Source organism: Ammodytes marinus (genome assembly GCF_949987685.1).
Source record: "Ammodytes marinus genome assembly, chromosome: 9".
NCBI lineage: Eukaryota > Metazoa > Chordata > Actinopteri > Uranoscopiformes > Ammodytidae > Ammodytes > Ammodytes marinus.
Window position 1 is genome coordinate 20,909,248 of NC_137213.1, and position 288,358 is coordinate 21,197,605.

Below are 288,358 nucleotides of genomic sequence, written 5' to 3' on the forward strand. Positions count from 1 at the left end.
TAAAGATATGGATCTATAGAAGAATGTTTATTGCATTCGTTCTACAGTGTGGTAGCAAAACTTGTCCTGCTGTTGCAGATCTAGCAGGCCTACCGTATGAATGAGCATCAGAGCAGAAACCAATTTCGTTAAAGAGAGCTCTAGGAACACGAGTGATATAGGCCTATTTAATAATGGTTAAATGAAATTAAAATAAAAACTTAAACTACTATGTTATTTATCTTGTTATGATATATATAGCCTAGTGTATATGACTTATAATTATTTTACGTCAAAAAAGATCAATAAAGTATTTTTCTTATACTGTTACAAAACAAAGATATAGCCATATTATTGGTGGTTAAAAACACTTATTTCTTTTTTAATTTTCAAAGTAAACACACCATATGAAATTCAAAACACAAATATAATCTTAAACTTAAAGGTGGAATACACACTTTTAAAACCTTTTTAACCAAAAACACCATATGACTTACAAAACAGAGGAATTTCAATAAATAAACATACAACATAAACACCATATGACTTACAAAACAGAGGAATTTCAATAAATAAACATACAACATAAGACAGATATGTTTCCCCCAGTGCTATTGCTACAGCTCATTGCAGAACAGTTGGTGCAAAACACATTTGCACACCAAAACGTTAAAAAATAATGTTTTATAATGAGAACATGCCCGAAATTTGTGCATTCGTAATAATAGGCTAACAACTCATTTCATATTCACTATTACAGAAGGAGGATGTTCAATTAGAGGAATTGAATACAACTTCGTACTGCATAGTGAAGACCCACACAGTAATATAATAATTATGATATTTAAATAAGAAATGCATGAGAATCCTAAAATGTTATAACAGCAGTAACAGAGCCGCATGTTAATTCATAACGTTTCAACTAACACTTTGTAAACAAAACAAACAAAACAAACCTCAGACACCAAATCTGGCACAGAGATAAATCATTAGTCAAACCTGGTTACAGCAAGCAACCCTAAAAACAACACACCACTGTGGCATGTCCAAAGCTACTGTACTGTGCAGCTTTTTCTAAAATAATAACGTTACACTTGTTTTTTTATGACAAATTTGAAAGTTTTGCACGTGTTTGCCTTTAGGGTACTATTCAGTATTTGTGTTCTTTCGCAACACAACCATTTTGACTTGCTTTGTCAGAGAAAACATAACAAAACAGAAAGACCTGTAACCCTCAATGACCCATGCTCCACATGTTTGGTGATTATAATGTCCTTTGCAGTTACCCGAGAAATGCATCGTTCTGTTCTTGTGCACCATGCAGCAGAGAGTGCCATGTGCTTCAGGACACGATGCAACCATGTAGGTAGGTTAACAGAGGGAAGGTGCTAAGAGTAAACAACAACACACACGATAATAACATTTAAGAAGTAAGGAAAAACTCAAAATCGGACTTGTTTTCCCTCTTATCTACTGTTGCTTTACATCTCTTCACACATCCCATGAATTAAGCTTTTGTATAGGCTGCCTGCCAGCACAACGAAGTGGGCACTAACCTAATCTCCCAGTAAAAAAAGAAGACCACTGAAGTCAAATAAATCCCCTGCCTCGGTTACACCCCTAAGCAATGATGGTGTCTGCAGTGTAACATTCAGGCAGCCAAAGCTACATGAATCATCCACTAGAGTACAGTGGCATTCCAGCACAGAGCTCACAGTGGGGATTACTTCCACCAGCTGAGTGAACAGTTAGCACAATAACAACATCAGGCAGGCAGCTCCCACAAAGTCCACACATCTATTGCATCAGGTTCAAAAACTAACGTGTCAAGACAGCAGCACAAGCAACTCTTCACACCAGTAAATAAATCCATTTGTTTTCTTCTCCTTCTTTGCTCGTACCTTTCTCCATTGTGCTCTTTAATTGATTTGAACTCATATGTTAAAAGTTATCCTATTCTATTCTATTCCCATGTAGTCTGGCAATTCACTCAATAACAAGAAAAGTAGGTAGAGTTTAGAGCTCTCTCTGACAGAATGCAGGGTCCACACGCTGTGTGGGGGGCTCTTTAAATATAACAGGATGACCGTGAGGAGATGATCGACAGGTGGGGCGACTGACCATTAGGATGCCCTGAAAGTGAGGGCAGGGGAGAGGAGGGGCGGGCACATAAATAAGCCTTTTGGGACAAGGGTCAGTGGAAACCTCTGTTAAAAAAACACTAGCCCACATGTTAGTGTATTTGTCAGTAAAGTACACTCACATATTTTTGATCAGCACTTTGCGTAAGGTTGGATATAAACAAGGACTATATGATTTGACCTTTAGTGCTCGCTAGCCACTAATATATACATTATTTTTTCTTCTTTGTATCCGTGGTAACTTCCAGGTGGAGTACCGGCCTGACAAACAGCTGTCAGAGGATGATCTGAAGAACGCTGTGTCCATCCATCACTACTACAGCAAGAGACCCAATGTCTTCTACCTCAGGACCGGTGACTGGAGGGTCTATCTCTTCCAGGCTCCGTGAGTACACTTGAAGACCTACTTCCCCTTTGGTCAAGCCGCAGAGGCAGTGCATTAGCACTTCTCTCACTTCCTACCGGAAGTTGGAGTTGATGAAGCCGTAGATGATGGAGATGATGCACGTACGTGTGGGGAACAGGTAGAGGTGTCATTTTTACTTACACTGTCATTTAAAGCAAATTTACAAAGACAATATATAGGTTGACCTTGTAGTACATACTTAATCAGACAGTTTGCGCTTTCTGGGAAGACGGAAGATTGGCTTTTGGGTGCCATCTTGGGTTGCCCTTGCCATCTCTCTGCCCTCCTCTGTGAAATGGGCAAACCGTCTGCCATGACTACAGTCGTCGCCCACACACACACACACACACACACACACACACACACACACACACAAATTATTTTTGCCTCTATCGTTACGGGTGTGTTATCATTGGAACTTAAAGAAAATATCAGCACATCTGCTTCAGAACAACCATACCCTTCAGTATGGAGATTTTCCAGCAGCATGGAACACCACCACCTCCGCAGATATGGCATGTCATACTGAGGAAGATAACAGTCAGAATTAACCTCCAAAGAGTGGAATGACAGTAGACTGTTGGTACTAGACTAAATCAACACTATACTTACAACTGTGAAATCAAATCCTGTCTCCATAGCAATGTACCAAGTGTACTGCAAACAAATCAAAGGCAACAACAGCGATTCTGTAAACATTATACTGGAGAAAATGTTTTATATGTTTTCATGTTTTACAATTATTTATGATTGATAATTGGTGATAACAACACAATTCCTCCCCTGAGTCATCAATTTTAACTCACCATCACCATGAAAATACCGCAATCAACGCCATGGAGTTGTTGGGGCAGTCCCTGGTGAATGCAATGACTCATTTTAGTTTTAAAAATTCAATGTACTTCAGATTTAGTTCCCTTATGTACATAGTAAAAGATGAATACCTCAACATCCAGGCCTGTGACCTCTTTCCAGGGTCCGGGACACAGTTGTTGTGCAACATACCTGATAACAATCATATGACAATTCAATCAATAATGACAAAAATGACTTCACCCTATTTAATGCAACTCCCGGCAAGAGAATTTAGCTATACGGCAAGTCAGGAGAACATGACTGCATAGAGACAGGTTTGCTATATTTTGGCAAGTCAGGGGAACGTGACTGCATATGAAATGGAAGGTATATTTCTGAAAGTCAGACAGTGTAGCAGTTCGGCAAGTCAGAGGAACATGACTGCCAAGAACTATCTTTGTTTGTTAACCTTAGAATGTCCTGGTAGGGCTTGTTTCTAAACCCCTCTGGACGTAGATGATATAATGAGTCAAGGAACATTATTTCCCTTTGAAGTGGCTTCATCACCTATGGGACAACAATCTTGATAATGAGTTAAAAGTATCAGTACAGCATCAGTACAACAACACAATGTGTGTTCTGATAAAAACAACATTTCCTTCACTTACACAGAGCATATAGTGCCCTTGCGTCCACAGTGGGAATACCAGGGCATGTTTCTTGTGGGAGTCCACCTTGAAATAAGCAAGATGTACAGTGTTAATGTAATAGTGTGTTTATTCCAGCATATTTTAAGCACTATTGAATCTGTCTATTGTTGCGTTCCATTATAAAAATGTAACATGTTTTGTTGTAACTACCACCCTCAAGTACATAATGTCACCCTATGTTTTACTTACAGGTAGACTTTGGAGAGGATCACAATGTGTTGGTGCGAGCCAAGTCGGTGGAATGTAAAGGTTGATGATGAAGATGTTTTTCAACTACAAAGTATATCAATAACTTATTGGCACACAATGGTCATATTATACAACTTTGTGGAATACAAATGAACAGAACAGAGTAGAATATCATTATCATTTACTATACTATTTTGCTAAATGTATTTTTCAGGAAATTAACTGTGTATGTGTTAATGTGCATTCATACCTGCATCTTCACCATCTCTTCTACAAGCCTCAAACATGCATTGCCCACCTGTACATCACATCACATTACATCTTATCACATAGCCTTAAAAATGTGATGTACTTAAGTATACTACTAATTGTTTACCCACCGTTGAGTCCATCTCCCTACCCAGTCCCAGAGAGAGCACATTCTCTCTTGTGAGGCATGTTTCTCCATGTTTTACGATGATTTCTTGCAGAGGATGACCCTCTTCCATGACATAGTTGATCTACAAAATAGCAAACGGAACACTTATTACTAATGTAACAGAAATTAAACCTATTCAATGTGCAAAACATTTAAGACATAAATTATTGCCATACCAACTGTTCCTGTAGGGGATGGTGTCCCACAGGAGACCAAGATGACCGGCAGGGTCTGATTTTTGTCAAATTGGTCAACCAGCCACATTGTTCCCCACATGCTGTTCTTCCATCTGCATCTGCCAGACATTAATAAGCTTGTCAGCACAAAATGTGACACTCAAAGAATGTTCTGTGATGCTGTGAGACAGTAACAAATAAGTTGACATACCAGGGGATATAGCATGGGAGGCTGGTGATGCAGGAACCGAAGGCAGTGATGCTGGTGATGCTGCTGGAGCTGGTGACGGTGTCGCAGGTGCTGGTGTCATTAGCGCTTCAGGTACCGTTTTTGCCAAAGTTGTTGCCAGTAACAAATAAGTTGACATACCAGGGGATATAGCATGGGAGGCTGGTGATGCAGGAACCGAAGGCAGTGATGCTGGTGATGCTGCTGGAGCTGGTGACGGTGTCGCAGGTGCTGGTGTCATTAGCGCTTCAGGTACCGTTGTTGCCGGTGCTGCAGTTGTAACAACATTTAAAAAGCATGGGTTCACAAAATTGTAAATTAAGACAAACCCTGTGAAATTGGAGAGAATTACTTACCAAGCACTGTCCGCCCTTCGGAATTTAAAGTGATGTCCACTCCTCCCATTGTCTTCTTCATGGTTTCCATAACCTTGTTATTCTTTTTGTTGTTATGTACATGTAAGAGATTCCTCATTAAAAACACATGGGAAGAGGGCGACATCATATTTAAAAAGTAGTTGTTTTTTCGCATGCCGGAAAAAAGTTGTTCGGCACACTGGCTGTTCACCCAGCCTCGCAGCTCTGGGACCAGCTCTACCTTGCGCAGCAAATCCCGGGGGTCTTTCGTGTTATTCTCGTGGAATTTGTCGTATAACGCGTAATGTTCATTGCTGCCGGTTGCTGGATGTCCATCTGTGTCTGGGACAGCCTTCTTATTCATCAACCATGGAAGGCTGACCTTTGTTTTCCCCTCGAGTGCTGCATTCAAATTGTAGTCTGTGACCGGCAACAGCCTCCCCTCGTTGGGCCAGAATGTTTGTGGCTGTCTCACATTAGCATGACTTGCCAGCCCCCGAGCAAAGTCATACAAACATACATTTGGGATGTGTCTCATGGACATTAAAAGGTCTGTGAAGTCCCTAGGGCTCTCTGCCCTTAAGTTGAACTTCACACCATACACCACAGCACATGGGCAGGTGACTACAGCCCATCCACCTGTGGGGAAAAAAAATTATTAGATATGCATGATCACAGTCTTTCGCATATATGCCCTCCGCATTTCAGGTTAACATTTTTCCCCATTTGTAGTGCAATGACACAGACAGTGACTTTATGAAGAAAGCATGGCTAGTACATAGATGCTAAAACTGTCTCAGTTTACAATGTTGAGCATAAATAATCCTGGGGGACTGGGGTAACCACAACTTACCGGAGGCTCCCCATATCTGAGAGAACACCTTATCGTAGGTGGCCCTGGACTTCATCTGGTCCTGCAGTCGTGTTAATAAATCCATTCGAGACCCCCTATGGTCTATGCCGGAGCTCCGGCATAGACTCCGCACAGAATCCATCTGAAGATGATGAAGGGATTTTTACATGTGCTTACATGTGATTAGGGGACATTTAAATTAGTTAACTTTAAAAGGATTTAGCAAGTCCATACCTTGAGCTTCAGGAGCTCATCGGTGAGCCTGTCCTCAGTGATGTCGAATTCCCCGTCTGAAGGAGGATTAGCAGGTATCAGTTTTTGGTACTCCGTGTTGATCAGCAAATCTGACGCTCTTGTGTCCGGGCCAACCCATGGGGCCCAGTTGTGGAATGATGGGTGGACCACAAACGGGTTTGATCTGTTGGCTTTTAATGCCAAGAATAGAGTGCCATCAACAAAACCATACATACTTTTATCATAGCCATCGGAATTAGTTTTACATTAGTCATTATGTCCTTACTTGGGACTAGTCCTCTACTGAGCATCTCAAGGCTGATCATGTCCCAGAATGCTGTGGCACTGACTCTCCCCTGAAATTCTGGTGGTGGGTCCACAATGCTGCTTACTAGGAATAACAATTTAGCAGGTTTATCAAAAGTTTTTTTCTGACTAAGACGTGTCATTATGGCATGTTCTGCTTGAAACAATGTATTTAACTATTTAATATGACTTACCAGGCATACTGAACACCCCCTTCTTATGGAGGTCCATTATTACGGTGGATGGGTGATGACCACAGGACACACATGTATAGCTGTACTTGTGGTCAGTCAGGGCCTCAAAACTTAAATATCCCTGCAGCACGCGCTGCTTGGCAGGATATTTTTTTCCACTGGTCTCCTGAAGCACCTCAATAGCACTGCCAACTGCCTGGTGTGTCTGAGGAAATTAACATGTGCTTATTCACTTCCTCGCAATAATTATGTTGGATAGATGGACACATTTTATTAATCCCAAAGGGAATTTTAGACATCCATTGATAACGGTCTTTTTAGGATTACTGTAATATAATAATGCCTCATACCTGGAGGCTGTTTCTGAGGTACAGGCTCAGGTGATGGGAAATTAACACATGGTCATCAAAATTGTGTACTCCATCCATCCACTCCTGATATCGGTATGTCATGCCACACCTGTGGCAGTTCTTCCTGTATGTAGAAATTCCTAACCAAAGCAAGTAAGCGTTAACAGAGAATGTGTTATAGCAATGTAGCAGACATTCAAATGCAGTGAGTGTATATATATTTTTTTTATAAAAAATATATATTAAAAAAATATACATACCCTCAATCACATCTGTCACTGTTAGAATCTTGGCCTTGGAGGTAATGAGCACTGCCTCACTCAAAGGTGTGCGATCAGGGCATTCCTCACAAAACATCTCAGATGGGAGGAGGTGTTCTGGGTATCTCACAGTTTTAACTTGGTCTGGAGGGATGACACTGGGAATTTTTTTTCTCTCCAGAATGTAATTTAACATCTGCCTCAAGATGTTGCCCTCTGGTGGGTACTGGGCATTCTGGTCATCAACCTCCATAACCTCTTCAGTGACTTCGGGGTTCTCAACCGTCCTAACCCTCCTGAACAAGTCTGGCTCTGTTTCAAAAAGATGCCATTTTGCCACATGTTTGTGGACACAAGACATCCTTGCCTTTGTGCACGGACAGTGCCAAGAAAGCTTCTTCGTGTTGTAGCTGACTATGACCCTTCCCAGACGACTATAAAAACTGATGTTGGGCTCATACACAGATATGTATTTAGTCTGGTTAGGGCCACAAACTGTCACCAGACAGGACAGAGGAACGTCAGCCTCCGCTGCCTGTTTCTGACGTTCCAAACATTTACTTTTTTTTCCCTCCCCAAACCACTTCTGATGAACCATCACCTCAAGGCTGGCCAGGGTCAAAGTCGTGATTCCTGCATCAGCAGGGGGGCAGTAGTCAAGGGACTGCAAGTGGTGGCATTCAAAGCTGCGCAAGTTTGACCGGTGTGCACACTCTGCATTCATTCTACAAATGTCCACCTCGCAACTGCTCGCCTGCTGTTGACCCCAGGTTTTCTTTTTAATGTGAATGGGCAAACAGGGGGCAATAAATGATTTTGCAACAGCAAATATACCATTGTTTAGGTCCAAACATTGGGCTCTGAGGTGATGGGCTGCTGTGATGTCCTCCTTCACTGGTGTGTGTTTTCTTTGCAGGTGCAACCTCAGGTTACGCCTGTTAAGGGTTAACCCACAATGACAACATGTCACTGTCGCTCTTTTGCGCTGAGGTGGTGGACGCACGGGGCATTTAGGAAGAAGAGAGGTGGTGGCAGTTGGTGCTGGTGTTGGTGATGGTGATGGTGTTGGTGGTGGTGACGGTGTTGGTGACGGTGACGGTGACACCGCTGAAATTTTAAGCTGCTGTGTCAAGGGTGACGGATGTTGACAAGACAGATGCAGTTTGCACTGCTCTTTACGTAACACTGTATGCTGGCAGTACAGGCAGTGAAAGTGTGCAGCTGTTCGGCAAGGACGATTGCACTTGCAGATGAAGTAACCTGTGAAGCACAGACATATGTTCAAAGTCTTTGAGCTGGAGCACATTTTCTGTTCAATTGTTGTTGTAGTTGTTACATTTCTGTTATATTGTCAAACAATTATTGTCGTACCTCCATGCTGCACTGCCTGTTTGAGGTGGTTTTTTAGGTGTTTCTTAAAATTGAACTGCAGCTCACTACTGTAGCTGCAGCAGGGACATGTATAGATATCATCCACACAGTAGTCTTCTGGGTCAGGATTGTCCTTTAAGTGTGATGGATGCTGTGAATCAAAATAAATTACATCAAGTTAATTTTAATGGGAACAAAACATCAGATTATATGTCACATATTAAAGGACAATGGGAAACAAACTAAATATAATTTATTTTCATTTAACCTTTATTTATACTTGAGATATCATATAATATGATATCATAATATGCACACATGCTCAATTTGACAAAGTAAAGAAAGCGATCCCTGTCTCAGTAAAAAAGATAGACATAACAGTCGGTTATGGTTATTTATTTAGAGTGATTTGATTGTAAACAATGTGATGCTTCTGTCTCTTTTTTTTTATCCATGCCAGTGTAACCGGTGTATCACTTATATTTCACCAAGAATCCTTTTATGCCTTCCATCTATTCATTTATCATAATTCCTTTTATGCACTTCTGTATAAATGTGCATTTGTTTTGAGAACTTTTATTTTGACTATACTGTGTATCCAGGTATGTGAGCTCTCTTTTTGTTATCTCTCTGGGCCTGTTTTATGGAAATTAATTTTTTTTCCTCAACAAAAATTCACTCACAGCATTTGCATTCCATGTAAGCGTAAAGTTTGAAAAGATCAAAGGTTACTATTAGAGATGGCTCTGAATTAGTCAACCACTTCCTCTGTATGAAATTACAGAAAATACCCATAATTTTGGTTATTTTTCTTTCGGACAGACAATTATAATACCACTTTAAAGGGCACAAGATTACAGGACATGACATCTAGTCGTTTAAACATTTTCTGGGGGCGGACCTATATTAGGCTATATTACTTTTTTTTCCTACTGCTGATGTTGCCTAATTTTTAACCATAAATGTGTTTGTGTAACAGTGTAAATAATAACTTTGTTTTATTGTTAAATTCTTATCAAAATTGGCACTGCGACCAAAGGGTTTTTTGTGTATTTTATTTTGGAAGTCCACAGTGGAAGTTAGTGTCACACATATGTCACTTCCTGTCTTTTTCCCGCTTTCCTATTCAGTCGGCGATTGCCACATTGATAAGAGGTAAAAATACACAGTGCTCCTCGGAATTAGTATTATTGAAGTGATAAAACATGGTAAAACTTGTAACGGATATGTAAATAATATTCATTGGAGGTTGCAATTGTTTTGTACTGACGTAAAAACGATTGTTTTAGTGTGTAAATGTGCATTAATATCCAGTATGGCATTTTTTGTTGTATGATTGAATCTCATTTGGCGCCGCACGTGTCTGTTTGTGTTTTAGAGGAGTGCGTGTGCAACCGGTGTGTAATTATATTTCACCAATAATCCTTTTATGCTTAAATTTATTTATTTTTCCTTTATACATTTCTTTATTAATGAATATTTGTTTTGAGAGCTTTTATTTTGATACCTTGGGATGTGTGATTCTGTTGTTACCCGTGAGGTCACTTCCTTTTATTTCGCGCTAGCTTCTTCAGTCGGCAGTATGCCATAAAGAAGACGGGTAAGAATGTTCAGTGCTCCTCTAAATTAATATATCTAAGTGATAAAACACACTAAAACTTATAACCGATATGTAAATAATGTTACCAGGAAGTTGCTGTTTAGTTATGTTAGACGCTCGTTTTAGTGTGTAAATGTTGTTATATCCAGTATGGCAGTGTTTGTGTAGTGAGTCTCATGTGCTCGTGTCTCCTTGTGTTTTAGAGGAGTGCACGTGTGACGCCCATCTTTAATGGCCGTGCTGTATACATACCTGGGATCAGATAAACATATGTATACGTTTAGGTATGTGAGCTCTCTGTGTATTTATTTTAATGTACTTTTAATTCATTTGTAAGCACTTTTTCTGCAATTGTTTGTTCATTCAGAAACATTTGTAATATGTTCTTGAGTCGGCAGTATGCCATAAAGAAGAGAGAGGAGTGCACGTGTGACGCACATATTTAATGGCCGTGCTGTATATGTTTGTCTGATCACACAGAGAGAAATAAAGACTCCCTCGGCTGGCAAGAAAGCAGTTGTCCCGACTCCACAACGCAGAATTAGCCGAAGTAGCAGCAGGCCAGCAACAGATGTAGGAACGGACATCTTGTTATCCTGATGTATGTGTATACACACAGGTATGTGAGCTCTCTTTTTGTGAGTTTTTATGTGTATTTATTTGAATTTATTTTCATTTCATGTGTAAGCATAAGCATTTAAATGCCATTGTTCTAACTGTTCATTTATAAAATAAAAAAACCTTGCCCCCAGTGAAGGGGAGAAACACATTTGGGAGATATTGTCAATTTCATTATAGGATCACAATGTATAAATGTTTATATTTAATAACATTGTCAGTAACATGCTTAATGGAGATTTCCCTATTGAAGAGAGAGGAGTGCATGTGGGAGCGGCCATTTTTTTTATCCCTGTACTGATATGCATGTGTTTTCTTTATAGGTCCATGGTGTTTACACACATGCAGACACTTATCACTTGGTCTGGAGTGATGACACTGGACATTTTTTTTCTCTCCAGAATGTAATTCAACATCTACCTCAAGATGTTGCCCTCTAGTGAGTACTGGGCATTCTGGTCATCAACCTCCATAACCTCTTCAGTGGCTTGTTCGGGGTTCTCAACCGTACTAACCCTCCTAAACAAGTCTGGTTCTGTTTCGAAAAGATGCCATTTTGCCACATGTTTGTGGACACAAGACATCCTTGCCTTTGTGTTGTAGCTGATATGACCCTTCCCAGACGACTACAAAAGCTAATGTTGGGCTCGTACAGAGATGTATTTAGTCTAGTTAGGGGGGGGGGGGGGGTTGGTGATGGTGATGGTGATGGTGTTGGTGTTGGTGTTGGTGTTGGTGATGGTGATGGTGTTGGTGTTGGTGTTGGTGTTGGTGTTGGTGTTGGTGTTGGTGATGGTGATGGTGATATTTTATGTAATTTCAGTTTTTATTTATTTCTTAGTGCCTTGTATGTCAATTGAGAGATGTAAAATCTGTCTTGTAAATTAATTCATTTTCAATAAAACACTTTTTTGTTTTTGTTATGTCCTTTTACTATAATCCTCCTATAATACCAATGCAGTGTAGAGTCAGACAGGCTCTGCTAGGTGTTGTAGTTTTTAGACTTGTATCTAGACTTCATTTAAAAAATATATATGGGTCTTGGGTCAATGACGAATAAGGGTTGTCATGATGGTTATTTTAAAAATCTTTCAAAAATACATTTTAAAAGCATCCTTGAATCAAGTTATTCGTGTTTCTGTTAGTTTTATTTCATGGGAAATGGGATTTACACAATTTTCTACTAAAAGTACTGTAGGCCCAAATGGACCTGACAATGTCTAATGGTGTAACCACAAAAGAATAAGAAATATTCATTATTTTGTCCACCATAGTGTAATATGAGTGTAACTCATAAAAATAATAACTTTCATTTCAAAATATCACATGAAAAAAGATTTTATTTGGATAACCCCTAAATCAAAATTCTATGCGTTTTTGCAATTTTGAGTGGGACGTTAGCTGGAAACATCTTGTATTCTAAATAATTGTTGACCAATTGTGTTAAAAGTGTTAAAAATTATTTAATACATTTAAGAAGAGTAATCAATTCTGGCCTACATTAATTTACAGGTACATTTTGATTTTTTTAGGAAAAATACTGGTTATACCATTTGACACAAACCTGTTACACCACTTGACGGTGTTGCTTCTACAGCCAAAAAGTAGAAAAAACAACACTGAAATCAGGCACTACAGTCAAGATAGTTACTGTGTTTGGACTTGCCATTGGAATTTGTTTTCATGTATTTAAAACATTGGTCAACAAATACCATTAAGGTGACTATGGAGTAATAATTCTATCTTTATTCACAAGCGTGGTCTTCTGTTTCAAGAGCATGACTTATTTACACATTCAGATTTTGTAATTATATGCTCTTAAACCTAAAGAAAACACTCTTAAATAAAGATCTCCATGGATGACAAAAATGTTCTATGGTGGAACTCATTCCATTGTATTTATGGAAAAAATTCAATCAACAACAAAAAGTCTTAACAAATTGTGTGTTTGTGCGTTTAAGTGCGTCTATGTTTGTTTGTGAGAAAGAGCTAGGTGGATGGGTAGAAGAGACTAGGAGATTCATGTATGTTAAGGGTCCTGCTCCTGCATTCCCTTTTAAACAGTGAATTCATATTTAGTTATATCTGTCTGAAAGCAAGGTATTATTTGATTGACGATATGCCTTGAGATCTGACAATCTACATTTAAGAAAAAAGCTTGCAGCAGCACGTGTGAGTGCATGCTTGTTTCTGTTCATGAAAGCTACCTTTCCTGTCCTCTTTTTGCAAGGTAATTGGCTTGTTTCCTCTTTTGAATGTGGCTCAATTCTGCAGCCTACATTTTATTAACATTTTCTACTATTCACAAATTGTTGGAGTTCTAGGTATTTAAAGCTGCTGTTCATCCTTCCACATTAGGTGTCACTGTTCACATGCTTCATATATATAATTTATTATGAAATGATGTGACATTCAAATGAAAAGGAATTATATACAAATATGCATTGAAGCTAAGCATGAATAAAAAAATCACAAAATCATGCCACTTAATGATTTTATCCTAGCCGTACCTAGCTTTGGTGATAAAGTTGTGGAAATATCAACTGTTTTAGAAGATACAAACAATAATAACCTAAAACTGGTTTAAAAAAGTAATTGAGCTCATATTTCATTTTAACCCAGTATCATAAACTAGTGATTTTTGAAAAAATTGGACAAAAACCGAGTTGTTTGTCAAATTAGTCATTTGACATTTCGACTAAAAATCTATTTTGACAGGCATTATCATGGACTCATATCTGAGGACATGGTCTTGGTGTGAATAAATCAAATATCATTCTTAAAACAAATACTACTATTTATGAATAAAAAAAAAATTCAACGTTTTATTTGGTTTACACCATTTGACATGTAACCCAAATGATACTTGACATACCCTAAAAGTGCAAATATCTTATATTTCTTGGAGAGCTCTTAACTTTGGAATGCAGCAGTCATGTTCATCAGGGGTCCTTTACTGTTAGATTTGAACAAAATGGCATCTTGAATGATGGTTACACCACTTGACAATTCAGGACGTTCGCTCGTCTGATGAGATTCCCCAAATTATTAGAACAACTATGAAAGTTATATCTAAATATAATTTATATACTCATAATGACCTCCATTTTAGGATAATGCCAAAATAGTTTATAGGATGTTATATTGAGAAATTCCCTGTATTTAAGCAAGTTACATTTTGTGGTACGAAGTTTTGACGGTTACACCACTTTTACTTTTTGCCTTTTATCTTCAAATATTCTCTCAAAATTTAATAAAACCAAAAACTTTAGAATAGGGTCTCTAGAAATTAATGTGTTAAAGTAATGTGTGAGCTTTTTTTTTGTTTCCACATTTTCAAATTTAATTTAACCTTAGGGACACAAAAAAATGGGCGTCACGTCATTGACCCATATAGTTTACCTTTGTCACAATCAATTTATATATATAACACCCTCTTCAAAATTCTAAGGTATTCGAACTTTTTAGATCATACTATAATTCTGAAGTCGACAAATATACCATTGTATTGGTACCTATCCAAATACTGTATGGCTCAGTAGATAGCGAATGTGTTTACAGTACCGATGGCCCGGGTTCGCGCCCCAGTTAAAACTTTAATGTTGCGTTTTTTTTTTATTGTTGATGCCTCGAAAATATGCCCCTTCCCAAGCCTGATTATATATGACACCACCCACTTCCAAATTCAAAGGAAGTTATTTGAAATGTTTAGGTCATATTATTCCTAAATTGGTCATTATAGCACCAAGCGTCAACAGAATAAATTGTAGGTAGTTGATGATTAAATTCCCGAAATTACCATTTGGTTCAGTGGTTATCTCTGAAGCCTTCCGCTTTTCCGACCGGGGTTCGCCACTCAACGATGGCGTCTGCATACATATCGTGTTCTCTTTTAAAATTGTTGTTCTTTCAAAAATATGCCCCTTTCAACCCCTGATTTGAAGGAAAAGCAACAACTCCTCAAAATTGCAGGAAAAATTACTTTTTTTGTGTATATTTATTTAAAAACATGTATATATTAGCAAAATAGTTCATTGTTATGTAATTTTTGTTTGTTGCATGGAATTAAATACAGTATTACTTAAGAACAGTATTGCAGTAAATACAATATAACTGAGTGACATTACACCTTTATACGCCATTGCCCTGTGCAATTGTGTATGTGACTAATAAATTAATGAATCTAATCTCAAATCTATTCACAATATTCAACAAAATTGAACAGCAGAAGTGCATACTGCTGGATTGTAATACTTGACTTCAGCGCTTTCTGACTTTTTCAGATGGCCATTGTTGTTAATGTGCATTATTGCATGTGTTAGCCCCCGGTGAGAGCCCTCATTATCTACTCCGAGTCTTCATACATACACCAGTAATGCGTATCGAGTGTCCCCCTTGTTATGAATGTTGTCATTTTTCTGATAATTTGTTTTTAAAAGAGAACCATATTAATCAATGACAGTGAAAAAAAGACAATGTACTTTATACTTCAGTATAGCAAACGTGTTTATTTACACACTCTGCGCTCACTCTCACAACTCAACACCCACACCATCTGTCATCATCATCACCACCAAAAAAAAAACACCGCTAAGGTACTTGGGTAATGTAGTCTTTAGGAAAAACAACTTACAAAGATCGGCTTTATTTCTAACGATTCAGACATTTGATTTACCATTTGGGTTATAAGTCATTACAACATTTTTTAATAATATTTTATATAACTTTCCACCGCCTGGTAGGGATAAAAATAGCAGTGGTACAACCAACTGACAAACTGATGAAAACCTAGCATGATAGGCTAGCACTTTCTTTAAGTGTACATGGGCTAGCACTAGAGCCAAGTGAACCAAAGTAAGGTTGTTTACAACGTTTATTTTCTTAACATACCATACTTGAAAAAAGACTAGGTTTAATGTACAGTTATGTGTCTGATTTAATATAAGTTGTTCTTACCTCCATTGTTCGTATTATAACGGTGTCAAGTCTGTCAAGTGAATGAATGAACTAACGGCGGGAGGCGCGCGCCGTTGAATCTAACAGCGAAGAGGGCGTGGCAAGAGAGTGACGTCGCAGTTGGATGTGGATGTCCATGTCCTACAGGCTGCAGCCAGACCCTTCTCGCCGGGGGTGGCAGCTGCACGGGCGGTGAGTGGTTGCCAGGTAACGGCGGTGATACCTAACCTCCCCCGTTCCCCCAAAAAGACTGCTGAAGAAGTCACTCAACACGTCGATACCTCTCGGTACTTTACGCATTTTAAGTAAAATGCTTGACGCGTTTATTATGGTTTAAGACGTCCGAGGAAGGGGACTTTCTAGCCCTACTTCCCTTGGAAGAGTTAATTTGTGTTCACTTTTTTTTCAAGCAAAAGGGTGTCAAAATGCTCTACAATGAAAACCCCAGAATGCGATAGGCAGGCACGTCTATGGGCAGGTGACTTGACATTTTCTGCTACCCGTCAGATTTTGCTCCGTAGTGGTTCTGCGCATGCGCATTCCGAAAATAACAATCCTGCGTGAGCAGCCGTCAGATTCTGCTACCTTTTTTTGCTACCGAGTATTTTCTTCAAAACATGTTTTTAACTGCGTAATTATGCTACACATATGTTTAAATTGTGCCTTTTGACCTGTGAGCATGTAGACACTGGCTTTGCTGCTGAATATAGAAATAAAATGATAGGCTTTTCTATGTGTTAACTTTACCAGACTCGGAGTGGAGAAAGTTTTCGCCGGTGGTGGTGGTGGGAGGGGGGTGTACATAGGTAGTGGTGTAAAATAACGTGATTCTGTAGTGGGAGCATTATTTGATAGAGACAATTGATCTCACATTATACCCTACTAAATCTATAATAACGTTATAAAGTAGCATAAAAATATACAGCTTTCAGTGTATGCTACATGGGGTGAGTAGTGGTGTTGTAAGTAACGTGATTCTGTAGTGGGAGCATTATTTGATAGTTAATAGGTCTACAGATCAAATACGCTACCAATTACGTGAGGTAGCATTTTCTGATAGGGTTGCATAATTTGATATAGGCTATTAAACACTAACAGCATCAAAATATGCTCCCCATATTCCTACAGTGTAGGCTACACTGTGTGTAGGCCTACATAGGGTGAGTAGTGGTGTAAAATAACGTGATTCTGTAGTGGATGCATCATTTGATGAGGTAATTGTCTATACGCTACCATGACGTAGGGTAGCATTTTCTGATAGGTAGCAAAATCTGACGAGGGAGCAGAAAATGTCAGAACACAGGCAGGCTTACTTTTTTATTGTACCAGGTTCTGAGTCTGACAGCTGAGAGGTAACAATACGTCATCCCTTTTTTATTCAAATATATTTGTCCAATGGCTGTTTTGAGGGGCGTGGCTATCTTTGAATGTCGCCCTCTCATTGGCTACTTGGCAAAAATACAATACGCCAGTGTACAACCACACAGCGAGCGTCTCTTCTTTCCCATCGAAGTTAAATCGAAGTTTTTCTATGTATGACAATGTAGTGTTAGACTGGATAAAGTACAGTTTTCCCCAAACTTAGACAAGTCCGTTTTTCTTTTTTAAACGGACCGTTGTTTTTATGCTTGTGAAAAAGTAAAGAAGAGAAGAAGTCACCATTGTTCGAACTGGATCGTCTAACGTAAGTTTAGAGGCTAACATGCTAACTAGCTGATCTTTGGCTGGAACTGATACTGTAACCGGAGAGGGGCAAATTCAGTGCCGGGAGGTTGTGGCTTAGCTACACTTCTCACAGTAGTACCCATCGTTATCTATACTCATATAATATGCAGGTCTTTCCAGGCTTCTTTCATGAGGCTTAAGTAACGTCAGTTTAAATGGAGCTGACTGTCACTGGGATGTGTCCGTGTCTAGCAGAGATTAATCTTACCGTTCCTGATCAGTCACTCGGAACTCAGACAGACAATCAATAGTGTCGTGTTTGTTTACGCCAATGTGAATTATTTTATGGTAAACACAACCATTTCCTGTACCATATGAATATGGAACAAGTGTTTTAAATAATTGGAGAGATTGCTTGATTGTATAGGTCTAACATGAGCATTGTCACTTCCATACCGATTTATTTCCACATTATATTTGCTGTAACAATTAAATAATATGCTAGATAAGTAGGCCTAATACATGATTATAGAGGCGTACACATACACACACAGTCTTATTTTTTCTATATTTGTACACAACAATGTCATAACAATCTCACACAAACCTTTAGTGCATGGCATATACACTCAGTTGCCACTTTTTGAGGTACAAAACATACAGCAAAAAGGTTCAAAGGTAATGCAACAGACCTGAAAGAAATAGTAAGATATTTTTTTTTTGTTATTTTTTTTTAAATTGTATTAATTTATTTATGGTCATTTTGAAAGCTGTAGTTTGAAAAGCTGTTGAGATGCAAAACACTATAATGGGAAGCTTTTTCTTCTAATTAAGCCTTCCCTCATTGAGTGTAATTAGCTATGACTGATTTATAGTTTGCAGTGCACCTAGTTTTGGAAGGTGTACCCCAAAACACTGGTAACTTGAGTGTGTAGGTTGTGTGGAATACTGAATACCCAAGTATTAAATGTAAGATTATTGTTCTGATCAAATCTGTATCATAGTGTTTAGAACCGTGCAAGGAAAAATACACAAATGTTCCAAATAATCATAATATTGCATTGAAAAAAACAGTTTGTTGTGATGTAGAGTTATTTATCCGAACTATTTTCCTTACAGGCTTTCCAGATATCCTATTCCTGTGAGGAAGGCTTACCGGTCAGTATCCCACTGCTTACTTGTTTCTTTGTTTTGTTTTGGTGCAGGCTTCTGCTGGCTCATGGTGTGATGCTGAATGGTGTTTCTAAATTAAGATTGTGTTTCAGTGGCAGTAGTCATTTCAGTGCATGAATAGGCTTAAAGCACAAAGTGAATAGATCATATCTTATGTGTGTTTAAGATGAAGTCATGTCCTGTTTGTGACTCAAAGAATCAGTGATTGCCTCCTGTGAACATGTCATTAAAAAGCCACCTGTTGTTTCCTTTTATGTGCCATATAGTGTAGTCGGGAATCCTCAAGTTCTTTCTGCTAAACCCTTGTTCAAGCTCACTGTAGCTTTGTGAGAAGAAAAAAGTCTCTCTTTAACACACCCAGTTGGCATACAATGGTGGAAAAAGGCTGGGCGAACACCGGCACACATTAATGGGTGATTATATAATAATGTGCACGAACACGTACTGTACAGAGTCCCAGAGCCGCTGTGGGCTTTATTTGTGTTCTAACTGTTCTCATTCACGAAGCAGCAGCAGGCACAACAAGCCGGGTGAGGACATGGGTTCCTGGATGTAGTTCTTTTTCTCTATTTCAGACTGGTTGATTAAGACACACATACTCAGCATATGAACTTTAAACGTCCACTTCTGCTGTTTTTGTTAAGTTATTGCAGTTCTTATTTAGATAAAAGCTTCTTCTAAGAAATTTGAACTGGGGCTGCATACATTATACATAGCTGACAATATTTTGACTTTGAAGAAATATGGAACGGAATGTGTAATAAGGAAATTTAGCACACCGTTGAGTGGCCTTCATGTAAAGTAGGGCAGGAAACTTTAAGATTGCTGCTCTGTAAATAACATGGTAGTTAGTAGTCATTTACAACGAAACATGACTTATTGTCATATTTCATCTGTCAGAACCTGACCATTACAGTAAAAGAGTACCTGACACAAAGACAAATCAATAAAGTAAAATACAGTGTGCCAGTGCAACACGTTTAAACTGTCTGGAAAGTTTTCAAATACACACACATTTTTTGTTTGCCATGTCTTTGTTGCTTTATACAACATTAGAAATTAGAAATGAGCCATGTTTGCAAAAGCTTGTCCCTCCCATTCCCCATTTTGTGTGTGTATGTGGGGGGCCCAGTGGGTTAAACTTGGGGGGGACAAATGGGTGTGGAGAGTATGACCTCATGGAGAAATGAGGTAATGGTTAGTTCTGGTCTTTACTTGGTGCAGTCTATCTTATCCATGCAGCTTGCTTATCGCTGGTTTTTCCTTTGCTGTATAAGCTCAGAGCTCCCATTTTAATTTAGTTTCTTTTGTCTCGACAAATCATGCGACAGGTTGCTGGTTTCTCTTTATTTTCAGTGGCTTCTTCTGATTTGCATTCAAATCCTCTATAAATGATTTTCCTGCTATCTCTGCTTACATAGATTACCTGTGACATTCATAGCTTGCTCACCTTGTAGCAACTCTTTAGAGCACACACACACTACATCTCCAAGCCGGAATGAATTGAGTCACAGCATGACCCCCTCCAATTCATTCTCGCTCCACTCTCTCACGTCTTGCCTGCCCCTCTTCTGCTCGCTGCTGTTTGGTTGGTGTTGCCATGGCACCATGTGGCCAGAATGAGGCTTCACATACAGCATCTTGTGTTCTCTTCACAGAGGGCAGCTGACCAGATTGAGTGGCACTGACGCAAAAAAACACAGTATATGAAAGCGGCCGTGCGGACTGGCGCTCAGGACTCTGCAGCTCTTTTTTTGTTTAACACTTGTGGGGGTCACCTTCCCCTGTCAACATTCAGCAGAGAGACAGTTGCAGACTTGACCACGTTGGGCGACTTTTTTTATGGTTTGCATCCTCAAGCAAACTTTTTTTCTTTTTAAACCTTTTTTGTTGCTCTTGTTTTTAAACATAACCATTTTTTTCGGGAGCAAGACTGGGATTTTCCCTCATATTATGCACATCAATGGATACCAGTGTCTCAGCGGTTAGCGCGCTATCTGAGGAGCAGTCCTGTCATGTCCGATACAGGTAGGAATCTTTTCAGCCTCAACTAAGGTACGGTTGTAGAGTAGATTGCCTAGCTCCTTTTGAAAATGTTTTGCTCTCTGTTATTATTTTAGAATAGACTTCCTTTAATTATTGATTGTTTGTTGAAAGAAGAAAAATCTATTAAGTTGCAATTGTTTTAATATATATTAACTTGATAAGGATATTATGGTATTATGTACACAATGGAATTAAAAATTGGGGTCTGATTACATTAAGTGGGAGGCCTTTTTCACAGGGCATTCTGTGAGCTTGTTGACCAAAGGCAGCTGAGTTGACCAAAAAGCTATCAGCCAGCTGTCCCTACATACCAACAGGTGTTTCCTTCCAAACACGGGTAGACCAGCTACGCACAGTTTCAATATTTAACAAGCTCTGAAAAATTCATCATAGCTTGCTTTGTTTAGTTTTTTCGGCATATCCAACTCATTTGGATAGAGCAGGCGTATGCATTGTGGGAGGATCTGTTTTGTCCTGATAGATACTACTGTCAAGATGGTTATCGTCAATGACTTAATTCAATTAGACCACACAATACAGAGTCTGCTTGTGTCCGACACGTCTAATAAAGCTACTTAACACTTGCCAGCGATTTAATCTGTCCAGCGAACACTCCACAGCAGTAATCGCAGGCGACCAGGTCAGAAGAGAGAGAGCTTTAAAGAAGGACAAGCAGATTAGCTTCCAAAATGCTGATTGAGCAGTTTCCTTGCTGCCAATCTTTGGAGGTAAATACTGTGACAACACCACAATGGGTCTCCTTTAAGGTTTCCCCAAAGCTTAAACATCTCTATTATGTCAGATGACCAATGGTTTTGCGACCACAGAAAGGGAATGCTGTTTTTTTTTTTAGACCTTTTTTTCTTGATCATCTTCTATTAACTACTAAATTGGGTTGAGTAGCTCTCTCCATGCATCAACCACAGAAGATCCTGGGTGTTTGTCTAGTGGAAAACCTCGGTAGATGCCTCTCAGATGTTTCATGTGCTGCTGTTGTTGCTGTAAAACACGAAAAACGAGCAGGTAGGCAAGTGTTTGCTACAGTGTTTTAAAAGTATGCACTTGGTAGTAAAGGTAGAGTAGGCTCTTCTTCTTACACTGCTGATAACATGAGCTATATCGACGATTCAGAGCACCATGTTTTTCTTTGTTCACAAATGATAGCCCAGCAGGATGATTGAACAAGCTACTTTGTGTCATTTCAATAGCACTCCATGGGCTATTGTAATCTGTTCCTTCACAATGAATAATCTAGATTACATTATGTCTTTGTTGTTGTGTTTCTGGTACACTTTTTGAGAGCTTTCAGACAAAACCTTGGGTGGGTTCAAGAGGAAAGCTTGAGATAAACAAACTGAATAGACTTTGTGTGTAGCAGTGCACTTATGAACAACAATTTCCTGAAGAAAAAAAAAGGGCTTGGCAGACAGTTTTTGCTTTGCATAACTATGCGGATGATCACTCTAAAGATAATCCATGTGCAGATAAACCACCAGCCATTGTCCCACACTTCTTTCACCAGGCCTTTAAAACACCTGAGATTAACTTCATTAGTAACTCCCAGGACTCGGTCGGTCTATTGTTTTAAATAAAAGGATCCACTGTAAACAGCATGTTAAAAAATAATATACTAAGTTTTCATATTTTGACCGATATGTATTTACGAAGAAAGAAAACATTCCTTTGACAGACTGTATTTTTGGCATTCAGGATTATGTGAATTTAATTGTTTTTTTATTTAAAAGAAGGAGAATGAAAGAAGTTTGAAGAATCAACTCAATTGTTGTGTACACATTAACAATTATCTTAACAAAGGAGGCCCACTGTATCTACTAGCTAGCAACATGCCTGTCTACAAAGCCTAGGCTGTGTATTAACGTATTAATCTGATTTTTTTCCTGGTAAATATTTACTGATTTTGACAACAAACGTTCTCCAGATTTGCTGACTTCACCTTTAATGGGCTAAAACCATGGGGGAAAACATAGAGAACCCTCAGTGTGGATCTTTTTAATGCAACATATATTTAAACTAGCAAATCTTCTAAAAAGAGACAACATTAATTGGCTCACTTTAACATTGCCTTTTAACATACTCTTTGCTGTAATTTACTGGAAAAGAGACCCACCTTACATTCTGAGGCGTGTTTAAAGGATGTGAAATCAACCATAACAAACAAACCCCAGTGTGAGCCATTGTTCTATGAAGGTTGAAGGAAGTAGCTAAACAACAGCCACAGTTGAAAGCCTTTGCTCAGAAAAACAAAGTTTTTGTGAGAGTGCACTCAGTTGGCTGTAGTTTTCGGCCAGAGAAGACCTACTTAGCCACAAGTTCTTCATTATTGTCTTTGGATCGTAGACTCTTCGGTTCTGTTCTGCCATTTCATTGGCAGGCCAGATCCTTGTTAGACACGGGACAAACCGACTTCACTTGTGTCTGCTGTAGGATGGAGGTGTCATGTCTGGAGCTGGCGTTGGAGGGCGAGCGGCTCTGTAAGGTGGGCGACTACAGGGCAGGAGTCTCCTTCTTTGAAGCTGCCATCCAGGTAGGCACAGAGGACCTGCAGGTGCTCAGTGCCATCTACAGCCAGCTGGGCAATGCCTACTTCCATCTGCACGACTACGCTAAGGCCCTGGAGTTCCACCGGCATGACCTCACTTTGACCAGGTAGGACCCGCACAAGAACACATTCACTGCGGACGATCATTACTGTATTTATTCAGGGTTCCTATGCAGTATGGAAAAGTAGGGGAAAGTATGGAATTTAATTTTAGTAATTAACAAGTTTGGATAAGTATGAAAAGTGTGGAAAAATATTTGTTTACCGAACCGACCATTTATTTATATAGGCTAGTGATAAGCCTCTAACTGTTTGTATCCAGGTGCCAAATATGGACTGAACAATCTACAGAGAAGTCTGGAATTTTGAGTCTGGAAAATGTGGAGGAGCCCTTTTTATTAATTAACATAATATGTTTTGCGTAGGACGATTGGCGACCTGCTTGGTGAAGCCAAAGCCAGTGGAAACCTTGGCAACACATTAAAGGTGCTGGGGCGGTTTGAAGAGGCTGTGGTTTGCTGTCAGAGGCATTTGGACATAGCAAGAGACATTAATGACAAGGTGAGCAGGATGTTAATGGTAATGTATACAGTGGAATATTCTGTTGTGTAGGGGGTATTCAGAAGACATTAACCTTCAGCACTGGCTTTTTCTTCCTGGATTCATGTTAGGTGGGTCAGGCGCGAGCTCTGTATAACTTTGGCAACGTGTACCATGCCAAAGGCAAAGGTATCTGTTGGAGCGGAGCTGAGCCTGGAGATTTCCCAGAGGAGGTGATGATGGCACTGAGGAAGGCGGCTGAGTACTATGAGTAAGTGACTGGACAGGATCTTGCTTGTGAATAATATGTGTGTGTGACTTCTCAATGATAGAAATGCCTTTCTTTAATAATCCAATCATATTGCATTTGACTGAATGTGTATTTTCAGGGAAAACCTGGCGATAGTGAAGGAGCTCGGGGATCGTGCAGCTCAGGGTCGAACCTATGGAAACCTCGGCAACACACACTACTTGTTAGGAAACTTTCGCAAAGCTGTAGCCTCTCACGAACAGGTGTGGTGTAACACTGAAGACCCTTTCATTATTAAAGTCTACACTCCATGCATTATACATGTGACGTACTTACAACTTACTTGTCTGATTACAGTTGTTCTATCAGAAATGATAAAATATTGTTTCTGTATATTGTATTGTCATTAGTTTTTTTTTCTCCTTTTATTCTAAACAGCGCTTGCACATAGCTAAGGAGTTTGGCGACCGCTCGGCAGAGAGAAGGGCTTACTGCAACTTGGGGAACGCCTTTATCTTTTTGGGGGAGTTTGAAGTTGCAGCTGAGCATTATAAGTAAGCAGCATCCTATAAATCAAATCAATTATTTATTTATTTCTATTATCACATCTGTAAGTATGAGAGGGCATGCATACATTTAAAATATTATGTCACAGTATACTGGATAGGTTTTGTCATGGCAACCTTTAATTTTTCTTTACACGGGTGGCACAATAAGAAATATAAAATGGCTTTTTTATGACTAATCTAAAGAGATTGCACTGCATATATAAAATGTATTCTGGATTTTGCACTTTAAAGAGCACCAAGCATAACTAATGTTTCCATGGGGTTCTTAAAAACGTCTCTTACAAGTGTATACAATAAAAAATTAACATTTGAGGCACTATTGTGTCTGATATTATGCTGTTCACAGACTGCCTTCTCTGAGAAAGTAGGCCTGTTAGCATGTAGGAGGCAAATACTGAGGCCCCTCTGCGGCGTTTTTGAACCAGCGTGTTTGTGTTTTTTTCAGGAGGACGCTGCAGCTGGCGAGGCAGTTGAAGGATCGAGCTGTGGAGGCTCAGGCCTGCTACAGTCTGGGCAACACCTACACACTTCTCCAGGATTATGAGCGAGCCATAGACTACCACCTCAAACATCTCATTATAGCCCAGGACCTCAATGACAGGTACACACACATGCACATTCACTAAAAGAAAGAAGAATTCATGTTAAATATTCTTATATGTTAACTTTGCCTTTATACGTGTATCTTATTGTGTTTTTGATGCAGGATTGGGGAGGGCCGTGCATGCTGGAGTCTTGGAAATGCTTACACTGCACTGGGGAATCATGACCAAGCCATGCACTTTGCTGAGAAACACCTGGAGATCTGCAAAGAGGTACGTAATGTAAAGCAGTGCACATTTTACTTTGCAGTTTTGTTTTGTCCTAGGCTAGCCTTCTCCCTCATAGTTATTCAGTCTTACTTTAAAAAAAAAGCAGTTATAGAAATCCTTCAGTAGTAAAATAAACCTCCCATTATGTGTGTGTGTGTGTTTTTGTTTTTCCCTAGACTGGAGACAGGAGCGGGGAGCTGACGGCTCGTATGAATGTGTCTGATCTCCAGACGGTTCTGGGTCTGAGTTACAGCACAAATAGCTCCACTCTGTCAGAGAATAAAGAAGTAGACTACAACCTGCATGGTATGTTGGTCAAGTAATAATCCGTACTCGCTAATCATTTCTTAGATGTGTGGTTGGTATAACAGGTGTTCACATGGTTTTGATGTATTTTAGGAGCGAGGCCCAGGATGAGCAGAAGACACAGCATGGAGAACCTGGAACTGATGAAACTCACCCCAGACAAGATCCATGTAAGAACTAGGGATGGGGCCGATCCGATCCAGTATCGGTATCGGGTCCGATATGGCCGAAATCTGCGTATCGGATATCGGACTGACAGCTCCGATATTAAAATCCGATTTTTTTTTTTTTTTTTTTATATAATTTTTTTTTTTTTTTTTTTTTTTTTTTGCTATGTAAGAGCGAACATGCGCCGACGTTCGGTGGAGGGAGAGAGGACATCACTTTATAATTTGACATACAGTACATATCAGTTTGTTAGCCAGTGAGCTAACCAAAGCTAATCCAAGTCAAGGAAGTGGAGAGGCTTGTGACAAATTCTACTATGTAAAATACAGCCAGAGAGAGAAAGACTGTTTAGACAAACAGACCACCACATATTCTAGTGGGGCAGAAGTGATCATTGAGAAGGATTTCTGCCTTTAAGATAAACCTATATGCATTTGTGTATATTTATTGCTCTTTTAAATTAGAATTGCTTAAGCCTTCCTAGCCTAATACATAACATCACCACCAACGAAAAAATGTATAACAATTATGATATCGTATCGGTCAGTATCGGTATCGGCCGATATCCAAACCCCAGGTATCGGAATCGGATCGGAACTAAAAAAAGTGGATCGTCCCATCCCTAGTAAGAACTCTCCTGTCACACAAAGTCCACAATCTACTTTCCCACATTGTGTTCTTTCACCGCTCCCTTTTAAGGTTGTGTTCACACCTAATAGTCCGCTTCTTTGGTGTGCATCAGTTGAGAGCGGATACATTTTGTTTATCAGATGGTTCGGTTCAGTCAAACCAACCTAAATTAACCGCACCAAGGGCTTCAACGCTCCAGGGTTCGTTTCAACAGAACTAAACAAAGCTGGTGTGACGCTTTGCTGCTTAAACCAGATCCTTTTCAAGTTTTGACCATAGCTAATTGAATGTTCTATCGCATCCTCTTTCCTCCTCATTTCCTTCTGCTGTTTGGAAACTGTGTGTGTGTGTGTGTGTGTGTGTGTGTGTGTGTGTGTGTGTGTGTGTGTGTGTGTGTGTGTGTGTGTGTGTGTGTGTGTGTGTGTGTGTGTGTGTGTGTGTGTGTGTGTGTGTGTGTGTGTGTGTGTGTGTGTGTGTGTGTTGAAGGGGCAGAAGTGGACCAGTGACATACTGACCAAACAGTCCAAACCCTCCCTGGCTAAGAGCTCCTCCAAGCTGTTCTTTGTCAGCCGTCTGCGTGGGAAGAAGTACAAGACGGGCAGCTCCAGTAAAGTCCTGCAGGACACCAGCAACACCCTGGACAGCAGCCAGACACCCACACAGGGACCACAGAAGGTACACAGAGCAGGGTGCACTCAGCTGATAACCACACACACATGCCAGGACCTTTTTATAGTCACCTCCAGCTGTCATCAAACTAGGCCTGTACAGTTTTGGCTCTTTTTTTGATGTTTGTGTTTCTGTGCTTAATTAGCGTCTCAGTCCTGACATGCTCGGAGACGAGGGCTTCTTTGACCTGCTGAGCCGTTTCCAGAGCAACCGTATGGATGACCAACGCTGTTCAATACAGGACAAGGGCAGCAGCTTATCAATTAACAGCGGCCCTGAGTCGCCTCCTAGAGCCGTCAGGAAATGTAAGTACATGGGTTCAAACTCCAAATGCCTCTTTCAACTGAGCAGAACAGTTCGGTTTGGTATGTTATGGTTTGGTACGGAAAGGTAACCCTAGATCTGGCTTATGTTTCCACTGCCGACAGAACCCCTTCTTTGTACTTGGTTGATGAACTGCACTGGCCCTTTTAAACAGTCTATGCATTTTTCGTGGCAGCTACGTAACTATTGTGACATCGTAAAAGCAAAAAAACTGTGTAGCCCACCAATAAATTCAACAAAGAGGAAGAACGCAACCCAGTAGGCATTGAGCTGCATGCCAAATTTCTTCTCAAAACACAACATTCAGAGAATAAATGGCGGTTTATCTATTGCACGGAAATTACTATTCTGTCGACCTATCAGCGGACTGCAGTGCGTAGCTCCAGCTTCTTGGGAAAGTTCAGTACCCTAACGAAAGGGTGACCAAAATAGGTACGGCATGGTGCGCTTATTTTGGTACCCTTCCCAACTTTTGACAGTGGAAGCGGAAATAATTGCATGCCTTATCGTACCGAACCGTACCGTATCACTCAGTGGAAACAAGGCAACAATTACCAACAAGTAACCTCCTGGCACTTGACTGATTCTTTTTAAACCCTGCAGCTGCATCAGAGTCTGCCAATGTCTCGGGTGCCCAAGGTCGACGGTTAGATGAGTCGGCGGTGGTTGGGGGGAGCCTGCCTGGCCTCAGGCTCAATCAAAACAGCAACCAGGTCGTGCTCAGCCACCTGATGGCCAATGTCGACAATGCTGAGCCTGACGACGACTTCTTCGATATGCTTGTCAAATGCCAGGTACCCCATAAGATTAATCATACTTTTTCCTGTAATATAATGTCGCTAAGCACATCTCAAACTGACAGTCTCCTCCTTGCTCTTAACTCTACCAGGGTTCCCGTTTGGACGACCAGCGCTGTGCCCCCCCTCCTCCTCCGGTCCGAGGGCCAACCGTTCCAGACGAGGACTTCTTCAGCCTCATCATGCGCTCTCAGGCCAAGCGAATGGACGAACAACGTGTCACCCTGCCTTCTGCAGCAAACACTACTGCCAGGCCCAGCTCCAACTGAACTAAGCACTAAAGAGACAGTCAGGTTGTTTTGTTTTAATGTCATGAATGTGTGGACAGCGTTGTGATTGTCCAGTGGGTTGGGTCAGAAAGCCTTGGGTCTCCTTACATTTGTCCATTTGAACACAAAAAGCACTGTCAGCACCCTATGTAGAATACAGTATGGAAAAATCTCAAATTCAACATGGACTTGTTTCGCTCAAGTTGCACCAACAAACTATCAGGGACAAAAGTGCTTTTTTAAAAAAAATCTTGTTCGTCGTTTGTCTGTACTCCTACAAATTTCATTTCACTGCCTGTGTATTTTTCAATACACAAACAAATTTCTGTTTGTATTTATTGTACTTTTTATGATTGTGATGATTCTGGTAACGGCCGTCCTGACACTATGATATAATGTATTAACTCAGTGGTGTCTGAGGTACAGCACTCTTTGCATGTATTCTGTAAATATTTGAGTTTTTATTTTTTTGTTTGGTTTAAGAGTTACCATGGCTGGGTAATGGAAATAGTATTTTAAGTAAACACTTTGCTAAAAGAATGAATTTAACCCGTGTACAGTCCTTAAGCTCTTTTGTACTAAATCTTTCAATGAGGTCAGAGGAATAAAGCCTCCTTCATGTATCATGTCGTCAACTTGTTTTGATTTTCTTTTATGTAAACAAACTGTTTAATTCAACAGCACACACAAGAGATTCACATTGTGTAAAAGACACTTTATTGAACGTACCAGCAGTCAGACTTGAGTTAGCTTGAATTAATTTGTTACTTTTAAAAACAAAATTAGAAAGGCTTAATACAAGAGCCACTAGCATTTTAAAAACATACTTAGAATGTTACATACATGAACACAGATTAAATAAATACATCTATGCACATATTAGTTTGGCCTTTGTTTTAACAAAATATACACTATATATTAACTTAAATATGCATCTTTATAAGTAAATCAATATTAAAGGACAATGTTAAAAGACAAAGTGCGCATGTAAAATACAAGAAAAAAATACAATGCATATGCCCCAAATACTATTCTAAATAAATATCAAAAACACCCGTTCTTTCATTCAGATTTCATTGTGCATATGGTTAGACCCCTTGTTCTGGGCAAAGACTGCCACCTACTGTTGTTATGTAATTACGGCAGTAGACAAACCAAAGCTTTTGACCACTGAAAAATCCTATACCAGAATGCAAGGGCACTCCAACCACAAATTACACTTTGTATTTCCCTTTGCAGCCAACATACTGACGATCCGCCATTGCAAGCAAGCCATCGCAAGACACTGTTAACAGCTTCAGTGCAAAAAATACACTGGTTTAAAACTAGAAAACAAATGCACAAGCTACTTTACACTTTTTGAGTTGTAGTAATGCTGTGGATACATTTAGACAGCAGATCAAGTGACAGCTGGCCAATCAACATATAGTACAACTTCCAAGGATTCAGCCTCCTGGTGGGAAAGGCGAACCACTGACACACACGCTCAAATATTACATTATACACCGTAGGTTCAACTCTTTGTTTCCCCAAACACTAGCAGCAGCTGTACAAAAATGATATGCAAAAAGAAAAAAGGGAATGCAGGGCTAAATCTGATCTTGAAAAATGAGCATGTTAGGTTTTTTTTTTAAATTTTTTGCTATGGAAACTCAAGGAAGGCACCATTATGAACAAAGCACTCGGTCTTATTTAACCTCAACCACTCCTCAGTCAAAAATGACATGCAGCAACTGACTGTTGTGTATAAGGAGTTAAGATGTAGGATGAGACCACGTGAAGGGAAGTGACAAAAAGAAATATTCCCTGGATGGCGACAGTCGTAGTGCCGAGAAAAGGAGAACATGCAACGTGTGCTTCTGATTTGTCGAGGGTTTGATTCCATTTGGTTTCCTACAGACAGGAGTGAAAGGCCCGTTCACCTGTTTGTGTGTTTATGTGTGATACTATGTGTGTGTGTTTATGTGTGTGTTTTTGGGCTGTAAGTGTCCAGCGTGTCGAAAGCTTCTGACAGTGTTGATAGTGCAGTAAGTGCATTAGGAGCAGTTTTGTTTTTAGGGGAATGTGAGATCATACCAACCTGTTGTCAGGGACGTGTGTGTGCACGTTTGTGTGTGTGTGTTACGGGTTGTGTGTCCAGAGTGTGGCGGTGCGGTCAGCTGAGGAAGAGATGAAGGACAGGTCTTGTGTGTGCCACCGACACTGAATCACTTTGTCACCGTGCTCTCCCACCGTCGTCAGAGGCAACGGCTTGGTCAGGTCACCTAGAAAAATCACACACAGACAGACAGGCAGATTTAAAATAACTGAAATTGTTACAGTGTAAGAAGGCCAAATATGGACACACCTTAAGACAAATATCCCTTGTTTGAGCCAGATAAGTGGTTCAAGCAGCTGTATATCACTTTCTTCTTCTTAGTTTTTTATAAAACACATCACAATCACCAATATGTCAGTAGGTGAGACATGTACCTTGTAGGTTGGTGACCATGACCTTATTGTCGTAGGAGCCTGTGAGCAGGTAGTGTGCTCCAGGGGAGAACCTGACAGAGCGCACGTCACTGGTGTGTGGCCGGTACACCTGGACAATCCTTCCTCCTCTGATGTCGTACAGCATGCACGCACTGTCTTCCTGTCCTGTTGCTAAGAGACGGGCGGTAGGATCCACTGCTACCGAGGCAACAGGACTGCCTACGGAGTAAAAATTAAAAAAATATAAAAATTGAGTGGGGTGTCACTGTGAAAAAACATTGCAGGTTTACCAGTAAAACAGTTGACGAGAGGATGGTTATATTCTTTTTTTTTTAACATATTTTTTGGGCATTTTTATGCTTTATTGATAGTGTAGAGACAGAGTTGAAATGGGGCAGAGAGGGGAGTGACATGCAGAGAACGACCGCGGGCTGGAATCGAACCCGGGTCCGCTGCTGGCTGAGGCCCATGGGGGGGACGCCTTACCAACTGAGCTAAAGGCGCCCCTGGATGGTTATATTCTTATGGAGAGAGCATCAGCTTCCATAGTGGAAAGCATTACAGGGATTGTTGTATTCAGTACCTGAGCCATGGAAAGCAGTTGAAACTACTCGGACACAGCTAGGCACCCTGAGGTCCCAGAAACGCACCGTCTTGTCTTGGGAGCCAGAGGCAATCATCCAGCCTCCCCACGTATACAGAGACAGAATGTGACCTGAACAACAACAACAACAAAAAGACATTACACAGTTTGTAAGTGGGTATCTTCCTCTCTTTCACGCTCCTGTTTTTTTGGGGTAAAGGTGGATGTTCTCGGCGTACCTGTGTGTCCACTGAGGGCGTGCAGACCCTGTCCTCTCTGACAGTCGGTGGTGTAGATGTTACAGTCTCCAGCCCCGGCACTGATCAAGATGGCTCCTCCACTCTCTGGACCCTCCATAAAGGCCAGGTCTCTGATGGTTCCATCGTGCATGCTGAACTCCAGGTCTGGGCCTAGGGCAAAGAAAGACATTGTGGTTTCCAATTTCAAATCCAAGACAGAGTGCACCAACACCTACAAAGAAGACCACAATTGCGCGTTTATGCAGAGTAGTGTCGTCACCTGTGGCGTTGCACGTCTCGGCACTAAAAGGCAGGACTTTGACATATTTGTCATTGGAGCCTGTGGCCAGCAGCTGCCCACAGTGGCTCCAGGCCACACAGTAGATGGAGCCTTTGTGGTGTTTGTTCCTCTTGAAGCGGATGACAGGCGGCTTGGTTGGACCTGTAGCACTGAGGAGAGGAAAAGAAAGAAATAGGAAAGAAAAATGGTTGGAGGGTAAGATGAGGAAAAATTGCCCGCAATTCGGACATAGTAGTCAACTACATGCTAACAAAACCACAGAAACAGCTTGTGAAATTTATCAATTTGTTTTAAGTGCCAAAAAGTTTTTAAATATAGTTTTTTTACTTGACAAATCCATCTGAAAATCATGTGATATAATCAAAAGCTCCAATACAGTTACGAAGTTGAACTTTATTGGATAAGTATTTTTGTCCCTTACTGTTTTCAAAGTCAACAAAAAATTTATGGAATAAAGTAAACTAATAAATAAAGTATACACTTTATAGACAAAGAATACACTCTTAACTGTCTAAGATTTAGGTTACACAGACCTTGGAAAGGGCCCTGAAGCAAAAAAGCTTCAGTAAAAAGATGCATTTCTTTCTCATAGGACAAATTAAAAGCCCTAAATTAAAAGTCTAGGCCACTAAAAGAACTCTTAAAATAAAGAAAGGTATGACAGCTGTTTGTGAGGTGACTGTCCATGTTACCTAGGGTCTATTGTGTCTGGATAAGCAACGACACGTAGAGTTTTTGAGTTGGACCCCGCAGCGTAGAGCCCTCCAGACGGGTGAAAGGCAACGGCTCGAATAGCCTGCGTATCTTCCAGAGTATGCACTGGCACAAACAGGCTTTTTGAATTGTCACCCTGGAAAAGACACATGGACACACAGATTACACATAGTAAACCATTATAATCTGCTATAATCTTCTCAATCCTGTGACATCCATACGGTCATGGTGCGAGCATGACATCAATGCTGAAAGTGTTATAATCTGCTCATTGTATTGCCTCATTAGCATTGCACTGACAAACAGAGTGTGCCTGACTTGAAAAATTTGAGTGGAGAGGTTCAGAGAATTTTTCCTGTAGAACACCTATAACTAAAGTGACAGCTAATGTGAGGGATGTGTGTGTGTGTGTGTGTGTGTGTGTGTGTGTGTGTGTGTGTGTGTGTGTGTGTGTGTGTGTGTGTGTGTGTGCGCAAATGATAAATATGTACATTATTTACAGCAGGTCTGACAGAACTGCCTTTTGTGAAACGCCTACCTCTTTACTCCGGGTAAAGGCGCCTGGAGAGTCATCTTGTTGGCTGTTGTGTTTCTGCCCACTGTCGATAAAAAAAACAAAAAACACAGTCATTATCAAATGAAATGGTGCAACCGGCTCCATTATAAAAATGTATTTTTATTTTTATAAATAAATCATCAAGTACCTCAGGGAGACCACAGGGGACTCCATTGGAGGCGTGACTGCGCGGCCCCCCACGGCGTGTTGTGGGGTGCTGCTGAGCGCCCCTCCCCCTCTGCTCCCTCTCTGCTCCGGGGTCACAGACGGAGGAGGGTTGTTATTGTCCTCCTCTGTGGTCGCCTCGTTCCCATTGCCGTTGCACTGCTGGCTCAGAGACTTCACCTCGTCCCCTAAACTGTCCATGCCCACATTGAGCTCCTCCAGCTTCTGGATGGACCTAAAGGAGCACACAAACAAACAAACAAACACCCACACTCATTTCTCTATGTGTTTTTGTAAAAGTCAAAAAATCTTTCTTTCTTTCTTTCTTTTTCTACTAAGCATTTGGAAAAAGGTGCTTGACATTTCACTTTTACCTAAACGCTGTCCGTGTGCTAACTGTGTGGACAGAGGATTAGATAGATCTAGCTAAAACTCCAAAAGACAGGAAAGAAATCAAGAAAGAAATTGGGAGGTCCTGATGCCATTATGCACAGCTCTCCCTGTGAATAATGCAGACAGGAGGAGACAGGGGAGAGGTAGGGGAAAGGTAGGAAACTCTCAGGGGGATAAAAAAAAATCAAAGAGCCTTTGTCCTGCAGATGGAGCAGGAATTAGTTCATTTCACAGGTCATTTTTCATCATAGACTCAAAGATGAACATACTCTCGTGGTGAGAGCATTCTAAAGTAGCCAAACTACATGTTAAAAAATGGATGCTATTTTTAACTGGAGTCGGGATCTTATGATGTGAATAACTAATACACATGAGGAGGTGTTCGTCCCATGTGATGTGATGCAGCTTCTCAGCACAGATGGTGAAGTGGGGGCAGGAGGTAGCGTTTGGGGGCAGGGAGGGAGTATGTCTGACATGCTAGGAGAAGCCACCTGGGACTCTTCATTATCACGGCCTTAACACGTCTACTTCTCCTTGGACTCACAGCTGCTCCTCCATTGTGTGTGAAGATATTAAAATATTGGCGCGGCAGACTGCTTTTACGATTGGCCACACGACTTGCCAGTTGTCTATTTGTGTGCTTACTACCTGTCTGCGCACTACACTTAAAATAGTTGGAGTCAGCGATTCTGGAGAACGCTTCTTTGCAAAATCATTTTCTGTCAAAACCAGTGAATATCTCTCCTCTCGATCCGCTACCTGTCCGTAACGTGTATGTATGCTTGAAAAAAAAAAGTGTTAATACACAGTCTAGGCTCTTTCAACAGGTATGTAAACAAAGGGGGCCTACCATAGCCAACAACATGCTAGTTTACTGATCCTGTTTATTGACTGTGCCATTAAGGTTAGATGTTACCTGTTAAGGAACTTCTCTGTGAGGCTGTGTGTCATGTCGCTGGGCGGTGGGGGCTCTTGCTGGACCCCTCCCTCCAGCAGCATCTGCTGGTACATCTGCCTCTGCTGCTGCTTCTGCTCCAGGTGCTGCTGCACGCGTAGACGCTGTCGGTAGAACTCCTCATACTTTTCTGTTGAGTCGCGAAGCTGAGAGGGTTGAATATCATGCCATAATGAGTAAGTAAGTAAGTACATTTGAAAAATACCTGGATTATGATAAATGCTAGAACAATCATTCCCTTTAACTTTTGTCTTTTTGAGTTACCTAAATAAACACTAATTCTCATGAAAAGGATACATTGGGGGCAAATTAACACTTCACACACTGGTGATAAAACCCGAAGAGAGCCACAGACAGCTCCTATTAACACTTATCAAAAGGCAGCATTGTGATCATATGAAACCCTGCCCCCTCTGGCTGGCTCCTGGTATTCTGTCAGTTCAGGTATGAGAGGATGAAGGAGGGAGAGAACGAGAGGCGTGGACAGCTCACTTCCCCTCTCTGTCCTCTGCTTCCTGTCCTGACAACCTGAAATGGATTAACTGTCTGTTTGGGGAGGGGAGCCAGGCGTTGGCAATGTGCCAGCTCAGAGGAAAAGGAGACAGAGAGGGTTAGGAGTGTGACCGTGAGATCACAGAGGCCTCCCAATAGTCTGCCCAGAATAGAAAGCATGAGGCGGACGGAAGTGGATACTGTGTTAACACTGTGTTTACAGGCAACATGAGGACGGCAAGGACTCATTTTTGTGGTTTAGCTCCCGGTTTCTTGAGCCACTTTTCCCTGCAGTGCTGACCTAGGAGCAAACCCACCTGGGCTTTTTTCCACATTTCTCACTGGCTGGAAACTCAAATCAACAAGAGCTGCAGTATGTCTCATAATAACCACAATGACAAAATCTTAAAGCAAACTAATTAAAGCGACTACGAGGAACTTCTAAATATCCTTTACCGGCACGCGCTAGAAAACAGCTTTACGACAGCTGGCATCGTAAAAATACTACCGCTTTTGTCCAAAGGGGCCGCCAGCCGCCAAAGTTCCTCGTAGCCACTTTAAGGAACACTTTTTAATTATTGATATAGGAATTTCTGGAGCAAGTTGCCATATGGTGAGTTGCGTTGTGGGCTACTAACTAGTCCCTTTTTTAACCTTTATATTTTTAGCATCTTGGGGATATTGGCATTACAAGTATTCAGAATTTGCTCACTGTTTGCAGTAACGCACACAAAAGAATCTGTGATTTACTTTGATACTGAAAAAGTCTTCAACAAGTGGGTATTCTCAGTCAAGTTCTGGGGGTAATAAGGAGTACTAAGAGGATGTTTGAACTTTTCACCCCAGGCAGCTTCACCTTTTTCCCTGCTTTGCCCTGGGTAAGCAGGCACACCTCACAGTTTGAAACGGTCTGATCGACTCTACATGGCAAAGCTCCTGTGCATGACATTGAGTGCGGGGTTTCCACTGTCTGTTATGTGTCGACATAGAAAAAGCTCCTTTCCGACAGGCACCAAGATTAAAGGTGCACATGAAGTGGTGGAACATGATGAAAGCATACCAACGCTACACCGCAGCAGACAAATCAAAACAAGATCAAACGCCATGTCAGCCTATACGACGGTAACCACGCTGTCATTCAGGAGGAGTATGACACATCATACTGAACAGGATTAATGAGAACTACTTGCCTATATATAGACTTCCACTAGGCAACACCCATCAAGGAACAAAAACAATTACTTAAAAAAAACAAATTAAGCACTAGTTCAGTAATACACCACCACACACAACAGGTCTAACTAGTTAAAATAGAAAGGTCAATGATGTGTACCTCATTCCTGTCAGCGGAGCCAGGTGATGGCGCATCTTCGCCTGGAGCTGAGGCGGGACGCAGGTTCGGAGCTCCACCTGAACTTAGCATCTTATCCACAGGTGTGTCTGTCCTTGAACTTCATAGAGAGAGAAAAACACAGCGACATATTACCGAAACCTGTCCAGGGACTGCATAACATCCACAGAGCATGCTCAGAGTGTACTTGTAAATCATTTCTGAGTGAGAAAAACTTGGTCCACTTTTAGTTTGCGTGTATATGTACATATATGGGTAGGTGTGTGACAATGTATATGCAATCATGGTTTCACATTGGTTGAATTTTATTTCAAAACTTTATACATAGTCATTTATTTAGGTTTACAAGTATGTAAATATAGTGCTGTATGTAAATGTATGATATATTTATATATTTTTTTTCATTATTTTTATTTAATTTAAAATTCCTAGGCGTCTTATCTAACAAAAACAGAAGAGCAGTATTAAGGTTATGCTGGTTACAAACAGCATTGATCGTTTCACATGCACGGTTTTTACTTTCTGTAATCAACATCAAGAATGAACTTGTTAACAATGTCATGAATGCATGCAATACATTGGAGTGGACTTGGTCAACTCCAACCCTCAACCCTTACGTTTCAGGGGATTCCTCAAAGATGCTGTGGCAGTCGGCGCTCTCCATCATGAGGCTCCTGCTTTGGCCTCCTGCTCCGGGGTAGTGGAAGTTGGCAAAGGAGTGGGACATTGGAGAGACCCCTTTACCGGGCGCTTTGTCCGCCCCTCCTTCTCCTGCTCTCTTCTCCTGGCCGCACAGCCCGTAGGACAAGCCGTCCAGCGCCGGGTTGAGGGAGCGGGACATGTAGGTGTCTGCGGACTGGGGCCGGCGCAGAGGGGACGACGGGTACGGAGACAGCTTGCTGATGAGCGGGGTGAGCAGGTCAGAGTAGCCGGTCTTGGCCGGTTTGACCAGGCGGTCCACGTGGATGTTGAGCTGCTTCTGCTCGAAGGCGCAGGAGAAGACGGTGTGCGCCAGGTTCTGCATCCAGGAGAGCAGGGACAGGTCCAGGTCGTCACAGCCGTTACCACACAGCATGTCCACCCCCAGGAGCACCTCGCTCTCAGGGATCTCCTCGCCCGTCGCCTTGCTCTGTACAAATTTTTTTTTTAAAAGAAAATACCAAAAAATTTAGGAACAATCGACTGCATATGAATACACAGAGCCTCTTTAAAAAATGTAAGCATTCTGTTTACTGTTTGTTGTACACCCCTCCCAAATATGAAGATGAAAAAAGAAATTAAGAGAATACAAATTTGAAATTCCAGAACGCATATGTTCAAGTTCAGTACAAAAAAAAAGTATTACAAAAACAAAGAGTTTAGCTGTTCAGAGGCACAAAACTAGTTCACACCAACGGTATTTGTACAAACTAGTCATAGTTTGTCAAGAGCTCAAACCTGGCAGAACTCCACACAGCACTCGTAGAGGACTCCCTTTAGCATCAGCTGGAAGAGTCGGTCCCTGCTGGCCTTGAATCCAGCCTCACTCAGCTTCCTGTCGGCGGGGATGAACTCGGCCACCATGTTGCAGGCCTCCTCAAAACACTGCACCCTGGCTGTGCTCGGGTTCCAATCCTTAAGAAATGAGAAAAATCAACACGTGGAATCCAGAATTTCAACAAAGCACATTATTGCTAGCACACTCAGTTACATAAATGAAACATGAGTGAAATTGTTATTTTAACATTACAGAAAATGTGCACAAGAACAAGAAAAATAATACGCTTCCAGTTTCAGACACTTCACAAGATTAAAGATTTTAAACTTAAGATTGTATCTGTTTGGATCCACATTCAAAAGTCTTGCCTTGAACTCTGCGTGGTTTGTGAGGCGAGGCAGCGTGAGGAGCAGACACAGTTTGCTGTAGTCATCTTTAGAAGAACAGAACTCCTCCAGGGCATGGAGACACTTGACCGCTTCCTGCATGGTGAACTCCAACTAAAAGAAAAACATCAAACGTGTTACAGATCACTTTTTCCCTGAACAGCAAAGATAGGAACACACAATCTCCAGCAGCACACAGGAGGCACATATGACTTTTAAATGTCACTAGGAGAAAAAAAAAGAAGAAGAAAAAAAAAACATTTTAAAAGACCAGCTTAAAAGGATAAAAGGCACAGAAATAAGGAAATGATCAGGTGAAAAAAAACGACAACTCTTTGTTCCTTTCATTTAATTCTGCACCATCCTGAAAAGTCAATGCCAACACATGGTCGAGGTCACGTCACAGCCAATACACAGCCCTCGGCGCACTATTGCATGCACACCAATGCAGTATGTCCACAGCTTTCCAAAAAAGTCCTGACCTCATGCAGTTAATGAAAATGATACCTCTGGCACAGCGACGCATGCTGCACTCACAGCTCTGCCATGTGACAGGAGGCCTGCAGTTACAGAGACTAATTTTTTTTTATTTTTTTTTTAAGATATTTTTTGGGCATTTTTTATGCTTTATTGATAGTGCAGAGAGACAGAGGTCTCATGGGGCAGAGAGGGGAGTGACATGCAGAGAACGACCGCGGGCGGGAATCGAACCCGGGTCTGCTGCTGGGCCCGGCCCGGGAGGGGGACGCCTTACCAACTGAGCTAAAGGCGCCCCCACAGAGACTACTTTAAGGCATGTATAAAGAAGAAAAGGACGAGATCGGAATATATAATAAAAATGGCTCTTTATGGATTTATTTGATCATTTATTACCAGTTAGGACACACATAATTAGATTTGATTCTGGGGTCCCTTGCATCACTGAAAGGGTTAATAACAAGGGGGCCAATGCATTAATGGCAACATTTGCATTTGTTGTGCTGACATTTGATTTCATGAGGACATCAGACAAAACTGAGACGTACTGTCATGTTGTGATAAAGCTGTCAGCACATCCTCAACATTGCTATGGTGGTATTCATTCTCCCCCCCACCTGTGTTAAATGCAACCTACGGCTCAGACTAAAAGGAAGGGGGAGGGGGGCAGCAGATTGATGCACACACTTATTTTGCATTTTGACCATTTCATGTGTGGGAGAGACATCACAGGTGAACAGATATATTCTATTCAGAAACATGGATAGTCAGTCCCATAGTACTGGAGACGCACATAAAAACAGTGTCACTCCTTGCATGCAAATGTAACCATTGTCGAGCACACCCATACACACCCAAAAGGCCTTTCCCTATGTTTATGGACAGCAAGAGTATGAGGTCCGTTCAGATAACTTGCAAAGGTTGCAGTTCATGATTACATGTATTAAAAAAACACCATGTATTACAAAAACACCGTACATTTCTGTCTTTGTCATAGAGATTGAGCCTTCTGTCTTACTGCCATGACAACCAGTGACAGTGGCAGTGGAGAGACAAAGCAGCGGCGTAAAGAATTCAAGGCATTGTTTTCACTTGAAAGGCCCAGACAACATTAAAAAAAACACTTACATGTAGTAAAGTTAAGTGACTTACATGCTGTGGCTCATCTTCTGCAGACATGGCGTTGTTCACACACAGAGCCTCCAGGAACTTCTGCTTGAGGACGATGTAACGAAACCTGGGAGGAAATGACAGTTGACATTAGTAATGAGCACACAGAAATATTAATAGTGTTAATGCCGTTTGTGTGCGACTTCGCTACCTCAGCATCGACCTCTGGGACTCAAATACTCTCGAAACACGAAAAGCAGAAGTGGAAAAAGAATAGACTGACGGTGACAGTGAACACACCTTTTTGTGTCAAACTTATCCATGCACTCCAAAGGCTGAATGAACTGCAAGACCTCATCCCACTGGCCATCAAGCACCAGTTGCCTGAAACAAAAGCAGTTCATTTTAATACATGGATAATACATGGTAAGTTAACATTTCATTCATTTGAATATCTCATAAGTTCATAGACACTAATGAATCTTTTCTGGAACATGGGGGCGTATAACCGAAGAGTAACAACCTTTTTTTTTATAATCTCTGACTCCTTTATTTCTATGGCATTTAAAAAAATAATAAATGTGTGCACCATGACAGTCAACCCTTATAACTGGTGAAATACCAAAATGTGAATGTAGTTCAATTAATGCTCAAACTGGCTGAGTATACCGCAGCGGACACACTGTTGGCTGACTTTCAAGGAAGCACTCTACATCTACAGTGGCTGACGGTGGTGCAGTGTTACACTATCTCCAATGTAGAGAGAGGACACACCAGAACCACTAAACGTATGAGTGAAACAGTTGCCCTGTTGTCTCTGCCTTGATAGTACGCTGCTTTCTGGGCACTGCAACATGAGAGCGGGCCGTTGAGTCCATGAGTTACCTGAGGAAAAGCATGTCATCGGAGTAGAGGCCGTTGATGACACCGCTCTCCTTCTCCAGAGCCAGCATGCTGATGTGCAGCTTCCGCGAGTGGAGGAAGTCCAGGATCACCTTGATGATCTCCACCTCCTTCACATTGATGGTTTCTTCCGCTGTCATGGTGACGACGGGCTGCCAATGACAAGGGCAATGAAGCAAAAATACTATTACTACTACTACTACACTGACACATTTGCATTAAAAAAAAACTTTGTTTACTCGTGCCTGAAGCAGGGTTGTGTCATCAGTTTGATAGATACCAAAATGAAAAATAAGCCTTTGATTTATTTATCCTCTATCCAATATAAGACAAGTGTGATTATTCTATTTTCCTTATCAGATGACAAGAGCAGTGTTTGCAGTGTGTTAGCCCCTAAGCACTAACAGATATGATTTCACAGAGGACAGCAGACGCTGTTGAACCAAGAAGACAGTAGCCTAACTGCTGATTCTTAACTTGGCGTGACAGGATATACACACACTCCTCCACATGCTGTGTTCATAGAGGCGAGAAACATCTCTTACATTTTTTGTCATGCCAGTAAGTAGCCTCTACTCCTTCCTATCTATCTGAGAGGTTGGGCTTTTAACACTTGAACAACATTAGATACACTTCTAGTAAAGCAGCATCTATTTTTTGCCAAGCTCAGAAACACTCGTATTCTAGCACAGGAGCACTGCAGTAGTCCCGCTATGCTAGCACGAGAGATGGTTAGCTAATAATAACACTGACTGGCCCCAAGCCACAAGTCACAACAGTGTTTAGAAGCTTAGGCTAACTAGTTAGCTTGACGTTGCCACTGGATTTGGCGAGCGGATTAGAGCAACACCAACATATCTACCGTCAGGGCTCATACAAAGCGGACTAATTTACCGGGCGGTTGGAGACTAGAGAGAGGGGAGAGTCATTGGCTAACCAGGCCATAGAGGGGAGAGAGCGGCATCATCCGCTAGTTAGCTGCATGGGTGGGGTGCACACTGACAGCGTCCCCGACAGACAACAACACAAATCCGTCCATGATTAACGCTTACCTGTTTTCTAAAAATACATGAAAAACGCAGTGTACTCCGGTAGTTTCCGTGCTGTTGACAGACGCTGTCACGACGGTACCGCTCGGTATTGTCAGGGCTTGTTCTGCTTGCCCGGGGGCTGTCCCTCCTCCTCCTCCTTGTGTGTGAATGTGTCTCCTCCTTGCTGGATTTTTCTCTGCGGTCTGCTTTCAGAGCGGTGCTGCTGCCCAGCCCTGCCTGCTGCCTGCTGCTCCACCCATCCTCCAGATACACACACTTCACACCATCAACAGCAACGACACAACATGATAGAAATGGATGAATATTGTAAATGGAAAATAGAAAATGAAAAATAGGTAAGTATTAAAATTATATACAGTATATGTTAAATGTTATAGACTATAGGGCAGGCTACTACTAAAAAACAGAGGCGTGCACTTAGGTTGAAAGGGTCCCTTTTGTGCAAAAGAGTCCTTTTCAATTGGTTTTAATTTCCTCACCCACTGGCCTATGTTAGGCAGGCCTTTCACCTGGCATTAAGCATATGTTCAAGACATGTGTGTAAGCTGTCCTTGCTCTCCATGCCTGCAATGTCCTGTCTTCATGGAACTGATCCTCCTTGGCCCACGTCCCTGCAAAATATTTCTCTCTGTAGGAAATTGTACAGGAATGCATCATGATATTTCTAGCAATTTAAAGCAATGTCACATTAGTCCATTGCAAATATAGTTAAGAGGGGAAGCTTATTAACTAGAAAATGAAGAGAGAGTTGGAAGATTAACTGCATTAACTAAAGAAATAGCCTACATTACCAGAAAGCTGGAGGTTTAACTTTGTAACCATGTCAAAGCTTGAAGTTGAAATGAATTGTCTGCGGAGGCTGAAAAAAGAAATGCTTTGTTTTAATACCCGGCCAACACTTTAGAATTAATAATAATAATAGTAATAATAATAATAATAATAATAATAATTAAAAAACTATCTATTGTCTGGAAGGAAGTTTTATTGAATTAAGACTGAGGAAGAATGTATGTTGTAATAGTCAAAACAATTAATGTTTTGTTTCCCATCCACGTTCATTTAAAAAAATTATTGAAAATTCAGAAACATTTTTTTAAAGTATAAAAAGATGCAGGAGAAAAGTAGTCGCCTGAAAATGCTCGGTCATTGTTGGGCATCCCAGTCGAGGGACAACTCCTTTCATGGTGTCGAAGATTGATACCGATACATGATAAGATGAAATTCTAAGCAGTATATCAGCTGATATCCATTTGGTTTTTACAAATATTTTGATAAAGATCCCTTAAATGTATTTATCCAGGAATTGGCATCATGTTTGAGTGGACATTTTATAGTGGAAAAATGGTTTCCACATGTCAAACGATTTACAGGAGGAAACACTTTCTAAATGTCTCCAATCTCTGCCATTTCTATCTGCAAAATCCTGTTAATTACCAGCCGATACGCATATATCTTCGATCAGATAATATTGGCTGATATGAGCCCATCAGATTAATCAATCTAAGAACATTATAAGGATATGGTGAAAATATTGAAGTTTTTTTTTAATAACTCCATGTGTATAGAGTCCTATGTCTACTAGCCTACAGATAGGCCTAAGTATGATGATGATTATGAAGACAAAATATGTCTGGTGTTGCAGAGTAACTAGATATTTTGTCTATGATGGCGTGTACTAACCCAGGTTATTACTAAACTCATTGACAAGATAGGTACATGACATGAGGAGTGACATGTCAGAGTGCATGTCAAACAGCATTAATAACAATTTAAATGAGGTCTTTAACATTACCATTGACTCAATCAGGACAATGACATCAAATAAGATACTGTTGATAGCTGGCAATTTATTAAAGCTCAAAGGAATAGAAAAAGCAACAAAAACCCATGGACAGTTGAGCATGTCTAGTAAATTGAAAATAAAATGAATTCAAAGTTGGAAAAAAATACTATGAGTTTCTCAGTATACTAAATGGGTTTCATACAATACCACATTATAAAGACTCAGATATAAGACTTTATATATACCTTTCCTCATTGGAAACACTTTGCTTTCAACACACGTCCTTCAACAACTGCACTGCTTCTTCAGTACACACCTCTGACAGGTAAATGTCAATACAAAAAATACTTCTATATGCCAAAATATATCTGTACAGTGTCAAAACACACTGAAGGAACCCATGATAAAAAAAAGGAAATGTAACAGTAACGTAGAAGTAAAGTAACAAGTGTGATCCCACTGAAGTGGGAACTACTTGACAACAAAGAACAGGTTCTTGAAGTGCTATCATAGGTGATTTAATTTATTTACAATTGCGTACTCCTTTGAGGGAAATCAAGATCTAATAGCTTAGTTAAGACAATGTCCACATTAAAGTGGCATTTGAGTACTTGGTTAGTTAGTTCCATTTGTGACAAGGTCAATGGTGATTATTTAGATGACTTTTAAATTACACAGACTGATGACATAGTGTGAGATTTCCATCTATTCTACTACTGAAGATAGTCTTTTATTAGTGATACTGTTAAGTGACCACACTTTTTTGCATTTGTTGAACATTAATAAAAGGCCCCAAACGACGACAACATATTGATACACATACATGATAAATTATAAAAGCTACGCAAAAGCTGCTACAAGCTGTTTTGTTCGTTTTGAATGTATCTGCGATCATATACAAACTAACTTATATACGTGTATAGTATTCTTATGTTCCTCTGAATAAAATCTAAGATACCTTTTTAAAATATCTTCAAAGCATAATCAAGATAAAATAAATTAAGAGTCTGTTGCAGGTGCTTTCCATAATTGTTTGATGGTGCTCCTTATGCCTAACGACGTCGTTTCACACTTTTGGAAAGTAATTGCAATCACCAACTGAGGTATCTTTCCTCAATCTTCATGGCACTTCACTATACACACACACACATACATACATACACAAATATGAACAGTTTATAAGCTTTCAGTCACATGTATAAAAAAACAAAATTTGGAAAAACATGCCTGTGTAGCAGCAAAACTCATAGAATGCTGCCTTTACCTGATCACAGATCAGACACAACAACCTTTTTAGCGGCGTTATCTGATCCAAGACCTGTGGGTGCACAACCATGACAGACACTACAGCGCATCCATATGACACAAAACAAGCATAAGGCCACACATGATCAACCAATAGGAACTGCCTCTCTCAGAGGCGTGACATTCACTGCTTCAGTGGTTCAACTAGGTAAGGCATTGGTCTGCCTATTATTTTTCTCCTATTTTTTTTGGCACACGAGAACATTGAAACGCATGCTGACAAGTACACACTTGTGCCCCATTGAAGTAGTCCAGAGTGTGACAGTCTACTCTATAATGTAACAACAACGTCTGTGAGTCCCACTTGTGTTCTACATTCCAGTTGTGATTTTTTACAGTTGGACAGTTTTGTCCTTACAGTAAAATCCCCAAATTCTTCAGTTCAAATTCCTGTCCAGCAATGGATCTACTTAGGTTGCAGTTTTTTGGGTGTCCCCTGCTTCTTGGTTTGCCACAGATGACTGGCGATGGTGATGGCGTCCACACTGGCAGACATGGTTTTGGCTGGGATCTGGCTGAACTGCTTCCTGTCTGAGTTGTACTTGTACAGGCCCTCGATCATCTTGGTGGTGATGGTCTTGGGCCCGATGCCGGCCAGTTTGGTGATCTCCTCTGTCTCGGGGCAGTACGTGTACACGGACCGGAACTGGCAACCGGCGTCGCGGAACAACACTAGGAAGCTGTTGGCTTCGGATTTCTCCATTTCCTGAAGGAATCGCATAGAGAAGTCATTACTTACAGTGCAGAATGTTAGACAAGGCACAGAAGAATAAAGACACAGACACATAATTACAAGACGTACATCAAGTATCTTGTTCTTCTGCCCTTCGTTGACCTTGCCAGCCAGGCAGCAGTGAGCCAAGGCATTCTGGATGATGTGCTTGTTGGACTTAGCACTCGGCTCCTTATATAGTTTAGGTCCTGCGGGAAGAAACCACATGGATGAGATTGCAAAAAGGAAATGTCATGTTATGCACAGTAGCTACAATGTGGGAGAACTGTGTATGTGGGGGTATGTATTTTACCTGTGTATTCAGCGTTGGAGGGAGTGGATGACGTGGTAGAATCATTTTCCCAATCCTTCTCTCCGTTACGACTACCAGTCGAAGGACAAGAGGAAAATCCTTCCGCCGAGTCTGGCCTGGAGACGATCACATGCAAACAAACAACAAGTGACACACAGACACAACAGAAACCCACAACAAAACACATTATGGTCGATACACACACGTATGGTATGGAAGCATACATGGACAGAGGGCACGGACGGACAGACATGCACACACACACACACACACACACACACACACACACACACACACACACACACACACACACACACACACACACACACACACAGAAATTGTAATAAAAACAAGGTCAGACGCTGTGACACAATTCTCCAAACCCTGCCTTGTTGTCTCGCATTAAATCATACTGGATCTACTCCGACGAAGCTGTGCAGGGAGGGACAGAAAGGCATGTTCATCCAAGCAAAGCAAAGTCTCAGCGCCGTCTTTATGGCTATCGTGAGAGAGATGAGCAAAAATACTACATGTGAAAGAACAGCGCTGAAGCACAGAGCAGCCAGCAGAGAGAAGAGAGCAAACAACAGCCCGAGAGCAATACTGCAGAAGTCAGGCAGAGGATAAAAGAGCAGGAGAACTGAGGCGGAAACATCATGTCAGCCACGCTGGTTCATATGTATCTTGATGCAGAAGCAAAATAACTGCAGCAATGGATTATGTTGAATGATTTGACTCCGGACACACCTGTCTACTGTCCAAAGTTACATGGAGCCATTTCTACCTAGCACCTACTGTATAACACACATCTGTTGAAGCACTACTTTTTCGGAGCATTACCAACCTTCCCTTTCTTTCTTTAGGGGGGCTCAGAAAGAACGGGACATGGGCAGAGGCTACTTTATTGCCTCTGAGGGACGCATGCAAAAATAGAGAGAAAAGAGAGAGGGATACAAGACAAATCAAGAGAGTGCAAAGTTTAAGACTCTTAAAAGTCAAGACTCAACCCCTAATCAAAACTATTCAAATCACAGCAGAGCATAATGATATCTGGCTGTCACACAAATCAACCACGGTGTGGGAGTTTTTGAAGTTTTTAAAGCTAATGTTGTGAGTGTGCATCAAAGTGATGCTGTGCTGCGGAAAAAAAAACGACTGCAGTATTTGTAAAGCCAAAAATTAAATAAAGAAGTCACTCTGAAATATTTGAGTTCACAAAGGTGTATAAGACTTCAAGGATACGAATATCAACATTCATGTTTTAGGCCTACATACATATTAAAGGAGAGATTATTTCTAACATTACTACTTTATTATTATATTTCCACCTAATACATAAGTGTAATTCTGTGTTTCATGAGCTGCTTGTTAGCCTAGCAGGGTTAGCTACAGCCCAAAATGTAGGCTATATATGGGCAGAGAGTGGCTCTTACCTGTTGTTTTTCTTGTTATTTGGCTGGTCTCGGTCGTTGTCAGCCAGATTGAGAGATGCCAAGGAAACGCTTGACACAGAGTATCCTCGAGGACGCACACCTGTAACACAGCAACAAAGGACAGGTCAAGCTGCCTGACCAGCAGCTAGTGATGGCAGTGCGTGTTTGTGCATCATGTGATTTGTGTGTGTCGCTCACCTGTCCCTCGAACGGGGGGAGTGGAGGGCTCCACCACATCCCTGTGGATGGACTTAGGCCGCTGCTTCTTCTTGAGGCTTCCAGGTCGCGGCTTGATGACATCATTCATGTCGTTCATCAGCCTGAAGTGTTTACTCCGCAGATATTCGTTCTTGATGTAATCTCTCCTCTCCTTGTCGTCGTCCTTCTTCTGCTGCTCCTCCTCCACTTTCAACCTGCACAAGGAGAACAAGTTAAAGGAATAGTTAAAAAAAAAGTATTCTTAGCTTTTTCCTCACTCTCCGGCTCAAGAAAAGGTGACAGAAACCGTTCCTGTAACTGTGCGTGTCTTTTTTATGTAGACATGGGCAAAAGTCGCTCATCCAGGTTAGCTTAGCTCAAACACTGGTAGTCAAGGGGAGCAGGTCAAAAGATAAACTTTCAACATCACCTAACGCTCCTTTGTGCATATTTTACACGTTATGTCATTTAACAACTAAATAGATACTGGAAGGAAACCAGGAAGTGCCTGTGGCGGTCACGTATACATTTGATTCTAAAATGGCATAACGTGTAAAATTGTAGAGCGCAATTTAATGTGATAAAAGTCCCAAAAAGCACACAGGAGTGTTTAGTGATGTTGTAAAGTTTATATTTTGACCTGCTCCCCTTGACAACCATTGTTTGAGCTAAGCTAACCTGGATGAGCTACCTTTGCCCATTTCTGTATAAAAAAAATGCGCGCACAGATACAGGAACGGTTTTTGTCACCTTTTCCTGCGCAGGAGAGTGAGGCAAAAAGCAAAAAATTAAATATGTTGAACTATTCCTTTAAAGTTTGTATTATTGTACGACTTCACACTGCAGTTCAGAAGACACAATGTATGGACTGAATGATGCTATAAATTAGGTGAGTCAGTGGGTGGGTGGTGACGGACCGTGCAGCTTCCTTCTTCTGCTCCTGGTCCAGCTCCTGCTGTTGCTTCTTCTCCTGAGTCTCCTTCTCCCTCCTCAGCCTCTTCTCCAGCAGAGCGGCTTTCTTGGCTGCCATGTCGCCTTCCCCTTTCACATCGTCCTAGTGTTTTTAATGGTTGGGGAACATGCAATATTACATACAGTCAGATCATTTGTTTTTTGCTTTTCAAGGGAGCCTATTGTAACATCTGGCAAGGGAATGCAGATGGAAACTTGCCTTCTGGCTAAATCTGGCATATTTACAGAAATGTATATTAATATGTATTGTCCCTGTCAAATAAACATAAAGTTTAAGATAGTTGCAGTCTGAGAGAAATATGCAGACTGTATCTTTATAACCTGATTATCTTTATTCACAGTGATTTGGCAGACAAATTTGTTACATAACGGTTTGTCAGTTGATGAATTATTCTATTTAGTGTAAATGTTTTGTCTTCTCTCACCTCAAAAATCCAATGTACAAAAGTGAAGATAATTCTTAAAAATGATGGTGGCTTTGGGCATTTAATGTGAAGTTAATGTAATGACCTCCTGTCATCAATGCCCTAATGGTCTGCCGTGTGTCTGTTCTGTCTGGGTTTTTTTTTGGCCTAGATTCATTCATGCATTCGTGCTTTTGATCAGCTCATGGCTCAACAGGCGCAACACTGCACATGTTTTTCCAGGCTCACACAGTATGACATTCTTCCTGTCACTGCTGCCTGCTTTTATAGCACCATAAGGCTGACTGGGTCGACTGTATTATTAATGAGAAGGTAATGAACTGTGTGTATCAGTTGCAGTGGTTCCAGAACAGGGCGAGGCGGCAACCAGGGGGAAAACCGTGGAGTTTGCTCCATTGCATTGCAATAACTGAAGGAACGGTGCCACCACTAATGGTACTTGTGCAACCTGTTCTTTTCCATACATGACAAAAAAAGAAGGAGCTAAGACGTACTAACATTTAACAGGAAGTAAAGTAAAACCCAAGCCAACATATCAGTCAACTCCAAAACCTGCACATCCCCTCACTCCAGGTGTGTGCGTACAGTTTGAGTACATAATTCAGCTGATGTTAGAGATAATATTTAGACACACTATTACATGGATTATCCTTGACATTAAAGAGATTAACTAAATTGTGACTATATATACTATTCTGTATATAACTCTGTAGCTCCTGTTCACCTTGAAGAAGAATCCACAGCAAATCTTTTGGTCTTCTCCGTTAACCTCCCCTCCTGCCTCCCCCTCTGCGCTGGTCTCCTGACCGTGGAGTGGTCTGTCTGGAGGTTTGAGTCCAGACAGAGGAACCTCCACCAGGTCTGTTCTGTTCTGGGGGTCTCCATGGACCCGGGTCCCTGTTGGCCCTTGGCTCTCAGATACCGGCTGAGACAACACCTGTGATGTTTTTTTGACTTCCCCTGGCTTCTGTCTTTTCTCTTGCCCTTCGTCTTCTTTCTCTTTGGCTTCTTTAGCAGAAGGCTGAGGAGTGCCAGCACCCCTCTCTTCATTGTCTAAAGTGCTTTCTTTGTCGGCCTTGTCCTCTTGGTTCTTGCTGCCCCCCGGACCCTCTTCGTGGCCCAGGTAAGCAAACGGGCTGAGCTCTGTCTGGCTGGGGGTGAAACGCCTGAGCCTGGGTAGGCTGTCCACTGAACAGGGGGTGTTGAGCATTCGACTGAAGGGCGTGACCTTCAGATCGGTTGGCCGCGGGGTCCGAGGTGTCCTGGCGTGGAAAGAGGCCGGTCGCCTCTTGATGCCAGCCGGGGAACGATTGGGAGCTTGGGGAGAGCCGGAAGAAGAAAGGATGGGAGACAAAGAGCCAACCGAGCCTCGGCCTGATCCCCGGCCTGTTACACTGCTGCTACGCAATTCACGCAGCTGCCTGTGGATGGGAGAAGAAAGACACACACACAAGGCCACGTAAGGATTATGGTGAAATGATTTCTCAAGTTAACTTTTTAAATATCTATCATACGTGATACCTGTGTGGAGATGGAGCAGGAGGAGGAATGACCCAGGCTTGTTGCTGTTGCTGCTCTCTCATGGACATGATCTTCTCCTGCTGCGTGGCCAAACGCTGCATCTCTGTCTGCAGGAAGCCCAGCGACGTATTCAGCCTCTCAATGGAGCGCGTGTAATCTGCAAGGTCCACCTCTCCCGGAGTGGCACCTGTATCACCACGTTAAAGGTGGAGTCAGTGATGCTGGTGAACGCTTGTTTTCAAAATTACGTTTTGTCAAAATCAGTGAGTATCACCTCATGAGAATGCGTGCTCTGAGAAAAACAATCTGATTTTGACATGAAGTGATTTTGACAACAAGCTTTCTCCAGAATCACTGACTCCACCTCAGATACAGAAACATGTCATCATTCTAGGCATGTCTGTCCTGACGTTCTTTTTCTTATTTTGTGGTCAATTCATCAGTTAGTTGATAAACGGAACATTCAACTACACTTTTTTTAAATCATCAATCAAGCAAATGAGTCTATTCCAGGTTCCAAAATGTGAGCAGGATCTGAAATACAGTTGTGCGGAAGCGAACTGTAGCTGCGTCCCAACTGTGGTCACTCACCTCCACCGTCCTCACAGGGGGATTTAGGTGCTGCTCCGTCTGGCTTGCATCTCTCCGCCCGCTCCATGCTGCCCTGGCTGCTTCCCTTTGAAGATGTGAGTGGCTCTGGAGAAGGTGTTTCTGGGGGCACTGTGACTCCTTTTCTTCTTACCACATTCAGAAATGCGGTCCTGCCCATCTTCTGACGATGGCGGGTGAAGGCTGCTTCCACCTGGAAATTGTTGAAGGGAGCAACGTGGGTGTGAACGTTTGTATTCAAAGCCGTACTGATGGGCTATACCTTAAGCTGCCTTGATCGGTTTACCTTCTTCTTCTGGGCTTCAATGGCTCTGCGTTTCTCTTCCAGCTTCATCTTCAATTGAATCATCTCCGATGCTATGAGGTGAGAGGGGTCTCGGGGGGAAGGCGTTACCGGAGAGGGTGATGTGATAGGCAAAGGAGGCGTAGAGATCTAGAATAAAGTGCAAAGGTCATTGACGGTTAATTGAATGCCAACCCACCACATCTCTCCGGAGTTGCAAAAAGCAGAGGAGATGAGTGACAGGACTCAACAGGACACAAACCTGGGAGGAAAAGCTTCTTGTCATGTGTGTGTATGGCACGTTGAGATCCGAACTCTCCGGTGTGGTTCCCCCGCTGCTCCGTCCCTCCAGCTTCCTGAACTTCTGCTCGGCAAAGCTGGTCATGCGGACCATGGCGCTACCAGAGGACGAGGAGGGGCTGGCTGTGTGCGATCTGGGGAGTGTGGGTGCTGAACTGGGACAGGGGCTGCCTCTGTCTCCTCCGTCTCCCCTCTCACCCTCTGTGTTAGTAGCATCTCCGACCCCATTCCGTCCTCCCTCCCTGCTGCTCTCCCTGTCCGGCTGCTGGTCAGGCAGAGGGCACGAGCGGGTCATGGCCTCGCAGTCCGGGTCTATGTCAGAATAGTCTCTCAGGGAGGAGGAGTCCTCGTCCAGGCCCTCGATGTCCTCCGTCCTCACGTGAATGCCCGTGTCGACCTCATCGGTGGACAGAGAGTTGGGGTCGTGGTCATTGAGACGAGCCTTAGCTGAACCCGGGTCATCCCCTTGACCTTGGGCCCCCGGTGGGTCTGAAGACTCGGCGCTGTGGAGAAAGAAGCCATTGTCCCCGTCCCCCATGCCCATGCTAGCGTGGGGCCGCTCGCTGTCGTGGATTATCTTCAGGGCCTCCTCAATGCTGGGGGGTGTCGATGGGCTGATGTGGCCGCTGTGGTTGCCCTGGTGATGGTTGGGGCTGTGGTTGTGGTCTTGGGGGACTCCGTTAGAGTACCTAGGGACAGGTGTAGGTAAAAACTGATGGATGTCCCTGATTTTCTTTTAGTCTCTTCACTTCTCAGTTTGAACATATTTTTAACTGTATGATTTGCTTTGCTTAACTTTATTTATTTAAGAGCTGATTCATTTAGCTGAGCAAAGCAAAGATCATCTTTCAACCACTGTGAGGTTAACATACTGTATACAGTCAACTGTAGAGGTAGCCAATCTGTGCTGTATGTTGCTGGTACTGCAGCACAGATATAACTTTAAATATAATGTCATTAATAAATGTTCCAGTCCCCCTACCTCTGCAGAACAAAAGTCCTTATTTCCCAATGAGCTCATAATATGTCTCTAAACAAACAAATATGTTAATAAAAATACATAACTTTGCTTGGACTACTATTTCACTATTGGGGGACCCCTATTGCCACAGGGTACTTTGCATTTTGCATTCAATATACCTGCAGAATGTATACAGAGTTAAAAAAAAGCCTTCTACTAATTTGATAAATGCCCCGCAAATACACAGCCAACTTAGAGGATAGAGGATCCTATTATTGAAGAACACATCCCTCTGCTGTACCTGCTTTGGTTCTTGACTGAGAATGTGCTATTCCGCCCCAGGGGTTTGTGGGAGCTGAAGTCCTCATCCTCCTCGGGTATGTGTCTGCTCTGGCCGTTGACATTGACGGGCATGAGGGACTGGTGTCGCTTCATCCCCCCTCTAGGCGCAAAGTGAACTTTGAACCCGAGACCGTCACTGCTGGCAGAGCGGGTCATACCGCGGAGGGAGGGAGCTTCACAGGCCGGCAAAGTCGGGTCCCCGTCTAGAGGGATCTCAAAGGAGATTCCCTTTGAGGTGGAACTGAGGGAGGGAGGACATGTGTTGTTAGGTTTTCAAAAGTTTTGAAAGGGGAAACAACAGAACAAATCACATGTGTACGCCAATACGTGGCATTCACTCTCCAGGTACTAACCGTTTCTCTTTGGGCCATGTGCCAACACAGCCATCCACGTAGGACATGGAGGTAGATCTCCTCATTACATCTGTAACAGACACAGAATATTTAGATATTTTAGGACGCCCTACCAACTGAGCTAAAGGCGCCCCCACCATGTTTTTTTTTAATAAAACTCATCCAGGCATTCTTCCAGTGCTCTGTATTCATGCCCCAGGTAACCGCTAATAGAGGTGATTATAGAGGTAATTTCAATATGTATTTAAAGTTTAAGAAAGCAGAAGACACACTAGTGTTAAAGCTATTGTATGTATTTCAATTTGGACCACAGCTCAGTAGTCAACAATTAGAAAAAAATAATTATTTGTGCACATCACTATTTGAAAATAAGATATTTTACCCCCTGCTTGGATGTTCTCCGGGCTGTTGGCTCTGTCTGCATAGCTCTGTTTGACTGGACTGCATACAGGAGCCATGTTTCTACGGGGTGATACAGGCTCACAGGCTGCAGGGGGAAACATTCCACAAATAATCAATATATCCAACTGAAACCTTTTGTTAATAATTAGAGTTAATGATTAGCATGCAATGAAATTGACGCCATAACAGTTGACAAAAGCATTCTGATATAATTGTGAAGTTGTACTGTACCGTCTGGGTCGAAGACTCTGGGCTGCACAAAGGAGGGTTTCACAACTTCAAACCACCAGAAAAGCTCAGCCATAAACACAAGGTAGTTACTCTGCAAGACCAAACACACACACACAGACACACACACGCACACACACACACACAAGGACAAATTAACTTGTGTGGTTAATGCTGCAGTCCTATATGTATTTATTAATGTCATAAGCACCACATTTGTCTCTTTGCAGTCACAATGTGTCACTTTGAAGATGTTAGCGGCAATCGTATTAATTTTGACAGATCAGTGAGGTCAAGGCCTGCCAACTGTTGCTAGGTAACAGGCTCAGGTGTGTGTGTGTGTGTGTGTGTGTGTGTGTGTGTGTGTGTGTGCGCGTCAAATATTAGTAGATGTTTCATTGTCTTAGTGGTTTAATGTCAAACCCATGCACTCATCAACACAGCCAAAAGCCCCATCTGGAGTTCAGTTTAAATGTGTCACATAGGCACAGATGGATGCACAGAGCAGCGAGTGAGTAACCCATATCATGATAAATACAGTCATTTCATAAAGAGAACATCTCTGGAGGCCTATACAAATGATTTAATCTGCAGAAAACCTTTCAGACCTTACTTTTTTAGCAAGTATAGAAAGACCAAAAAGGAAAAAAATAAAAAGGCTGGGATTTATATGTCTATAAATTGCTCCTATGAACTGCTCATTAGCACAGACACCATTATTTTGGGGTAATATATTAAACGAATGGACACACGCACGCACGCACGCACGCACGCACGCACGCACCCACACACACACACACACACACACACTGGTTACAATTCAGTGGGCAAGGATTCTGTGGTGAGTGGGCAGTGTGCCAGTCTATTTAACTGCACTTAAAGCGCCCTCTCCTCTTCTCCCCTCCTTCGTCAACAATTGTAGCACTATACAATCAACACACACTCTCTATAAACAATGCATAGAATGAGAAAGGAAGAGAGAGAAAAGGAGAAAAATACAGCGCAAACCAATGTTAAACTAGTGAAAAGTTAAACCCTCTGCTGTGTTGTCTAAAAGGAATGGAAAGTCCCAGTCAGCCACGGACCGTGACTTGAATCAGAATATTTCTACCCACGCTCTGCACATACAATTTACCCACACGGGCTCTGCTGCTTTTGAAATGTCTAGATGGCACAGAGATGCGTCTTGGGGAGATGTGAGCCTGAGGACCTAGTGAATCAGCAGTCAGATTTTGTTGTTTGATTAGAACAAAAGGCGGGTGTGTGGAGGGGGGGGGGGGGAGCACAAGAGAGGCAGGCAGAGACGGCTCAGGACTATGAATGTCCTCAGAGGAAAATCTGTCCTCTGTTTCAAAGAGAGTGAGGGGGGGGGGGGGGGGCTAGGGGGGGAGGGGTTATTTGGCTTGCAGTGTCTGTACTACAAAAAGCACCAACAGACAAACACCACACAAACACACACATCATATTCATTAAAACTGCCAGCAAAGCATAACTCACTGTAGCAAAAAAAAATATTTATGTCTCCGCTATGGTGTCCACACACACACACACATACACACACATACACACACACGGTAACAACCCCTGTGAGTGCGCACATTCATCATTAAACTTTTCCTTGCGTGACTCATTTTTGCCTATTGGTCATTTCCCGCCCTAACTCTCCTTAATCCCTGAAATACTTTTCTTTTCTCCCATTTTTTAACTCCACAAGTCCACAATTGTAAATATCCTCCACAAAAAAAATATTATTTAATCTTAAACATTTGAATACCCGCCTCCCTACCTTTATGGATGCATGTGCGTAGAGCAAGTCCTCCAGGCTGAAGTGGCAGCAGTGGTTGAGGTTGTTCCTGCAGAACTCCTGCACCAGCTGCAGGTTGTACAGACTGTCGGCCAATGACATGGTCTCCTTGAGGCAGATATCTGCTCGGCCAGGGGAGGGGTCAGACACACACACACGAGGGGAGGAGGGGAGATAGCAAAGGCCGGGCAGGAAGACAAGGAAAAGATAAGGCATAGTTTATGTTTAAAAAAAGAACCGACGAGGGGATAATTAGCTACCCGACTTCCCCCACTAGTATGGGCCATATGAAGTAGCAGTTTTGAATCACTTTAAATTCTTGAAAACAAGTCACGACCCAATGTTTTTAAACCATCTCCAAGTCCAGCTGGATGAATCATCAGGATTCTTATCCCTTGAGGTTACTGTGAGGAGGGCCAAATGTATGTGTAAGATGTCAGACAAAGAGGGGACGGCTCGGGGACAAGCAAGCAAACATGAGGTCATTCCGTACTTTACTGTACTTCTTTGTTATTGTTAGGGTAAATCAAGCTGCCAGAAAGCAGACCTACATTAAGTGTAACTAGCTTCCACATCTGGTCCACATGTGTATGAGGTCCCAGTGAACTACATTCAATCCCGAAAGTCTCAGAGCACAGCCACAAGAGTTGTTTATCTTTGAAATAGCAGCCAGCTACTCCTCTAACGGCTCTCCGTCAGATAGCCCTCGTGACCAATCACGACCCAACCCAGGGCATTTTTAGAAATGAGGGCGCAGGCTGGCTGAGAGGAAACAGCCTTTGATTCTGTTTGTCTCACGCTCAATCTAAAAGTCGGTCCCAAACTATTCTAATATACGAGCACTAAATGTAATTTATGTCATAACAGAAAATTCTCTCATGTTGTTCTTTGAGGCATAACGCCCTCAGACAATAAGTGCCAAATGAGAATAAATACGCTCTTTGTTTGAAACCCCACACACGCACAAATGTATAGTTGAAGCAGCAAGAGCAGAAGAGAGCACCCTCTGTGTTGTGAAAAATCATTATCTCATTGTATGACATTTCTGTCCCATTTCTAATTGCATAACTAAACTGATTTAAAACCATGTCTGTTTGATTTTTTTTGGAATGAAGGGAGTGATCTAGTGATCTCAGGTGGGTGTGGTTAGGTACAGAGTGAGGGCTTGGTCCCACCTTCCAGCCTGATGGCCTGAGGGCAGTAGAAGTGCAGCAGTGTGGTGAGGGCACAGCCGTCCGTGTTGTCCTTCAGCAGGTTGTCCACCAGGGGGAGTGACGACAGAGAGCACCTCTGCTGAGCATGATCCTTCCTGTAGCGAGCCTGAAACCATGGCAACGGCACAAAGACATCACCTATATGTGTCATCGGGGCGGATGAGCACACCCGCTCACGCTCACTCACTGGCAAGTACGTGTTCATTTAAAGGGATTCTCAAGCATATAGGGTGGGCTTCAGGCTCGACTCACATAATGCAGATTAAAACTGATCGTGCACGACTTAATGAGACAAAACATGTAGAAATAACGCGGCCATCTTTCATTTAAATGGATTTGAAAAAAGATGCAATCATAACACTTCAGCACTATGTGGTTGGATAGAAGGAGAAGGGGAACAAAATGCTTGTAACACATGAAAGGTTTTCAACTCGGTTGGGGATTGGGGGTGAGGGCGTGGGGGTCTAAACTTACATTGTGGTGCTGTAGCAGGAAATGCGTGTGATTTAAAGCTTGATAATTATATGTGTTAGCGCATCCGTACAGCCTGCAGGTTATGTGTATGTCTCTCTGGGCCGGTAAAAGCCATAGTCCAATACTACTTGTCTTAGGGGCGTCAGTACTCCCAGTTTGCCCATAAACACATAAGAGTGGTGGCAAATATGCACTTTACAAGAGCTCTGTTGTACGCTGTAATCACAGCAGCTCTCTCTGTCCGACAACCACTCAGTCCTTTGGTTCCATTTGGTTTGTATAAACAGGAAACAGTTCATCTTTACTGTTCAGTTTTTTTAATCACAGCAGCCAATAGAAACCCCTACAATAGAAGACAAAAGCAACAAGAGCAGGAAGAGAAAGGGCTTTAGTTTGTGGTATGTTTTAAACAGAAAGTCATACAAATGATAAATTGGCTAATACCTGACGTTTATTTAGAGTTTGCAACTCTTGACTGACACAAGTCTAAAATGGTCCCGATATAATTCAATGAGACTCCTAAGCATGTGGAGGCAGAGGCTGGAGTGGCATAAGGGTTGGAGGTTTCTGACAAACGCATGGCGGGGATAAGGGACACATGCAATGACAATAGAAATTGGAGGGGAAATGTGAAGGGGTGTATCCTTGCAGGTTTGGAATTAGCTAGAGGAGGTAGATAGTGAAAAAGAGTTGTACAGAATGGATGCACTTACAGGTACTAATCTCCAGTACCATTTGCTAGGAGGCTTGATGGTGAATGATGATCGGACAACAAGGGGAGAGAGTGGGAGAGGTGTTAGGCTGACAATAGGCCAAACAGGGTTTCGCTACCACAGCTAAGACTGAGGGGATGAACCCTCTTAGTAGTAGAAATAACTCTGTGTGTGCAATGGCTGCACAATCCTCTAAATCTGTCACTGATTTTTAATCTGTATCAAAATACAGTGATTGAAATCATCCCTCATCAAACAATCGCCAACCATCAACCCACAGACAAAGCAAAGAGCTTTGCCTGCCCTCCCAGACCATACAATCAAAATCTGTCACAAGCAGGTGCTTTCCTAACCACCAACTCAAGTAATTTATAGCAATCAAACCAGAGACAAATTGAGAGATAAAAGACTTTTGAATTATTTTTATCCTACTCTAATAAAGCCCTATAAACATCACACAATGAGCAATTACAATATAGACTACATTCAGTCTCTACATAACAAACACAGCTTTTCCTTCTCCTGACAAGGCCCTGTTATTATTTTATGAGACAGGCATCTAAAAGATGATATTTGAATATAAAAAGAGGGAATTTGACCTGTGACACTCAAACATAACATTATGTTAGGGTCTCTGTGAAGATGTACTATGTCAAGCAGGTAAAATGTCTACCGTATTCACCTAGTTTGTTAGCATGATGACATTTTGCCTAAACATAAAGTACAGCTAAGGGGATTAGAGTTTTGTAGGTATTTGGTCATACACCAAAGTACCTGTATCGGACAAATAAAAATGTGGGTTACCAAATTCAGGTCACTTTTTTTTCTTCCAAAATCAATACTGTGCATTAAAATAGTAAGCAAGACCTGCACCAAAAGGTAATAACCAATTTCTGAACCTCTGTCCAAAAAACTAATGTTTTTTTAAAGCTGAAAAACAGATGGACAGACAAGAAATGGGACATAAAATTGAACATGTGAAATGAAACATAGAAACATAAACAGGTTGTCATTATTGTAGAAGCTAGATTCACACATTATTCCACAAATAGCACACAGTATGATGACACTAAAATAATCAAATCTGAGCACTAAGTCATGAGACCAAAGTGAGAGTTTTTCACACCGTCCCAGAATAGACAAGACTTACTGAAAAGTGTCTTGTGCTTATCCCTTTGTGTGTGTGTGTGTGTGTGTGTGTGTGTGTGTTTGTGTGCGCGCCTGTGTTTGCAGAGGCGTATGTGAGTGTGGGAAATTATCTCCTCTTGAGTATGTCTAACTCAGTGAATAGACTCCTGTTGAAGCTAATAATGCAGTGAGAGAGCTGTGTGACGGACCACGGAGTAGTGAAGCAGCTGACTGACACTGAGTGTACAGCGTACTACTCACACTCTTCAAATGACCCTCTTCTTCGCCCGTTGTTACTTGTCTCTTCTCACAAATGTGACCATGTGTAGGCTATGTAAACAGACCGACTGATTTCTAGAAGTCCACATGTAAAGATGTACACTGGGGGAATGCTGCCAAATGCTAGCAAAAGCATTACTATCACTGTGTCTAAGCACTGCCTCACAGAGCAGCAACAGGGCTCTAGACCTTTAGTCTTATTGACTCTAGACAAAGGCTAGCACACAAGTTAGCTTAGGCTATCTTCGAAACCCACACAGGAACTTCACTGCAGTTATGACTGGTATTTACACATGCAGCTGAATAAGGCTTTTAATCAGTGTTAAACCTCTTTGAGTTGGTATTGAATTGAAGGAAGTTAACCAACCAATTCCCATTTGAATTTTATTTTTGGCCTGTGTACAGACACTCTCAGTGAGATAATATTTATTTTTCCATGTTTTAACCTTTGCCCTCTTCGACACTGTTTCAGATCAATGGCCTGGGCTTAGGGTTGTGACCTAAAGACTCCCCGTACTGCAGCTTTATGATTAAGTGAGTGGAAGAGGACAGTAGCTGACTGCAATGTGTTTGTCCCAGCGGAAGGGCTAGTTGTGTCACATGGACCTTACATAACTACGAGGCCTGCAGGATGACAACACTGTCTCTGTCTGTCACCAACTCTGTTCAGCTACAGCTGACAGGGTCCTGAGTGTTTCCCTCCCGCCATGTTATTCCTCCCGTTCCCTTTCCCTCTCTCTGACTCGCTCTCCTCACTTTTTTTCTCCCCCATCTATCTGTCACCCTCTCTCTCTTCCTCCGCCCTGCACATTTCTTTGTCTCCTCTAACAGCAGTGTCGCGACTCTTGCCAACATTTCTCTGCAGCTGGTCTGAGACTGAGCTCATCTGTTCTTCTGATTTACACAGCTCTGTGTGCTGTCTCGTTTGTGTGTGTGTACATCAAGTCCCTATGTGCCTTGTGTGGATGCAGACATGTGATAATGCTTGAGAGTCAAATGAGTAAATTGGTCAAATCTAATTTCAAGAGAATACAACTCTAAAAGAAGAAGAAAATGAGAGGGAGACATTAAATAAAAACGTTTTTTCTTCTGTTTTACTTGCTGTTTTAAAGGTATATTTTCGCATTATGAGAAATATACTGTATTTGTATGCTATCTTGCCAAATCATAGCCCACTCTTATCTGACTGTTGAAGCCAGAAGATTAGATTAGTTTAGTTTAGTTTAGTTTGGATTAGCTTAGCGCAAATAATGGAGACAGTGGGAAACAGCTAGCCTTGCTCTCTCCAAAGTTCCAAAACAATTACAAAGTTCACAAACTGTATCTTTTTTTTTGTAGAATTCTTACAAACAAAATTTAGGTTTAAGATGCCAAGCAAACACCATAAGACTCAGGGAAGTCAGAAGGCCCGCCTTCGTCCCCCAATAAATAGCAGTAAGTAACTCCCTCTGTAGCCACATATTAGTTTTAACAATTAAATATTCCTCTAAACAGCCTGTTATATGGATAGATGACAAGTGAAAGTATGTGTTAGTGTGTTATTACTTTTTGTGTTGTTGAGTTTGAGTCCTGGAAGGTAGCCTCTCTCAGCTTTTGCTCTTCGACAAGAATGTCCCTCAGGTGTTCATTCACCTGCAGAGAGAGAAAGAGAGAGAGAGAGAGAGAGAGAGAGAGAGAGAGAGAGAGAGAGAGAGAGGGGGGGGGGCAGACAGGCAGACAGGTCAGAGAGATCAAGGTCAAATTTCAGAAAAGCATTTTGTGCTCACTGAGGGACTCTGAATGGTGAGTCTGTGTTGGAGAGAGGAGAAACTTGAACACGAGAACAACAGGCTCTCCACATCCAAGGGAAACATTTCACCACCACCTTATCCACTGATGCTAAATATCATTGTAACATAATATACAGAACTCAGCTTTCTTCCAAATCAACCACAATGATATATCTGATGATAGTATTTTTCCTCTTTTTTAAAACTACTTTTTTTTTACGATTCTTGCTGTATTTGGCCCGAGGCTGCATAATGGTAGCATCAGCCATTACATGAAATATCTCAGGACAACAGAGAGAGACACGTTTTTTTTTTTCATGTATCTGTCTGTAAATAAAAAATGCATGTGTATCTTCCTGCCTTTGGGCTAGAAAAGAAGGCAGCAAGCACACAAGCTTCTTAAGCAAGTAATTTCAGCAAAAATAGGGCTTCTTATGTCATTCTTAACAAAGTAAAATTAGGTAAACTGTGTCAGAATTCCCTAAATCTCCTGCGATATCAAATCGAGAAACTTTGAGTGACTACATTATCTGTAAGATGATAAAATAAAATACAGATGCAATCACAGAGACTTAACTTCTGCCTTCATCAACCATACTGCCCATTCAAGGCCTAACATTACCCTCCTAATCCTGCTTTAGCTGACCAGAGTAGGTTAGGTTGAGTCACTCACTCACTCATCATCTCTCTGTAATCTCGCTGACATGACTACACGTGTTCGGTGCCAGTTCTTCCTCTAGCAAACATATTAGATTTTGAACCAGTGAAGCAGTGGAGGAATCCAGCTCCGACACACTTTCATATCCCGAGTTAAACAAAGAACTGTGCGCCGTGCATTGAAAAAGGCTCAAGGCTGTGTCTACACTTGTTATTACTTGAAATGAGAATGTCCTTGGGGTTTTGTGTGCACACTTAATGTGCTCCTATGTTTACCGTGTTGATCCAGGTGGTGATTGCATCCTCAGTATCATAAGGCAGCTCCTGGACCTGTCGGTGGCTGTGTGAGGGTTCAGCGGAGGAGCACCGGCTGATGCAGGACATCACCCTCTCCACACTCACCATCTCCACAGTATACGCCATCATCAGGGTATCAATCAGCGCCAGGTGGGAACTCTGTAGAGACACACACAGCAAAGGTTGCAAGGAATGGCCTATTACTTTACTATAACTTCTTGCCAGAAAGGATCAAACTTCAGACAATTCAGAATGATTTGATATTTCCGTGCTGGTGCTTCTCTATGCTCCTTGCAAGCCACACACAGACTATGGAGATTTTCTAGGCATTTTTGAAATGGCAAAGTTGCCAAAAACTGTGAAAACAAATTGAAACCGACACTAAAATGTTAATAAAACAAGTATTAACCCCTTTCGGATGTAGCTCCAAAAGGCATCTGGATACATGGATCTACATGACAGCAATTATTATGACAACACTAACATAGCATTCATATCTCCTCATATCATAATATATATTTATATTGTAATTTGACATTAAATATGTTACAATACAAGATAATGTAATCTTATTTCATAAGTCTCCTCCTTGCGGTGATGTAAAACATAGTTTGTGAATGCGTATCTTCCTCCATAGTGCCTCTTTTATTCTTCAGGCTGCTCCTGCGTCACACTGACTTTGCTTCATCTGTGTGGATTTGTGTTTGTTAACTTGAGCTGGAGTTCAGCAAAGCCAGTGTACAGTTGTCTACTAAGTGAGCAAGGATTCTGCATGCGGAGCACACACTTCTGAGAGCTCAATTTGTAGTATGTAGCAAGCCTAGGTTACTGTACCCTAAAATGAACCTAACCCACTTCAAAACCTACTCTGTCCTCTGATGTCAACTGAGGATGTTTTGTGGACGCTAGGAAGTTAATGAGAGGACAGGTAATTGGCATCCTCTAAAGTGTATCTTTGGAAAATCAACCGCTCTTGCCTCATGACATCTGAAACCACTCTGTACTTGTCTGTACATTTAGGACTGGCTTTATACTATACACATTACCTAATTTGGAGTCACTCACTTTACATGAGTGGTTTTACCAGCCATAAACACCTACACAAAGCTTGACATTCAACTGGCCTTTTCTAATCCCATTCCAGGCCGGTCAGACCATCGGACCTCCCCTTCCCTTTCCTGTCACACCACAGGTCTACTCAAAAACATTTACGCTCTGAGTTCACTTTGTGTGTGTGTGTTTGTCTGTGTGTGTGTGTGTGTGTGTGTGTGTGTGTGTGTGTGTGTGTGTGTGTGTGTGTTTGTGCTTACTTTGTGCTCGTCGCTAAGCTAAAGGCATCAGGCGAGTGTTCAACCTTGCTGAACAAACATCTTAAGTCAGGTGCTCCATGATCCAGGCGACTCAAACCAAAAGAAACAAACAAGCATTGAGACCTTATTCCACCGCAGCCAGTAGTGTCAGGCACAGGCCTCTGTTCATCATAACCACAGAGCCCTCGTGTAACAGCCAGTATATGACCAAGTGTTTCCCTGAGAAACGAACAAGTCTGATCCGGTGCTATGACTCTGGACTGATCGACGTCAGCAGAGCAGCACCACATGTTCACTTGCCAGTCTAAACAGACAGCGTGTACCAAGGAAATATAATTCCTCATGGAAATAAAGTGCTGAGATACTTAAATAAACAGGACCCAAGTGCCAAATGATGTCAGCATACAGTATGTAATTAATTGGTTCTTAACAAGACAATACAGTATGTTTTACGGAATGCTCCAGGCTGCTTTAGTCTTTTAAATGGGTAAACAGGATTGTTTGGGTTGGCGCTTGAACATAGAGATGCCACACTATGGGAAACGGATATTGAAGTGTCTTTGAAACAGTCTGCAGACACTGTTTTGAATTCCTGCATCTTCAGGATATTGCCAGATACTTGACATTGCACGCATCCCACCCCCCAGAGGTACAGTAGTCGGTCGGGGCTAACAGGTGGACTGACTGACAGAAAGAGGGAGAGACAGACAGAGAGAGAGAGAGACAGGCCAAGCAGCTTAGACTGGAGCTGGAGATCCAGAAAACATGGTGTTCATGAAGCACACTGAGCTTTCTCTGATTGCGATTGAAGCTTTTCTGAACTCATTTGCATAAAACCCCTAAATCTTTAATAAAGAAGCTTTCGTAGGTTTGTTCACATGGGTAAGGGTCTGTGTGCGCACGTTTATGAGTGTATATGAGAGCAAGAGCGAGGGGCGGGGAAGCCACGAGCATTTAAATGGTGATGAGGAATCACTTTTTTGTGCCACTATGCTGGAATGTAAAAGTTTGGCCATTACTAGACAAAACTGCATGTTTTGTAAATGTTCTGGGACTCCATGAAAATTGGGGATTCAATAAAGCTCTAGTAATTTTTTCATAATACCACAACTTTTTACATTTCATGAAATATTTTTTTTAATAAGATATTAGATTCAGATTAATATGTGTGTGTGTGTGTGTGTGTGTGTGTGTGTGTGTGTGTGTGTGTGTGTGTGTGTGTGTGTGTGTGTGTGTGTGTGTGTGTGTGTGTGGTTGTACTTGGATGTCCTTAATGTGTGTATGGGTGTGTGCAGAAAGTCAGACAAGAAGACAGATAGCACATGAAACCCCTGCTTACATATCTACAGAGTGTTCTAGTATCCGCTAATGTTGACACTACAGCATGGAGCCATGTGGTGTCTTCTATAATCCCTTCACAAAGACTTGGTGGTGTGTGTGTGTGTGTGTGTGTGTGTGTGCGCGTGAGTTTGCATATGTGTGCGTGAGTAGTATGCATGTGTGTGTGTGCTTGCGTGTGCATGGATGCAAGACTAAAACATTCATTGAGACAGACACGCCTTATAAGGCTGTGGGAATGGCAGCCACTGGTCATAAAGAGCTGCAAAGAGCTATAGTTGTACACGATCCAACAAGGGCATCAGTATTCATTATCACTACTGTTGTATGGCTGCATGTGTGTGTGTGTGTGTGTGTGTGTGTGTGTGTGTGTGTGTGTGTGTGTGTGTGTGTGTGTGTGCCCTTGATCAAAGGCATATATAAGAAAAGCAAGGTACAGCTGAGCAAACAGATAATCAAACTAACCCCTTCCTCCACAAACATCACAAGTGTCCTTTCGACGCAGGTAGACATTAAAAAATGACCTACATCTGAGCATTGACGTGGTTTTATTATTCAACTTTGCGCCTGCATGTTTGTCCCCATTGTAATGTTGTGCGTGCATGGGACAGCTAAAGATGCAAGTGTCTAATCTGCCAATAAAAATGAACGACCGCCCTCGCCTTTCTTCCTCACACACAAGCACATCCGTAAAAAACCTTCCAAATCCTTCAGCAATTTTTGACAGGAAGCTTTTAGGGCGAAGGCACACGCCCCTCTGCAGAGTTATTCAATTACCGCTACTGCTTTCTCTCTCTCTCTTTCCCGCCTCATTGTTTAAACGCTTTGAGGGCAGCATGCGCCAGACGGGGACATATAAAAGTCAAGGACAGACAGAAAGGTGAAGCTATGTGTTGTGCACACTGCTGGATTGTCTGACAGCTCTGTGTGACGCGTGTTCAAGAGGGAATAATGTGCCACCAGACATGCTTTAGACTCACTGTGAGACCCCACCCTCCACAGTGCTGCAGTAGGCTAGTGCACATCACGTCTTCCTCCTTTTCTCCTCCCCTCAACCCTCCCTGCTGCTTTCCTTGTACTCTGCTCTTCCCCCCCAAATCCTATCCCCTCTTTCCAGATGGCCACATTAACAGTATAGGCCTTTTCCACTCGCTCTCTGGCACGCATGTGTACTCCCACCCGCCAAAAAGGCAATACCTTATTCCCCCTCTCTTCTTTATCTTTCCCTTCCCGCCTTTCCCACAGCTCTTTCCATTCGTCCTTACTGTAGACTTCCACGTTCACCCTTTCCTCTCTTCTTCTTCTCTTGCTCTACTTCCTGCAGGATTCCAGCCAAATGGCAGCCCCCTAAAACCCTCCAATCTGACAGACTGCCACGCTCCTCCTCCTCCTCCTCCTCCCTGACATGAGTTATTCGGCTGTTGCACAGTATTCGGAAAAACCATGAGCTCATCATTTTCTCTGCAGATATACCATACACCAAAATGAAAAGCCTCAACTTTAGCGGAACCGAAATTATCCTGCTAAGTCTACAAATACGCAGCATGCACACACACACAGGCAGTCAGTCCTACTGCAGAACCAATCAAGTGAATTCAGAGGGTAGGAGAGCAACACATAAGGAATGGACTGATTAACAAATTGCCTGGCTGTGTGTTACACAAATGAAGGTCGATAGTCATAGGGTGTCTACAGGGATATAGGCTCCATCTGTATACTTAAAAGCTGTCCACTTAATCACCTGCCATGCACAAGGCATTGGAGACAAAGACGGATGCATAGACATGTACTAGGCTACACTTAGGTGTGAAAGGACATGGGATCGTTAAACGTTGCAGCTTAATGACACCCTCAGCCGATGAGCTGTGCAGAGAGCGCAATCAACAGCAAACGTAAAAAATGTCCTTCATTAATGACTTTGAACCAATGCCCTATGAAAAAATGGAGAGCAAAATAAAATACTGGCCACAACCTGAGAGGAAGACAGATGTGTGGTCACCGGTAAGGGGCCTAATGAAATGTGCTTAAGCTTCAATGAAATATTCAGGAGACAACAATGACCTGCTCTCATTGAATCCACAAAAATGGAGTTTGGATAGGACAAACGGAAAATAAAGAGGACAGGAAGAGAGAGATGGAGACAGAACAGACAGACAAGAGAGTTGAGGAAAGAAACAGTGAAGAGACAGAGTGAGAGTGAGTGAGTGAAGGAGGAAGGGGGGAGAGAGAGAGGGTGCGCCGCAATGCAGACACCTTTTGGCGTCAGCAGAAGTGCCCGGTCTCCAGCCATGCGTGTGCAAGCAGTGTCTCTGCATCATGCTGCTGCATCAGACTTGCCCTCCTTTCACAGCTAAAGCCCTAGAAACCAACACTTTTTGGGCTCTGAATGTATTACCCTCCAGTGTTATGTTCTAGAGCTAAGACTCTAATTAACTAATTGATTATTCAATCAACCAGAAATGAATGATACTTATGGTAATCGAGTAATTTTCAAGCACAAATGCCCCAAATTAGACCGTTTCAGCCTTTGCTGTTTGCTTCTCGATAACAAAATTGCAAACTGAAGATCCATCGGGTTTGGGCTGAACCGGCACTATAAAGACATAATGTCACTCTGGGCTCAAAGAGTTTGTGATCGGCACATTCCTCTGTTTTCCGATGTTATTCCATCCAGTGCTGCACACAGTATTGACAACATACTACCAGGATATCTCTTGGTGGTGGGAGCTAAGACATGTTTGCCCGCTGCTGTCTAACAACACAGGCTGAACAGTGAGTAATGGGTTGCTATAGGAAACCCGTCATTAGCGGTTGTTTTTCTCCCAACAGGACAGATCTTGGAGGACGGTCTGACAGTAGGACACATGGAGCGGGGTTCACAAACACACTAGCACGTAACTCACTTATTCCCCAGGCAATTAAAAAGCGTAGCCCTGAAGCCATTATTAGAACAGAAAATCAATTGGGTTGAGTAATTTATCAAGCATTTGCAGGTTCCAGCTTTTCAAATATTTGTCGCCTTTTTTCAGTTTTATATCATTGTAAATATTATATGTCAGTGTTTTGGACTGTTAGAGTGTCGAATCAAGTAATTGGATGACAAAATCCTTGGCTCTGGGAAATTGTAATGGCCATTTATTTTTTTCTAGTTTTTGACATGTTATGACAGTTAATGAAATTGAATCCTTAGTTGTAACCCTGGTTTACACTTTTTCACACAGCGTATCACCACGGATTCAGATATATTTGCCATATGTTGTAAGTGCGATCATGTACAGAATGATCACAGTAAAAGTGTGTATGACTAAATGCAGAAGTTTAGTTTTGAGTTCCGAGTTCCACACACAATCCAGAAAAAAGTAAATTAGAAACTAGGAAAATCTGGTTGCTTTCTGTAATTGTTTCCTTTCCCAACAGGTGCACACTTCCACTCACCATGCGTATAGGCGTGCTGGTCAGGTCTCTCTCAGTGACCAGTCGGTCCTGGTCAGTGACGTACAGGCCTTTCTGAGCCAGGGCCTGGATGACTGCGTTGTGTCCCAGTAAAGGTTTGACGGCATCACTGCGTAGAATAAGGCTCCCTGCCCGGCAGTACAGCTCTGCAGACTGGAGCAGGCTGGCCACTGGAGGCTTCAGGTGCTCTTGGTTATACTGGTCCCTGTACAAAGGCTCAACCAGCTCCTCTGGCACTGCATCTGTAGGGAGATAAGGAGAGGAGAGAGGATATGAGTTACCACCATGGCAATAAAAAAAAGCTATGAGACTTTTTCTTCATATTTTACTAGCCTGTGTTGTCGTTGCTATGGTTTTTACTCCACTGTATTTAAGAGCCTCGCCTTTCGTGGCCAAAACCAGCTCCGCACAAACAATCACACAAACCAAGAAAAGATGGCATAAAGCACACAACTTCCCGAACATCGTCCCTGAAAAGTACATTTCCCCTCAAAAACGTAGAGAGAAATGGGTTAATCTCAACCATAAGGTCAGCTAGTGGTGAAAGGCAGAGAGAGAGAGAGTTTTCACCATTACTATATCAAGCGTGCCAAAGTCATGTGCATAATTGCTGGGGCTTCTCTTACAGAGGATTCAAGCAGGACATCATGTGAGCAAAACACTACAGTGTGTGTGTGTGTGTGTGTGTGTGTGTGTGTGTGTGTGTGTGTGTGTGTGTGTGTGTGTGTGTGTGTGTGTGTGTGTGTGTGTGCGCGTGCGTGCGTAGCGTGCATGTGTCAAGTACACTGTAGGTAAAAGTATGTCTATATGAGTCATGAGCTTTTAATCCTTTTTTCTCCCCCAGGAAAATCTGATTTGAAAAAAATAAAAAATTGCTACACACAGCACACTGGCTGTCTCTTGTGCTTCACCATACTACATTGTTGTTGACTACACCACATCCTGAGACTCAAAGTCATACTATACAAGTCATCAATATGTCACTGAATTACATGCAACATACTCTGTATCTGCACACAACAGATCCAGTATAGGAATGTGTATGTTGACACAATGTTTTATAACACTGTGTGTCCAGTATGATGAGTGTTGTATTCCTGGTGTGTCGGGTCATTTCCCCTGGATCACACTGAAGGAAACAAAGGAAACACTAAAGGAATCTATCTTAAAGGTACAGCGTTCTGTTCTTCAATCATACAAGATAACAAAAAAAACACTGTACAAGGGAAGGAACACACCAAAACATCATAATAAAATCACACATTTAGTCCATAAAAAAAATCCATTAAGCTTGTGATCAAACCTCGGCAGTTTTCCAGTGGCTGTGGTTAGAGCACCCCTCCCCATAACTGGGTGATGAAAAGATATACAAAGCAACAGGAATATGTTGAACCACATCAACATCAACTGTATATAACAAGCCCTCATGTGTCTAGTCACAACAACTATTGATTCAACTTTTGTCAGAATGTCTAATAAGCTTTACAAATTTGGTATTTGAAGTGAGAATTGTACTTGTAAGTAATTGTACGCCCTGTGCAGAGCATTCACTCACAAAGACGCAAGATCTCTTTTTTATATAATGGTAGTTTGCATTTGAGCTCTTCAGTTAAACTACCTTTAAGCATCAAGGTTAGTAAAATCATTTTCACCTGTAAAAAGAACAGCATGCTGGAGCTTTTATTTCTAGAGTTCATGAAAATCTGCCTCGTCAAGTAAAAACCCCTCTCCTTTGTGTTGGCCATCAAAGAGGAAACAGACAGGAAGTAGCTGCCACAGGAAGTCCAGGCACAGAGAAGACTGCTCCCCTGGAGACCCCCAGGATCACAGCTCAGCATATCCAACATCACGGTCAGCAGTGTTTATCTCTGCAGGCTAACTGCTCTTTCTTTAACCTTTTTTTTCTTAAACAGACAGTGACCAGTGACCATGAGATACATAAAAGATGACTTTACAAAGATCAATGCTGTTACAGGTGAAGTCAGCCATACTGAAAAAGGCTTGTGGCCAATCGGATCGTATAAGATATTCACGATTTTGCCAAAAAGGGATTTTGTCAACAAGCATTCTTCAGAATCTGTGGCTCCACCTTTAATGCATTTATTCTTAAATACATTTGTTTTGCTAGTCGTTTAATCACTTGGATGTTTAAGTGTGTAGAGGCAACGTGTGTTGGTCCTCTGCTGCCGTTATGATGCCAACATGACACATGAGGACAATGTGTGGAGACATTACAGCTGTGCCCTTTCCTTCACTGCACACCCACTCACTAAACTCCTCATGTACAAATGTCAGTCCACATCTTTACAAAGCATCTGAAAACTGGTTCACTTTCTTTGGCTTTCTTTTTATTTCATACCTTCTACATACTGTGATTCTGTTCCAGTTTTTGATTGAAATTTTGTATTTACAGCCCAGTATGACAAATAGCAATTTGCCTCTGGGGGCTTTACGATCTGTACAGCACTCAACACCCTCTGTCCTTAGCTTGTTTTTAAAAATGGTCTTCTCTGTCTCTTTGATGTCCCTCTCCACTCCTTCCTCCTACCATTAAATCCCTTTGTTTTGTTTTCTGCACACTATGTGTCCGAGAGGTGTAAGCTCTGGCACAAATGTGTGCTATACGTCAATACATATCTCTCTGACGTTTCAGTTCAAACTTTCAGTTGATGAGAAAGTTGTGTTACATGTGAGCTTTGCCAGATTCAAACCCATCGCTCTACTGTCCAAACTAGGCCAAACAAGGCTCTGAGGATCTGGTCACGATGAATTGGAACACAGCCCTCTGTGGTGCTGAGAGCTGAAAAGTGTGTCACTAGAGGTAGCAGTATAGTAACAGCCACGGGTCCTGTTGAACTAAGAACAGCTTCCTCACATGTTGCTCAGTGGTACAAGAACTTTGTTACTGTAATTAAGTCGATTTTTTCGAGTATCTATACTTTACCTGAGTTTTTATATTTATTGCAACTTTTACTTTTATTTCACAACATTAATATGAAAAAATACATACTTTTACTCCACTACATTTACATGGGACACTGCAAGTACAGAGCAAACATTGCTCCACCATTTCATGCTGTCAGAGAAGCTGTTTTGCACTCACTAGATCAATGGGTGTGATTCATAGGTCTGTCTTTTGATCTCTCTCTTTCTAGGTTTGTCCGTCTGTGTGGCGGCCACTCAGACAGTACAGTACATGGTGCTGTTAAAAGCATTTATTAAGAGCTGGAGTAAACCTGTGGGCTGAGAGCAGGCTGGAACGACTCTTTATACGAGGGCAGGCTGCCAGATCTGCTTAGACCCCACTGAGGACGGGGAGACAGGCCACAGATCGCATGCATGTAGTTTCAGATGAAGTATGAGACACACATATGGTCCATATGAAAACATCGCCATTGTTTCTGTCAAGAAAAGCCAAACATTCAGTCGTCTGTAATTTGTATGTAACTATTAGGCATAAGTGTGCTCAGAAAGGAATAACTGGAGTAGTGCTGAAACAATTAGTCAATCAATTAGTTGGAGCCAAATGTAAGACCAGAATATGTTTGAACCAAACTGTGGGCCCTGCTGCTGTAAACTGTGGGATATTTAAGAAGCCACTTTGGCCTTTATAACGGTGAGATGATGAGCATCAACATTTCGATCAGATATCTTAGAACGTTTAGTTAGCCAGCTAGTAAATTAAATTGCAGGAAGTCATTAGACTTTTTAAACAGCCAGAGTGAGTGAGGTGGTTAGCTAACTGTGTATAGCATGATGAACACACAATTGTTGACATGATGTGTCTTTGTAGTGTTGGAAACTTGGCTGGCTCTGGCTGAAACGCACACATGTTAATTGTGCTTTTTAGCTCTTCTTACAATACACTGTATTTGAAGATTGTTTTCACGATGTGAATGCATTTGGATTGTGCCCATCTCAACTGAATTATGTGACATTTCAGACGATTTTTCAACTAATTTAGAAAAACAATCAACAGACCGATGTTACCTGCAGTCCTTAACCTAAGTCACAACCACAGACATCACGTCCTTGCTGCATCTGCTGATCAGCCATTTAAAAACAACGAGGGCTGACCATAAAGCTCTGTAGCAGTCAGAAGGTTACATATAGGCTTGCAGGGGGGGATAATTAGTTTCAGGCATGCAACAGGTTAAATCAATGAGAGTGACTGCAACAGTGAACTCATAAAAAAACACTGCAATGTTAACACAAATAAATAAAATGTAGAGTGTAGGCCTACATCAGTTTGATTACTACTCACTGAATGGATTGAGTTGTGTATTATTTGGTGAAAAAAACTGCTTTTCACAGAATAGGAAGAGAATGTTTCTATTTAACAACAACAACAACAGAGGAACACTGAAGTAAGTCAGCTGTTTTAATTGAGTTTGACTATGACATTGATTGTCTGATTACAGGCTATTGTTTATCAAATAATCCCACTTGCCCTCCTCAACAGCAGTCCACATCCTTACAAGTGTGAAAGATCATGAACCCCTTTTCAAATGTTTCTCCCAAAAAATGTAACGGTGAGATGAAAACTATTAGGAGGCGCCACCTACCCGAGCCGAAAGCCTTGGCCACCAGCCACGTCAGGCTGCACGATATCTTGGCCCTGGTGAAGTCGTAGTGATCGAAGCTCTTTATCGCAGGGACGATGAAGGTCCGTCTCATCCCTCGGTCGTCTGTCGCATCTCCCATCTTCTCGTTCTCTCTTTCTCTCCGTCTGTCCGTCAGGGTCCCGCTACACGTCAGCCTGAGGAATTCCTTCTGACTGCGGATGACATCCCGTCCAGAGGAATTCAATGCAGCAAAATTTCCGCTTCTCCAGAGGGGGAGAAAAAAAATTGGAAAAAAAACTTTGAGCGTGGCCTGAGCGTTGGTTGTTGGGAGAGCACGACTAGTTTGGACAGGAGCTCCTTGCTTACATCCCAAGTGTTGTGTCCTTTCCGGCTCAGTGATATCCTTCAACCCTGTTCAGCAGAAGGATTTCTGAAGATTTTCTCCATTCCTCGACATTATCATCCTGTGGCTGTCCGACATAACGGAGCGGCTGTGCGGCAGAGGAGGACAGCTACAGCCTCGCTCATTAACCACAGACGTTGTTCATGTCCATGTCGGCCTGCCCCTTTCTTCTCTTTACTCTTTTTCCTCTCTCCCTCTCCCTCTATCTCCGCGCGGCGTCTTCTCTGCGCCTTTCCTGCCGCAGCCGCACTGATCGGAGGATAGAGAGCAGTGCGCACGCGCGATCCACCCACCCAGTCTACTGTCAGGAGTCACCACCAAACCAAGGTGGAGCTAACTGGCACTGGCAGCAAGGTTTTCTGACTAACTCCCAGATGTTGTTTCCATGGAGAAATGGAGGAAGACACCTACATTTTTTGTAAGAAGAGTTGTGAATAGCCTATTACTAGGCTATATTAGTTTATTTCCTCTATGCATTTGGAAATATTTCAAATAGCCTAGTAGCCTATTTAGCTAGGTAGGCATCGTTGCTTACTTTGAGTGTTATGATTCACTTCTTTATGGTTACTAATTGCACAAACCAAAAATTTCTAAATCTTAATCAAATGTCTTACTATTTTTGTTTTGTAGGCTATGACATCACAATGAGGATTCCGACAAATCCTTGACAGCAGGCAAGTGATTGAAACACACAGGAATGGCAAAAAGTATCAGAAAAAGGCTTTAGCACTTTTTGTTCAATTCTATTGAGGAGGCAGTGACTTATTATAATATTGACAATTGATTATAATTGGTTCCGTTAATAGGTGTTGATGAAGCTGTAAAGAAAAGAAAGTGTGCTCACAATTGCTTCTGGTACACTGAGTAGGCTATTTGTATTTTGTAAGATTGTAGACTTTTACACTTCAGAGGGAGATAGGCCTACATGTAGAGTCACACATACTAGCCTATAAAATATTGCTGTTTCTGGTTGAGCTCATGCATCTCCAAACTAACGGTGTTTCATGAAAAAAGGAATGGATTTTGCTTCATCACAACTCATTCTTAAAATATTAATGGTCATGAAAATGGTGATGTGTGCAACAGGTCAGAGGACACACCCATGTGGACAATAGATAAAATGATAAAGGTTGTTTTGTAGCGGAATGTGCACTTACTGAAAATAGTCCTGCACAACTGAACAAAGGTATCACACACACACACACACACACACACACACACACACACACACACACACACACACACACACACACACACACTTAAAGGCGTAAAACAAATAAACAGTGTACTATAAACCTTATTTTTGTTACCTTCGGAAATTAAGTATACCATGTTCCCTCAAAAAAAGTATGCTAAATAAAATTATTACCTGTCACAACAGGATGACTCATTTGATGTGATATTTGGGCAAAAAGGAAGCATGAGTGTGCTTTTAGGGCACAGACTAAACCTACTCAACCGTATCATGCATATCTTGGAGGAGACAATATGACATTTCAGCTAAACCTGATTTCACGTGATGCATTTCGAACCTTATATATATATATATATATATATATTAGAATGTGTTCATTTTATATTGTGTAACAACTTTGACTTCAGGAGCCTTATCAATAATAATAAAAATACAACGTGTTTTCCCACTGTGGATTTGCTCATAAAGTACATTCAAACTGCATCAGAAAACATTACATGAGGAAGAACACTGCCTCAACATTAAAAAACTAAAACTAAAATGTTGCCCAAATACTAATAATGTAAAAAGAACAAGTGCTGCTGCAGTGGGTTTTCCTGATCTTCTCAGATAGTTTGGAGTGTTGTCACTGCTTTTCATAATACCAATTTAAACAAACTATCTTAAATCTGCCAAACTCTACCTGTAACTGTTTTAATTAGACTATATTGTACTTTCACCCATTTAATTTTAATTGCTGCCACTCTTCACCACTATGTAAATGTTTCAATTGTTTTTTTTTCTCTTCACCTGTTGTTGTGTATTTGATGTTTTTGCATTGAATATTGTTTATGTATTGTTGTTTTTCCTTTGAATTTGCTTTGAACTCGACATCATTGTAAATGAGGGTCACCCCTCAATTTGTCTCTCGAGGATAAATAAAAGTTAAATGAAAATGAAATGAAATAATTGTGCATCTGAATTAGTAAGTAGCCAGGTAATCTCAGCATGCAGTTCGGCTCATAGATATAACATTAGATATGCAGTGTGTAAGTCGGTCCTATAGTAAAGCAATAGACTTAGTCGTTAAATTTTCAAATGGATTTTATTATTTAGTGGCAACCAGTGATGTTCACTCATGCCAACTTTTGTTAACAGCCTGCTGCACTGGTCCTCTGCAGCTACAGACATGAAAAACAACGACAGGAGTTCATATGAGATGATATGAGAGAGAGAGTGGAGGTCAGACAAGGATATAAACAATCATATTTTGTGTTTTTACAGCCAACTTTTACAGCTGCTATTATACTTTCTCACAATGATTCAAACCTAAACATATACCCATGCAGAAACCTGGAAGAAAACCGTAATCACAGAATACCAATACTATTGAATAACCCTGCACTTCAAATATTCTATGAAGTTACAAAATTAAGCACAAATACACGTGTATCAGCATTGCTCCCTAGTGTCTAAAGTGGGTTCTTACAGCTGATGGAATCAGGAAGTGCACTTCATGTATCTGTCAGTAGATGGCAGTGCTCTACTAAGTATTCCTCTCACCTTAGTTTCCCACTCAAGTCAGAGATACCTTGCTCTTTTGACAGTTTTATTGTTTTGTTTTGTTTTGTTTTGCTTTCCCCAACACGTTTTAATACAAAGAATCATTCTGAAGCTATTGTTCCACAGTGGTTGTTACTGCACTGACATTGTAGTGTTCAGTAAAAACATGATTATTTCTAAAAAAAAAATTCTTACAAATAAATTGTTCTTTGAGCCCATGAGTTTACTGCTCCTCATCCTCTTTGTCTGCACCTCCGCCCGAACCCACCGTCATTTGAGATTCATTACCAATCATAATGTAGTTTGCATTTTCAATGTGAATATGTTGTCCATGTGGCCACGATAGCCTGCCATCACCAGTGTCCTCCTGCTCTTGAGTCACACCTGGCTGGAGAAGAAGCTTTTGTTCCATTAAAAGATAGAGGTGCTCTCTCTGCAGCCCCTGAACTGTTTTACACTCTTTGTTCAACTGTCTTAAGTGCTGGTTTGAATATTTTAGTCTCTCTTTTGTCTTTTTTGCCTTCTTAAGTGTCTGCTCTGCGGCCCACAGTTTCTTCTGTTTTTCAATCATCGCCGCGGACAAACCCTTTCGTATTTTTCTCTCAAAGTTAGCAGCCTCGTCCAGGTGAACTAATGTCCGCAACACTGGGGAGATGCTCTCCCTGGGCATGCGGTTCTCCCGTGGCAGCAGGGGGATGACAGTGTTGAACTTGTGTTTTTTTTCGATGGCATTGATGAGGGCAGAGTGCGTCTGTAGTTCCTGCATTGGGTTGTCGAAGTTGCGGGTAAGCAGCAGGAAGGTAAATGCTGTGTTGTTGATTGCATCATCCACACACTTAAGGGTGCTCCTTCCAGGGACAGCAAAGTCCACAGAGAAAGTTGCACCTTCTCTATTTATGACCGCTTTCACTTTTTCCCTGATGTTCTCAGCCATATTCTCATCCTCTGGAGCATGCATGATAACAAATGCATAAAATATGGCCTCCTCCTCCTCCTCCTCGTCTTCTGCGGGGGGCGTCGTGGGCAGAAATGTGTTTGCTGCGGCAGCTTGTGCACCTTCTTCAGGTTCAGTTTTTGGTTTCGTGGTTTTGGTTGGAGTCTCAATGCGAGCGATAGGATTGTCCAACTTAAGGCTCTCCGCAGCTAGCGTTTCATCCACCTTTGAGTGTTTCTTTGCTCCAAACGCAGCAGGCCCATTGGAATCAGGCTGACGCTCCTCAGATGTTTTGGATTGCACGATGTCGGGTTCATTTTTGGCTTCACATTCACTAACATGGAGGACGGGGGTGTTTGGACTGAATTGATCTGATGTTCCTGGAGTTCTTTTATCATCCTGAAATAAGGCTGTCGGGGGTATGCTTATCTCTAGATGAGTTGGGTATGAGGGCATTGAGGAGCTCGCCTGCAGTGGGCTGGGCAGACTATGAGGGGTTTCTGACTGGTCAGTAACTTTTAAAGTTAAAGTTGTGTTTCCTTCAACCAGGCCACTATGTGACCCTGACTGGAGATCCAAGGAGGAGCATATCCACTCTGCAGCCTGAGGTCCGCAGACAACTTTAGCTTCCTCTCTGAGTGGATCATACTCAAGATACTTAAGATTGCTCGTTTTGTTTTGGTCATCACTGGAAATCGCTCTCTTGTACGCCATGTTTCTCAGGAGTGGACCACACAGCCTCTGTTCTGACAAAACTTTGAAAATGCGTGCCAACCCTGCCAAAGATTCTCCTGTAAATTCTTGAAAATGACCACATCGAATGCCAAAAACTTCCAATTTACCTTTGCTCATCTGCCACTTTTCGGCCAGATGGTTTGCGAGGTGGTTGTCCCCCAGAGACTGAAGTTTGTCCAGGGCCCGCTCCTCTTTCTGGAGAATGAGCAGACACAAGGCGTGTATGATATTATCTTCTGGGGACTCCCCCAGCAGGAATGTCAGGCTGAGTAGTCGCTCTGGTGGTGCTTTTACTAGTATGTCAAAGACCTCTCTCAGGCCCGTGCCCTGGTTTTCTTGTACCCCGAGACTCATTTTCACTCTTACTTGCTGCTGGACCTCCAAGCCTGTGACAGAAGCTGATAGGATCACACCGTATTGTCCCACATTTTCTTTATTTCTTCAAAATCTTGAGTAGTTGAAGAGACAGAGGTGAACAATTTCATGTAGCCTACATTCTTGCTTCTGTAAAGAGATACAAATCAAAGATCAGAAGTTGCGTCGTCAACATGTACGGTCATGACACGACTGGATCTTTGTACTTTGACTCCCAATTAAAGAAGTAGTACATTCATTTAGGGGAAAAGTGTCATACATTTTTTTTAGTGGATCAATCTTTGTACCATTCTTCCACCATCTAATCCTTAAACCTGATTTTCTAACACTAAAACAATAAAAACAAAAAAGCATGATAAGAATTACTAACCAGCACAGGATTTTAGATATCACACGGTTAAATTTAGTCGGTGTGCTTCCAGCTCTGAAAAGGAAGTGTCTCAGTGTCTCTGTTTCCAACTCCGTTTAACCACTACAAAAGTATTTTCTCTCAACAGGAAGTTCTTAGTTCACATTTAAGATTGACCTCAGAACTCCTCTGGGGCGTTGAGTTCAACCTTTACAGTCAAGTTGATCAGGATCCGTACCTTTGTCAGCCGTGCGGGCCTCTTTCTGACTGCAACTTGTTGCAGAACATAATGATGATGTCACATGTTGTGAAGTAAGGAAGCCCATGGAGGACAAAAGGCACAAACTGAAAAGGCACATGAAAAATCATTCATGACTAAAAAACAAAGTTCTCCACACTCCGCAAATGAGTTTAACCATCCTTAACAGATACTTTACATTTGCCATAATTGCTGCTCAACTCTGTTCTGTAACATGTACTGTATTACTATATAAAAACTGTATATTAATGTATACATATAACAAAATTAAAGTTAAAGTTAAACAAAAAAGTAACTTGTGAGTGTGGAAGTCTGTTTGTGCACAAAAGGCGCAGCAGAAGAGAAAATAATTCTGGCTTTTCTCCCTCTCTGGTGAGAGGCAAGTATATTTTTATCCACGGAGGAAACCTCAAACCCTGTATTTACCAGGGGTGGGGTCACACCAGGCAGAGTGCAAGCCAACGTCAAATCCCTCACTACAGTGCAGACAGAGAGCCTCTCTGTTCTTAGTGCAGAGTGCAGTGCAGTATAGCCACTTCTGAGAGAGATTGCAGTCAATCTATAGGAAGACCGTTGCTATGTCTCTTTTATATACAGTCAGTGGTCTAATTTAGCATCAGTATGTTTTTGCTTTTAAACAATGAAGTATCACAATTCACTTGAGCTATAAAGCACATGCCGCCAAGGCCACAGCTCTATTGTTTTAAGTATAACCCCTTAGGGACTTTAGCAAAAATTATCTTAGAAAAGGCAGAGGATATTATAAAATATTAGCTGAGAGGAGGACCAGGTTTTTCTTTTTAGCTAGATTTTTATTTTACTTTAGCCTTTCCTTATATACAGTATAGGTTAATATATACACACATCTCTTCCGACTGCACCTTGGCTAAGAAGAATGTGATGGATTAAAAAAGAATGGCAAATTATAATAGCACTTTGTAGTAGGGCTGGGCGATATGGGCCAAAATCAATATCTCGATATTTTTTTACTATATCTCGATATATTTCAAATCTCCTCTAGAGCACATCCTAAATGCTCAATTTAATTTATTTTTTGCATAACATCACACCAGTAATATGATTTAAATAGTCCCTGCAAAATGTGCCTGCACTAACAATGCATTAGGCTACATGAAACATGTTTATATTCATTAGTGCTTTCTATTGAAACAATTTGAAACTTGCACATGGCAAAGAGTTTGCACATTGTATTGATTATTCCACATCCTTCCACTCCCATACAATGGATCCAGCATTATTTTATTTGGAAACAGTTTTTTCCATCTTCTGTTAATCTGTAAACTGAGAACACTAATTATGACTCATTACAACCACTTACTAATTGTTTATCACCACTAACCCCCTGAAGATAGCAGCCACACTTTAAATGCAGAACAGGTTTTGATCCATAATAGTAGTCTATGTGTATAAAAGGCTCTGACATGTATAATGGTTACTGTCGCTTTAAGAGCAGTTGCTCCCTGTCTAAATTAAGTTTCGTTTTCTGCCTGTTAGTCCGAGAGAGAGATTCATGCAAGCGCAAACAGCAGGTGGCTCATCGTCCCTCTTGTTACCTGCCTTATTGTTTAATTCTCCTGTATTTAGTTAATGAAAATAAAACTGGAAGACAATCAGAGGATTTAAATAAATACGGCTGAGAATTAAATGGGATGCCGTGGTTGTGTGACGTTGGACCAAAAACTCCCCCGGCGCTCGTTCGCTTTCCTCTCATAATATAAGGACCAGGCTCTGTACAGCGGCCGCTTATGCTATCAAGCGCCCGTCTACAAAAAAGGTCCATGCTATGAACGACAGCCGCCTTCGCCGTCTTTCGCGCCCCCTCCACCCGCCCGTTCGGCTGTCATAAGAGCAGAGCCCTCGTCTTTTTTTCTCCCCCTCTCGTCGTTGTTTTCACATGGCGATAAAAGTAAACACTCACAGGGCACAGACTACGTCACAGGTGCGCGCCCAGGAGACTCTGGTTGGGAGGGGTGAGTGAGTGAGTTGCCAATGCATGTGAGTCTGTGAGGCAGAGGGGCAGAGAGCCACAGGAAAGAGCGAGAGAAGCGAACACCAGCGAGTTTGCCGGTGGCGGCGGCGGCTAAAAAAAAACACATTACGTGCCAATTTGTATTCGATGGTCGCGATAGGGTCATTTTATACATCCCCTGGAGCACATCTCGCGAATATATTCGATATATCGCCCAGCCCTACTTTGTAGTTTAGCTTATATTTGAAGCAGATTCCTGCTGTTCTGGGATTTAACCCTCATGGCTGAATGCACATATTGGAGGTTGCTTTAAATTAAGCATCAGCTAAATGTTATGTAATAAGTTACATAGTTATTGGGGATTGGGGCATTTCATCGGTTATGTAACCACAGATAGGGTTTGATAACATTGAATTGAATCCAAATTCTTTTGAATTCCTTATCAAATCCATTGAGGTAGTTTTATTTGCCGGTAACATCTCTTAGAATACTTCAACCAGGAAGATTCTACTGTGCAGAAAGAGTCTCTGGGTTTTCTTTAAATGTCTCAGTCTTGTTTTAGGGGCAGTGCGTTTCACAGGCAAAAGTGAAAACAACACAGTGGAAATAATGCTAATTCTACTTTTGCATTCAGCAAATACCAATTAAATGAATCGTTAATTTATTTGCATGCATTATGTACCCAATGTCACCTGGAGGCAAAATGGTTGCTGCATTGCTACCCATTGCTACAGGTCACATAGACTGATGGGTCAGAGAGTAGGGTGTAACAATGGTGTTAACTCATATCAGACGCTTTAAGGCTCCATGTTCAGTCAGTCAGTGTTGTTAACAACTGTGTTGCTGATTTAGATATGATACATGTTTTTCCAGATGACTGTAGTGTCAGAATAAGACATGATGAACCAAGTAAGATGGATCATTATTATTATTAATTGTTGGTGTACACGATGAAACAAGTTTTACCAATTCAATCATTTTCAGATTTATTTTTTAAATATTTAGCGAATAATATTGTAAAGTAAAAGGAAAGGTTGCAAATTCATTTTTAAACATCAATGAGGGTCTATCTTGTCAAAAAAGTGGACATACGATTCAGACCTCCACCCAACCCAGTAATTTCTCCCTAACTAGCCACAATATGCACATGAAATGTTTTCTAATCCCTCTTACACCATATATGCCTCAGTATGCATCCCTAGCACACACACACAAACACACAAGCAGACACACACATGGAAGCACACACGTCCACACAGCCTTAGGATCATCCTCGGTCAGTTACATAACGGACTGCCAAACGTCCATCTTTATTGAGGTCACTTCTTTTAACGAGACACACGCTCTCCCAGCAGCTGTGTTAGTCAGGCTGATGGTAAATTTGTCTTCACCTTCAGGGAAAACATACACAGTAATAGGCTCTGGCAGTCAGGCAAAATCATGGCTTTTTCGGTAACAGAGTTTGTAGCAAATCCATCCTGACCTCTGCTTGTTTTTTTTGATGTTGGTTAAAACATTAAGTTGTTTTAACACAAATGCATGCAACCCTCTCTTAACTTGGTATATTGCCATGAACTAAAATGCACAGATGTGTGCGTCTGTGTGCTTGTGAGTCCGGTTTCTGGCTGTGGGAGAGAGCCCTGAGGGAGACACAGAGGGGTCACATATAAGAGGCTTTAGGGCAGACAAGTGAAAAGGAGGCCCTTTCTTGGACAGAGACTATGGATTAGGATGAAAGACATACGAGTGGGGGATGCTCACCCCTTTTTTTATCTGTCTCACATGCTTGCTGCATCTCTCGTGCACATTCTGCATCATGACTATTCAAAATGAGCCAGAAAATAAAGAAGAAGATACAAAAGCAGACACAGTGGAAGATACGGAGAGGGAGAAAGAGAGATACAAAGCAAAGTAGATAAGAGAGTGAGATAGGGGCCGGACTGAGACCTTGACTGATCGATAGCCTCTTTAGAATTCTATTTGTGAGAGGCCATGCAACGCGCTCCTCTTTTCCCAGCCACTTGATTCGTCACACATGCTAAGAGAATTTAACACACTCGCTCCTGGCAGGCAAATATACGCTCCACACACATGTACATGTGAAGACATACACAGATACAAGGCCATGCACTCATTCAATCGAGCGTCCACGCCCACAGTTTGGCCTCTATTGAAACACTGAATGAAACACCTGCACTCCAGCCACTACTGCACTCAGCAGAGAAGTTGTTTTCCATTTTGCTGGATTCTCTACAGTTTTGCTGAGGAAACTCGAAGCAGCGTACAGCTTTAAATCTTACGCAACGGTGTGCTTTTTTCTAGAATAAGAGCGAGAGATTATGTACGGATGGTTGCAGCTTTAGGTAGCCTACATACAGTGCATTGCGTCAAGCACAGTCCATGCATGTATCAAAGCAAAAATAACCCTAGTTATCACATACTGAGGCTAGTTTATGTTGTTCACAGAGCGGGCCCACAGATCTGAGTTAATGTGACAGTTAACTAGCATTAATTCAGGAGCAAAGGTAAATGAAGCGGGCCTGCGGACGCGACAGGGGAGTGCAGTGTGGATGGGAAGACGTGTGTACTGTACCACACCGGACCATGCTTGGATGAGCATGTAGGCCATGCCAACAACAATGCATAATACAGCCTCTGGTGATGGGGGATGCATATGCACACACACACACACACACACACACAAACTTACACGCATGCACAGACATTGATGTTGATGGGGCATGGAGCAGTTTATGCTCATATCAAGAGAAGGTCTTTGATCAGTGTGACAGGAAGGGCACTCGCCCCAAAGGAATTAGCTAACTCTTGCCTTGCAAAAGAACATCCACAATAAATCAGGCATGTTTGCATTTGCAACACAGGAGAGAGAGAAAGAGAGAGAGTGTCTGATATTTAACTTCATTAACATGCTAAATGTATGAATATAATTTGTTCCGGTTCAGTTTCCAGAGTTGCATGTCCAAGAGTGGCATGATAACCGAAAAGAGAAGAATGTGCAGAAATTCAGGTTGCACACATAATCCTCCCAATTTAATACGTTGTTAAGCTCTACAAGCAATTTAAATAGGGTTTTCAAATTAGCACAACCACTAGTTTTATTTCACCTGTAAAACATTTCTTTTTATTTTATTAAAAGAATTACAGTGTTTCTGACATTTTGAGTCTGTTTATTTCAGAAGCTTGGAAACTCTTCGAGGTACAACCAGCGTAAAAACAGCATGCCTGAAAAACATCTACTTGTCATTTTTACAATTTTTTTACAGATAAAACAATGAAGTACAACATGTTCATTGGGGAACTGTAAAGGGGTTGCTATGTTGTTGGCTGCTTCAGTATGCAGATTGACAGTTGGTAAGGAAGTAAATATTGATCTATTATTTTCTGTCATTTTGTCTTTCCAGGTAGTAATACTACTCCTGCTACTTCTCCCTACTTTATAACAACAACATACTGTATTGCATATGGAAAAGAGTCCCCAGTTCTTTTGTGTGGCTTTAATCAACGATCTGGAGATAAGAGTTCTTCAAAGCTTTTCAAAGCTAATCTGTGATTTTGGGAAACACAGATAAAATGCTCAATTAATGGAAGCTGTATCTCATTTTGGCTGGTGAGGAAAGGTTGCTTAAGGTTTTCAGAGTCGTTCGCCCCAATCACACATTTGTGAAGAAGAGGAGAAAAGAAATGAGAGAGCAAGAGCGGCAGAGCAGAAAAGCAGAAGAGGAGAGGAGAGGAATTAAAACCCAGCATTGTTTTATAAATTACAGAACTAAAAGAATAAATGGACCCAATCTGGCTGCACTTGCACGTTAGAATAGTTGCCCATCCAAAAAAGCCTGTGCATTCCCAAATCACTTTTGTCCGTCTCGAAAACCCTGCGGATGCTCCACTTGTACAGCAGATGCACACGACCAAAGGATGTGAGGCATGAAAGCAATGGGAAATTCATTACATATTCCTACCCCCCTCCGTTCGCCATAATCACCACAATTAGCAGACATCTGCAGTGACTCCAAAGCTGGGAGTGTATTCAGGCAATCAGAGCAGCTTCAGCGACTACACTGACTGCAGCCCCCTTTGCGATGGGCCTCATCCTAAAGGGAAGCATTCCATTAGAAACTCTGTGATTAATTGAGACAGAGAATTTGCTCCCGGCGTCGCGCAAGGCTCAAACCCAACAGGAGGCTTCCGTGATGGCAGAGTAGTTCGCGGGGTTGGTGGAGGTGGTCCAGAGTTGCCAGAGATTGTGCCATACTGTTGATGATGTGAGATAAGTCGCTCACAGTGTGGTTCTCAATTAGTGGTGTGACAACAGTTACCAGACAACCGTTAATAGGAAGATGTTCTGACCTATCAAATAAACAAAACCTGTGTGAGTCTAATGATAATCCAGATAGTATAGCTACTTACGTTTGGAGGCAAAATGAAAAAAAGGGATGAGTGTTCATCGCCATCGCTGACATCCCCTGGTTCTCTGTCCGAAACTCTTGATATCTGGATTTCCAAATAATACAAATAACTGCAGCCTTATGGTTGGGTAAGAGTGGTCTATGTTTGGTTAGCTTGTAGATGAATTTATCTTGTATCTATTTGATGATAATAATAATAATAATAATAATAATAATAATAATAATAATAATAATAATAATAATAATAATAATAATAATAATAATAATAATAATAATAATAATAATAATAGTAATAATAATAATAGTAATAATAATAATAATAATAATGGGCTGTCAGAATTATGTGCAGTCCCGTGACAGGGTTGAACATTTAGCTCTGTCCATATGTGGCAACATCCACCCAACGGATTAATGAGCTTTAGAGGTTATGTTTAGATTTTGTTACTTCTAGACATAGCAAAGCTAGCTAGCTGTCTGCCCGTTTCCAGGTGCGGTTCCATTCTCTGTGCCAAGCTAAGCTAAAAAGCTGCTAGTTGTACCTTCATAGTCACTGTATGGACATGAGAGCTGTCAAAATGTAGACAAGAAGGTGAAAAAGGGTATTTCCTAAAACGTCAACATATTTATTTAAAAACGTTTCTGACTAGATAATTCTCCAAAGCGTTGAGTGGCCTACATGTCATCCATCTTCAGAGGTTGACAGCAAGTTAGACAGCTCATGACTGAAGCAGTTGGAGATGTCACTCTTACTAGCACAGTATGGCACAACCATGGTTTTAAGCCTCAGCTTAATACGTTGTCATGGAAATCAACAGAAGCACAAATGGACACTCTCCATTTGTGTTGAGTCCAGGGTTGACTTGTGTCCGGATCACACACACGTATGGACGTAGGCCTAAGTGTAAATACGCACACATCAGTCTGGCTTACACAGGCACTGCTGTCTTCTGCAAAAACATTAACTTTTTATAAACTAAACAGACTAACACAATGTCAAATTGATGAAAACACATTTTGGGGTTTAACAGATTTGTGTTGAGCAGTTTTCATTCGCAAAAGCAGTCGACTAATTTTTGGTACAACTTTCTGCTACCCTCTAAATTGTTTTTAATTAATGATTTTATTAATGCAAACATTTTCTTAACACTTTGGTGGCAGTTGAGTTAGTTGGTTTAAAGACATCATCATGGTGGAGTGGAATGGGAACCAAAGTAGAAAAACTCCAACATGGTGTTTCAGGCTACACCTCATTAACTTCTTGTTTGACTTTTGTGATAAACCTCTTGAAATATTTAGGCTATCTGCGATGGGCTGAATCTAAGAAGCACAAGTAAGGAAGACTTAAAGTCAGCGAACTGACCCATAATTTCATTTTACAACAAGATTTAAAGTGTAACCCTTATGAGCTACTGGTCTTACCAGACCAAGTTGCTAAGGAATTCATACTTAAACGCACAATATGTAATATTCCACTGCTGGGGGGCTCACGATCAATACAATAACCAAAGACGGAGTTTGATGACGTCATGAATCAAGGGTTCAGATTCGACGAGAGAATATGAAGTGGAGGGCAAGGCATAACCGCGGTCCATCACGATGGCGCATTTAAAAACTAATACATTTTCTCATTATAGTGACTTTCTCGAATGTTCAGGAAGAAGAATGGGTGAGTGAAACGTTGTGTTACTTTATTAAAATGATTAATTTCTCTGATTTTGAAAATTGGTAGAAAAATGTGTGATGTGTTAAGTAGGCTAATACACCTCAGAAGAATATTTAACATTGGTTATGTCATTTTGTGAAGTTTAATTGCAAAATCAATATTTCACCTTTAAGAAAAACAATGTTATTTATTCTTTCAACTGCTATACACTGTAAAAGGGGATTTGGGGTTTAGGTCTGCTGGACTAGTGTTATCATGCTCCCGGCTGTTATAACTAAGTAAACCGAGTAACAACAACATAAACTGTCAAATAAAGGCAGATACCGATGATCTGCGAAATGGCAAATATCGGCCCAGATAATCAGCCAGGTCGACCCCTAATATTTATGCAAGCTTTGTATTGAACTTGTTTTGGAGAAATTTGTAATCTTGGTAATATAAATTGGAAAACAATCATATTTCTTGTTGAGCCAACTTACTGTATATGAACGCAAGTAACTTGGTTATATAATTTGAAAATAATTAGTATTTTGTAGTGAGCCAATTTGATTCGCAGTTGCAAAAACATGATCATCTAAGTTCACCCAACATCTTTTAAAGTTCTCCTAAATTCTCCTTTTTATTTCAGATTCTTTGACACAATAAATTGATTCAACAAACACTATGTTGGATCAACACATTTCTTTGAGTGTAGTAGACGTGACACACTATATTCTGACTAAACAACAAGATGACAGAACTCAGTCAAGTTGAGTCAAGTGACAGTGTAGTATGCTTCAGTTGTGTATTGTTACAATAGGCTAATTACTTATACTTAATAAAGCAGCTATAAGCCATAAGGTCATTTGTATTTCAATTGTATGAAGTGTTAATCATTTCTTCTTGACAATGAAACAGTAAAACATGTTACTAATCCATAAATTAATAGATGCTTGTGAGTTCTTCACTTTCTTATAATCCATCATGTCTGAGGAGATATGTATGTTAATAAGCGGTTAAGAAATGTCTCCTATTTCAGAGGGCAAGTGGTCCATCTAATCTATTTTATGGGTGGTTTATCCCACAGTGTTGATACATTATTTATTATCCATGCATAGGTTACAGTTTATAGAGCTGTTTAAAGGCTGCCTTATCAGAAGGTTGTGGCAAAATCTTTAAACCCATGGAGAACCAACTGTATGACCCTTCAATTTGAATTCAAATTAAAACACCAAATATGGGATGATAAGGTTTTCACATGATAGCAGTCTCACACATAGACTCCCACACGGCTAGATTTGTGAAAGAGCTGTGATTGAAGCTGCAGCTAAAATTAAGAGGAAAGAGAGATTAGAAGCTTAAAGGAAATCAAGCCAAGGCTGTGTTGCATTGCTCTCATTTGGATGTTTGAAATTAGACTGAAAAACTCAAGGTGCCATACTTCTGAGAGCATCATTCCCACCAGTTATGCAAATTAGCCTTCGGATTCACACAATAATCAGATGATGTGCTGCTTTGTTGGGATTCAGGCGTCCTATTTTTGTCAGTTTAACGCAGACAAGAGCAGAGCGGCTTCCAAAAAAAAAATAGAAAAAATTAGCCAATTTGTGGTCAGCGGCCTCTTGACTGTTGTTAAATTGTAGAGTCACAATGAAATGGGTGTGATTGTCCACTTGGTGCTTCCTCCCTCTCGGTGCTTCCTCCCTCTCGGCCCAAGGGTCTGGGCCCAATAAAGGCATGTGTGGTGTAGCACAGACAGACTGCCTTTCTGCAGTGTGGAGAAATGTGTTCAATCACCATGGCTACCGGTCAGAGAAGAGCCCCCGCTGTGGTTATTAGGATTTCTCTGTCTGCTCACACACCGGCTCAGTATACAGGTTAACCACTCACAGTCTGCATTGTGTATGTCAATCTGTATGTTTTCAGAAGGCCTGCAGGGGTCAAGGGTGATTTAGCATTATAATTGCTCGTGGTGGATTTTTTCAATTCTCCAAAGCATCATCTCTTGAAAAAACGTTGAAAACTGTGGACTGCCCCCTTACTCCACGGCCTCCCGACAGTAGCGCCGACGTGAGAAGGGGAACATGAGAAAGCTTTGAGCAGTATTGATTCAGCTGAGTACTCTCGCAGCGAGTACCAGAGGATCTGAAGAGAGAATTATCCATGCACCATTTCCTCCCCTACTCCTGCATGGAGAATTCTGCAGTTCCAGCTTTATTGTAGCCTACATACAGCAGAAACACACAAACACATGGGTCCCTCTACACAGGGACACACATGGAGAACGTCAAGTGCCTACACCCATACTTCAATTGAGGTCTTATGTTGCAAAATGAATAATGGTTTGATTTATTTATAGTTGCTCCCTTCCATCTGGTTAATGCAACATATTTCATTTTTTGTTGTTTTCTCATTTTCATCTTAAAATAGGACAGTCAATCGTACAATGAAAAAAGCTAAAAAGAGAAATGCACTGCCCACACAGTGGACATTTGAGGGTGAACTCTATGTCACATAGTTGTTTTCCAATAGGAAATTCCCATAGTGGCTCATGCCACTGATCCCAGATCCCTATATTAACTCTTGAGTTAACGCAAGTGCTCCAATTTGACTGTTCACATGAAGAGATTATTGGAAAACCATAAAGTGGAGTGTGGATAAATCCACAGATGAAACTTGAATGTTTTGAGAGACTGGGCATTGTCTGCATATGCCGCTTTGCCCCGAGTGTATCCCCCTCCTCTGCTCCCCACCCGCTTTCTCCTGAATAATACACGACACTCTCCCTCCTTCGCTTGCCCTGCCGTCCAATGGCAGACGCGCATTTTTATCAAACTATCTCCTCTGAGCCAATCCCTGTCCTCCCGGTGATCCCTGTTAACCGGATACCCTCCCTCCAGCCTCTCAAACAGTCGTAATCTGTGGATCGGTGAGGCAGGCGCTTCAGTCGGCGCAGGGTCGGTCTCGGACGGAAGTGATGAGAATGAAAATAGCCAATACCCGCTGTGGCAGTCTAGAAGAAATCGCATCAGTCCACCTCGGCAGGACTGCAAAGTGAAGGAAAAACGTTGTAAGTATGCCATCATGTAAAATGCAAATAGCTTTGACCTGAAAACAGCCGTGTCTTCTTGAATCTGTGCAAACTGCTGATTTAGTTTAGGTTTAGAGTAAATGATGCTCCTTTAATTGGCTGCACGCACTTCTGTAGAGAAAGTATGGATATCCCGCTGAATAGCCTACGAGTGCGCATGGAATTGATGTGAAACTGTGACATTAAATGTGATGGGGTCTGGGTTGGCGCTCAGCACTAAAAAGGCGTCTCCAAAATGAGCGCCTGTGAAAACATGCCAGCGGATAAATTGAAGAAGAAGAAAAAAGAAAAAGCCTTTTTTTCATCAGTCATTCCATTAGGGCATTCGTGGAACACGAGGGGAAAACGGAATTCTCCATGGTTCAGCGCAACCTTTTTGTGCACGCTACAACTTTTACGATGCTTCGCCGAGACGCATCGATGGTACACAGTGTACAGACAAATGATACCGCTTCCGTTTGCCTTGAAAGTTTTGAGCGATACGCTTACAAGGCTACTACACAGCCGGTGCAGCCCAGAGGGATCAGGCGGGCAGGAGCCTCCCTCCCAAAACAATATAAGTTGATTCATTTCACTCACCAGACAGTCTCCTGTTTCTATTACGCCTACATGGAAGTCAGCAGAACACTGATAAATGGTGGCTATTATTTTTCAGCTGAACAATGCGCGCCAGCTTTGTGTGGACCATCTGTCATTATATCGACATTACGGCAGCCCCAGCCCTCCCCCCTCGCCGCCCCCAAAAGAATCCGAGCGAGACACCTGAAGAGCAGAAAACAGACAGCAATCATTCAGAGCCGCCACCCCGTCTCTCGCCCAGCCGTGACTCATGATGATGTGATCCGTCTGTGTGGATGGATGGATGCGTGCGTAACGTAGCCAGAACAAATGCATAGGCACTGGAACAAACTGGTGCTATAAGAGTATTTTCATGTTTCGCACAGAGGTGCAATGTAAGTTATTATTATTATTATTATTATTATTATTATTATTATTATTATTATTATTATTATTATTATTATTATTATTATTATTATTATTATTATTATTATTATTATTATTTATTTATTTTCAAATGCAGAAAGGAATGAGAACGATGCAAACATTGCTTTGCGCATCCTGAATTCTCGGAAACTGTGTTAGCTCATCTGACTTCCTCCCAGAATTTGGGCCTCCAGCAGCACAGGGCAAAAAAACAAAAAAAAAAAAAACAGCCAGCCTGCTATTTTCAGGGTGGGCACTCAGAGAGGATGCACACACACTGACCAAATAAACACTCAGTGTCACACTCATGCGATGGCCCAATGTGCCACTCAGCTCTGAACCTCTCCAGGGGAGTTTAATGCAGCTGAAACAGTCTTTTTCTTTTTTTTTTGTTTAAGGGCACTTCAAAAGCAGCCGTGATTAGTCTTTCAGCGTGCATTGCCAAGCACTAATATGCCTTAAGGTTAATGAGGGAGTCTCCATAAATTATTCTCCCCTTTGGATATACTGTAGGTCTAGACGCTTTGTGCAGCAGTACATTTTACTGGCTATGGATTGTACGCAGGGTGCTTCAATGAAAAAACAAAATGCAAGGCTTTTTTTTTTTTTTTAAAGAAACACATTTACCCAAAGCTGACAGGCATGTAACTTTCTTATATTGTAGTCGAGATTGAAAAGATAAAAATCAGTGTGAAGTGTTAGGCTACATGGAGAGAGTGAGGCATAGGGAATGAGCAGTACTGATATATGCTCATGTGCGGTTTGATGGCCTCACTTCCGTCTCTCTCAGGGCTGAGTTACACATAATTCACTTTGGCGTCGTCCCTCATGAAGAGAAAAAAGCAGCGGATCTCCGAGTGCAGAATTAAAGCCTCTTGTGGGGCTTTAATTCAGTTTGGAGTAGTTGCTCTCAGAGAGACAGTCATCAGGGTGGGCTGAGTGAGTGGAGCAAAGCCGCATGTCTTCCTGCTACTGTTCTGCGGGCACACGGGCGGTTGGATGTTGCTTTATCCTATCTCCTGCTGGAACTGTGATCATTGTTCCAATAAAGCTCATTATCGCATCACTTCTCTCTTAGAGCACAATTCAAAATAAAGTGGCTACAAGGAACTTTCAGTTTTTTGTTGATTCTAGCAGCCTTTGGACAAAAGTAGTAGTGTTTTTACGACACCAGCGCCCAAGGGCATGCCAGCAGCTCATGCAATTGTTTACGAAGCGAGTGAAAGAGAGGCTGCAGGATGCATCGCCATGAGGTGATGTATTTATATGTGACTATGTACGGTACGATTAATAATGGTATGACAATGCGGAACCAGATTAAACTTTGATTGAGTACTGTTCATAAACACATAAGGTTCTGATCTGCCTGTTTTGTAAGTTCCTGTGGGGAGGGGGCGGAATAGTGCAAACAAATTAATAATAACTATATAAAATTAGCGCTTTTTTATGTCTGGTTTGTAACAGTTCCTTGTAAAAGTTCCTCGTGGGAGGTTCAAATAAAAGATATGAGGAACATGCAATGTTCAATTTGAGCATCAGGGAATCCCATCCCACTTCTCCCACTATCACATGACTCCCAGCAGACGGCCAGTTCGCTCCCTGCCGCCACCCAACACTGAACGCACAGATAGGGAAAGAAGAGGAATGCTTCCGCCTCATTTTTATGAATCATTAAAATACAATATGGCATTTTTTAAACATCATTACTTCTTGAGTCTTGTGAACAATGTAAAAAGACACCATACACAGAATAAGAGTTACACCAAAAGCCTAGGACCTTTTTATCCACATCAGAATATATTCCACAACTATGGATCGAAAGCAGCAAATCTTGCAGCAGCAGTTAACCACACATACATGCCTTGTGCTCGTGTGTTACAGGTAAATGAAGTCCAGGGTTCACTGAGTTCACGGCGGCGAGAACATGTGTCCATATGTGTTTGTTTGTGCTTCCCTGTGGGTGTGTGCGGGTTACGGTGTTGGATTAATGGAAAGGTTAAGTAAGGCAACCCTGCCTGAGGCATCGCAACATACTGCCCATCTAGATGAGTGGATGACCTACTGACCTCTCGTCTAGCCAAAGGCTCAGGTCTGCTCGGGTCAAGCCAAGTGGCTTTCAAGAGCCCATGACACTTGAACTCTAAGGAACCAAACGCGTTCTTTTAGTTAATTAGGAACTCTTTCATGGCTTGTGTGTGTGTGTGTGTGTGTGTGTGTGTGTGTGTGTGTGTGTGTTACAGGTAAAGATATAGGTTAAACAACAGAGAAGTAGAGGTTCAGGAAACTAGTTAAAACCCGTTAAACTCAGAACATCTGTTCTCTGGAATAATTTGATTTGGTTTGACGCTTCAAAGCTCCTTTTTATCCTGAAGTTCACGCTAAGACTTTTCATGAAATAATGAAAATATTCCAATGAGAGTTTTCCATTCAGGTCTGCCATTATAGTTCACTCTCAGCCTCCATCATGTGATGTTGCAGCTGCCGTGCGACCGCTTTAATCATCCAGTATGGCCACGGTGAGACAAAAAGACATCGCGTTAGGCCCCGGTCTTGTCACAGCTGAGAGAGAACAGCCTGTCTCAATTCTGCCACAACATGCTTCCCTATTGTATCGCCATGCAAGAAACTCCCCATGGAAATTTTGGAATCTTTCCCATTGTTCGTGAAGGAAAAGGGGGCTTTCATATGGAAGTGGGGAACGCCAGGAAATGACAGGCATTCTTTGTGGACTATTTGAAAATAAACTTGTGGGTCCTCGCTTCCCTCTCTACAGCTAGGCAAAAAGTAGAAATAAGAGAAGAGGATTACGGTCTTAACAATCCCTCAATGGCATATTCACTTTCTTACGTTTTTCCCCTGCCGCAATTTGTCCCCGAAAGTATATTTTATTATTCAGCGTGCTGGAGACGTGCCACCAGAGTTTCAGCTAAAGATCTTTTGTCAAGAGCTCTTTTTCTTCGCCGTTTCTTGAATTGTGCACATTCTTATTTTTCCTCCTTATTTGTCCTTATTTCGCCTTATCTATCCACCCCCGCCCCACACCTCCAGCTTTAAACACAACCCGGCTGCTTGAGCTCTGCTTTATGAGGTGTGACAGTGAGGTCTGGTTGCCGAGGCAGGCCGCACGGACTGGAACGTAAAGCTATGCATTCAGTCGGCTGCGGTCTGGGTTTTCGGGGAGGACTTAAACTCACTTCACCCCTATACAGTCCCTCTATACAGGAACTGCCTTCATTCTGCTGAGCTGGCAAGAAAGTGCAGAATGGGAAAGGGGGGCGGGCGGGGGGGAGAGAAAAAATACCCAAAAGTTAGACCTGCCTTTCGTAACCTCAGAGTTTTTAATGGCTTACATACAGTTGCTACCTTTCATTGAGGAAGAAAGAGGAGGACTGACGGGAAACTGAAAGAAGAGTTTAAACAGGTGGTCTAGATTGAAGTTTTCCAAAATCATTTATGACATTTCTTTCCTTCATTATCAAAAAATTCTAAAACATTTTTGTGTGTCTGTAGTTTGGTAGCAGCTGTTCATAGGCCTCTAGTTCTTCTTTTAAGATTTAATAAGAGGTTTTATTTTACAGGCTCTTCTGTCTTAGCTGGTCAGTCTCGCCATACCTTTAGATTAACACTCGCACCTTATCCCCCCTTCCTCTCCTTCTGTCTCTCCTCTTCCTCTTGTTGTTTTTCCCACCAGGCCGATGGTGGTTCCCAGGTATTTGCCCAGTGTAGCGTAGCCGAGAGGCTGGCTGTTCCGTCCTCTGTGAGACAAAGGCAGCGTGCATCAAGGAGAGGGATGAAAGGAAACGGGGCTGTGCAGCCACTCCTTTTTTACAATGGGAGACCTCCTTAGTTAGGTTGTAGAGCAAATAACCACCTTCTCTCTTCCCTTTTTTTCTCTCCTAACAAGCACTTAGACTGTGGGAGTGTGTCTCTATCTTTTTTTGTCGATGGGAGAGCGGTGCCGTGTGGGCAGACACATAGATGTGAAATTGTGTGTGCATGTAAAGAGGACTGGCGTCTTGTACGTCTACATCACAGGTTTTCAGTTTTTCTCTTCCTTACACCTGCTTAGTTTGAGCCGCCAGATGGTTGCTTCTCTTGTTAAAGAAGCTTCCTGTGTTTTAAGGTTCCTTTTCGTTGTGGTTTAAACTGTAAAGAGATGGTTTGGAAGAAAGAAGGGGGTGCATAAAGGAGACGTTTAATGGTATAAATGATTCTGGAGTAGTCCAGATTCATCAAATGGTCCAACAGTAAAGAATGTCAGTGAATGAAGGATGGATTACGATAGTTTTCAAATCCTTTTCTTATGTAACAGTGACAACACTACATTAATATTCTTCAAAATATACAATCTTAAAGAAAAGCAAATTGAGACTAGCAGCAGAATGTACTTAAGTCTTAAGTAAAAAAGTTAATATTTAAAATTTGTTAACATAGGTTTGAAATCCAATCCAAGTATATCTGCTATTGGACAGTTTAACTTGTGATTTTTGTTGTTTTTCATGTGTAGCTTTAGCAAAGACTTTCAAGGCACTTTTATTATTCAGTGGCACATTTCAACTGCCTTGTTATTCCCCGTTCACAGATGAGTTGAATTATACACACACACACACACACACACACACACACACAAACACACACTTGTATTTTGGGCGTCCCTGCTGCCGTATTTCTGTCTGTTCCAACCCACTGGCGCTTGGTCTAGTGTTATCATCTCGCGGCGGTAGTCAGGGGGAGGGAGCGGAAGCCGCAGGAGTATTTTACGGCTCCGGCTCCAGAGACAACCTGTTCTCGGGCACTTCTCCTCTGCCACGTTTTTATGACATCATAAATTCCTCCATTTCCTCTGACCAACCCTAGGTGGGTATAAAGGACATACCTGGCCAGTAATTGTCTGTCTGGACCTCTCATCCGTCCGTCTCATTCTCCTTTCTGGTGACTTCCTCCAGAGCCAGACTCTGAATGTACTCAGATGTGTTTAGATCTGCACGCTGGGCTGGACCAATAAAAACAGTGCTTTAATTGATGAGTGACAGGGCAAAGGAGGTTTTCTTGCTATTGTGGTCTTAAACGTCTTTTACTGCATCTTTGCTGGTCACTTTTGTCAGCGTGGAGGACAGTCAGCCTGGCACCCTCGTTTTGCAGGCCCTTTTGCGTGCATGTGCAGTTTTAGGTTGACAGCAGCAGCGCACTCTCAGACCTGTTAATACCTTTTGCTTGTAGTCTGAGGATGCAGAGCAGAAAAAAAGGGATTAAGAGAAGAAAGGGGTTTATTATTTATTATTAGAGGTTTATTTTGCGTGTGGGTTTGGTGGGGTGAAGAAGCCCTCAGGAACATTCAGCGTTCACATTGCTCTGATGCACGGCTGGGGCTCCTCCGGGAGGCTGGAACAATACACGCACCAGCATGACAACATTCCTTGGGGTTAAAAAGGTCAGGGGTGACCCCACCCTGCCAATCAGTCCCAAGGCACTAACTCTTCGCCTTTTTTGTTTTTGGTTTATGTCCTCGCACTTGTTGAACAGACTCTGCACCTTGTGTTACAATGTGCCCTTTGCTCTCTAATAGACTAAACTGGAGCATGGAGCACTTTGACTGTTTCATAATGTCTGTCCAGTCAGCTTTGGCTCAGGTATCAATAGTTTAAATGAACCATGTGGTTGCAGGGCAGGGTACCCTGTTTAATGATTTCAAGAGAAAGTTCCGCACATACATTTGCTAAAGGCCACAAAGACGTGCAATTTTAAGTTTGACTCTTCGGCCCGACGATATCCTTTTTTCCTCTTTAAATAATGCCTGCAGCCTTTGTTTCCTTAATATCCCGGCCAGATGTTTGGCAAGCCCAGATCTGTATATGCTAGAAAAAGAACCACCACAAAGCAGCCAAACTGTAATTACCCATATTTTCATTTAAATGGCCACTTTATATAATCAACCCTAACGGGTCAGATATTAGGCCGAGGGCACTGCAGGTCCTTAATGCTATATTTTTCCTCCCTTATGAAGAATTCTGTTTTTTTCTCCCTTTTTTTGGTGTGTGTGTTTATAGGTCCATGGTTTAAACACCAAAGTAAGTCTGAAGGCTGTCATTAAAGTCGAGGGCATGCATGTGTAGGCAAAGAGTGGCGTGTGAGGCAGGCGGACTGCAGGTCTGTTACTTATTACGAGTGAATGTACAGTATACACTGGAGTGGACATGCAGCTACATTAAAGCCTCGCCCACGGCCACATCAGACCACCCCAGAGACACACCACTGGCACTTCCTCCTCCGGCCTCATGCGCTCAGCCTTGAGGAGGAAGCACGTTTTGGGATTTCCGGAGGATGCACTGGACATCAATCGTCTGTTGAGACGGAAACTTTTTTTTTTTATCTAAAAGAAAATTAGATTGATCGTGAATTCATACAATGGATAGTCACATTGTCAGAAAAGGCAATGCTTTTTGTCAAAATCAATCCCCACTACATTCCTTCACCTCTGATCTGTTCTATTTGTATCTGCTTTTGTCTTACATCTGTAGGTGTTCACATTGGGCCTCCTGAAGCTGACTTCCACTCTCCGTGGATTGGAAGATCATTTCCATCAAGGTATAACCGCACCTCACCGTTAAAAAAACACCTCCGTAAAATCCTCCGTTTCTTAGCGGCGGCTGAATATTCAAAGTTTGCCACATTCTTTTGTCCGCTCCTTACCATGTGGCGTCATAGAAAGACGACCATAAACCTCTTGAATTTTTATCCTGCGCACTTAATCGGCTTACAGTAGAGGAAGGAGAATCTATTGCTCTCTATTAATGTGCAGTTAGAAATGAAAGCCTATCTGGCTGCAGCTGTGTAGGAACTCCGAAGATGGGGCTCAATTATTGTCAGGAACAAACGGAGGCCTTTTCATTTTGTCTAGCAGCTGACGCCTTTCCCCACCCACTCCTTCCAGAACCGCTTTTGACAGTAACATAGAGTGTCCCGCTCAGGCAAGAGCAAGCGCCCATGAGTGTTTCATAGCAGGAAGAAAGGGGAAACAAGTGAAGGGTTGTTGTTAGGCTATAGGGGAGGAAGGGCTCGGTTGTTTGCCATATGATGTAATTATCTGCTATTTCAAAAGATTATCTCTCTCCATCAATATAGTGTTTAAAAGTGTGTGTGTGTTTAATGTGTGTGTGAGTGTCTGCATGTGATTTGATCTCTGGTTTGTTCCCCCGCTGTAATGTTGAGACTCTGTGGCCTGCAGCTTGGCCCCCCATTTAAGCTGGGGTAAGCTATGATCTCCCTCCCATCTAACCCCAATCCCTCCCCCCATCCGTGATCCTACACCCACACACACATGCATATATATACACAGGGTCTCCCAACACAAAAGAAATATACAGCTGTAGAGAGCAGGGGTCTCTCAGAGGGCGCGACATTGAACTGGGGGGGGATTAAGAAGCAATGGCTGGCTGACACTGGGGTTGCCATGGCAAAGCCCCCATTTTCTCCTCTCCCTCAACCCCTCCGCCCATTTTTCATTTTAGGTCTCATTGTGGGGTGAGGTGCGTGCGTGTTTGTGTGGTTATGTGTGTGTGTGTGTGTGTGTGTGTGTGTGTGTGTGTGTGCGACACTGTGAAGGAGAAGGGAAAATGTAATATGGCTTATGAATTTAGTCTCTTATCTGAGCTGCTTTGCTTCACCCCGAGAGAGGAAAGAGACTTCTAGTTCAGAGCAGTTCAGAGTCAGGCACCAGTAGAAAAAAAAGAAACGAGCAGAGAAAGCTCTGAAAACAGGTTTTATTATTACGCAGGCAGTTAATAGCATTTGATGTTATTTACTAAGTGGTTGTAAATATTATACCACATTATTTGACAACCTACCGGCTAACAAATCCTTTTTACCATGATCGCACAAATACATTTGTACGGTTTTTGCATATTCATAAAGGACAGCAAGTATGCCGAGGCAATATTTCAAAATACCCAGCATACTCCTGAGACTAAAAACAAATTGTCTGTTTTATGACCTTCTGAATTATAGCCACAATAATGCGATGCATTACTCATCCATTGTAGCCAGTGTGTTATCACGCTAGCCTGACGTCGGCAGAGTAATGGATGCGGGTCTAGCCTGCTCAATGACATCAGCAGCCTTAAGTCGATGAAACGGGGCGATGAATGACCATAGATCAGCGTTCACCATTCTGACGTCAGCCCACCACCCCCCGGTCCGCGCTGCAGCACAGTGACACTACCGGCAGTTGTTTCCCAGCTATGGCCTGCTTCTGACAATGGGAGCTCTCAGCCTGGACTGCTCGCAAAAGCTTGGCTGCACAGTAGGACATCACGGCATTGTCCTCTAGACTAGATGCTCATAAGCACCATGCAGGCTCAAAGATAATTCTGTTACATTGTTCTGAGCAATGTCAAACTGCAGGGAAAGGTTTATTTGATTAATTATGTAAAATAAAATAAAATGTTTTGTGCGTGTGTTCTGGTTTAAGGGTCAGTTCCATCCAAATTACAAAATTCTTTCTTTACTAGTTTTCCATTTATCAATTTGCCTTCCTTCACTCCAAACCAATGTAGATTGTGATTGTAGTTTTCTGCATGGTCTGTGTAGCTAATTACATTGATAATGTAATTTCAATACTATATGAAAACAATTTTGTGGCAGATTTACAGAGGCAGTGATTTTGTTCATGGGTAGAAAAAATATGTTGCTGTTGAATGTCCATTCACTTATTTTATGTTGTGGTAATGTCAGAGACAGATATCAGAAAACCAAAATTTGCTGCATTGTTAGATAATAAGAAAATTACTTTTTTCTTTTAATTTTTAGGTGAACTGACCCTTTAAAGCCAAATATGCGGTGCAATATGAGTGCTAACAACTTCCTCTTCATCTGTGTTTGATCAGATGCTGTTGCGGCCAACTCTAAACTGAAGATGAAAGACTTCAAGCTTCTCTGATTCGCGAGGTGGTGGTAATGCAATAAAGCTGTTCCTCTCTGTTTATATTCCATCTTAAAACGCACTACATGATCGTGTGAACATAACCAGAGCAGTGTTTGCTCCGGGGACAGGAGACTCACTGTCCCCTGCCTGTCTGTCTGCCCCCCCCCCCTCCCTGTCTTTCAGCTTGGCTTGCCGTCAAAGCCTCTGTCACGCTTGCCTCGGTGAACATTCAACGCTGTCGGTGAGTTTGGTATGGATCACATAAAAACCATCGACCGTTGACTGTGCCCCGCGGCTCGCCCCGACAACGTCAAGAATGAGTGAAATTAAATAAAAATTCAGAAAATGAACAAAAGGGCGAGTGGGCGCATGCAAATCCAGAGGCAAAGACGCACGCATGTACTCAAAGTTAGGCTCTGTTTCCACTGTACCCAAAAGACCAAAGGTCACAATCAACATTCATTGCTGTCGCTGGGTTGGACTATGTGGAAAAGCTCAATGAACAATGAGTGCAACTGTGGCCCAGTTCTGCCTGGCTTCGTGTGTCAGCCAATCAGCCGACCGGATGTGAAACACTCTGATTTCTTTATTTATATACTTCTTGTTTTTCACTTCTATTTTCTCCTCTCTTCCTCCCTACCCGGCGCAAGGGAGTCTTCAGGGGGAAGAGGGAGAGAGAGAGAGAGATAGAGAGACACAAAAAGACTTCTGGCTGCATGCTTGTCCTCATCCTCCTCTTTTCTCCTCTAATTGGTGGTTATGTGTGCAGCTAGGGGGAAGGAAGCGGAGTGAATGTGTAATCTTTTGGAGTCTCTTCTCCTTTACATGTTTCATCCCTCTCTTTTTTGTTTGTCTAATTATATGCTGAGCCCAGTTAACTCTGTGTTAGCTGTCTAGTTCTGGCAAGAATGAAGGAGTGACAAAGAGAACAAAGGAAGTAAGAAACAAAAAATAGTGCAAAGATTACCACACAAGGAAACAAGGACATTGATTATGTATTTTTTTGTAATATTCTCATGGTGTTGCTGCGAATGTGCCCGCATTAAAAGCAATTTTCAAATGTTGAAGGAAGAAGATTGTTTTCAACTTTCTGATTGAGTGTCTCATTATCTGTGTTTTATGAGAGAGACTGTCTGGTTTCCTGCCTGACTGTGTGTGTGTGTGTGTGTGTGTGTGTACGTACGTATGCCGTGACAGAGGACCTGTCTGCTGATCTCGGAGTGCAATACGTTATTTTCTTTCTTTACTAAAGCAGCCCACCCCCTCATGGGAAAACACAGTCTATATAACCTTGTCTTGCTTCTGACTGTCCGGGAGACCGGCCACGCTGCTGCAATTTCTCATTGTGCCTGTCTGTACTAAGAACTCTCCGTTGCTGTGTTTTGCATCTGTACATTATATGGCTGTCTCATTAAATCAACTCAATAAAGTGCAGAATCAGAATCCATGCTAAGTGCCTGATGTGATTATTTATTGTGTTACTTGCATGCATATTACTTATATTCAGCTATGTTTCTCTCCAGAATATCCTTTCCAGCTCCATCTTCCTGTAGTCTCTCTATCACACTTCTGTAACACTATGTAGGCTACTCCTTTTGCTGTCAGTTACCAAGGCCCATGTCAATGTCCCCAGTCCCTCTGTATTATTCATAGAAAAGCACTCAGTACAGTGGTGCAGAACAGTGGAGGTGATGTAATAGCGGCTGCGAGCGTGGCTCCAGACCGTCATTTGGGACGGATTCATGCGACAGGAGAAAGCTCTCATTTGTTTGTTTGTTTGTTCCGCTTTGTTGTTGTTGCCAGCGGGTGCAGATGATGGCCAGGGATTGGACACTGAGGCACACCCAGGATAACGGTGTAAATCTTAGCTGTTTAAATTCATTTTCTGAGGCCCCCAAATGTTAATGTGTTGAAAGAGAAAGAAATAGTGTCACACTGTTGTGTGATCTGTAGCACTGAACATCGTCATGCTGTGTGATTGACAACACACATTCTCCTACAAATCGCACTGAAACGGCTAAACTTATAAAAGTGTTGCCGAGACATCATTTATTTTTTGAAGTAAAACTACCGCCACCTAGTGTTCAAAGGGTCTTTTTCATTCTCTTTGTATTACTCATGTTTTATTCATCAAGTACTTTGTCACCTTGTCTTGGTGTTTCTACTTTCAAAATGATGTATAAATAAATTTGTTCTCCAACTTCACTTATATACATAAGAACATACTCCATCCATCATATTATTAATGATGAGAAATATGAATACTTACTGTATAACATTCTTTGCGTTTTATGCTCTGCCATTGTAATAGTATTATCATTTACCATAACCCCATAATTGTGACAAGAGGATAAACTCTTAGGAAAACGTGTCATCATCTCTCACTCTCCACTCTGCCAGTTTGAGCTTTCTGGCTCTGCTGCTTTTCTGGCAGGTATTGGGAGGCTTGATTGTTTACACCTGCAAGGCCTCAAGAAGCCATACAAGGTCTGACAGCTGGGAGTGCACTTCCCATTCAGGCCTGCTGCAACACCACCAGCCTTCTCCTTTGTCTGGTTTGATGCACCATCCAACATGCTTACACCATACTTTCACTCATCTATACACTGCTAACACAACTGATATCTTATTCTTACATACTCCACAAGTTAATCGTTCGGTTAATATGGTATATTTGGTTGAATAATTGATCTGTGTGGCCTCCCTTTGTGTTGCCATCCTTGAGCCAGATGGTAACACATCACGTTTAGCAAGGATGTAAACAGGGGCGTAGCACCAAATTCTAGGCCCCTATACAAAAAGTCCTGATGGGCCCCCTGAAAGGTGGTCTTACAATACACACGGCTCCCTGAGCCAGACAACTCAACAATATTTCATTTGATGAATGACCAAATCATTACTTTTAGCAGTGTTTCTCCCAGAAAATGTCTTAATGAAGGTGGTCACTGGCCAGTGTCACAGGAGGCGAGGCGCTGTGCGCCGCGGCAAAAAATGTTGGGGGTATTTTACTCAAAGATGCCAATGCGCACTATAAAAATAAACAACTGTTTATTTGAATACGAAAATACAACACACACACTGACCTTACAGTTGTGCATGGCCATCACTCTCATGCATTCATCAGACTTTTCTCTGCGCTGTCTGAGCTGATAGATAGGTTGTGTTGCCACAGTGATGTGGAGTCTTAAACTGTTCTAGCTTTGCCAGCACTTATATCTGTACAGCTAAATATCCCCATAGAAACATCGCTGCGTTTATTTTCGCCACCAGTTCAATTCATTGTCGGCTTGCTCCTGCTTATTCTCCCGCACACATGCCTTAGTCATGCGCAGGCCCCTGATCTCCTTGCAAGGTTCAGGGGAGAAAAAAGACAGTCAATTATTTATTTTTTTGGAATGGCATTGTTCAGGGCCTTCGAAGATTGGGGCCCCACATTTAACTTGTTAAAAAAATAATTTATTTATTTTTTTGATGGGCCCCCCCACGACTGTCGCACTTTCCCCCGCAGTCCGTCGGCCCTGGATGTAAACATCACGTCTCTCATTAATTGATGTAATTGAGCCAGGTCCTACCTTATCCTTTTTTTTTAACCTTTATTTATACAGGTATATCCCATTGAGACCGAAGACTCTTTTGCAAGGGAGACCTGTTTTCCTTTCCCACTTTACCATTCGCACACACATTCATACACCGATAGCAGGCTAACTATCGACATTCACACGAGGCAAGGTAGGTTAAGTGTCTTGCCCAAAGACACAACAACTATGACACAGGTGGCTTAATTCTCCGTCAAATCCCAAGGGTTTCAAAAATATCCAATATGTCATGCTGGATTATGCGAAAATGTTCATTTGAATAGTGTATAAAATGTAAAAAAATTAATAAAATCCATTTGGTGTAAGGCCTATCACTTAGGTAGCCTAAGTGATGTGTCGTAATAAGATGAAACAATATATTATGTATGTGACACTAGAGTAATTCTATGGCAATTAAGAGAATCATTTTGGTTCAAGATGTCAAGGAGTTAAGGTGTTTTGATAACATGATAAACCTTTTTTCAATGGTTGACATTTCCTTAGTTAAGAGACACAACACTGACTGCCCCTGCAAAAGATCATTGCATCATCATGGCCTATGAAGTAGGCTAAACAAAGCAATAGGGATGTTGTCAGCTGCAGGGAAATTCCTGAATACCTGTTCTGAACTTTTGCCACGTGCTTCGAATCCTGCTGACGTCACAGGACTTTCAGCACTTCGCCTTTTATCGTTTGCCAGCCTCTGATCATTGGACACGGAACTTTTCAGTGCGGGGATTGTAATTATTTATTTGTTTCCCAGCGTGAGAAGATAAACAGGGAAGTTGAAATGAATGATGGTGTCCACGTGTAGTAGTTACAGTGTTTGCATTAGAAAATCTGCATACAACTCCTATAACAATTCATTTCAGGACATTTCCAACACAAAAACATTCATTGGACAAGTTCTTCTTTTTTTCTTTTTTTACAAAACTTTATTACTTTCTATATACAACTTGTACAAATACAACATATTTTCTAAACAAAAACATTTTTTTTATTAAAAAATAATTGTATACAATGCAATTACAACTCTTGCTGCAAAACAGAGTTTCTACGTGAAATGCGCCACATCACTTTTTTACCCTGCAGTTGTCTTTCTTCGAACAGGAGTTCACCGAGTTACAAAGCTGTGAAAAGGTCATTTGGTTTCCGGATGACATGGCTCCACCGTTTATCTTCTTTAAAAAAAAAGAGAGCTAAATAACTCTATTGCCGCGCTTGTGAGGTGCGGTGAACCCTTTGTGCTTCAATCCTGCAATGAGAATGGATCAAGTTATGATTTGAAAAAAGAAAAACACATTTTACATTCTGCAGAATTATGCTGTTTATCGGCTGCATTTGCTCTGATGTAGAATTTCACCTCAAACGGTTGACATATTCCATCACCCAGTCCAGAGCAGGATTGGTGCATGCTTTGCCCTTCTTTGTGTGGAAACTGCACATTAGAAGAAAAATAAATAAAAATGTTACCTAGGCTACTCAAAATAAAAACAAATGTAACAATCTATTAATCTACTATCAATTGAAATCGTTTCATTGATACTCACATGATGGCATTGATAGGACACAGCTCTGTGATCTTCTGGACTGAGTAGCCCTTGATGACCTTAAATGGTAGTTTGGTTTTCATGTAACTACGGCAACATCCATGATACACTGCAACACAAGAGGGAAGAAGATCTGATTAGAAATCAAAGAAAGAAGTCAAGAGAGAAATAAAATCAAAAATCTATTCGAGCCGGATTTGTGTGAATGCATGAAACTAAATAACCAACCAAATAAGACAAAAACATGAAAAAGTCAAGAGCACATACCTGCAGATGTGTGTGTGGCCAGCAGACAAATGCTGAGTAGGGTCATCCCAGAGATTGTTGCTTTGATGGACACCATGTCTCCCTCTGTGTTGGCTGATTGTCTCTCCTCTCCTCAGGTGGTGTTAGAGAAGTTGTGGTGACAAGAGTTGATCGCAGCAGGTCTTTATATATTCCTCTGAGGAAACAGGAAACTTCCACTCAAAGAAAAAATGAGTCTCTTGAACAACCAAAACCCCCCCTCACCACCCCCCCCCCCCCCCGCCCCCTCCCCTCACTTTCCCCTGGTGTCGGACAAAAAGAATGAAGATAAACGAAGGAAGGTGGGTATGTCCCACACACAGACATGCACAGTAGCAATATTTTCATTCACATGTTAAATAGAGGAAGTGCCGATTATTTGTGTGTGTGTATATTATTACAAAGATTATATCATTTTGAAAAAACTCCAGGTACTGTGTTTAAAGATCATGTTGCAGTGGGAGCAAAACAAAAACAACCAGTATGGTCATTCAGAGTTGCCATGTCAGGGAATTTACCATCAATATAAACAATATTGTCAATAACATTATGGCTATTAATAGGATTGAAGAGAGACTCTGTGTATCCCTGGACAAGTTAAACCCAAGAGGGAAATTTAAAACAAGGGTTGCTTGTGTTAATATAAAACAATTGAATAGGGAATCACTTTGACTGTTGGGTCACACACATTTAATAACCACACCTTGATGTAACAAAGAGTCCAGTAGAGCCAGTGCAACATGGGAAGTTACAAAGGTGTGTCTCTGCCATTCACATAATAGAATTCATGGCAGAGTGTATATACTAATTAATGATGAAGTGTCACTGAAGACCCCATTGTACACTCGACTTGTTTGTGGGCCGCTACAAGTAGGTTGCTTTGAGGTTACTTTCTGGGTCAGAGGAACTCTTAACATACTTAAGAAGCGTGCATCAGAGGGGAAAAGTAAATGGGGGGAACACTGAACTAGGTCACGATAATGCCATTGTAAGTCTAATTGTGCATCATGAACTTTCCACTAAAACCACACCATGTTTGAAGGTTTGTGTGTGACTCTTCGCTGATTTCCTGCGACACACATTCTGATATAATCAAAGTCTTGACTTAACAATTGTCTCTTAAGATATATCTCAAAACAGCCCTCACAAGCCCATTTTTAACATATACAAGTTATTGGTTCAGAAGTGATCTCTTTCTTTGTTTGTGCCTAAATCCATAGCACTCAGATGTGAGGCTGCAGTGGTCAAAAGCTTAGTCAAATTGAGATGGTGTCGTCCAAAGTTACAGTCTTTTCTGGAAAGCTCTCTCTCTCTCTTCTGTTACAAAATAGGCTTTACAAAATTGTAGACACCTTAAACTATATGCAACATATTATTTAGGATATCTTAGGAATCTGGATTGACGACCTGTGAGAACAAAACATCAAACGACACCCACTCACAGCGAAAAGGTTTCGGGGGTTTAGGCTGACAAATATTTCGAAAGGCATTGTCGAGCAGCCCACTCAAGACCAGCAGAGAAAAAAAATACAGAAATGTACTGGTCATGATTGGCAGTTGGTTAAGGAAAGAAGTCGTTCGGCCCTTTAGGAAGCAGCACTTTCCCTGATTCAGACCTTTAATCATAGAGTGTATAAGAGCTTTTCCGCAGCAGACGTTTTAGAAGAAAAATCTCTTGCTTTACTGATAACGTTATTCATAGCTCTGTTCTAATGAGCGCTAAGTCTTGATAGCACTATGGTGAACCTGCATGCACCATAACAGGACCCTGAAACTAAAGCAACTAAATGGAATCCAGCCATCGTTGATATTATTACTTACAACTTCCTACTGTGACTGTAACAATGTTGTCTGTGAATTTTTTTTCTCCCACAGACAGTAGATGTCTCTATTTTTTGCTTGAATTGACTATGACTTGCTCGTCACTTCTTTTACTGCATGGTGGCACCTATATCACGCTAGTTGGTATTTCACTGTTGTATATACAAACTTTTAAAAGCAGGTATAGCAGCATCACTATATGAGTGGTAATTGGACGCAAGGACAATAAATATAGGCAAATTAGAAAAGGTATTTTTTGCATTGCTGCATAATATTGTCAGCAAACAGGTCATCAGGATGTTATGTTGTAATGTCTGGTTTGGGGTTGCGTCAGACTGCTATATTGTTTTGTACATTGTGTGTTTCTTGTTCTCAGGTCTGACTTAGCATAGACAGATATCAACAGTCGTGTAAGAAGTATTCAGCTATTAAGTAATAATAATATAACATCATAATAGTTATTGGTAACACTTTATAATAATGGTAATTTATAAGTGATTCATAAATAATATATAAGTCATTAGATAATGATGAACTAATGATTTACAAACAGTTATATATGTATTTGTAGATGATTACTAAGTGCTATGTTAACATATCACAAATGTGTTGTAAGTCATCTATAAAGCTTTCAGTAAATCATGAAATTCTCATTAACAAATCATTAGTAAATTATAAATAAGTAATTTACAAACATTTGCATCCCCCTAATCTAAAGTGTAAACCATTCATCATCAGGTACTAATGTGTAGTAGGGGTGACCTCAACTAAAAATTTACATAGTTAAATCTTATTGGTTATTTACTAAAAGCTTTATAGATGACTTTTTGTCATCACATTTGTGATATGTTAACATATCACTTATTAATCATCTACAAATATATATTACTGTTTTGTAAATCATTAGTTCATCATTATCTAATGACTTATATATTGCTTATGAATCACTTATAGATGAACATTATTATAAAGTGTTACCAAGTTATCTTTTCCAATGTGCCTTACAAAATGTTACAAAAGTAAAAGTACTATATAAGGTATCAAAAGTAAAGTGCAGCAAAACGGCTTCAGTCAGTGTCATATTACTTTGATAGCAAATTGTACCGACTTAATTTACATACTGCCCCCATGTAGCCTACAGTAGTTAGGATGTCAAATTTTACATGGTACAGCTCCTTAAATGTACTTAGTTACATTCCAGCACTGCTTGATAAATAAAGTTAAATAGCCTAACAACTAATACAATATACTGTATATGACATGCATCGTGTCTAAAATGTGTAATATTCAAGGAGTGCACATAGTCTCATATAATTCATAAACCATCGCAACTGCATAACATCTTGCCAAGATCTTAAATATAAAAAAAATTGTATCTTGTATCTCTTGATTCCTATGCACCCACCCACAGAAAGGGGGTTTTGTGCCACTGTTGTGGTTACTTAGTGTTGTACTTCCCGTTTGACCCAAATACATTACAACATTGGGCTTTCCAGGTAGCTCCTCAGTCTAGGGCGAGGCACTACACTCCCATTTCACAGAGTATAGGCCTATATAAACTGCACTGCCAGAGACAGACTTTATCACTTCATCTCTTTTGAGAATCCCGGATAAGAAAACTTGATTTACTGCTGAGGAGAAGCTGTGTGAGGATGGCAAAGCTTTCTGTGTGTGTCTCCGTAATACTGGTGCTGCTGGTGGCGCTGGTTGAAAGCCGTAAGTATGACCTATTAATTGCAAAAGATTGTACATTTCACATAATGTTATTGATATCTATTCTATATTCTCTACTGTTTCCACAGTCTCCTTGAATGTGTCACTTTGCCTCTTTGTTTGCTAAAATATCTGTTATGTCTCTTCTTTAAGGACCCAGCAACCCTTGCTGCACACAGTTCCAAGAAAAACCTGTAGCAGTGAAAATGCTGAAATACTACAGGATCCAGGACATCGATTACTGCAACTTGAAGGCAATAATGTAAGAAAAATAGTCCATTAGTCTGAAAAAATCATACTAATTATTAAAAAAAAATAAAGGTAATGTGTTGACGTCTTCCCTTGTCTCAAAACAGTTTCAAGACAGTGAGAAACAGAGTTTTCTGTGCCAATCCTAATGAACAATGGGTGACTGATGCCATGCTGGTAGTACCATAGTAAGTTAATTTCTCTATTCAAGCAATCTCTTAGCTGAAACACATGACTTGCATTAATCTTAAGGCCAGAAACAACACTGTAACGTGAATCGATTTAACGTTTCCCTTTTTGTCTTTTTTAAAAGCAAACCTTGAGCAGCATCTTCACTCCTGGAGATCACATGAAGGACATCAGACAGAGACAGACGAAAACAATTAAATGTATTATCTTAAAGTCAATTATTATATTTGTGTACCGCTTTTAATGCATATCTTTAAATATATTCATGTACTTCAATGCCAATTAATAAAATATATATTTTTTTAATTTGCTGTTTCTGTGTGTTTATTTCCTGTCCCTGGATCCAATGTGTTATATAAAGTATACGTTTACCTTACAGTTTTTGTATGCTGCAAACTTCTGCTGAAGGGAGCAAGCATTGGAAGTAAAATGTACTAAAGGATCCAAAGTGAAAGTACTCAGCCTTTTGTCTCCAACGTTATCTCTTGTGCTGTAAGTTGCATGGTTAACAGTCTTCTTAAGTTATAGGTGGTTAATGTAGAGGGAACCTTTAGACATACTGTTGAGTAATTTCACTTACAAAAATAAAAAATCGTATGGCATAATTATATTTTTAGGATGTAAAAACGACATGGGGACACTTATTATTCTAACACAGTAATAACATCAATTCAGTCAGGAAATGCAGAGTGTAAATAAATAAATAAATTAATTAATTAACATCTTTGATTCCATGAGTGAAAAATAATTTTTCTATTTTTTTAATTTATCTCGGAGATGGGCACCGCAAAACATGGTGTGGTCGTGTATTATTTATTTGAGGAAAATCATAGACTGCATACAGTATTGAGTTCCATGTGAACCTGCTGGGTGTAATTCACGGGACCGACGGCAGGTGGCGAAAGTGTCCTGCAGCACAGGAAGGATTCACTTTATGAAAGAGCTGCTGGATGTCCAAGCGGAAGAGCCCTCGGTGTTTTAAGCACTCAGCAAATGTGTCTGGTCTACATATATAACTGTCAGACATAACGATATGTGTCATGCTTTTGGATGAAAACAAAGTCGTGATTGTGGTGGTGAAATCACGATGAAGATGAAGCGATACGGACCTGCTACTGTGCATTTAGGAGCTAGCTAGCTGTTGCTAACGGTTAGCATGTTTCTCTGGTTGTGATGGAGAAAGGAAGATAAGGATGGGAGAGATGCCGAAAAGAGGAGAGAGGTAAGATACGGGAATTGGGGGACAGACACAAGCAAACTTAGACTTGGTTTTGGTCACATGTTCACATAGCTTTTCTTATATTTCAAGTGTGAAACCAATCAAATCACTAAGCTAGGCGAATAACAATACAGTGTGTTTTCACCTTAAATACAATTTATTTAACCTACACACCCTATCAATATCTGTTGTGACATTATATTTTATTACTAATAGTTTTGGCCGTATGTGGTAAAGTGAACTTCACAAAATTCACATAAGAAAGACACTTAAAAGTATACAGCCTAAGATTATCTTGCATCTGCCTTCATACATCTACAGTAAGCTGCAGCTTTCTGTCAGTGGCAGTGCCTGTGAACGTCAAAGATGCAAAAGTATAATGCAACTTTATTTTTATTTTTTAAATTTTAGGCTTAATACCAAGTGTAAATGTACATGGAGGCAGTGAGAATGGTCACGGCCAGCTGAGGTTCACCCACTGACCCCTACAAGGTTGAAAAAGAGGCCATGAAAGAAGAGGAGGGCATAGAACAATGTGGAGGCCAGGCTATGTTGTGGGAGGACCCGGACTTCCCCGCCGACGACACTTCCCTGTTCTGCGACAGCTCCACGCCCATAGCCGCGCTGCAAGGACACATCACATGGAGACGCCCTCAGGTTAGTCCTACAGGCAAGCAGGAAGTGGGAAATGCCGCTGTGAATTCCTCCAGTGTTTTGTTTTGTCATGGGTGAAAGGTTTATGAGTTATTATTCCCATCAGCATTTTTTTTTGGCTAACGTCCAACAACGGTAACTTCCATCACCTGTCACAGGTCCATCTGCTCAGTTAATGTTGGAATTTCTTAACAGGCGATTGATTTGATTTATGATGTTCATACACTCTACTGTTCTTTTTTCATGCCTCCAGGAAATCTGCCAGTCGCCTGCTCTCTTCCCCGACAACGTCAACCTGAGTCATGCAAAACAAGGCTTGTTAGGAGATTGCTGGTTTCTCTGTGCCTGCACCTTCTTGCTTAAGTCCAAACATCTACTCGACAAGGTAAAGCAACAACTTTGTTATATCATGAAAGTTCAAATAGATTTTTAGTGTCTGTGTAACTCGCTTTGGCTTAGAGCAGAATATGGAGGACTTAATTATCGGAGCGTTCCATTGGTTGGACTAAGTTACTACAAATATGCACATCATTAACATGTTATACACTTTACTGACTTACTGCGTGATTCTCTCTCTAGGTGTTTCCTCCGGACCAGCCCCAATGGAATGACAGCAGGTACAGGGGCTCCTTCCAGTTTAGTTTTTGGCAGCAGGGACACTGGTCAGACGTGACCATCGACGACCGCTTGCCCTGTATCAATTCCGCTCTCTGCTTCTCACGCTGCCACTGCCCCGCTGCCTTTTGGGTAGCCCTGTTGGAGAAAGCGTACGCCAAGTATGTAAAGCGGAACTTCCCTATCTTATCTCTCAGTTAGACCTGCTGTAAAGTTTGATTCAAGAGATAATTTTGGTGCCACTTTTTACTAACCTTGGTGACTTTTTGTAAAACCCATTTCCTGTCCCCTCTTCCTCCGTAGGCTTCATGGCTCCTATGAGCGCCTGTGGGCGGGGCAGGTGTCTGAGGCCCTGGTGGATTTGACTGGCGGTCTGGCGGAGCGCTGGAGCTTTGGAGACCTCAGCTCAGATGAGGAGCAGAGACCGGAACAGGACAGTGACCAGGTCAGGAGGAGAAGGCTGGACCTCAACCTTCTGCTCCCAATGAAGGACCAGTGTGCCATCAGCTGCTCCACTCACAGCAGCCCCGGAGGTAAAAAAAGAATAGTTTTCTTACACATACAAATTATTTTGATCCTTCACCTGGTGACCTCAGTGACTTCTGCAGGTGCCAGTGAGCTGGGTCAGTACCATGCACTGTCTGTCATGGATTGGTTGGATGTGAAGACAGTGTCAGGGAGGAAAGTGCTACTGCTCAGAATCAGGAACCCATGGGGTCGATGCTGCTGGGGAGGGGACTGGATAAGAAGGTAGGCATGTATGTGTGTCGCAGTTAAGATTTGCCCATTGTAGTTTTGCTGAATCCCATCTCTACCTGTGGACTAAAGTTCTAACCATAATCACATCAAGCATGATGAAAGTATTTTTATGAATGGAAATCTTAATTGCAAACAGTATGCAATATCAAACCTGCCTCCAAAAACACAAAACATTTAAATTCCACAGTCCATAGAAAGGGCACCAAACCTTCTTGTAGACTTGATTTAATTTAATTTTAGGCAATCATATATCTAAGAAACGTCTATTTGTCTTTGAGTCCAGACATTAAGATTCAGCCCAATTCTGCATTCACGCAATCTACTTTTTTTTCTTTGCAGTGGTGCAGGTTGGAGTTCCCTCGACCCTGATTCTGCTTTGGACCTACAAGGCAGGGTGGCCGAGGGCGAGTTCTGGTTGGATGAGACCGAATTCCTGTCCCATTTTGATGATGTCACAGTGGGCTACCCTGTCAGTGATGTGGGCCACCTAAAGAGCATCTACACTGGTAATTCCCTTATATTGGACAGATAATGTATTCTCACTTCTCCTTGGAACCCTTTTTAACCCTGACAACTCTCCCTCTCTCCGACAGGAAATCTTCTTACCCACAACCATCAGCTGGCTGCCCGCTGGGTGAAGGGGTACACTGCGGGTGGCAGCCGAAACTGCAGCAGCTATGGCAGCAACCCAAAGTTTTGGCTCAAAGTGTGTGAGCGAGGAGAGGTGCTTGTGTCTCTGCTTCAGCATAGAAAATGGAAACACTCAGAGAAAAAGGCACACACGCCACTGGAGGATAGCAAGAACACAGCGGACCAGCACTACCAGGCTATTGCTCTACACATGTGGAAGGTTGGTGCTGTCACCTCATAGCTCTGTGTTTTTTTTAAAAACTTTTGTATCACGTCACTCACATTTAGATTTTTTACTGTCACTAGGTGGAGAAGAAGCGTTTTAATCTAAGCCGGATGTTGAACGAACTTCCTTGTGCTTCTACTCACTGCCACGCCTACGAGAGAGAGGTGGTCCTCCGTGGGCAGCTGGAGCCCGGGTACTATCTGCTGATCGCCAGCACCTACCAGCCAGGAGCTGAGGCCCGCTTTCTCATCAGGGTCTTTTCCTCCTCTTCCACATCCCTCAGGTAAGGAACGTATGAGGTTTCCTTCAAAAAGTTCTACTTTTTGGAGATGTGTGTGGATTGGTATTTTCTGGGGTTAGAAAAAAAAACTTCATCCTGTAAAATCAATTAAATGTGATGCACCAATTAACTTAAAGGAATGTTAGTCAATAGGTTATTTTAACAAACTTCTAAGGGAGCACAACTTCTTCCAAAATTATATAAAAATGTCATTATTACTTTGCCCATTTACGCTAAAGTACTAAAGGAATTCTGAGTAATACAACACCTTCAGTGTATCTACATGAGGTAAGTCTTAGGTGATCGCGCATAGGTTTTTGTAGCTTCTGCTGTATTCCCAGGTTTTTTCTTAGCAGTAGAATCAACCACAGAAACATTTCTTCTAACTCTCCTTACGCCTGGATATCCCATACAAATGAATAGTAGTAAATGCATACTTCCATGTTCCATCCTGTAAATGGCTGTGATTATAAACATTTGTTGTGTTTCTGATCGAATTATTCCTGATGTTACAATGTTTTTTTTTTTACAGTGCGCTGAAAAGCCCTGCACCTTTACTGCCATTAGCAACAGATGGAGAGTGGGAGACCAGTTACTTCCGAGGCTCGTGGGCAGAGGGAAGGACGGCCGGAGGAAGCAGGAACTTCCTGTCTCACTGGCAGAACCCCTGCTTCCCGTTTACACTGTGCGATGAGTCAGCAGTGACATCAGAGGTTAATGTGAGGATTACCCTGAACCAGAGCCGCCCTGACACCGATCTCCACCCTATCGGCTTTCACATTTATAAGGTCAGCCAAACATGATTGCCTTTTTAACTCCGTGCATGTTCATTTGTATTGCACTAGTCTGTACTAGTTTGTAAATAGATCTTTGAAAAGTTTACTCTTTTTGCCAGTTTGAACACTCCTAACTTTAGAGTGTTGTGCACTAGGGTGAAACAGACGGATTTTATGTCTGTGAAGTGGTTTTTCATGCTGAAGAAACAAATGGTGTCTTCTGAGGGGATAAAAAAAAGCAAGCTCTCGTCTATTTATCTGATTTGTTTATAGGGTAATTTGCACTTTAATTAACCTGATCTATTTTTTTTAAATCAATGTAAAAGGGCTTAGCTAAACAACTTATTTGCATTTGGATAATTAAAAGCGGATAAAGAACATAATAAAACAACACTACAATTACAATTTTGTAATCCCAACAAAATGCTGAATATGTGTAAACATTTGTCGAATGAACTTTCATGATAATACAATCAAAGAGTAAAAAAATTATGAGCAACTTCTCTATTATACATAAGCGCAGATATATTAAAGCTATAGTGCGTAACTTCTGTCGCCCCCACGAGGAATTCTGCTTAATAACAACAACACTGTCATTTCGAGCTACATGAGGACGTAAATCTGGATTTTATTCCTTCTGCTGTACGACCAGGTTATCTCTTAGCAGTAGAATCAACAACTGAAACATTTCTTGGGCGCTTCTTGAGCTCCTCTGCCAGTGTCGGGGGGGGGGGGGGAGCAACTTATATACCATATATTATGATAAAATAGCTTATGAATGTACCTGCACAGTATTTGATCTTGATTATGTATCCAGTTCCAGGAAGGGGATTCTGAGCAGACATTACCCAGGGACGAGGATCCTGTGGCCAGCTGTGTGCCTCACTGCTACACCCAGGATGTCAGTCTGGCCTGCTGTCTCTCTCCTGGAGCTTACACAATAGTGCCGTCCACTTATCAGCCTGACTGCTCAGCAAACTTCACCCTCAGCCTGGCTCGCAGAATACAGAGGTCGGCCCTGTTCCTTTTTCTTAAGCTTGTATCAAAAGCGGTGACTAGCTGATAGTAGTAGCTCCCAAGTATCGTCAATTATTATGTCTAAAAATAATAATGGATGTGTGTCTCTTTCAGGAAAGTGGTTAAAAGCCAAGAGAGGCTGGGAAGAGCCATTGAGGAGGTCAGTTCATTGGAGCACATAAGTATTATGTAGGTCTAAATGCATAGGCTAAATGTGACCTTTAACAGAAACAAATAAAGCCTTGACCTCCATAAACATGTCATAGTCACAAAATACCATCACAAAAATAAAGTAGGTTTTAAAAAACCTGTTTAAATATTTAAACTACAAAACAGTTAAAAGTGGAAGAAACGTTCTCATCATAACTTCTCAGGCTGCACTGTTTTACCAAAAATAAGTTTTTGGGACAAACAAAGTCGTTTCCGCCTACAGTAAACCCATATGTTTAGGTTTGTGATTGTGGTCAGAAGATGGCAGCACTGATTAACCACTCTGTCTTTTACTTTTCATGTCTCTCTGGGCGGCAGATTTCTCACATCTCTGTGATGCAAAGCTAGTTCTCCGCGGCCGTTGCTGCTCCACTGACGTCGGCTCACCTCCCTGTGCCTCTTGGCCCACGATGAAAGAACCAGTTCTCCCATCCACCCTCACCACGGAGATTGTGTGTGTGTGTGTGTGTGTGCATCTTTATGTGTATGTGTATTGTACCACCGGTGGATGAGAAGGCAGGCGGGCAGATTTTAGTGGGAATGTGTGTTTGTGTGTGTGTGTGTGTGTGTGTGTGTGTGTGTGCGTGTTTCGGGAATCCTGGAAACCCTCTTTATCCTGAAGCGCTGAGGCTCAGGGCTGATGGGGCAGCCACACACTCATTGGGCGATTAGGACATCACAGGTTGTCGGTGGGCTGGGCTGCTAATGAAGTATGACGGGACTGGCTGGTGTAAACAAACAGCCGCCATTGAAGAGGCCCGCCGCCGCTCTCGCTCATTCACTCACTGGTGCGCCCGCCGGCCCGGAACAAAGCCTCCTCTCATGAAGGTCCCTCACAGAGGCACAGGGGGCGAGGGTATGGTCTCCCGACAGCAGAGCCAACCAAACCACACCACACCATACCGTGCCATACCATGCCAGAGCTTTTTCCTCCCATCCCTCAACCCCCCTGACACTCTGCTCTATACCTAGCTTGCATTGTTTGTCTCTAGAAACAGACACAAGCTTTTCTCAGTCCCCCAAAACCCACTCTCCGTCCTGACTGAAATCAAGGCCAGACCTAAAGAGGTCCTTAGTTCCTGACTCCCCCTCCCCAGCACCCCCCTTTTTGTCCACCCTGACTCGGTCCACAGCTCTGCTTGGACCTGAACAGAGCCACGGTTTTGAAGTTGCCGCAAGAACAGTTGACAAGCGGACGGACGGCAGGGATGAAACGAGGGATGAAGAAGCGGTCGGCCCTTTTTTTGTGTTGAGGCCGCGTATGTGTGGTGGTGAGTGTCTGCCTGCTCGGACCCACCCATGTCTGTGTGTTTGTGTCGAAGTCACAGGGTTCCTGATTATTCACTGGACAGAGATGTCTTTACATAGCAATAATGAACTGATAACATTGGTACGGTGATGTGTATTTATTATGTTTGGGAGTCAGCTGTGTGAGATGTGATGAATAAAATGGTAAAACATAACATGGTGATGTTGTGTCCAATACGTGTACTTGACTTCACACACACATATGTATGTATTTGCATCGTGCATGTTTCCAGTGAGTGTAAATAAACACATATGGTAAAAGCTGGGGCCTATTGCATAAAAGTGGAATAAAGACATCCAGGATGATTGATAAAGCCAGCCTTGACAAAGTCTAGCCTGGGCACTTTGGATTAGTCAGTTGCATAAACGCCAATCCAGGATGTAAAGGGGCTGCTTTGTCAAGCCAGGTGTAAGTAATTCTGATAAGTGCCAGCCCACATCTTTCAGAAGTAGACCCAAAGATCGAACACAGAGTAGCCTCGTTCGACTTACCCAGGTCTGAGCAAGACCTGCGCAACTATGACGCGCGTCTTGCTGAGCGCACAACAAAAATGCTGCAAAAATGCTGTGCGCTCAGCAAGCCGAGCGTCATAGTTGCGCAGGTCTTAGCAAGACGGCGACATCTCAAACGAGGCTATTTACTGATGGAAAAGACGGCCCATTTTCCCACGATGCCTTGCCAGTTTAAACCGTAAGTGAGGGGGCAGTTCATTTCATACAGGAGATGTATTCTCTGCAAACTGTTCTTGATGTCCCTGCATTGTTTTATGATAAAATAGTTGGCAGTCTGCAGGTGCATCTAAAAAATTGAATATCATGGAAAGTCCATTCAAAAAGTGAAACTTTAATAGATTCATTACACAAAGTGAAATATGTCAGGCCTTTTTTTTGGATGATTGATTGATCATGGAATAAAAAATCCAGTATCTCAAAATATTAGAATGTTACATACAACCAATCAGAAAAAGGATTTATAATACAGAAATGTCGACCTTCTGAAAAGTATGTTTATTCTAGATTAATTTCACTTCATGTGTAATGAATTTCTAGAATATATTTAAGTTTCACTTTTTGAATTCAATTACAGAAAAAAGGAATTTTTCATTGATATTGAATTTTGTTTTAGATGCACCTCGATATAGTGATAAGTACAAAGTGAATTTATTTGACCCACACTTGCAACGTCATCTGCCATCGATAATCAATTGTATAAATATAGCCTGCAATATTGAACATCAATTATTATAATTTATATCATTGCATCTTAATCTAATTATAATTAAGTTAATTATAAATGGTTCAGGTTAAATAAATAAAAAATAAGAACTATTTAACTAAATGACAATGCAGTCTTTTATGTGGTACTTTAAAACAGGCTAATGAAAATAAAGCAATACACAGAAGATCATGGAATAACTGTTAAACACCTTGATTTCAGATCGGAGTGACAGCTGACTGAGCCAATCAGGGAACAGAATAAGTTTATCCTTTACATTTAGCCTGGTCGGGACCGGACAACCGAAATATCCTAGGTTAATCCCTTATCCTAGTTTTATGCAATAGGCCCCTGAAGAAAGCAGTCTGTCACCCCTGAGCCCTGAGCCTCTCTGCACGTTTAATAATACCACGACCAACACACGGCGTGCGCGTACACGTGCCACGCGCGCCGCCGTTCCTGCGGAATTCAGGAGGCTGTGGTCGGACTCCGAAAGGCTACCACCTACAAAATAATGAACAACAAATTTGACGCGTGAGTATTCCAAAGCTTGTATGGAATACTTGTGAGAGAGAAGGCTCCCCGTCGCGACTGTAAACCCACGGCGGCAGCGTGACATTAATGAAAGTTGTTGTAGTAGTGGTATAAAAGGAGAGGTGTGTCAGCTCAAGTGCATGGTCCTGCCTGCTCTGCAAGCTGTGTGTGCGTTAATTTATCCACTGAAGATTGAGGTCCACACACAGTTGCATATACAACGAAGGGAGGTAACGACAAGGATGAAATGGTATATTATAACGGAGAATATGCCGTGTTGTTAGCTGTAGCTTAGCCTGTCAGAAGGTTTACAGGCCCCGACTCCTCGGTGTGGGAGTTGTTGAGAGGCGGCGGTAGCAGCGTGCAGTCTGGGCTGAAACTAGACTAATGTCTCTGGAGTACGTATATTTAGCAGCCTGTGTGTTTTTTGTCTGTTTAGAGTGGTTCAAGTGGAGACGTGTACGTGTGCACCAGTAAAACACCTTCGTAGTTCACCGGAAAGAAAGGCACCCTCAGTTTACAGTTTATTGGTGTACCATAGCTAATACAAATGCATTACAATGCTGCAGTTCTGCGTTATATCCTATGTAAGAACTCCATTTCTGTTGAAAATGTTCCCAATGTTCTAGCCTAACACAGCTATAAAATAAGTGCACACTCAATATTAGAAGTACTGTCGCTCTCATCCCTCCAACATCTCACCTCTGTAAAAGCTTCAAACTTTCATGAAGGTAGTATCTGTTGCAAGGCTCTTGTAAGTAGTAATGCAAAAGTGGTATCTAGTATTATAAACTAATTAACTGAACAGAGTTGTAAGCAAAAGTCCCCCTTAATTTAAATGTAATCAATGTATGACACTGTGTTTCTGTCAAATCCAGTCTGAAAGATGATGACAGTGGAGACCACGACCAGGACCAGGGCTCACCGAAAGACGGTGAGAAGGAAACACTTGAGGAAGAGGACAAGGAACAAAACGCTGCTAGGAAAAAGGTGAGCTACATGATAGAATGACTCATGCACTTTTTTTTGCGGTTTTGAAGTGAATTGTAAGGCTAAATAGTCACTGTCTCGTTTTGCAGATATCGGTGCCAGGGGCAGGAGAGCACCCTCTTCAATACAACTACGCCTTCTGGTACTCCAGACGCACCCCAGGCAGACCGGCCAGCACCCAGAGCTATGAGCAGAACATTAAACAGATTGGCAGCTTTGCTTCGGTACGTCGCTCTTCATGGCGTCCGTAGACACAGAGGGCATACAGTAGATAGGGAGTTGCCAGTATTTGCTTTGGTTATTCAGACACAGCCCAAATCTATCAATACGAGACTCATTCTCACACAGTTGGTGATTTAATCATTGCTCGTCCTTTCTAAGGTGGAGCAGTTCTGGCGTTTCTATAGTCACATGATCAGGCCAGGTGACCTGACAGGCCATAGTGACTTCCACCTCTTCAAGGACGGTATTAAACCCATGTGGGAGGTGGGTGCTCGCCTTGGTCTATTTGGTTTTATAAAATGAAGGGCCCACACTGTAACCGTGCCTGTGTTTTGTTTAGGACGATGCCAATAAGATGGGTGGGAAGTGGATCATCCGTCTGAGGAAAGGCCTGGCGTCTCGGTGCTGGGAGAACCTGATCTTGGCCATGCTCGGCGAGCAGTTCATGGTGGGAGAGGAGATCTGCGGGGCTGTTGTGTCAGTACGCTTCCAGGTAAAGCAACGAACACACACTCGCCTGTTTCGCCTACTCACGCACTGCCTACCTAATGTTACTCAGACACACCTTTTCTGCTCTGGGTCACACAGGAGGACATCATCTCCATCTGGAACAAGACAGCCAGTGACCAGGCGACTACTGCCCGCATCAGAGACACACTGCGCAGAGTCCTCAACCTGCCTCCCAACACCATCATGGAGTACAAGACACACACAGACAGCATTAAGTATGTATGTCTCCGCGCTTTTTTTATTATCTCTCTGAACTCTCTCACTCTCTCGCACATAGATGTACGCATGCTCAACTTAAAATGTTCTCACCAAGGAGAGGAGACTATGTTGGATAATAACACTTACACTCTAATGCATGAGTGTTGCTTAAAATGCATAAAACCACAAAATGTTGCTAATGTTACTAACGTTCCTTACAACTTCAGATATAAATCTAATTTGGTTGTAAAACATTTTTTTAGGAGGAAACATTTGCTTGTTTCAGCTTCTCAGATGTGAAGTGTTTAATATATTTCTAAACTGGAATGTTCGATTTATAAAATAAAAGCATTTAAGTGAAAAAAAAAAAATAGGAACAATGTAATCAATGCAACTATTAAAAAGCAGACACAATCTGATTTCCCATATTTTTCATTATTTATTTGAAAGACAAGTAATATACAACCATGTGTGCAATGCCATTCTTTGTCATGAGCTTTTGCTGTTGATTGATTTTCCCATGGAAAGTGCAAAAATAAATCTCAACAGTTTGTTTATTTTACTTTGAAGTTACTGCATCCTTTTTTGTTTGCAGAGCATGGGTAGACTTCCATGGTCTGGTGAACCCTAGCGGTGGACGTTAATCCCTCACACAGAGAGCCTCGGCAAGAGTAAGATCTGTTGCTACATTAACCGTAAAAATAAATGTTCTTTTCCTCTGATGTAATTGCTCTCATGCTGCTGTTGGTCTCTGCCTGTGCGGCGTAGGTGCGAGTTAATGCGATGTGCTGGGGGATGAGGAGTCCAGGAAAGGATACCTCTGCGTGGATTGGCACTGTGTAATAGGAAGACAGGAACAGAGGCAAGAAGACCATTCCTTCTTCGCTTCAAATTGGAAATGAACAGCAAAGCCTGTCAGCAGAACACTGATCAAGCCGAAGAGAGAGATATGCGTTATTTTTAATCAACCAGAGAAGAACTTGGCCTTTTTTTTTTGTCTTTTAATAATTTTTTTATGCAAGTTGTAACACACGTTTACTTGCCACCAGAGGGTGACCATGTGACCTTTGTTTACTGATCTCATTAGCTGTTAACAAAGTGTACTCGACAAAAATACAACAAAACCAATGTATTATAATATTAGATCAGATTTTATTGCTTAAGATGACATGACACTTTACTGCTGGTAAAATACGTTTGTGTCCATGAGTTTTATTGGGACTCAAACAGGGTTGCAGGTAGATGTTATTTTATTACAGTGCTGTATTTTAACTACAATTCCTCTGGTCATTTCGAACTAGAAAGATTACTAGTATTGTGTACGATATATTTGTAAATAAATACAGTCCACTTCAAAGATCACCTCGCTGAATCAGACACGATTCTCTGTCTTTGACCTGGAAGTTGAATCCCAAAGGATGAGGACCATCCTGTGTTGGGCAGAAGGTTGTATAACCGGCATCTTAAGAATGGACTGCCACGCTGCCTGAATCACTGTGCCTGGCCTCGAGCCCGACCCCAAAACCATTTCTCCCTTCTGTCTTTTGTCTATACCCCGCCTTTAAAGAATCCAAGTGATGGGCTCTGCTTTAATGTCCTCAAAAATAGAGTGTATAGGAGTTCTGGAAAGCTGACCTTCCCTCTTTTTTCCATTTTGTAGTAAAAAAAATAAAAATAAAACTGGGCCCAGGGTCAGGGTATGTTACAGTTTTTAAATCAGTTCCTCTGGAGAATTCTTTTGGAACCATGTCAAGAAAAGAGCATAGTTTGTTGAAAAACTCTTATGCTGCCCATGTTTGTTGGTGTGATGATGGGTGCAGGTGTGTGTCAAAAGTGAAGAAACACTGTTGGATGTACACCTGATGGATTATAGCAATAAATGTCAATTATGCATCTGCTGCTAAAGCTGCTTCAGTCTCATTTTCTTTCATTAATGTGTTGTAAGCCCGTACTTTTGTTTTTCAATGCAATAATACATTTGTCTTGTGCCATAAAGTCATCTGGCTGGTGTGCCTTGTACGTCGTAGAGCAGCTTTAGCGATGTTAGTTTACTCACAATTGATTCTTCTTCAGCTCATTTCAAAGAACATGTGGTTCTGTAGAGAAAATAATGAGAACAGGGATTTTAACATAACACACAGTGTCTACATACTGGAGTTACTGTATAATATAAATTCTAGGGCTGTCAAGCGATTAAAAAAATTAATCTAATTAATTACAGGCTCTGTGATTAATTAATCTAAATTAATCGCATACTTATATGACACTTTTATGCCTGTTTATAAACAACTGTAGGCCTATAGGCGACCGTTCGTCTCTCTCTCTCGCTCTCTCTCTCTGTCTCTCGTGACTTCTGTAGCGCCGAAAAAAATCACAAAAAAACAAGCAGGCTAAATGACACACACACACACACACAAAGGAGGAAAAAAGACGGGCATATCTAGGAAGAGTGAGAGGGGGCGGGTGTCAGTTTGCGTGAGACGATCACAGCTAGCAAACAAAAGTGAGACACGGAGGAAGATTGAGAGATAGGCCTACTGTTATGAACCTACATTGTTAATTAGGCACCCACTAAATCAATAATGCACAGACACTGCAGAGAATAACATAAGACGTATTCCTACCTTCATGCTTATTTGCCCGGAGCAGCCCATAACACATCCATAGAGCCCTGGCCCCTTTCCCCTGCTTCTTTCTCTACTCTTTAATCCCGTGCGGGCCGTCTCCGCAAGTTACAGGTGTAGCTCTGCTATCGTGTCACCTCTTTTGCACCGGGTCAAAGGGCAATATAGAAGTGCGATTAATCTGCGTTAATTTTTTTAATCGCGTTAATTTTTCTGTGATTAATTAATCGAAATTAATGCGTTAATTTGACAGCCCTAATAAATTCATATGCTTACCAACAAGAAAGTGGCTGCCAGCAGCAGCAGTTTGGTGTGTGATTCCATACCCAGTGGCACTGGAAGACATGGATTTAGAAATGTCAAGATTACTAATTCGAAATATGAACAGGGTATAAAAGGCTGTGGGTAACCCATAGAGAGACATTGCTAAAAAAGAAAACTAAACTTTTGGGCATACTTGACTAGGGTAAAAACTGAATCAAACCACTAAACCATTTTTCTCAGCATGCATTTCTACTTTTAAAAGGCGGGTGTAAGTAACTGTATTAACTGTGGCATTATGTTGCATTAAGTTTTGGAAATCACAATCACATCAACTCACCCTCTAACCCAAAATGTTCATGGTCCATGTTATGTTCGTTATTCTTGCCAAGCCACTTCTTCCATATTTTGCCCATTTTCTCGCCAGTGTTGGAGACAACCTGGTGTGTGATTAAAAGCTCAGTTGTGCTGAATTAAATACACTCATAGAAACACATGTTTTCTTGTTGGTTTGCTCTAGTGTAACTACCTGGAATTGCTGGTTGGAGAAGCAGCGGCATGGGCAGCACGAGCCCTGGATCCTGATGCTAGACGCTCCATGTGGTTCACACACTTCCAGGAGAGGGGTGAACATGCTCCACCTGAAGTCAGCCAACAACACTTAACTTAGCACAGACATTTCCTTACATAATCCTTCGCTGGCCACTTCAAACACTGACACAGTCCGGCCTAGATGCTTGATCCCTTTTTTGGGCTGTAATGATTCTGCAGGACCCCATAACTATTGTTTGCTTGACGTTGGAAGAGTTCAAACTGGGGCATGCTTTATTTCGAGGGCAACTTCTTTATTAGGATAACCCCTTGAGATGAAACCATCTAGTTTTCTGCAACCGAAAGAATTATATCTGAAAGTAGATCTCCAGTCGTCGAAACCTTTGCCAGGTCAGTCTTTATTGGACACAACTGCCATCCAGTGATGCCCCAGGAAAACTCTAAATCAGAGTAACAAAGATACCCAAGCTAACCCGCATCCCTTCCATCCCAGGGCAGCTCGGTCCGTGTGTCTCCATGCAGACAGCTGTTTTGTGCTTTAAACTCTCCAAAGGTTTAGGCTACACTATGGCCGGGTGGAACATTAAAGGCCCTCACTGCTATTTACAGACGGGCCTGGGTATCTGCATTGGCTCATGGTGGCTAGAGGTGTGGAGCAACCACATGGAAAAAGGCTCACATGACAAGTTGTTCAGCCTGAGAATGTAAAAGTTTCTGGTTAAGTATTTTGATAGTGGGGAGCTCAATGGTTAAAAGATTATTTCACCCAAATTACAAAAACAGATGAAAACTTAATTCTAAAACATTGACATAGTCCCTTTAAGTAAATCATAGAACACACTGTTTATACAGGTTTGAATAAAACAACAAAGAAACCAATTCACCAATGCTGTATTTGGAAAGGGTCACAAATCTGTGAGAGATATTTGTGCAATAGTCCGAACAAACCAAAACCAGATAAAAAAAATTTTTTTTTGTGAGCCGATCATTTAATTGCGGGTGTTTTTCTTATTCTGTAATTAATTTTCAATTCAATGGTTTAATAAAGGGTGTAACGATTGAACTTCCAATTTCAAGTCATGTGGTGTTAATATCACAATGTAAAAATCCAAGTAAAACACCTGGAATCAAGATTTTACTTGACACTGCATATGAGGGCAACCTCAGTGATTCACGAGTTGAAATAAAGGTAATTGAATTGAATTGAATTGAATTGAATTGAATTGAATTGAATTGAATTGAATTGAAGTAAAAGTACCAAAGTATTAGCTGCAAAATTCCCTTAACGTACCATTAGGGAACAATGCACCACATTTATAACCTGATCATGTATATGGAGTTGGAATAACACCCTAAAATGCAGTGGAGAATCAGTATAAAACAGCATCAAATAGTATACTGTGTAAAGTATAAGTACCTCCAGATTGCATTTAAAAACAGTACTTCTTAGTTACTTTCCAGCACCGTTCAAGTTAGACAACAGCAATACATACAAACAGATTCCGGCTGTCCTACCTCTGACACACGGTGCCAATGAGCTGTCTTTGGGGTGTGTAGGCCTTCATCTCCATCAGGCAGCAGCCCAGGCAGCAGGCGTCCACCCTAAGGGGCCTTTCAAAATAAAAGACCTGGCCTCCCTGATGGTCGAAGCCCTGCAGGGAACAGGCCCGAGCTGGACCGCAACACTGGAGGCACACACAAGAACTCTCTGATGGGAAGAAGGGAAGAAAGGAAAGGCTGTGAATTCACTGAAAAAAATCATTCAGTCCTTTATTTGAGATGCAGACGCGGATGAATGTCCTCGGTCAAGACATGTGTAGCCTGATAGGGGATCAGTTACCTTCCACTGCCACAAATAACTGTGACCTGGTACCGCCTGTGGTTATGCTGTAGAACTTCCTGGGAACACACTGTAGACCTATACAATGACAAAGCATTATTTCAAGCATCCCTTTATAGACACAGACACAAAAATACTGAAGAACCCAATTCCTCCTCACCTTGCAGCTCTGGTCTGGCAGTGATATGTATCTTACTGACTGTTTCCAGCACAGACATAAATCCCGCTGCACCTCCAGGCCACTGCTGCTCCTCTACCTCTGGGCCGTTCACTATGGCTGGTGGCTCCATGTGGCTGTTCTCCACCATCCTCCCAGGAGCAGGACCAGAAAGCTGCCCCCCGTCAGATTCCCAGTTGTCAGGCAACGCTTGGTGGGGTTTGGGTCCAGGTGAGAGAGTGTGGTCCTCCTCACGTTGAGGCCCACAGCGATTCTGGAAGGCTTTGAAGATCATCTGGATGTGCTTCTCTCGCTCCAGTCCGCCAAAAGGAAGAGGCTGATTGGTCACGGCCGACATGGCATGAAACTAATAATATACAGTGTGTGGAACTCAGCAATTGGATAACAAATTCAAACAGACAAACAACTACTATATGTCATACTATGTGACAGGCATTCATGAGACCTGGTTCAGATGTCACCAGTTTATTTTTGGATCCACTTATTTAGCAACACATTTATTCAGGATGCTTTCAGATACAGAAAAGGTCATTTTATAGTAAATACATAGTCCTCAAATAGTTTAATATCCCTCAGTCCAACCATTGTCTTTTTCATCTTATATATACTATATACTGTATTACATTTGCAGAATGAATTTGCAAATTCTGTCTTTGAGTACAATGGTCTATCTTGCTATGACGGCAGTTAAAACAAACAGTGGAAGTCTGACTTTCCCCCAACACCACAGTTATTTGTGAATGAACTCTTATCATACTGTTTCAGAGAATATCATGTATTGTGTGATGTGGACGATATTCTGTGAAATTTGACGTTATGCGTGTAAAATATTCCCGTAATGGATGTAAATTAGGGGTGAAATAAATGTTAAGAGATTAAAAGCATGATGATATACAGTTATTACCAATTGACTTAATAAATAAGAGTGGAATACACAGGTAATGTCTAGGTTGTGTTCAGGAAGTATGTAAATTTAATATTGTACAATTTAATGATATTGAAGAAGAAAGCTCCATTATTCCCTCACTCGCAAACAACACCCCGAGGTACTTGAACTCCTTCACTTCAAGTACCTCGGGGTCTTGTTTGCGAGTGAGGGAACAATGGAGCGTGAGATTGGCCGGAGAATCGGAGCAGCAGGGGCGGTTTCGCACTCGCTTTACCGCACTGTTGTGACGAAAAGAGAGCTGAGTCGTAAGGCAAAGCTTTTGATCTACCGGTCGATCTTTGTTCCTACCCTCACCTATGGTCATGAAGGCTGGGTAATGACCGAGAGAACGAGATCGAGGGTACAAGCGGCCGAAATGGGCTTTCTCAGGAGGGTAGGAGGGTGGCGTCTCCCTTAGAGATAGGGTGAGAAGTTCAGTCATTCGTGAGGAACTCGGGGCAGAGCCGCTACTCTTTTGCATTGAAAGGAGCCAGTTGAGGTGGTTCGGGCATCTGGTAAGGATGCCCCCAGGGCGCCTCCCTAGGGAGGTGTTCCAGGAGCGTCCAGCTGGAAGGAGGCCTCAGGGAAGACCCAGGACTAGGTGGAGAGATTATGTCTCCACGCTGGCCTGGGAACGCCTCGGGATCCCCCAGTCAGAGCTGGTTGATGTGGCCCGGAAAAGAGTTTGGGGCTCCCTGCTCAAGCTGCTGCCCCCGCGAACCGATTTCGGATAAGCGGTTGAGGATGATGATGATGATGAAGAAGAAAGCACATCATCATTTAGCCTACGGGTATTCTTGGGGAGCTTGTAGACTAGATTCTTGACCTTTTTTTCTGCGTGGTCTTATACAAATACAAAGTGGTGTGTTTTTGGCGACCCCCAGTCACAGTTGCGAGCAGTGATTTTCACTTCTGAGATTGTTTCACAATATTTTTGGGTCTCCGAAGAGGCAAGCTTGAAGCTTCAAGGCGAGCTTGAAGATTCATAACTGATTTTTGAAAATAGTAGTTTTGATAAAAAATTTAGTATAGGAAATAAGCAAAGATTAGATTTTATATTTTTGACCCCATACATTCATGATGTGACACCCATATTTGGAACCACAGGACTACATAGTTTAAATGAGTTCAACACACTTATTTGAGCTTAAATCAAAACAAACAAAACAACTTCTCAGAATACACAGGATGTTTTCCCCTTTGAAATGAAGAATGAAGAAAAATAATAATTGGATAAGCTCTTCAAAGTTCCAGAAAAAAACACTTTTCCCCTACCACACAATGTTCCTCACAGCAAGTCAGTTGATTAATAAAGTTGTCTGGCACCAATATAAACATCATCCCTTTAAAAACAAAGTGATGGCATCACAGGAGCCAGCCGGAGCATCAATGTGGTCCCTTTCTGCAGCTGCATGCAACACTGTATGTTCCTCTACCACGGAGATGATCATATCATCACTATAATGAAGCACAATCTTATGTCCTGCATAGACAATGACTGTTACACCACGACAACAAATACCCAAATTGATGTCTTCAAAGCATTTCCTATGTTAAATTGACAGAGTGAAGAAAGAAAAAAGCAGGATACGGCATTAAAGGTCTCTTGCTTACCATCTGCGGTCAACCTCCAGGTAGACTGATAATCTGACTGTGAGAGGGGAGAGACATCCATGAGCTGTCATGATCAGGAGGGGTGAAGCACAAACCTCCTTACCACCTCTGTGTGTTTGTGTGAATATCCACGCGGTGATGTTTGGCTTTGTGTGTGTCAGGAGAGCTAACTCCCGCTTATGTCCTCCGTTTCCATCCCAACCAGCCGGATCTGCCTTTTGTTGGGCTATAGAAAGCCACCACTCAGCCATGTAATTGAAATCCTGCTTTTGGAGGTGGGAGGGTGCTGTGTTTCTGGGGGTAGCCCGGGGGGTGTCAGTGATGCATATGTGTCAAAACATAGGACTATTAAGCAATCTTTATACAGAGGCTGCATTCACAAGATTGCAGTAGTAGTTGTATTGATACAATTATTCACGTGGCCCATTTGGCTGATGTTCACTGATTACAAGTTTGATCAACATACTATGTCTCATGTAGTTTATCATGATGGCCTTGATTTTTATCAGGTGGAAAGTAAACTCACAGAGAAAAACTGTGCTCGTAACAGGACGAGCTGAGGAAATCGCTCCTTTTTCATGTACAGCATTTCATGGAAAACACATTAATGTCAACAATCAGTCAAAGCTGGTACCAGCATGTCAGCAAGGATCAGGCATGGGGTCCACACAACTATGCTGTGGATCCCTTATCAGCGTAAAGAAACGTTTTTCCCTTTGTGATCGTCCACAGACCCACGTTATCGAATGAAAATACACACAGTATCTTCTCCTCTGTGCCCCAGCCGTTGGTAAAAGATCACAGAGAGACACTGTCAGATTTACACTTCACTTACACCAACATTTAACAGGATAACGTTTTCTCCAGGTTCACCCTAGGAAGTCTGCTCCTATCCAATTCTCAGTTGGGTCAGTGAAATTGTTTATCGGAGGGAGATACGTCTTGGGATCCCCGGGGAAAGGTGAGGAGGGAGGCTGGTTGAAATGGCCCATAAGGAAGATCCCAATTGTGCCGACAAAAAAAACAGATGCCATGACAATGAAGCAGATCCTGTCGATCACCCGGGCGACCAGGAACCACTCTTCATTCTCCTGGGGTTTAGAGAAAATTTGGAGATTATCAACAAGGTTTACTGAGAAGATGTGAGATAAAATGCTTAAAATGCAGAGCTTACATTCTGGAAGTTGTTCTGTTGCCTTGCTGTCTCTGCTATGTGTTTGCAGGAGGCCACACACTGCTTCAGCTCTGGAGACGCTTTCGCCAGGCTGGTGCTGAGCTGCTCTGCTGTAGCCCCCTCCAACCCACCATCTGTGTGCAAAACAGACCGGATATTCATACGGTTACAATAGGAAACCCACTTTCTTGTGCCCTTTAAAGGTCACATGTTATGCTCCTTTTGAGGTTCAACATTTTAATGTGTGTTTATAATAGCAACTATTTTCATGATGTAGTGTCCAAAAAAAACTTTATATTTCTGAGAGGGCAAGGCTTCTCCACCTACGTCATAGGGGAGATAAATCTGACTGGGGTTTTAGAACACAGGTTTTTAGAAAGGTGGAGAAAAAGAGATAGGGTTGTTTATTCTCATACTTTGGGAACTCTAGTCACAATGGAGACCCATATTAATGTTGGAAAAACCATGAAAAAGTGCATTTTGCACAATAGGTGACCTTAGAACATTATGCAAACTCGTGACTTGAATACATACGCAGCTTCTCCAACACTATTTTCATCAATCCATTCCTCTCTTTGAGTCTGGAAAACATGAGTTCAGAGCGAGCTGTTTTCATCACGTATTCCTCTGCCTTGCTGATGAGGGTCATGGAGCTGCGACGTCGACATGGCACCTGGAACATGTCTTTGCGGCCCGTAGCCTCAACGTTGCAGGTTCCTGAGGCGCTGTTGTTGTGGTTGTTTGGTGTCCATGGTTGCATCTGCATCCTCAGCAGGCGTGGCAGGATGTTGAGAAGGACCTGAGGAGGAAGTGGGTTCAGAGGGTTAATCCTTAGGCAAATAAAACATTGTTGACTTAAGTTTAAGTTTATTTAAAGGGACATTGCATATTAATAGACATTTACATGTAAATATACAGGATTGTAGCAAGTGCTAATTTGCATCCTTTGTCCCTTGATTAGTCGACACCAATCACATGAAACAAACATATGCGTGTACTCATAAATAAAAACAGACAATCTAAAAAATAAAAATAAATAAAAAAAATAAAATAAAAAAACATGCCACCGACAGAACAAGTGAGTAAAAACAATTATTCAAATAATGTTAAAAAATAAAATTAAAATTAAATTAAATTAAAATCTATGATAGATTGTGTGAACAGTTTTGAGATTCCAGCAGCCATACTTGAAGACATTTTTTAAAAGAGCCAAGAGTGGGAAGCTCACGTAGAGCAGCGGGTAGTGTGTTCCAGGTATGAGTTGCACGGTATGAAAATACAGCCTGTCCATAGGCACTTTTTCTAAAAGGAACAATACAGTCACCTCGAGAAGTTGCCCTGGTGGATCTACTTTCATTTTTTTGTATAAACATTTGCAATGGTGCTGGGGCGAGTCTGTTGAGAATTTTAAAAACCAGGGTGCAGTCTGCATACTTGATCATGTTTTGCCAACTCAGTAAATCGTGCTTCTTTAAGATATTGCAGTGGTGATAGGTTTTCGGTTTTTTATCTAAAATCTTAATGGCTTGTTTGTATACTGTTTCCACAGATGTTAACGTGGTCTTGCATGCCAATGCCCAACTTGTCATGCAGTATGTCATATGAGGTATAATCATTGAATTAAAATATAGTTTTGCTGAATCAAATGGCATATTTTCTCTAATGTATCTGAAGTTGGATAAATGAAATTTCATTCTGTTTACTGTTTTTTTTTTTTTTTTTTTTTTTTTTTTTTTTTTACATACTTCCCCAGTATGTGTCATTCAGTGGATGATGAATGGAAACGGCATCTAGAAAATGGTTGGGTCTAACAGGCACACAATCTCACCTTTCGGACTCTGTCTGTCATCATGTGAGTGTTGGGGGTTCTCAGGGAAACGTTCAGGACTATGACGCAGTTCATTACCACCATGGTGGTCACCGACATCACAAACATCAAGTACCTGCAAACCAAAGGTTCAGAAATCTCATCTTTCTCAACAAATATTTCCCATCACCTATGGTCGAACTGAAATCTTGGAGTGATCACATGAAACTTACTTTCCAATAAGAGGCACCGCCCTCGAGGTCTCTGGGACCTTTTTGGCAATGAGGAAGAGGAACACAGTCTGGCCCAGGAGAGTGGCTATAGACATGGTGCACTTCTGACCACCAGCTGCAAAACTCAAGCCATTATTCAGTTAGAGCTAGACGAAAAAACAGATCCAAATGACTGATAGTTACCTTGTGGAGCCAGGCCACTGTCCTGTCAAACACATAAAGGTCTGTAGAATTGGCTGTGTGTTTGAAAACACTTCTTTTCAAAAAAAGCACACATACTTCCATTAGTTTTCCTTATAACACCACCCCCAATGTGTTTTTGTTCCCCTGTCTATAGTAACTTTTGTGCTTTGGATTCCCACAGACCTGAATGGGGTTTACGAGACAGAGGTCTGACTACCCGAGGTTATACTTTTAGATGCACAAAGGGAGGAAAAAGACCTTTGGCAGGCAAGTAGTAGACAAGGAGGCAGAGGGAGGAGAAGAGCACACAGGGAGCGATGATGTTGATGATGTAGAAGAGGGGCTTTCTCTGGATGATGAGGAAGAAGACCACCTCTTGGTGCTCCAGCTCATCCCTGGTGTACTGAGTGTTGATCACAGTTTTAGCCGGCCTGTGTTTGATGACCCACTCTCCATTTTCTAACAACAAGATCATAAGGCTTATTATAATGATAGGAGAACATTGTATTATAAAGTGTGATTCCAAGTGTTAGCTATATACCTGTAAAAGCCTCCGGATCGATATCGACCCACTCCAACGGCTGGTTATCCTCCTCTTTGAGAACCAGTTTGATCTCATTGGCAGTGTAGGTCTGGGAGCTAAACACAGGGCGAAGACTTATGGTCGGTCACCACAACAAACACAACCATTTATTCACTTTTACAAGACAGGACGGTGAAAAGGGACCATGAATGAAGCTAGCATTGTTCCTGGGTTAGATGCTGCAGATTCTTCTGAAACAAAGAGAACTGACATGCGCACTGAGGGTTGAGAAACCAACCTTTCCCCAGTGCAACCTCACATGATTAGACCGTAAACAAACAACCAACAAAGGTTTGTGTTTTTTTAGGGTTTTTTATGTTTTATATTCCCAGAAAACACATGGTATTTATAAATATTAGTAATATAGGAATCTGTAGAAATTATCATTTCTAAAAAACCTAAACACAGTATTTGAACAGTATTATAGGAGTAGTAGTAACATACTACTGTGCTGCATTATATTAATTAAATCACTTTATAACAAAACTTTATTACTTACATTATTATATTATTATGCAAGTATTGTCTTTAGATTTCTATTATACATTCTGTAATGTATTCTTACATCATGATGTGTGTATATCTGGTGCAAATATAAATTACATTACGTGCAATTTAATATAATTATGTATATTGTAAGCCTACTAGACCCATATGAACTACTTTAAAGTAGTTTTTCCTGAGCACTGGAGTTGCACTGAACTACAGTACCATAATATGTAAAGTTTTTTTTTATTTTCAGCTGTCAAAATACTCTCTTTTGTATTATTATAATCCGTTTCAAGGAGTTTAAAAAAAAAATGTCTTTGCTTACCGCTCCATCTGTCCCTGTTTTTTTGTACTGCTCATCGCACAATGATCGGATACCAACCATACCAACTCACTGGTCTCTACTCACCGGAAGACCATGGTGCAGTTCTGCCAGTCAAAGGGAAAGTAGTTGACGGTGATGGCACAGGCGCTGCGGTAGATGGCGGGGGGCAGCCAGTACACACAGCCATCAGAAGACACCAGTGCATTGCAGTAAAGTGCTACCTCAAATTGCCCGTCCACGCTGTGCGCAAGTTAGAACAAAGGGAAACTTACATTTGCTGGTATGGACCCATTATGTCTTAGTTGTTCATATTGTACTCATTGTATACACGCAGCCAATCTTAGCATTAAAGTTGCACTTGAAAGATCAATGAAAACACATGCACATCCTGAAAGAGGAGGGTTGCCCCTCAGATCTTAGAATTGATCGTACACAGTATATTGACTTTTGTTTCAATGAATGTATTATGGTGTACAGACAATTTTTGAAACGCGTTTACAACAAATACTCACACTTCTTTTTAGATTTCTAGTCATTTTATTAATATAATTTAATTTCTTAAAAAACAGTGTGTCTTGTATGGTTCGCTCATCATTCAAATATCACATATTTGTAAAACATACACCCACAGTACAGGTTCCTCCAGTAAAATAAAGCTGCCATACTGCATCACTGATATCTAACTTTTGAATGATTTTCCTTAACATCATTTCAAGGAAATCCACTAAGTAGGAACAATGTCCTCCAAATCAAATTTTTCAAAGCTTTAAATGTTTAAAAAAATAAATAAAAAGAAATCAGCTTTTAACCTTATTGTCTTGAGCTACGCAGTGAAGTCATGGACATCTTGTCTGATAGTTCTTCTGTGCTAAAGTTGAACTTTCCAAAATAGCAATGTGAAAGTTAGCATAGTGACTTAGTGACTGTAATATTGTGTGAAAACACTCACTTGTTCTCCAGTATGACTTCTGGCAGCCAGATGCTCTTGGAGGGGATCCGTAGTTGAGAGGTGATGTTCCTATACAGAGCTGACCTGGGTGGTTGGTCCCATCTGAGCCTATAGTCACACCATTGCTACATACAGAAATAATGAAGGTTTGACTTTTGGCCAACTTTATTATAATTTATCATCCAATTCAACATCACTGCAAACCAGTAAAAAAAAAAAAAAAAAGCAGATGAGGTGAGTGAGGTGTGTGTGTGTGTGTGTGTGTGTGTGTGTGTGTGTGTGTGTGTGTGTGTGTGTGTGTGTGTGTGTGTGTGTGTGTGTGGAAGGTTACCATTTCTATCCAGACGCTTGTTGTCAGAGCCTCCTCCTTTTCATTCTATAAGCAGAGATAGTTTGGTAAGAAAAGTTTAGTCTCAGGCCTGCATGAAGCCATTTGCACTGATCCAAAAACACCATGACTCTACGTGACTCACCAGAGAAATGAGGTTGGTGAGCGTCATCTTGATGTCGACCTGAGTAATATGACCACTCATCTCCATGGGCCGAACATTCTTGTTGTAACCCTTCATCAAATCCTTGAAAAGTTCCCCCTCAAGATTCACCGCCGATGCTGCAGACAAACACCACACATGTCAGTGAAGGAACAGGGACACATTTAAAGGGCAGTTTTATGTATTAAGTCCAGGTTGATCGTCATGTGAAGTACTATTCAACCTGTTAGAACAGTTTTATAATGTCTCCCGTGGGCCTGAAAAGGGCTCTCCAAAAGTTAGAGAAAAAAAGTGCAATCTTGGCTTGAGCTTGAGGCATATTATCGTTGACTAAACCTGCATCAGAAACTGGATGTGTAAGGTTGAAGACACACACACACACACACACACACACACACACACACACACACACACACACACACACACACACACACACACACACACACACACACACAAAGCCTAATTAGATAATATTTATAAACAGCTTGGCTGGGGATACCAGTGGCTTAGTGCTGGAAATACAATGTATTTGACTGTATTCATAAGCATCAGTTAGGACACATGGAACATTGAGAGACCAGAAACCATATTCTCATATTCACTGGGACATATTAAGACCATTAAAAAAAAAAGAGCTTATTTCGCCCAAAATGACCTCCCATTACAATCATTTTATATATTATTATATAAAAATTATATATATTATCTATGCAACAACCTTGACAAAGGTGTTTTTAACCCAGCAGAAATAATAAAAATAATAAAAATACTTATACACATTCAATGGAATGGCAAAAAGTTTGAGTTCAAATATTTTAGTGCAACACTTTATTAAAAAGGCTTTGTTTTTAATAAGTGGGGACAATATTATCACTGAACAACTTGTTCCCCAACATGTGCTTTGCTCACTAATTCTTGATGGAAAAAATCAGATAAATGAGTGTCTCTTTCCAGTGCGACACACACTACATACACACTATGCAATCAACTACTCGATGTTTGAATACAATGAAAGGATGTTCAACCATTGTGGAAATTGATTTGATTGACTTGATTATTATTTTTTTTTTTTTAATTAGTATAATCACTATTTAATCTGTCGTTGATTTTATTTTTGCAATAACAGATGGATGAATAAAAGTCACATGTAATGGTGAATTTCTCGAAGAATGCGTGTACCTTTGTCATATTTTTGTCTTTAAATCTAAAAACTCATGATACACAAATTCACCCCACACCATGCACATTTCTAGAAACTAATAATACTGTATCGTTGTTGTTGTTTTTGTTCCTACCTGTGGCAGAAATCATAAAGACCATTACAAAGAGTGACACAGAGAGTGGAGATCCAAAATCCATTACTATGTGTGTTCGCTGCTGCGCTGTCCGAGACAAAGCTGTGATCACTAATCTGATACACATGGACACTCCTTGATGGAGCTGCTGGCACATGGCCTATGTTCATGAGTGTAGGACTGTGTGTGTGTGTGTGTGTGTGTGTGTGTGTGTGTGTGTGTGTGTGTGTGTGTGTGTGTGTGTGTGTGTGTGTGTGTGTGTTTGTTTGTGTGTTTCCCAGCATAAAGTCAGGGCTCGGGCTGATGGGAGGGATGAGGTTTAGAGGAATGGTTGGGGGCTGTTGGAGGGGAGTTGGTGATTGTTCCAAATTAAATCCGAGAGTGTATTTCTAGTACTGCATAGCCAGCTGTCACAACACACAGACATATGCACACACTCTGGGAACTTCATTTAGGGCATTGTACTCAGTTCTCGGCTGCCCCCCTGTGTTCAGGTACACTCTCATAACACAAAGTCTATGTTGCAATCCTGTCCACTGCACCTGTCTATTGTCATTCAGACATCCACACAAACAAAGTATTATAACTCATAGATTCATTAAGGGGCCAATTTAGAATAGTAGTGAGATATTTAAAGCTAGCATTTTCCATCAGAAGCCAGGGTTAAATGTGTTCTTTACAGACAATAAAAAAGGATTGCAGACAGACAGATTAGACGATAAAGACAGTGAGACAGCAACAACTCTCTGTGTGTCTGCATGCCAGAAATGTAAAAGAGCCATACAGTACACAAAAGAACAGGTGATAAGTCTTGTCCATTTACAGCACACCCCCTGTGATGACGGACCAGGCTCTGCTGAGGTTGCTGACACATTTGTGGCATGTCATTACAGTGTGTGTGTGTGTGTGTGTGTGTGTGTGTGTGTGTGTGTGTGTGTGTGTGTGTGTGTGTGCGTGCGTGCGTGTGTGTGTGTGCGCACGTCACAAAAATACTTGCTACTGACATGATTGCACACACTTCCCACAGACACATTAACACACAGGCCAGAGGCGGGAGTTGATGCGTTTCAGCAGAAGTATGTGTGTGGCTTTTCTCAGCTGTTCCCCTCATACCCCTGCATATCCATCTTTCAGCACCTAGGACCGGGTGGAAAACTACTATAGATTAGCGAGCAGTCAGACATTAGCTGTAAAGTTACTTTGATTAGTTTGGGCCCCTTCAGCCGTTCATCACTACGGCCAAACAGTTGCCCAGAATTAGCGACCAACACAGCGAAGTGGACGACCGTCAACATGCCACTAAGACAGAGCTTGTCTGCAGGTAAAAGTGTCACTTCCTCAACCAGGAGTTGTGTTTACTTGAGCACTGTTCTGACTCATGACAGATAGTAAGACACTTTCAACGCCAGCCCACTCCTGTGTCCAGTTACAATTCCCGGAAATAAAGAGTAAAGACAGGGAGGAGGTGCGAGGTAGTGGTCAGCACAGCACGGCAGCTGTTGTGTTGATGGGAAAGCTTAACCTTAAAGAGCCGGCCAATTGAGGTCAATTTAGGGGCACAAGAGGAACCTATCAGCATCTAAACATGTCTCCACAGAGAGCATGTTTGGGTCTCAGCACAGCTGCTGTACACCATACTGCTGTATTAGCAGCATTACTGTCAGCTCATTTGAATATCAGACATTACTACACCATTCAAAACAACATGCCATCGTATTATTAACACTTTATTCATATATAGATTTATTTAAATTTTCTTTTTTTAATACAAAAATACAAATGCTTTTATCTATACAAATAAATATAGTAGGAATAAGGTAAGAATATGAACAATATACAGTCTGTGTGCTTCACAAGAGGCTCAACCTTTGCAAAAGACGATATGAATAACTTATCATTTTGTACAGGTTCATAAGTTAGACAAGGCTGCATCCCGAACCACATAAAGACAATCCTGTGGCGTGATGGGTGGTCGAGAGTTGGATTGATACATTCACGGTTGTGTTTTCACTTAGAGCCGCAGTCAGGCTCTCAGATGGGGAAAACAAAATAACGCTTTCCACAGGAGGAGTAAAGTTTGTGTGGGTGTGCGTTTCATGTGCGTCTCTCTCTGTCCATTGACGAGGATAGTTCTGTCTCTTTAAGAGTATTTTTTCATGTCATCTCCCATGGCGTGATAATAAAGTTAAGTCTTGAGTGCCTCCAGTGCCAAAGCAATGATCCTAGGCACACTGCGGTAGAATGACTCATTTTCCAGGCCCACAAGACTGTAGAAGGTCAAAGGTCGTCCTGCCACCACAGCTCTGACCCGCGCCTGGTAAAGTCCTCTATCGTTCTTGGAGCTCAGATCAACTAATACCTGAACCAAAGAGCAAACCCAAGTTAAAATATTTTTATTTAAAGCTTTTGTTTTCATAACATTTACATCTTAAGGAAAAAGGATCTCACCTCTAGGAAGTTCATGCGCAGGTTCTTGCTTGGGATGCTTAAGACCCAGCTGTAGGAGTCTCTGACTTGTCTGACTTGCTGTGAGGACTCTCTCACTCCAGGACAAACTACAGGAAAGGAACGAAAACATTTCATCAGAGAAATAACATCTACCAATGAGCAAATAGTACATAGATTATTCTGTAAAAGTTACTCAATGAAAAGTTTGGCCAGAACTGGGTGAGGCACTTACTTTTCCCACTGGCCCCAGGTAGCTGCCTCTTACGAAGAAGGCTCCTGTATTTTCTGTGAAGGCTTAAAGTCTTCACAGTGAACGCATTTTGTCTGGGCACGGCGGTTGTCTCTGTGCGAGCCCCCTCGGTGACCGGCTGAGCGACGGTTGTTGACTGCTCGGAGGATTTGAAGTCTCTTCCTGCTCCGTTTTCGACAAAAGTAAAATCCTCTGACGTGGCGCTCCATTCCACCTCAGGAAAAGCGTCTCTATCGGAGGAGGTTTGGCTTTGTGTCACATCTTCCGTCACAATTTCATCTTTTGTCCTTAAATTCTGAATTTCGTTCATCAAGATCGTTAGAAGAGACCAAGGCCGCTCGGATTCTTGGGAGGAAGAGGAGAAGGGGGGGCCGGGCTGGACCGGTTCGGCCCCGGTGGAAGGTGTAGGAGAAGGGGGACTGTTGGAAGACTCCTCCTGGAGGTAGACCGTGTCCAAGTGCAGCTTGGGAGGAGCAGCTCTCGAGTCAAACTTGGAGCGCAGAGCTGAGATTACAATTTGAAATTCTCCCTCCAGCTGATGCACTGTGGAGTCCCCTGTCTGGAGATGACAGGACGTTTTATTTTAGGTTTTGCTTCAAATAAATCCATGTCAAAACACTTTTCCCAGACTGCATTTAAAAACAAGGAGGGAAAAAAAACAGAATCAAAAAAAAACCTACCTGTAAGAACAGGTTGTCCTCCTGCCTTGCTGGTGTGGAGGATGTGTCAGTGTGTTGTTGTTTGTCCAGGTCCTCAGCCATGTTTCTCAGGTATTTCTCCCAGTCATCCACTGAGGGTCCAACCTCACTGAATAAGACTGGAGGAGCTGGAGAGGGACTTTGCTCTGTTGGCACCACAGCTCCACCTAGCTGTTCTGCAAGTAATAGAAACACCTGTTACAATAGTGACCAAAGAGGGGGAAACAAGGTTGTACTGCTAAACACTGCAGGAAGTGAATGAGTGTTTGCATGGCTATCTATAAGCAATCAATACAATTTAACCTTGGATGGAAAACGGAATAAAAATGATCTGTCTGTCATGTACCTTTAATCTGCTTGATACCATGATTGAGGCCAAGGTCCCTCCTCTCTCTGGTGTGAGTAAACGCTGTGCTGTAGATGTGCTCCACCAGCTGAGGCAGAGTCTGGGTGAAGAAGGTCAAGTCCACTTTGTCTCTGATGTAGTCCTCAGCTCTCTGGAGCAAGTCCAGCAGGGTCTGCAGGAATGAACGCAACTCTAGATGACAGAGAATGAGCAACAAGTTAGAAACATCTACAGCATAATCTCAGTGACATAAAAAATAATATTCAGACAGCTTATCCAGTTGTTGTTCTACATACATGAGGCTTAATGAATAAAGAGTACTCACGGCATTTCTTGAAGCGATTTAGGCACTTGTCCTCTGCCATTCGGCGGCAATCGCTGGCAGACTGACCAGCAGGACAGGTCAGGGTGTAGAAGCGACAGAGAGAGCTGAACTCTGACCTCTGCTCCTCCTCCGTCATTTCTGTTGTCTTTAGAAGCTCCTGACATGTCGGCTCCCTGCTTCCAAACGACTCTAAAAAAAATAAAAGCATAGATTGCATTTTTGACGATAGTATTTTTAAATATTTAGATGTATTTTGTAAGTCAAAATTTTCTGTGGCGTTTTATTGTTGATGCAAACTCACTCTGTATCTCAGCCTGAATCCAGTCGGAGAAAGCAGACACCCGTGTGTAGACTCCAGGCTTGCCCTTCTCCCCACATCCGTCTCCCCAGGAAGTAATGCCGTAGAGCTGGAACCGCCCTGAGATTCGGTCCTGGTAGATCAGGGGGCCTCCAGAATCTCCCTGCAGATAACACGTGAAAAATGATTAAAAAAGGTTGATCTGAAGACATTTCCCAAATAAGACAAAACAAAGTTATGTTGCACCGCTCACCTGACAGGAGTCTATGCCTCCCGAGAGATAGCCAGCACACAGCATGGTATTGGTGACCAGTTCTTTGCCCAGGGCGCTCTTACAGGTGCTCTGAGGCAGCAGGGGCACCTTGGCCTCCATCACTACATCAGCAGATGGGCCGTCTGTAAAGAAGAATATGCACAGAAACGCACAATGTTATATGATGATTACAGCTTGGTTTTCAGTTGAAGTTAAGTTGCTAACTTCAGTATTTATTGACAGCACATATTCTCTCAAAAGAAAAAGAAAATGCATGTATGAGCTATTTATACATTTGTATGCAGAAAAAAAACTATGCTTTGAATTGATAATCCATTCCAATTATCACCCACTCACCCTCATAAAGGGATCCCCAGCCTGCCACCAGGCAGGGACTGCCAGTAGGGGGCTCCATGGCAGAGGGGAGACACACCGGCGTCACATGGTTGGACAGGACCACAGGAGATGTCAGCTCCACCAGGGCTATATCGTTGTTAAATGTCTTTGGGTTGAACTACAGGAAGAGGAGAAAGTTTGATTGGTTGAATAACTTGAAGGACTGATCTTGTTGAATAAGGAGGTGTGAGGGCGAGATAATACAGTCTATCCTCATCCCACTAGATATATATTTATATACAGTATATATATATATACATACAATATATATAAATATATTTCATCCCACATGGTTATTACCTTAGGATGAGGGATGATGCGATTCACTTTGAGAACCTGCTCATCAGGATCAGGCTTGCTGATGTCAAACTCCCCCACCACGGCTGTCCAGTAGCTCTCACTACGGCTGCTGTATAGGTCAATAGAACAATAAAAGAAACCATTAGTTAGAGCCGGAGAAAAAAATCCCAAATGCTGTACACAAATCAAAAAAATTAGTTGCTGAAAATGGTGATGCCCACATGCACACTCACCCAGCAAAACAGTGTGCAGCAGTGACAACCCAGGAACTGTCCACCAGCACCCCGCCACACATCAGGCCACCATCTAGCTGCAGGTTGACCAGCCAGGGCCAGCTGCCCGGAGGAGCAGGGGAGCCACCCACAATCCTGGAGCGAGGCTGTGTGATGTTGTGTACCGCTGACGACCTCTGACCACACACTGCTGCTGGGACGGAGAGACAGCAATGGTCAAAAAATCTGACCTCAAGAGCAACACTTATTTAAACATAGATGGGCAGTTCAAATAATATTTTGGCAGGTACCTTTTCCTATAATTCATGAAATTTACATTCTTACATTCAATAGTTAACTGTACGAAATGAAAGCAAGAATACTTATTTAAAAAAAACACATGTATCCCCTCACCCTGTGCATGCGTTTGTGTAGCAGGTTCCAGGTTCTGCATTGTGTTAAGCAGGCTGCACTGGAGGACACGGGCGCTGCAACTCTCACCCATGATCCTGATGCAGCTCTCCTTGTCCAGTTCGGCAGACGGGCAGCGGTGCTGATAGTAAGCACAGGCCTGGCTCAGGGCCCAGCTCCGCTCAGCTTCATCTAGAAGCTTCTGGGCCTTGCTGATGACATCACAACTGGGCTCTGATAAGGCACTGGCAGGAGATGCTGTTGGAGATATAACAAGTTATGGACTTACGAAGAAAGCATTCATTGGGAATAATTGACAATGTGACTCAAGATGCTCAAGAATGAAAAAGGTCAAGAGGAGTAATGTCTTACTTACAGCAGGACCCAGAGAGCTGCCCACAGTCCTGAAATAAACAGGGAACACAGCCCCGGCAGCCGGCTTCAGCCCGACTCCTCTCATTGGATGTGCGCTCCAGAGCCGACAGGGCACTAGTCATGGCCGCCTCCAGAACCACTGTTCCACGATCAGACAGAGCTACAGAGGAGCACAAAACAGAAATTTGTAACGAGAGATAAGAAATGCACTGCTATGCACACAAGAATGAGAAGGCTGATATGCAGATATATTGTATCATTTTTTATGTTGGACGATACCTAACAAGAAATTGCAGTACAATCACCAAGGTTAGTCAGTACATATCTTCACAGCTGGTTAATATACAAATTGAAGCATATTTCATAGTAAAGATTGGAGTATGAAATAAACAAAACATGAACATTTACTGAATTCTGACAAAATCACCAGAAGCTTGAGAGGGAAAAATGGGGCTTATAGGAATAGGCCATTACATAAAAGACTGTCGTTTACTGTGGGAACACTATGTGTATGAGGAATGAATCTAACTGGTGCTGCTTTCCGGTATGTGTGTGTGAGAGAAGCCCCCTGTTTCTCATGCTGCTCTTTGAGCTGATTGGCAGCGTGTTAGGGAAGCTAGCTCACGCTCAGCGCGCTGGTGAGGCTTCTGCAGACGCACATCAATCGGGCCGCCGACCCTGCAGCCCCCCCTCTGTGCCGCAGCACATCACAGGATAGGCCACTAACAACAACAATGCAGATTGAAGACTTAATTAGAAGGCCAGGGCTGAGCTGGCAGAGGCTGGCGGGCAGGGACAGGCCGTAGGGGCACGGGCTGGCAGTCCCTAGGGTGGCTGGGACTCTGAGTCCCTTGTTCTAAACACTCCAAACACACATTGCCATCACCAGCCGGTTGTATGAAAGCTCTGCTGTACTCAGCACATCAACCAGAGAACGGCAGAGGTCCCTCACCAAGTTGCTCTATCGCAGGATTTAACACGTTTCTCTCTAGTAGCTCTGTCACAAGCCTGCCCGAGAATGTGCAAAAATAACACCAATGTAAGGAAAAAGCACCCATGTGATAACATTTGAATTATTTACTTCTTTGAAAACAGTTATGAAGATGAGTGCTGAAATGCAAAGCATAACAGAATCTGTTGTATACGGTTAGTCACTTGCTACTTATCAGTAGCCTAAAACACTGAAGCAGATAGTGTTTATATCTTAGCATGTCAGCTGTCAACCAACTTAAAGCAACCATATGGCGAAATTAAACAACTTATAGATTTGCTGTGAATCTGTGTTTGACACTCTCAATTCAAGCTTATAGTATTGGGATATCTAGGAACTAATACGACTACCAGATGCTTTGTCTGCTTAACTCCAACAAAGACATAAACACTTTTGAAGCAACACAGCATCCCCAGCATTGGATTGCAGTATACTCAGTGTAATGCATTGAATTAAAATGTTAAAAATTGGTCTATAAGAAATGTTGTAGTAATGCATATTACCCCAAGTCGTTTTTAATTGTTTAGTGCTACTTCTGAGGATGTCTGCAACAGTTAAGTATTAAGAAGTATCCAAATTGTAGTTGCTGACAGTTACTGTTGTCACTACTCTTAACATACACTGCCATAATGAGAAACAATAAAAAAAAAAATAGAATTACCTTTGAGTGCACTCTGGGGCATCCTGTAGACCTCTCGACCTGCCGGGGCTCCCAGCAGACAGTCCAGTCCCACCAGCAGCAGTGATATGAGCAGCAGCATGCTGTCAGAACATCAGACTCCACAATGACAACAAGCAGACAACGTGCAGGAGACACGCGGTACCAGTCAAGAGGATGCAGAGGAGCTTGGAGATGAGGCTAGCAGCGTTTCCAGGTCCTCACTGTGTGCTTGCTCCTAAATGTCTCCGTCCTCCTGACTCGTCGGGCTCTCTCCCACACTGTGGTGCAGGGCATCTGTCTGTAAGTTTACTTAGAGGAACAATAGGTGCCTGGAGTGGTCCCTGGTATATATAGAGTCCCCAAGGGAACACCAGTAAGAGGGAGGTAGGGAGGGGGAGGGGGGGTGGATAGGAAGGGAGGAGGGATAAATGCTCCCATGGCCAATACACAAACAGATGAATTCATTAAGACTGTGACAGCAAATCGGGTGCAACTTGCCAAGGCTGGACATCACAAAGAGGTTTGGTTCTATGAAAGGAGGCAGAGGGAGGGAGAGAGAGATACAGATAGGGGGAGAGGCAAAGTGATTGGCTGGGCGGCAGGGAAGGGGGTGTTGTTTGAATTAATTAATGTGAGAGAAACGAGGGAGAAAGTTATGCAGATAAGGATATGGGCTGATGTGACAGTGGAGTAGAGGAACGGGACGGAATAGCATCTGAAGCAAAGAAACACAGTGTGGGTAGGAGACGGAGGGAGGTTGAGTGACAGTGTGAGAGAGAGAGTGAGTGAGAGAGAGAGAGGGAGAGGGAAGTGTCTGCCATTCTGCATGCCCCTCAAAGAGGGCATTGTCCCCGGCATCCCTCTGAGGATGCCCACATCAAAGGCAGGCCCCGGGCATCACTTGGTCGCCGCCTCCATTGATCACTTACAGTCTTTTATCCCCCCCATTAAAATATTGTCAGTTCACATCACTTTTGTCTTTCTCTGCTGAACTCTGCTTTTGTTACATAAAGATACAGTAAGAAAAAAACACAGTGCCAATGGACATGGTGTATTTTTAAAGTCCAAAAGATATAATATGTCAAACAGATCGAAACATTTATTTTTTGTTAAGCATTTATTCTCAAATTGTTTGATGTGTCTGCTGAAACAATAGTAAAAAACATACTGAGTTTCACTAAACAATGCAGTAGTCTTGTTACAAATAATGTATATCTTGCTAATTAAATTAAAACATTGTTTTTGTTGTAGTGTGTTTACAACAACAACAAAAATACACCACAGAATTCCTGAGCTGATATCAAAAGTCTGTGTAATGTAGCTTGGCATCTTTAAGATGAGCAGAAACCTCTTCTTTTTTAAAACATATAAGTGAATATATGAAGCATCATGACCACCCCAGTTGTTTTAATAAAGCTGAATGTCACTAAAAGCTAGGATCTCTAGGAAATAGGAAAAGTTAGGATTTTTAAGTGATGAGAAAGTGAAATTAAGAAATTTCAAATCCCAGGTTGATTACTTTCTAAAATGACTGCGCATTGAACCAAAATAGTTACTTCTGATGATGTGCCTATTTACCCTCATTTGAAATGAAGAAAAGTACCTCTTTTAGGCATATCAACTAAACAGAAAAAGTTCAAAGGTCTGTGCCGACCAGTAACCCAAACGAGAAGCACAAATTGGAGTCAACTTTGAGCCAACTAACTGGCCGAACGATAAAGAAGAGTGGCGGCCCGAATCCAGCAGGGCATTTTCAAAGAGAGCCGTCCACTGCTGCCACAAGCCAGCACTGACGGCAGAGTTCACACTGACAACAACATACAGTACGTGTCAGAGAGTGTGTGTGTGACTGTGTGTTTATGTTTCGCTCAAAAGTTTGTGCAGCCTAGACTGGTGAATTCAAATGCTTTGATTGTGGAGGAAAAATACTGCAAGTAGCAACCAAACATACACAAGGATAAAAGCAGGCTTCAGATACAGAATACAGATGATGAGGAGCCAGAGTTTGTGTTAGACAAGTTGGAAAGAAATACATTTATTCCTTTTCAAGCCTTGCTCTCTGACATTTGTTTGTGTGTGAGTATGTGCGTGTTTGTGTGTGTGTGTGTGTTTTGTTGTGTGCAATGTACCCCAGCTCCCTCCATGCACCCGTGCGGCACAATGGCCCTGAGATCTGAGAGCAGGCTCAGGCGGAGCGGAGCGGGAACGGCATGGGACAAATGGGCGGCACTCTTTCATTCCTTCCCTGCCTCCATCCATTTCCCTTTGATGTCCCTTTGATCAATTTGCCTTCTTCCTTCATCTATCCACCGAGCATGGAGCGCTCTGCCCGTTTCTCCTAAACATGGCTTTAATTTAAGCCACACAATCTAAATCTACGTAAACTCAATTTGTGATGAATTGGTGAATGAAGAAATAGCCTAGATTGTTATCAATATACTTAGACAAAACATTTGTTCTATAAATAATGGAACAGTTTAATTGTTTGTTTTTCTTAGCTCCCTGTAAAAGAGCACTGATTTATGGACATCATGTATCTAAATAATTTAAAATCCTCTGATCTGCTGGATAAAAATAAAACCAGCAGGTCTCTAGATCCTCAGAAAGCTGTCAACTGGTATCACCAATAGGGCATTTAATGTACTGAATGTATCTGTATTTTTGGTCTTTTATATTCATTCATAATTTTTCTATCTAATTTATTCTATTTTTGTGTTTTTGAATGCTTCTCTAATGTCGTTCTTATGTAGAGAACTTTGAATTGCCACTTATTCAATATTAATAAAGGATGGTACGATATAAATAAAGTTGCTTCACCTAAACTGAAAAGTCTCCAGCAGTGAGCAAACACGTGTAACACACACAGGTGTGAGAGGTGCAAAGACATTTTTGGGGCTTTGCACTGTATTCTAACATTGTTGGTCGATAAACCAAAGATTAATTTAGCAACCATCTGAGGAGATTTTGTTTTTAAGGCAAAGTACATATTTGGCTCTCAGGTTATAACTGTTAAGTCACAAATTGCTCCGTAAAATACGTTTTTATGAAAGAAAGATTGTTTATATCATGTGAAAAGTGTTTGAAACAGCAGTGATTGAACTGGCTGGGTTATAAAAAAAAATCATGTTAATGCACCACCATCGGTAGAAACGTCTACAAGAGATACTGCGGGACTGCTTGAGCAGGTTACAGAAAGAGAACGCACAATACTCTGCACACAATCACACCACAATGAGAACCTTAACAACAATCGTGTTGAATAACACCCAGGTATTGTGTTCAGTTATGAAACCATTTCTCCCATTGTCTCAGGCAGAAAACAATTGAAATCTAGGTCAGTGGGGTACGCAAGAGAGAAAAGGTTCCCAACATATCAGCACAGACAGACACTTGAACCCCCCGACAATAGTCAAGCAGAAGCAGCTCGTCTGCACAGGCCTGTATGGGTCATTGTTAGACATGTTGTTAATTAGATCTATTATGACCTCAACAACCACATTAACTGCCATTAAATGCACATTAGCCACCAACTGTTCAATAATGAAACATGCACTTTACCTCAATGGAGTGATAATGATGATGTAGTTGATTCTATAGTCTATATGGAAACACTACTAAGATACTTTATTTCACACATAATGATACAACTACACATTCCTATTGTTTGGTCATTCAATGTTTTTCTATTGAATAAAAACACTCAATCGGGAGTAGCATTAAGAAATAAAAGTATGTTTTTATAATTAAATTAGACTCCAAATTGCGACATATTTGAGGTTCTGTTTGTGTATGTTTATGAATGAACAATAAGAAGGTTCCTCAGCATAGCAAACACATAGGGTGTGTGGGCCCTTTATAGAATGATGATTTGATGGTCAGTGATAGGAAGGATTTTATCTTTGACCTTTGAGTGAAGTTTTAGGGTGAAAATACCAGTGATTTCCAGTGATCCTGTGGCTTCCATCTGATACAACATGCCACCAAATGTCCCAGACAACAGAAGGCCCAGGTATTGTTTCCACTTGTCCATGGCATGCATACATAAACCCTATTACTGAGTCCCTTAATTAAGCTTTCAAACACTACACTACAAAAACAATGTAATTATATATAGTTCCACCTTTGCAGCCAAGTTGGCAATCATTTTAATGTTTCAAATTAACAGATTTCAAGCTGAGCAAAGGTGAACATTACTCTAAACTTCTTGGTGTGCCTCATTATGGGCTAAACTAACAGATGGAACATATAATAAAACCCAAAAAAGAATGCTGAAAGGATAGATTTAGGCTATTTTAAGTAATTCCAGATCACTCTAGTCCTGAACCAATAAGTGATTTGCAAAGGCTGACATCTAGTGACACAACATTGAAACTACAGTAGCCTTTGAATAATTGCAGTGCAATCAGGCTATCCTCTGATGATGGAAGCATGATTACTTAAAGCCAGCTGTTACATTAACCTGCGGTTAGCTAACAACGTAAATATAAAAACATTTGGTTGGGGATTCACTAGTAATCTTTAACATAATTTAAAATGTTTTTTTTATCTGATTAACCAGACCAAAGCCTTATTTAGAAACCACTGTGTTCACCTCGTTTTTGCTGGGTGCAAATAATAGGCCTATTTTGTTTTTGTTGTCCCCTAGTGCAACAAACAGTTAAACTATAATTCAGTTTTATCTTAGTTATTTTAATAATGAATGCTTTAACAAGTTTTAGTTTGATCGGTTTTCCTCTTTGTGAGCTTCAACATCTAACGTTATTGCTAAACTAGCCTATAGGCTAATATGCGGCAAAGTGAACGCCAACAAAAATGTTAAAAAATAAAAGAATGTAGCTTATTCTTCTGTGTTATTATACAAAGCAAACCCTTATTTTAACTTGTTAAATGCCTATAGGCAAAAAAATAAAATAGGAAAACATGATATGTAAAGACTGTAGCCTAATATTTGTATAGTCTACAGTTGTTAATATCTTAATTGGCCATGGCATAAATTGATAATGGAAAAAGGCCACGTGGAGGCAGTGTGGGACACCCTAACCAAACTCTCTCGCTCTCTGTCTCTCTCTGTCTGTCTCTCTCTCTATGTCTCTTTCTATCTCTCTCTCTCAAACACACACACACACACACACACACACACACACACACACACACACACACACACACACACACACACACACACACACACACACACACACACACACCAAATGCAGATCAAACATTTCAGAAAAACAAACTTGTAGCTGGCTTTATTAATCATGTGTTTAAATAGTTAAAATAGGTCAGTTACCTTTTAGCCTGAGCATAGCATTGATGTTCTTCATCCTGTGGTACACCAGAATCAAATCAATGGTAACTTCCAACAATTATTTTTTAAATCACAATTTATGTTTTATCTAAATAATTACAGTAAAGGCAAATTAAATGAGATAGAGTAATTTTACAAATTAAAAAAGATTTTAAATATTCAAACATATGTAGTAGCCTACCTATGTGAAGTAGCATTAGGTTTACATAATTGATTCACAGTTTGTTTATTCAGTTATATATTCCAAACACTGTTCTGTAATAAAGATAAAATGAGATACAGTAATAACAAAATAGGCAAACAATAACAGCAAAAGTAAGTTCCTCTTTCATTAAAATAGCATTTCATAACATTTCTTAAATATGAAACGATAAAATAGCATGGTCATCTTATTGTAACTTGCTTAGTTTCCAAAACACATTTTTTCATTATTTTCAATGTTAAAGTGTTGGCCTGTTTGTTTCTTCTTCTTTATTATTTTGTAGCATTGGACTCATTACAATGGAGAACATACAAGGAGGTGCTGCCTCTTTGGTACTCACGCCTGCTGCTTCTGCTGTTGGACTGACCTGTTAGTAGAACACATGGAGCCGCCCCCCCCCCCCCCCCCCCCCCATCCTCTCTTGCCAAGCCATTAAGCATGAATTATGGTGCTGCTACCATCACAGCCAATTGTCTGGATGAAAAGCAGACTCTGCCTCACTTACTGTTGTGTATTAGCTTGTGCCTGAGCGGCAGGTTCAGGATCATAGTCTTGACCAGCTCTGTGGTTCAGGTCAGAGCAGGTAAGTGGACTTTTCATTCATATGGACATGTAGGTTAGAGCCGAGCTGCATGTTGCTGATTGATCACGGCATTGACATTTTACAGGTCTTGTATACTGATGAACATACATTTCATGCAGTAACACCATCTTTAGATGGTGATTTTAGATGTTTCACAATATGTTAAATTGGCTGTGATCTTTTAGTACATGCAAACTATTCATCCCCGGGACTGTTTTGAATTATACTTGTAATGTCTGACATCTGAATATATGACTCTTTGAAATTATCCCTTATGGGGAAACTGAAATATATATATACATATATATATATTTATAGAGAGAGAGAGAGAGAGAGAGAGAGAGAGAGAGAGAGAGAGAGAGAGAGAGGAAAGAGAGCAGCATCTGTTACCAGGAAAACTCCTATCATTGTATTGCAGGGAAACCCGGAGCAGACATGAAGGTGGAGTGATGCAGAGACTGGACACAGAGGCACACTATCAGACACTGCGCTGAACCGTACAGTAAGTGAAACAAACTAAATGCTTGTTTTGCATGTTATCTGGAGCTTGTAACTGGCATCAGGGGACTGCAGTGTTGCCACCAAGCTAACTCTTGGCCAGCTATGCGACTGCAAACACCCAGCAGAAGAAATCAACCTCACAGTGCAAATGCTGAATTTTCACTCTGCAAGATTTGTGTACACCTTTTACACAATGCTTTAAATATATATATATATATATATATATATATATATATATATATATATGAGTTTGCTTTTTTATATCTCTTTTTGAGTTTTAGACAGAACTTTAGGCTACTTTAGCGCATATGTGATGTTTACACCATTCTTGCTGTGTCATTTGTTGATATACTATAAATAAAACCACATACACACACACACGACCACATCATAATGTGTAGAAGTCATTATCTACCTTTTACCTCCTTGATAAAGCTGAACATGCAGTTTCTCAGGCTTCCTCATCGCCACAGCTCTGAGTCTCAGAGGGGTGCTACATTTTACTTTGCTGTTTGTTTGTGTTCTGACAACCTCATTTTGCCCAGGCATTTACTTGGCTGTTATGAGCGGGGAAAACGTTAGCCAGATGGAGGCTGTTGATCTTGTTAGAGAAGTAGACGCGAAAAGACCATTACCTGGACCACAGCAAACACACGCACTCATGTGTGCATACACAATCACACATGCATACGCAACCACACACAGTGTTGTGCAGTCAACCATTCGCTAAGCTGTGATCTGCACACTGGTCCCTGCACCTGCTGCACTTAAAGTTATTAAGTAGTCAGAAAAGGATCATTACTGTGTACAGCATGAGTTACATATATGTAAACTGGGATAAGTTGATGGGTTCTCACCAATTTTTCTGTTTCTGTTCAGATGAGTAGTTTACCACTTCTTTCCATCCAGATGGAAACGCTCCTTGCGTTTAGCCAATAGTAAGAGAAGAAGGTAATAGCAAGATAGTAGCCATATGTGGATTTGCATACAGGTTGGCCATTGATTGCGTATGTAAGGCAGAATAGTGTTGTAAGTGCTGACCTGCAATGTTAATGATTAACCTAGCCTGCAACACTCAAACGATCAGTTTGGTTGCTAAGAGCCTGAGGAGGGGAGGTAGCATGGTTACATATCGAAGACCTGATGTAAACGGATATCTAGTAGCCATATATATATGTACTACACTCAACAAAAATATAAACGCAACACTTTTGTTTTTGCTCCCATTTTTCATGAGATGGACTTAAAGATCTAAAATTAATTCCAGATACACAATTGTACCATTTCTCTCAAACATTGTTCACAAATCTGTCTAAATGTGTGATAGTGAGCACTTCTGCTTTGCTGAGATAATCCATCCCACCTCACAGGTGTGCCACATCAAGATGCTGATCTGACATCATGATTAGTGCACAGGTGTGCCTTAGACTGTCCGCAATAAAAGGCCACTCTGAAATGTGCATTTTTTTGCTTTATTACATGCAGTGCAACACATCTTCTTCGCATAGAGTTTATCAGATTGTCAATTGTGGCCTGTGGAATGTTGGTCCACTCCTCTTCAATGGCTGTGCGAAGTTGCTGGAGACGGCTTATGGTGGAGAAATGAACATTCAATGCACGAGCAACAGATCTGGTTGACATTCCTGCTGTCAGCGTGCCAATTGCACGCTCCCTCAATGCTTGTGGCATCTGTGGCATTTTGCTGTGAGACAAAACTGCACATTTCAGGGTGGCCTTTTATTGTGGACAGTCTAAGGCACACCTGTGCACTAATCATGATGTCAGATCAGCATCTTGATGTGGCACACCTGTGAGGTGGGATGGATTATCTCAGCAAAGCAGAAGTGCTCACTATCACACATTTAGACAGATTTGTGAACAATGTTTGAGAGAAATGGTACAATTGTGTATCTGGAAAGAATTTTAGATCTTTAAGTCCATCTCATGAAAAATAGGAGCAAAAACAAAAGTGTTGCGTTTATATTTTTGTTGAGTGTATATATACTCTGTATATAATATATAGCTATATTAAAAAGTAAAACCAAGAAAATACTTGTAGATGCTTTAATCAATGAAGAAACGAATCAGGTTTGATTCACAGTTGTACATAGATTACTGTGTGATTAGGCACACTCACATATTCCTCTTCCTGTCTCTGCTCAGACCATTTCACCAATCCGTGTACCTGTGTTCTCATGCAACCAGCGGAGTGGAGGAGTGTTGCTGTCCTGGAAACATGGTGGGACTAAGAAACTGCTCCACATGGGAACCATTGCTACTAAAGGCCTCCTGCATCAAGTCCTGCGCCAACGGCTGCTCCCTGGGCCTCACCGCACACCTTACCTATGCTAATGCTGATGTAGAGTCTGTAGAAGGTGAGTAGTTGGATGACACACTCTTAAAATAAGTAATAATCCTGGCAACTGTATTTTAATGCAATGAATCTTCAAATGCACTTGCTTCAAGCAGGAAGAAAAATAACTGGTTCCCTCTAAAATATCACCCTAATATTTCCAGCAGTCAGCTCTGTATTATCTAAAATACTGCCATGTTTGTGAGAAATTAAGAGGAATTGAGATTAATCATCACACATTTTGTGGTGTAGAGGTACTGTATAAGGATTGACCCATGGGGAACAACGCAGATCATTTTAACTTTTAAAGCTTTAGCTGTTTCTTACAACGACAATGGTTGCGTCAGATAAGTGGAACCATTTTGAATCAAGAGAAAAGCACTTTATTTGAATCTATGCTTCGAAGTTATCATAAGCTTAAATCTAAAACGGCCCAAAATCAGTTAGTCACATTTTGTTAGCAGTTACCAGTGGAACCGAACTGTCTAACTTCGCAGAGCTCTAAAAGCAATGCTAAAACTAGACGTTAATACATACAATTATTACCATAAACATCAACTGATTAGGGACCGATTTCTTTTCAAATGAATTTGTCCAAAGCTATTATAATGAACAAACATTGACACTACTTCTTCGGCAGAAATCTGAGGAGGTGGCAAAGCAGACCTTAATCAAGCTGTAACTTAATATTTTTTATACTTAAAGATATAAGGCATGCTATGTAGCGTGATTGTCAAACATTTTGGGGTGTGTCTATAGGTGTGTTTGTGTACCCACTCGGGGAAAAGGAGGTGGTGGTGGGCTTTGAGGCTGTGATCGCGGGCCGGTTGGTGGGGGTCCAGATCCAGAGCCGAGGGAAGCTGAAGGACTGCTGTTTGGATTGCTGCCCTGGATTAGGTCTTGAAGGCCAATGTGGGAATGGCCGAGAGTGGGGTTGCTGTGGAAACTCCAGCCTCGACATGCAATGCGCCAACGGTGAGGAGAAAGGATGGCGTAATTCTTACGCTGTGGTGCTTATATTATTATCTGAAATGATTTCATGAGCTTCAACAAATATTAAAATAGATATGTGTTCATGTTGAGCATTTAACATTGCAAATGCTTTTTGGGCTACCCATTTTCCTCAGTTATTGACAGCATCATTTATTCACGGATACTGACATTTGTCACAGGTTCTTCATCCTGAAGTCACTCTAGCTTGACAAAACCCAGAGAGAACATCTGAGGGAGTAATTAACTGCTCTTCATATGCTTATAAAGTGCCAAGTTTGTATTTGAATGTAGTAGAAACGCAAATCATTCCAACAACTGGTTGAACTGTTGTTTATGGATAATGATCTTGTCATGTCCCTTCTCTTTCCTGCTTTAACCTCAATGAGGATAGAAGGAACGGACAAGGGAGGCAAATTTATTTGGCTGCCTGCCTAATGGTGTTCACTTAGTACAAACATATATCAACTTGAGGTGCATATTTTATTAGAAACAGTGGTATTGTACGTACATGGAATACTTTCCCCAACACAGCCAGCTTCACACAGATTGATGGAAACCCTTAATCCTTGACCTATTCTGATTTGAATCACTGTTTGAAATGTTTTTATTGCTGTATTCCTGCTCATCAGGACATCTGATCCTTGACGAAGACCTTGAAAGAACCACCTTCATTGTCGGCACAGGGGTCATTGGTCCCATGGATATAGTGTCTGTTGTCATAAGCACCACACTAGAACTCCCCACATTAGAAAGTGGAGCCATCCGCATTGTCTACCCCAATTTGCTCACTCCCATTGTCACTGGCCAGATGACTCAGAGCAAGAGTGAAAACGGGGGAAAGTCTGAAGAAACTGGGTAAACATGGCTCAGCTAACTGTGGCAACATTACTCTACCCAAGTAAAAATGAGATGTGATATCGACTAACTGATGTTTGTTTTTGCTCTTCAGATCAACCAGCTGTTTTGGTGCCACCTCAGGAAAACAAGACCGTGCCCTAGACCCGGAGCAGCAGTGCGCCCATGCCATCTTCACTAGTCCAGCTGCCAACCTCGCACCTTATGAACTCAACTTTCAGTTGCTGGTCAGAGGGGCCTGTCTGCTGGCCGGTACATGCCTTCCTCCTCAAATATCATAAACTCAGCCATTGTGAGATGTTGGAAAAGTGGGCAGTCTAATTACATATTTGAATGCAAAAAGCATGCAAGGATTACAGTCATATACATAATTGGTTATATACATAAATATTTTTTGTTGTTACTTATCAAAACTAAAATATTTTTTTGCCTCTCTTTTTTCATCCTAAACTGATTTTAGGCCTTGAGAGCCCCACTCACGCTCTGAGGGCAGATGCAGACCCCAGTGCCCAGAGTGCCTCTGCTACCTACATCACCTTGGCACAGGAGCATCCATATGACAGACACATAGAGATCATTCTGCACCTCAGTGGTGAGAAATTGAAAACTTGTCCTTTCCTTTTTTTTATTTCGTCTTCTGATATGATATTTTAACGTGACATTTAAGTTTAATAAAAACTTCATCCACAGAACCTCACAGCCCTTTGGTCATATTAGAGAGAGGCAGGCTTTCATTCAGCCAGTATGAGCAGCAGATCGGTTCCCGACGGGATTTCATTCGCTGCATTCGCAAAGATTCAGAGCCAGAGAGGAAGGTTGGTAGTCCCTCACACTGCTTTATTACCTCTCTTTGCTCGCCTGGTGTGCCCTGATGCTGTTCAATGCATGAAAAGGTGATAAACGTGGTCATGTTGTTGTTCTGCAGCTTGAGTTTGTGAGGAAGCGATACCACAAAGACATTCTGAGCAGCCCCGTCCTGATGCTCAATTTCTGTCCCAACCTGCTGAGTGAACCTCTGGAGCTACACAAAGCCACCAGGGAAGTTCTGTTCCTCATTGATCGCAGTGGCAGCATGAGTGGCACCAACATCCAGCGCGTCAAGGTGAGCTTTTATCAGGCAGGATTTAAAAAAAATATCAATGATCCAGAGATTTAGTTTTGAGATGTAAGGCACACACATTGATCTGGCCTATGCATCTCTGTCAATCTCTTCTTGTTTACCACAGGCAGCCATGGCGGTGGCACTGAAAAGTCTGCCCTCTGGCACCATGCTCAACATTGTGGGCTTCGGCACCACCATCAAGCCTCTGTTCACCTCCAGCAAGCTCTGCTCTGATGTAAGCTTTTACACAATTCACTTGCTTAAAATAGACCGTAATCTTATCTGTTTTGTTTACAAGATTTTCCTTTAAGTGAAAGGAAACATATGTAATTCTCAAATCATGTGTTATTCTCAATTATTCCCGGTGAACACGGACCATTTCACACTAAATTTCCTAAACGCAGGTGTTTTTCAGCCTATAGGACTATCTGTTCTTTTTTGAATAGGTCAGTTCTTCAGGTTGCCTTAGTAGCAGAGTATCAGGTTATATCCAGACCATGGGGCTGCATGGACAAACAGTCTTTGCACAAACTCCCAACCATATGGTGACCTTTCATGCATTTTCACTAAGACAGAGGGGATGTCCTTCCATGTCCTCTCTCCTGTCAGGCGTGTTTAGCTACGGTGTGATTTGGGGTCATTATAAAGCAGGTGCTAATGTGTGTGTATGTTTGCTGTCTTTTTTATTGGAAAACGTACTGATTCAATTCTTTGTTAACACCCCTCACAGGGTAATTGGAGTATCTGATATCAAACAGGGAATTCATTTTGACAACACAGGTGATGTTTGCACAGGCAGCGTCATCTGGTTGGACAGGTGTTGTTGTTTGACGTCTGCTTCTCCCACCTTTGCTGTAGATCTGATAGGATCTTTTTCTTTTTCTTCTTTTTTTTTCTTTTTTTTTTACGCACACGCAGGTCTCTCTGATGCAGGCATACGAGTACGTCCAGAGGATGCGAGCCGACATGCGAGGCACCAATCTGCTGGGGGCGCTGTCCTGGGTGTACCAACAGCCAATGCAGCGCTCACACCCTCGCCAGGTCTTTATCATCACAGATGGATCCATCAGCAATGTGGCTAAAGTGCTGGAGCTGGTCCGCAGAAACACATGCGCCGGCAGGTATACTCAGCCAAAGCTAATAGATATTTAGCCCCATGGGAATGATGCGTGAAGAAGAGGGCTTTTAGGTGGATACCCAACGATGACTTCAAGCTAGTTAACAAAGATTTATTCAGTGTCTGGCATGGGACAGGAGGACATTCAATCAATGTAGACGACAGGGAAGCAGAGAGGAATAAGTAGGGTGAGTGCAGGCAGAATGAGGTGATAAATATGACAGGGACACTATGTGGAGGTGAGAGGAAGAGAGGGGATGCGAGCAAACGGCGATCTCAAGGAGCTGAGACCAGACAGACGCTGGGAAAGATAAAAAAAGAAAAGAAAAGATAGGGCTGGGGTATTTTTCAGCCCCTCCCAGTAATCATGTTAAGTGCTCTCCTCTGCAGTAAGAGTAACGCCCCTCTGCTTCTCTCCCTAAAGCAATGCACACTACTCCATTTATCTCTCATCAGTATTCTCCTGTTGGAGTGACTTTCCCCACTGTATTTTGGCTGTCCCTTCGCACACTAGGTAGACATTCATTCTTTCTTTAATCTAAATCCATCTCATTTCAATGAATATCAATTACATGACAGGTAATGTTACAATACATCGCCCTAAAAAATAGTTTATTGTCAATGGTTCATTGTCTTTGTATCATGTTAGTTATTTGTCTTTTATTTTGGGTTGTACTTACAGTAGCCCGACAGACCTGCTTTTTTCAGAAATAGCCCTCGAGGTTTCTCAGCCTTCTCAATTGTTCTGCCCCCTGCTCTTTTCAAACTTTCAATTAGCCAAATGGCTTGTGATGCGTCTTTCCGCCCAAATAACAGTTCTGTCTGTTTGATGACTCCAAATGCTATTTTTGTCCAAGACCCATGGAGGCTGCAGTGTGCAATTTAGTTACCGCAAATAAGTAGTTACGTAACTCTGAGTTGCTGCAAGAGGCTGGTGCTTCATGTTTTTCAGATAGTAAAATCAAGTGATCGCACATGTTGAATGTATGGTTACGGCAGTGCATAAAAATCTGCTCTTTAATGGCAGAAAGTGAAGATAAACCTACATGTGATACAATATTACATTTATTTTTTATTACCTCTGCAGATGCTTTGGCCTGGGCCTTGGTCCGCGAGCCTGCAGGAGACTCCTGCAGGGAGTTGCGAAACTGACAGGAGGGACTACAGTGTTCTTGAACGATAAAGAGAGGCTCCAGCCCAAGGTTAGCAGCAATGCAGCACTGACATCTACTGGAGAAAATAAGAATTACAGAACAATATAGGCATTATCCTACCCGGGGACATAAGTTTCAGAGGATTTTAATGCGTGTCTAAAGTAGTAAGTAGTAAGTAGTTTCTCTTCTTGCTTTTGATTCTTTAAGTTCATTTGGCAGGTAAATACCTTACATTGTTGTTGTTGTTGTTGTTGCTGTTCGTTCCTTTGTCTTAAAGGATTATTTTTACATGAATTTAAAACCCTAACCCATTGGTACTATTAGTCAAATCAAAAATCTCGATACTTCGTGTCAGAATATTGTGTCCTTTCTCTCTCTCCTCAGTTAATCAAGTCTCTGAAAAAGGCCTTTGAACCTGTGCTGACGGACGTACGCATTGACTGGTACCTTCCAGAAAACATGGAGGCTTTTCTTTCACCCAATGAAATCCCTCCGCTCTACCCTGGGAACCGTCTGATTGGTTACTGCACCCTATATGACATGACCTATTTCAAAGGCAAAAAGACAGAGGTAATATACATCACTGCATTCTTCTTACGTTAAATATGTCTTATGTGTGGCTGCAAAGAAAACACAGATATCTAACATAACTGTCTTTTCTCATAGTCTCAAGAACGGGGGTATAAAGGTGTACATCGTGGCTCCACAGGTTCAGTATTTGGCCAATCAAACGATGAGCTTTCGCCTCCTCCTGCCTCTGAGTTATTGCCCATGGTGACATGTGCAGATGGGACTGACTTGGAGGAGGCACTGAGGGAGATTTCCAGAGAAATTTCCTCTGAGTTCTCCTGTGCCAGAGACACAGACCCCGGCAGCAGCCCAGGTCCGTCACTCTCTCATCAGTGGAATCTTGGGGTGAATACGTAAAAGGCATCAATGCAAAACATGCCATACTCGCTAACGTTTAGCTTTTTATCTGCTCTAGGTGTGGAGCAGGATTGGTCCAGTGACGTGCGGAGGAGGATTCAACAGAGCTCTTATATCCAGGAGCAGTATGTCCTCACTCGCTGCTCCATCAGCAGTGAGCGGAGTCTACAAACTCAGTCCCAATCCCACTCCCACTCCCACATACACGCCTCGTCCAACTCTGACTCTGCAGGGGGCGGGGTCTTTCTGTCTGAACCTGCATACTCTGGCTCAGTGCTGGATACAGGCTCTCTGCCCCAAGGCCTGGAGAAGATGCCCCCTCCAGAGCAGCAGAGATCCTCCCTGTCTCGCTGGGCTGACTCCGCATGGCAGCAAAATCTCTCGGTGGAAACTACCGATAACAAGGCAGAAAAGGTAAGACGGATTGTATATGTTCGCCTTCCTGAAAGTTACAGGCAAAACATAGATCGGAACCTGACATAAAAAAAAAGATACCGCAACCGCCACCACAAAATAGTTTAGAGAATTTGTTTATCTATCAATCCAGTTGTAAGTAAAGATATTTTAAGCCTTTTATTACCCACCACTACTTTATTTCTTTAACTTAAAGTTCAACAATAATACTTTGAGAAATCTGCATTAAAAAAAGAAATGTAGGCTACCAATGTATCCACCAACACAGTAAACTAGAATACAATGAAGCCACAGGACAGGGTTGTGTGTTAAGAGAGGGATGAAACGGCTAGCTTTCCTGCTCTTTTTTGACTAAAGTGTTCTGGAAACGTTTGTACATAACTGAGTGATTGCGTAGTGAACTCAGTACTGCAGACACACCACAGACGTACATCACAAGAATATAATCCTATAATTTATTCAGTAATTTAATCCTATAATTTATTTTATAATTTAAACCTTTTGTTGTTGTTTTTGTTGTTGAACAGACACATAAGATGGCAGTCTAATCTACTTTTTGAACCCGTCTAATTTTCCCCTCTGATGCAACCAGGTTGCGTGTCTGGATTTGGGCGACGACTCTCGTAGGAGACATAAAGCTCTGGCCCGGTCCACCATGGCTGCGCGGAGCTTCTCGTCCCCGCAGGGCGAGCTGGAGATGCATCGCCTGAGGAGAGCTCTGGAGAGGGTCTCCTTCGACCAAGCACTGGGAGGCAGGCTGGACGAAAGTGATGGAGAGACAAAGCCCCCCTCAGGAGGGACACTGTCCCACAGAAGCCTCACTGACTCCAGTAAGCTTTAGTGCTCAAGAAATAGTTAAACTTGTACTCACATACAGTATAGGGATGGGGTGGCATGGGATGGGGGAATTGTACAGGTGTATGTGCGTTTTATTTTTTTAAATATGTATGTGCTTGTATGTTTTTTAAATGTGGCTATGTTTTACATGTGTTTTTTTATGATAGTTTAAAATCCCTTCTAGGGATGGGCATTGGAAATTAGCTGTAGCTATTAATGCTGTGATGTTGTAAATTCGGAAATTTGTAGTGCATGTGTCGAGGTGGTAGCATCTGTCCCAATCAAATAAACATGAAATTAAATGAATTCTTTCTCTCGCTCTGACCGTCAGATGGACTCCTGTTCCCTGCGTCTCCTCTGGACTGGGACAGCTTTACAGACCCAGAGTACCTCTTCACGGCTGTCCCAGCAGAGGGCCCCCCACCGGGCCAGTGCCGCTCGCTCATTCACGGCATGTTCAGCGGCAGACCCGTGTCTTGGGAGGTCACCGTGGATCTGGAACACCTCTGGAGCCCCGAGGAGGGCCACCAGACGCCAGGGGCCGAGGGCTTGGGAGGAGAGCGAGGAGGAGAAGGAGGAGGAGGAGGGGAGGAGGGAAGAGGAGGAGGGGAGCCATGGGAGGAGATCATTCACCAACTGACTGCACGCTCAGTTATAAGGGACTTTGAGAAAATGGCAGAGAAAGAGAGTGACAGTGGACATGGTGAGGCTTATCCTATTACAAACACTGCCACCGATATCGATTGATAGTTATCTAAAGTAATACAATTTGTCTCCCTGTCCCGTCTGCCTTACTGCTTTTTAGGTTCGGCTAAGCGATATCGTATGAAGGCTATCCAGACCAGCAAGCACTGTAACATCACCTGCATGTACACAGCCTTCACTGCCACGGATAGCAACCCCAACAAAGGCCTGACAGACAGCGTGGACATCCAGAGCACAGGTGTTGCTTACGACCTACTCACACATGCCCACAGCAATTCCTTGATATATTGCAGAGGGGTACTCAACTGATTTTATACATGAAGTTTAGTTCACTTGTCATTATTAGGGGTTATACAGTATATCTAGCATGTGAAAATATTATTATAATAATAATAATAATATAATTATAATTTTAATGTCAGACAAATTTACTATTTATGTTATTTAAAACATAATTGTTGATTTAGGAACTTGGGGTTAGAAATATGTTGCCATTAATGCGGCAGGGATGATCAATTGAAGGAGGCAATTCAGTTGCATGCTGGGTTTGTTAGGATTCAGTCAGTGTTTTTGGTATTTCACCGTTAGCCTGACTTTCAATCAGGCTATCTCAGTCACTGCTACATCGTTTCTAATTATTCCTCTTTCAATCTGTTTAATGTTATTCACCCAAATGAATGAAAATACAATGCTAAATCACTGCACCTTTAATATTTGTTTTTATGAGGACAAGTACATAATTTCGAACAGCACCACATACTGTATATCATAGTATGATTGGTCTAAACTTGTTTTTACTGCCTACTCTAACTTTTCTTTTAAAATGTGTGTGTGTGTGTGTGTGTGTGTGTGTGTGTGTGTGTGTGTGTGTGTGTGTGTGTGTGTGTGCATGTGTGTAGGGGAGCATTTGGAGAACAGGCGGAGTTTCCAGTCAGGTAGTCGTAGGCAGAGGGCCTACTCTGCCGGTCTGGGCAGACGGCGCACCAGCAAAGACAGTGAAGACATGGAGGACACATGGAATTCTACAGGTAGATAGCCTGAACAATACCACTAGCCATCCCTGTTGTTAACACTTTTAGGTCATCAACAATTTTTGTATCTCTTAGACAGAGATGACACTCCTGCCTCACCCTGTAGCCTTACATCCTGGGACTCTAGTAAGTATTGCTGTCGACCCGATCAGTGAAAACGTTCTAGTGTCAGTGAAGTCTCAAGGTTAGAGGCAGTTCATACCTCGGGTACCTGCGACACCAATGTACTTTCTTTTGTAGACAGTAGTTCTAGTGGAAAAGTACTTATCAGTAGTTCTACTGATAATTGTAGGCTATGTATGACAAAAAAAATCTATGACATTAAAAGGGTGAACTGAGCTTTTGAACAGCATCACTTTATCGCTCTTCTTTTAAAAGATTTGCTGTCTAACTTTTTATTCCACGTTGCTGTCTCAGGTGTAGGGGGCAGTGCGTACTCAGCCACACCCCCAGCAATAACAGGCGCCACATGCACTCGTTCACAGCGATCTATTGAGAGCAAGTCAATGGAGAGCTTCTTTGGCACCAGGTAAGACTTTCTCTTTAATTTGACATTGTTGTGGATGTGGCATTGCTCTGTAAAGGGGATCGACAAATAAATGTAAATGCTTAACACAAATCTTTCCAGAAATGAGACATATTAGATAAGATCTTTGAAGAATTGATAAAAATGATTAGTTTTATTGTTTGAAGCTGTTTATCTGTGTGAGAGATGTATTGTTTTACTTTAGCTGCCAAAGGTATATATATATTCAAATGGTGACCAATGCACCTCTTTTTGAATATTCCAGATTTCCGCTGGGCAGATTCAGGTCCTCTATTTCATCAGGAAAGCAAGTTCCTCTCAAGTCCCACTGTCTGTCTGCTGAGACTGAGAAACAACCTGAAAGTGAAGCTCCGGATTACCTGCCCCTGGTGAGCTGTGACGCCAACAACAAATGTACTTAAAGGCGGTGTCAGCGATTTTGGAAAATGCTTGTTGTCAAATCACTTTCTGTAAATATCATTGAACATGTTCAAGGGCTGTCAAATTAACGCGTTCATTTCGATTAATTAATCACAGAAAAATTAACGCGATTAAAAAAATTAACGCAGATTAATCGCACTTCTATAATGCCCTTTGACCCGGTGCAAAAGTGGTGCGCAGCTGCACCGAGCTGCACCTGTAGCTTGCATACACAGCCCGCACGGGTGAAAGAGAGAAAAGTAAAGAGAGAAGCAGGGGAAAGGGCGGGGTCGAGGGCTCTATGGACGGTTTATGGGATGCTTCGGGCAAATAAGCATGAAGGTAGGAAGACATCTTACTTTTTTCTCCGCAGTGTCTGTGCATTATTGATTTAGTTGGTGCAACAATGTAGGTTCAAAAGTATCTCTCAATCTTCCTCCGTGTGTCTCAATTTTGTTTGCTAGCTGTCTCGTCTCCCGCGTAAACGGACACCCGCCCCGTGTGTGTGTGTGTGTAGGTGTGTGTGTGTGTGTGTGTCAATATTTTTGCCTATGAGTACGACGATGGTGAATGAATCGGCATAGGCATCTGTGGCAGTGCAGCGCTGTCTGTTGTGGAGACAGAAGTTACGAGAGACGGAGAGCGAGAGCGAGAGAGAGAAAAACAAACTGTAGCAGGCTATACAGCTGTTTATAAACAGGCATAAAAGTGTCATAAAAGTATGCGATTAATTTAGATTAATTGATCACAGAGCCTGTAATTAATTAGATTAATTTTTTAAATCGCTCGACAGCCCTAATATGTCATGATCCGCAACCTGTCCTGTATGTGCTCTGAAAAGAAAATAGGCTCTGTAAACTGGCATGTTGTTAGCTATGGTGGGCCCCCTTTGTTTACATACCAGTTTACAGAGCCTAGGATGTGTATTGACACTGAATTTTTTGAAGCACACACAGTATGCACAGGTAGCTAACCGTGAGGAGATATCACTGATTTCTCACAAAAGTGATTCTCACAACAAGCGTATCACTGACTCCGACTTTAACCACACACAAACTGCATGTAAACGCATCTATTAATTTGTGTCTGTATGGTTTATTATCAGGTGCGTCTGCAGCTAGCATCAGGAGCTTTTCTCCTGACAGAGATCTACTCCGACTGTGCCCAGATCCCCCTGGACCGCCTGAAGAGGGCTTCACCCTACAGCCTCCACCGGCGCAGCCTCAGCCCACCCTTCCGCTCCTCATCCCCCAGTGCTCCTTCTCTATCCACCTCGGCCAGGCCTCCCACTATTCACCATGTTACCTTTTCTCCTTCATCCTGTTCCCTCGCCAAACCGGCCGCTCCTCCTTTCCACCACACTCCAGATGACACTCCCCTCATGCTGGAACCAAGGCTACGCCGAAGACACCTTTCTGACCGAGACCCCATAACCTCACCCACTGACCTGCCCAGCTCTGAGGAAGGCTCCCTGGAGCTCTCCATCGGCCCCTCTCCGAGCCAGAGCCAGAACCAGAACCAGGGCCAGGCAGATAGTGGTCGCGGATCAGAGACGGATGTTTGTGAAGGCTCTTCGGTGGAGCCCGCTGACCTCCAGGGGAGCAGCCAGTTGGCTCAGGAAGACCTGGAAGGCTCCAGCTGGGCCACAGCAGTGGCTCTAGCCTGGCTGGAGCACCGCTGTGCCGGCTACTTCATGGAGTGGGAGCTGGTGGCGGCCAAAGCAGACTACTGGCTGCGCTGTCAGGAGCTGCCAGAGGGAGTGGACCTGGCCGGGCTGAAGGGAGCTGCCAGACAGCTGTTCCTCCTGCTGCGCCACTGGGATGAGAACATCAAGCTAAACATGCTGTGCTACAACCCTAACAACATGTGAGACAATCATAATAGAATCTGAGCCAAAACTACCGATTAGCATTCTCACCTCTTACCAATGATGGTGACTGCTAAGAAGCAACGCCTTTACACCGGAAGGTAAATCCTGAATTTATCTGCAGGATCAACTTCCACCGTAACCCAGTGCCAGGTCCCTTCTATTAAGTTGCACATGGAAGATTTTACTTATGTCATACTTTATATCGATGAAACGAGAAAACCCTTTACATGACATAGACCAAGTGGCCTTTTATTATAAATATGCTTTATGCAATCACAATAATGCCTTGACCATCTGAATGGGCCTTCTGTAGTCTTATGTGTTGTCAGTGTTGTGTATTACTTTGCCAAAAATGTATAATCACAGTCAGTCAGTGTTGAGCAGGAATGATTTTGATTATCAGGATGATTATTTCTTTTGAACTAATGACTTTAAATAATAAAATAGCTGTTGGGAAATATTTTAAAAAAGACAGCAGAGTTTAGCCATGTGTTGTAGTGTGCAACAGAAACATACAACAGGAGAGACAAAGAAAACACAGCATAAAGGTTAACTCACATCTCTTTAATATAAAAAAAATTGCACACTTTTGCTGCCTACTGAAAATTCTTCACATGTAATCTATGTTAATGCTTCTGAGTTGAGAGAGCCACTCATGTACCATCTGGGTAGCAAATCAGACACAGGCAGAGCCACGATTGTCTACAGCTTAGATATCATTTATAGGATCTTTGGCCTTGTACTGGGGAACACTGCAACGCTTTGGGAGCTTTGTTCAACTTCTGCATCATATTAATATTATTTTTCAATATACTTCCATCTTATTGTAATGCACAAGATCGTTTGCGCATCGTTTAAAGTTCCAATTTAAATGAATGTTCAGTTAAATTGATGTTAAAAAAATTAATTAAATAATTTGATACAAGGAAAAATAATCAGGCTAGTTGAAATAGAGTAACAGGGTGTAGTTTTAACACAAGTAGAAACATAGCCTTTGTAACAAGAATTTATTTCAAAACAGCATTACATTCACAATTTCCTCCTAGCACTGTACTCCACCCTTCTTACTATGCATCTGGAACCTGAGAATTCCTAATTCCTTTTCTATTTTCATCTCTTCAACTGCCAGCCATTTCATCATGTAGGTAAGTGCTGTGCACCCTCACCTAGACTTTGTTCACTTCTGGCAGTGAGCTGAGATATCAAGCATGAAATGGCTCCTTGAATTGACTTGTAAAAAAACCCAAAAAGAAACAGTCTACCCCAATGTCCTCTGCATCGGTGTTGTGCAAGAGGAGGATGGACGGAGGCTGGTTAGAATAAATACGACGTACAGTCCCATCAAACAAGGGGCTCACTGGCCTTTGTCTTTGACGGGTGCATCTTTGACGGGTGCATCATCTTCTTGTGTTTCTGCCGACGGCATTGGTGGGGCCAGCCACAGACAGAGGAGGATGATGAAGTGGCATACATGGAGGGCGGCCGAGCTGCCGTCAGTAGAGGGGTAGGTGTTCCATGAAAGCTCAATCAGACCAAGGATCAGGAGCCTGAACACAAGGATAAAAAAACAATCAAAGTATTAAATTAACATAAATATAACATGTGATCCGAGTCTGCGAGTCTACAACTAAAAAAATAAAAATCGAGTTTGTAGTTTTGTTTTTTTGGCCTCCATCTTACCTGAGCAGGTGGGCCATCTTTTCGACTCCTCCACTCCAGAGCAGGAAAGGCAGCGTGTGGAAGTACCAGACGTAGAACTGGTAGTGCAGCGAGCGGCTAAAGCACATGCCGATGAAGTTTGACGTGAACAGAATCAGGACCATCTGTGCTTGTCTGTCAAGGTTTGACTCAAAAACCACAAGTACAAGTTTGTTTACTCTGACGAATACAACATGTATACAGTATTCAGCCCATTTACATTAGACACCTAGTGTTGCTGACAATCTTAATCTGTCATTTATGGAACAACTTTGTAGAGATAAGATTAGAGTAGATTTAGAATGGAACATGGAAGGATATGATCGACAGTGGTTTTCTGAGGAGGGCTTTTCCTCTTGCACGGCTCCTTGAAAAGTTCGAAGATGCTTTCTCCTGGCCTGAGGAGAGAATATAGTTACTTTTCATACAAAAAAAAAACTTGTTCCCCCTTTAACTAAAAAATAACTAATGTAGCACATAATGGAAGCTCTGCCTTTTGGATTCCTGATTCATATGATGATCATCTATATAAATGAAAATCCCTATTCCCGGTCCATAAGATTAACTACCGGTACTGACTGAGCCGACCACTTGTGGTATCGTGGGATAAAAACTAGCGGCATCATTTTCAAGCCCCAATTTATTCCAGCTCAACTCCCAACTATAATGCCAACCGTAACCATTGTCACATCCAAAGTCAGCCTCACCTCTTCCAGCGGCGGAGAGCGAAGAGCAGCAGGGCGAGCAGGTGGGCTCCCAGCAGGACAAAGTGGAAGTACCGATTTAAGAAAAGCCACTCTGGCAGGAAGCGCCAGTTCACCGTCCACTTAAACATGAACTGACGGCCGAGATCGAAGGCCCTGCTCATGTAGCCAACGGGATTATCCATTAGGAAAGGCAGGCCAAGCAAAAGCTGCAAAAACCAAAAAACAGATTACTGTTAGAGAGAATGCTTCCAAAAGTAAAAATCTATTTTTAGTTTATGTTAAAATGTGCCTGTTTATATGTTAGAAGGGAATATTTCACCTGTATGCCCGCACACACTGAAAGCTTCGGGATTGTTTTAATAAGCCCAAACTCAGACAGGAGGAGGAAGAGTAGCCCAGGAGCGAAAAGAAGCACATTCATTTTCACAGACACTGCTAAACTGTCAAAAAGAGAGAGAGGAAGATTGATTTGTAATTTCATCACGTCACGAATGGCAAAAAGTATAAGTGATAATAGTGTCAATAGTGATTCAGGTTTCTGATTCTGGTCGACATAACATGAAACACTGCATTACGCTGTTAAGGAGTCCACACTTGCCTGTAAAGGCCGCAGCCCAGAGTCCAGTAGCCGTCCATGAAGAGGTTGACGGCTCCAAACAGCAGCATCATGGCCACTGGGTCGTTGAAGAGACGCAGCACAAAGATGGAGTGGATCCGATAAGAAGCACAGCACACAAAGAAGAACACGTAGGGAGGAACCTGGAAACATAAAGAAAAAAATAAACAAATATAATAATTATGGCGATAAAAGGGAAATTACATTCATTGGTAAACAAAAAAAACATTAAGAAAATCACATAGATACAGACATATAGAGGAATAGTATTTCACACAAACTCAATGGCTTAGTGTACATTAGAAACAACATAGTGCAGTTTAATGATGTAATTGAGTTTTTTTTCAAAAACAGACCAACCTTCTTAGTGCGGTAGTATATCCTGAAGACGAGCAGCAGCGTGATTAGGTAGAAAGCGGCAAAAAAATACTGGGCCAGACGTATGTTCACCCCATGGCTTGTGACATAGTATAAAGCCGTGAAGAAGTAGACGAAGCCAGCCGGGTACCTGCGACAACAAGGTGCTTGTTTATCCTGCACTAAAGGCTTCATCTTTAGGGGCACACTACTGTATGCAACATTTGTATGAAAATAAAAAGTATTTACTACTCAAAAATAATCCCAATGTTAACTTCTACCCCACTAGAGTGCTGTATAACTTTGGCTGTATCAGGCCCGGTTTTACGGGGGTGCATGAGCATGCATTGCACCCTCAAAAAAATTGTTTGCACCCTCAAATGAAAAAAGGAGGGAGTGATTTTTTTTTATAAATATGATAAAAATAATAAAATACTTGCTCACAAAACAAATTGTAATTAACCTTTGACCATTTCCATTAAATACCGCTGTTTTCTGCATTTATTTTGTTCACTAAACCGATAAGAACGTTATCATTATTCGACTGGCAGCTGTGGCTACGCGAACCCATCTCTACTAGTGCGCTCCGCTCTGCCCCGCCCGCCCCCGCCTGAACTATTTCGCTTTCAGCGATTGCAGTGCAATGGTTATTCAGCATAAAGTTAAAACACTCGCTCACCCAAGACTGATGTTAAACCGAAACACAAAAGCCTTGCGCGAGCAAAGCAGTGATTCACCCGGTGAAACATGGGGTGAGACTGTGACTGTAGGTAACGGTGTCATCACCTTGCCGGTGAGAAAAGCTCTGTGGCTTAACGGCTAAAATGATAACCGGCCGCCGGGGATATCATGTCCGCTAACGTTGTTCAGGGGAGGCTTCCGCGATCAGATTGCATTTCACGAGCATGAAAACACAGAGCCATGTCGGCAAACTGACAGCGCGACGAGAGAAAATAGAGTGAGCCGCTTCCCTCCGTTAGTTTCAGTCTACAGCCGAAAAAATACAATCACCACTTAAACATGGATCCATCGTTTAAATAAAGCCTCTTGTTTTTATGATCATTTGGGCTTTGATGCAAATTGAACATTTCGGTGGCAGCTGTGGTGCAGTTTTTTTCAGCAACTCACAGACTCATGCTTGCCCATAGGCGTAGATTTGGTGGGAGGGTGGCGGGGGCACAGGGGACGTGTCCCCCCCAATAATCAGAAGAGAGCCTACATTTTTTCTCAAAAAGTAAGAAACCCTATTCTCCCCAAAAGAGGTAAAAATAACAGTTCAGGATGTTGAAACATATCTCCTAATTGTTAATACATATTCCCCTATGATTTAAAAATGTGAAGTGTCATAATAGTTCACACTGCTGCTGTGTCATGAATAGTGAGTCCTAAAAAAAATAGTTTTGAACAATACAGTATAGTAAATATTTGAAAGCAATACAGAATGCCTGAGAGCCTTACTGCTTTTTATAACATTATATTAACGTCACTGGGAGCCTGTTGTCTTTTCCTTTAACAGAAATTTAGACATGTCCGCCATAAATAATTAAATACAGAAGGCATGAATAAGTACATAAAAATTCACCCGAATGCACAAAATGGTGTGTTCGAAGCACATTTTTTTCTGGGGGAGTACCCCCAGAACCCCACTTATGTTGAAGCGAAACCTAAGCCCTTGTGCTTGCCACCCAAAAAATATCACTGGCCCCATCCTGGCCACCCCAATGAAAATGTTCTGGCTCCGCCACTGCCCAGAAGTGCTTGACTATCTACTGGTAGAAAGGCCTGTGTAAAAAGCGAAGTCAGAACTGAAGCTGGGTAGCTGGTTTTAGTGTACTACTGGTGCACCCCCTGTAATCTCAGATGCACCCTAAGGCATTCTGTTCTGGAACCGGGCCTGGCTGTATAACTGGTTGGGTAACATGTTTTGGTTTGTTTTAGTAAAGAGAAGATTCCATCATATTGTAGCTCCTACCCGGTGGGCTTCTTTGCGTTTTGTTTTTTAATTAAAATGTTGCATAGTCAACCTTTAAACACAGAATGAAGAAACCTTTCATCACTCAAAATCTTTGAAACTCACACCAAGGGGCCGGTGTCTCCTTTCAGCTCAGTGTAGTCATAGGTACCGTTGATGACTCCCTCCACCTCATCCATGTAGGCTTTCCAGTCGATCTCAGTGTCTGCAGTAAATAAAATGAATTGGTGATTGATGGTGAATTATGATGATGGGGTAGGTGAGCACTGTCACCATCAGAGCTGTTGTTATTTTATATTCTCAATTATTTTCATTTTTCCATCATTCCATCATAATTTAAAATCACTGTGGCCATGCGAATGCCCTTCTCAACTTATGTGGGTACAAAGTACCCTATCATTTATTAATTGACAACCCAAAACATTTCACCCTTTGACATGCAATCTGTATAAAAACAAAACACACAAAAAAACATCTGTGAAACTATAACCACAATAACCACCGTGTTTGGGTAAATATTTGATTAAAATTATCAATGAATCTATCATTATTTGATTTTAGCTAACAATCTACTGCTGATCCACTGTTATAGAATGACAACACAACACACAAGCAATCATACAAGTGAAATTATATTGCACATTAATCTGCAATTTGGATAACCAATAAAGGAACCGCTCCAACTTCCCAAACGTTGAATAGTTGCTGGTTTCCTTTGTTTTACATCATTGTACAATGATTAGGGTTTCGGACTGCATGAGGACAACACTAAGAAAACTGGAGACCTTACTTATTTTTCACTATGTTCTATCATTTTAAATAAAACATTAATTGATCACTAATAAACAGATTAACTGATGATACAATTCATTGGTGATCATTACTGCAGCAACACAATGGACATAGAAGTAGACGTATGCCAAAATAAACAATGACCTAGCCTACATGACGAACTAAAACTTAAAATATATGGATTACTTAATTAGTGAGCCGTTATTATCATGCTTGTTTATGTTGAGGAAATAATAAATATAAACCTTTGCGTAGTGGCATACCGTTTTAAGGCTGGCAGCTTCTATAAATAATGAATGTCATTTAACACTAGAACAGTTCTTACGATTGTATGTGGTCATGCAAGGGCAGTAAATTCCCTTTGACAGGTGGCTGTGTAAGTTCCTAGGTTTGCTAACGCTAGCTTCTTAGCATTCAGAGACGTTCGGTGAAATGAAAAAACTTCATAGCATGCTAACTAGCCGCGTGGCTACTTACATGCTACTTTTTGAATGACCCAAATATTGATCCCGATCTCAAGGAACCACAGGATCGTAACCACCAGCAGCGTGTATTCCGGCTTGAACAGAACGAGATGTTTGTCCTGCCACAGCGTACGAAGTTTCCCCCATAGCGGGGACGGTGCAACAGCAACGGGAGGCTTTCTCCGCACACCTCCTGCCATGTCGGCGGCGTAGATACGTGTACGGAGGCCGCCCGCAACAGACATGCGCTGTTATGGCTCGTCACGTGACGCATATCACCCACGACACGTGACATGCAAAACAGCGTTAACCGAAAATGTCAACCTGAGGTTCCTTCATTTCTGACAGGTAAGGTACAAACAACAAATGTACAGGTTATTCTACAAAAAAAAATAAGATGTACACAAAATTAGTTTTTGCTCATATTTTTGGCAAATGTTGAGATGTAAAAAGAAATCATCCAGAGGTCACTGCTACCCGGTGTAACTGCTGCCCTACAACGTTAGCTAGCTAGCAGCTAACTTTGGCTAACCAGTCTTTTAAATAAATAGTATCTCTCGAATATCGTTGCGTTGTATGACATGATTATTGAATTGCACAATCATAAAGAACCTATTATTGACTTTATGCTTAGACTTCTGCTTCGCCATGAATTAAAATGCAAAGTCACAAGAAGCTATTTAAAGTTTTAGTAGAATTGGTGGAAGCTGTCAGAGGTAGCCTATTCAGCAGCTCAAGTATGTGTCTTTTTTCTGTAATTACAAATGTTTTCCCCTAGTTCTATCTGTATCAAAGTTACCTCCAACTTCCACAGTTGTGCCACTCCCGACTCACGATCTAAGCATAAATATAAATCAATAACCGGCATTCTTTGAGAGAGAGAGAAAATACATACGTTTTTGAACAACCTGTTCCAGATGTTATTTCCAGAAACCCTCATATTTTTCCTACCTGAATTTGAACATTGAGAAGTTGCACTTGAAACAGCTGATAGTGACTAACTTAAATTTGGGTTGATAATGACAACCTGAAAGCATAACGAAGTGCTATCTGTTTGGCAGAATTATACACCACTGATATGAGGTGGTTATACTGCATTGATTCATACTCATATTATTTATCTACAGTGTATGTTTAAAAAGGCTATAATTTGACTGTATCACAATACCTAAGATCAATAAATACTTCGGATGAGGTTTGTACCTGTGGGTTTAGTGGAACAAAACATGTCATATGTTTGTGCAGGTCTATTCCTGGGGCAGTGACCCAGAGACTGAGAGGGAATGGATGGATTTCCTTTCAAGATTACAGAGGCAGTGTGTCTCGGGACCAGCCTTGCCCTCTCAGGCATCTGCTATTATCTCTATAGAAAGAACCGGACAACGCTAGATAAACTTGATGTAAGTTGTGGATCATAAGTCAAATGTGAAATATCATTTCACATAACTTTATATTTTCATATTTAGAAAATGTTCCTTATCTGTTTTCATGCTGTCTACGCTATAGAAACAATTAGAGCTGCAACGATTAATCGATGAATCGATTATTAATCGATGAATCGATTATTAATCGATGAATCGATTATTAATCGATTATTAAAATAATCGCCAACTATTTTGATAATCGAATAATCGTTTTGAGTATTTTTTTATAAAAAATGTCCAAATTCTCTGATTTCAGCTTCTCAAATGTGAATATTTTCTAGTTTCTTAAATCCTATTATGACAGAAAAATGAAATATCTGTGTGTTTTGGACATAACAATATATTTGAGGACTTCAACATGGGCTTTGGAAAATTTATCAACATTTTTCACCATTTTCTGACATTTTACGGACCAAAACACTAATCGATTAATAATCGATTAATCGAGAAAATAATCGTCAGATTAATCGATTATCAAAATAATCGTTAGTTGCAGCCCTAGAAACAATCTTCAGTTTCAAATACTGCTTGAAATCTTCTTTAGGTAGATAAACACTCTTCTTATGTCTCTGGACTGTGTCCATAATGTTCTGGGCCAGTTGTTACCAAGCTATTAGGCTTGAGACAATGTTCACTTTCAACCCAATGTTGACTCTTTTTTTTTGATGTCTAAAGAAGTAGATTTAAAAAAAATAGAACAGAAAAAGAAAAAGTGGGAGAAATTGAAAATAGAAAGCGGAAAATTTGTGCATCAGAACCATACTTTTTTCTTTCCCAAACCTCTAGGCAAAATGTGACATTTTTACTTTGCACTAGGAAATTGAGCAAAACCTGAAATCCAGAATGTACTGTATACTGCATCTATAAACTGTCTCTGGTGTTTTCAGGATGCTCCACACTTCACTATAGATGGAAAACTCAAAGACATTTTGAAAGTGACTCCAGGAGCATGTCTACAGTATGCTGTCATAGAAGGTAATCAGGGTATCACTGTTTCTGATACAGACAAGAGCTGATAGCACTTTTTTTTTCACTGAAAAAATATCGTATACCATCCTTGTCTCTTATTCTCTATTATGTGTGTGTATACACTGTAGGTGCTGTGCAACCAGTGGGCGAGCCTCTGACCAGTAACTTCCAAAAAGAAATTGTCGGAGTGTTGCAGAAATTCATATTGAGGGAGCACAGGCTGGTGTGGAATGGCCTGTCACGCACTTGGTGAGGACTCTTATCAAGTCAATAATACTGTGCATCTGGTATAATTCTTAAAAAGACACTAAAATTGTGAAGGAGAAAAAACATGGCTGCAAAGGCCTCTATGTGGGTTGAAAGTCTCTTGCAACCTGCTGTGTAGAGCAGTATTCTATGGAGCATCACTTCTGCACATGGTGTGAAAAAAGCATGTTACCACTATTAGTTGTCAGGGCAAAACACACTTAGTAGACTGGGTTACTCTTCACCATTTAAAGGAGAAGTAAGTGATATTTTTTTGCAAATATCCGTGTTAAATCACTCGATATTCATACAGTAATCACTTAAACAGTTTGCGCAATTCATAACACAGGTCTCCAGGTCATTCAGCTTTGCAGTAATTGCCGGATACAATTTCGAGTATCCCACTAGTTTTATCCAATAAGGAGACAGAGCGCTATAAAGAGGCGGGTCTCTATGCCTGTTAACGATGACTCACTGCTCTCTATTGCGGAACTATCTGACGAAGACGGCTGTGTGTTGATGTGGTGGTGACGTAGGGACACAGGAAGTTAGCCAAAAGGACCATCACCATATCACTTACTTCTCCATATCACTTACTTCTCCTTTAACTTAAAAGAGTTGTCCAGCAATGCACTTAAAGATGGTGGAAGTTCATATTATGTAGCTGCAAGTTGAATATATTGGAACTTAAAGAAATCTCTTGGTTCTTTGTTGTCCTAGTCAGAAACAGTCGATCACTCAGTCAGACTTTTTGTATATTTATGCATACGTAAAATAATTAGTAAACTTCAAAGTTCAAGCGTATATAGGATTCTGTCTTCATCATCACGTGTGTGGAATAAAAAGACCCTGGCGTTGATCCTCCCTCTTTCTTACCTGTTTTAGGACGGACTGTGAACGAGTGGTGCACCAGAGAGTGAATGCCGTGCCCTTTGTGTTTGTGGGATCCGATGAGACCACAGTCAAAGTGCTGTGTCCTCTGCAGGCCTCCGGAGTCCACATGGAGATCACCCACGAGAAGTTCCACCAGGTCCAGTACGGCTTGGGTGAACTCGTAGGACAATACCTCAGCGGGGAAAAGCTCAAAGGACAACTGGAGACTGAGGAAATGCTCAAAGTCAGTTGTTAGACTGGATGCTTACTTATTAAAGGTGGAGTCAGGGATTCTGGAGATCACTTTGTCAAAATCTGTGAATATCTCCTCTTGTAGTCAGTGCTACCTATCCGCATTGTGTTTGCGCAAAAAAAGAAGAAAATCCAGTGTTTCTAACCAGCCATAGGCTCTTTAACAGGCATGTTGCTAGCTACGGTGGGCCCCTTTGTTTACATATACATTGTTTACATACCAGTTTACATGGCCTAAACTGTGTTTTAATACTGGATTTTATTTTGTGCGCACACACGGTATGGACAGGTAGCGAGCGGATCATGAGGAGATAATTGCTGCTTTGATTTTGAATTGTTCTCCAGAATCGCTGACTCCACCTTTAATAAGTAAGCATCCAGTCTAACAACATCCATTTGACTCAACATCTTCTTAATGATGCATTTCACAAATGTCCACCTCTTCTTTTTTTCAGGTAGGCGCAACTCTTACAGGCGTAGGCGAGTTGATACTAGACACGGACGGCTCCCTGAATCTAAGACCTCCTTCTGATGGCTCGGCGTATTTCTTGAGCATTACAGACTTTGACACGCTGCGAGAAGATCAAGAGAGCACAGCCGTTTGGTGGAAGGTTCTGGCCATCGCCTCTGCTTTGGTAGGGGCAGGGATCCTGCTCTGGGTGGGCCGACGCTATTACAACCACCTAAAAGAACTCTGGGAGCAAGAGAAGGAGAGGAGGGAGTTTGAGAGACTGCGGGGGCGCGCTCCAGTGACCAGCCCCGGGGCACCTCACAACGGGGCAGAGGAACCCATAGAGAACGCCTGTGTGATTTGCCTCACTCAGCCACGTAACTGTATTCTGTTGGACTGTGGACATGTGTGCTGCTGCTACAGCTGCTACCAGGCCCTTCCTCAACGCCGATGCCCCATATGTAGACAGGACATCAGCAGAGTGGTGCCTCTCTATCACGTCTGAGGCAACTGTGTGACCATATACCACCTCAGTGAACCTTCACCACTGTATACAAACTGTACCAGCTTTACGCCTCAAAGGTCTAAACTGCTGTACTTACATCTAAACAAGCGCAAAGGATAACTCTTTAAGAGTGGTGTGACTGTAAAGAATAAAGAACAATACTGTATGTCTAAATCAAACTTGATTTAAAAGGTTATTGTGCAATGAGTGTGGTGCTTTAAGTTGTATATGGTAAATACAGTAAAAGGAAGCTAATCAGAAAAAAAGGGGTGTGAATGAATGCAACAGAGATGTTTATTTTCCTACAAGTTTGTTCTGTGCCTTACTTCCTTAACTTAATTTATATGGCTGCTGCTGTAAGTGATTGTACTGTATGTGTATGAATGAATGAAGACTGGACATTAGGAGAGACACTTTTCTTTCAACTACTCTGTTACATATTCAAGCCACTGGAAGTCCCTGAAACAAATATACAGTACATTCAGTGCCAAGATTAAGCTTTAGTGTTAAGGTGTAATTAATGCAGTGTAGAGAGAATACAATCTTGGTTTGTTGAAAGAAAATCAATAAAGCACCTCTCTTGGAACCATTTGTGTAGTGTATTTCACTTAGTGTCAGTATGACTGTGGATAGATGGCACAAAATCGCTCACTCCAATTAGTTAAAGAGGTGGAGCAGTAATAAAACGTTAAGTCTCGGTGTAGAGATCTGTGTGACGCTCACTTGTAATATTGCATGGTGTTCTTTATGTCTGCATGTGCAACGTGTGGGTGTTGTGCCTTCCTGCAGTGGTCCACAGGCGTCTGAACAACAGCTGTTACTTCAAATGGCTGCTGCTCTTCAAATTTAGGAAAGTAGTCCATGTCTGAATAGATACACAAGTGTGTGTCTGGACTTTCAAGATGATATCAATTCATTACTGGTTCTTTACTTTTCTCCATGAACGCTTGTTGACAGCACCTGGCTTCTGAAAAGACTTGTGGTGAGTCATCTAAGCGTGCTATTTCTGTCATGTCAGACAAACAGTGGGAAGATGTGGATGAAAAGCCACCGACAGGTTTTTTTTTTCCTCTAGCAGTAGCACAGAAAAAGAAAAACTTATAGTTGTGTGTGTGTGGGTGCAAGGTAAAATGTCAGGGATCGGGCCTGAGTGGGTTGGGGGGTTGAACAAGGGAGCAGGTGGGAGACAGAGGATCCCATAAATCTTCCTCAGCGGTCATAGTTCACTTTGACAAATTCTTCATGAGCTCTCTCAGCAGAACAGCAGCTGTGGCTCTCAAGGGGACAGACTATTACTGTAGTACTCGCAGACCTCTGGGGGCATGGCGGGGGAGGAGGGAGCACTGGCTATGATTTGTTCATTCCAGTTTAATTGAATAATAAAGAGAAGAAAAAGAGTGATATGACTAATCTCATGCGGGCTCTTGGAGAGGTTGCATGCATTTGCTGTGATGTACGCACAGATAAAGCAGATTTTCCCCATCCTTTCCGTCTTATTTGTCTATTGTCACGGTTACTGCAGGCTTAATTTAGGCCTATTCCAATGTTACCATGACTGCAGGCTTAATTAAGGGCTATTTGATGGTTAAATGATTCTACCACTAGGTGTCCACGTTTCTTCACTAGAGCAAGTGAAACGCACACACTGACTGACAGTGAGGGACTTTCCAAGTCACATGCAATTAATGAATGCTGTGATATCCTGTTCAATCTTTTATGATAGCTGACAAACAATTGAGATGATATGTATTAAAACTATAATAATACGTGTTCGTTTATTCGGATATATGGAAGGTAAAAAAATAAAGAATGACTGGAAAAGGTTTCAAAGTTCTCAAGTGTTGTTTAATAAAGTCAAATCACAGGACAGCTCTATGCAGGTTTCAGAGACAGCAAAAAGTGAAAAAGTGAAAGTCCTTATCGACAGCAAGGCTTTTTAACATCTCTAAACAAAGGGTAATGATTGGTCTTTATTCCTGACATCTGGTTTCAGGGATCATCCTCTTCTTCTTCCTGGCCGTCCTCTTCATGAACTATGCCGAAAGTAGGGTTAAGCTTCCCAGTCTTGAATGTATCTAAAGCTTGGTGAACTGAGTGAGGAACTATCAGAAGGCCTTTGTTATTAAACAGATACATCGCCTTGCCCTCTAGGCTTATCTTATGGGAAAAACATCGTAAAGTTTTACAACAAGATTTATTGCTATTTTAGATTTATTGCTATTTATCCTCCTCCAACTGTCCCTGCTCAAGGCCTGAAATGAGAGCATTTTAGATAACATGTTAAGAATATATCGATTGTTCAATTGATTATACAAATACAAGTAAATAATGATGGGGGCTATAACATCATTAATATTTAAAAATTAAAATCCTGACATATGATAATTGGCTGTGCCTCATGGGTGTAGACCCTAATTTGTGATGATAAGGGCGCAGACAGCAGTGGTTAAGTGAGGTCAAACCCTATTTATTGGGGAGTCCCAGTTTCAGGGTTTTAATCGGCAGCGTTAGGTTTGCTGTAATTATTGCTCTTAATATTGTCAGACCAACCTTGTGATGTTTTTAGGGACGGGAATGTCAGCCTGTATGTCCACCCCACTACTTTGCTCCAGACTGAAATTATTTATCTCTTCAGTTCATAACATGGAATGGGTTACAGACATTCATGGTCCCTGAAGGAAGAGTCTTATAGGTGATTCTTTACATTTCCCTTTCGAGCAATAATGAGGTTGACATTGTAATTTTTAGTAAATTGTCTCAAAAACTGTTAGATGGATTACCATGAAACTTGGTACAGACATTCATGTTGCAGAGACAATGAAATCTAATGGTTTTGGTGTTTCCTTGACTTTTCCTCTAGCGCCACAATGAGGCTCATATTTGTGGTTTTAGTGAAATTTCAAAGTAATGTATGGATGTAATGCCCTTTAATTTGGTACACACATGCATGCCCTTCTCACATCTAATTTGGTGAACTTTCAGCGCCATCATCCAAGTTTATATTTGTGTTATACTTTGGTTTATGTCCAGATACTTAAAAAAGTGGTTATTGTTTTAAGTGGTAATTAGCTAATATTGGCATAGTAAAAAGCTAAACTGGTTTGTAAGCATTGTAATTGTGACCATGTTAGCACACTAATGTCACTTAGAGCATTATATTCACAGAGCGACTAGCACTGCTGAAACTATTGATGGAGCAATAGTAGGCTATATCATTGCATATACTGACAACAATTCCAGGGATACACAAGTGTGTTATTTACTTGTTAAGTAAATTGCCATTGGATTTTTCTTTTTTATGTTTTAAAAGTCTTGCATCCAAATAGAGTCACAGTCCAGCCAAGCTAAAGCAGATGGAGCCAAGTGCTTTGTTCAACACAACAACAGAGAGTCAAATGAAAATGGCATAGCTCCAGAAAAACAAACAGAGTTTGGATACATTTCTGAAATCCTGACACACCGTGACCTTATGTGCTTGTGTTCCTGACAGGGAGCGTTGGGGTGGAGGGCTCTTCTTTTTTAACTTGGGCCATTGGCAGACGCTCAGCAGACGACAGCAGGAGGAAAGGTAGAGATGCGGTATCTCAGGAGAGAGCCATCACAGCATGCTACTGTCCCCGATGCCAATTACCGCTGTCATCCATCTGCTTTGGGCATGCGGTGAAACGTGGGATGACTGACCTACTTTGTAAAGAGTAGTGTGACTGCAGTGCTTCTCCTCTCATCAACAAACCAAGGAGGATAGGGAAACAGGGGTGGTATAGGGCAAATATATACTGGTCAGGTGTAAATAGTGTAGTGCAGAGCTCAGTCACCCAACCTAGAGTTCTGAGACTGTAAACACCCAAGGGAGGAAGGGGGAACTATCCAAATCTTAACAGGTAGAAGATGTCTTTCTGAACTGTATTCCCTTTATTTGTATACATTTCAACTGCAAAAAAAAAATCTTTTCAGAATCAGTGTCCAGGTTCCCATGGGTAATCCCTAGAACATGCTGTTATGTTGAAAAGTAATAAAGTGACAGTGATATTTTTCGGATGCAATAGAGCATCCGGGATATTGTGTTTTTAGCATATTGAGCTGGAAACCCAACAATCTTGTCACCTTTTTTAGATTATGTTTAGTTACCAGAATATGTACAGAAACAAAAGAAAAGGCAATTATTACATAGAAACGTACATCTTAGTGTGATATTATTATGTAAGTAATATTGACGCATAATCATGTAAGCAGATTGTTAATAATGTGGCTTAACAAGGGAAAGCTAACTGTTTCATAAACTGTATCAATGCATTTTACAAACAGATCTTGTGTTTGGTATGACACGTCTGGAAATCTGAAATGTAACTAACTACTAACAAATACAATACATACATAGCCTTTATATCTACCTCAAGCAGACCATCTGCAGCTTGGTAACGATTTCAAAATCACCCACAGATTTCACCAATCCGGTTCTAGTCAACATGAAGAATTCACCTTTGATCACAGCTTCGACCTCCCCTGTGAATGAGGTGTGGGAGGCGGAGTGTGTAGCTGCCTCGCTGTAACTGCAGACTGCAGCTGTGAGCCTTTCTATCTCAGCCGTGTGCTCACTGATCCAAGGGCAGCGGCTCTGCCAATGTTCCCACAATCTAGTGGAGGATGTTGACGCAGGAAAAGCAAACAGCATTCATCTTCATGACGAGGAGAGCAGATACATACAGTACGTGCTGCTTTTAATTTGGTCAATCACTGCAGATGGTGTGTATCATCTCCTCTTTCTCTTTGTCCTCTAACTCACATTTGTAGGTTTCCTGACAGATAAACCTGCAAACACACACACACACACACACACACACACACACACACACACACACACACACACACACACACACACACACACACACACACACACACACACACACACACACACACACAAATCCGAGCTGATAGTCAGGAAATTGATCCTGGCTCAAAGCTCTGGGCTTGTTAGTGGGCTTTTTCCTAAGCTAGTGTTCCTCATTCAGGAACATAGTGTCTATAGAGTCTACACACACACACACACACACACACACACACACACACACACACACACACACACACACACACACACACACAGATATGGACATCGTCTATATATACAATGTGTGTGTGTGTGTGTGTGTGTGTGCGTGTGTGTGTGTGTGTGTGTGTGTGTGTGTGTGTGTAGGTAAGTAAGAAAGTTCAGCCGTGCTCGGTCTGTTTGAGGGGAGCGATGGGAGGTTTGGCGAGTGACTCAGCACAGTGATTCATTTATAATTGGATGCAGTGCTTTAAGAGCATGCACGCGCACACACACACACACACACACACACACACACACACACACACACACGCACACACACACACACGCAGGTCTTCAGGGTGGGTGCCTTTGTCAGAGATGAATGACTGATTGAAAGAGCCTGATCATTGTGAACTGCATCCCGCTAAAGAGGAGAATGAGAAAAGAAGGGAAGGCAGCATGTGGACTGAGAAAGATCAATTGAACTAAACAGAGACAGACCAAATGAGGAGTCGCTGCACTTACGCATGCTGCAGATACAACATTACGCACAGAGCATTGTCATGGGAAGAGATGAGAAAGGGTCAAGGTGTTAAAACACACGCGTGTTCAACAAACTCCTGTATGAGCCTTTTAAATGTTTATGAAACGGTCTCATTTTCAATCATTATTAATGCCTTTGCTCAGGTCTGATCTTCCAGGAACTTAGAGAAAACTATTATCGGCAGGCAGACCAGAACATCCTGTGTTTCCTGAACGCTACTAAGTCAGAGCTTAACCTGCTTCACCATCATCATATCACCATTATTAATATTATAGTCACATTTAAATACTTTACCTCATCACGATGCATCCTGCGGGCTCTCTTTCACTCCAAAACAAATGCACTTGCAAAGATCTTTAGGACAGCAGGCACTGGTGTCGTAAAACCGCTACCGCTTTTGCTCAAAGGGGCAGCTAGAATCAACAAAAACTGAATGTGTCTCGTAGTCACTTTAGATAGTGAGAATGAGGCAGCACCTGGTACCATGTGGGGCAGCAGGTCCAGTTTGCACCACACAGCCTGTGATGATAGCATGTGAAATCCCTGTGTGAATCAACCGCTCTGCTGGTTGACAGCTGGGTGCTGCAGTTTATTGGGCATGAGGAGGTTTGTGAGTCATCCCTGGGGAGCAAGATTTAGATACAGTGGCAGATTTATGAACTCGGCTGCATTATAAAGCCTTGTAAACTGAGTTGCAATTGTCTACGGTGAGCTGTAATCCATCACCTAGCAACATCCTCATTTAGGTTGATATAACTGCTTCTTACATGCATGAAATAGACCTTTTTGGGTAAAGATGTTTTCTTATTAAACTGGTGGTTCACAGAAATGTTCAGGCCGACTCCACAACATGTGTGTAACATAGGGCTATATGGGCCGTGTGTCTGTGGGAAGCAAGCATTGGCTTCGACTCTGCAGCCGTCCTGCGTCTTATCCCCGCAAGGAAATCCAAGAGCTTTTCCAACCGCACTGATCTCAGCACTGTCAGCTGGTCACTTTCACCGGTCAGCAAGGCAGGCTATCGGCTAGAACAGAGGAACGCTGCTTCATTGGAAAGGTTACTGCATGTTTATATAGGGCAGGTCAGCTGGCCAGAGTTGTTGAAACAGGTTTGGTCCAGTATTAGGCTTTCTGTCAGTTCATTATATTAGCTCTTTGTGAGACAACATATGCTGTGTTTCATAAGACAACCGACTATACTAAAAGAGGGGAAAATTACGTTGTTTTGAATGCAGCTTATGTATAAATGATACTGACTCTGTCCATGGTGCTGAAATGAGCCAATCACATTATTCTGCTGACACACAACCAGGACAATGTATGTATTTTCTAGTTTGCTTTTAACTTGGGTGTTTTTCTTGTAGAAAGTCTATTATGTATATAATTTAACCCGGTACACTCTATAATGATTGTTCATGCTTCTTATTGTATATTGTTGATGCACATAATGTATAGAACTATCCTCTTCTAGGTCTTCCAATTATTTCTCGTATCTATACAATTATGCATCTGTTTTTGCACTTTCTTCTGCTGCTGTGCCTGTGACACTTTAAAGGAGCACTCCAATGACTAAGTATTGTAGTTCCATAAAGTTGGGGAGGTCATGGGAGATAAAGAAAAAAACAAGAATAATTTGAATCCTTAAAAGCTGTGGCTAAGATATAGAGTGTATGGGACAAGCTCCGAAAACCCCAAATCCTACATTTCCCACAATGCAACCAACTGATTCCATGACTCAGATGACATCATCAGGGTTATTTTATTAGACTATTAGACTACTCCTTCAGAGCCACTGAAGACTTAAAACAGTTTTCTGACTTTTGCGGTATAGCATGTGCATAATCACTGTAAAGTAATGTCCTTTAATTAAGTTATTCTATTTCATCTGAATACATTTGACCTTATGTTATTGCTATTTTGCTATCTAATAAAATAAACTTTTATATCCAGACTCTCCGTTATCATCATATTCAGGATCATATTCTATAAACTCATCATCAAATCTTGATTAATTGTAGAGAATGTGAAGTATAAAATGACATTACATAATTACTAAAATAAAGCAGTATCACAGCATAGTAATGTAGGAAACTATGTCCTATAATGGGATTATACGTCGTAGAATGCTAGGTAGGCCTATCCATTCATTTTACCAGACACATTTGAACTTTTCCTCAGATCTTGTGCAATTTAATCTCTCGCCTGTAGATGTCTCTCTTGCTCCTCTACCACTCGGAGTGTGTACACACACACACACACACACACACACACACGCACACGCACACGCACACGCGCACACGCACACGCACACACACACACACACACACACACACACACACACACACACACACACACACACACACACACACACACACACACACACACAAACAAACCCGGATGGATGACTTCACCGTTCTGCCTGGGTTTCCTTTATGATCCCGGGATCTCCCACTTCCCTCACCAGACATCAGCCAGCAACACAGGCGAACACAGCTCTCTTCTTCACACGCACCTCCGTACAGCTGCAACACACCCAGAGACCACAGAAAGACCACAACAGACACCCGGACCTCACAATTCTTCTTCTTGGAACCCAGATCCACATTAAGTTGCATTAAGAAAAGGATCCCATCCTCTGCAGCTTGTGCGGGAAAAAAACAGAAAGAGAAAACTAAGTGGAGATCTACGTGGTGCACTGAGCATCATAGCAGCCGAGGAAACATTTTTGCCTGCTTTTTATCCACGTTGGTGATCCTATTTGTCAGTCGTGCCACAATGTCCGAGGTGCTGCCATACAACGAGGGGAAAATGAGCGGCTACGGGGCGGACAGCGAGGTCAATCAGATGTCCTTTAGCTGCGGGCTGCAGGACACGAGCGCCTTTTTCGCCTCGTCGCAGGCAAAGAGACCCCCGAAGCTTGGACAGATCGGCAGAGCCAAGCATGGTAAAGAACAGTTTAAATTTTTTTTAATTCACTCTAAAGGCACGCTGACACCACACGTTCAGAATTATTCCCGAGATAGAAAATGAGCGAAACGTGAAGATCGCGCGCCTGCAATGCGAGCGAGGCTTGCAGTGAGTGTATTGTGATGCTCAGCAGTTCATTATAAATCATGTAATCTCTATTTATTCATGGTCTTGTGCCGTTAGAATGCGCACCACAGGGTAAATAGCTACTTCGTTGCTGCTTACATTATGCATTCCATGCACGAGAAATGATCTTCGTGCAAGGACACACCCATGCACGCGCTGCAGGCATACAAACAATAGGGTTATAGGGTTAAACAGTAGCCTGAGGATCAACTCCTGGCGCGTCGCCATTACCGGAGATGAATTGTTATTCTACCAAGTGCGCGTCCTCGAGGTCGGGGATTTGCAACAGTGCTTTAATTTATTTATATATTCACCTGCAGTACACATCTAATGTCACTTGCCTTGTGTTATTTTAGTGCGCCATAGGCTGTCCACAAGAACCCATGATTGGGAAAGAAATATCGACCGCATAATACTTCTTTAATATGAATCTCACTATTAACTATTGGTATACATCTCTGCTGTTGTGTTCTCGGTAAATAATAATTATCTCCCCACCTCTCTCTCCCCCCACAGTGGTCATCGAAGACGACCGAATAGACGACGTCCTGAAGGGGATGACAGACAAGTCCTCACCTGGCGTCTAAACGTGACCGAAGCCTTGCAGACTTTTTAATTTTTGATCACCGATTTGAAGCACTTGTCGGCTGTGCATGTTCGATGATGACTGCAGGAGGAAAGCGACGGCACGAAGCGAGGACGGGATGACGGGAGAAAACGAAGGGGGAAATGGAGAAGGCTTTGAAAGGAAGAGGAACGAGGAAGGAAGGGACGAAGATGGAGAAAGAGAGAGAGAGTGAGTGAGTGAGAGAGAGACTCTGGAAAATACCAAGATTTATCATGGGATTGCTGGCAATTCTCCAAACGAATCCCGATTTTAACTACTGCTGCGCAGCAAGATGTTGAGATGGACGGACGCCGCTCCGTCTCTCAACCTCTGCTGACTTTAATGATGGATGAACTTGTCATTAACTCACGACCATCTCCCTTTCCAAACGCGCTGTAAGCAACAACATACTGCAACTGGAGGCTGAGGCTCAATCCCAGTCCTAATTCAATAAGTTGTACAGTAGTTAGGCTAAGCTCTCAACACCACCCTCTTTAGGCTTTGCTTTGTTGATTCAGTCAGCGACGGTGCATTCAAGGGAGCTGTCCTTTCAGCACTGGTCCGATGCATTCCTGTTGCTGCTAACGCTTTAAAATAGAACAAACATATATAAATGAAAACACACAAAAAAAAACGAACAGTCCAACCAAACTCTCAAGTCTGCTAAATAGAGGAGACCCATTGTATGTACAAACATATATATATATATAAATATATATTCGAGGATGGTGCAATGTTTTTCTGTAGTAGAACCCCATTTGTTTTTCTGGCCCTTAAAGAGCATTAAGGCCACAATTTAAAACTAAACATCGTTCTTGTTCTTGTTCTTGTTATTGTTCTTCTTCTTCTTCCTGCAGCACCCATCAGTGTTTAAAGGTGCAGGTTGGCACCTTCATGTAGCTGATTAAACCGGCACATATCTTTTATTTATTTATTTATTTTTATTATCTTTTTTTGTTTTTGCAGTTTTCAAATGTTTAGATACCTACAGAGGCCAGCAGAGATGTGAAGATTATATTAATTCTTAAAAAATAAATAAAAGTCATGAAATTGATGGGAAAAAATAAGAATTTGGTTCTTTTTAATTTAGCAAATTATTGGTGTTTCGTCTTCTATAACTATTTCGAGTTTTTTCTCCATCTATTTGCATGAACTTTCACTCCGGTGCCAACGCAGTTGCCACAACTCTTACCCTGGCACGCTTCTTTTTAAGGAAAGTCATATTTGTATTTTTATATCTAAATATTTGTTATTTAAATGATATGCTAGTCTTTCGTCTTACAATTCATCAACAAAAATATTTCTACTTCAGAGAGGGCAAACAGAATGAGACTGGACGAATCTAAGCTTTTGGTGGACTGGTCTCGTTCGATATCAGATGTGGGAGGTTTTTTAAAGACTTACTGAATGTGTCTGGGGTTTTTGCACACATCAATGTTAAACTATTATTAAGAAAAATCGTATACTGTGACTTGAGCTTCGTTGATGAATTTGTTAGAAAATGGCAGTTTTAGAGTATATCACACTGTTTACGAGTATCCTCAAATAACACCTTGTTATTTGACTGATTTTGGACATTACAGTTTTGTTTTTTTAATTTTGTTTATTTTGTACCATTATTTTAAAGATACTGGATATGGTTTGTTGTGCATGAAACCTTACTATTTTCAATAATGAAACATCGTTTTATGAAGCAAAAAAGCAACAAAAATGTCATGACATTCTAAGAATGAGTCATTGTATATTATGATGCCATTTTCACTGTATTTGGTGAATTAATAAATGGTGAAAGAAAACGGAAATGTGATTCCCTGGTATGGCTTTTGTCCTACGTTAAAAAAAGTTTGAACTTATAAAGCAATGGAAGATGACATACATCAGCAGTCTGATCAGTCAAGGAGAAAAACACATATTCTTAAGAAACAGATGATACACATTGGCACAGCAGTGGGAAATCTCCCAAGTTCATTGTAGCCCTTGGAATCAGTAGACATTAGCTCAGTGACAGTAAATACTGATCCTTACTTACAGAGCAAGTGGAGGAAGAGTGATCCATCTGTTAAGCTGTTGAACAGCTCTGTGCTGGCCTTCACTATAGAGAATCCATAACACCACAGGCCCCCCGGGGGAGCCACAACTAGCCACATCATCGTGTATCACAGTTTACACATACAGTGTCCTCATACAGTAGCTCTAACACAGAGTCTAGGAGGTCTGGTTGGTGCACCATCGTTGACACACCAAGAAAAAACCTAGGCTATATAATACACGAAGAGCTCAAAACTCATCTTTTTTTCACCCACACAGCCCTATAAAGGTGGGCTCAAGTACCCACCTCATTGCACCATTTTGACGGATGGGGTGTTTTTCATAAAATTGACCCACATTTCAATTTTGACAGGAGAGAGAGTGCGGTGGCTTTAGTGGCTCTGCGGCACGCAAGTGAAGATCCATATAAAACAATACTGTTGTGAAGAATCTGTCTTAAAAAATATATATTTAGTGGTCGGTTTGCCATTGAACAACAACTACTTGGAGTAGCAGAAACTGGAAATGTTTCCATATATAAATCATTTTACTGAAGATCAGCATCGCAGCCATTTTAATCATACTAGTGTGCTTTTTGTTTTTGTAAACAAAATATGTGGATACATCTTTTATGTCAGCTGAGCCACTCCACAATCTTTCCAAGTAATGGCAGCAGAACCCCCAAACGTAGAGATACCCCAGGTTGGGAATCCATAATCCATCAACAGATGTGGGAAATCAGATGAAACTGTCAGGCGGAAGAAAGGGTGAAGACTACTGTAATACACTGTTTGCCAAAATTGTCAGTAAGGAAATTGTGCCAGCTGATATCACATGACTCCCACCCGAGGAACACAAACACAGCGCTGATAGCCACTCCATTAACATTTGTTTCCTTGTAATCACGCAACAGAATTTTTTTCGGGGAAATCAATGACAGGACATCATTTTTCAGTTGAATTAGTTTTTTCCATTCGTCAAAAAATAAATAAAAAAAACATTCACAGTATCAGGAAATACCTATAAAAGGGAACATCAGCAATAAATAAACACGGGTCCTCATTTCACTCTGATATGCACTTCCCTTTAGTAAGAGAACATCAACAAAGTGTCATCAGTGTAACCAACCACATTCCCATCAGTGAGATTATTGACTGTCCTGATAACATCTGCACTGCACTGACTGAACACATAGTGCTATCGATCATGTTGTTGTGGCTCTTCAGTGTGTGTGTGTGTGTGTGTGTGTGTAGAGAGATGTGGGTGTGTGAGGCTATGGGTAATTACTCTTTTCACAGTAATGGAAAGCCCTGGACGGAAGCGGATGGACATATTTGGGCAAATATTGAATCGTGTTAGCTCTGCTCCACGCCTCTCTACCTGTCATGTGGACAAGTGACCTTTATAGTAATTGTCCTGCTGTAAACCCACAGTGCTGCAGCTGCAGTACTTTGCTCCTTTCAATGTTAGAACATTTAACTTTAAGTCAATTTGTGATTTTGTTATTTTCTTTTCTCAGGGTCAAGAATCCGACTGAATATTTGTAAATCAAAATAAAATCCAAGATATAGGTTTGAAAGGATAGCGCTGGTGTTACTTTTTAGAGATCAAAACTAGTGCTGAACCTGTGTCTAATTTTCAACAAACTTACAGCGACAGTTCAGAGGGCGCCGGTTAGCATGAAGTTTAGCACAAAGCTATATAATAACTATCCAAGGTGCAAAAGCAACAAGGTTGGGCTTTAACAGGAGTTTTCAGTATTTATGCTTTCATATTGTGATCAGATTTTGAAAACACAAAAATATTGATATCGATGTCAGAATTACAGTAATAGTCAGGTTGCACCACTTTTTAAAGCATTTCTTTATAACTGGAGAGAAATTCCATGTTAGTCAGACATCAGTGAGCATGCTCGAGAATGCAGTTGTTTGTCTGCCGCACTGCTTGTCCAGTTTAGTTTGAGCTAAAGAGAATAAAATACACTGGCTACAGATGGTAGACAAATGTAGTCTGTTTTAGTATACTAAAAGCTTAAAATCTCCTATATGTGATCCTGCGACTGTGAAGGCCTCAGGGTTCACACCCGTTTTAATTGTCTTTAAACCATTCGGGTAAACCCTCATGTCCGATATTAAAGACATCTGCATTAATTTTGATTCTCCACTTGTTCAAGTGTTTCCTTTAAAATTGTCACCCAGCTGTGTATCAGACTCCAGCTACAGGCCAATAATTGTAGTTTTTTGTCTAATGCTAGAATTTGGTCGCCAATAATTCAAAGATAAAGAAACAAAACACCAGATGTATCCTTCAAGTGCTAATGGGGGGGATGTAGCTCAGTGGGTAGGGTGGTTGACCCGCAACGCAGCGTCGGTGGTTCGATCCCCCGTCTCCCTGCCCCATATCCAAGTGTCCCTGGGCAAGACACTAAACCCCTAAATTGCTCCCGATAGTTAGCTTGCACCCTGCGTGGTAGCTGCTGCTATCGGTGTATGAATGTGTGCTCCAGTTGTAAGTAGCTTTGCATTAAAGCGTCTGCCAAAATGACATGTAATGTGAGATATCTGGAACATGTCGGGCAGCAACTAATGAACTGCTGCCCTATGCTTAGAGGTAAATACGTACTTATAATTTTGCAACTTTCAGGAATCCTAGGTCAGAGGTCAGAGATGTAACCCGGCTGATCTATGTGGCTCCTTTTTCCTGACCCAGCAGACGGACTGGGAGCTGGGGTCAACACAGACTGACCCCAGTATTGTTAAGTGCCACGGTTGCCATTATCTCTCAAACACATAGACGCGTACACAGCAACACTCAGCTATAGGTTCAAACAGTGCACGTGAGGTAACCACAGAGAGCTTTGAAGGGATTCGACTTTGGCCTCATCCTGAGTGGATGTCCATTATTATTTATTGTACAGTTACATAAACCTTCCATACAGTATTCTATGCTGTTACGGTGCCCCAAGGGAGATAGGCAGTATACAGTGGTGTTAAAAGCAGTGGCAGTCCTACTCCTATCTCTCGGTCCTCACTATACATCCAAGGCAGACTGGTTTCCAACGTCAAGGATAATTGCTGATCCCTACATTGTACCTACGCTGGTCTATAGCAACTGGCTGGAGGTCAATGGAAATATCTTCAGCTTGGGTCTTCATTTTATAGTTTGGGGGAGGTCTTGGGCTATTTATTAAAGTTGTGCTAGTCAAAGGTAATTGCCAAAATCTATCGAAATTAATTCTCGAAATCTCTTAATTTGAAAAATATTGGTGATAAAAAAATAAATATAAAAACTGTCTTGGATGACAGACAATAGATTTTTGTTTAACATTTGCTTCTAAATACGTTTAACATTTGACCTTTTTTTTGTCTAACCGCTTGTGTTTCATGCCATAAGACTGCTAGTATAATGTTGCTGCATTCCCAGATCTCAGACTTTTTGTCAGTACAATGTTTTAATGAGATGACACTGAAGAAGCTATGAGTGCAGCTGCAGTAGGTAGGCAGGTGCAAACAGTCAGTCGTGATGTTTCGTGATTCAGTTGGAACACAAACAATGTGGCAGATAAAAAACCCAGATATGTTAGGTCAAAGCATGCAGTCAACATTCTGACTTGTGTGACCCATCACATAGCACAAGCGTGCGCACACTAACACACACACACACACACACATACAAAAGCACTCAGGTCCAATCGATGCAGACTGGGAGGGCACAGGGGTGGTGGTGGTGAGAAGAGTGAGAGTAAAAGAGAGACAAAAATACAGAGACAGGCAGACAGACAGACCGCAGACAGACAGTGAGAGAGGCATTGAGCATGCAGTAGATTAGTGTTGTCGCTGCCCTTGGGCAATAGCGTATGGAGGACAATTAGCAGCAGGAGAGAGAATTCCGGCTCCGCTAACTAAACAACCCAAAGATACACAGCACTCTACATTAAATCACTGGCTCGGACAACTGCAGGACTCAGGTGATCAGCGGAAGAAACAAAGAAAAACAAAAAAACAAGAGAAGAAGAAGAAAGAACATTTATGGTTAAGAAAGCTGAAAGATAAAATGAGTTAAACCTCTCCAGGTCTGCGCCTTGCTCTGCTGTTACATAACTAAAGTCCAGTCCAGTTATATCTCATAGTCAGTCCAACTAAAGGAACTGAAAATCACATTCAAGGACTGCTCTATTTCAGTACATTCATATACTGTATTCATATTGACATGCTGGCACAAATGAAACTGAGGACAAGGTGGGGGAAAATGGCATCATGTAGGAGAGACATTTAACTCTCCATGATCAGGGACATAACCAACCTCCATCCTTTAATATTCGAGTGTTGAATCCATCAAATCTTTTTTATTTTTTATGTCCCAGTGCTGCAGTGTGTCTGGCCTGCCCTCCATTAGCCTCTATTGTCAATATGAAAACCCACTGACACTTGCATAAGCAGCCTCTTGTCATTCATCCTGCCACGCCAAAGTAGGTGCCAGACTGTTCTTTCTGTTTTTTTATGAAACCCTCCTGTTAAGATAGTCAGGGCATTTTGCCCAATTCTTACCATGGAAACCAGATAATAGCCAATGGGGTTTACCTAGGTATAACGGAAGGGTCTTGTGGGGGAAGATACAGTGTGTGAGGTGAGCCGATCACAATCAGACAATCTGATAGCAAGATGATTGAATATGTGCAACTGTGTTTGAGTTTGTAGGAGAATGTAGGCTACAATAGGCTAGAGAGAAACAAGGAAATAGGAGTGTTTTGACACATGGTGTTTTTCTAAGCATTGGTAACTAAACTAAGTATAAAAACACAACGTGGAAAATTTGAACATTTTATTTCATTACATTTTGACTTAATTACAATTTGACTTAAGAAAAAGTACTTGAAAAAACAATCTCATGGCTTCCACTGTAAACTAGCAAGCTATTAGCTAGCTAGCTAGCTCAAAAAGCTGTCTTAATTAGCTAGCTGGTCAGCAACATCTGTTATTTCAGCTATACTAGGCAGGAATAAAAAACATGCTTTTGATGATCTCTGACTTAAATCACTGATACATTTCAAGTAGTAGCTAAAACACCGTTATTATAGTAAAATGCATGTGTCTTATGCAAAGACAAAGAGTTGACATTTCATGACGACTGAGTAAGCTCCATCAGCCCATGTAGATCGTGTGATACAATCAAAAAGCTCCTGAAAGGCTACCAAACACAGCTTTTGGGAAGGCCTTTTTTACAACATCTAAGGTAAAGTCAAACAACTACGGCAACAAAAGAATCATGAAACAAAAGAAGAGCAATCTGAAACATTACACATCTTTTCTTTTTTGTCTTCCAAAGGCTTAAAAATAGCTTGTAATTAGATCTTGGTGGAGAATTAAAAATAAATGATTTCTACTTTATCAATGTGTTCCCCCCGCTTCCCTCCAGTCACCAGCCTTCCTGCCTGTCTGCACACTCGGCTCTCTCTCTCTCTCTGCCTTTTCTGGTCTATATTTAAGCAGCAGAGAGCTCAGGATCCAAGAGTCATCTCATGTTTCCTCAACAAATAACACGCAGGGTGAGCTATCACTTGTACGTAAATGTGTATGTGCCCGCACTATGTGCTTGACAGGTGCTTCAAACACTGCTTGTCTCCATAAGCATCTTTTGTGTGGAATCTAATTAAGCAGACCCCAAAATAAAGGGAGACTCTGACAGACATACACTTACTTTACATGCAGACCTATGCTGCTGTTATGTACAGTACTGTGTCTAGACATGCCAGTTTGTCTTGCAAATTGTGCAACACTTGCAGGGGCTTGTATGGCACTACAGAATCAGTAGCTGTTGAATATTTCTGATTTACAGGCAGATGAAACTGTTAAAAAGTGGGGTGAATAATTATCTTATATGAAGATAAAAGGTTTTTGCACCAGAACAGAAGCTGGAAGTAGCAGTTTCCGCAAATTATGAGAGCAGTAGAATAATGAGTCAGATTTACTGTAGCATGACCACATAGCACTCCATAGAACATTTTACTAGAAATTAAACTATCTGTATAAATAACTATATATAAACAGATAGTAGGCATAAGCTATATAAATAATGTTGATGATAGGATCACCCTTTCACCAATCAGAACACACCTTATCTGCTTTTGTTATATACAGTACATAGGTGCATTTTCTTTTTTCGACACAACCATATGTTGAGAAACTTTTTGTCTGTCTGAGTGTTTTAAATAGTCTCTTCATGTTAAAAAAAATATATATAATCTGCTCAGTTGAAAAAACAGGCTTTCTGTTTTGCAGAATATTTTGCCCTCCTTGCAGCATATCAATGTCATGAAATGAAACTGACAAAGTATCCCTTGTGGTGTGTTGTCTAAATCCAGTATAAAAAAGTGTATACCTTATATAAAAACTTGTTGCATTATAAATAAAAATAAATAAATTGTGATGGCAGAAGTGGCTTTGAGGTCATTATCACAGTAGAGAGTTTTACTGTAATTCAGAGATTCCCTGAAATAATCCAGTTCTGTCACACGCCAATATTAGACAGAAAGTCTGCATCATCCGCAAATGGCACCGTGGTGAGTCTGGTAGGGGATTCGGGGTCCTCCAGTAGTTTTTTCTCCAGGGCTGCATCTTCTGGGCTTAGCTCCTCTCCTTTGGTCATCACATAGACGTGGTACAGAAAGCCTTCTCCATAAGTGTACGTCCGAATGGACCAGTTGTACTGGGTGCTGGCATAGTAGCGTTTCCTGAAGAAGGGATTGGCGAAGCTGACGGAGATGAACCGTCCTCCATGCTTCAGGCAGCGACTTACCTGAGAGAAAAACAAAGGCAAAAGGGAAGAAAGAGTATCAGAAGTTGTTACCACCCACGCCCACACCAACATTATTCCCACCATCCATACCAACAACCTCCACTGCTACCTGAGCAGCCAGAGTTGTTCAATCAAATATCATATCTTCACCAAGATAATTTTTAAAAGAGCTCTTTGACTATGCATCTTCAGCAAACCCTTTAGACTATAACTCAAAACCAACTGATAAGGTACATTTAGCCATTCGTAATCCTAATAGAATTAAAACAACAAAAGGGAACAAAGCAAAATTCCTAAAAGGCTTTTGAAGTTTTGGAGGGTAACCATGTTTTTTAACAACTTTTATTTGTGTCGCTCTGGCCATGGTCAGATGATGACATTATACTCACTGGGTTAAATCTTACTAAAAATGGGTCCAATGGGACAGCAAATGAGGATGGAGGTTGTTTTAAACCTTTAGTATCTTTTTCTTTATTAAAATGATCTTGCCAAATACAAAGTTATCATAACAGATTGGTTGGTGTTGCTATGAAAGAAACCCAAGTTGTTTTAAGTCATAGTTTTCCTTAAGAATAGGCAGTGTCTTCTAAATCGAATCTCAGTCACAAACAACTAAATGAAATCAAATTACACCAATGTCACGGACGAACACTTCGGTCCAATACCAAGTTCCCTTAAATTGGCATGCCTGCAGTTGGGCTCATGCATGAGTAAGCAAGCAAGCCAGAGCAAACGTTGAGCAGAGAGCTTTTCAGTCCACAGTGCCTGCTGCTCAGCCATCCGGTCTGATAACACGGTGTGACAGCAGTAAAACTGTGAGGGTCCCTCCACATGAATAATTGTTGTTCTGGGTCCATCAACACTGCAGTGTGTTGATCCTTTGTGCGAGATACACGTGTGCTTCAGGACACGGTAAGCTTTAGAGGACTGCAGGACAAGAGAACACACTCACACGCACTGTGAAAACTGACACTAACACAAGCATGAAGAGACACATTTTGCGAGATTCGGGCAAGGGAATATCTCCAGAGACAAAAGTGTGTTTGGTTAAAATAATGCATCCGCAGAACACTTGAGCAGTGAACAACACGATTTTGTACTTCTAACATCAGGCATGTAAATGGGTTCATCATATTGTTCTGCATCAACACTATAGCTGTAGAAATAAAAAAAAGACGTGTTACTGAACTAAGACTTGGACATAAAGAAGGATGACTTCATTTTGAATGATTTGATATCCTCCCATAACCCAACATATTAAAAATTATATTATAAAAGTGTGTAGCATAAACTGAATTATGTTCTTGGCAGTGGACATTCACAAAAAAGAAAGACAAAAGGCTAACAATGTTCTCAGCTATGACTAAAGCTAACACTAGCTAGCAGTTAGTACCCTTTTAAGGTGAACTCAGCAATCCCAGAGAATACTTATTGTCAAAATCACTTTGTCAAAATCAGTGAATATCTTCCCACGATCCGCTGTCCGTAGACTACTGTTTGCTAGATAGCAACGTGCCTGTTTACAGATCCGAGGCTGTGTATATACTTTAAACACTGGATTTATTTTTTCAGCACAGTAGCCTACTGACAGCTAGCTAGTGAACCTTGGGTTAGGATTTCTTTTTGTGCCACGGGTCAATGCTACCAAATACGAACTTGTCAAAATTGATCCAAACACATTATTTTTGAGCTATAATTCACAAAGGTACACTGTAGATAGATACAGAATATGGTTATAGAGTGGGAAACTACTGCAAGGTCCCTGGGGGATGACTCCATGCCTGGGATTTGAAGGCAGAGCTCACGTGTAACTGTCATGAACGCTATGATGATAATGTCATCCAGCCAGGACAGAGTAGTAGTGGTCTATACAGTGAGCGGTGGAGGAGCACAGTGCCCCCACCACCATCACGCTCTCATGGGCTCTTTGGAGAGGAGAGACGCTCTGAGACGGGCACGTGTATCCAGCTCTTCTCACATGATTCATCTTCACCAGCAAAGCATCCCAAACATGAATTATTCACTCTCGGCTGTGACACGGAGGGAGGGGGGAGCGGGGACTCTTGATATGGGATAAAATTAGCAATATAATGCACAGAAATGGGAAGAGGAAAAGGTAGGGTGATGCCCATCAGAGAGACAAAAAAAAACATGGCAGAGAGGCGAAATAATCGTGAGTCAAAGCCGTCGTGATGGTAATGAAAAATGGATTTGTGTGCTGGGTGACATCATTTTTCAAAACCTTGCTTTTTACTTCTCTCAAGGTGGTCTTGACACAAGTGAACTGTTCCTCGAACAAACACCACCATATCAACAACTAATGTGATTTATGCTCTGTTCTTTTAGGTTTGGTTTGATTATTTAAAAAAACACATTTGGGATCTTGATGTGTGGATTACTAACTTCATCTGCCTGCAATTTTGGTACAGTGCAGGAAGAATGCATTATTTAGCTAGGTTAATGATGATGAACCAAATAGTAAAAATGCAAGGCAAGCTATAACATTTAAATAATGATCTAAAAGAGACTGAAAAGCTCAGAAGAACTGGAGAGATGGGTCTTTATTATGAGTGATTTTGGTGCTGTGAGCCTTTCACATTGGAAAGTGTTTTCTTTTCAATGATGATCTAAAATATAATAAGACAATCCATGAGAAGTATATTTATATTTCTCACCTTCCTCTCACAACAAATCATTAGTTCACAGGGAGAGTGGGATTTAACAAAGTGCATAATCATGACGTTGGCCATTATTCATGATGTTGAAGTGGGTGGATGCCCCCTCTGTACCTGTGCAGTGAAACTCCAGAACCTAATGTCACCAGTGGCTGGAGGACGGACGTCATAGCAACCCAAGACAACACTAAACTATATCAACTATCGACTCAGCTTTATCCATGACCATTAGACAGCTAGGTTTGCAATATGGGGGGGTTGCTTGAACAGTGGATTTTGTTATATCTTAGAATCATTTTAAACAATCAGACACACATCAATATACCCACTGCATATTGATGTGTTTGTAGGTTACGTCACTGACCGATATTCTCACACGCACACACATGCACAATGCATTTACGCATTCACAGGATATCCTTATGAAGAGGAGGATGATCCATGGAGTGTGTGGTGAGTCATATTTTTAAACACGTTCTGTATGTAACAGCACACGCGCTCTACGATAACAGCGCAGGCACTCTGTAAATCATCCACCCACACATCGGAGTGGTGGTATTATTATGATAAAGGACCAACGGCGGCAGGCCTGTTTCCAATACAATGTTTAGCCGTGACACAGACAAACAAGCGTTTGACTTGTGGACGAGATAAGAGGTTATTTATCAGGATGCGCGGTTCAGCTGTAATGTATCTAAAAGATGATGCACGCTCAAAGGGTCTCTCATCTGGATCAACAGGTGGAAGAAGGCTCACTGTCTGGCAGTGACACCCAAACACTGGAGAAAGACTGCAGTTTTTTTTCCACCCAAGTACTCCCAGTCAGACATCTGTAAGCTGATCCTTATTGGGCCACAGGGCTTCTCCAAGAGGACAGAGGAAACCACTCTGTTAGCGTCCATCTCCACACACTCACACTCCACCAATTGGATTCCTCAACAACATACAGACATGGTTCACTCAGACACCAGCACATGCAGCATCATGCCGTCTCCTGAATTATTTAGTGTGGTGGCGGAAGCTTGTGTCCAAGTGACCTGACTAGGCTGTCTTGAGTGCACTGCAACAAAGGGGGTAGTATGAGATCCGGAGTCAATATCCACATAAGGAATTCCAGGTAATCCCAGTGCCTTGTTAAGATACAACATGTGCAATGAATCATTCGGTTGTATATGAATCAGAAAGATACTATCGATCGTAGCTGTTTCCCTACAGGAGGATGCAGCAGCAGGGCTTTGCTAATACAAGCAGTTGAACTTGAATGAGGCAGACAGAGTATTCCTGCTTAACATCAGCATGTAAGGATTCCGATGCTATCCTTTTAGCTCAAACAACGCTGTGCAAAATCAAGCTCACTGGTAACCAAATCCAACTGATGATCATGCAACATTATAACAAGCGTCAGCTGCATTTTTTAATTGATTTTAAATGCAGCTCAACAAACATCGTAAATCTTATTTTCTAAACATTTCTTACTTTTTAGTGAATCATAAGAACAATCTCTGGTTTTGTGTATCCCCTGTTTAGAGTTACTTTGGTACACATGACTCAAACACTCTTTGTATTGGGAGAAACACATGAACTTATCTGATCCCTCGAAATATTAACTCTGTACATGTCATTCCAAGTCCCCGCCTGACCTTTCCACATTAATCAGAAGATAAACTCTTCATTTAACCTGTAGCCTCTTTTTCTCCAGATGTATATCCTTGATTTTTCGTATACCCTACTTTGTCTTCGTGTCCCCACTGAACTGCAATAACACTCATCCTCTGTGAATCTCCCCTCCCAGGTTTGCCTGAAGATACTGTACATGAGATAACAGATTGTCTATGACATGGTGAGGACATGGTAGCAGGTGTTCACATCTTCCTCGGTTGTTTTCACTCTGTGTACATAACATGGGTTCATCTGAGATTGAAAAGGTATGTTTGAGAATCCTGAGGCAGAAAGCACGCCGTCATCTTTTCATCAATTCTCTGGCATCAACACTGATCCTTTAGATTATGTGTGATAGCTGTCCACATCTTCACAGCATCAGTTCAGTTGAAATGTTTGACAGCTAAAAGAAACTTACTCTACAAATGAGAAAACAAAGTCTGCAAACAAGCCATGACGGCCCCCACACACATCCTGCGTCTACCTCTGGAGCGCGTCGCGTTACCTTACTGCTGCCTCTCTCGGACTTTTCTCGGACACACATGCAATGTCTCAGCAGCTGCTGCTGCAGCGCTGCTTCTAAAAGCCCTATCTTTCTACATAGAGTTTTCATAGATAATTCCCATTAAAAATGAAGTTATTTCATGTCATCTATGATGCATATGATTTATATTGAGTCTGGACAGTAATCCGTGCGCCCCATTGCAATTTTTTTTCTTTTTTTTTGCCATATTTTCGCTTGTTGGAAGTTTTATTTTGAAGGGGACACACCAGGAAATGGTGAAACTACAGCGAAAGCTGCCAGTATGAAGTCAATATGACTCTCAGCAGAGTATTTCAAAAATCACTTTACTGATTTATACGGGAGAGAGAGAGGGGGGTGTGGTCGGGGAAGAAGAAGGCCGTAGACACAGATAGAGCAACGGAAAACTGTTGCGCTCATCATGATCTTTTTTATTTCTTCACTATATTGGATCTCTATATGTGTCATTTATCCAAAAATGAAATGCAAGAACTAATTGAAAATTAGGTTTTAAATCCCTCGGATTTTGATTGCACAATTAAATCGTGAAATAAAGGGATTATTCGCGTATACGACTGAGGGATGTTTTATTTTGAAATAAACACACCGGGTAAACGTGTAACTAGAGTGAATGCTGCTGGTATGACTGTCAGCAGAGTATTTCTCTATCAGTTAAAGCACAGAGACGCGAGAGAGACGCGCTGCTCTCAGAAAAAAATAGGCGAGCCTCCTGAGGTGAAGGGGAGCGTCGCTGCAGACGTGCCTCCGACGCGCCTCCGACGCGCCTCAGCAGTGCGTCTGAGGTTGGATGTGTGCTCGCTCTACGTTGATTTCACAGTCTGTGACAAAAAGTCAGACGCAGACGCGAGGTAGACGCGCAGTAGAGGTAGGATGTGTGTGGGGGCCGTGAGAGTTTTGAGGATGCTGTCATAAGAAAACTAAACTAAACTGGTCAGGGTCTGTTGTGCTACTCGACCAGGTCTCGATTAGAGTTGATGATTCACTTAATGTGACAAAGTCTCAGAAGACAAAAATATCCTTAAATGTCCTTCATCCAAAACCTGGGAGGATGCAAATCCCTGGGGCTTATACTGAAAAGTCAGTTAATGTTTGTTGTGAACCATCATGGAAGCTTTACTATGGGGGATGATTAGTGTGTGTGTGTGTGTGTGTGTGTGTGTGTGTGTGTGTGTGCATGCACCACAATATTGTGGGTTAAACAGAGCTGATCAGTGGGTAGAAACACCTACAGAGTTATATCTTTTGTCAGCAGACTTGAACTGACCACAGTCTACTGTCTCCCTTAGAACACACACACACACACACACACACACACACACACACACACACACACACACACACACACACACACACACACACACACACACACACACACACACACACACACACACACACACACACACACACACACACACACACACACACACACACACACACACACACACACACACACACACACACACACACACACACACACACACACACACACACACACACAAACTTGTACTGGGGCAGAGAGAAAATCAGGAAGGAGGTGTGCTTTCTTTTTATTTGGGTCATATTTTAGATGATATTTTATAATTTTCCCTATCCTTGTTTACTGTTCTCATGTAGCTTTGCAGACCCCCTCCCTCCTCACACCCAGAAGGAATGTTTATTTGATCAACCGCCTCTCTTCGTTTCCATTTCACCTCACCCTTAGCCTGCAGCAAGGCATGTGGATGGTAAAAACGTGTCAACGTCTCGTCTCGAGGAATAAAAAAAGATACAAAGACGGAGTGGGTAAGAGAAACATGGAGAAAAGGAGGGGTGGTGAGTGAGTAAAGATGGGAGGGAGGGAAGAAGGGAGGGAGGGAGGGGTGAGAGGATGAGGTCTCGACGTTGCTCACCTCACAAAGCAGATCTGCTCTACCCTCCAGGGGTGCAACAGCCTGCTTGGTTTTCTCCATCCCTTCATCCCTTTTTTTATCCTTCTCTTTGCCTTAGTCTGTCTCCGAGCTCCTGCCTTCGAGAGCCAAATGTGCGATTGCTATGAGGCACCATCTGCCCTGAAGATGCTTCATTTTGTGCGTGTGCAATTATGTATTTGTCTGAGCGTGTGGGCTGTCGCTGCACGAGCAAACACGTCTTCCCCTGGAACATGTTTAAAAAAAAAGCATGAGAACGAAATGACACAAACATGCATAGTTCTCAAAAGTATTCACGTAGACCCGTATTCCCGCTGGAAGACTTACAGTTCCTGGCACAGTGATGGTTAACAGGGAAAAAAACGTGATATTGTTGGATTCCCTCTCCCCACCCTCAACTCCCTGCCTCCTCCATTCTGCCCACACACCTTTCTCTCCCCTCTCCTTTCCTCACCCAACTCACACCCCGTGTCCTCTGCCCACCCACTGCATGGATAAATTATACATCAGAGACTCTGCTTCTTTCTATCTATCAACCCTTGCCTTGTTTGTGCTCAAGTGAACATACAGAAAAAAGCTGACCCTGATGCAAAGCGGAGATTTCTTGCTTCGATACCTTGGTGATTATCTGTTGTGTATCAGGTTGTGTGGGGGCTTGTGGCGGCTTGTGCTGCCTTAGGAAGACAACATCCTCCTGCCTTTCAAGTGGGCGCATCCATCCCTCACACCTCGCGTTGTCATGGAGACAAAAGTTTAGTGCTGGTCATGGCAATGTGCTGTATGTAGGTCAGAGCGGGACTCATCTCAAAAGAAAAACTCCAGGCAGCGCAACAGTGAAACTCACACAGCTTTGTTAAGACGAGGAGAACGGCAGAACGTTGGGATAATGAGTATACAAGCAATACAAAACTACGCTGAATGCTCACTATGGGAATGCACATCAACATTTCACTGGGATTTGAGGCTTGTTCTGTCTTTCAACAAGCACTATCATGTATCACAAAAAGTCCATCTCAGCAGCTTCATTAGTGGGTAGACTTGAGAAGAACGCAGAAGTTTGATAAAGACAAGGAGTCACCATTTCTCTGAACTGGGTTGCTGCTGATACATTCAAACGAAATACTGAACAATTTGTTTTGGTTATTTTCCCTAAACTGAGGGAATATTTTGTCTTGTTGAAATGTTCAACAGCTAAGGGAGGGATATAAGCATGTGTGCTTGTTTGTGTGTTGTATGTCTGTGCAAGTGCGTTGACCCATGTCTAACCAATCAGCATCTTCCCATTCAGCTGCCACATTCTCCCCTCTTGGCAATCCGGCTCGCCGAGCTAAAATTAAAACCTGCCTTGCTTCCCTTTTCATCAAAAATAAGCGTCTCTGACTTCTATCTCACATTTCCTCTGTATCTCTCCCACTCCCTCCCACTCTCTCCTCAACCTTTCTGCCTTTTCCTTGCCATTGGGGACCAGAGAGAGGTTTGCTTTAATTACTGAACTACTTTTCACACCGGCGGAAAATAACAGAGACACTCATCAGACAAGCACAGTCGCCCACTGTCATGTTTCCAGCATCCTTGCACATGTGACTGCATGTGTGTGCATTTGTGCGTCTTTCATTTTGTGAAAAAATTCCTCCATCCGTGGTGACTACTATATATTAGTCAAAGAAACAAATCAGCATTTCAAATATGGTAAAATGAAATCAAGCAATGTTTACTGTTGTTGGTGCAGTATGATGAAAAAATTATGCAGACTTTGAGAAAATTTTGTATTGGTATGGTAAGGCACGGAGTCAGCGAATGTGTAATTAATAATCTCATCTGCCGGTCAGAACAGTTAAAAAAGTATTGGAAAGCTCAGAGGAATATGAGCCGCAGAGAAACTAGAGCAAAACCAGAGCGGTTGGTACAGTGACACGTTTGGCTTAGTAACAGGAAGAGTGTAAGTGGGGAGGGTGTTCCCCTCTTTTTGGCTCACTCCCTCTCGCTCCCTCTGCGCCTCAGTTTTCTCACTCTCTAAATCTAATGCTACCTTTTAAAGCCCAGGACACTTATTACACTTATCAAGCCCTCGCTTGCACTTATATGTAATTATCCATTACGTTCTTGTGGGTAGACTTGCGCCAGCAGCGGACGAGTAATTAGTTTAAAGTTGCCATTCTCTTTTGAGCAGCCCTTACAGCTTAGACCGTAAACACAGCAGCTAATGCTGCACTTCTTTGTTAGCCATAAACAGATACAGCATAATTAAGTGTTTTGGACAGAAATTAAACACACAATCAATAGAGGCAGATATTGTGGACAGATCGAGAGCCAAAACACAAAACAGCTACAAACGAAAAACTACAGCACATTAATAAAGTCTTCCCATTCAAAGTGTGTTTCTCTCCTTTTTAACAGCATGTCAGAGATAAAGAGTTGGCAGCAACTAGAGAAGGAGGGAGACACGGTGAGAAGTAAAATGGGCCATTGTGTCAGGCTGCTGAAAGGGTCTCTCGCGGGACAGGGAAGGGGGACAGGACAGCCCGATGGAGGTTCTAGCAGCACACTAACCCAGTCCGGTCCTTTCACTAGGCCAGCAGCACAGGGAAGCCAACAAAATGTTACACCACACAAAACTGACACCGGAACCACCTCCAAACATCCTAACAGTTAGTCAATACTTTATAAGCATTAACTTACCATTAATAGCATTATACTAAGCATTAGATAACAGTGAATTAATGTACCCTTATTGTAAAGTGTTACCCTTGTTACTTTTCCTCGTGCACACAAGTTTCAACAGTCACAAGTTTTGTGTTGGACCAATCAGATACATTGATCGCCACAAACTCTGCCCCAATAGTTCAGCAGCAGTCAAACAGTACTGCCAGTAATTGGCAACACAAAATAATGTGTTGGAGGTTTTACATATCTCATCCACTCATGTGTTACTTGGTAAGAAAGACAAGTGTATCAGCCAATGTTCCTGGATGAGCACTCAGGACCCAGGAACCCAGAAAGACCTCCTGGAGACCTGCCAGTGACTCATCTTACAATAAGGCAGTAGTGGGTCCCCTTTGCTTTTCCTCGCTGGGTTTGCCTAATAAGAACAAATGATAAAAGCAATATTCTGTCATTATTGAGAGGCACGTTATCTCAAATTGTCCCTGCCTTTCTGAGTCACAACCAAGGTGTCCACTGAGGAAATCCAATTCATTTAATGTGGCACTTGCCAAGGAAATAACCAACAGGTCAATTTATCATGTTTGGCTCAAGGATACTTGTATTTACCCTGGTTTACAGTATACATAGAACATAGAGAGGACGTTCTCCAGTGTGTGTGTGTGTGTGTGTGTGTGTGTGTGTGTGTGTTGTATGCAAGTTGTGCTGAACAACAGTAACACTAATTTACTGAGTGAGGTAGAAGACACTTTACAGCACAGGACTGCTGCAGACGTGGGAAGGCCAGTTACCATAACAACAACAAAAAATATATAAAAAACCCAAACAACTTCAGCTTATTTATTCTTCAAGTTTGGGTGCAAGAAAAGAAAGTCTGCTTATCTATTTGTGTTATTGACAGATAACATATCACTGCAGCCTAAGTTGGCTGGTCCTAAAGCAGAACTAGTTGCTAATTGTTGTCACTCTTACTCCCATGTTCTCAAAACTTGAATTGGTTGCTGACACGTGAATTCCGTTGTGAATTTAAAAATGAAGACCAAAGGGATGACCACACAAACCTTTGCCCACATCACATGTGTTACAAAGGACAGCTGTGCCACCTGGATGGTTTCTCAGCGCTTGAGGAAAGCCCCACATATCACTAACAGAATTTGTCAAGGCCAGCAGCTGTGCATGTTGGCGTAACAAGACAGAAGGAGCAATTACTGTCAGAGGCCGAAGACTGCAAGCTTTTCATTGGACAGCATGGAGCCCCATCTGGACTTATTCGTGCTTGATGACATGTTGTACACAGACTTGAACTACATGCCAGCCGTCAATCATTCTTGCAGAGACTGCTTGCTAGAGATGACTATATTTTGCAGGTTGATAGAAATGATAAAGTTCACAGGAATTAAAAATCTAAATGAGGGCTGCGCTAGCCCCACCCCTCCACTTCCTCTTTACCACCAGTCCCTAAAGGCATACTAAGCAATTTTAATCCAGAACACTTTTTGTCAAAATAAGCTAATATCTACTCACCATCTGTTACCTGTCTGTCGTGTGTGCACGCTGAATAAATGTCAGGTGGTTTAGAGCCAGCAATTGTTTATGTTTGGACGTTTCGGGTAACAGGGCGGGCACTCACTCTGAGCATCAAATATAGCCGCAGTTAGTATAAACATAAACAAACGGTCGCCAAACGTTCGCAGGAGATCGCTTAGTATGCCTTTAACTCCCACTTCTCTGCTAGAATTGCCCCCTATCTGGGCAACAATGCAATAACTTCACAAGTCTTCCTTTTTCAAACAATACTGCCAACATTATCAAGCAGCTCTTAATGAAAATACCGGCCGAGACTCATTAAAGACTAGATCATAAAAATGTGCTTCTACTGTCTCATTATACAGCAGGAACACAAGGCAAGTTAAGAGCCTTCACAGTCAGGCAGTCAGAAGTGCACACTCAGGGGAACCAGTGATGGGTTCCAGCCCAGTGTAGTGTGACTGTGCTATGTGGGAGGGAGGAAGAATTGGATCCAAATTAAAACAACGAAGATAACAAAGAGAGTAAGGCGTATAAAATGGTGGTTGGAGGTACAAGGTTAAACAATGCACGTGTAGAAGCAAATCCTCCCTCTGTACTTTAACAGCCATGTCGATTTACTGTATTAATGTCATTTTACATATAAAAAAGGCTTGTGTGTATTTTTTTAATGTGTGGTAAGTAAAGAGTCTCTTCTTAAAGTGAGACGGTTACAAAGTAACATTTACGATTTCACCACATTATATTCTTCTGCCGCGCACACAATGCTGTTGCAAATGTGTTTTGAATGTTGCTGACTTGATGTTTTTTTGTGTGTATTTGCGAGCGTTGTGCGTCTTTATGCAATGCTGTTTGTGCCGTTCAGTTGCATTTTGTCTTTTGGCATAGTTGTTGGCTACGTTGTTGTTTCTTTTTTGCGCCGCCATTCACACAGTGCACTGTTGCACGTGTGCCGGGTCTGATCTAAGACATGGTTGATTAGGGGAAATAAAGTAGCAGGGGGGAAGCTAGGCGCGACCAAAACATGATCAAGCAGCACTTTAGGTGCGTGAAACACGATGAGCATTGCGTTTGGTGTGAACGCACCTTTATATGACATTTATTTTCCTCACTGTAATTATTGACTTGGAGTTTGTCAAATTGATTTTGTAGGCTGTTTCCTAAGGTATGTGTGGGTACCTGGCTCACATCAGGCCAAAAAACTGACTCAGATCACTCCTGATACACACAAACACACACACACAGACACACAAACCAACAGTACAGTAGACTGGACGGCTGCTGTTCAACCACAACTTGTTGTTGTCATTAAAGAATTGTTGATGGATGAAGTTGGTGGAGCACTGAGCAGGATGGGGAGGGATACACAGATTGACTGACTGATTGACAGCTGCAAAACTCAGAGATGTTTTCCTACATCCACCTGGTTGGACTGGACTCCCTACAGTGAGTAGAGTAGCAGTCACTGTAGGAGCTGATGTTGAAGTGACTGGAGTAAGACTGAGTCACTGTCGATGAGGCTATAATCCAAATTGTATTTCACCTTCCTATGCGTTTTTAATGTAGATTTAAAAATGGGGACATTTCCGTGGGCTGGTGGGCGTGAGCTACTGTACTAATCACACAAATCACACAACACATTAATTGTGTTTGGTTACAATATTTATTAATTTATATTTGGCTGCACCACCTTAAATCAACCCAGCCACATCAGGTGAATTAGCCTGCATTTCACAATCGTTTCATATCAGTGTCCGCACAGCAGATCAGCTCGAGCTGACAGCTTTGCCAACAGTGGGCTCAGTCAGTCAGATGATCACTTAGAAGTCAAAAAGCAAAATAATAAAGCTTTCTCTCTTTCTCACAGTTTAAGGCGAGGGTAGATTGAAATTATTGAATTTATTCTGTATATATAATCATAAAACTTTGCCAGTAGATTATTGACATTAAAATAACTATTTTTCCGTTTTGTAGTTTTTTTTGACAAATGTTTGAAGATATACCGTATGCCAATTTGGCAATATCTAACTAATTCTGCGTACATCTGCTCTCTAAAAACCAAACATCTAGATGAGGAAAAAAGCAAAAAGAGTTCAAATCTGTGGCTTTATCCATTGGATAAACAACTTATGGTCAACAAGTCATGGTCCAAAGGTTAGTGATAATGTAAACTAGGTTGACAGCTGCAAAAACAATAGGCAGTCTATTTCGGACGTCAAACCTTATTTAAAATCAGCTGATGTATGCAGCATGTTGTCGAATATGCCTTTAGTATGGTTGACTTACTTTCACAGTTGCATATGGGCATGATTTCTATGGACAGTAATGACAAACAACATCAAGAGTGCTTTTCCCAGAGCAAATCCCAACAGGGACTGAACAAATCCCTTTGCATCTTGCCACCGGCATCAAAGCTCGAGAATGTAGCACTGCACATCAAAGCCTGAAGTGACTCTAAAAAGAGAAAAATTGCCAAAATAACTCATCAACAGCTGACAATTTGGGTCCATAATATTGCCTTAGAAACTATCCCATTGCTTTGAATGTTTCTGGCTTCGCAAGTGCATAACTACAACAAACAATCAACTGCTCACTGCTGTGAGCTGCTCTTCCAACCCTAAAATGTTGCGTCTAATTCAGCAGACACTCAATAGTGGCCTGACTTGTGCTATTATTAAGGAGCTATCTTTTGTGGCAGCAGTCGATCCTGCAGGCAGAATATGCATCTTGTAGACTGCGCCCCAAACCAGGCCGGCTGCAGCTCGCCCACTTAGCTCCTTTCAGATCATCCATCCCCTAATTGAAGTATTGCTTTAACTGAAAAGAAGGAGATGAAACTTGTGCCGCTATGCAAGCTTAAATGCAAGCTTAAATGCTCTACTATGCACGATATTTGGTCAACTCTAATATGGTCAGAGTGAAGGAATATGAAGCTAGCTCATTTCTGTTGCACATATTGTGTATATTTGCATGATTGTACATTTAAATACATTTTGGTAGAAGCAGGAACTGTTTCCCCTTCAGCACCGTTGCTCCATCTATCTTTCGCAGCTCCTGTTTAAATTGTGCTTGGCTTATCCGTAACTCTTATGACAGCCCCTTTGTATGTCTCTCCATCTCTCTCCATCTGATCGAGGACTGGATGAGCGCTTCGATAGCTTCAAAGAGCTGTGATAGTTTTGTGCAAATTCTACATGTCCTGTGGCTGTTGTTTTTCATAATTAAGCACTGGGGCAAAAATCTGCTTCCAAACAAATCCCATGACACACTCAAACACTGCCAGACTGTTCAAAATAAATTCCTAATTCTTTAAATATCCGCACTGCACAGGTCCAAGCAAACTGACCAGATTCAGTGGTCCCAAAGGGGTTTGACTTAGTGGATGTCCCCTTGCCTAGAGCCTTAGAACTGTCCTTAAAGTGTAACACAGCAAAACATAACCCTGCCACCCTTTTCCTCCCTTTAAACGGGAGTATAGCTTTGTGCTCTGAATGCTCTGCTGTTCTCTCTTTCTTCTCGTCTATTTCTACATTTGAAGCCACAATAAAGCCGAGTCCATTTTTTTTGGTTGCAGTTTCTGTATAATTGCATCATTTGGCAAGTGGGACAGTTATTTCCAGCCCTTGAATATCTCTCTATACACAACCTCAGAAGAACATAACATCTGAGGGATTTCATCGGATCAGGGGAGAAAGAGGAAGAACAGGAAAATACAACATTTATATTCTTCTATTATTTGGGCACACTTATAAAGTGGCAGCATTTATATTCAAAGATGTGATGCTTTGGAGTTATTTCGGGGGAACAACATCAGACATTTATTATTTTTTAAAACACCGTTTTTTATTGAGATTAAGGAATCTTGTGATTTGTTCAGCAGCCGTATTTGAAGCTACACCTGAACATGTTGAGATTTATTCATGCGACCCCTCGAGCCTGATAGATGAAGAATGTTTAAAAAGCCTAAAATACTCTATATTGAAATTGCACGAGTGTAATCTTTGCAGGCGTTATGCAGACTAGTTAAGCATTTTCCCAGCAGGGTTGAAAATGCATATTCAAAAAGGTTAAAATCAAACCCACGGTTTAGTCTCGATTTGGGTAAACAAAAAAGAGGCAAAAATAAACTTTCCCTCTCCGAACACCTCTTGTCTGGTGCTAGCAGGACGGGATGCACTGCGCTGTCACCTAGTTTCCATGGTAACCTGTTGCTATGGAAACAGGCCCTGGAACAGACTTGGGAGTCGGGCGGTGGAGATTTTGTTGCCAGAGAGGTAGAGGGAGGTGAGAATGGAAGGGAGTGAGGCAGAAAAAAAAGAGGGACAGAAACTTGAGAGAGGATAAAGAAAGAGAAGACACCAAGAAAAGGATATAGAGTAAAGTGGAGGGCCTTAAATCTGGCACAAGATTATGCCTCTGCGACTATCAGAAACGTTAACAAATCCTCGCATTACGACGTCAATTCAGTACACAATTCACTCCGAACAACATCGTCTGACCATGGCTGGCTGCCTTATTACTGTATCATGTGTGGGACTTTGGGGTGATTCGAGTTATTGATAATGAACATGAGCAGCCTCGTTGACATTCATCTCACACGTCTGCTGGCCGTGTACAGCAGCAAACATTGCATGACCACTATGATGGCTGGCAAAACAGTTAAGTTACACACTCTCTATGCGTGTTCTACTCTTCCTATCTTTGTGAGGAAAAGTTTTAGAGTACTAGACAATAAGAATGAGGAAAATGTGACAATATATGCGTCTCCAGGGTATTGGTGAGACTTAATATTGTTAAGGTATAGCTTAAGCTTTTTGTGTTACGCATGTAGTGCCTTTTTTTTCAAGATAGCAACCAATGGTCATTCAACAAAACACTCAAACTCACTCTATCCCAAATACTATGAGTATGAGAGGGAAAAAGAAAACAACTTCATTGGTGTGTTGCTGAGAAAATAACGAGGAGGCAGCACTGGCTGCTGCTGGCAGGTAAATCCAAGCCTAACACGCTCATTTGCAGAAGGCAGTTTCCCAGAAATGACACACCGACCAGCCTTCAGAAAACATTTGATTTCCCGTAACGTCTCCTTGCGCACACACCACCCCCTCCTTGTCTTCATCTAGCTCTCTAATCTTTCCCTGGCTGGAGTTGGACTGAAGCCTGCTGCGTTCGCCTATTCAACTGCTGTCACATATAGAGAGCCTCTGAGCATGTTGTGTATACTCCAGTCAGTCACAGGCAATATGGGCAGCGATGGGCAGGGAGCACCATAGAGCAAATGAATGTATGGCACACATTAAGATGCACTATTATTCACTCAGTCTGAGGGCTTATTCACTCCATTGTTTTGACTAACGGAAACCGAGTTCAGTCGGACTTTATACACAATGGCTGTCACGCAAACACATGTGTGTGGGATATAAACAAATGCTGATTGCAAACAGGAAGTCAGTTATTTACTGTGCAGTTATAAACGAAAGGAAAATATTTGTACTTGTTGACATTCTTCAGCTACATCTTACAATGAAGATGTACATTTCACAATGGAGAGAGTTTAAATATGTAGCAAAAAAGAAGATGAGGCTATATAACATAAATGGGAAGAACATCTGATTGACAAACTTTGCTCTATGAACTCCCTCAGTTGGCTTTTCTTTGGAAGACTGGATACGAGGTTTGCAACGGCTCCAGTCTCACATTACCCACGGAGACGATTTAATTAACTGATTGGGAATATAACACAATTCTACATCTGTCCAATGTAATATACAGTACACTGCATAACTACCCCATGAAGCAACATCCATAAGCTGGAGTACATCTCTGTGAGCTATTTGTGGCAAGCCTGTCTCATTCCACCATAGTGGCAAATTACTTTGAAGAAAAGAGTTTTCTTCACAAACTTGATCAAACCCCATAAATGTGATGTCATTTTATGGAATTACAAACATAAAAATCGAACATCTGAAAGACGTCACAATCAGACCGTGTAGCAACTTTTAGACTTAAAGACTTGTGGGCCTTGAATTACAATAGTAATTTGAAACATGCTATTTCTGAGCACCGGCAGACATTGAGGCATTTCTTGGACTTGAAGTACCTACAGTATTTCTTCGTCTTTGTCCACATATTCAAAGTGTGAGTGTCAAGTGAAGTGTCTGCCAAGAGACTACTGACAGCGGCTGGCAGCTACTGTGCTGCAGAGGCATAAGTCACTGTCACAGCATAACGCTTCTTTCCCGCATGGGAGGTGTCAGTAAAATAAATGTGTAATTATCTGGAGGTTTGTCAAGAAGCAATTAAGTGCGACGCTGCTCTGCTAGACTCAAAGTGAATGGAGAGACAAGTCTTTTTAGTGGCAAGATAAACAAGGGGGCATATAGCAAAGAACTCACATCTGGAGAAGCTGGGACACTGGAGGGCACAGGGTTACATTTGTGTGTGTGTGTGTGTGTGTGTGTGTGTGTGTGTGTGTGTGTGTGTGTGTGTGTGTGTGTGTGTGTTTGTGCATGATGTATTTGTGTGTCCATGCCATTGTATTTGTGTGTGTGTGTGTGTGTGTGTGCCTTTAACAGTGGTGTCCAGCTGTTCAGCAGTGGCATCCCTGCACATCTGGCTTTGTCCCGGAGCTGAGAGGGTTATCTACCATACAACAATGATGGGGGGATGGGAGAGAGAGATGAGAATAAAGACAAAAGGGAGGTGGCAGAAGGGTTGAGCCGATGACAAAATGACAGATTTAGGATTTTGAGAGCTGTATTTGAGAGAGACAAGGAAAGAAGTTGAACACACTCATGCTCCTCTTGTCATTTTTCTTGAACTCCAATAAACATTATGTTGTGAGGTAAACCATGTGGTTCCCTTAAATGTGTTGCCACACCATTCATCTTAAAATATTTTAACACTATCTAAAGGGTAAGGGGTTAAGGTTAAATGATTGGAGCCAGAAGACTAGAAGTCAGTGACACACATTCTCTCGGAGTTCAGTTTACGCACAAGTGACGTAAAAATACATCAACAGCTTCCTGTATGGCCTAGATACAGCCAAGGTGAAAATTACATAATCACGCGTGATATTTGGCCTTCTCTTTCCATTGCCACTTCTGTTGCTCTTCTTGTTAAGAGTGTGATGGGAAAGAAGCATCTGCCCAATGCTATACAATAAACCCCTCAAAGGTGAAAAAGCATGCACAAACAGATCTGTTTTCACATTCATCTGTCGAAGGTGGAACCTTTTTCAGTGCTCACTTCAACTTACACACATATGTCTGACATCACGAATAGTTTGGAGGCCAATCCTGATGCCAATATGAAAGTAAAACAAGTGTAATGTAGAACTTGAAACATGAAGTGCACATAAACATGCTGTGTCCATCAGTTAGACTTAATCAACAATATCTACATATGTATAGCTTGTGGATTTTGCAATAAGGGAAAAAGAGACGATGCAATCTAACTTACTTTTCTCAAACTGTAAAGTAATTGAACAACTCCGACACCTTATTGCAAGCATAATATTCTGGTGTGTCTTAAAACATGTCTCAAGGGCCTCTCCAACAATTTTAGAAAAAGATCAGTTATAACAACAGCTACGTATTCTGTGGCTCTGGGGATGTTGAGTCTCATACACATTTTAAACAGGAAGCCTGCATTATGAACTGGGGGCATCCAGTAGAGTTACCTTAGACAATAACTATTGACCAATATTTATCCTTCTCTATTATCAGTTTCTCCTTTTTCTTCTTTCACTTCCTGAACATCCTTCACTAAATTGCTCGAGAATCCTTTTAAATTTCCTCAAAGTATTTCCTTGAACACCTAATGATAGTGATCCTGGCATCTATGAGCAAAATCAGAATCAGAATGAACTCCACTTCCAGAACCACACAAACACCTACAGGAAAAACATTTGTTAAGCTATTTTGAGAAAAATATCACAATTGTATAACTAAAATATGCAGTAGTAGGAACACTACATATAACATTCTAATCTTTACAGAGTCTTTACAGAGTTATATAAAACCTGTGTGCAATCTAACAACTTAGCGCTCTTTATTCATCCACAGCAAGAGCATGAGCCAATAGAACTGCACAGCGGACAATTGATGAGTTACATGATCTGTTTGTACCTGCCATCTATTTTGGGCGAGAGGGTAAAGCCTCAAGAGTCCAAATCAGCTCCATCTCTCTCCTTCAGCCACCTTTTTAAGCAGCAACAAAGCTGTTACCTTAGCTTGTTTTGCTCTGGTTCATTAGCTCAAAACAGAGGAGGTCATTTTAGTCACCTGAGATGGAACCATGCATTATGTTGTTTGTGACCCTTTTTTTCAAAGCTGAGAAAAAGAGGTCAGGAAAGGTTCCTTGTGAGTCTTCTGTGTGTGCGCTTTGGGAAGGGGAACGAGGGGAGATAGCGGATCACACGGCCCCAGTGAAGGACCCCGGACAGCTTTCAGTGGATAGCGAAATAAAGGTGCAGTAGAGGAGAGAAAGAGACCCAACCACAGGCTTGATTGATTTGCTGTGTGGAGAAAGGCTGTTTTCACAGGTTGGCCGGGACCCATCTTTCCAGAAACACCTGACACAAACTCCCTCACAAACAAACCCACACACGTGCATACACACACACACACGCACGCACAATGATGGGTAATAGCACTCTAGAGTGCACCATATTGAATACGTTCTAGACACTGCAGCCAACTGAGGAACAGTGCACCCTGTATGAATAACACAAAACATACAGATTTAAATGTTTACAGCGTCTGCAGTTTTTGTTGTTACTAGAAAATTTTGAAAACAAAATTTAATAGAAATGTGTATTGGCTTTCCTATATTAGACAGATTCCAGTTGGTTCATGTTTGCAGTATGCGTGCTACTCTTTGTAATACTTCTCAAACTTAGGCATAATGATAAAGAACAGCTGGTGACTGAGTGGCCTAACAAACAACAGACATGTAGTTAGATACTATCAAATCAAATCTACTGTAATATTACTGCAAACAATACAAGCAGATAAAGTTCAAATTTTCATTACAGCAGATATTTGACCTTTTGGGAACATGTTTATATGCTTTTTTAGGGAACAGTTAGATGAGAGGGTCGATAAAATATTCATATCGGTCTATGAATAATTAGGCTAAAGCCAGCAGCGGGTTAGCTGAGCTTAGCATAAAGACTGGAAATGGAGGGGATAAGCTAGCTGAGCTCTGTCTTAAGGAGTCAAAATATGAGTACCAGCACCTCTAAAGCTCACTAATTGACAAAGCGTAAAAACAACTCAAGGAAGTTAGTGGTCCCTCTAATTTGATGTGAGAAATTAAAAAACATAGATAATGGATGAATAGTTCAAACATTTCCAAGGTGGGTTCATCTTTATTGAAATAATAGGTTGTATTTATATGCACTTTTATATAATTAATACTGTTGAATAAAACCCTGTATACACAAATCGTTAATCAGCTCATTGGGACACAATTAGAACAGGCCGTATGCATTGATGAAGGGGTACTTGAACTCAGCTGACAGGACTGTGGTGGTCCATCATACAACATAGGTTGTCCACTGCTGCAGAATACAGACATACTTTGATAAGGTATGATAGCCTCTGGAATACAAAAAACACACACACACACACACACACACACACACACACACACACACACACACACACACACACACACACACACACACACACACACACACACACACACACACACACACACACACACACACACACACACACACACACACACACACACACACACACACACACACACACACACACACACTCTTGGGAGGTTTGCTCTGTCCACTACATTTTTTTTCAAGGGGGTACTTCACTGCACTTCACTGTGGCCTACATTGGTTCATTCATCTACTGTACATACGGATTTCCCCTCTTTTTACTCCATACCAGGTTGTGCTTATCTCTTTACAGGTTCTCAGACAACACCTCTGCAGAGTTCCACTTTCTCTCCCTCGTTATCCTCCCCTCCTGTCCCTTGTCTCTAGTTTTCCTCATCCCTCTCTCGCCTATATTCTCTTATTCTAATTAATGATCTTCCTCCTTTAGGCATCCGTTGTTTCCATAGGAACACTGTAGTCGATACAAGTTGCCTAGGCAACGGTGAGCTGGGCAGGACATTTGGTGCGAGTGTGTGCATGGGTGTGTGAATGTGTGTGCACATGTCAATGTTTACGTGATTAGGGCTTGCCCCCTTTGCATTGGCGCAGCTGTTTTATGCATTGTTATGACTTTCTGTGAAACAAGTTCAAAGTTACATACATACACTTCATTTCATGTTACAGCCAAATTTAAATTGAAAAATAATACATTTTTAAAGATATTCGACCAGACGGCACATCCATTTCCCTAAATCTTTCCTCTGGAATTCTGCTACAGTCTGTATCATGTTGTTAGTTTGTATTTATCCTCCCTCTCGCTCTCTTCTTTGACTTAATCCCTCAGTAATGTGCACATATGTATCATCAAATCATATTTGAAATCTCCCTCTTTGCTTGCTAATCTCTCTCTCTTTCTCTCTCTCTGACGCACACTCACACACACATAAATACACACACACATCACTAAAAGGGCAGTGTTTTAGATTATAATCTCTGTCCCGTATAAAGATTGTATTGTACATGATGTGACTAGAGGGACAAATGTTCTAGTAATACTGCAATCAAGGGCACAGATGACTCGACAGACAACTGCGGGATTTAGACATCCACTATTGTGTGAGAGTGTGTGTGTCTTTGTGTGTCTGCGCTAGAAATCATCATCAAATGTTTTTTTAATGCATGAGATGTGTGCATTAAAGCATGCAGTCACATTAATGAGATTTAGCAGTGATTAATGTTTATTAAGTTAGCTTCCAACCCATGTCATCACAGTACAGGACATGTTACACCCTTGTGGACAGCGGTGCAAATTTGAAAAGGGCTTTGTGTATGGCTTTGTGTACGTTTGTGTGTGTGTGTGTGTGTGAAGGGGAGGGATTGTCTGTCTATAAAAGGGAACAGAGGGATTGCGTCTGGCTGCTGGGGCTTCCCTATTCACAGCTGGATTAACAAAAGTATCCGCGAATAGAAAGAGTGATCACGAGGTGAACAGTGCAGAGATGAACCCGGGACAGAAGAGGAGCTAAATGAGAAAAACTGTTTCATTGACTGTGATGACTTACAACAAACCTATCTAATGATCCTGAGAACGCATCGCACACATCATTTCACACAGGCCAACACCAAAATAGAAGCAGACTGACTGAAGCTAATGATGTGAATTTTCAGATTTCACTGGAAGAGCACCACCATACTGTGATATTGAATGTTTATATACACCAACTATGGAATAGAATGAATATATTTGACAGTGCATTTGTGTGTTGTTTTGGTGGTGTGTGTTTGCGTATGGAGTAAGCCATCTGCCACTGTGAGTGGTTGAGTGTAAGTATGAGTTAACACGTGCAGAGAATCATGCCCGACCTGCGTGAAAATCTCTGGGGAGCCGGGAGGCCTCGGCTCACTCCATCCAACACGCACTTACACAAACACACACACACACACAAACACGCATACACACACACACGTATGCATTTACATAGACACGCATACACACACACGTATGCATTTACATAGACACGCATACACTCGCATGTACAAAGAAACACAGCAAAATGTAAACATAAAAAATAAATAAAAATGCTCTGCCAGCATACATATATAAATTGCACACTTGGTATTTGATCCCATCCTCTCATCTCTACACATGCGCAAAAAGAATTGCAATCACCACGCTCCCTCATCCTCACGTGCGCTCCACTGCTCTACTTTCCCTCTGCTGGAGAGGAGAGTGGTGATCAGGCAAGCCCCCTCTCTCTCACTCACACACACACACACACACACACACACACACACACACACACACACACACACACACACACACACACACACACACACACACACACACACACACACACACACACACACACACACACACACACACACACACACACACACACACACACACACACACACACACACACACACACACACACACACACACACACACACACACACACACACACACAGGTAGGCAAACTTAAGCATACACATACACACACTACACACATGTATCTGGGATTGCATTTGCGTACACATATAGAATGGTATGTTTTTGCATGTGTGCGTAAAGACGTGGGAGGAAGACACGCGCTGTGATGTAAAATAAATATACTTCAGCTGCTATCGGCATTAATCAGGTTTCAAAGTTTACTCATTTACTCCCATCGATTTGGCTTCTGGGAGCAACAACTTCTTCCTGACAAAGTTTTCACAGACCTACAAAACCCATTTAGAAGTTTTCAGACTGAGAGTGATGGAAGCCTCAGGTGGGAGAGACTTCACGTGAGGCAAAAATAGTGCAAGAGGTGCAATAAACACACTTTTAAAACCCTTAGCGTCCCATTGATGCAGGAAATGTGCACTCCTTCCCAGAGCCCTAACTCAACATATACCTACACACAGATATCATACACACGTCGTTTTAGAAGATCATTATAAAAAAAAGATACTCCTTATACAGTGCTGCTTGAAAGTATGTGAACCCCTTGAGCCGTTTGGAATTTTATTGAGTTAAACCATTATTAATTCATTTTTATCAATACCAGTATTTTTTTTATATGAAATAACAGATATCTGAGATTGTCTTTCCTTGTGGCATTTCTGACCTGTATGGGTTCACTTTGGTGGGCCTAAACTGACCTGGTTTGATCTCTGTTTTATCTAGTGCTGCCCAATTTCTTCCCTAAAGATCTGTCAATACATTGGCAGATCTTTAAACCAAATATAGTACATAACTTTATAGCTGACAGAGCCCATGACATCATTATACTTCTCCCAAAGCATTATAGGAAACTTCATTCCAAAACTTACATAATGAAGTTTCTGCCTCTTCAAGATAAATGACAGAACCATAAATTCATTTTTTTAATACTTTTTCACAACAGCATAAACTGGAGGTGTTGGGGGGGGGGGGGGTACTTAGAAAATGTACATAGTACTAACTGTATCACAACTAAAACCTGAATAGATCGACATAGTTGTTAATGTTCGTCAGTTTTAGCTCATCACAGACATATCTTTCACTATTTACAAGTGTCCTAACATATGAATTTTTCCAGATTGGACTGAGTTTAACGATAAAAAAAACAATTTGAAGCCTACAGTTGTTGTGTTTAGATGGAAAAGGCAGAGTGTTAATAGCAAGACGAGGAGAGAGGCAATAAATTGGATTGGTGTAATCCACTTTATCTTGGTACAAATGGTTTTGAACAGCAATGAAAACATGGCACATGACACAGACAAGACGGATAGAAACACACACACACACACACACACTGTGTTCACTGTAAAATAAAACTATTTATTAAACAAATAGAAATACGACTAAAGTGTGTGCGTGTGCGTGTGCGTGTGTGTGTGTGTGTGTGTGTGTGTGTGTGTGTGTGTGCAGATCAATTATGCCATCTCTGTGTGTGTCTGGGTCCTAAGATGAATGTTCTCCTGGGGCCGTCTTCCCGGCAGGCGTCCAAGCTTCCCGGTAATAGAGCACGGCGAGAACTCTCCACAGCAGGAGCCAGGTACAACCAATCAATGTCAATGAATGTCTTAGAATGATGTCACAACATGAGTTTATACACTACGATGGCTGGGTGTGGGTACACAGACTACACACTCATGTGTTTTCCAATACAATGGAGTAGTGGAGGCGAGGATTTCATCTCAAACTCCTCGCAGACTTAAACAATGCTCAGCCTTGGTAAAAATGCTTGTGTCTGAAAGCAATAACAATGATTTTATGAATGAACTGAACTGAGTAGAGCACAGAAATGAATTGTAGGGCGCCCTTAGCTCAGTTGGGCGTCCCCCCATGGGCCTCGGCCAGCAGCGGACCCGGGTTTGATTCCAGCCCGCGGCCGTTCTCTGCATGTCACTCCCCTCTCTGCCCAATTTCACCTCTGTCTCTACACCAGGGGTGTCAAACTCTGGCCCGCGGGCCAAATCTGGCCCGTTTCGATATTTAATCTGGCCCGCGAACCAATTCGGCAATTCCATTAAATTTGGCCCGCATAAAACAAAAAAAAAACGTTTTTTTTTTTTTTCTCTCTCATGTGGAGCCTGTGCCATATCCGCACATCGCACACGCTCCCAACCGTTAGGACACTCGCATAGCTTACCACTAGGAATGTCTTCTGAAAGTTCCACAGCTCAGGATTTGAAGCCATGTATTGATGAACTTGCATTGAAGAAAAGATGTCAGTTTTCTAATGGCTGTAAATAGGCCAATCTATGTAGCTAAATAGCATGCTAATATTGATGATTGATTGTGTCAACTGTCTAAGGATGAATGCTAACATTATCTGGTTTCTAACTTTTGCCTCAAGTTACAATATAGCTCACTAGCTAATGTTAGATAGCCGCTGATATAGCCCACCCCTTTTGTTTCCAATGGTGGCTTTGCATTTCATTACCAATGTAAAGTGTCATAAATAGTTAACACTGGTGCTACGTCATGATTCCTATAAAAAATTAAATAAAAAAACGTGATGTTTTGAATATGCAGAAAGTTTAGAAAAATCCAAGAGAAAACATATTGTGGCTCAATCCAGGATGCCTGAGAGCCTTACTGCATTATAGTCCTTTATATTTGTTTCACCAGGAACCTGAATGTTGTCTTTTCCTTTACAAAAATAAAGACATTTCTAAAATAAATTAACGCAGAAAACATAAACAGAATAAACTACCAGAATACAGGAAATTAAGTGTTTGACGCACAAACATTTCTGGGGGAGCACCCCCATACCCCCCACCTATAATTTGTCCCCCAAAATATGTAAACAAAACCTAGCCTATGCCCCTGTATGTACGCAGGTTATATACCTAGATATGTTGTTTGATTTTTGGATTAAAAAGAAGGCATGTCAGTAAGCTACATGTCTGGCCCTTCGTGTGATTATCAAGTCGTAATTCGGCCCTTTGTGAAAATGAGTTTGACACCCCTGCTCTACACTGTCAATAAAGCATAAAAATGCCAAAAAATATCTTTAAAAAAAAAAGAAATTAATTGTAATCTATTATTAGCAATTTGACACTTCAACATGTGGCAGTCTTAAAATATTAAATTTAAAGGTTTTTCTGTGATGTGCCTTTAATGATGATTCTCGGTCTTATATCTCAACAATATGCAGAATAACCAAACTTGTAAACTTTCTGGTCCTTGGCTTGCATTATCAACAATCTCCAATTATTTTGGGCGATCTCAGGTACAGTCATCATAGATAGTATATAGTTAATCTTAGAATTCTAAGAATAAAGTCAGAATTCTGAGAAATAAGTCAGAATTCTGAGTTTTAAGTCAGAACTAATTTTTTTTTTTATGTGTGGTCCTAATCCTCTTCCGTAGATATGACCTAAACATACAGACTAGAATGTTTTTTTGGACCAGGCCGTAAATAGGTTTAAAATGCTGTGAAAATTTAACATGGGACTCAATGAGAAATTGCTCTGTTTTGATACCACCTCTTAGTGGCCACTCGGTGAACTGAATTTTTTGTCAATTCCGCATTGGATGCTGGTAGAACTCGCTGTGGTTGGGGCTGGGGTACAGTACACATTAACCACATATTTATATTTACACATGACTGAAAAATAAAGCTTTTTGATGCTGTGTTTTAAGACGAATAAAATCTAGCCCTTACCTCTTTAAAGAAGCCTAAAGACTAAGTTTTTACCTCTTTAAACAGGACTAAAGGTTAGCAATTAAAAGTGTTGGTGTGAGATGATATCCAACGAAAGAGTCTCCATAGCAACAGTAAGAGTGATTCTGATTCACAGAGCGTGCCAGGCTGTGAAATATATTTCACACCTCGGTGCACCACGGCCACTGTTGCACAAGATTTTTTGTCTGTGCGCTTGTGTTTATATTAGCAACCAAAATAAAAACTTTGTATTATTAATATTAGACCTTTTGTTTCGTACAGAGTGTATGTCCCTGCATGTGAAGATGTCTTTGATTCTCTTTTATCTTAACACCTGTATTTGCAGCCAGGCTTTATCATGTTGATGTAAAATACAATCTTTTGATATAAAGTGGCATCGAAAGTTGATTGTCACCAGTACATTTCTGTTTCTACAAAAACATATATTTTTATACCTCAACACGATTGCTTTAGTTAGGAAACACTCAAAACTTTCAAAAGCACATGTTACATTAAAGTGCACTTCCCTCTTTTCTCCCTCTCTCTTTCTCTCTTCCTCTACTTTGCTACCTTCTTCCCATCGGTCTCACACTGGCGCACTGCTCATTAGCTTTCTGTCAGTCTCGGTTTCCGTCTCCCACTCCTTCTCTTTTTTTCTCCTCCTTTTTCCTTCTTTCTCCCAGGCTATCATGCAGTTTTCCCTGTTCTCTGCTCTTTCCCTCCTTCCTTGTGTGTGTGCAAAACACTTTCATCTGTTCATCTTTCTTTTTCTGTCCCCTTCTTTGTATGTTGTCAGAAAATCATACACACACACACACTGGATTTGTGACTGTACCTACACAAGCTACAGTGAGAGAACAAAAATACAAAACGGCAGAGGACTATCATCCTCTCTGTGAGCACACACACATACATACAAGTATTTCCAAACAGATGCACAATTCTTGATGCAGCAGAGAAACAACAATCACACATTACTGTCTGCACACAGCCCTGAGGGGAGAGCAGGTGAGAGAGATGAAGGTGGAAATGAGTGGGGGAAAAAAGGGAGCGAGAGGTAGAAGTGAGAAGGAGAGAGAGCGTGAAGGGAAGCAGTGCATGGCGAGCGGGGAAGAACTCCACTCTCTAACTGTAATGGCTTTTAAACAGGGATGCTTTGGTGAGTTCAGCTTTGAGGGAAATTTAAATCTTCCCATCTGTCCCCCAAACACACTCACTGATCCCTCCTTTAATACTTCCTTCTGCTGGAGGGGAACACACACCCAGGACACGTCTACTTTTTTGTATGTGTGTGTGTTGTGTCAGCTGTTGTCCTTTAAACCCTGTCCCATGCAGCACATTATTTGCCATTGTTTACTTCTCAAGGCTCAAGCTTGTCCCTGGTTTAAGCTTCAGCAGTTAAACCTTGAGTTTGATGAGAGTTGATTCAGGGACATCAAAAGATCCTTTAAATACTTCAGTCCGATAAGGTTTTTTTCAGGCGTCAGCTTGTCTCAGGGATGACCGTTTGTTGGAAAGAAGCAAACAATGAAAGCAAAGCAATGAATTGTGCAAAATCCCTTTAGTTTCAAAGGGACATCTATTTTACCCAGAGACTGCATGGAGATTTAACAATTAGGGGCTGTCACTTTCTCAAAGAATCAAGTTCAAACAAAATACGAAATTTGCACAAACTGTAGATGGGCTGCAACTGACTACACACAGAAGAAAAAATTGTAAGACTTGAGGGGTTGAAGTGACCTCTCATTCAGTAAATACAAATAGTTTATGATTATAAATACAGTCCTATCAGCTTGTATGATTAATAGTTTGTATAACTACATGATAAAATAATACAAATAACCCTGCAAAAAAAAACATTCATTCTTGGTGCCTTCACTCCAATGCCTTTCTTAAATGACAGGCTATCGTTTCCAAGAAGTTGCATTACAAGGTCAGGGCATTTTAGACTACTACCTACTGACTCCAACATTTTCATTGGACTAGTCAACTGAAAAGCACCATAACACTTTAATGTATGTCATCATTTTAAAATATCTCTTTTCAGTTCAAATGTGAGTCAAACATTAGTTGCACAGTCTTCTCTTCCTGCTTCCATTAAATGATTAAGAAAACCTGACCTTTTTCCTCTTTTTGCTTTTACTGAACATTATACTGTATATTCAGCCTGTGTATTCAGCCTTAACCATACCAGTAATTACAAACTTAACTTTGAATTACAACTCGCTTAACAGTGCTCCGGGGAGTGCATCAGGAGTAATTCTTCCCCATTCAGAACTCGGGGGTAACCTACTTTAGCTGATGACACTGTCCCCTTTAGTCTTAGTGTGTCAAGGTCAAGCGTGGCTTATGGCCAAAACATTGTCATTGTCACATTCACAGAGCAGTGGTTAGTGCTGCAGCTGGCAGCTGAAGAGCTCTCCACGTCATGCAAGTCAACTGATGGGTAGCGGGAGATGGAGTGGAAATGTTAAGTGCCACTATTACTGATTCACTGTCGAAGAGGAGTCATTTACAGATAAACTCTCACTGTGGCAGAGCATTCACATCATCACACTGTAGGCGTGTAAAGACTGGCTTCTACAGTTCTGACATATCAGTACAGCTGGACCAGTAGAAGTGAATCTGGCTATGGGAGTTGCTGCACAATTAATTGATCTATGATCTAAAGTCATAGCACTTTAGTTTACACAAATATATGCTGGACAAATAAGCATAGTTTAATTATTTTTGTGTTATTCATCTGAGAAGTGTATTTCACAGTTGTTTGAAATATCTGTTTAGGCCACTTGCAGGGTTTTTCCTGCATAGAGAAAGTTTTGGCGCGCGCCAAAGCGGATTTATCCACCGCCAAAGGAAAATCACCAGCGCCAAAGTGATAAAGATTAAGAATAAATATAGCTATTTAAAACCTCTCCAAATTCAGCCCAATTTAAGTCATCCTTCTTGAGGGGCTGGGCAATAACTTGAATTTCATTTTCGATTACTATTACGGCTTCCCTCAATCATGAAAACAAAATAATCGTTATTAAACTATCTAACTTCCGCACGCCGGGGCATGCAGGCTTTTAAATGCAGCGCACCCTTTCAGCCGAGCCGTGAGCTCCGCTCGGCCCCTCCCTTACCTGAGTTTAGCTATCGGCTCGTCCAGAGAGTAGGCCTACGAGGGAGAGGTTGCGCATTGCCGGGTCACCGGGTGTTATGAAAAACTTCTAGATGACGAGAATAAAGGTAAAACTAATTGTGTTGTCTGAAAACACTTCAGACTCGCAACAAACTAAAATAATGTGCAAGATTTGTCACGCGCGGACACGCGAGTAAGGTGACATACGCGACCGAGAGAGAGAAGAAAAAAGGCATATACGACCTGATCTGCACCTCTAAACATCCCGACCAATTTGTTTATTCACTTTAAGTCGAGTCATAGTGGTCTATGACCAAGCAATCAATGAATAAAAACACAGGAGGTTTAAAGCTCCTTGATTCCTGCCACCACAACTGTCAACACTACAATGCAACTGCCTATCCAGCCAGCTCCATGAGACATAAATAAATCATGCCCTTACATTCAATGTTAGCAAAAGACGTGCCCTATCAACACCATTTACAACTGGTTATTTTTATTTTGACATATTTATTTTATTCAATTATTAAAAATATGTTTCACTTATTTAGCCTATTTCTATTCTCCCTGTTTTCAGTTCAATTAGGCCTTTGTTTAAAGTCCAAAGTCATGCTGTTATTAGAAAAAAAACTTGTTAAAAGTAAAATAGATGCATAATGTTCTTAAATCAATGATTAACTGTCTTTGATAATTGTGATAACACAATGTGATTACTCAAAATAATCATGATTATGGTTTTTCATAATCGAGCAGCCCTACCTTCTTGCATTTTCCATGGTTTAGATCAGGGGTGTCCAAACTACGGCCCGATTTTAAAAATATAATGTAATATGGCCCTTTTAATTTTTAAATAATTTAAATGCACTCATTATATTACAGAGAAATACTATGTCCCATAAAAAAAGAAAAAGAGCACCAAGCCCATCCCAGAGGACCCTGCATAATATTTTATTTTAAATTAATATTATTATGGAAAATCCATGTGTCCTTCTCCAATAGCTTCTAATTCATCTGACACAGTGTCTCCATTTTTTTTTATACAAAATTCTTCAGCTTTAGCCTCTTCATTTCCCTCTCAAAGTGCACCAGATTCATGCATTTCACTTTAAAAACTTAAAAAAATCTCCCGGGGGGGCATACCCCCGGACCCCCCTTTTTGGGGCGGGATCTCGGCTGGCTACTATTTTCACCCAGCTGGACGTTGGACGCAAAAGCAATCGGATCGCGGAGCCTGTCACCCGCCTGTCCCCTCGACACCAGTTAACGTGCAGGAATACCCTGTGATCAATTAGTCTTAAACCACAGTGTGTCTGCACGGCGGCTCACACTGGCACGGTCTCACTTTGAACGACACCAACACAGCGTTTCACCGGGTGACGCGCTGCTTCGCTCAGACATTGAGTGTAGGCTCCGAGGGGGGCAAGGGTGGGCCAAAAAGCAGGCGCAGAGATCTTACAAAGGCAAAAAATTCTGCTCGCGCGCTTAGCGCGCGCTCGCATCTTCGGTGTCTCTGCCCTAATCTAACTGTCTAGTAGGCTCAGGCGCAAAGAGTCTCTTTCTCTTGCGCAGCACCAGAGAGCTTTTATAGAATTGTATTTCTCTCTCTCTCTCTTTCTCTCTCTAGGCTGCGCGCTGCATTATAATGTGTGTGATTGTGGATTGCACGGTGTGCTAGTGCGTGTATTTGCGTGTTGGTAGGGGTCCATGGCAGGTTTGTGTCCAGGGCCCGTGGTCATGTTAATCCGTCCTTGAACACACTGGGTGTATCAATGCCATTTAACAAGAATGGGAATGTATCTGTTTAATGTGCAAGTAAAGTGTTGCCGTGAAGAAGAATTACAATTTACGAAGACACTATGAAACTAAACATAAGAACAGCTACATGTCCTGATAAATGTGTTATTTTTGCAAAGTGGCCCAACCCTTCGTAGATTTTTCTGTATGTGGCCCTCAGTGAAAAAAGTTTGGACACCCCTGGTTTAGATCAATTAGAAACAATTAAAGTATTAAATAGGTAGGCCTAGTCATTATTAGTATTTTGACTTCATATCTACAGGTTGTTTATTGTGATTTCATAAGCGTCAGTAAGCTCCATGGTAACACAGTGATTGACAGGCTGACTGAAATGCTCTTTATCTGGACAGAAACTGCCCTCTCCCAACCCTACATCCCTCTTAAAATACATAAACCGTTTGCCTTTACTGGTGCACAGTCGCGACCCCAAAAAAAGTCGGTCCCGTACTGACCCCCCAAAGGCCCATTCTGAGCCAGGAAAAACCCTGCACTTGTTGAAGAGCCGGCTTAGATTTCATTTAAAGATGTTGTGCAATTCTCTGTTCATGCTTATTTCTAAAATTGGAACTAGCTGAACAGTAAGGTGCACTGAGGTCTGGTATTTTTGTTTGAAAAGAGAACTGATTGACAACACTGATACACATGGGTTCTAAAACTAAATACTGTATCCCAGCATATTGCACCCATGCTTCCCAGAATGGAATCAACCTGGGCTAGAATCTCCAATACAACCCGGGGATATTGATTCAAGAAATATTCAACCCTTTAAGAAGATCACACATATCTTTAAAAAATACCTCTGTGAGTGTCTTGTGCATGAAACAGGCGGTCTTTGGGGACACCTCCCAAGGCGTCTTCTCTTCCACCATGATGGCGTCCAGCGTGGCTTTCTCTAGTACGACGTCGAAGGACGCATCGGGGAAGGAGAGCTGGCGCATGTCCATGTGATGCCAGCTCAGACCTGGGCAGTCGCTGTACTTGGCAGCCATTGCGCTGATACACACTGAGGAGTAGTCTATGTTGGTGATGGACTGGTAGCCGGCACTGTACATGTCGCCACTCAAAGCGCTGTTCCCGCAACCTGAAGGAAATAAAGGACAGGGGAAAAAAATGAGACATGAGAAGAAGAAAGGTTGTGTATTATATATATCAAGATCAACATCACAACAAAAATATGATCAAAGATTGATGATCTATCGAGATATCAAACACTGCTATGACGCGGACCACCTCCCCTGTAAATGACGAGACAAGAGAAGAGCAACACACACACACCCCCCTGCGTTCCAATACCCATACTTCATAGCTATTTATATGGTAGAAAGAGATTTCGAATTTCCCAATGAATGTGGTCAGATGCAGCATGCTTAAAAATGCCCTACTAGCCTACTGTTAATGAAACTTTGTTTCCTTATATATTATAACTCATTCTCACAAGAGAGGAGTACTGAATGGCCTTGGGGAGAGAAGAGACTCCCACTGTTAGAAAGTCCGATGGCTGTTCCGAACTCAAGAGTGCATGCTCTGCTGCCGTGATGCGCGCAGCCGTTGATCACTGTGACGCGTGCGACCAGCGTTGATTGACAGCTCATGCTCATGCTGTCACTTGCCCATAACTGTCCCTCGTAACGGTCACTCGCTCACATTATTTCGACCGCGGATAAGTTTGCCCGTTACGTGGCTTGTCAATGACTCCTTTTCCTGTTAAGTTTTAGCTGAACACCATTGTATGGATGTAAGTGTGTGTGTCAATGACGATTCGTGAGTATTTTCATCTGTTTGTAGAAGTTATATGTTTAATTGCCGTTGATTTAGAAACGGTTGGATCGCCATTGTTTGGTCACGTTATGTAACGGCCTCGTATATGTTTTACTTTCTTAATATATTAATGGCCGATTATTTTCCTGTATTTTATGTGTTATTAGAATAGTCCAGATTTACCATTAAGTGGCGAGTGCATTGTTTTATGTTATTTGCATATAGGCCTATGTGAGGATTTGTATGGTTTGTATTCCTTAATTACAAATACCAATGTATATTTGTCTCCCTTTCCTTGTAGACCACATTCTTTGCATCTGTACTGCCTAAAACCTCCAGTAAAAACCACCTAAACTGCATTTCTGACTCAAGAGGTGTTCTTACCAACACACCAGGGCGACACCAGCAGTCCGTGAACTATACAGTCCTTTACCACACACCAGTTTTAACACCCACATTGTATGAAGAATAACATCTGCTTGATAAAGGTTCTGGGAATAGTGTAATTAAAAGTCATCCCCCTATTGCCAGGAACTCAAGGATCAGACACACGAACAGACTGGTTCGCATACACATTTTTCATACATAAAGCCTTGTACTACTGTTCATTTCGTTGTCTCAATTCATGTATGCTACACTTGTGATGCAAATGATTGAGTACCCTTGCTTTTGCAAGTAAAAACCTCACCTGCTTTGAAGATGCCTGACTCGATCTCTTTATTTAAAACACTTGGGTTTTTGATAAAATAATTCCTGTAACAACTACATGTGGTCTGGATTTTTTGAGTAGAAATCGGCATGCTTTTTGGGTGATTCTGACCCACAATCCAGTGTGCACCGGAAGTGACATCACATCGACGGAGCCTCCGAGTGAAAACAATCAGCAATGCGACAGATATATAAGCAAGAGGCAAGTTCGGGGCGCAATGTTATGATGAAATAAAATAAGTTTAAGTACACACACACACACACACACACACACACACACACACACACACACACACACACACACACACACACACACACACACACACACACACACACACACACACACACACACACACACACACACACACACACACACACACACACACACACACACACACACACACACACACACACACACACACACACACAGGTTGCAAATGTTTTATTGAGTAACTAAAGAAGGACATTCTGACGTGACCTCAGACTGCCCAGAAAAAAACAGGGTTTCGTCTAGTGGCTCGTCACCGGGTGAACGGATGACGGACGAAAACCAACGAGGGAAATAATAAAGAAGAAGATAATAATCTACTGAATGCAGCATGTCACCTTTGGGATCAGATGACTCATAGATCATGTAGATGGAGGAGGAGGAGGAGGAGGAGGAGGAAGAGGAGTGGGAGGTGGAGACAGGCAAAGGAAAAAAATGGTAGGAGGCAGTAGGAGGACATGGGGGAGACATACTGTATAGTATCTATTTTGATTCACATTCGGTTTCAGTTAAAGGCGAAGATCATTTGTGTTGTAGCTTTTGAAATGGTCCTTTAATCCTGTACCTACCAAAAGCCTTTGTGTGCATCTGTCAATAAAGAATTCCTCTTGGGGGAAAAGGGAGAGAGTGTGTTAGGTGGGGCTGTGACTTCCGGCAGCACGTCGACAGCTCTATTGCAAACGTGTGGCTGGCGCTTGTTAACACCTTGCTGCTTCTAATTATTACCAGCCTCCAAAAGCTCCACCAGTGTGTGTGTGTGTGTGTGTGTGTGTGTGTGTGTGTGTGTGTGTGTGTGTGTGTGTGTGTGTGAATCAGGCAATACTGATTCAGTTAGCAACCTCACACACTAAATAACACATTTGCAACCTATTTAGGTGTGAGTGTGTGTGTGTGTGTGTGGTACATGTAGAAACTTTATGTTGTTTTTGTAGGCATTCATTCACACTTTCAGACACAAGTGCACAACGTAAAGGCAGTAGGTGATGTAGAATTAAAAAGACATGAGAGAAGCAACACCAGTCACAGATACATTGAAACATTGTGTATCAGCTGCTTATGGACACACATGTTTGTATGTGTGTTTCAGTGGGGCTGGAGCAGTGCCGTCCCCTGATGGCTCTCTCTGTGACTTTGGCTTCAAAACAGGGAGAGGAAATATGTCAGCGCTGCTTGTCACACTCAAATAGTTGAAAGCATGGATGGCTGGAATATGAAAGAATATATCAGGGTTGAATTACACGGGCCTATTTATGATAACTTTAATCTTACTAACACCTTTGGTAAAAACATGGGAGAGAGGCAACCTGACAAACAATATGACTTATTATTAGGGACACTGAAGATTATTTCCATTTAAAACAGGATCAAAACACAATAAAACATGTTGACACCCTCTTGAATGGAAACAAAGGACAAACATTTCGCGTCGACTATTTATGGTGAAATTTATGGTCTGTGGCGTGGATAAATGCCCCGATTTGGTGCGCTCCAGAGTGGGTTAAAATCACTCCTGAACTCCCTCCCCTCCCCAAGCATGCCAGACATTGTTTAAGGGTTCCCCCCGCTGACACAGCTATGTGTGTACGTACGTGTGTGTTTTCTTTTTCCATGCACTTGGCTGGCTCTCGGGGAAAGGGGGTGTCACATGACGGATCGTTGCTAGGGGTTGTCACGACGATTATAGTTGCCAGGCTGTCATCAAGGACACTACTCTCATTTTGGGTCTGTTCATCAGCTGGTGTGCCCCACAACCTCTGCCCTTTATACACACACAGACTCACACACAAACACGCACACTTGCCAACTTGCGTGCACACACACATTCAACCCCAAATGCACACAAACTGCCAATGAAGAGATCAGGAAGTACTAAAAAGTCATGACTAGAGTGAATGAGTTTATGTTTCACGTTGTGTGTTTATTTGACAGTTTATTACGGATACTAGGTCAGTCCAGGCCAGTCTGAAACCCGGATTCTGTTTAACCTCCGGGCTGGAAACGAGGAAGCTAAAACCTCCTGATAGCCAGAGAGCACATCCTAACTGGATTATCCAGAGAGAGGGGGACTAAAGTTAGATGTGTCATATCACCTTGCTCTGCTTGGCTGTGTGAGTGTGCATGGGTGTGTGTGATGGAAAATGTGAGTCCTGGTCTCTAAAAAGAATCACAGCACTCATAACAAATCGGCAAAAACAAACTGGTGAGCATCCGTCATCCGCTTTTGACATGTGTTAACTGTTGGTTGGACATGTCTACCTCTCTGTGTCCATGCAGCCAGACATTCTGCACAAACAAGGTTTTCTGAATAAAAAAAAATATATATATATAGATAAATAGAGAAGAATAATAGAGAATTGTAATACTGTTTACTAAAACAGTATCTTTAAACAAATATGTTTAGTGAATGTTGTACTTTGAGAGCAAATGGTTACAGAAGTCAAATTCCTTGTTTGTTTACGCAAACCTGCAATAAAGCTGATTGTGAAGAAGTAAACCAGCTGATAATGCTGTTGAGAAGACTGTTGGCCAAACAAGGGACAGTTCCTTCCTGCAGACTCCGAGATGCTCGGCCCAAACAATGATATCAGATTACACGACTGTCCAGACAGATCCTTTGATAATCACAGAAATAGCTTGACATATTACTCTTACACAAAGGGAAAAGGAAAAGGAAACCTCTGAGGGAAAGCCACTGGAATAACCCAGCAATCCTCTGTTGGCTTATCCAACACCAGGAAAACAACTAACAAAATAGAATGAAGTATTTTGATAAAGGACGCCACTTTATCAATCATCCCATAACAGTCCAAGACATAAAAAAAAGATGAAAATAGAAAAGTGATATTGCAAATAACAAAACTTTTCCAAGAACAGTTTTAAAAGTGTTATTGATACCTGTTGATATCACCTCCTCGAGGAGCAACCCCATACAACACTTTGCTACAGTAAATCATTAAGGTGGTGGTCAATCCGAGTGCTCACCTCAATTATAGCACAAGCGTATAGGTTAGTGTCACAGCAAATTGTGCATTGCTCAATGTCAACTCAGAACCGTACTTTGGGGGGTGCTTGTTTACCATTTAGAAAGCAATATTCCGAATTACTATATCTGCCTTTAAAATAAGAAAACATCCTCATTTTGAATGCGCCTCCAGCCCATCCTCACACCACAACTGTCAAGCTAATATTTAAGGTTCTTTTATAGTAATGTTATTAGTTTACACTCTTGCTCATCGACTCTTTACTCGACTGAACTGCTTGGGATTTGACCTGTGGGCTATCAGATGACCTGCCTTCACCTACACAGCGACTCTCCAGAGTCCATCTATGGTCAGGTGGGGTGGTGGTTGGTGGGAAACCCCTGCGAGAGAGCCACCGGTGTTAAATATCAAAGCTGCTATCTCTGAGGTGAGCCGAGCGCAGCAGTGGAAACTCCATGATGTCAGAGGAATGCTGGGTATTCATTCGCATCCCCAGATTGGTTGAGACACATTAAGGGTGGGGGACTGGGGCCAGTGCTGGTGAAAGGTAAGGTGATGTTTGAACGTGCTCTGGCAACAACAACCAGCCCCCACCGCCACCATCACCCCCAGTCCTGCACGCACACACACACCCTGCAGGCTCTGGGCTAGCCCGAGGTAAACTGATGCCACGGAGAAGCTTAGCAACGTTCGGCTACAACTGCTGTTAATGGCGACATATGAAAAGTGGAATGTTTGTTTGTTTGTGGCTGTGTGTGTGTGCGTGAGCATGTGTGTGTGAGCGTGTGTGTGTGAGCGTGTGTGCGAGGCTGCATGTAAGTGTATGCTTACTGTTTGGGCTTGGATTGGATTGGTAAAATGTATGAATGTGGGTCGTTATGGCAAAACTAATTTAATAATGTATTTTTACTAAGCTCAGGACTGTAAAATTATATAAGATAACATAATTGTGGGGCGCCCTTAGCTCAGTTGGTAGGGCGTCCCCCCCGGGCCGGGCCCAGCAGCAAACCAATTTGGACCCATTTTCAATAAATCTCTCTGCACTTATCATATCAAAACAAATAACCCATATTTTTAATCTTTCCATCTCCTCTGGTATTGTTCCTAAAGTCTGGAAAAAAGCTCACGTCATTCCATTACATAAAGGGGGTGACAAAAGTGATCTTAACAATTACAGGCCAATTTCCAAACTCCCATGCCTGGCAAAAATTCTAGAATCAGTCATTAATACTCAGTTGAAATCCTTTTTATCCAGTGCTTCCATTTTGAGTCCATTTCAATCTGGTTTTAGGGCAGGCCACAGTACTGTATCTGCTGTCACTTTGGTCTTAGACAACATTGTTACAGCTATCGACAAAAAAAAGCACTGTGCAGCACTTTTTGTTGATCTGTCAAAAGCTTTTGATACTTTAGATCACCATTTGCTTTTAGAGAGACTGCATGAAATTGGTTTTGATTATTCTACATGTAGCTGGTTTAGGGACTATCTCTCTGATAGACAGCAGTCAGTTAAGCTGGGAAGCTACCAAACTGAGTTTTTAACAGTTACAAATGGTGTTCCGCAGGGCTCAATTTTAGGTCCAGTCCTATTCACAATTTACATCAATAACATTGTTTCATCACTACAAAACTGCCATGCCCATTTGTATGCGGACGACACTGTACTGTATTGCATTTCTGATTCAGTGCAACAATCTGTTCAGAACCTACAGAGCTCTTTTAACACCCTGCAGAACTGTCTAGTGGATCTCAGGCTTGTCCTTAATATAGAAAAAACAAAATATATGTGCTTTTCCAGAGCAAGAATTACACATTTTAATGATCTTATTATTCACACAAATAATGGATCTCATATTGAAAGAGTCACTGAATATAAATATCTTGGCATCTGGATAGATGAAAAACTCTCTTTTACATTTCACATAAAAAATCTTGTCTGTCGTCTCCGACAAAAGATTGGCTATTTTTATAGGAATAAAGCCACCTTCCCGTTGTTCAGTAGGAAAAGGATTATTGAGGCAGTTTTTATGTCTGTCCTTGATTACGGTGATGTGGTTTATCGGCATGCATCTCGTTCATGCCTTAAACTCCTAGACTCTGTATTTCACTCTGCTTTGAGATTCATTACAGGAGATGCTTATGATACACACCATTGTGTTTTATATGAAAAGGTTGGGTGGTCCTCCCTTAAGGAGAGACGTGATGCACATTGGCATATTTTTATATATAAAGCTCTGACTGGAAAGCTACCACTATATTTGACAGAAATGCTGCTTATTTCAGATGGGCTTTATCAAACCCGCTCAACTGACATGCTCATGTTATATGTCCCATATGCCCGGTCTGAGCTTGGTAAAACCGCTTTTAGCCATAGTGCCCCTGACTCCTGGAACAGCCTACAACATACAATTAAAATAAATACACTCATAACTGTTAACCAATTTAAAATTATTATTTTGAATCAGCCCCTCTACACTTGTAACTGTTTTAATTAGGCTATTATGTCTCTCATTCAATTGATCTGAATGTTTTAAATTGTTGTTGTCTGTGTGTGTGTGTGTGTGTGTGTAAACTTGTTATGTATTCTCATTGTATATTGTGTATCTGTACAAACTCGACGTCATTGTAAAAGAGGGTCACCCCTCAATTGATCTTTCGAGGTTAAATAAAGGAAAAATGAAAATGAAATGAAAACCCGGGTTCGATTCACGCCAGCGGTCGTTCTCTGCATGTCACTCCCCTCTCTGCCCCATTTCACCTTTGTCTCTACACTATCAATAAAGCATAAAAATGCAACAAAAAAAAAAATCTAAGATAACATAATTGATATAGTTAGTTACTACCATTAGTTTCATCCGACCATAAAACAGAAGACCAGAAGTCTTCTTATTTGTCCAGATGAGCATTTGCAAAGGCCAAGCGGGCTTTTGTGTGCCTTATCTGGAGAAGTGGCATCCTCCTTGTTCTGCGTCCAAGGAACCTAGCAGTGTGCAGTGTCCGTTTGATTGTCTGCCATGAGACGTTGCCTCCAGCAGAGCCAAGATTAACCAGGATGGCCTTGGTGGTGATCCTGGGATTATTTTTCACCTCTCTCACTATCCTCCTGGCCGGTACAGGTGTAACTTTTGTGATATATATACAGGTCCTTCTCATATAATTAGCATATTGTGATAAAGTTGATTATTTTCCATAATGCAATGATAATAATTGAACTTTCATATATTTTAGATTCATTGCACACCAACTGAAATATTTCAGGTCTTTTGTTGTTTTAATACTGATGATTTTGGCATACAGCTCATGAAAACCCCAAATTCCTACCTCAAAAAATTAGCATATCATGAAAAGGTACTCTAAACGAGCTCTTAACCTAATCATCTGAATCAACTAATTAACTCTAAACACCTGCAAAAGATTCCTGAGGCTTTTAAAAACTCCCAGCCTGGTTCATTACTCAAAACCGCAATCATGGGTAAGACTGCCGACCTGACTGCTGTCCAGAAGGCCATCATTGACACCCTCAAGCAAGAGGGTAAGACACAGAAAGACATTTCTGAGCGAATAGGCTGTTCCCAGAGTGCTGTATCAAGGCACCTCAGTGGGAAGTCTGTGGGAAGGAAAAAGTGTGGCAGAAAACGCTGCATAACCAGAAGAGGTGACCGGACCCTGAGGAGGATTGTGGAGAAGGGCCGATTCCAGACCTTGGGGGACCTGAGGAAGCAGTGGACTGAGTCTGGGGTATAAACATCCAGAGCCACCGTGCACAGGCGTGTGCAGGAAATGGAATACGGGTGCCGCATTCCCCAGGTCAAGCCACTTTTGAACCAGAAACAGCGTCAGAAGCGCCTGACCTGGGCTACAGAGAAGCAGCACTGGACTGTTGCTCAGTGGTCCAAAGTACTTTTTTCGGATGAAAGCAAATTTTGCATGTCATTCGGAAATCAAGGTGCCAGAGTCTGGAGGAAGACTGGGGAGAAGGAAATGCCAAAATGCCTGAAGTCCAGTGTCAAGTACCCACAGTCAGTGATGGTCTGGGGTGCCATGTCAGCTGCTGGTGTTGGTCCACTGTGTTTTATCAAAGGCAGGGTCAATGCAGCTAGCTATCAGGAGATTTTGAAGCACTTCATGCTTCCATCTGCTGAAAAGCTTTATGGAGATGAAGACTTCATTTTTCAACAAGACCTGGCACCTGCTCACAGTGCCAAAACCACTGGTAAATGGTTTACTGACCATGGTATTACTGTGCTCAATTGGCCTGCCAACTCTCTTGATCTGAACCCCATAGAGAATCTGTGGGATATTGTGAAGAGGAAGTTGAGAGACACCAGACCCAACACTGTGGATGAGCTTAAGGCCGCTATCGAAGCATCCTGGGCCTCCATAACACCTCAGCAGTGCCACAGGCTGATTGCCTCCATGCCACGCCGCATTGAAGCAGTCATTTCTGCGAAAGGATTCCCGACCAAGTATTGAGTGCATAACTGAACATAATTATTTGAAGGTTGACTTTTTTGTATTAAAAACACTTTTCTTTTATTGGTCGGATGAAATATGCTAATTTTTTGAGATTGGTTTTTCTTTACTTTTTTGCCAAAATTATCAATATTAAAACAATAAAAGTATTGAACTACTTCAGTTGTGTGTAATGAATCTAAAATATATGAAAGTCTAATGTTTATCAGTACATTACAGAAAATATTGAACTTTATCACAATATGCTAATTAAATGAGAAGGACCTGTATAGCTGATTTGAATTCAAATGGAAAAAGAGAAAAGTGTTGTGTACAATATGTTAGTAACCTTGACTGTGTCCGGTCATGTGAGGTCGTAAAACGCCTGCACATGTGTCTGTGTTTGTCTGTTTGCACTGTGACAATGATGACAGTAGACAGTGTCACACTAGGCCCTGTTTTAACAAATTATCTCTCGTTATAATCCCTCTAAATTAGGCTCCACTGTTATCTAATTAATTGAGCATCACCATATTTCAAGACAAGGCTTTGTTGAAATTTACACGTGAACACAGATACACACAAATTATGCACACATATTTATCTTTGATATATTCTATATGTCCTCTTAACCATGGCTTATGCTTGAAAAGAAGTAGTTCAAATGTCATACAACCTTCAGTTATGAGTTTACAGTATGTAAAGTTTTTAGCGGTTCCGAACAGCCACACAAGCAGGGCTTGTTTAAAGAGAGGGGTGACACACAATGACATAACAGCAGAACTGGAGATGACTTTCTAACAGTCTCACCTTTGTAAACGCAAACAGTGATATCTTATTATCTAAATACACAAATGGCAGTGTGTTTCAGTGTGTGTGTGTTTGTGTGTGTGTGTGCTTTGGTATGCACAAGCCGATCTGAACACAGCCTCACCTTTCATCTACTCCAGATATAGTTCTATATAGTTCTATTTATTTTTTTCCCATGTTTTTCAAGAAGTTTCAGATGCTCCAGAGAGGTTGCATCAGCAGCGAGGCCAGATTAAATTTTTTTTCAATAGCTCCGCTCTTCCGGCAAGCTCTCCTCATGAGTCTTCTTCCCTCCGCCTCCGCTCACAAAAGCAACCTCACTTACGTAAGCGGGTACACGAGATAATTAGTGACTGAATAATTAAGCGTGTGCCAGTGTGCGACTGTTTGATGGAGTGTGCGCCTATTTGAGCGCGTGTGTGTGTGTGTGTATGTGTGTGTGTGTGTGTGTGTGTGTGAGAGATAGAGGACTTTTGGAAGGACTCCATTGCATGAATGTGCCTCAGCTATGGCATGGAGCCTGAAGCTTCTCTCAGATCCAAAACACCAACAGGCAACAGGATCGAGGGCTTAGTAAATGGCAAGGAGAGCAGAGAGCCATCTTTCCTCACATTTTAGCCAGAACAATCAGTTATTGAAAGCCGCCCACCTCTCTCTTTATATAACTATTCATAAGGTTGTAAAGCTACATCGTTATAGATCACAATATATATCAATTCAATTGGCAAGAGATCGAACTGCATCAATGCAACACCCAAACACTGAAGCATAATTTGTATTTTATATGCGCTTTTTTATGGACAATCTCTATGCATCTCTGTGTGTGATACTGTTTCTTCAACAACTGGAAGAGATAAAAAAAAATAATAGTTTAATCATATATATATTTTTTTTTGCGAGTTGATATAGGGGAGAGTGGCCTAAGTTGTGCCACTTTTTACTCAAAGTGACTTTAAAGTGAGGCCTTGACAGTAAAGTCTCCAACTCAAATATATAGATATATTTCAGGGTGTTGTGCATCCCTGGCAATAAAAACTTTGGATCTGGAATAAACTGTTGAAGAAATATAGCTTTCGGAAAAAAAGTTGTCTTGTGGCACAACTTGCCCCCTGTGTGGTGTAAGTTGTGCCATTGGAGAAAATACCATGGGGTAAATTGTGCCATTGATATATATCTCTAACTGTAATGCAAGACAAATCCATTAGACAATCACTTATTTAAGGTTTATTTAAAGTAAATAAAGTAAATATTTTACAAAGATTGAAGGTCAATTTTCTTAAACAAGGCCTAGCAGATCTAGGTGGTTTTGCCTGCAAAGCTCGCAATTAATGACAAAGTCACCATCATCATCTTTCTGGCCATCTGAACTCTCCTCAGTGGTGTCGTTAAGTGGAATTGAGATGTCAGTCTCTTCTGAGCTACTGGAGACAATCACTTTCTTTTGGTGACCAGCGTATACAGCCATGCCAATGGCACAACTCTCAGAAATGTACTTTGCACTAGCTGTTGTAGAACCAACTGCCACCTGGCATATGTGATTCCCTCTCCATTTCTGCCTTTAAATCATGGCTCAAAACCCATCTGTACACCCTGGTTTTTCCTCCCCATTAAATATCTTACCTATGCACTACTATCTTTGTTCATATGTGGATGTCTGGGCTTCATGTCTTTTATTTTGGTTATTGTTATTTTACCTTAATTTTGTACCTACTGAATGCACTATATAAAGCACTTTGGACAGTGCAAACTGTTATAAATGTGCTTTTATAAATATATTTTACTTACTTACTTACTTACTTACTTACTTACTTACTTACTTATAACTCACCTAGGCCCTCTGGCACAAATCACCCCATCCCCAGAATTTTGGATAATAAGCATGACGCAGCAGTCTAGGGCTGACATCGTGCTAACTATAGACACAAAGTGTAGCATACTAAAGCACTAAAACATGTGTCCAATGTTTTCAAACGTGTCTATAATTGTTCAGACACAGTAATCAAAAAACCTTGATCATGGAAATTTTACTTTGAAAGGCAAAAAAATGTTTTTTTTAGCTTAAATGTGCTTATATCTTATTCCATGTTTCTCCCTTCTTTACAGGATGAGTTTAATGGATGGCTCTTCTTAAATAAGTGGTCACATTACCAATTTCTTCTATGGTTTTCTAGAAACAAGGGGTGGCACAACTTGCCCACCGGCACAACTTAGGCCACTCTCCCCTAAATGCAATAGGTTGTGTTATGATATTGTCTTATATCGATCACAGGCCAGTTTTCCAATGAATCCACCTTGTATCATATCTTAAACCAGCGATATATTGTTAACTTCCCTGCCAGTTGGTACTTTTCTCCATTGTATCTGGGAGTGTGCTATGGTCAGGCCTCTCTGGACTAAGATTATTTTCATTTTAAGCAATTGGTTTGGTTCAGAAATTCCTTTAAGCCCAGAGCTCTGTCTATTAGGGGACAAATCTCAAATACCTAACGTATCGAAGTGTGACTTTTCTGTAATTATTGTAGGTATAGTAACGGCTTGCCGTGTTATTTTAAGACACTGGAAGATACCAAAAGCCCCACAAGTTGAAGAATGGGCCAATGCAATGACTGAAACTGTATCTTATGAATGCATGTTGAACCGATTAAGTGACAATTGGGGGGAGGGGGTATCCTCTTGGGAAGGGTTTTGGGACCACATAAAGGTGGATAGTGACCCAAATTAATACAGCCACAACTGCAAAGGCAGCTAACATCACCGGACCATGGTAACAAATGTATTTATTTATTTATATTTATTTATTTTTTTTGGTCATTGGCCTGTTTTTGCTTGTGGGGTCTGACCATGGCACATTGAGGGGAGAAGAAAGGAGAATAAATATTGGCTCTTATCTCCACATGGGGGAAGTATCTAGATGTTTCTTATTATTTTACTTTTTTCTTTCTCTATTATTATTATTATTATTATTATTGTTACTATTTTTATTTATTTTTTATGTCACCATGAAAACAATAATATGGAAGCCATGAAACATGAAATATGACTTTGTATTATGAATTTGTATCAGATGTCCCTGTATCTATGTGACCACCTGTGAACATTTAATAAATATGTGAATTACAAAAAAAAAAAAAACTTCCCTGCCAGTATTCATAAAACACCACAAGTCAAGGATTTGTTGAACGTACAATGTCTGAACAACTGGTAGCCTGGGTGTTTTACACTTCACTCTCTGCTCAAAGGAAAACACTCTTGACAGTGGAAGCTGCAGCACTACTGAATTTAAAGCCCTTCTGTGTCCTTAGAGGGGTCAAACAGCCGGAAAAAAGAAAAGAAAAAAAAACTCCCGTGCTGTGGTGAAAGCCTCGAGATCAACAAACGAGGGATAGAGCAATAACATGAAGGGTGGGCAGCAGCTGTCAGACAAAGTGAGCGAGATGAGAGCAACAGGGCTGACCAGGAGTGGGAGTCAAAGATAGAGAAAGACCGGACGGCCGGTAAAAAGAGTGGTAAAGGGCCCAAACTATGCAATTTGATCTGCCATTGTTGTGTGACTGAAGAACTATGGGGGGGGGGGGGGGAGACGACAGACAGACAGACAGACAGAGACACAGACACAGACACAGACACAGACACAGACACACACACACACACACACACACACACACACACACACACACACACACACACACACACACACACACACACACACACACACACACACACACACACACACACACACACACACACACACACACACACACACACACACACACACACACACACACACACACACACACACACACACACACACACACACACACAGTGAGTCAGGTGTGTCACTGCAGGTCAGGTCCTTGTAAAGGATGATGTTGTTGTGGCCTGTTATCCTTCCAGATACAAACGATCTTCCCTTTCATTATTGGATAAATAACGGTACGATGAGACAAGTGGATCGGTAACATTGCTGACAATGAACTATTTTTGCAGCTATTGTGTCCATCTTTCTCTCACTCCCATTTCCCATCACACCATTCTGTCTCCACAAAACCCTTGTTAGATCAATCAACAACCCCACGCAGCTTATCAAAGCACAATCAGTGTCACAACATGACATCCTTTGTCACACACAGATAGGTGACAAATTCCAATCCCTTTAGAATTTCAACTGGAGGAATTCTTTAAAAAAAGATATTCCCTCATTTGGTGTTTTGATGATTGTCACTCCCGTGTGCGTTCGATAGAGTTATGTTTTAGGGACATGGATTACCACAGCATGTGATTATTTATTTATAACTCATTTGAGTTGACAAGTAGAAGGAGACACCGGTTCGGCAACTATTTTTTTGCCTACTTAAAAACTGCCGTGTCAAAATGTTAGCCACAGCCAGACATTCATGGTCTCCTCAGGGTAAATTAGAATAACTCATTATGTCATTAAAATGAATGACGTTCCCATCAGCCTCAGCTGTATTCTGCGTTTTGTGCCAATTAGCTAATGTAAGATATGCTCACATGCCAAACTTAGATGGTGAACATAGTAAAAATCATTATACCAATAAACATGTTGAATACCAGTGCGCAGTACAGCCTCAAAGAGCTGCCAGCATGGGTGTTAACTCAGCCTGACTCTTTTAATACCCTTAATGTTACTCAAAATAGTAACACAGGCCTCTCTCAGATAATGGCACTTAGATGTAGAAAATTCAATATTTCCTCTTGAATTGGCAGCAGATGTAAGAAAAGCTAACTAACTTTCACACGGACTGACTGGTCGTTTCTGAGCAAATCACACTTTTGGAGTTGTATTTAAGTCCATCACTTATTTTTGTTTATTATTTACCAAAGAGACAGATATTTTCCAACTCGGAGCGTTTTATGACTCAATCATCCTCCTCCAGCTACCACTAACCTCAAATCTAAAATCGGAAAAATGGGACACTTTCCAACTCCATTTATTATTCAGGTTTTTCCCTTAATTTGCTGTCTGTAGCTTAATTACTTCAGTCTAGCTGAACTTCAATCCTCCAACACACTACCAAGGTTAGAAACTGTTAAACATGCAACACATTGTCACATTGAATAACACCAACACCATGCTGCTCACATCACAGGCTCTGATTGCAGTTTCTCACAACAGGCTACATTCACAACGCAAGTGTATGAAGCATGCGGAACATGAGGAGTTAACATTATGAAAATAAACTTGCATTTCACCCCAAGAGCAAACCCAAAAAAACAACCCTCTCAGTAGGGCTTAATTACAAGAGTGTGCTGCAGTGGAAGCATTCATATTGTCACAGGCTTTGTCAGGTCATTATACGTTACTACATGAGTTACGGTGAACTGGAGAATCTTGTCAGCAGGCTGTTTGCTTGCACAGTTGTGTTAACAGCTTGAGATTCATTATAGCCAATGCCATGCTATAATGAATGAGTCATTCGCAGAGGTACCAATATTTATTTTTCCATCCGTCTATTCTAGCAGGAAGATGTGTGCTTGTGTGAAAAACAGAAGCGTTTGTTTTCTTTGACTGGCAGTGTTTAATCTGTCAGTCAGTGGTGTAGCTGCAGCAGAGTGGAAGGCCATGATTCAGCAAGAAGCTGGAAGTGTGTAAATGTGTGTGTGGGTGTGTGTGTGTGTGTGTGTGTGTGTGTGTGTGTGCTATTACCAATCATTGCGTGCATTTGCATCTGTCCATGCACATGTTTGCGCGTGAGGGAGCAGATAAATTATTTCCGTCACCATGATTGTTCGCACACACGCACACACACATGATGGAGCAGATAAATAATTTTGGTCACCTTGATTGGTGGCACACACACACACACACACACACACACACACACACCAGAGAGAGAGAGACCCAAAAACTGTATGCTATAGGTTAGAAAAACAGTTCTAGTGCCTTCCACTCCCCCATACATCCCTCATTTACATATTGTTTATGAAACTATAAGAGATATCCCTGTCACTGTCAGGTACTGCATGCAGTGAGAATTCAGTGCAGATTGCCTCTGCAAGAAAACACAGTGCAGTACAACAGTAGAGATTAGGAAAAGTCATGAGCAAAGTCACATAAGATGGATGTTACAGTGGCATTCTACTGACTGGAAAACTGTAGGTTTCAGCCTTTTTCCCCTCCTACATTTGATGTGTGAGTATAGGATTTAAATGAGGCCAAAACATAGAAAAATCTCAGTGTCCCAGTGAGTGTAATGTTGGTGGATAGTCTGAGTCATGCTGTGAAAGACTAAAGAACACAGCTACACAAATAAATAAACAAACACACAGACACGCACGCACGCCTTTTTGTGTAGAGGGGGGGAGAGAAAGGTATCAGCAGTATAGGCATTTTCAATTAGACACCCACCAAGACCACGTCTGTGACAAAATGAAATGGCCCAAACAGCACAGGTATTTTCGACTTTTAAAAACACACACACACACACACACTGAACACTGCTTTCCACACTCTTACACCCCCCCCCCACACACACACACACACACACACAGAGGCTCAAACTTGACTGGTTAATTTTCTGCCTGGTTGGCAGACGAGTTTGTCAGTTCAAGGTGCCTGCGTCTATATGTAAATGACTCTCTTGCCTGACCTTGGTTGGATTATGCAGTATGGATCAGGTTATTACAGACGAGGGAGCTCTATGGCTGACCAAGCATATCGATCCCTGCAGGAGGAAATAGCATGTCTCTCTGCAGTGTCATTTTGTCATAATCTAATCTGAAACAGATGTCTTAATCTGCACCGTGATAACAGCTCACTCAGGGCCCTGCTGACACACTTTGAACTCCCTCAATCAATCAATAATTCAAAATCATTTATAGTGTACATCAGCAAAGCCATTTAATGATAATGCTGTTCTTTCAGACATGGTTCCCACTGTAAACGTGCATTCCCATGATCTAAAGCCTTAAGGCCAGGACACCCCGGGCCGACCACCGACCGTCGCCAGAAAATGGAGTCTGCCGATTCAGTAAACTCCATTCTCCCCGACACGTTCAAAAAAGTGTGAAGAACACACCGGGCCGACTACTGACTTGCCGCACGCTCTGCGCTTGTGCGGGACGACATTAAGTAGGGTGTTGTCATAACGTAGGCTCTCATTATAACGGAGAGAATGCATGCTGCAGACACACACAGACGCACACACACACACCTGAGACGGGCGAGCCCTCCACCAATCAGATTGCTCCGGCTGAAAGACTGGCCGACGCCGACTGAACATGTTGAATCGGCTGAAAAGAAGGCCGACGACATCTACGACGGCCGACGTCACCGAACACACCAAACGGACTCATGTCCCCGCCCCCTCCAGACTCTCCGACAATGTCCGACGCCCGATTATCGGCCCGGTGTGTCCTGGCCTTAAGGGTGCTGGACCAATGGTCAAATTAAAGGGTAAATGGCAAACTTTGATAAACATTCCGGTCAGTTTTTCCTCAATGAGCACATTAGCATTTAGCCGTGGAGAACATTTTGCATTAAAATTGAAACCTCTCCATTAAAAAGTGCCTTTCTCGTTTATTCAGTGTGGAAGTGCATAAAGTGACCTTTTATTGGTAGATTAATAACATCTGGGCCAGCTTGTTAAATAGCTAAAACCTGCTGTCTGGCTCTGTGCAGGAGTCTACAATTTATCAAAGGATAATGAAAGGACATAATGTTCAACATAATGATTGTCTTTATAAGTGGAACCAGCATTCCAAGATACAATAATGGCCATTTGCAGATTCCATATTGCAGTACATTTAATAGATAAAAAGGGGGTTGCATCAATCCTTTTTAAACTTAAAGATCTTCTAGCTATGCTTCTAACATGTTGCTCCATAATAGTTAGTTATATAGCAGTTTGTATTGACATAGTTATAGTGTGGTCTGCAGGCTGTTCTCCAAGCCACCAGTGAGCAGCTGACAGCAGTCAACTTGTTAATGAAGAGTGAGTCAGCCTCTGAGACAGGCTGGTGGATGAAGACAGTGATTCATTCTGCAGCTTTACATCCAAAACAAAAGGACTGGATGTGATTTCTTCAAATTCTGATCTAGCGACTGGACCAGAGTGGACAGTGCTACATGAGATACACACACAGAAAACCCCACACAATGGTCTGTTCTCACTTAATCAAAGCCACTTCCACGAGCTAGAAACAACAAGTGGAGTATGTGAGAAGAAATTAAATTGTGTGTGTGAGACACAGAAGTTCTGGAGATAGTATATCCAAAGAGGCGCCCTTTGAACAACACCCAATCTCCACCTATTGAAAAAGTGACCTTTTACTGGTGCTTCCTGCTAGTGCTCCTGGCCAATCGACACTGTGATGTCACTCACTCAGCCAAGAGGATGCACTTATATGGTCATGGCGGGAGCAGGAACTGCAAGCAGAGGTGCAAATGTAATATGTGTGAAGCTCTGATGCTAGCTGCAGTGTGGGGAGGGCTGCACAAACTCAAAACAGCTCTTTTGTGCAAGCTGCAGGGGACTGAGAGGGAAAGGTGTGAATGACATTAGATTTGGTGGGAAATAGAAAGCGAGTGACGTGAAAGGCTGGGGATATGTAAGGAGTATTTATTGAGTGGGTGGGGTAGATAAGAGAGTGAAAGGGGAAGAGATGCGGATGAAGAGCAGCCTGAGATAGTCAAATCTGAAAAGCAGTAATTGGCAGGTGCAACGGTGAAGAGGAGAGAGAAGTGGAAGCTGGAAGTGAGCGGGTGGTATGACGTATTCAGGACCTTTTTGCTCCAACTCTTTCTCTTCTCTCTCCTGCTTTCTCTATTAGGCATCTCTGCTGCAGCGTCGACTCCAACTGCATACTTGATGAGAGAGCCAGCACAGGTCCCAAGTCACCCCACACACACACACACACACACACACACACACTCTGTTTGATAAGCCAGTGCCAGGCTAAGTGCTAAGTCTGGCACCAATCCTGAACCTACTGCTACCACTGCCTGACTCTGTTGTGCACACCGACACACCGACACACACACACGCACACACACACACACACACACACACTCAGATACTATGTAGCTTGACTGATGTAGCCAATATGATTTATCTGCAGAGATGAACCACATAGGCTAGGATGGTAGCAACATTAACTGGCACTGAGTGATGTTAGATACTAGTTAGCTAGCTATCAGAAGGAACTGTAAATAATAATTATTTATCTTGCTAAAACATTATTGGCAGGTATAATGCTGCAACAATTAAAATCACTGTTAGCGGAGGAACAACTGAACATCCTCGACATAAAATATTCTTGCAATTAGATGATTCATAAATAAGTGTGCAAAGCCTAGGAGTTGCCAAGTCCGAGGGGTGTGTAGCAGTCAATGACAACCCCATTCAAAGTTGAATAGTAAACCAGGCCAGCATACATGAACAGAGGATGATGTCAGGCCTTTTGTGTCCCCCTCAGGAGGTCAACACGTGGAGACTCCTCTGATGACATGGGACCTCGTTACCTGGCCCAGGAGGAGGTGTTGGGGGGGGGGGGGGGGGGTAAGATTACACTGAAAAAAGGGATTGTGTCCTCAAAGGAATGTTAACTTATTTATATTTGTGGAATATAGCTTATATCATTTTATCATCACCTTATTCCAAAGCCAGATAACTGCAAATGTGGATTGAGTGTTAAACTGTTACCAAATGATGGAAAGACTAAATAAAAAAATATTTTTCAATTTGGGTGACTGTCTTTCTTTAAACCCCACCTATTGTAGTGGCAGGGCTGTACGCTTATTTTTTTAGGTGGTAGCACTGGTGCTAGCAAGCAAAAAAATTCAGTAGCACAAAAATAAATTTGGTAGCACACAAAGTAGGCTATGATTGAAAACTTGCATAACCTTAACCCTTGCATTTTGCTCTAATTACCTTTGAGCATGTCATCCTGGTCTCATTTGAGATTCACAATTAATATGATATCCTAGTGTGTGCAGTAATAATTGTAGAAAAATGAATAGGGGTGCACTGATTTAGAAAAAAGAATCTAACCTGCCAATTGCAATTTTTTGCTGATTCAGTATTATTATTATAATGTCCTTCTGTTAATTAAAACCAAACTTTAAAACATTAAACATAGCCTATTAAATAAAAAAGTATACACATTGGTACAATTTAGGATAAATTAAATAGGTTGTTGTGAATGTGTTGGGAGTAGCTTTTCAGTGGCTTATTTAAAACTTTGTTTAACTAGGCTACTGTTGACTGTTCTCTGCAGCTGAAAGAGTTGACTTTCAAGCTAGAAAAAAGCGCTAACTTCCTGTTCTTACCGGCTTCAAAATAAAAGTCAACTCACGTTTGGCTAGTAACAGGCTTTTAATTTGAAGGCGCACAGGAAATGTTCTGTTTGTACACGCGCTAACTTAACTGCGGTAATGTGCCGTCTCCTTCCGGCAATTGCCGTTGAAGCCTATATGGTCTAGATGCAGCCGTGAAGTTTTTATACCTAGAATCGCTGCACGAGCACAGATCCCGAGCACACATCTTTCACCAGCCAAAGTGGAGGGTGGACTTAATAACTTACTTGCCTAAGACTCATTTACCCGCAGTGTTAATGTAGAGCCCTCTAAGCAGTGTTGTGCATCTCTCCTCTGTGTTTCAAAGACAGCCTCTCCTCATTATCAACCTGTCGCACGAGTGCGATAGGATTCGTATTCATCATCGCACGTGATCAATTTCAGTAGCAAATGCGATCAAAACTGTCGCACTGTACAGCCCTGAGTGGGGTGCCTTGATAACCCCCTGGATGTAAACGTTTTGTTTTCACTTCTAAATTGAAGGTAAGGGTCTATAGAACAATTTTAGTTTTAATATCAAGAAACCGGACCATTGCTTTTTTGCCAATCTTCCAAAATGGCCACAATCCAAATCATGCATTTTTGAAGGTCTTAATTTTCACACAAAAGAAAACATTGGTTGGTTTCTTGACACTCGAAACAAAATGGTTCTATAGAATAGTCACTTAACAAGTGAAAACAAAACTTTTGCATCAACTTGAAATTAAAGCATCAAATTACCCATATACGGCCCCCCACCATTTAGACTAAGAGACAGAAAAATGCGACCAGGAGGGGAGAATGGCAAGTAAAAGGGCACTTTAGTTTCACTTAAATTCAACAGCTTTAATTTATGTAAGTTAATTACAAACTAACTAACTTTAGAGCTGTGTTGATCTCAACCACACTTGTCTGAAACACTGAATAGGTCTGCGCTGTGCAATGTAATTCTAAAGTCTCAAACCGACTGGGAACGTAATGCATGACTCAGAAAGGCTCCTAAATATCACTCAGAATGTGATGCCTCGACAAAAGACAATATTTGACAGCCAAAGTGACCTCTGCTGCAGGCTTCAAAGTGCCAATAGCCATCATCCTTTTACTTATTACTTAACAGGTGCAACATCCACATCCTACAGAGCTTCTGCCCTCTAACTTTTAAGTCTTTTACATTATACAACTAAATCATCTGGGAACATTCCCAAATTCTCTCTCCCGATAACTCACTATCACTCCACCCCCCCACCCCCACTGTGCTATTGCTTAGGAAAAAGGATTAAGACCTTAAAAGAAAAATGGCCCCGAATGGGAAGAGTGTATGGGAGGCACAGACCGAGAGGGGGCCGTTCTCAAATAGATGGGAGAAATTAATGCTTTGCAAGGGTAAATTTTGCAGCCAAAAAGTAGTTACATCATCACAGGTCAGCGGCGCTGCAAAGTGTAATCATGACTGAAACGAGATGATGAGGGGATGAGAGAGGGAGGAGTAAAAACAGGGAGCAGAAGACTGGCAGACCAGATGCCAGCCCCTGAAGATGAAAATGAGGCTACATGCTTACAAAAACATGCCTCGTCTACGTAAGAGATGAAGAAGCAAGAGTAAACACAGTGCACAAAACCTGCATCTACACGTAAACAAAAGGCCAAAGAAACATAGAAACAAAGACCCAGACTGCTGTGTTTTGTCAGGCATGAATGAAAAAGAACAAAACGACAGTTACATGTAGACAGTAAAAAAAAAACAGAGCAAGCACAAGAGGAAGAAGGAGGAGAATGTAGCTGTGCCATACCAAAAGTAAACCAAGGAGACTCTTAAAGTCAGTAGTAGTCATCAAACCATCCTGGTCCAATCCGCTTCATAACTCTAAACATAGCTAATGCACAGCACAGCAGGCAAATCGTTGGCTCTTTAATCTGAGACTGTGGAAACCTTGTCGGTTAGAGACACAAGTATGTAGACACAGACAACCCAAAGAGTGTGTGGCAGCATCCCACCTAACACACAGCAATCTGAGCCCAGTTTGGGTTTATGTTTGATGGTTGACATAGCTTTAATATGTGTATTCTTAGTGTGTGTGCGTGTTTTTTGGGAGGGGGGGGGGGGGAGGGGTTTAATCTGCATGGGAACACACGGTCTGGAAAGACTGCCAACAGTGGGATTTGTGAAAATCTGTAGCTCAACTCTCTTTTCCTCCAATCTTTCTCCCTCCCTGTCTTCCTGTCTCCCTTTTTTACTTTTTCATAAACCAAGTAACTGGTGCATTGACCCCTCCCCCCAACCACTGTTTGTCCAATCAAGCTTAGTACCGTAATTTTCGGACTATAGACCGCGACTGTTTCCCCATTTTTCGACCCTGTTATTACACAGCACAGTATATGTTCTGTAGCTACTAGGGATGGGCGTTAGTAATCGAGTACTCGAGTAGCCTACTCCTCGTTTCAAATGAACTCGATTGGTGGATGAGGAAAATCTTTATTTTTTTTATGTTTTTTTTTAGTGTCTGTAGCCCTTAGGCCGGCGGGCCGCGGCCGCCCCTATTTTAAAATGTCATATACGTGTACAAAACAGCACAAAACGGATAAAATAAAGTTTAACAAAATTAAATATTTTGATGCAAGTGCAATAAACTGAGCGTTGTGTCAAACATCAACTGCAAATAACTGCCACCTCCGTGCAACCGCAGCGCAGCCTGTGTTCTCCACAGCACCGCGAAGCTGAACACGGTCTCTCCTTTCTTCTCCAGAACATTTTCAGGAATATATAACTGTCCAATTATTTCAAAGCAGATGATAAAGTTACGTTTATAAAAAGGGGAGATGACACCTGTTACTCTCAGTTAGTAATGAGTAGACTCCAGGTGAGCATGCAAGGTGCTCTCCGCTTGGAAAGAAAAGAAGAAGCAAGGCTTACTTCAGGCACATTCGCTCCGAGCCAACAACAGTTAAGAAGCCTTCAATAGGGAATATGGGGATAAGATTCAAAAACCGACCGGTGTAACGTTCCGTTAATGAGGAATTAGTCGCGGTAATTATTCACGGAGCATTACGCGGTTGGATATAGGCCTACAACTATCTGCTTTGGTGAGTTATTTATATGTATTTAAATTGTAGGACAATCATTTTATATTATCTGCTGCCCTTCTTATTTTAAATGGTGACTTAGGCTATTTTTTTTTTGTTACAACTACAGCCTATGCTTTTTAGGGGGCCAAGCCCGAGTAGGGCTGGGACCGCGTTTTGCAGAGCAACGCGGTTCCCAAGCCCTGCGGGGCAGGGAACCCTATTGTTCTTGCTGGGACTTTTATTATTCTTTATTCTTCCATGCGTAAAAGTGGTGCTGCAGCCCAAACCGTAAAGGGTTTGGACATGCCATTTGCATGGCTTATCCAGGTCCATGGTACGTACGCAGACAAAAAAATTCAGACATGCCGGCCACTAGGTGGCGCTATAACAGCAGAAAAACGCATTAGGGGCTATAACTCCCGCACCGAAAGTCCGACAGTCAAAAACTTTATATCCACAGATGCCCACAAGTCAGCTGCATCTTTTGAGATAGGCCACGCCCATTTGCGTATATATACATTTTTCGCCACATCGCAAAAACTGTGTCGGTCACCAAAACATACTCCTCCTACAGTTTTCGCCCGATTTGGACGAAACCAAAAGCATTATGCTCTACCGACTCCCACGAGCAAAAGTTGGTCAAATAATTTTTCTACGACCATCGGAAGACCAAACGGTAGCGCTTTAAAGATTTGCGAAAATCCGTAAAAAAAAAAAAAAAGAGGGATTTTCTTGAAACTCAAGGGAGACTATCATGGGGCATACCCGAGCCTATGGCAAAAATATGGGAAAGAAATTTTTATGTGGGCCGGACTTATTAAAAAAAAGAGTTTTTAATTTTTTTTGCCTGTTTTCGCCATTTTCTAAGTCTTTAGGCGGGAAAATGGGAAAATTCAAAAAAGTGTCTTTACAATGGAGAGGTTGACAATTTCATTTTGCTATAACTCCCCAACCAAACATCGCACATTCAAAAACTTGACATCCACTTGTTCGGTACATTGAGCAACATCTTTCTATCAAACACAGTTTTGCAAATGTCATCCATAGGGGGCGCCAAAACCACAAAAAGCAAAGAAAACGCGTTTGGGGCTATAACTTCCACACCAAACATCCCACAGTCAAACACTTTATATCCACAGATGCCCACAAGTCAGTTGCATCTTTCTACATAACACAGTTTTGCGAATGTCATCCATAGGAGGCACCAAAACCGCAAAAAGCAAAGAAAACGCGTTTGGGGCTATAACTCCCACGCCGAACATCCCACATTCAAAAACTTTACATCCCCGGATTCCGTGAAGCGAGGGGCCGGCGCTGCGGACGACGACGCCCGATCCCGAGTCGCGTGGGAGGCTTGGCCCCCGTTCACAACTGCTTGCAGTTCTAGTTATTATTATTATTTGGCGCCCCTAAAAGTGGTGCTGCAGCCCAAACCATAAAGTTTGAAGACAAGCCACTTGTCGGGCTTATCCAGGTCCGTGCTGTGTACGCAGACACAAAAATTCAGACATGCCAACCACTAGGTGGCGCTACAACAAAGGCAAACGCGTTTGGGGCTATAACTTCCACACCGAAAGTCCGACAGTCAAAAACTTTATATCCACAGATGCCCACAAGTCAGCTGCATCTTCTGGGATAGGCCACGCCCATTTGCGTATAGATAGATTTTTTGCTACATCGCAAAAACTGTGTCAGTCACCAAAACACACTCCTCCTAGAGTTTTTATCCGATTTGGACGAAACCAAAAGCATTATGCTCTACCGACTCCCACGAGCAAAAGTTCAATAAAGAATTTTTCTACGACCATCGGAAGACCAAACGCTAGCGCTTCAAACATTCGCGCAAATCTTTAAAAAAACAAAAACAAAAGGGATTTTCTTGAAACTCAAGCGACACTATCATGGGGCATACCTGAGTCTATACCAAAAATCTGGCCAAGAAATTCCTATGTATGCCGGATTTATTACACAAATTACTTTTGCACTTTCACTTCCTGTTTCGAACTATTTGGCGGGAAAATTCAAATAAGTGGAGAGGTTGACAATTTGATTTTGCTCATAACTCCCCAACCAAACATCGCACATTCAAAAACTTGACATCCACTTGTTTGGTACATTGAGCTGCATCTTTCTATCTAACGCAGTTTTGCGAAAGTCATCCATAGGGGGCGCCAAAACCACAAAACGCAAAGAAAAGGCGTTTGGGGCCATAACTTCCACACCGAACATCCCACAGTCAAAAACTTTATATCCACAGATGCCCACAAGTCAGCTGCATCTTTTGGGATAGGCCACGCCCATTTGCGGGTGGGAATTTTTTTCGCTACATCGCAAAAACTGTGTCAGTCACCAAAACACACACCTTTCGGTCTATAACTCCCAAACCGAACATCCCACATTCAAAAACTTTACATCCCCAGATTCCGTGAAGCCAGGGGCCGGCGCCGCGGACGACGACGCCCGATCCCGAGTCGCGCGGGACGGCTTGGCCCCCGTCCACAACTGCTTGCAGTTCTAGTTTTCTCTTGTTTTCTCCCCATTGCAGACCTACTCGATCGGTTTAAATTGTGGCCTTCCAGTGGCGTAACTTTGATGTTCATATTGGTGGGGACACATTTTGGCGAAACGTCACACAATTTGGCGAAACGCCCTCGCCCCAGAATCCAACCGCTCACTAGTTTATTAACCAAACCAGTTTTATCATGTATCTATGTAGCCTACAGTTTAGTCAAGAGTTGAGCAGCTATCAATCGTTTTGCACTAAAACACTTATTATATTCATACATCCTTGGCTGCTTATGTTTCACAGTAGGGCTGTCCCCGATTCGGAATTTCAGTTTACGAGTGAACCGGGGAGTTGGAGGGCAGCTGAAGCGCGAGCGTGCCCGAGCCTCGGCGAGCCGGTGAGAGAGAAACAACACAGAGCCGGTGACGGCTGCAGAGAATGGTGATTTGCGCGAGTGAAAAAGACAAGATGCTCGCGGTCTACGGGGGCTTAATTGTTTCCAAGGCGACCTATCTTTACTACAGCACATAGCAGAGCAGAATCAATAGGCATATATAGTGCGCAATTTGCACAGCGCAAACGCTGAGCATTCACCAAAAAAAAAAAAAGTTTCACAGCTAATGTAGCCGTTAGCACACTCAGGATCTCGTAATTATGAGAAAAGATCTCGTAATTACGAGATAAGTATCTCGTAATTACGAGATAAAGATCTCATAATTATGAGATAAGGATCACCCTCTCATTCATCAATAACGATGTCTGTGTGTGTTTGTGTGCAGACGAGGTGAACCTAGCCATAGGCAAAAGTAGGCAATTGCCTTGGTTTCCAGGACTACAATGGGCCCCATAATCAATACAATTATTTTAAATATTTTTTTACTGTTCGTTCATTAATCAGCGATCGCATCGGGTACTGAGGGACACTCTTTCGGCTTTACGCCCGTGATCAGCTGCTGAGGTCCGACTGAGCTTTTCTCCTGAACAGTCCCAGTGACTATGCTACATGTCTGCGCAAAGTTGACATAGCTGCTACTTATTGTCATGCCCTCCTTGTAGAAAGTTCTTATGTGTTTGTATGAGTCAAGGATCACACCGAGTTTAAACGACTGCATTTAATCAAAGCATTCAAAAACTGCGCTCCGATCATGGCTCCGATACAGTAACAAACAGGAGGTAAAAGTGAACTAGCCCACCGGGCATTCTGATTTGATGAGGCAACACAGTACGGTGGCTCCGGTGGCTCATAATGAACAAACTGCATATCATTTAACCAAATGCTAATGTAGCCGTTAGCACACTTCCGAAATGACAGCAGAAGCTGTTTTACCGCTCTCAAATTAAGCAAGCAATCACCGCTAACCGAAACACAACCCACGACAACCAACAGGAGGCAAAGCAAATCACAATCACAAAATACATAAGGCGGGACTATAAAGAGGCAACGCATTAACCCTTTCTCGTCGTTGTCATATCCTTCTCATATTGGTATGGACAATTTCAGCACATTTGAATATTGGTATGGACACGTCCACACCGTCCATACGCAATGTTACGCCCATGGGCCCGTCTATTTAATTACTTTCAGTGAGGAAAATTTGTTTTAAACTTGTGGAAAAAAATCCTTAATATCATATGGCAACTGTGACTGTTTGACATAAGCATTGAGCGCTTTATTGCGGTCAACCGTTGTTCTGTAGACAGATGCGTTGCGTTCTAAAAATAGAAAAAAGTTTAACGAGGAATCGATTGATCCTCGAGGAATGCAAGCGATCACACGAGTAGCGAAAACACTCGTGCCCATCCCTAGTAGCTACTATTGCACTAAATGGTAACACTTACGTACGTTATGCAAATATGCAACTTGTTTGTTGAAATGTTAAAGAGGACCTATGATACTTTTCGACTTTTAAGACCTATAAACGTTGTTGTAATGATTTATAATCATGTTTAACCATACTAGCGTATCAAATAATTACGTACATGCATTTAGACGTATTCCCTGCTTACCGTCTGGGGTGGTTATGCAGAGCACTAAACACTAAGGCAGCCGGTCGAGAATTCACTTGTTCAAATTTCCGGGTATCGTGTCGTCACGTCCCCGGATGTTTCCATGTATGCTAATGCTGCTCAGGAAAGCTCCGGCCATGCCCCCACCTTCCTCTCTCAGAAATCTCCCCGCGCGCTGCTGGAAATGTTCCGGAAGGAAGGTAACCAATCACAACGGAGTGGGGTTTGCAGGAGGGGGGGGGGGGGGGGGGGGGCGAAGAAGCTCAAGGCAGTGTGTGGAGCAGACTGCTGTGCTCGCTAGGGTGAGAGGAACAGTGTCCCGAAAATCTACATGGTTTTTTGTGATGTGATTCGTGTCAGGTTGCTCTATAGCAGTTTTTAACAAGAAATTAAGACCAGAAAAGTAGTATAATAGGAGATCTTTAATAAATGGGAGCTTCCTCAAGCAGCCATCTCTTTCCCGACAATCCCCTCTGTGCACGAACTCTTACATATGGTAATTAAACATTATAACACCTGCGGCTTATAGTCCAGTGCGGCTTATAGTGCGGAAAATACGGTAATCACTAGTCACGGCAGGCCAAAAATGTTAGGAATGGATTTCAAAAAATTCAGTTTCTTACTAGCAGTTAGTGTTTTAATGTTAGATGGAAAAGTTTGCATGTCTGAAAAACTAGCTAACTACTTTTAGAACCTGTTTCGAATACCATATATATTTTGAACGTGTGCTATTTCCCTATTGTCTGTAAGTCTGTCCTGGAAGCTACTTTAGCATTGTTAGCATGTCTTTCCTGCTCTTTATTGGATTTGAAGAAGTTAACAATCGTTAGTCCTCTTATTAGAACCTTGCCTCTTGTAGGGTTTAAAGTAAACATTATATAATTTTTTTAAACAATAACGGCCTGCCAGAAGGAAAGAGCTTAGATCACTGATCAGCCAATTGAATGCTAATACTTTATAAAGTCCTTCCATCTCTTGGTGGTGTCAGTACGATGTTCGCACAGCAAACACAGCGTACGACATAGCAGTGGTCCAGACGGGAGCGTTTCTATGTTGGTCCCACATTATCTATATAATAGAGAATAATATGTATGTGTGTGTCGCTCCTAATCTACCCTCTCCCTGACCCCTTACCCTAATCACCCAGCTGTGAGGCCTGAACCTAATCGCCAATTCCAAGAACATAGGACTGTGGGACCAACGTGCTGTGGGAACATAGGGATGACCCCATCCAGAGTGTCTCTCTCATTCTTTAAGCTCACACACAGAAACAAAAACACTGCCTTCTTATTACAGCCCAACAGTCATGTGAATGCTTATAACAATGTTTTTTTAAATAAATATTGTCCTAAGGAGATGGTAGCCATGGCAACAGGCAGAGGAATTGGCTCTGCGATGGTGGTTTGGGTTTGTCTCTCAGTGCTTTCACACACAACATGAATTAATACTATTGGGATGGGAGGGATTGTCTTGATACGGTGTGTTGTATTAAACAGAACACTGGACTGAAACCTTGTGGGTTTGTTGCTCTCGGTCTCAGTTGATAAACCAAAACCGTCTTTACACTATTCCTTCCTTTCATTTGTGTGTATGTGTGTGTTTCTGTGTGTGTTTAGGGATGGCAGGGGAGTATACAAGTTAAGTGAACAGAGCATTACAAACCATGGCACACCATCTGCTCTCTGAGTCCTGGTACAGGCCAATATAGGCCATGAACACACACACACAGTTGTTTGTTATGCTCTAATGGCGATAGTTAATCCTAGCACCACTGGACAACATAATCCTCCATCCAAACGTGAGAGACTCCTCCAAAGAATACCTTATCACTCATCACTGCATAACTATCATCTACCACCATAGGTGAAGTAAGGGGTTTATTTATGTTAATATAAGTGTTCAATCGCTCTTTATTCATACAGTGATCACTTACATAATGTGCGCGTTTCATAAAGCTGATCTCTCAGTCAGCTGCTTTGCATGTAATCGGTAAATAAACTTATTGGAGGATCCCGAAATTTTTATCCAATCACAAGAGAGAACACTACAAACCGACACCCGTCTCACTCATGGTCTCACTGCCGGTGCACGCCAGAGCAACAGATGGGTGAATGTTTATGAGCCTACAATGGCGGAGCAGGTAAAAATCCTTCCCAATGTCTGTTTTATCACACTTATGGATCTGAGATGATGCTAGATAACTCGCTGCTTGAAGACCGCAGTGCATTAATGTGGTGACGTAGGGACGAGCGAGGGGACTGCTAACTGCAGTAACTGACAGGAAGTTATCTAAAAGAACCATTCCGCTTACAGCACCTTTAAAGCTATAGTGTATAACTTCTGTTGCCTCCCTGAGGTAATCTGAGTAATTACAACAACATTGTTGCTGCATTTACATGAGGTTATCCTTGGGGTTATGAGGTTATCCTATGGATTTGATTCCTTCTGCTGTACGTCCAGGTTTTCTGTTAGCAGTACAATCAACAACAAACATTTTGTGGGCACTTGTTGAGCTCCTGCACAAGTGTCAGGGGGTGACACCAGTCTCTAAACACTGCCATACTGAGAAAAACAGAGAAGGTTGTGTGGGCCTGATATGCTTAAGCAACTTTATATCAACTCATTTGGCAATAGCATAAATGTAACCGACATTAATTTCTGAAAAAGTGACGCACGATTGCTTTAAATGCTCGCCATGGTTAACTGTGAAACTCAGTACTGAAATTCCTCTCCTTGTTTCCATTTGCAGTTAATACTTTAGTGAGACAGCCGAAACACAGGAGGAACACAGCAATTGGTGCATAAAAGAAAAGGTTCAATGCAGTTTGTTCATGACAAGAAGTGTGGAGCCTATGGGCATCATTTCGCTGACCCGTTCCATTATTATGTTCCACTCTAAAAGGGAAGAGTCGATAGTTATAGCTCCAGTTAACCTTTGTTTATGTGTTGTCTGTCACTCTGACAGAGAATTAAAAAAGGTTCAACATAACAAATATTCTGAATGGAATACAGTTTACAGTATAGTCATTTACATAATATTATTAGAGTGCAACTAATGATTATCCTCTATTTGAGATACTCTTGCCAGAGTCCCTAAAGCTTATGTTAACATATTTAACAATTTGTGTTGTGCATTCAGAGTCAGACCAATAATCTTTAACACGAAAGGTATCACGTTTACAATCATCCAAACCAGGAAATATTCACATTAAAGAAGCTGGGAGCAGTGAGGTTTTGACAAAACAAATTTCCAAAAAGATAAGACTATTGAATAGGCACTGTGTGTTATATTTCATTCAACAATTATATGTTAATATCAATATTTTCATATAACGTTTAAAATAAGACAATATTGAATGTTCTCTGTTGGATGGTGATGGCACACTGCGGCACACAGAGCAGAGGGGGCTGGGGCCAGTCGAAGTCAGTGATGTGAAGTGATGGAACTGAGGGGACAGGTGGCTTTCAGCAAGCCAGAGTCCGCACTGAGTGGTTTCAACCATTAATCAATTCAATCTCTCTCACACGCATACCTCATTTCGCCCTCCCCGCACTTTTTAAACTTATCTCGCCGAAGGCCCTCATTTGCTTTCTGGTCAGTTCGCCCAAGCACCACTAGCCACAGTAATAGAATCAGACAGAGAAGAGGTCCTGTGAGCAATCGTCCTCTAGAGAGAAGCATCCCATGGATCTATATTAGGTTTCAATTCTTCATGAATTCTTATCCAATGTGGCATGGCATGGGTCACAGGCCAGTGCGTAGCTGCATTTCCATGGAGCCTTTCATTTTCCTAATAATAAGAGCTCAATCAATGTGCAATGGTGAAATGTAAAACAATCAACTTGAAATTAAGTTATTTTTACTGTTTAAAAAATCGATTCAATCATTTCCACATTTCCACCATGGTTCAACATTTTACATTTTTAGCTTTTTGCCTCACTATCAAGCTCAAGAAAAGGTAACTTCTATCGCTCTTGTAACTGTGGGCATTTTTGATATAGAACTGGGCAAGGGTTGCTCATCCAGGTAAGCTTAACACTGGTAGTCAAGGGGAACTTTACTAATGACTGATTTGATTGAACACTTGTTGGATCTGCTGTTTCGTGCCAGAGTGACCAAGAGAACCAAATTGGCTGACTTGCGACAAATGCTGCTTGAAGAGTGGGATGCCATCACACATTTCGAAGAAGGTGACCAGCATGAGGAGCAGAATCCAGGCTGCTGTGGCTATTTATGGTTCTTCCATATGCTACTGAGGCCCCTGTTTGTTAAACAAATAAATCGATAAATTGCCAATATGTCTTGTTTCTTCAGACTACAATCATCACATGGTAACCATCTAAGGTTATCAAAATGGTTGGCAAGTCCTTCCTTAATGCATTCTCATCTAGGATCTGATTAAGCTGATATGTTGAATCTTAATTCCCCAAATTCCATCTACAAATTCTTTGTGACATCATGTAATGTACAGGTAGAGTTAGGAGAGATGAAAATAACGTATGTTAAAGAGAAACAGAAGAATATAGTGCGGTGGAAAAGTCTGAGAAGAATAACCAAACCTGGAACAAATTAAGTCACAATCAAGAAAACCTTCATACAGATGGTTAAAAATCATTGCAACGCAGTATGCTAAAATCTGCTTTCCCTAAAAATTGCAAGAGGAAATTGTAATCTTGATTGTAGCTGGATAAAACTTTTTTTTTAATCCGAAATCGGACATCTCTTGTGTGTGTGTGAGTCTTTCAGACAAGGGAGATTGCACAGGCAAACAGAGAGTTACATAAGAATATCAGGACAGAGCAGGACTAAATCATTATGCGGCCTATATAAGAAGTGAGATGGATATAAAAGATTTAGCCAGAAAATAAGGCAAAGATTGGAGCCTGGCACTGAGTTGGGTCCAAAAATTAATCGACGATACAGAGAATTAGTAACAGAAAAACAGAGACTTAGGGAATAAATCTGTCAGTAAAGAAGGCACAACAAGAGGCAGACCAAAATGTAAGTGGTTAATGTTGAGAGATATTAAAGCACAGACAGACTGGGAGGTAGAATGAATAACAGACAGACAGACATGTAGGCTGACATAAAGATGCAGAGGTGGAGGTGCAGGCCGGTTGGTCTGTGCCCGCAGCTTTACAAGCAGCATTATGTAAGTACTGGGGTCTGCCTCGCACAGAGCCAGCGCACTTCCTAAAAATCCTATTGGACACACACACACACACACACACACACACACACACACACACACACACACACACACACACACACACACACACACACACACACACACACACACACACACACACACACACACACACACACACACACACACACACACACACACACACACACACACACACACACACACACACACACACACACACACACACACACACACACACACACACACACAGCTGTATTTAACGACTTAGCTGAAGTAATGGTCTTACAGAGGAGGATGACGAGGGGATTTGGAAGATACAGCAATGCAAGCTTCCGGTGAAAGATAACAGCCTGATGAGGTAGAAGGAAAGAGACAGCGGCCAAGGTGCTGCTGTCCTTTAGCTACAATGGAAGTAGGAGTTGAGACTTGTAATGTATGTGGGCTTTACAACAACAACAAAATCTAGTGTACTCAAAATGTCCATAAAAAATATCTCAATTTCTGAATCTTTGAAAAAAATACTTTTCTCACATTTTTATTTATTTATTTTTTATCGTGTGAAAGTATTTTGCAATGTATCACTGTCTTGTCTTGTTTTGTCTTTTGTGTGCACCCCAGGAAGAATAGTTGTAACTAGGGTTATAACTATTGGGGATCCTAAAGAAAATAAAGAAAATAGAAACCTCACAGGTGAAAACATTTAAGAGCAAACAATAGAACGTGGTTAGGGAGGCACTGTTGGAAATTCCCTCACAGACTCCAAAATATACACAGCACCACCTATTTGCAGATGATTGAAGTGTGTAACTCCACCTTATCACACGAGGCATGCAGCAGCAGTGCGTCACTGCAGAGAGCAAAATGCATTAGGACATCAATGACGCACACACACATTGCCATTACCTAGCTGACGGGGCTTTTCCCGGTTAAGAGATGAGAGGTAAATGGCGCCATTGAGACTGTAAACACAATGCCTGACAGGCAATCTATCAAACATTCTGAAATTCTCTTTCATAAAACTTGGATAAAAGTACTGTATCTGTAAGGTTTTACAAACTTTAAGAAAAAAGTCAATTAATTATGAGAGTGTGTGTGAGCATGTTTCGTCATTTGTGTGTTTTCATGAGTATGTAATGTGCCTTTAAGATGTCCAGCATACAAAATGGGCCAGCTACCTGCAATATGGTAATTGATGCTGAAACTGCATCGCCTTGCCGTCAAAACACACTTTGAAACCTTGATGTTTTTAAGTTGGAATGGTTTTTGATCTAGTTAAAACTTAACAGAAGCATGTAATGCTACGTCACTCTTGGCTTAATGGTTAGTCCATGTGTGGATAATGCCCCTGTGTCATGTACATATGTATTGTTCATTTCAGACAATCACATTTTGTCAACGATTCATCGGTCGTTCCGCAAAGCTCAAGCCATTGTATAATGTCTTAGCGCCTGGCCCTGGACTCACCGATTTAAGTGTACAAGGTCACAGAGAAGCGACTTTTTGGTGCTGCGACATAAAGCAATTGAAACACAGAGAGAGGCGTGTCTCTTGGTATTCTGGGCGAAAGAGCAGTGTGCCTTCCGAATACACTTAGATGACCCAGCTTTGAGGTCGACATGTTGTCTTTGTGAGAAATGCACGGCGAGCTCCAGGATGACACATCAGCTCTTGAGAGGCAACTTTGGCTGCAGATGCACCTCTCAGCAGCTACTCTTCCTTCCTATACTCCTTCCCCTCCTCTCTGAGCAGAGGGAACAGGGAGGCAGGGAAGAGAGGAGGTGAGAGAGAGAGGGGAGGGAGCGAGCAAGGGTAATGGGATGCACAAGTTTGCAGTGCAGACAAGAGGAGGCTGTGTGAATGCCAATCACTAATACACTACTCAGCCAACAGTTAAGTTGTGACATTTTGCTTGTGACGTAAAAAACAGTCAGTTTCCAAGAGATAATTTGAGTTCGATGAAAGCTCACGTTAAGTACATTCATCTAACTGTACAGATGCAATTTGATGTGATTTAATGTGCCACTTTTACGAGTGCATTATATTTGGTTGCTGACGCGAATATACACACATGCACAAACACGCACGCGCGCGCACACACACACACACACACACACACACACACACACACTTCTACATCCAACCCGATACAATACATTGAAATGGACTTTTGTTCTTTCAGTGTTGAAAAATACATTAAACACTCAAACAGCAAACTATTGAATTACTTTCAACCAACTAATTAGTCCCTATGAAAACTTCTGGCAGTGTGTTTGGTCGATTATCCATTTTAAGGGGAACATTGTTACCGGAAAGAGATGTTGCTGTTGAAATTTTAAATATAATGTTTGAAATTCAAAATCACTACCCTTATAAGGGTGGAGGCAGATACCTCAGATATCTCTAACCCTGTACAAGTAAAAACTAAAATATCTACAAGGCTGTATATCAATAGGGGTTGGTGACAAGTATTTTTGTTATAATACATTTGGTAAGCTGATTTGTGTTGCATTTTAGTGCATTATGGGACTTTTTGATGCAGCTATTATGAAATTAAATCATCTTTGTGTATCTTTTTATTGTCTGAATAAATGTCTCCTATAATTTCACCATTACCACAAAGTATGTCACCTACTTCCCTAAATGCTTCTCGCTTTGCCAGCTCCACTATCCTCACATCTTCTACGTCTTTGTTCTTAACCCTCTTCCAACCCATTTTATGCTTTCCAACAGCACCACTTGTGAAATCATAATTGTATGCGGCACACATTTAATCAAATCAAGTAGCCAGTCAGACTCATTGCCTACTGCCTAGCTGTATAATTTGCACTCTGTGTGGGGGTAACAGCCACGCAGCCTCTCTCTTTCCAAAGGGGATTATTAACCTACGCGAGTGATTCAGGTGAATGTGTGTGTGGTGTGTGGTCATCCCCCCGGTCCGCCTGAACAAGCGCTTTTACCAAGGGCGTTCAGTGTCATTGAGATCTAAGTCACTCACTGGAAAAAAGGGGAAAAAAAGCTCCACATCCACACACACAGCAAGTCCACCTCGAGTGCTGTAAACACACGGACACACAGACACACGGACACACACACACGGACACACACACACACACACACACATCCTGTTAGACTGTGCCTCTGTGTGCACTGCAGTCTATGGACCCACACAAACACATACACACAATAACAGGTCAGAAGAGATTTGATAATAAGATATCTTCTAATTGTCCCAGAACAAAGGGACTCCCACTGCGACATTAGAAACCATGTGACACACAGACACAGACACACACACACACACACACACGTGTACTCCCTCTCGGCTCTGTTTATCAGGGCCAGGCCCATCGATCATCCTAGCCCGGTTGCCCGGGTAACCCTGTTATTATTCAAGGCACGGAGCACCAGCTTGCAGAGAAAGCTGTGTGTATGTGTGCATGCATGTGTGTTAGTTAGGTAGAGGAGATTCCCATTGGCTCATCCAGCATCCCCCCTGATCTGCATACCCACACACACACACGGATCACAGCAATCGACACAAGGGCTAACTCCCAACTAAAATTGCACATTTTCTCCTCAATAATATTCCACCACAACCACACCACCTCCCTGGTCCATCCAACACCTGTGATTTTGATTCAGCATCCCCCCTTCATTTTTCCTCCATGTCTTTTCTGCGTTTCATTCAGCATGCACCCCATTACTGCTCGCTCCCTCTCTGATTTTCCATTCACATTCTGCTGCTCGGAGGCTCATTCATAAACAGCACCACTCCTTACAGCGGCAAAAAGTAGGGAGGAAGGGAGGGGGAGATGGGGAGAAGAGGAGAGGGCGGGATGGAGGGAGGGTTGCCCCTACTGACTTACTGACTGCTGCATTGGCGAGGGCTCCCTGAAAACCCAACTCAGCCAATCCGGATGCTTAGAAGAGGGAGAGGAGAGCCAACGAGAGACAGCAACACAACGAGAGGATGTGGGTGAGAATATATACGCCTAAAAAAAAACTCTTCCCCCACCTCCTCTGTTTCTGTCTTTCATTCATTCATTCATTCAATCATTCATTAATTTTTCTTTCAACCCACCTTCCATTCACACAATACTTCGCATCTGCTTCAGTTTTGTATCTGCTGCAGATGTTTTAAGGCCAGGACACACCGGTCCGACTACCCGAAAATGGAGACTGCCGATTCAGGCAGCTCCAGTCTTCCCGTCGCGGCCAAAAAAGTGCCAAGAACACACCGAGCCGACTGCTGACTTTCCGTACGCTCTGCGCTTGCGCGGGACGTAATGTCTCCATAACAGCAGGCGGCGCTAATCTGTATTGCGGCCCAAAAAAATACGGAAGCCGGAAATGATGGGAAAGCTCTCTAGACCATAAACATAGATAGATATACGTATTTATATTTATGGACCCTAAAGAGCACCATTTTTAGCAGAGAGTGTCGAGCATGGTGTCGAGCAGTCAACAAGGGTTGATGCATGTACTCGCTGAACGAATCAAATAAACACATTAAAACAATGGCTAGCTGTTGTTAGCTGTTTGTGTTACCCGCCTCACTTCCGGGCTTCACTGATTCGCTAGCCCTCCACCAATCAAATTGCTCCAACTGAAAGACTGCCCGCCGCCGATTGAACATGCCCGACGCCATCTACGACGACCGAATTCACGGCACACACCAAACAGATTCGTGTCCCCGCCCCCTACAGACACTCCGACGGCGATTATCGGGCCGGTGTGTCCGGGCCTTTAGACTGCAGAAACAGACTGTGTGGTGATTTACAGGACTTTGGGTGCATTGATAGTGTATATATACTCACCGGATCCTTTATTAGGTTCACCTTGCTAGAACTGGGTTGGGCCCCTTTTGCATTCAGCCCTGCCTTAATTATTTGTGGCATAGATCCAACAAGATGCAGGAGACAATCCTTAGATGTTTATGTGAGAAATTGACATGATAGCATCAAGCAGTTGCTGCAGATTTGTCAGCTGCACATCCATGAAGTGATTCTCCTGTACCACAGCATCCCAAAGGTGCATTATTGGATTGGGATCTAGTGACTGTGGCCACTTGAGTAAATTGAATTCATTGTCATGGTCAACAAATCAGTTTAGGATTGTTCAAGCTCAGTCACATGGCAGGTTATCCTGCTGGAAGTCGACATAAGAGTGTGGGAACACTGTGGTGATACAGGGATGGACATGGTCAGAAACAATACTCAATTACGCTGTGGCGTTTGAACTGTTCTCAATTGGTACTAAAGGGTTGACTCTGACCTTTGCCATCAACAAGGCCTCACTTCTATTAAACCCTTATATCGAAAATGTATTGCCATTACAAATGTTGATATGGCATAAATATCAATTTATTCTTATTCCATGTGCCATGCATTAACGCTCTAGACGTCAATATCGTGCAGCCCTAATCAGCAGGTCCTGAAATACTCAGACGACCCCATCTGGCACCAACAACCATGCCACTTTCAAAGTCATTTAAATCTCCTTTCTTCCCATTTCTGATGCTTGGTTTGAACTCCAGCTGATCATTCTTACAATGTCTATATGCCTAAATGCATTGAGTTGCTGCCATGTGATTGGAACTTGAACAGGTGTACCTAATAAAGTGGATGGTGATTGTATATGTGTGGCTAATTTCCCTCTGGTTGAGGCTAACACTGCATACTGAAAAACATATGCTGCCTTAGTTTTAAACACAATATATCTGCATAATTGCTGCTAATAAATATTAGCAGTGAAGACATCCAAATCATGTGAAAACAGTTTGAAAAAAAATGCAGGGGAAGATAAGTGAAAAAGATTAAATGCATGTATGAATACGAGGGTGGAGATGGGTGAATAAAATAAAATAAAAGGGTCCTGATACTATATACCTTTTGGGCGGCACCATCCAAGCTGTGTACAGTAAGGATGGGACGCTGTTCACCTCAACTGAGGAGGTTATTTGCCGGTGGAAGGATCACTTTGAGGAACTCCTGAATCCAATTAAGGTGGAGGCAGACCTGGAGTCTGATGGGGGACCATCATCAATTTCCCTGGTGGAGCACAGCCCCAAGGGTTGATGAGATCCGTCCAGAAATGCTAAACGCTCTGGGTGTGGAGGGGAAATCTTTTGTTGACACATTTCTTCCACAGTGGAAGTCTGGGACAGTGCTGAAGGAGTGGCATACCGTGGTGGTGGTTCCCCTGTTCGAAAAGGGGATCAGAGAGTGTGTGCCTATTACAGGGGTATCACACACAGCCTCCCTGGTCAACTCCAAGGTGCAAGGAGGGTTCTGTCGATAGTCGAACCTCGGATTGAAGAGGAACAATGCGGATTCCGTTCTGGCCGTGGAACGGACTATCATTTCTCTCACGCAAGGATCCTGGAGGGGGCTTGGGAGTATGCTAATCCAGTGTACAAGTGGTTTGTGGATCTGGAGAAGACGTATGACTGGATTCCCTGTGAGATACTGTGGGGAGTGCTGCGGGAGTATGGGGTGAGGGGTCCCTTCTCAAGGCTGTGTCTCGGTTCTCTGTAGTAAGTCGGACTTGTTTCCTGTCGGGGTTGGCCTTCGCCAGGGGAGCGCTTTATCACCAATCCTGTTTGTGATATTTTTGGACATGATATCGAGGTGTAGTCGTGGTGTAGAGGGGTTGCAGTTTGGTGGGCTAAGGATCTCATCACTGCCGTTTGCGGATGATGTGGTCCTGATGTCATCATCGGTCTGTGACCTTCAGCTCGCACTGGATCGGTTCGCAGCAGAGTGTGAAACAGCTGGGATGAGGATAAGCACCTCTAAATCTAAAGCTATGGTTCTCAGCAGGACTAGAACCAATGGATTGTCTACTTCAGGTAGGGAAGGAGTCCTTAGCCCCAAGCGAAGTAGTTCAGGTTCAGGGTCTTGTTTGCAAGTGAGGGAAGAATGAAGCGTGAGATTGGCCAGAAAATCGAAGAGGCAGGGGCGGTATTGCACAGTTGTGAAGAAAAGAGAGCTGAGTCCAAAGGCAAAGCATTAGATGGTCCAGTTGATCTTCATTCCCACCCTCACCTATGTCCATGAAGGTTAGGTAATGATCGAAAGTACGAGATTGCAGGTACAAATGGCTAAAATAGGTTTTCTCAGGAGGGTGACCTGGCATCTCCCTTAGAGATAGGGTAAAAACCTCAGTCATTCGTGAGGAACTCCGAGCAGCGGGAAGTTTGGGGTCCCCTGCTCAAGCTGTTTTCCCCACAACCCGAGCCCGGATATGCGGTTGACGATGAGTGATGATGAGTAACTGTATACCAAAGAGAACCAATGAGGAAAAAAGGGAGGAAAAGCTAACATGGCACAATGTGGAAACTGAAGTTTAAAACTTCCCATGTGCAGTAGTATATCTGATATCAGCTGGATCTTCTGACAGCTGCTAAGACATAACTCCTGACTTCAAATCTCTCTCACTCTCCCCACATGCTGTCTGTGTTGCCAGTGACTTTCCATCCTATCAGCATTTTGTGTCAGTGTGTGTGTGTGTGTGTATGCATTTATAACACTGCGGAAAAAGGGGATGCGAGAGGACTGTCACCTCATCTCCCCGTTAACACTGAAATGAAATCCTCCTGCTCGGCCTGCAGTATATGTTCCTCCAGTTGGACAAGAACTGCAAATAATGTGCACTCTCATATACTTGGATACAGCTTCTTCCCACACAGTTATAGGGCCACAAGCACAGGAACAAACAAAAAAAACTAAATGTAGAATCTTCCATCATGGGGGGGTGAGGGAAGGGGGGTTACTCAGTAGTACAGCTGTCTAAATGGACAATAATAATTCCTTTGAAAAGAAAAGAAAACTTAATCTCTAATGAAATACTGCCAGATAAAAAATAAATCAAACAGCGGCATTGACTGGCAGCTTTGCTATAAATGTGCATGTTTCTAGTGGCATGCCAATTTCTGAATGAGCCGCAGCTCACCATATTAACCCACCAATAGTTAGTTGGAATCCCCTGAGAAAAGTGCAGCTCCCAAAGCTCCCTCGGCGTTGTAAACACCTCTGCTACAGCTATATATAGCAGGACTGGCTTCGAAAACACAGGTGGACGTCTTTGATACCAAATGCTGACAACTTGGCAAAGGGTAGGGCAAAGGGAGTTATAAGTGAAGCAATGGTTGACAAGGAAAAGAGAGAGGGGAGACAGCGAGGAGAGGGTAGGGGTGTGAGGAATGAGTGAGACGGGGCATGCATGATGCAAACATGAAGTAATGTTCTTTATAAAAAGGCATAATGTCATTGTAGTTACGGCACTGGGTCATTCATAGCTAGCAACAGCTGACTGAACAGTCACACTCATGGCCTGTCACTATTTCCTTTGCTAATAAACACAGCTTACATCATCGTCGGTAGCTGTAGGAACCGAGAAAGTAACAGGACAATGACAGTGGGTAAGTTAAAAAGGGGTACCAATGCAGGACATCTGGGGAGGGAAGAACATACCCTATAAGTCTATTACACACACAATGGTGCTGACATTAAGCCATAAAAGAAGGAGCTGTGACTTTGCGGTAGGAGGGAACTGCACTGTGTTTGTGTGTTGCTGAAACACATGCCGGTCATGTATAGGATCAGGAACACAATGCTGTGACACACACACCACCCCAGTCCAGTTGAAGTGGCCAATAGCCAACAATTTTTTATGTGATCGCATGACGAAAATTGGCTCGAGACTGAACAGAGGGATTGTTCGAATGGTCAAGGTAGATCCAAGGAAAACTTCGAAACAGATCCTAGCTGATATTGAAGTTCAAGGTACAAAAGCCTCAATTTGTACCATCCGTCACTGTCCAATGCAAATAAGCCCAATGTTACCAGACCTAGAAAGACCCCACTTCTAAGAGGGAGACACAAAAACACAGAATGGACAATTTGTTGAGAAGCCATAGTCCTTCAGGGAAAGTAAGCTTGGAAGAAATTAAACAAAATTTGAGTATTTTTTTGGTAAATCACACCAAAAAAAACACCATTCCTGCACTGTGAAGCAAGGGGTTGCTTTGCTGTCTTTGCCTATCAAGCCATTTTGGAGCGAAACATATAGCACATTAGAGAAAGCTATGTCTTCCAGCAGGATAATGACCCCAAACATACATCAAAAAGCACCCAAGATAGATGAGAAAATTAAATTAAGACTAAATTGAATTGTTACAATATTCATTTAATCATTGCAAAGTTCATTCAAAAAGTGAAAGTTTCATATATTCTAGATTCATTACACAAAGTGAAATATGTCATAACTATTTGTTGATATTCATTTTTTTTAGATCCACCTGTATTCTGTGTTCTTGTTCTGTGGAGATTTAGCGTTATACCCTCAATACCACATGCACTTGTGTTAACATGTAGGGAACATGGTAGGAAAATGGTAGATACTCCAAGGATACCACCCTCACACACATCTCAGCCCACTCACTGCTCGAGAACAGAGGTATTACGACATCACCCCTCGGCTTGGGGAACAAGGCAAGAGTGTTTACCACTGGAAGACGTGGGGACATTACATCACTGGCAGCAGCATGTGGCAAGCCATAAAAGAAGGAGCTGTGTGGCAGGAGGGAACGGGACAGCGTGTGAGGCGATCATTGCTAAAGCTCTCGGTAATATCTCTAACACACATGCAGGTCAGGTAGAGGGTCAGGACTGCTTGACGCAATGTGTGACACACACCAGCCAGGGACGTCAGCTTACCTTGCAGCCGCACCAGCTAGTAGTGAGCATAGTCATTTCACATTATGAAGCCGAATAAGACCATTTAAGAACTGACACGTCAAAGTTGTATTTTTCTTTCACAATCCTGTTGTTTCATAAATGTAGGCCTACTCAAGGGCCATCACTCTTCAATTTTGTTTATTACCATTGCGTTTTTTAATATGGTTCTCTATATAATTATCTCAAGAAATGTTACTGCCCTCTAAATGAGCAACATTCTGCACAAAACAACACCAACTTGTCAATGTGGTTAAAGTGGGTGTCTGAGTGGGCAGTGCAGCTTTGAAACAGGATATGCTATTATGAATGATTTTACCACATTCACTAAAGGATCAATACTGTATCTACTTTTAAGAATCCACCCATATATCTGTCGGAATGTACCACCTTTCATAGAAATAGTATGTGTGGGCTTGCAATACATAACACAAGCATGTCTTTAAAAGGAAATGCTGGAGATAAAAAAAATCTTCAAAATTTATTTTCAACAAATTCAACAAAAATTAAAAGCAAAACCACCAATTCAACTGTCGTTATCTCTATCATTTCTGATGGCCCTAACCTTACTGTGGTCATCAGACAAGTGACATGAATTCTTAAAACACTGGGCTTGTTGGTTTTTAACATAACTCAAACAGCAGGGAACTGTGCACTGATTGAGGGCTATTTTTCTTTGGCTTCTACTAGTGAGTATTTATTTACAGCATGATTGTGGTAAATAGTGTAAATTAACTACATCATCATAATGAAAAATATGTTATGTCAGGCTTTGGACACACAAACAGATTCAGCAAAGCGCTGTAGCTCTTCTCATCCCTCTCTACGTTGTATATTTTTTCTCTGTGCTGTACAGATTATATTAATGGAAATGACCTCCATCTGAGACAGTTGAGCAGCCCAAACCTGCTTAGTTATTTACCTCTATCTCTCTTTCCTTTATCCACTTATCACACACAGAAATGGCACAGTTGCATCACAAGCCTTTCTTTACGTCTTCCCTCCTTTCTCTCTTTAAAGTTCTGCCCCGAGCCCCCTAAAGTGACGGTAATTTATTGTGTCATTTCATACGAGCCAATGCTCTCTGGTTTTACCGACTTGACAATTGAGGGTCGCTGGGAAATGTGTGAAACCGTGGCAGGCATTTGTCCAAGCATGCTTGATACTGAAGCGCTTTTAAGGAAAAAAAAGTCATGTCTATATACAGCACGTGAGGTTCCACCAAGTTTTTAGTAGGCTTTGTTATACAGCTCCTTAGCTATTGTTGAAGAAGAAGATACAAACACAAGCTCGTGACAGAAACGTAAGAGAGAGAGAGAGAGAGAGAAAGAGAGAGAGAGAGAGAGAGAGATGCCCTTGTGATGAGAGCTCTCAAGCGATATAATGGCTCTCCTTTGGGTTTAAATCAGCGTACAGAAAGTGGTCTACCCTGGTGTTGCCTGCTGCAGTATAGCTACAGAAGACAGGCAAGAGAAGATATTTTATATATCAGAGACAATCAATCATCATCAAAACAAAAGAGCTATAATAAAGTTGTGTGTATACTGGCACTATAGTCTTACAGGAATTTGACAGCAGCAAAACACAGAGAGGCTTTTCGAGAAAACTTCTGACCAACTTCTGTAGATCTTGTCAGTCCCCCTCCCCTTCACACACAAACACACAGCAGAAGCCCCTATCACTCACTGACACAAATTTAACAACCCCCCCCCCCCCCCCCCCCAAACACACACATACACAACACACACGCCTCTATGCTTTTGTTGAGGTGTAATGGTGTAACAAAAGACTTAAGGCATTTCAACATACTGGCATCTTTTCAATCGTGACTACGTCAAAGTGCGCAGCTTCACCTGGGGGGGAAGTGGTGCTTCTTTTGATCACAATTAAATAGTGAAACAATCAAATTAAGAACAACAGTACTGCACAAGCTTCACACTCTCCATTGGCATATGTGGGCAAATAAATATTTAAATGCAATTGATTAACACATACATTTTTACTGAGGCTTGAAAGAAGGACCCACTGAGGATTCTGTGCTTATAGTGCCTCCATAATACTCCCACCAGCTACTGGCTCTCAAGCCAATTGCTTCATATTTTGCGCTGCTTTAATTAACATACAGGCCTTTTCTGTTTAGTAGGCAAAACACATTGCATATGCTCCAAATGTTCTTGCAGCATGTTTTACAGAGCTGCAGGGCCACTTCAAAGCAGGTATTGCAGGTGATGGGTGCAAAAGAACTGGATATATTTTTAAGGGAACAGCAACATCTTGTGGACATTGGTGGAAATTTAACTCCAAGAAAGGGATTCAGCTTTTGTACAATTCTTGGAAATTATGGCAAAATGAATTATTCTATGTCCTTTTCAGAGACAATACAGTAAATATGACTCAAGCGACTTAATTCACAGGCAAGATAGCCAATAAAGGATTGGCAAAAGCACAGAACATCAAAATAACAATAATTTTACTTAAGGGTGGAAGTGTCAAATCTATTAAAGAATGAAGTCTTAATTCAGCCACTATACCACACTATGTAGACAATTCTATAAGAATGGCTGTCTGGGAGGATTTAACAGCAGTATGAGCGATGCTACAACATTGACAACCATGGTGATGGTATCTGACAATCATAATGAGAAATGTTGACAGGCATTTTGACACCAGAATGAAGAGAGATGAGGGTGTCTTGGAACAAGAGTCCCTGGCTTCACTTAGACTTGTTGTGACCCCTAATTTACCGGGACACCCCAAGGGCCGATGCGAAATAATAAGACCTTGTGTCTCATTTTTCTGTTAAATACAGCATTGTGTGAAGAGAAGATGAAGAAAGGACTTCTAACTGAAAATCAATAGAATAACATGAAACTACTAACCAAGTGTGAGAATAGAGTCTTCTTGCTTGACGTGTTTTTCCAGAAGGTGCTTGAATTTGGAGAAGCAGCCCAACCAGTCGTAGCACTGCTCTGTCTTGTATCTTTCATCCCAGTAGTCAACCTCACTGTATCTGGCGTTTTGATCCGGCACGTACTCCATATTCTCTGTGACATACAAATTAGATTTAATAAAAATAATAAGAAGAAATATAATAACTTTCAAAATAAAATATATTTTTCACTCTGGCTATAGTTTGACCAGCTCTGCCCCAGGAACCATCGTACAGGGCTTTGTGTTCAATATGGTCTAGTTCTAGCATACAGGGTTTAAACTGAAATAAACAAAATCTATGGTTTCAGGTGGGTACCATAACTCACTAATTATGTGTCTGAGAGCTGCAAGTTAGTCAACAGAATGAATCAGACCCTTATTTGATCATCAATCAATAATTTTCAGTCATTGTTTAAACCAAAATATTGAATATTCCCTAGCAATTACAGCTCCTCAAATGTGATTATTTGTTGCTTTTTTTGCTTATCCATTTTCTAAATTACAAAAAAATGTGGGGGGAAAAATTTGACCTAATTCAGCAGCTATACATTGAATTTCCAAAACAAGGGTTAGCTTATGGACTGTAAAGGACAGGCAAATACAGTGCTGCTTGAAAGTATGTGAACCCCTTGAGCCTTTTGGAATTTTATTGAGTTTAACCATTATTAATTCATTTTCTCAGGAAGAGTTGTGATGTTGTACATGTGTCTGGGAACAGCTGTAAATTAATTTAAAAAAAGTTTGAGCTCCATCGGTCCACTGTGAGGGAAATAATCTACAAATGGATGAGAGTGACTGAACATTGCCTAGAAGTGGACTTCCTTCAAAAATATCCACAAGCGGCACAAGAAAAGTGATTTTTCAAGTAAAAGCCAACCCAAACATTACAATCTAGTGATTTGCAGACCATTTGCCACCACCATTCTTCACTTGTTGGGAGAAGGTTCTTTTGATGGTAGGCAGAGTTGCGTTTTTGCCCAAACATGGTGGTTTTGGTTATGACCAAACAGTTACATTTTGGAGTAATCTGTCAACAGAATAGACTTCAGGTATCTCCAGGTGGTCTCTAGCAAAGTTGTGACAAGCTGTTTTGTTCTTTTTTGAGAGCAGAGGCTTCTTCAGCAACCCTCCCATAAAATCCATGTTGACTGAGTTTTCTTCTTATTGTGGAACCATGCACATCTGTCCCAGGTGCAAAAGAGGTCTGCAAATCACCAGATGTAATGTTTGGGTTGGCTTTTAACTGAAAAGTCACTTTTCTTTTGGCACTTGTAAATATTTTTGAAGGAAGTCAACTTCTAGGCAGATGTTCAGTCACTCTTAGAGCTCTCCATTTGTAGAGGATTTGGCTTACTGATGGAACTCGTACTTTTTAAAAATTAATTTATAGTTGTCCCCAGCAGATGTTCAACATCACAACTCTCTTTCTGAGATCCTCTGAAATTTCCTTTCCTCTTGGCATGGATATTTGTTTTATAGCCACACAGAACACACAGAACACTAAAGAGGATACAAATATAGGCTGCAGTCCTTTGAAGAGTCTTTTTCGGTAACATGAAGAAGGCTAGGCAACACTAACAATTGTTATATGTATATATCCCTATGTCTACTTTGAAGACTAAAGTGGGCTGCTTTTAATAATTACAGATATATTGTCCAGGAATTTCCATAACTGCCGTTTTGCCCATAGACTGTATATAAATAGTTGTAGTTGTTCCCCCATCCTTTTTTATTGAACTCGGTGGTATCTGGCTCGTCCTCGTCGTCACTCCTCAGTTTTGCAGTGAGTGATGCCTCTAATGACCGGGAGCTGTATTGCTACAACTCTAGCTACTAGCTAGCAGTTGTTGCGATAGGCTAACTATTCCACCGAAGTAGCACTTTTAAATCATTTTTTTTGTTCATTTGTAAGCAACATTTATCTTCCGATAGACCAACGGGAAGTTAATCGTATCATATGTGTCTACGTACACGAACTGGGAGTCAAACAACTAGTTAGCTAAGCGTGTAAGCAAGGATATAAATGTCTGAGGTGGGCGTCATGACCCTAGCTTAATGGGACTGTAGCATGTTGAAGCCGGTTGAAGCTGACACAGGCGTTAGTCAATTAGAAAATCGTAATGTGAATTTACCACCAAATGAACACGATTATAGACCTACAACTGTTGCATATTTGTTGTGCTCCTGAACCTTCGTCGCCACTCATGTTGAGACCACGGCGCATGCGGGGACAATTGTGTTTGGCAGTCCGGTACAATTCAATACACTTGGTTTTAGCCTGATAACACACTCTACACACAATGGGCGTTGAGTAATATATTCTTATTTGAGCTACTTACAACTTCCCCGTTAGCGCCAGTGACCCTGTAAGCTGTAAACACGCCGGTTTGTATCTGTGGAGAAGTCCACGTGTTGTAGTTCTGTAGAATTAAAGATACAGTGCGCCAAATTATAAACAATGTGTGTGGAGGTAGGCCTATAGGCCTACTGCGGACCTGCTACAGCAAAATAAATACCCATGAGAAATAAAAATTTAAATCAAAACTTTGATTTTGAAGTCTGAATACATCACTTTATTCAGGGGGTTTTCAGTCTGTGCTCAGAGGCATCATATTTAATAAAGAATGTTTCAACTATTGTTATCAAGCAGAATCTATTGATGGACCTTGGGTGATACTCTGGACAAAAAGTCAGGATATCATTCTCAACCTTTAAAGTAAATAATATTCCTCACAATATTGCCTCACTCTCTGGCTCAAGAAAAGGCAACAGTCAGATCAGATGCCATTCCTGTAAGTGTGTGTGTGTGTGTGTGTGTGTGTGTGTGTGTGTGTGTGCGTGTGCGTGTTTATGATTTGGATATAGCAATGGGCAAAGGTTGCTCATCTAGATGAGCTTAGCTCAAACACTGGAAGTCAAGTTGATTAGCTATTGTACTTCTTAGACATAATTTGACATTTTACTTTTACTTCAGTAAAATATTTTAAAACTTTAGAGATAAAAATAGGCTATACCCACCCACAGCTCATTTACATTGATATACAAGTATATCATTTATCCTAAGTTCACTGTGCAGGAGAGTAATGTCATATTTCCCCCTGCAGATGGTAGTATCACACTGCAAGTTTCAAAGGAGTTTACTTCTTGGGTTATGTCCTTTTTCAGAAACTTAACAATAACCTAGGATCATTCTATCATTATACGTCAATGAAAAGTTGTCTGCAACAAATGTATTTGGCGCACATTGGCGATCTCACTACAGTATGCAGCTGAAAATACAGTGAACAAGAGAGATCCTAAACTTAGTGCTGAACTTATGATTGGGATGATTTCTTTTCTGCAAGTGCTGTTCATCCTCCTCGACTTGAGTCTCTTTTTCCTGTGTCAGACCGTCCCACCTTAGTGGCTCTCAGTGCTGACGTGTCATCATCCTCCCTGGGAGAAGCTTTTCTCACCTGCTTCTCTGTCAACTGCTCACAGAGCAGAGGGAAGTTATGAAGCACTCAGTGCATCAAGTGCAAGTCTGTCAACTTAACGCGTAACCCGGCATTTCATACTCACTGAACTGTAATCGACTGTAATTCTCCTCTTGAACTTGGGCTTTTCACATCAAGCCATCGCCCTTACGTTAAGTTGACATAAAGTTCATTAAGCCTATCAAGATATTTTTGTGGAGCCGAGATAGCCTATCTCAGTATTTCTCAGTATCACAGCGTTTACACATGGTGCAGGAGCTCAGAAAAATCCCAAGAATCGTCCATGTTTCGTTTGTCGATTCTGCTAAGAAAATAAAAAACCTGGATGTACAGCAGAGGGAATATACTGTACATGCACCATCACCAAAGGCTTACCTCATGTAGATGCGCCGACAGTGTTATTATAATTCCTCAGAATTCCTCATAGGGAGACAGAAGTTACACACTATAGCTTTTACTCCTCTTTTATTGCCTATCCACAAATAATTTGTTATTTCATAAGTACCAGAGGACTTGAGGGTCTCTTCATCCATTTATAATAACACTCTAGAGGCAAGCTACAGTTCACTATTCCTTTACTTCCTCTTCGCCTGGTTAACGTTGATCAATCCTGAAAAGAGGTAGCTGGGGAAAGCCAAAGTGTAGGTCATCAACAGAGAATTTACTTGAAACCACAAGGGGGAAGTTATCTGACAATGACCTGTCACCAATTATTTACTTTTCAGCAACTCTGGTGACCGAAAAGCCAAGGGTCCACAAGAAGATGACAATGTTTCAATCTGTTTCAACAAAGACCAAATGGCTTTTTCCCAGACAGGACAGACTTTAAGGTGGAGTCATCGATTCCATTCTCCTCATGATCCACTACCTTTCCGTACTGCTGTTGTACACTGGAATGAAAATCAGTTTTTTAAACACATCCTAGGCTCTGTAAACTGGTATGTAAACAAAAGGGGCCCACCGTTGCTAGCAACATGCCCGTTTACAGAGCCTATGGCTGTGTATTAACACAAAACAAAAAATGGTTTAGTGTACACACAGTACAGTTGGTAGATTATGAGGAGATATTCACTTATTTGACGAACTGATTTTGACATCAAGAATTCTCCAGATACGCTGACTCCATTTTTATTACAAAAGAAATGTACAAAATAGCTAAAAGTATACGGTCTGGGCTCAGCTGAGCAGCCACCTGAGGAAACTGTGAGCCTCAGCAGGAGAGAGGAGAGGGAACTCTCTAAAGTTTCACTTTTTTATCTGAATAAAGGGTCTAAGGATAGCTGGTATCTTGGATTACAGATTATAAAGACTGGGCTCCGTAAATACAATTGACATGAAAATGACCTGGGCTGAAAAGCATAATTTGGACGAATAACGTTAACTTGGCTCTGTCCTATTTCAGTGTGACCGTGAGAATGCATTCAAAACACCAGGACCCTAAACCAAAGCAGCTAAATGAAACCCAGCCATCACACATTTTATTATTTCAAACTTTGCTTTTCCCCACTGTGAGAACAAGCAGTTACATTAAGCATTATGGCTATACAGTTTGGTCTGAACCTCAGGACCTCCATGATGAGACCTGAGAAATGTTCTGAGCCATTTTGATTTGATTTAATTTCATAATCTGTATTGTCCCTGAAGAGCAATTTGGTATAAGAACATCTTAAAAAAATATACAATACAAAAAAACACAGAAGTAACACAATCTTCCTGAGCTTTTAAAAAAAATTACTAACGTTAAGGTTGCCGAACCAACAAATCATTCCAAATGATAAAATGTACTCAAAAGAGTGGAAAGATTAATAATTTTTTTAAAGGGATCTGTCCATGTTTAAAGCGCATAACTTTCTTAAGAAAAACTGTCTCTGACTGGCCTTTTTGTAGATAGAAAGAGTCCATTTTGGTATCAAAAGTCCAGTATGGTGCACTGCCCAGTTATTTTTAGTCTACTGTAGTGTGTTTCTTGAGTGTTTCTAGTACAGCTATGCCATTGATTAAAAGTTCATCTCTTTTGTCTTGGATACATTGCAGATAGGGCACTACAGCATTAGATGAAATTGTCCAAGAATTAAGAAATGTAAAAATATCCTCTAGCTTCATGAGCTTTGATGAGTATGTTAAGCTTTCTACCTGACCCAGCCTACAAACCTCCACTGAAGCCTATACGTTTTGTCACTGCATCATAATTATGTAACCATCCGCGTTACTGGGAATAGTTGAGTAACAATTACATATATGATAAGAGGAGGAGAAAGAAAACATCTCTGGGTCGAGCTTTTAATTGTGTGTTTTATGTGTGGAGGAGACCGACAACGTTCATCTGATTCTCCTTTTTTGTGTCACATCTGATGCGGACACTCGGGATCCATCAGCTGGAGATGATGCGGGGAATAATATCCCACGGATTCCTCTGCATAGTGGAGGCACTATCACAGACCACGTGAGAGGAATAGTCAATGACGGTCCCCGACAGACCGGTTCATCTCAACTGGCACTCCTCGGCTGCTGACATGGACTCTTGGACACTGCTTGTTCTCCCGCAGACGGACGCGGTGGGAGGGCGATATTCTGTCTGAATCAGCCTAACCTTTGATCTTTTCCCCTCCGTTTTCTGTTCTTTTTGTTTGATTTTTCTTCTCCTTCTTTTTCTCTCCTCCACAAGTCTCAACTGTCAGGGTGTGTGTCTGTGTGTGTTTGTGTGTGTGTGTGTGTGGTGTAGGCGCTAGGCTATGGCTTGGCCGTGCATCAGCAGAGTGTGCTGCCTGGCTCGCTTCTGGAACCAGTTCGACAAATCAGACCTCTCCGTCCCGCTCACCATCCAGAACTACTCGGACATCGCCGAGCATGAGGTGCGCTCCATCACCAAACAGGTCTCCGTGTCGGAGCGCGCGCTCGGGAATAACTACTACTCGACCCCGGACCAGCGTGCTCCCGCAGGCTACTCTCCTCGGGCGCCCACGGATGCTCCAGGGACCCGGGGATCTTTCAGGGGACGTAAGGAGCCCGGTTTCAAACCCCGGGAGGACTACCACCCGCCCGGGGTGCCTTTCGACAGTGTCACACAGTACAAGCAGGATTATAAACCGTGGCCCATTCCAAGGAAGGAGACTTTCCCATGGATTAGTAACGGGGGTAACAGCAGGGCAGACAGTGTTTCGGACACTCCGGTGAACACTTGCCACGTCCAGCCTCAAACACAGGCAGCGGACAGAGAGGAGCGGGGCAGGGGCCAGAGGTGGGGGGAGCAGCAGCAGGTGACGGAGGAGAGAAGAACCAGCTCCTACAGGTGCGCACGTGTCTGCCTCTTTCTCCTTGTTTCAGCACCTGTCGCTGTCCACTCTCACCTCGCTCTGTGCCGGTCGACCCAGAAACCCTGCGCCAAGATAGCCCGGGCTGGCACATCAATAATTCCCTCACGAATCTCTCTATTTATATATTTTTGAGAGCTCAAGCATGAATATTTGATCACGATTGGTGCATTTTATTTTAAGTATGTGGGCATGAGCCATAATGGTTCTCAAGCTTTTGAGCTTGTGGACCCTTTAAATAGCCTAGATAGAAGAAGTGTTGACTCACAATCCCCTGTCATACAGGTGGCTAAATTACAAGCAATGCAACCAAAGAGCGATGTTCCTGCTTGATGTCTGTGGATTAGATATGCACATAGTTTTACAATTTAAAAACTAAAGAAAAATAATGGAGAAGAATTACAAAAGAAATGTCACTTGTGCAAAAGTTGTTTAGACCACCTGGGTGGCCCAGACCTCCAGGTAGGCCTACACTTGACAACCATGTAAACAGTGGCCCACCCACTTTGAATGTTATCCACAGAGTTACCTTCTTCAGCTGCACTGACACATATCTCTTCTCTCCAGGCAAGAGTACAGGCCGTGGACGGGGGCGAGACCGGCCAAAAGCATGAAGAAAAACCCTCCAGCTCAATACTCCAGCCCGGGGACAGAGGCCGCCCAGGTCCCTCGTGAGACCAGCTACCAGGCCGCCTACAGCGGGGAGGGCCACAGGTCCATAGGGCTACACCAAGGGGAGCACAACATCCAGTCTGCTAGTGGGGAACCAGCTGCCGTCCCCCAGCCCATGCCCACTGCACTTCAGGCCGAGAGGGCCGAGCCTGCTGGAACCACCAGGGGAGAGGTAAGCACAGGGAAGCAATCTACACAAGCAGCTGTGGGTTCAATGAGTTCATTGGAAGAGTCAGAGGCTTAAATTGCAGCATGCTCCTCCTGAAAGTCATCTCCACTCGTCTCCCTGGTGGTCCGTTGCTATGGGGGTGTCTCAGGAAAGTATTCCATCCCCAAGCAGCTAAAAAGTGACCCAAAACAGGCCTGTGTTAGGTAACACTCTGCTGGTGCTACACTCATTACTTGAATGGAGTAGGCCTGGTGAGAACAGAGAAGGAAATGGGTAACTCATCAACTGTGCTCTATTTTGGTCACAAAACCAAACAAAACCTGTAGACAAATATGTTGTTGTCTGAAAATACTTATTGTCATTTGAATTTAAATGGAAGAATTTACGATACAACACAAACATTTTTACACAGATTTCTTTATGTATAAATATAATTTATGTCTCATTTAGGGTCATTTGATCACTTTCGGTCGAAACAATGCGTACAAACATTAAAATAAATTACAATTTATGTGGATGTGTGTTCTTTTATAAACCAAAACACGTGACTGACTTATTAATTTATTTTAATGCCAAATAAGTAAAAAAAAAAAAACACTTTCCTTGTGTAAGTGGTGATAAAATGACATCATTTGAAGATTCACCCAAAAATATTCAGTCTATTGTACATTTGTCCCAGATTTGTGCAATCAGGGACGAGAACACAAAGGAACTGGGTGAACACTGAACAGTGTGACTGAGGCAGAACTAACTGCAACAAGGCAACAGCCATTTGCTTGGGAAGCTGCAACGCATAGGTTCAGTCAGGTTTGTCCCAGATTATGGCAGGATAAAGCAGGGAACATATCCTCCTCTCCTCTGTCCCCTCCCTGGGTGCTGTCGCTTTGCGTGACAGTGTAAGTGAGACAGTTTTCGGGAATCTCCAGAGGTTTATTGCTACCCATGCCTTTTCCCCAACCACAACTCTCTGTGCCATCTGCCAGTGGAAAGCTATGTCTAGGTCAGGCTGGGGCAAGCTGGTTTTTCGGTTTGAACACGGTGTCGACTCAACACATTCAAATTTGTCTACTTTTAGGCTAATAATTGGTAAATGATTCATTGTTTTCCCAGCAGAATGTTTTATTGTGCAATGAACAGAATCAATAGCCAGTAAAAACCATGTATCTCCAAGTTAGATTTTTCTATATGGGCTGTAGGTATGGGATGATACAGTGTAAGAATGAATCATGAATCATAGTCAATTATTCTATGATGATATGTTGATCATGGTGACATTTGTGGGATGATATTTTCACGAATTACCTGAAAAAATCTATTTGATTGGCATCAAGGAGGCGCAGCATCTTTCCAGTTATTCCTAAATCCTAAACCTGTCAGCATGGCTGAAGGCTCTGCTTGTATCCCCCACAAAAAAGTTATTGTTTTTAAGATTGTAAGATTGTTTTCACTAAAAAGGATGTTCACTAAAGAATAATGCGATACATTGCAATACAAATATGTTTTACTGAATGTAGGGTACATTGAATGAAATATATTTAATAGCCATTTTATAAACTTGTATATGTTATAGAACTTGTAATTGTTATTGGCCGGGATAATCGTGACATGAAATCTTCATGTCTTTTCATACTTAACAGGCTGAGCTAAATTCTTCTTCGCTGAGGGAATTCCTTAGGGATGATTAACATATTGACATTAGCTAAAAAATGCTAAATTGTCCACTGGCATAAAACATTGTAATTTTTAGGTTGTGAGGAGCTGATATTTTGGAGGTAGGCCTATATGATTTTCTTAGGACAGAGACACCCTTCTTGGGAAATAAAATCTACAGATGATATAATTGAAATCCACAACAAAAAAGAGAATTGGTGATGTTACAAGTTTTTCAAATGGAGGGGGAGGCTTGGGCTGATGACCACACAATTTCTACGGGCTACAACTTCAGAGGTTCAGGAAAAAGTGATTAATGCACAAGAGAAAAAGGAATAACCTTCTGGGCATTTGCATACTTTTTTGTATAATGACTAGCTCTATTAAGCCGCCATGCCCCTCAGTATCCTGTGTGAATGTGTTGGAGGTCGAAGTGAGACGGACTCTATTAATATCATTGGCCCAGATGCAGGGAGAGTTCACGGCACATTAAGAAGGGATGTGCTGCTGGTGGTATGTTCAACTGGGGGCCGAACACTGCAGTCGATATTACACACACACACGCACAAACACACACACACACACCTGCAAGCAATGTATGCACGTGCACATACATGATGTTCACTGTGCAGTTTTTCAATTAGACCACAATTCCGTCAGTGCGACACAAACCGCCCTGGCAGCAAATCAACTTGATCTCAGATAATCCACCACGTTCATCGCCGGCCCACTCACTGCCAACTCATGATTGACTCACCAGCCCCCAGCAGAGGTGTCAGACCAAGCATTGCACATCCCAACACAGCAGACATTACACTGGGTCATGGCACTCTGTTGGTATTTTATCCTTTGAGGGCATTCACAGTTTGTGATGCCAAATGCCATCCTGTGGAATACTCGACAACCCCAAAAAACGTGCTTCATCATTTAGCACAGTGCAGAACAGGCCCACTGTATCCATTCATTAAACAATTGAGAGGCTAAGTCCCCAATAAGCTGCTGGAATCAAAATCTGATCCTGATGATAAAAGGAGTTTGGCAGCCGTGAAATTTTTCATTATTGCTTGAATCAATCTGTCAAATGGTGTTGGTGCTCCCCCTCAACCTACAATAGATAAATCCATCTCAACAGAGATAAAAGATGTCCCTAATTGTAATTGTCACACAGCGGTCAATGGGACATTTTTTTTCTTAAACTCACTGAACTCGCCAACCTAATTTAGGACATCCCAGCGAGAGGTTGTTTGCAAGCTGTAGGAGGATGGAGAATGTAACCTCTGTTAAACCTGAAACCTGGCCTGTCCCATTTGTCCAGCTTAAATGGACGCAGCCCTGAACTCTCAGCACAGTTTGTGTGTGTGTGTGTGTGTGTGTGTGTGTGTGTGTGTGTGTGTGTGTGTGTGTGTGTGTGTGTGTGTGTGTGTGTGTGTGTGTGTGTGTGTGTGCGTGTGTGTTTGTGTAAGCGGGAAAGCAGGGCCCGGCAACCGCAACACACAAGGCAAAGAGATTTGTGAGGGTATAATCCGGCGTGTGTGTTAGGGATGAGCGAGACAAAACCACTGAATGGGGAACACATTGAGCATACAGAGGGAAAACCTCAGCAAGAAACTCTTGTTATGACAAACTCTTGGTTATCTCTTACAGTCGGCTTAAGAGGCGTGAGCCCCCTCCCCTGCTTAACTTCTGAATATAGAGTGTAAAATTGCTGCGCTTTCATACAACGGTAAGATAGTTCCATGGTAGAGGGATGGGAAAAGCTGCTCACAATGGCTTTTAATGGCACAACGAGGGTAGACAAGTCTGCAGGGACTGTGCAGCCCAAAATTCACTATCCTATTCTGTCTGTCTTTGTGTCAAAATCCCTCCAGGAGAAACACAACGACCACAAAGAGTTGCAGGCATGTTTGTAGTCATTTTGTGTGTCTTTGTCAGTCTGGATGTCTTGCTCCTACAAACTGTGTAGGTCGAAGCAGAGTGTGGCCTTTTACATGTCTGTGTCCAGGGGCCTGTTACCTCATAAACGCCCTATTACTGAAACTATTAATAACGCCTTAACACATTGATTCATTTAAGAAATATCCCCACCCCCACTTCATTCTTTCAGCCATTGTTTTCTGTCTAATTTTTTAATTATATAGCCCCCCCTCCTAGCCAGTTTTTCTCTCGCCTTTTCTTTCACTTGGCCCTTTTCCCTTTTCCCACGCTGCTCGGGACTACAGAGGGAGGTGGTAGGCCTGTGCCAAGTTGGCAGGACTCGGGCAGGGAGGAGAGAAGAGGATTGTATTTGTGAGAAAAGGCAAAAATAAAAAGAGACAAAGAGAAGAGAAGGCAGGAGGGGGTGATGCAGGGTGCACTAGAGAATGTGAGAGAGAAACGGGATGGGGGTTAGTGAGCACCATTTGATGGATTATGTGTTAAAGTGCGATGTTGCATCGGGTTGCAGTCTTCTTTGGCACAAATCTAATTTGGGAGAGAAGGCAGACCTGACTGCTACACAGAGCAAAAAAGCTGGCGTGTGTGTGTGTGGGTGGGTGGGGTAAAGAGGACGAGGTGAATACACTCACACACCATTCTGACTTGCTGTACAACATGTACTGCCTTTCCTGCAACACACAGCGATGCATAGACGCGTTCAACGTGCTATCTCTTCCATGGCTGCGACTAATGCTCCTACCGTCTTATAAAATCCGCCAAGCTCCACAGCTATATGCAAGTAAAGTGATTTTTTTTTAAATGGCGCCGGGCCACAGTTTATCGACAGATCCAATGATTGCTAGAGAGGATAGAATATGGGTGACTTTCCAGTGATATTCAGGATGTCTATTTGTTGGCCACTGACCAAAATAAATTTCAGCCAGGCTAAGAACGGCTTCCATCAGCAGAGCAGGAGACAGCGACTCAAGTCCAGGCTGCTGTCTCTCAGGCCTGATGTTTCTTGACAGCACAACCCAAACAGGTCTGCTCTCATTTCATGGGTTCCAGTTTGAGCACCACAGCTGCTGCTCTCTCTACTTTCATCTCTGTAATCACTTAAAACTCTTTCTCTCTGTCTCTTTCGTCCCAGGAACATCTGGTGAAGACCAAGCTCCCTCCGAACCCCTCTGCCCTATTTCAAAGTGGACCGAGGGTTTTCAACATCTGACCGATTTTTCCAACCATTCCACTTCGACCGGTTTCAGTTTTAAGGAATCCACTGGGGGAATAGATTTCAGTCCATTCCACAACACAAGAATCTATGCAAGGGAATGTATTGTTGTGAAGCCTGCAGAGTTGCAGTGTCAGTATCCCAAACTGAAAAAAACAAAAAACAAATACATAGATCTCTCTTTTAGACTTCTTCCAGCCTCTGTTGCTATGTAAGTTAATATGCATGTAACAAAATAGTTTTAAAACAAGCTTGTTTTGTCTAGCAGTGAATAGATACACAAGGAACTGGCTGCTTTGTGTGCGTGTGTGTGTGTGCACCTGCTAAGTTGTCCGTTTACAGTATATTTTGTTGAGTCAGCTCCAAGACAGATTAAGTGTGTATGCTTAAGAGTACTATGTTGCTGCTAGGTGTTGCTAGAAATCTGCTTGAAATCACATTATTTATTTCCTCAGTATTCAATTAGTTAGCTATTTTGAGAAAGCGTTGTTCGACCTATTCTTTTGTAAATCTATTGTTAAAAGAGAAAATGTATAATGTAAGTGAAAGTGCAATAAAAGAATACTAGGTTTTTAGCACTTTCTATGACATGTCACTCGTTTTCTCAGTGGTATTTGTATCATATCGCACAGTTCTAATCAGTTAGTCTGAGGATTGCATGAATACAGTAGGTCCTACTGTAATTGCATCAAAAACCAACGGTCAGGAAATGGGAAGGTAGCTTATTAAAAATCTCTCAAATGCCATACATTTAAAACAAACTACAGTTTGAATTAAATCAACTTGACAAGGGCAATTATGGCAAAAGTATGTTGTCTTATGTTCTCCTGGATGGAGTTTTGTCCCAGATTCAATTGGCCAAAGGTCGGTACAATCAAATTACAACAATGACCATCAACACAACTTTAGTTTAGGTTTTATTTGGCCCAGTTTGAGATTTCTACCCCCAACAAATACATTAAAGGTGAATACATTTGGTATGAGGTGCTCACATTATTGCCTTTTTAATCAAAGGGGACCTTTTGCTTTCTGTTTCAGAGGTTAAGCTGAGCAGATCAGTATCTCATGCCTACACAAAACAGTTAGCTTAGCTTAGCGTAAAAACAGCTAGCCCATAAATCAAAATACATTTGATTTAACTAACACTTAACTAATTAACATGGTGCATCATATGCGTTTACTTCTGATTTTAATGGAAAGTTACATGCTAAAGGTATTTCTCTAAAAACTGTTGATTCACCCAGAATGTCTGAGTAATGTTTCCACTGATGAGACCAGGGAAGGTGACAGGCCTGGCTATTGTCTGCCATGAATGACTTCAGCTGTTGTTGTTGTTGTTGTTAAATGTGTCTGTGTTTATCAAACCAGATACACTGTATCAAGTAGTGAGCTTAAAAAAAAATAAAATGGTGTTGGTATATTTTCTTACATTGGTTCCATGTTTATTTTATGCAAAGCTATCTAGTCAAGCCTAGCTTACTCTAAACCAAATAAATGTGTTTCCCAAAACTATAACTTTCCAATAGTGGAAAATACCAGTTTAGTTGCTTTCAAAACAGCTGTTCTCCAATTATCCAAAATCCTCCATGTCGACAGTTTTCATGGTTGCTATTTATTTTGTAGAACATAATAATTCCTGTGGAAATCGGTTCACAGTGAGGTGTGAGGATTATCCAAGGCAGCACTGATATGGTTTCTGGAAAGACAGATTTAACAGACTGTCTCCCCCTCAATCATAAGGGTGGTGGCACAAATACAAAGAGGCAATTTGCAAGACATTAAACATTTTTTTTCCAAAACTATCTGCAAGGCTAGATACCACTAGGTTATGTGAGAAAACTTGACTTTTGGGTGAACTGGCCCTTTAACTCTGCGGTATAACAGGTGCCCAGATAACTATCAATGCTTTGTTGAGAGACAATCCAGATATCTCTCTAGAATCAATCATGATAGTACAAACAAGTTCCACAGGTTGCAAGCAATAATTCCCCAAGATTTTTTTGCTTTTGTTTATTACAAGAATATTGATTATATTTTTTGGTTTGCACTGAAACGTGAAAATACAATGTTTAAGGTATCTTCTACACTAATTTGGTTGAACAGGCATCACAACCACTCAGGCCACAAACTTCAAACACACTTGTCCAATCATCAATACATTAACATTATGCAAAGCTCCACATGAAACAGGATTACAAAACACCACATCGGCCGACAACACACACACACACACACACACACACACACACACACACACACACACACACACACACACACACACACACACACACACACACACACACACACACACACACACACACACACACACACACACACACACACACACACACACACACACACACACACACACACACACACACACACACACACACACACACACACACACACACACAATCAAACTCATTAACCTTTGTGAAGACTACATCCACTATCCACACATATTCATACACACTACTGTTAGGACATTACTGTTTGCAGTTATTAGATAAA

General features: G+C 41.8%; 17 protein-coding genes and 1 long non-coding RNA gene across 25 annotated transcripts in view; 9 read left to right on the forward strand and 9 right to left on the reverse strand.

The window, feature by feature from the left end:
- The first annotated feature begins 10,547 nt into the window (after nt 1–10,547).
- On the forward strand, nt 10,548–12,278 carry LOC307255146. Its single transcript, XR_013845014.1, has 4 exons — nt 10,548–10,567; nt 10,771–10,851; nt 11,048–11,186; nt 11,509–12,278. It is a non-coding gene; the product is annotated as an uncharacterized lncRNA (long non-coding RNA).
- A 5,381-nt stretch (nt 12,279–17,659) lies between these two features.
- Nucleotides 17,660–29,536, forward strand: gpsm2 (G protein signaling modulator 2). 3 transcript variants are annotated; one of them, XM_080034640.1, is made up of 16 exons: nt 17,660–17,825; nt 18,926–18,964; nt 20,638–21,007; nt 23,471–23,692; nt 24,011–24,146; nt 24,257–24,396; nt 24,515–24,638; nt 24,814–24,929; nt 25,390–25,545; nt 25,651–25,759; nt 25,933–26,062; nt 26,156–26,232; nt 27,347–27,535; nt 27,675–27,834; nt 28,457–28,647; nt 28,743–29,536. In XM_080034640.1, the coding sequence occupies exons 3-16, from the start codon at nt 20,943–20,945 to the stop codon at nt 28,917–28,919; spliced, it is 1,992 nt and encodes a 663-aa protein (XP_079890766.1). In that variant the 5' UTR covers nt 17,660–17,825; nt 18,926–18,964; nt 20,638–20,942; the 3' UTR covers nt 28,920–29,536. The 3 variants fall into 3 exon arrangements, with proteins under 3 accessions (XP_079890766.1, XP_079890767.1, XP_079890768.1); XM_080034641.1 differs by having other exon boundaries at nt 27,353–27,535; XM_080034642.1 differs by lacking the exon at nt 20,638–21,007.
- A 132-nt stretch (nt 29,537–29,668) lies between these two features.
- wdr47a (WD repeat domain 47a) lies at nt 29,669–42,682 on the reverse strand. Its single transcript, XM_080033654.1, has 17 exons — nt 42,546–42,682; nt 41,476–41,645; nt 40,891–40,974; nt 40,633–40,717; nt 38,986–39,117; nt 38,578–38,754; nt 37,758–38,269; nt 37,123–37,240; nt 35,259–35,443; nt 33,933–34,184; nt 33,767–33,827; nt 33,207–33,364; nt 32,494–32,663; nt 32,214–32,384; nt 31,975–32,106; nt 31,392–31,610; nt 29,669–31,183 (listed from the first exon to the last, which is right to left on the reverse strand). The coding sequence occupies exons 2-17, from the start codon at nt 41,631–41,633 to the stop codon at nt 31,041–31,043; spliced, it is 2,757 nt and encodes a 918-aa protein (XP_079889780.1). The 5' UTR covers nt 41,634–41,645; nt 42,546–42,682; the 3' UTR covers nt 29,669–31,040.
- A 1,696-nt stretch (nt 42,683–44,378) lies between these two features.
- On the reverse strand, nt 44,379–74,295 carry camsap2b (calmodulin regulated spectrin-associated protein family, member 2b). Of its 2 annotated transcripts, XM_080034502.1 has the most exons (22): nt 73,687–74,295; nt 69,104–69,363; nt 63,000–63,179; nt 61,843–61,929; nt 58,891–58,923; nt 57,665–57,809; nt 56,472–56,611; nt 54,689–54,779; nt 54,438–54,542; nt 54,056–54,125; nt 53,662–53,943; nt 52,362–53,088; nt 52,103–52,249; nt 51,799–52,009; nt 51,208–51,394; nt 50,411–51,107; nt 49,207–49,343; nt 48,290–48,504; nt 48,092–48,191; nt 46,659–46,774; nt 46,436–46,554; nt 44,379–46,339 (listed from the first exon to the last, which is right to left on the reverse strand). In XM_080034502.1, the coding sequence occupies exons 1-22, from the start codon at nt 73,823–73,825 to the stop codon at nt 46,040–46,042; spliced, it is 4,488 nt and encodes a 1,495-aa protein (XP_079890628.1). In that variant the 5' UTR covers nt 73,826–74,295; the 3' UTR covers nt 44,379–46,039. The 2 variants fall into 2 exon arrangements, with proteins under 2 accessions (XP_079890628.1, XP_079890629.1); XM_080034503.1 differs by lacking the exon at nt 58,891–58,923.
- A 2,075-nt stretch (nt 74,296–76,370) lies between these two features.
- ticam1 (TIR domain containing adaptor molecule 1) lies at nt 76,371–79,516 on the reverse strand. Of its 2 annotated transcripts, none has more exons than XM_080034228.1 (2): nt 79,458–79,516; nt 76,371–78,999 (listed from the first exon to the last, which is right to left on the reverse strand). In XM_080034228.1, exon 2 carries the CDS (start codon nt 78,847–78,849, stop codon nt 77,050–77,052), a length of 1,800 nt encoding a protein of 599 aa, XP_079890354.1. In that variant the 5' UTR covers nt 78,850–78,999; nt 79,458–79,516; the 3' UTR covers nt 76,371–77,049. The 2 variants fall into 2 exon arrangements, with proteins under 2 accessions (XP_079890354.1, XP_079890355.1); XM_080034229.1 differs by lacking the exon at nt 79,458–79,516 and adding an exon at nt 79,241–79,434.
- Nucleotides 79,517–105,177: 25,661 nt separating this feature from the next.
- On the reverse strand, nt 105,178–106,046 carry ccl20a.3 (chemokine (C-C motif) ligand 20a, duplicate 3). Its single transcript, XM_080034949.1, has 4 exons — nt 105,925–106,046; nt 105,658–105,766; nt 105,471–105,545; nt 105,178–105,362 (listed from the first exon to the last, which is right to left on the reverse strand). Exons 1-4 carry the CDS (start codon nt 105,998–106,000, stop codon nt 105,317–105,319), a joined length of 306 nt encoding a protein of 101 aa, XP_079891075.1. The 5' UTR covers nt 106,001–106,046; the 3' UTR covers nt 105,178–105,316.
- A 3,318-nt stretch (nt 106,047–109,364) lies between these two features.
- On the forward strand, nt 109,365–110,186 carry ccl20a.4 (chemokine (C-C motif) ligand 20a, duplicate 4). The gene is made up of 4 exons (XM_080033599.1): nt 109,365–109,479; nt 109,630–109,738; nt 109,833–109,913; nt 110,039–110,186. Exons 1-4 carry the CDS (start codon nt 109,416–109,418, stop codon nt 110,046–110,048), a joined length of 264 nt encoding a protein of 87 aa, XP_079889725.1. The 5' UTR covers nt 109,365–109,415; the 3' UTR covers nt 110,049–110,186.
- A 692-nt stretch (nt 110,187–110,878) lies between these two features.
- Nucleotides 110,879–117,714, forward strand: capn10 (calpain 10). Of its 2 annotated transcripts, XM_080034219.1 has the most exons (13): nt 110,879–111,136; nt 111,545–111,790; nt 112,041–112,172; nt 112,367–112,563; nt 112,706–112,935; nt 113,011–113,152; nt 113,501–113,667; nt 113,755–114,011; nt 114,098–114,300; nt 114,830–115,085; nt 115,891–116,084; nt 116,205–116,250; nt 116,619–117,714. In XM_080034219.1, exons 2-13 carry the CDS (start codon nt 111,641–111,643, stop codon nt 116,646–116,648), a joined length of 2,004 nt encoding a protein of 667 aa, XP_079890345.1. In that variant the 5' UTR covers nt 110,879–111,136; nt 111,545–111,640; the 3' UTR covers nt 116,649–117,714. The 2 variants fall into 2 exon arrangements, with proteins under 2 accessions (XP_079890345.1, XP_079890344.1); XM_080034218.1 differs by having other exon boundaries at nt 112,706–113,152.
- A 1,558-nt stretch (nt 117,715–119,272) lies between these two features.
- Nucleotides 119,273–123,172, forward strand: eif4e2 (eukaryotic translation initiation factor 4E family member 2). 2 transcript variants are annotated; one of them, XM_080033542.1, is made up of 8 exons: nt 119,273–119,358; nt 120,237–120,348; nt 120,438–120,572; nt 120,730–120,834; nt 120,911–121,063; nt 121,159–121,299; nt 121,874–121,949; nt 122,047–123,172. In XM_080033542.1, exons 1-7 carry the CDS (start codon nt 119,339–119,341, stop codon nt 121,907–121,909), a joined length of 702 nt encoding a protein of 233 aa, XP_079889668.1. In that variant the 5' UTR covers nt 119,273–119,338; the 3' UTR covers nt 121,910–121,949; nt 122,047–123,172. The 2 variants fall into 2 exon arrangements, with proteins under 2 accessions (XP_079889668.1, XP_079889667.1); XM_080033541.1 differs by having other exon boundaries at nt 121,159–121,295.
- Nucleotides 123,173–123,347: 175 nt separating this feature from the next.
- On the reverse strand, nt 123,348–127,070 carry LOC307255389 (phospholipid scramblase family member 5; the record flags this gene model as incomplete). The annotated part of the gene is made up of 7 exons (XM_080034072.1): nt 123,348–123,374; nt 124,179–124,237; nt 124,504–124,603; nt 124,693–124,804; nt 126,231–126,423; nt 126,556–126,633; nt 126,716–127,070. 7 exons carry the CDS (start codon nt 127,068–127,070, stop codon nt 123,348–123,350), a joined length of 924 nt encoding a protein of 307 aa, XP_079890198.1.
- A 3,074-nt stretch (nt 127,071–130,144) lies between these two features.
- Nucleotides 130,145–136,868, reverse strand: chrng (cholinergic receptor, nicotinic, gamma; the record flags this gene model as incomplete). Its single annotated transcript, XM_080034073.1, has 12 exons — nt 130,145–130,366; nt 130,450–130,583; nt 130,984–131,248; nt 132,278–132,392; nt 132,490–132,604; nt 132,931–133,131; nt 133,214–133,311; nt 134,154–134,309; nt 135,019–135,143; nt 135,350–135,394; nt 135,492–135,628; nt 136,805–136,868. The coding sequence occupies 12 exons, from the start codon at nt 136,866–136,868 to the stop codon at nt 130,145–130,147; spliced, it is 1,677 nt and encodes a 558-aa protein (XP_079890199.1).
- A 16,730-nt stretch (nt 136,869–153,598) lies between these two features.
- Nucleotides 153,599–165,666, forward strand: vwa5b2 (von Willebrand factor A domain containing 5B2; the record flags this gene model as incomplete). The annotated part of the gene is made up of 21 exons (XM_080034213.1): nt 153,599–153,737; nt 154,475–154,690; nt 155,338–155,563; nt 155,658–155,815; nt 156,024–156,155; nt 156,254–156,378; nt 156,489–156,665; nt 156,790–156,900; nt 157,584–157,786; nt 158,870–158,984; nt 159,321–159,506; nt 159,603–159,819; nt 159,922–160,277; nt 160,870–161,107; nt 161,446–161,817; nt 161,920–162,057; nt 162,719–162,847; nt 162,926–162,976; nt 163,268–163,379; nt 163,642–163,765; nt 164,902–165,666. The coding sequence occupies 21 exons, from the start codon at nt 153,599–153,601 to the stop codon at nt 165,664–165,666; spliced, it is 4,290 nt and encodes a 1,429-aa protein (XP_079890339.1).
- Nucleotides 165,667–166,221: 555 nt separating this feature from the next.
- alg3 (ALG3 alpha-1,3- mannosyltransferase) lies at nt 166,222–172,476 on the reverse strand. Its single transcript, XM_080033499.1, has 9 exons — nt 172,286–172,476; nt 171,122–171,221; nt 169,048–169,195; nt 168,670–168,830; nt 168,391–168,511; nt 168,072–168,277; nt 167,685–167,762; nt 167,347–167,490; nt 166,222–167,213 (listed from the first exon to the last, which is right to left on the reverse strand). Exons 1-9 carry the CDS (start codon nt 172,470–172,472, stop codon nt 167,021–167,023), a joined length of 1,338 nt encoding a protein of 445 aa, XP_079889625.1. The 5' UTR covers nt 172,473–172,476; the 3' UTR covers nt 166,222–167,020.
- A 100-nt stretch (nt 172,477–172,576) lies between these two features.
- On the forward strand, nt 172,577–177,558 carry mul2 (mitochondrial E3 ubiquitin protein ligase 2). The gene is made up of 6 exons (XM_080033680.1): nt 172,577–172,620; nt 173,518–173,672; nt 174,584–174,671; nt 174,794–174,914; nt 175,797–176,028; nt 176,492–177,558. The coding sequence occupies exons 2-6, from the start codon at nt 173,556–173,558 to the stop codon at nt 176,990–176,992; spliced, it is 1,059 nt and encodes a 352-aa protein (XP_079889806.1). The 5' UTR covers nt 172,577–172,620; nt 173,518–173,555; the 3' UTR covers nt 176,993–177,558.
- A 7,779-nt stretch (nt 177,559–185,337) lies between these two features.
- On the forward strand, nt 185,338–186,242 carry camk2n2a (calcium/calmodulin-dependent protein kinase II inhibitor 2a; the record flags this gene model as incomplete). The annotated part of the gene is made up of 2 exons (XM_080034435.1): nt 185,338–185,506; nt 186,172–186,242. 2 exons carry the CDS (start codon nt 185,338–185,340, stop codon nt 186,240–186,242), a joined length of 240 nt encoding a protein of 79 aa, XP_079890561.1.
- A 6,996-nt stretch (nt 186,243–193,238) lies between these two features.
- ece2a (endothelin converting enzyme 2a) lies at nt 193,239–275,834 on the reverse strand. The gene is made up of 4 exons (XM_080033836.1): nt 275,764–275,834; nt 273,373–273,537; nt 227,536–227,819; nt 193,239–195,085 (listed from the first exon to the last, which is right to left on the reverse strand). The coding sequence occupies exons 2-4, from the start codon at nt 273,530–273,532 to the stop codon at nt 194,798–194,800; spliced, it is 732 nt and encodes a 243-aa protein (XP_079889962.1). The 5' UTR covers nt 273,533–273,537; nt 275,764–275,834; the 3' UTR covers nt 193,239–194,797.
- Nucleotides 275,835–279,632: 3,798 nt separating this feature from the next.
- Nucleotides 279,633–285,844, forward strand: map6d1 (MAP6 domain containing 1; the record flags this gene model as incomplete). The annotated part of the gene is made up of 3 exons (XM_080034074.1): nt 279,633–280,189; nt 280,779–281,055; nt 285,767–285,844. The coding sequence occupies 3 exons, from the start codon at nt 279,633–279,635 to the stop codon at nt 285,842–285,844; spliced, it is 912 nt and encodes a 303-aa protein (XP_079890200.1).
- Nucleotides 285,845–287,928: 2,084 nt separating this feature from the next.
- yeats2 (YEATS domain containing 2) overlaps nt 287,929–288,358 on the reverse strand; it is a 24,582-nt gene continuing 24,152 nt past the window's right edge. For both annotated transcript variants that reach the window (XM_080034645.1, XM_080034646.1), the window contains exon 30: nt 287,929–288,358. This exon is cut by the window's right edge and continues 2,101 nt beyond it. The gene's annotated coding sequence lies outside the window, so the exon portion shown is untranslated.

Bases quoted from the DNA above. Each gene is read 5' to 3' on its own strand.
- gpsm2 (XM_080034640.1), top strand. From the start codon at position 20,943: ATGGATACCAGTGTCTCAGCGGTTAGCGCGCTATCTGAGGAGCAGTCC. The intron at 21,008-23,470 runs GTAGGAATCTTT...TGTCTGCTGTAG, and splicing joins TCCTGTCATGTCCGATACAG to GATGGAGGTGTCATGTCTGG. The intron at 24,639-24,813 runs GTGTGGTGTAAC...TATTCTAAACAG, and splicing joins CTGTAGCCTCTCACGAACAG to CGCTTGCACATAGCTAAGGA.
- wdr47a (XM_080033654.1), bottom strand. From the start codon at position 41,633: ATGACAGCGGAAGAAACCATCAATGTGAAGGAGGTGGAGATCATCAAG. The intron at 40,975-41,475 runs GTAACTCATGGA...CTTTTGTTTCAG, and splicing joins GATGACATGCTTTTCCTCAG to GCAACTGGTGCTTGATGGCC. The intron at 39,118-40,632 runs GTAAGTCACTTA...TTTTTCTTTTAG, and splicing joins CAGAAGATGAGCCACAGCAT to TTGGAGTTCACCATGCAGGA.
- camsap2b (XM_080034502.1), bottom strand. From the start codon at position 73,825: ATGGGAGATGCGACAGACGACCGAGGGATGAGACGGACCTTCATCGTC. The intron at 63,180-69,103 runs GTGAGTGGAAGT...GTGTCTCTACAG, and splicing joins CCAGCACGCCTATACGCATG to AGTTCCCACCTGGCGCTGAT. The intron at 46,775-48,091 runs GTAAGAGCCACT...GATCGTCTCCAG, and splicing joins AATAACAAGAAAAACAACAG to GCCAGACTCGGCGGAAGGAT.
- ticam1 (XM_080034228.1), bottom strand. From the start codon at position 78,849: ATGAGTCTCGGGGTACAAGAAAACCAGGGCACGGGCCTGAGAGAGGTC.
- ccl20a.3 (XM_080034949.1), bottom strand. From the start codon at position 106,000: ATGGTGTCCATCAAAGCAACAATCTCTGGGATGACCCTACTCAGCATT. The intron at 105,767-105,924 runs GTATGTGCTCTT...CTTGTGTTGCAG, and splicing joins GGCCACACACACATCTGCAG to TGTATCATGGATGTTGCCGT. The intron at 105,363-105,470 runs GTGAAATTCTAC...TTCTCATTGCAG, and splicing joins GAATATGTCAACCGTTTGAG to GATTGAAGCACAAAGGGTTC.
- ccl20a.4 (XM_080033599.1), top strand. From the start codon at position 109,416: ATGGCAAAGCTTTCTGTGTGTGTCTCCGTAATACTGGTGCTGCTGGTG. The intron at 109,480-109,629 runs GTAAGTATGACC...CTCTTCTTTAAG, and splicing joins GGTGGCGCTGGTTGAAAGCC to GACCCAGCAACCCTTGCTGC. The intron at 109,739-109,832 runs GTAAGAAAAATA...GTCTCAAAACAG, and splicing joins TGCAACTTGAAGGCAATAAT to TTTCAAGACAGTGAGAAACA.
- capn10 (XM_080034218.1), top strand. From the start codon at position 111,641: ATGAAAGAAGAGGAGGGCATAGAACAATGTGGAGGCCAGGCTATGTTG. The intron at 113,153-113,500 runs GTAGGCATGTAT...TTTTCTTTGCAG, and splicing joins GGAGGGGACTGGATAAGAAG to TGGTGCAGGTTGGAGTTCCC. The intron at 114,301-114,829 runs GTAAGGAACGTA...TTTTTTTTACAG, and splicing joins TCCTCTTCCACATCCCTCAG to TGCGCTGAAAAGCCCTGCAC.
- eif4e2 (XM_080033541.1), top strand. From the start codon at position 119,339: ATGAACAACAAATTTGACGC. The intron at 119,359-120,236 runs GTGAGTATTCCA...TGTCAAATCCAG, and splicing joins ATGAACAACAAATTTGACGC to TCTGAAAGATGATGACAGTG. The intron at 120,573-120,729 runs GTACGTCGCTCT...GTCCTTTCTAAG, and splicing joins AGATTGGCAGCTTTGCTTCG to GTGGAGCAGTTCTGGCGTTT.
- alg3 (XM_080033499.1), bottom strand. From the start codon at position 172,472: ATGGCAGGAGGTGTGCGGAGAAAGCCTCCCGTTGCTGTTGCACCGTCC. The intron at 167,491-167,684 runs TATCCTTCCATG...CAGACAAGCACA, and splicing joins CAGAAAACCACTGTCGATCA to GATGGTCCTGATTCTGTTCA. The intron at 167,214-167,346 runs GTAAGATGGAGG...CCTTGTGTTCAG, and splicing joins AAGATGGCCCACCTGCTCAG to GCTCCTGATCCTTGGTCTGA.
- mul2 (XM_080033680.1), top strand. From the start codon at position 173,556: ATGGATGGATTTCCTTTCAAGATTACAGAGGCAGTGTGTCTCGGGACC. The intron at 173,673-174,583 runs GTAAGTTGTGGA...TGGTGTTTTCAG, and splicing joins CAACGCTAGATAAACTTGAT to GATGCTCCACACTTCACTAT. The intron at 174,672-174,793 runs GTAATCAGGGTA...TATACACTGTAG, and splicing joins ACAGTATGCTGTCATAGAAG to GTGCTGTGCAACCAGTGGGC.
- ece2a (XM_080033836.1), bottom strand. From the start codon at position 273,532: ATGGAGTACGTGCCGGATCAAAACGCCAGATACAGTGAGGTTGACTAC. The intron at 227,820-273,372 runs GTTAGTAGTTTC...TATTTCCTTCAG, and splicing joins AGACTCTATTCTCACACTTG to GTTGCGGGAACAGCGCTTTG. The intron at 195,086-227,535 runs GTATTTTTTAAA...TTTTTCTCTCAG, and splicing joins TGCACAAGACACTCACAGAG to GTAAGTCGCTGCCTGAAGCA.